The following is a 261,898-nucleotide window of genomic DNA, read 5'->3' as shown; positions in this document are numbered from 1 at the left end:
CAAATCGGGCCTTGCATAGTAGGCTGAGAAGTGCGTTCTGGCTACTAGGTACGACATATATATATATATATATATATATATATATATATATATATATATATATATATATATATATATATATATATATATATATATATATATATATATATATATATATATAATGACTGAAAGCTCACACCCCAGAAGTGAATCGAATCCATAATGCCAGGAGCAACGCAACTGGTATCTACAGGACGCCTTAATCCGCTTGACCATCACGACCGGACATAAGGAAGTGATCGCCGAAGCTATTTGAACTACTTCCCCGCCGGCACTCGGATGGTAATTTTGGGCATAGCATTTTATCAAATCACCTCATTCTTTGGGGCACACGTGAGGAACACAAATGGGAACAAGCCTGAATGGTCCCCAGGACTATATGCGACTGAAAACTCACACCCCAGAAGTGACTCGAACCCATACTGCCAGGAGCACTCTGCATCTGGCGTACAGGACACTTTAACCACTCGACCAACACAACCGGTCAAAAGAGGATGGTAGCCGAGGCTAATTCCCCATCCCCCCGCCGGCACTCTGATGGTAGTCTTGGGCATGGAATTTTATCAAATCACCTCATTCTTTGGGGCACACGTGAGGAACACAAATGCGAACAAGCCTGAACGGTCTCCAGGCATATATGAAACTAAGAAGTTGAGGACAAGAGTTGGAGTTCGGTAATTTGCTTTTGATTTATTTTACATGAGTCTGAAATGTAGTGGGGTTTTAAATCTCAGGGAATTTGGACTGTTAGTAGTAAATTTACAGGAGTAATCTAAAGCAGGGGACAAGAGCTGAAACTCGTTAACTGCATTGGCCTTATTTACTATATCTGAAGTAACTATGTTTTAAATCTCAAGGGAATTAGTTAGATACTAAAGAAGATACAGTAGTGAACTATGGCAGGGGATGAGAGCTAGAGTTTGGAAACACTATTTTCTTTCTGTATTTACTTAGTAGTATGTCTGCTTTAAATTTAAAGAAAATTGGACTGGTACTGAAGAAGTTATACAAATGAACTAAGATGGGGATAGGAGCTGGAGCTCGGTAACTGACTTGATCTTATTTACTGTGCCTGAAATACAGCGGGTTTAAATTTTAGGGACATTGATAGGGTATTAACGAAGATACGAGGGGTTTAAGACGGCGATATGAGTTAGAATTTGTTAATTGTTTTGATTTATTGCATTACATCTGAAATATATTTGAAATTTGGCTAAAATTGGGCTATTAGTAGCAAAACTATACTTATAAATTCGGTCTCTAACAAATTTTTGTCTTAAAATGAACTCTGTCAAATTTTTTGGTCTCAACTGGACTCTGATATTTAATTTTCCTCAAAAAGAACTCTTTAAGAACGCAGGTGTAACTAAAACTCTGAAATATTTTGGTCTTAAAGTGGACTCTGATTAATTTCGGTCTTCAAACGGACTCTGCCTTAATTTTCCGTCATGAAGTGGACTCTGACTAATTTTGGTCTTTCAACTTGTCCCTGACTAATTTCAGATTTCTTCTGGACTCTGAATAATCTAAGTCTTTTACTGGACTCGGACAATATTTGGGTCTAAAATAATCTCTGTCAATTTCGGTAAATTTCGGTCTTCAAATCGTCTCTGAATAATTTTTGGTCTTTTATAGGTGAAATAGCTGTAAATGGGTATTAAACTAAAACATACTGCTACAATGTCTATTTTCCTTAACAAAACTTCTATGAACATATTCTCTGAAAATGGTCTTATGAACTCTGAAATATTTTCATAAAATTGAGCTCTGAAAATTTCTAAATTTTCACCATAAGAACTCTTCAAGAATGTATGGTCCCCTTTTGCCTTGAATTTCTCCCATAAGAACTCTTTAACTCCAAATAAAAGAGTGAACTCAAGTTTCAGCCCCACTCCTGTGCCAGGTAAGTCCATCACGGGTTCACCATAGCCCGTGCTACTTGGAACTTTTAGTTCCCAGTAGCTGAATCTTAAACAACAACAATCCAAATAAGTGATTTTGAAAACAAACAAAAATTGACCGTAGAGTTTATTCTCAATAAGATGGGAGCGAACTTTGCCCCCTGATTTTTTCTAGAAGATTTTCTTAACAAATTTCTTTGATCTCTGAAATTATTTTCCTTATAAGAATTCTTTAACTCCAAATCCGAAACTTATCAGGAAACCCGAATACCTAAATGGCACATCCAAAATTTATCAGGAAACCCGACAGTCCACACGGGATTTTTTAATTTACATGGAAACCCCGACGCCTCACACGGGATTTTTAAAATTAACTGGAAAACCGACAGTCCACCGACAGATGTGATTTGTTTAAAAAAAAAATCACCACTTCATCCCTACTATTGTTACCATCCTCATCACTGCAACTATCGTCACCACTGTCGAGAAATGCACGACAGACCACTGGAACATTATCTAACACAGTGCACAGTTACAAACCCATTAAGATTTCAACTGAGTTTCAACAGAGCAGAAAAAGGTGTTAAACACATTGGGTATAATCTTACCGAAGCGACCGTATGAGTCATAAATACTCATATTCCGCCTAACTAAAGCATTAACAAGGAACACTTTGTGGGCCAGCCAGAGGCTTAGGGCCTGTTCAGGAATATCCCTGGAAAAAAAAACTAACTTTATCCCTTTTCCTTGATATCATTAACAATCTTCACTAAACACTGTTTTCACCAATAAACAAACTACAAAAGCCAAATTAGCATATAATCATATAGAAAACAATATGCTGGGGTAAATCTTAGTGCTGATGTAGTCTGATTATTTACTGTGATTGGTGTAGGGTATAATTTGTCATTTCATGCAAAAGAGGGACATGGGTGGATCAGCATCAACCGACCTTGCGAACACCCTGCAAAGTTTTGTAAGGCGTCTGGTCTCCTGTCATGAACAAGCTAACTAAGAAGATATTATCGTTTACAGATAAAGATAGATTAAAGGTGACAAAAGTGTGTGTATGTGAATCCCACTATTCATGGTAAAGTCAAAGATTTCTGCCTCACAACATTATTAAAAACACTCAACACTCAACCCCAGCCAGAGGTGGATTAGGTTGCTAATACTGTGTGCTTTAAATAATCATAAATGAGTTGCAGTTAATAATCCGATACTTTTGTATAAATCACGTTGTAGGAAGTAGTAATGACCTAAAAGGTTAATGACACGAAGCAGGTTAAAAAGACGCATTGCCAGGCTAATTTGAGGTCATCTGCTTCTATTGTATTTGGAGAAAGTGCAGCTTTATTTGACATGACCATTAAGACTGCTATTTATCCATGCACCTCACAGGTACCACCAGACGGAGAGAAGCGGCTTCATGGCCGACACTGCCAGAGAGAGCGATGCCGACGACCACTCAGACGACCAGGCCCTTATGACTTCCCCAGAATTAAGTGATGGAGGTGAGACGCTTTCTTCTTCTCCATCTTATACCCGGAAAGTACATGCTGTGAGCGGGACCCATCATGCTGGGAGCGGGACCCATCATGCTGTGAGCGGGACCCATCATGCTGGGAGCGGGACCCATCATGCTGTGAGCGGGACCCATCATGCTGGGAGCGGGACCCATCATGCTGTGAGCGGGACCCATCATGCTGGGAGCGGGACCCATCATGCTGTGAGCGGGACCCATCATGCTGTGAGCGGGACCCATCATGCTGGAAGCGGGACCCATCATGCTGTGAGCGGGACCCATCATGCTGTGAGCGGGACCCATCATGCTGGGAGCGGGACCCATCATGCTGTGAGCGGGACCCATCATGCTGTGAGCGGGACCCATCATGCTGTGAGCGGGACCCATCATGCTGGGAGCGGGACCCATCATGCTGTGAGCGGGACCCATCATGCTGTGAGCGGGACCCATCATGCTGTGAGCGGGACCCATCATGCTGGGAGCGGGACCCATCATGCTGTGAGCGGGACCCATCATGCTGTGAGCGGGACCCATCATGCTGTGAGCGGGACCCATCATGCTGGGAGCGGGACCCATCATGCTGGGAGCGGGACCCATCATGCTGTGAGCAGGACCCATCATGCTGTGAGCGGGACCCATCATGCTGTGAGCGGGACCCATCATGCTGTGAGCGGGACCCATCATGCTGTGAGCGGGACCCATCATGCTGGGAGCGGGACCCATCATGCTGGGAGCGGGACCCATCATGCTGGGAGCGGGACCCATCATGCTGGGAGCGGGACCCATCATGCTGGGAGCGGGACCCATCATGCTGTGAGCGGGACCCATCATGCTGGGAGCGGGACCCATCATGCTGGGAGCGGGACCCATCATGCTGAGAGCGGGACCCATCATACTGGGAGCGGGACCCATCATGCTTCGAGCGGGATCCATCATGCTGGGAGCGGGACCCATCATGCTGGGAGCGGGACCCATCATGCTGTGAGCGGGACCCCTCATACTGGGAGCGGGACCCATCATAGCTTCGGAGCGGGATCCCATCATGCTGGGAGCGGGACCCATCATGCTTGGAGCGGGATCCCATCATGCTGGGAGCGGACCCCTCATGCTGGGAGCGGGACCCATCATGCTGGGAGCGGGACCCATCATACTGGGAGCGGGACCCATCATGCTTCGAGCGGGATCCATCATGCTGGGAGCGGGACCCATCATGCTGGGAGCGGGACCCATCATGCTGGGAGCGGGACCCATCATGACTGGGAGCGGGATCCCATCATGCTGGGAGCGGGATCCATCATGCTGGGAGCGGGACCCATCATGCTGGGAGCGGGACCCATCATGCTGGGAGCGGGACCCATCATGCTGGGAGCGGGATCCATCATGCTGGGAGCGAGACCCATCATGCTGGGAGCGGGACCCATCATGCTGGGAGCGGGACCCATCATGCTGGGAGCGGGACCCATCATGCTGGGAGCGGGATCCCATCATGCTGGGAGCGGGACCCATCATGCTGGGAGCGGGATCCATCATGCTGGGAGCGGGACCCATCATGCTGGGAGCGGGACCCATCATGCTGGGAGCGGGACCCATCATGCTGGGAGTGGGACCCATCATGCTGGGAGCGGGATCCCATCATGCTGGGAGCAGGGACCCATCATGCTGGGAGCGGGATCCATCATGCTGTGAGCGGGACCCATCATGCTGTGAGTGGGACCCATCATGCTGTGAGCGGGACCCATCATGCTGTGAGCGGGACCCATCATGCTGTGAGCGGGACCCATCATGCTGGGAGCGGGACCCATCATGCTGGGAGCGGGACCCATCATGCTGGGAGCGGGACCCATCATGCTGGGAGCGGGACCCATCATGCTGGGAGCGGGACCCATCATGCTGTGAGCGGGACCCCTCATGCTGGGAGCGGGACCCATCATGCTGGGAGCGGGACCCATCATGCTGGGAGCGGGACCCATCATACTGGGAGCGGGACCCATCATGCTTCGAGCGGGATCCATCATGCTGGGAGCGGGACCCATCATGCTGGGAGCGGGACCCATCATGCTGTGAGCGGGACCCCTCATGCTGGGAGCGGGACCCATCATACTGGGAGCGGGACCCATCATGCTTCGAGCGGGATCCATCATGCTGGGAGCGGAACCCCTCATGCTGGGAGCGGGACCCATCATGCTGGGAGCGGGACCCATCATACTGGGAGCGGGACCCATCATGCTTCGAGCGGGATCCATCATGCTGGGAGCGGGACCCATCATGCTGGGAGCAGGACCCATCATGCTGGGAGCGGGACCCGTCATGCTGGGAGCGGGATCCATCATGCTGGGAGCGAGACCCATCATACTGGGAGCGGGACCCATCATGCTGGGAGCGGGACCCATCATGCTGGGAGAGGGACCCATCATGCTGGGAGCGGGACCCATCATGCTGGGAGCGGGATCCATCATGCTGGGAGCGAGACCCATCATACTGGGAGCGGGACCCATCATGCTGGGAGCGGGATCCATCATGCTGGGAGCGGGACCCCATCATGCTGGGAGCGGGACCCATCATGCTGGGAGCGGGACCCATCATGCTGGGAGCGGGATCCATCATGCTGGGAGCGGGACCCATCATGCTGGGAGCGGGATCCATCATGCTGGGAGCGGGACCCATCATGCTGGGAGTGGGACCCATCATACTGGGAGCGGGACCCATCATGCTGGGAGCAAGACCCATCATGCTGGGAGCGGGATCCATCATGCTGGGAGCGGGACCCATCATGCTGGGAGCGGGATCCATCATGCTGGGAGCGGGATCCATCATGCTGGGAGCGGGACCCATCATGCTGGGAGCGGGATCCATCATGCTGGGAGCGGGATCCATCATGCTGGGAGCGGGATCCATCATGCTGGGAGCGGGACCCATCATGCTGGGAGCGGGATCCATCATGCTGGGAGCGGGATCCATCATGCTGGGAGCGGGATCCATCATGCTGGGAGCGGGACCCCTCATGCTGGGAGCGGGACCCCTCATGCTGGGAGCGGGACCCATCATGCTGGGAGCAGGACCCATCATGCTGGGAGCGGGATCCATCATGCTGGGAGCGGGACCCCTCATGCTGGGAGCGGGACCCCTCATGCTGGGAGCGGGACCCATCATGCTTGGAGCAGGACCCATCATCCTGGGAGCGGGACCCCTCATGCTGGGAGCGGGACCCATCATGCTGGGAGAGGGACCCATCATCCTGGGAGCGGTACCTATCATGCTTGGGGGAGACGTTCTTGGATAAAGACCTGCCATGCTGGTGTGGAACTTGCATGCTTGGGGAAGGACTCTTCATGCTGGGGTGGAATTATCATGCTTGGAGAAGGACCCATCATTCTGGATAAAACAATGGTGGATAAAATCATGCTGGATAAAACAATGTTAAAACAAAAAAACAAAGAGTCGTGCTAAATAGGTCCGAATCTGACTGGATAAATGTGGTAAGTGGGGTGCCACAGGGGTCCATTTTGGGGCCAACCCTTTTTGTCATATACATCAATGACATAGATGAGAATATTGCCAACCACGCAATCAGATTTGCAGATGACACAAAGATTTGTGGTAAAGTGGGAAATAATAATGATATTGAAGCCTTACAAAGAGATCTACATGAACTCCACAAATGGTCAGAAGACTGGCAAATGCTTTTTAATATTGACAAATGCAAGACTATGCAAGTGGGGCATAGCGACCCACGCCACAACTACCAATTTAATAACATTACATTACAGCAGATTGGTGAAGAATAGAATCTTGGAGTCAAAATCCACCACTCACTGAAAGTTGCACAACAGGTAGGAGCAGCAGTCAGACAAGCTAACCAACCCTTGGAATAATCAAGTGTACTTTAACAAGTGTAATCAAGTATATTTGTACAAGTGTACAATAATCAAGACTTTAAGAAAAATAAAGTAGTGATTCAATTGTATAAATCACTGCTGCGCCCCCATTTGGATTACTGTATCCAGGTATGGAAACTACATCTTCAGAAAGACATTTATTATTATTAACACTTTTACTGACAAAACTAATTACAATTTTACCTAATCTGAGGATTTCAATTAAGTCTTATTAAATTGAGGATAATGCTGGTATTCACTGTCACGCAGGACAGAGGTCATACACAAGACAATAGGTCTAAACTGTAGGCTGAAGCACATACATATCATGGTTACAATCAATGTTTTAATGTACGAATATGTGAAAACAACTTTCTATTGTGCACTGCCACACAAGGGCAGGGATGGGTTCATAAGTGATGCAGCTTAGAAGTAATATAAATAAAATTGTTCTTCATTCTTTAAAATGGACAAGCAAATTTTGGATAAATTGTTAGGATGTCGTCCAGTACACCTGAGTCAATGAAATAGTTACACAGTTGGTGGTACAATAGGCCAGGTCTAAAATCTTTTACGGTGTCACATTCAACAATATAGTGTTCTAGTGAATGCATTAAAGGTTTGTCACAGAGTTTGCAATCTGAATATTCTGATAGTGGCTCAGCCTCACTAACCTGCCAGATGTGTCTATAACCAAGGCGAATTCGCGCAATGACTACATCACATTGCCTGGTCCTGTTACTGTGCTGACCATACAAATACCTATTATTACCAAAATTTTCATAGCTTTTAATACTGCAGCTTTCAGGTTTCTGGGCATTTATTAGTTCTACTAAATCTGAATTGATTTCTTTAATTTGTATGTTGATAATAATTGCATTATTATTATTATCAATATAATAATTATATTGTTAATATTATTATTATTATCATCATTATTAGCATTATCATTATTATTATTTTTAATATAATAATATTATTATTATTGCATTATTATCATAATCGGTGTGTTATTTCCTGCAAGCCTCATTGGCCAATCGATCTACAAAGTCATGTTTTCGAACTCCAACATGGGATGGGATCTTCTTGAGGTTATCTTGAGATGATTTCGGGGCTTTAGTGTCCCCGCGGCCCGGTCCTCGACCAGGCCTCCAACCCCAGGAAGCAGCCCGTGACAGCTGACTAACAGCCAGGTACCTATTTTACTGCTTGGTGACAGGGGCATAGGGTGAAAGAAACTCTGCCCATTGTTTCTCGCCGGCTCCCGGGATCGAACCCGGGACCACAGGATTACAAGTCCAGCGTGCTGTCCGCTCGGCCGACCGGCTCCCGACGGGATCCACACAAATTATATACAATATTTATTATCATTGGTAGAAATTACATTCCATTTAATATTACAAGCTACTTCAGACATACATTGTGATGGGTTATTTAAGGACTGCAGAGCACTTTTAAAGTCACAGAATATCACTCCACCACCATTGAGCTTAAGGTACTCAGTGGCTAGATAAATACCCAATAGCTCAGTCTGTGTTGTGCTCGCCCAGCTGTTCAGTTTCTGTGTACTAGATATGATCATTTCATTCCCTTTATATACTGTACATGCACAACCTGTTCTACCAGTGCCTAACTGCACAGAGCCATCAGTAAAGGCATAGGATTCAGTCGGTTTGAGATTTTAGAGATGACTGTCAATAGCTTCTAATGCTATACATCTCATAGTTTCAGTGTTATACATTTGTTTTACACTGATGGATGTATAAAGTAAAGAGACCTGTACATCTTTCCAAGGAGGAATGTAGTGAACAGTTTTATCGGAGTAAGAGACACATTCAGTTTCATAAGATTATTGGCACAACAACTGAGTCACACACTGTAAGGAGCCATTTTGCGGCGGATTGAGGGAGAATTGTTTAGAATGGATCTCGTCAGAAAGACATAGCTGCTCTGGAGAAGTGCAACAACGAGCAACATAAGTCATTCCAGGGCTACGTCATCTATTTTATCAGAAACGGTTGTGGACCACAGGCCTACTACAAACCAGACTGTCAGGGCAGATCTCATTGAAACTTTTAAAATACAGAACTAATTAGAGGATGTTGAATCGGAAAATTTGGTACCGTTCAGCTTTTTGGTACCACTTTACCTTCCAGCCCAGTGCTGGATGGTAGAGCGACGGAGGGCTCTTCTCTTCAAGCTCACTGCATCAATTGCGGTGAGGCCCACCCTGCCCTCTCCTGCACATGTGTGCATTACAAATTTGAGGAAATCATTCTCAATTTGAAACATTGCGTTCGTTTATCTGTTCCCGAGGCGGGACGCCAAATATGCCGTCTCCCCACTTGTCCCGTCATCTCTTTTGTTCGTCCATTGTGTTCCTCTTCTCCTCGCCTTCTCCCGTTTTCTCAGTTCTGCAACCGTTTCCAGGCCTTGGACCCCGACACCTCCACCACATCCCTCGCCTTCTTTTCCTTTGTGTTCTGGAACTGGGGGTCTTCTTCATGGTTCCCTGCCTGGAGTTTCCTCCCTTCCTACCTAGTCTTTCCTGTGTCCTGTGCCCTCTTTTCCTCATCGACCCAATCCTTCTTTTCAGCCCTTCCCTCTGTCTTTTGGCCCTCCACAACACCTGTCTATCCAAGCCGTTGTCCATCCTCCTCCTCCTCCTTCTCCCATTCTGTAAAACACTCTGCATTACATAGGAACACAATTAGTCATCAATTAATCAGACAAGTAAGAAAAAAGAGTTCTTACATTCTTGTACAGCCACACATAGCGTTTCGGACAGCTTCTTAATCCTAATTTTTCCCACAGAATACGACCCCCCAAATCGTTTAATAATTGCATACCCATTCACTGCTGGTTGAACGGAGGCTACAGGTAATGATTGGCGCCCAGTCAATCCTCCACGACCAGGATACGAGCCCAGGCCAAAACGCTCGCGAAGCGCCTGTCGAGTACTTTAACACGGCTTCACAGGAACTGCCATATCATTAACATCAAAGGAATGGGCGGGGTTTAGGTACTGAGACTCTGGATAGTTTCCTGTAAGGTAGTCTTTAGCACTAGTTAGAGATGCTGGGATATCATTTGCAAGGAATGTGCTAATGGATGAGGAGAAACTATTGAATTTAATGGCAGTGTTAAAGGCAGATAGCACACCATCGCCATTTGATAGGAGTATTGGTTTCTTATTCAAGATCAACCTCATTAGAATCCTCTATGATTCTAATATTTTGGAAATAGTGCTACTTGTTTTCTTCAAGTTGCCCATAATTTAATTTATTTTATTTTCAATGTATTTTATTTTGGCTCTCCTAATTATTTTTCACAGCATTGAAAAGGACCTCCTTGAAACTTCTTTGGAGATGACTCCTAACCTCTACCTTGTTTTCTCTCATGATCATGTTTTTTGTTGATGTATTTAAGTATACCCTTAGTAAGCTATGGATTGTTTAACCTTTTAGTCGTGACTTGTTTAGTTAACATTGGACAGTGGGTATTATAGCTCAGAGTTTTGTGAAAAAATGGTTGCACTGCAAGATTGATGTTCACTATGTTAACGAATTTAGTCTCCCAGTTGATATTAGCAGCAGCAGCAATAAAGATGCTTATGGAAGTAACATTGTGCAGCCGAAAGCTCATCATTGTATCTAAAGGTGGTTTATAAATATTGGTTAGAAGAAATGTTGGGTAATGGTCTGTGGTCCTGTCAATGATTAACCCAGAAGTGAGTGGAGAGGTTATGGTAATCCAGATGTGGTCAAGAGTAGAGTCACTTGTATCAGTAATTCTAGTAGGTTTAGTGACCAAGGGTATAAACACGCAAGAATTCATACAGTTGAGGAAACTAGCAGCTTGAGGGTTATTAGACTCGCAGAGGTCAATATTAAAATTACCTGATAGTATTAGTTGGATTTTGTTAAGTTTGTTAGTATTAAATTTCTAAGGTTAAAGATGAATTGAGCAACATCAGTGTTAGGAATAATGTAAATTGTTTCTTCAGTTAAGTCCGCCTCAGCACCCTTGACTCCGAAACGGGCAAAGATATGCTCACGACAGGAGTCTCTAGTTCTAATTACTTTTGAGCATGTCAGTTCTTGGTGGTAGTAAAGTGCAGTACCACCACCTCTCTGAATTGGCATACAGTTATGAATTGCCGAGTAGTTTGGTATGTTAAAGATTTGAGTTGTATCCTCTTTCAATCATGTTTCAATAAGTATAATAAAGGTGAATTTGTTGTCAACTGTTTGAATTATGGCACTAACATCATCGAAGTGTTTGTTTATAGATCTTACATTCAAGTTAATTACAGATACATTGTGATGATGTGTTAATTCAATGTTTACATCGTATGCTGTATAATACCTGCAATTTTGATCGTTAAAGTGATGATGGTCATAGATACTCGATAAGAGGTTTAGTGCTGGGTCTATACTATGTTGCATAATTAGGCTGTTTGATGGTAAAATGGCAGAGGTACAATTATTGATACAATGTAATGAAACAAAGAGCTAATTTCCGTAAAATAAGAAAACTAGGAGTAATTACAATAAAAATTCTAGATATAAAAATAACTAGCCAAACAATGCAAATACAACAGGAAACAAGTAAAATTGAAACAAGATTCAATGTACTTAGACAAGTAAGATACATATGGCAAGTACAATTATGGATTCAATAGAGATTGACAAGATTAATTTTCAGTAAGAACATAAGAAGAACATAAGAACAAAGGTAACTGCAGAAGGCCTATTGGCCCATACGAGGCAGCTCCTATTCTATAACCACCCAATCCCACTCATATACTTGTCCAACCCGTGCTTGAAACAATCGAGGGACCCCACCTCCACAATGTTACGCGGCAATTGGTTCCACAAATCAACAACCCTGTTACTGAACCAGTATTTACCCAAGTCTTTCCTAAATCTAAACTTATCCAATTTATATCCATTGTTTCGTGTTCTGTCCTGTGTTGATACTTTTAATACCCTATTAATATCCCCCCGGTTATGTCCATTCATCCACTTGTAAACCTCTATCATGTCACCCCTAACTCTTCGCCTTTCCAGTGAATGCAACTTAAGCTTTGTTAATCTTTCTTCATATGAAAGATTTCTAATTTGGGGAATTAACTTAGTCATCCTACGCTGGACACGTTCAAGTGAATTTATATCCATTCTATAATATGGCGACCAAAACTGAACTGCGTAATCTAAATGGGGCCTAACTAGAGCAAGATATAGCTTGAGAACCACACCAGGTGTCTTGTTACTAACGCTGCGATTAATAAATCCAAGTGTCCGATTTGCCTTATTACGAACATTTATGCATTGATCCTTTTGTTTTAAATTCTTACTAATCATAACTCCCAGATCCCTTTCGCAATCCGACTTCGCAATCACAACACCATCTAGCTCGTATCTTGTAACTCTATCATCATTACCTAACCTCAGAACTTTACATTTATCAGCATTAAACTGCATCTGCCAATCCTTTGACCATTTCAAAACCCTATCTAGATCAACTTGAAGTGATAGTGAGTCCTCCTCCGAATTAATTTCCCTACCGATTTTCGTATCATCGGCAAATTTGCAAATGTTGCTACTCAAACCTGAATCTAAATCATTTATATATATTATAAACAACAGAGGTCCCAGGACAGAGCCTTGAGGCACTCCACTTACAACATTTTCCCACTCTGACTTGATTCCATTTATACTAACTCTCTGTTTCCTTTGGTATAGCCATGCCCTAATCCAGCTTAATATAGCACCCCCAATACCATGAGACTCTATTTTTTTAATCAGTCTTTCATGTGGCACTGTATCAAAAGCTTTGCTAAAGTCAAGGTATACAACATCGCAATCCTTACCACTATCAACTGCCTCAACAATGCTAGAATAAAAAGATAACAAATTTGTTAAACATGAACGGCCATTTATAAAACCATGTTGCGACTCAATTATTAATTTATGTTTTTCAAGATGAAGACGAATTTTATTTGCTATTATAGATTCGAGTAACTTTCCCACAATAGACGTTAGGCTAATTGGTCGATAGTTAGACGCAAGTGATCTATCTCCTTTCTTAAAAACTGGTATCACATTAGCAACTTTCCAAAACTCTGGCACTCTGCCTGACTCTATTGATTTATTAAATATGGTTGACAGTGGGTCACAAAGCTCCTCTTTGCATTCTTTAAGCACCCTGGCAAACACTTCATCCGGCCCTGGGGATTTGTTTGGTTTGAGTTTTACTATTTGTTTAAGAACATCCTCCCTGGTAACTGCTAAACTCGTCAACCTGTCCTCGTCCCCACCCACATAGACTTGTTCGGCTGAAGGCATATTGTTAAGTTCCTCTTTAGTAAATACAGATACAAAATATTTATTAAAAATACTACTCATCTCTTCATCACTATCTGTTATTTGACCTGTCTCAGTTTTTAATGGACCTATCCTTTCCCTAGTCTTAGTACGATATAACTGAAAAAACCCTTTAGGATTTGTCTCTGCTTGCCCTGCTATGCGAACTTCATAGTTTCTTTTTGCTTTCCTTATCTCTTTTTTAACATTTCTAACCAGTTGTACGAATTCCTGTTCTAAAGTGACCTCCCCATTTTTAATCCTTTTGTACCAAGCTCTCTTTTTACCTATGGAAAGCATGGCATTTCTATGGAAGAAATGAAATGTATGCTCGTGATGGGGTGCATCTATCGAGAGCTGGGGTTGTTGCTGTTGCGAACTCGCTAGAAGAAGTGGTTAGAGGTGTTTGTTTGGGTTTAAACTGTTAGTAGATAGAGGTATGGGAATTGATTTGGAGGAAGGAGGTAATAAAAGTATGTGTTTGTGGGAGAAAGGAATTGGCAAAACGATCAGGGAAAGAGAAGGTCCGCAAAATAACAATTCACTTAGGGTATATTACACTAACAGTACATAAGAACATAAGAACATAAGAACATAAGAACAAAGGTAACTGCAGAAGGCCTATTGGCCCATACGAGGCAGCTCCTATTCTAAAACCACCCAATCCCACTCATATACTTGTCCAACCCGTGCTTGAAACAATCGAGGGACCCCACCTCCACAATGTTACGCGGCAATTGGTTCCACAAATCAACAACCCTGTTACTGAACCAGTATTTACCCAAGTCTTTCCTAAATCTAAACTTATCCAATTTATACCCATTGTTTCGTGTTCTGTCCTGTGTTGATACTTTTAATACCCTATTAATATCCCCCCGGTTATGTCCATTCATCCACTTGTAAACCTCTATCATGTCACCCCTAACTCTTCGCCTTTCCAGTGAATGCAACTTAAGCTTTGTTAATCTTTCTTCATATGAAAGATTTCTAATTTGGGGAATTAACTTAGTCATCCTACGCTGGACACGTTCAAGTGAATTTATATCCATTCTATAATATGGCGACCAAAACTGAACTGCATAATCTAAATGGGGCCTAACTAGAGCAAGATATAGCTTGAGAACCACACCAGGTGTCTTGTTACTAATGCTGCGATTAATAAATCCAAGTGTCCGATTTGCCTTATTACGAACATTTATGCATTGATCCTTTTGTTTTAAATTATTACTAATCATAACTCCCAGATCCCTTTCGCAATCCGACTTCGCAATCACAACACCATCTAGCTCGTATCTTGTAACTCTATCATCATTACCTAACCTCAGAACTTTACATTTATCAGCATTAAACTGCATCTGCCAATCCTTTGACCATTTCAAAACCCTATCTAGATCAACTTGAAGTGATAGTGAGTCCTCCTCCGAATTAATTTCCCTACCGATTTTCGTATCATCGGCAAATTTGCAAATGTTGCTACTCAAACCTGAATCTAAATCATTTATATATATTATAAACAACAGAGGTCCCAGGACAGAGCCTTGAGGCACTCCACTTACAACATTTTCCCACTCTGACTTGATTCCATTTATACTAACTCTCTGTTTCCTTTGGTATAGCCATGCCCTAATCCAGCTTAATATAGCACCCCCAATACCATGAGACTCTATCTTTTTAATCAGTCTTTCATGTGGCACTGTATCAAAAGCTTTGCTAAAGTCAAGGTATACAACATCGCAATCCTTACCACTATCAACTGCCTCAACAATGCTAGAATAAAAAGATAACAAATTTGTTAAACATGAACGGCCATTTATAAAACCATGTTGCGACTCAATTATTAATTTATGTTTTTCAAGATGAAGACGAATTTTATTTGCTATTATAGATTCGAGTAACTTTCCCACAATAGACGTTAGGCTAATTGGTCGATAGTTAGACGCAAGTGATCTATCTCCTTTCTTAAAAACTGGTATCACATTAGCAACTTTCCAAAACTCTGGCACCCTGCCTGACTCTATTGATTTATTAAATATGGTTGACAGTGGGTCACAAAGCTCGTCTTTGCATTCTTTAAGCACCCTGGCAAACACTTCATCCGGCCCTGGGGATTTGTTTGGTTTGAGTTTTACTATTTGTTTAAGAACATCCTCCCTGGTAACTGTTAAACTCGTCAACCTGTCCTCGTCCCCACCCACATAGACTTGTTCGGCTGAAGGCATATTGTTAAGTTCCTCTTTAGTAAATACAGATACAAAATATTTATTAAAAATACTACTCATCTCTTCATCACTATCTGTTATTTGACCTGTCTCAGTTTTTAATGGACCTATCCTTTCCCTAGTCTTAGTACGATATAACTGAAAAAACCCTTTAGGATTTGTCTTTGCTTGCCCTGCTATGCGAACTTCATAGTTTCTTTTTGCTTTCCTTATCTCTTTTTTAACATTTCTAACCAGTTGTACGAATTCCTGTTCTAAAGTGACCTCCCCATTTTTAATCCTTTTGTACCAAGCTCTCTTTTTACCTATAAGGTTCTTCAAATTCTTTGTTATCCACTTTGGGTCATTAGTATTCGATCTATTCAATTTGTATGGTATACTACGTTCCTGTGCTTTGTTTAGAATATTCTTAAATAAGTTATATATTGAATCCACATCGAAATCCCCATTTAAGTCACCTATCGCTGGGTTCATGTCTCGCTCCAAGACCGGCCCACACCCCATACCCAAGACTTTCCAATCAATTTGACCCAAAAAATTTCTTAGGCTATTAAAATCAGCTTTTCGAAAATCTGGCACTTTAACAGAATTTTCTCCTACTGGTCTATTCCATTCTATGCTAAATCTGATTTCTTTGTGATCACTGCTCCCTAGCTCACTCCCTATTTCGATGTCATTAATTTGCGTTTCCCTGTTAGTAGAAGTCTAAGAAATAAAATTAACGAACTAAATGCTCTTGTCTGCACAGAAAAAATAGATATTATTGCACTTACCGAAACGTGGATGAATGTAGAAAATAGAGAACTATTAGCTGAATATCAAATATATGGATTTAAACTATTTCACACAGATAGATATATTAGACGAGGAGGTGGAGTAGCCATATATGTTAGGGACAATTTGAAATGTAGTCTCAAAGAGGGAATCAAAACAGAGCCACACACAGAAACTATTTGGATAGAATTAAACGAAAAAGCTAATAATATTATAATAGGAGTAATATATAGGCCACCAAATTTAGACAGAATGGAAGCAAAGCATCTATGGGATGAAATATCTAGAGCATCTAGATCTAACAGTATTTATGTCATGGGTGACTTTAATTTTAGCGGAATAAACTGGTTGAACAAAACAGGGAATAGTGAAGCAGAAGATTTTCTAGAATTAATTGACGATTGCTTTCTTACGCAACACATTAAGGAACCAACACGGGAAAATAATATTTTAGATTTAGTGTTAACTAACAGGGAAACGCAAATTAATGACATCGAAATAGGGAGTGAGCTAGGGAGCAGTGATCACAAAGAAATCAGATTTAGCATAGAATGGAATAGACCAGTAGGAGAAAATTCTGTTAAAGTGCCAGATTTTCGAAAAGCTGATTTTAATAGCCTAAGAAATTTTTTGGGTCAAATTGATTGGAAAGGCTTGGGTATGGGGTGTGGGCCGGTCTTGGAGCGAGACATGAACCCAGCGATAGGTGACTTAAATGGGGATTTCGATGTGGATTCAATATATAACTTATTTAAGAATATTCTAAACAAAGCACAGGAACGTAGTATACCATACAAATTGAATAGATCGTATACTAATGACCCAAAGTGGATAACAAAGAATTTGAAGAACCTTATAGGTAAAAAGAGAGCTTGGTACAAAAGGATTAAAAATGGGGAGGTCACTTTAGAACAGGAATTCGTACAACTGGTTAGAAATGTTAAAAAAGAGATAAGGAAAGCAAAAAGAAACTATGAAGTTCGCATAGCAGGGCAAGCAAAGACAAATCCTAAAGGGTTTTTTCAGTTATATCGTACTAAGACTAGGGAAAGGATAGGTCCATTAAAAACTGAGACAGGTCAAATAACAGATAGTGATGAAGAGATGAGTAGTATTTTTAATAAATATTTTGTATCTGTATTTACTAAAGAGGAACTTAACAATATGCCTTCAGCCGAACAAGTCTATGTGGGTGGGGACGAGGACAGGTTGACGAGTTTAGCAGTTACCAGGGAGGATGTTCTTAAACAAATAGTAAAACTCAAACCAAACAAATCCCCAGGGCCGGATGAAGTGTTTGCTAGGGTGCTTAAAGAATGCAAAGAGGAGCTTTGTGACCCACTGTCAACCATATTTAATAAATCAATAGAGTCAGGCAGAGTGCCAGAGTTTTGGAAAGTTGCTAATGTGATACCAGTTTTTAAGAAAGGAGATAGATCACTTGCGTCTAACTATCGACCAATTAGCCTAACGTCTATTGTGGGAAAGTTACTCGAATCTATAATAGCAAATAAAATTCGTCTTCATCTTGAAAAACATAAATTAATAATTGAGTCGCAACATGGTTTTATAAATGGCCGTTCATGTTTAACAAATTTGTTATCTTTTTATTCAAGCATTGTTGAGGCAGTTGATAGTGGTAAGGATTGCGATGTTGTATACCTTGACTTTAGCAAAGCTTTTGATACAGTGCCACATGAAAGACTGATTAAAAAAATAGAGTCTCATGGTATTGGGGGCGCTATATTAAGCTGGATTAGGGCATGGCTATACCAAAGGAAACAGAGAGTTAGTATAAATGGAATCAAGTCAGAGTGGGAAAATGTTGTAAGTGGAGTGCCTCAAGGCTCTGTCCTGGGACCTCTGTTGTTTATAATATATATAAATGATTTAGATTCAGGTTTGAGTAGCAACATTTGCAAATTTGCCGATGATACGAAAATCGGTAGGGAAATTAATTCGGAGGAGGACTCACTATCACTTCAAGTTGATCTAGATAGGGTTTTGAAATGGTCAAAGGATTGGCAGATGCAGTTTAATGCTGATAAATGTAAAGTTCTGAGGTTAGGTAATGATGATAGTGTTACAAGATACGAGCTAGATGGTGTTGAGATTGTGAAGTTGGATTGCGAAAGGGATCTGGGAGTTATGATTAGTAAGAATTTAAAACAAAAGGATCAATGCATAAATGTTCGTAATAAGGCAAATCGGACACTTGGATTTATTAATCGCAGCGTTAGTAACAAGACACCTGGTGTGGTTCTCAAGCTATATCTTGCTCTAGTTAGGCCCCATTTAGATTATGCAGTTCAGTTTTGGTCGCCATATTATAGAATGGATATAAATTCACTTGAACGTGTCCAGCGTAGGATGACTAAGTTAATTCCCCAAATTAGAAATCTTTCATATGAAGAAAGATTAACAAAGCTTAAGTTGCATTCACTGGAAAGGCGAAGAGTTAGGGGTGACATGATAGAGGTTTACAAGTGGATGAATGGACATAACCGGGGGGATATTAATAAGAACATAAGAACATAAGAACAAAGGTAACTGCAGAAGGCCTATTGGCCCATACGAGGCAGCTCCTATTCTATAACCACCCAATCCCACTCATATACTTGTCCAACCCGTGCTTGAAACAATCGAGGGACCCCACCTCCACAATGTTACGCGGCAATTGGTTCCACAAATCAACAACCCTGTTACTGAACCAGTATTTACCCAAGTCTTTCCTAAATCTAAACTTATCCAATTTATATCCATTGTTTCGTGTTCTGTCCTGTGTTGATACTTTTAATACCCTATTAATATCCCCCCGGTTATGTCCATTCATCCACTTGTAAACCTCTATCATGTCACCCCTAACTCTTCGCCTTTCCAGTGAATGCAACTTAAGCTTTGTTAATCTTTCTTCATATGAAAGATTTCTAATTTGGGGAATTAACTTAGTCATCCTACGCTGGACACGTTCAAGTGAATTTATATCCATTCTATAATATGGCGACCAAAACTGAACTGCATAATCTAAATGGGGCCTAACTAGAGCAAGATATAGCTTGAGAACCACACCAGGTGTCTTGTTACTAACGCTGCGATTAATAAATCCAAGTGTCCGATTTGCCTTATTACGAACATTTATGCATTGATCTTTTTGTTTTAAATTTTTACTAATCATAACTCCCAGATCCCTTTCGCAATCCGACTTCGCAATCACAACACCATCTAGCTCGTATCTTGTAACTCTATCATCATTACCTAACCTCAGAACTTTACATTTATCAGCATTAAACTGCATCTGCCAATCCTTTGACCATTTCAAAACCCTATCTAGATCAACTTGAAGTGATAGTGAGTCCTCCTCCGAATTAATTTCCCTACCGATTTTCGTATCATCGGCAAATTTGCAAATGTTGCTACTCAAACCTGAATCTAAATCATTTATATATATTATAAACAACAGAGGTCCCAGGACAGAGCCTTGAGGCACTCCACTTACAACATTTTCCCACTCTGACTTGATTCCATTTATACTAACTCTCTGTTTCCTTTGGTATAGCCATGCCCTAATCCAGCTTAATATAGCACCCCCAATACCATGAGACTCTATTTTTTTAATCAGTCTTTCATGTGGCACTGTATCAAAAGCTTTGCTAAAGTCAAGGTATACAACATCGCAATCCTTACCACTATCAACTGCCTCAACAATGCTAGAATAAAAAGATAACAAATTTGTTAAACATGAACGGCCATTTATAAAACCATGTTGCGACTCAATTATTAATTTATGTTTTTCAAGATGAAGACGAATTTTATTTGCTATTATAGATTCGAGTAACTTTCCCACAATAGACGTTAGGCTAATTGGTCGATAGTTAGACGCAAGTGATCTATCTCCTTTCTTAAAAACTGGTATCACATTAGCAACTTTCCAAAACTCTGGCACTCTGCCTGACTCTATTGATTTATTAAATATGGTTGACAGTGGGTCACAAAGCTCCTCTTTGCATTCTTTAAGCACCCTAGCAAACACTTCATCCGGCCCTGGGGATTTGTTTGGTTTGAGTTTTACTATTTGTTTAAGAACATCCTCCCTGGTAACTGCTAAACTCGTCAACCTGTCCTCGTCCCCACCCACATAGACTTGTTCGGCTGAAGGCATATTGTTAAGTTCCTCTTTAGTAAATACAGATACAAAATATTTATTAAAAATACTACTCATCTCTTCATCACTATCTGTTATTTGACCTGTCTCAGTTTTTAATGGACCTATCCTTTCCCTAGTCTTAGTACGATATAACTGAAAAAACCCTTTAGGATTTGTCTTTGCTTGCCCTGCTATGCGAACTTCATAGTTTCTTTTTGCTTTCCTTATCTCTTTTTTAACATTTCTAACCAGTTGTACGAATTCCTGTTCTAAAGTGACCTCCCCATTTTTAATCCTTTTGTACCAAGCTCTCTTTTTACCTATAAGGTTCTTCAAATTCTTTGTTATCCACTTTGGGTCATTAGTATACGATCTATTCAATTTGTATGGTATACTACGTTCCTGTGCTTTGTTTAGAATATTCTTAAATAAGTTATATATTGAATCCACATCGAAATCCCCATTTAAGTCACCTATCGCTGGGTTCATGTCTCGCTCCAAGACCGGCCCACACCCCATACCCAAGCTTTTCCAATCAATTTGACCCAAAAAATTTCTTAGGCTATTAAAATCAGCTTTTCGAAAATCTGGCACTTTAACAGAATTTTCTCCTACTGGTCTATTCCATTCTATGCTAAATCTGATTTCTTTGTGATCACTGCTCCCTAGCTCACTCCCTATTTCGATGTCATTAATTTGCGTTTCCCTGTTAGTTAACACTAAATCTAAAATATTATTTTCCCGTGTTGGTTCCTTAATGTGTTGCGTAAGAAAGCAATCGTCAATTAATTCTAGAAAATCTTCTGCTTCACTATTCCCTGTTTTGTTCAACCAGTTTATTCCGCTAAAATTAAAGTCACCCATGACATAAATACTGTTAGATCTAGATGCTCTAGATATTTCATCCCATAGATGCTTTGCTTCCATTCTGTCTAAATTTGGTGGCCTATATATTACTCCTATTATAATATTATTAGCTTTTTCGTTTAATTCAATCCAAATAGTTTCTGTGTGTGGCTCTGTTTTGATTCCCTCTTTGAGACTACATTTCAAATTGTCCCTAACATATATGGCTACTCCACCTCCTCGTCTAATATATCTATCTGTGTGAAATAGTTTAAATCCATATATTTGATATTCAGCTAATAGTTCTCTATTTTCTACATTCATCCACGTTTCGGTAAGTGCAATAATATCTATTTTTTCTGTGCAGACAAGAGCATTTAATTCGTTAATTTTATTTCTTAGACTTCTACTGTTAGTGTAATATACCCTAAGTGAATTGTTATTTTGCGGACCTTCTCTTTCCCTGATCGTTTTGCCAATTCCTTTCTCCCACAAACACATACTTTTATTACCTCCTTCCTCCAAATCAATTCCCATACCTCTATCTACTAACAGTTTAAACCCAAACAAACACCTCTAACCACTTCTTCTAGCGAGTTCGCAACAGCAACAACCCCAGCTCTCGATAGATGCACCCCATCACGAGCATACATTTCATTTCTTCCATAGAAGTGTTCCCAGTTGTCTATGAAAGATATTGCATTTGATTTGCAATATCTTTCCAGCCGGCAATTGACACCAAGTGCCCTCGATATCCATTCATTTCCCACTCCCTTTCTTGGAAGAATGCCACATATGATCGGGATTCCTCCCTTGCTCCTAACTAACTCTATGGCTGTTTTATACCTCTGAATCAGTTCCTCACTCCTGACTCGACCAACATCATTTCCTCCCACGCTAATGCAAATAATGGGATTGTTCCCATTACCAGCCATAATATCATTCATGTTGTTTATAATATCACCAATGCCAGCTCCGGGATAGCAAACCCTTAACCTGTTCCCCCTATCTCTAGCACAAAACGTTCTATCCAAATACCTTATCTGGGAATCTCCCACAACTAATGTTTGCTTAGGTACTTCCTTTACTTTCTGAGGGGCCTGCGCTTCCTTTCTCTTCGTTGCTTTCCCTTTTGCGCGATCCACAGTCTCTCCACAGCACTCGTCCTCCAAAACGTCAAATGAATTTGAAGTTGCTATGGCGTTTGAAGGCGGCTTTATCAAAGTCTTCTTAAGGCCCCTGTCTTTCGCAACTCTCCAAGACGAGGTCCCATTACTGCTGGTCTCCTCCTTCGTTACTTCTCGTTGTTTTTTAAGCTGACGCACCTCCTCCCGCAGAGAGTCCAACTCTGTCCTCAGGGCTCCCACTAGAGTCACCAGGTCCTTCACTACAACTTCCATATTTGCTATGAATATTTGCTTCCATATTTGCTAAATAGGGTATTAAAAGTATCAACACAGGACAGAACACGAAACAATGGATATAAATTGGATAAGTTTAGATTTAGGAAAGACTTGGGTAAATACTGGTTCAGTAACAGGGTTGTTGATTTGTGGAACCAATTGCCGCGTAACATTGTGGAGGTGGGGTCCCTCGATTGTTTCAAGCACGGGTTGGACAAGTATATGAGTGGGATTGGGTGGTTATAGAATAGGAGCTGCCTCGTATGGGCCAATAGGCCTTCTGCAGTTATCTTTGTTCTTATGTTCTTATGTTCTTATGTTCCTATAAGGTTCTTCAAATTCTTTGTTATCCACTTTGGGTCATTAGTATTCGATCTATTCAATTTGTATGGTATACTACGTTCCTGTGCTTTGTTTAGAATATTCTTAAATAAGTTATATATTGAATCCACATCGAAATCCCCATTTAAGTCACCTATCGCTGGGTTCATGTCTCGCTCCAAGACCGGCCCACACTCCATACCCAAGACTTTCCAATCAATTTGACCCAAAAAATTTCTTAGGCTATTAAAATCAGCTTTTCGAAAATCTGGCACTTTAACAGAATTTTCTCTTACTGGTCTATTACATTCTATGCTAAATCTGATTTCTTTGTGATCACTGCTCACTAGCTCACTCCCTATATGAGTGGGATTGGGTGGTTATAGAATAGGAGCTGCCTCGTATGGGCCAATAGGCCTTCTGCAGTTACCTTTGTTCTTATGTTCTTATGTTCTTATTTCGATGTCATTAATTTGCGTTTCCCTGTTAGTTAATACTAAATCTAAAATATTATTTTCCCGTGTTGGTTCCTTAATGTATTGCGTAAGAAAGCAATCGTCAATTAATTCTAGAAAATCTTCTGCTTCACTATTCCCTGTTTTGTTCAACCAGTTTATTCCGCTAAAATTAAAGTCACCCATGACATAAATACTGTTAGATCTAGATGCTCTAGATATTTCATCCCATAGATGCTTTGCTTCCATTCTGTCTAAATTTGGTGGCCTATATATTACTCCTATTATAATATTATTAGTTTTTTCGTTTAATTCAATCCAAATAGTTTCTGTGTGTGGCTCTGTTTTGATTCCCTCTTTGAGACTACATTTCAAATTGTCCCTAACATATATGGCTACTCCACCTCCTCGTCTAATATATCTATCTGTGTGAAATAGTTTAAATCCATATATTTGATATTCAGCTAATAGCTCTCTATTTTCTACATTCATCCACGTTTCGGTAAGTGCAATAATATCTATTTTTTCTGTGCAGACAAGAGCATTTAATTCGTTAATTTTATTTCTTAGACTTCTACTGTTAGTGTAATATACCCTAAGTGAATTGTTATTTTGCGGACCTTCTCTTTCCCTGATCGTTTTGCCAATTCCTTTCTCCCACAAACACATACTTTTATTACCTCCTTCCTCCAAATCAATTCCCATACCTCTATCTACTAACAGTTTAAACCCAAACAAACACCTCTAACCACTTCTTCTAACGAGTTCGCAACAGCAACAACCCCAGCTCTCGATAGATGCACCCCATCACGAGCATACATTTCATTTCTTCCATAGAAGTGTTCCCAGTTGTCTATGAAAGATATTGCATTTGATTTGCAATATCTTTCCAGCCGGCAATTGACACCAATTGCGATGATGCAATTGTTGCATCATCGCCCCTTAATACTCTATTCTTTAACATTTCCAATCAAACCCCTTATTGACTTCATTTCCATATCCCCCACGCAGGTTTATTGATTGAATCATTTTTTCCCTTAACATAGTTTTGCTATTCCAGTACACGTTATTCCTAAACCATCTCCAGCTGAAGAGTACTACTTTACCCGCGGAGTAATGAGTCACTCGCGACCCCCCAGTTGCCAGCTACAGATTTCTTTCAAGAAAATATTCTCCTATGTGTTAATAAATAATTTATAATAGAAAATAACCTCTACAGGAGGTAAGGTTCGTAACAGCCCCACATGCAAGGTCTTGCATTTACCGATATTAAAAAGCATTTGCCAGTCTTCTGACCATTTGTGTTCATACAAATCTCTTTGTAAGGCTTCAGTATCATTATAATTTCACACTTTACCATAAATCTTTGTATCATCTACAAATTTGATGATGTGGTTTGTAATATTCTCATCTATGTCATTAATGTATATGACAAAAAAGGGTTGGCCTCAAAATGAACCTCTTTAGCACCCCACTTTGCATATTTCACCATTCATGTTTGTTCCAATTAAGCACGACCCTTTCTTTCCTTTGTTTCAAACATTATTTTATGCATTCTAGTATTTTTACCATTTATTCCATGTGCCTGTAATTTCCTTCCCAGTCCTTCATTTGGTACCTCATCAAAGTCTTTAGCAAAATCCATGTACACTACATCTACCGGAAGGTCTTTGTCTGAGCTTGAAACCGTTGGTTACCGGTTTATGAAAATGTGAGCAGGTTTGCAAGGCAGGATCTATTTTTAACAACCCCATTTTGTGTCGATTGTACAAGATTGTTCACTGAAAGATAGCAAATGATTCCTTCCCTAAGGATTCTCTCTATGAGCTTGCAGATGTGTGATGCCAACCTGATCGGCCGCAAGTTTTTTGCTGAGCTCTTTCTGCCTTTTTGGAAAATAGGGGTGACATTTGCATATTTCCATTCAAGGGGGGGGACTATCCCTTGGTCTAGTGATTTTGTGAAAAGTCATTTCAGCGGTAGGCATAGTTCTTTTGCCAGTTTCTTTATCGTTCTGGATCGGATTCCATCCACACCTGGGGCATTTGAGTCTTTTTAGTTTGTCAATGTTCTTCCTGATTATGTGGCATGTTATGGGTATATCCCTAAATTCATTCTATTCACCTCCTGCATACATTTGTGTGGGTGATGGAATGTCATTTAACTTTTCCAGTGTGAACACTGATGTAAAATATTTCATTTAGAGCGTTTGCGGCTTTTTGTCGTTCACTATAACTCGGCTTGTTCCATCTATTAAGGGTCCTACAGAATCCTTTGTTTTGGTTTTACCTCTTATATAGGCATGAATGATTTTGGATCTTTTCTTTTAATGTTTTGAGCAATTTTTCTTTTGTAGCTTTGGCTGATGTGATTATCTGGGTGGCCGAGTTTAGTGTCCTTTTGTATATCTCATAATCACTGATGTTCATCGTGGATTTATACTTTTCCCAGATGTTCTGCTTGACTATCAATGCACGTATTACGACCTGCATCACCCATCATGTTCCCTTTCTTTTCCTACTCATCTTTGGCACATATTTTTGAACAAGTTCCGTGATGACCTTAAAGTTTTTGCTATGATGCTTCCATGATGTTCACCTATCCATATATTCCAAAGCCAAAAACAAAACCTATCCATGTTCACCCATCCAAAACATTTCCCTCCAGATGTTTTATAGTTCCTCTCTCATTCCTTGAGAGTCTCCTCGATGGTAATCTAGAAATTCATTATCATTTACCATTATGTGGGTTTCTATAGTCGTAGTCCACCTTTAAATATGGTGATCACATGTGGTGGTTATCTTTTCCCCTAACTGAGTTTGATCACTCATACCCTCTTCTGATGTTAGCACAAGATCTAAAAATACCACCTGTGGGTTCCACCACATGATGTATGAGAAAGAAGTCCTGTACCAGGTCTATAAATTGTTCTCCTTCTGCTTGTGATGTTAGATTTAACCAATCTATGGTTTCATGGTTTAAGTCTCCATTATTAAGATTTGGGTTCCTGATGTCTCATTCATCACATTATGCAGATCCGCCACTTCCCTGCCATTTTGCTTCCGTATTGAGTTAATATGTTACACAAAACATACTCTGAGGATCTCATGGTGTTCAGTTCCTCATTGTTGGTAGCATCCAGATCCTCTTTCACATAAAGCATCACCCCGTCTGCTCTTGTTGTTCTGTCCTTTCTGAATAGTGGGTTGTATCATTGGAGATAGAATTCCCCCTTCTATTATGTCCTCTCGTCCCATGTTTCACTGATATCAATAATGTCGGGATTTTCAGCCTCAGCATATGCACATAAAGAGTCAAATTTATTCACTAAGCTTCTGGCATTTGTGTAAAACAATTTAAACTCTTGATGTTGTTCTTGGGGGCTGAGAGATTGCTACCGTATTACGTAGATGTTCGGTAAACTATCACTTTGGGTTTTAAGCTGTTTGTCGTCCGAGATATATAGTTAATTCTGCCTTGCTGGACTATGTTCTCTCCTCCATCTACTATCAGGATCACCTGCCCTCTCCTATCTTTAGCTTTGCATTTTTGTATTGTTCCTTGTTTTTAAACTCCTTCGGTATTCCTTTGAGCACCCTTTCTTTTTTCTTTTTTGCTGCTCTTTTTGTGAGGTCATGAAATATGTATACTCAGTTATATCCTTCAAGATCCTTGAGGTTGTGGGCATTCTTGAGTATTTTTCTTCCGAATTCTAATTTTCCAATGGTTATTCGTGCTATATTAGCTTCAAACCTACCTAACCTCCCAACATTTGATATAATTCATTACTCAACCTTGCCTATGATTATATCTCTATCATTTCCTTAATGAGTAATGCTCCTGATTATGTCTTCATTGTTTGTGAAGATCAGATCTAGAATATTTTCGTTCCGATTTGGCTCTGTTATCTGCTGGTGGATTAAAAATTTGTCACAGAATCGAAGTAGTTCTCTAATCTGCAGCTGGTTATGTCCAGATATATTTCCTAGAATAATATTATTGTCTGCTTTTCTCCATCTTAGCTTCTTAGGCTCTCCATCTTAGGCTGGTTGAAGTCACCTAGGAAGATAATATCAGGTATCGGGTTCGCCAAATTGTCAAGGCTTTTAATAACTTAAACTACATTTTGTTTATCTGTTCTATTAATCCCTCAACCGTTACGTCTGGCGGTTTGTATATTAGAGTAATAACTAAGTTTATTTCTCTATTTTTTTCCTCCCAGTACGTCTACCACCTCATTTGTAGAGCTAAGATGCTCCGAGGATACAAGGTCTTCTCTTATATATAAACCTACGCCTCCATGTGACCTATTTACCCTATCACATCTATATAGATTATATTCTGGTATCCAAATCTCACTGTCCAAAAAGTTCCCCATCATGGGTTTCTGTGAAAACTCCAAATACTGCATTTGACTCGGTGAGGAGGCCATTTATGAACGGTACTTTGTGTTTTCCTCGTTTTTACTCCTTGTTTTTGGCAAAGATAAATGAGGCTACTCTATTTGGGGTAATTGGACTGGGAGACTTTTCTGGCAGGTCAGTTATGCGTGGAGATATCCGATTTGTTCTGACCAGTGCTGATTGTTGTAGGCTTGTTGCCTGTCCTAGTTGTAGCTTTGTTATGGTGTGTAATTGTATCTGTGCTTCTGGTATGCAAGTGGGTCTTTCAGCTAGTTTCATACTCTCTCTCTGTTCCAACATTTGAAACCTCTTTTGTCTGGGTATAAAAAATTATTTGATTTTCCTCCAGTCATTTTGTTGTTAGCCACTCTTCATGTATTGTTCTGTGCCTTTCAAGTGAAAGAATGGGCTCATAGCATTTTCTTTCCTTAAATGAGGTTTTGCACATGTCACGATGGAAAAATCTACATGCTGATCCAAAGCAACATTTTCTTTTCTAAGTATATTTAGACATTTTTTGGGATGGTGGTAACTGCATTCTAATCCCTTTCTATTTCCAGAATATCTATGTCTGCAAACGCCCTTAACATAAAACTTGCAAATTACTGTCTTTCTGGTCTGTCTGTCACTGTCGAGGTCTGTAACTACCGAACTGGCAGTGTTGTCTGTAAATATCGAACTGTCAGTGTTGTCTGTCACACTCTCTTGTCTAGTGTCATCTTTTTCCGGGCATATTGTATCAGAATTTACAACTTCCTGAATTTGTAATTCAGTTTCCTCCCTGTCTACCGCCTCGGCTCTTGTTCCGTTATTATTTGTTTCCCTCTCTCCCTGGATATCTATAACAAGCTGCGTGCTCCTGAGAGATAGCGTGTTCTCTTGGCATTCTCCTACTACTGTAATTGGAGGTGGGAAACGGCTCAGGCGAGTTATTGTGTGGTTGCAGGACCCATCCTACTAGTGTGGGACAGAGAACGACCCATCAGTCATATATAATTATGATAAAAAAATGTATGTGTGTTTAGGATTGATACATAAATGTAAACATTTGAATATTAACGTTATGTAATTTTCAGAGACATTAAATATTATATTCAAGTTTGTCTTACATTCACACATGATGTTTCAGACACTCCCGAAAAGGACTTCATTCGCGATAGAAGAACTCCTAATATAAGTTCTAAGTCAAAAAGAACTTTTTCTACACCAAATGAACCAACCTCATGGTCGGGTAAAGTCACCTTCGGCAGGACCGCTGAGGGTATTGGAGAAGGGCAAGACCTGACTGTGTGCGGCCGATGGAGCGGAGTAAGTCAACATTCAGCGAATAAACATCTATATACAAACTACTCCTCAGATGACACGTGCTCTGACCAAAGTCTCCGTGTGGGTAGGGTGTGTCAGGGGCTCGGGGACCAGAAGGGTGCTGGACTGCCCATATTTCCTACGCCACAGGACTATCGAGAGCTACGCTTTTCTCAGTTACATCTGGGTACTCCTAGCACCCAAGGTAGCGCTTGGTGCTCGAGTTCCTCGCTGAAACCCTCTAACAGTCCGCAACCGCCGTGCTTTAATTCACCCAGTGGGAGGTGTTCCTCACCTGTGTCCCCAATACTCGCACGTTCATTATCATCTCTTACACAAAGGTCGCTGGGAAGCAACCTTACACTTACAAATATCTTTCAATCTAGTATTAAATTTCGACCTCCTTCACCAAATTTATCAATTCCAGTTTATTCTAACTTAAAGAGAGGCTTCTCAAGTTCAGAGGTATGCAATATTCGAACATTTCCAACCCTGCCCTCCGACGAAGGCTCAATACTCGATATTCATAGGTTCTTCTCTGAAGATACGGATAGAAGTTCTCCGTCTACGACTGCATGTGCTCCTTCAACACCTTATAACAGTCAACAGCAAAATAAATGTATCTCAGAGCCTTCAGTAAGTTCTCCACCCACACCTTTAACTAGACATTCAGATCAACTTCTAGATTCGGACACGATTCTGAGGGACCAGAAACTGACTCTAGACCTACAAACGTCGCCATGTCATACTCTGCATAAGCCAGAACTTCTAGAGCCAGGAAGTTTCTATGTTAACAGTAATACGTCCACAAGCATCCAAGACTCGACACAGGCACAAGGAAGTTCTTGTAAAGGTTTGCTTCGTAAGATTGAGAAGGGAAGTGTGTGTATACCAAGCTCCCTCACTGCCACACTCCGCAGGGCAGCAGCGGCATCTGACACTCGAAATACGAACAACTCTCCAGGAGATTTTGAGATGCGGTAAATTAAGGTCTTGTGTTTTCACGGAATAGTCGATCATTGAACCTGATGTATTACCATTAATACTATTAATGGCCAGCCATAAAGATAATATATCGGCTACTTTTACTTTTCAGATAGCTAAACAAATTGGTTTGTCATTCTTTCATGGCATGTTTAGAAGTGTATGATCTCTGAAAGTGACTAATTATTTACTGGGTCAGACCAGTTAATTACATTATTGAAGTTATACATGTGTGATATCATCAGGATACATCTAAACAGTGCCTTATGGAATATAAACTGGCTAGTTATGTGTCAGAACTTGTGTCGAAGATTTATAAACACTCACGTCATAAGGTATTTTTTAACCATATATATCAAATTACCTTTCCAAATAATTTAATTTAGTCGACAATAAAACTATATAGTGATGCTAATCCCTCAACACAATTCCCGTTGTGAGTTAAGGAAAATTATAAGAATTGCCTGAGCGATGCTCCCTGCACTCTCCGACCTAAGCCCATACAAATAATAATTTATAATAATAATAATTTATCCACAAGAAGGTACAATGGGTTTGTGAGATTACATAAAATTGATATTTGTACATTCTTGCAGCGCCACTAACAAGCATGTTAGTGATGTTACAGGTGTAACATGTTACACCTGTAAGTGATGTTACAGGTGTAACATCACTTACAAAACAAACGGATGATGAAATATGTTCACTTTCTTTCTTGTGAACCTCACCTATATTATATTTTGTCAACTTAACCTGTTTCTAAGAATATTACAAAACTCAACGCTCAATTAAATTTATGGTTATTTAATAATACGGGGGACCAAAATTTAACTGCATAATCTAAATGGAGTTTGTTGGTTAGGTGTTGGGCTTCAACACCATACATGCAAACCACTTCAGATTTGGAGAAAATAAAACCCAGACATTATTAGGTATAATTATGTTTGGATCAGAGGAAGACACTTTCTTACAGATGATAAGTTTTGTAATTTTTGCCTTTGTATTCTAACCCGACAATTGTAGTTTCTACCTATACAAGTATTCTCTCTTCCCTTCTACACTTGCTAACACTTTTCTCTCACACCAATTCTCTCTCTCTCTCGTCTGTCATATCAGTTCTCTCTCTAATTGAGTACACCTGTTATCTCTCTTATCTGCTGGCCGGCTTGTCATCTCTGCTGTCTGCCACATCTACACCGGCACTATTGATATCTTTCTTCTGTAGCACATCCTCTGCCTTCTCTCTTAAAGTTGCTGCCTTTACTCTCTCTCTCTCTCTCTCTCTCTCTCTCTCTCTCTCTCTCTCTCTCTCTCTCTCTCTCTCTCTCTCTCTCTCTCTCTCTCTCTCTCTCTCTCTCCCTCCCTCTCCCTCTCCCTCTCCCTCTCCCTCTCTCTCTCTCTCTCTCTCTCTCTCTCTCCCTCTCTCTCTCCCTCTCTCTCTCTCCCTCTCTCTCTCTCTCTCTCTCTCTCTCTCTCTCTCTCTCTCTCTCTCTCTCTCTCTCTCTCTCTCTCTCTCTCTCTCTCTCTCTCTCTCACCCTCTCTCCACACTGGCATATTTGCTATATCTCCTCTAGTTTACCTGCTGCTGCTCTTCTCTGTCACACATATTTTCTTCACTGTCTCAGCCACATCTACTCTCTCTCTCTTCTCTATCACACTTACCACATTTATTCAAGAATTCTACGGCATTCTTTGAGAGTCATATTGGCCAACTACCAGTATGAAGGGAATATTTTACTGTTGACTAGATGGGGTACCAGGCGGTGCCCGGGTCTCTCTCGCACACCCTTATAAGTCTCACACACACCCTCACCATGAACCCCTACACACTCTCCCCGTCTCCCACAACACACCCTCCCCGTCTCCCACCACACACCCTCCCCGTCTCCCACCACACATACCCTCACCATCTCTGCCCATACACCCGTCCAATCTTCCAGAAATAAACTCCCTGCCCTGCCCATAACCTCCACAAACATTCCCACACATGCACATCACTAACCATTTTCACTACGGACATTCTTCACTGCAAGAAAGTAATTATCAAAAAAAGGCACCAAGCCGGGGGGGACTACGTAGCACCATCAAAGGCGCAGGATGTTCAAAAGGCGCTAAATATCACTAGGGATGCCAATACAAGAACAAAAGCGCATAAGGTGAGCGATGTCAAAGGTGTCTGGTTCATCAAGGATTCTATAGAGAGACAAATGACCTTGAGGGACGTGAGGGAAGGAAGATACACGCATGACACAGAGATACCTTCTTACCCGCCGGGGGAAAGGAGGAAAGAGAGAGGAGTCAGGTTTACGTTTCTGACGTAGAGAGACAGGTGCACCATCGGCAATGTACTGGATGACAACCTCCACAGTCTCCACAGGAGAGGGAGAACAGAAGCGGTCAACACAAACGTTGCCGAGGGAAGGAGGATGGGCAACGGCCTGGATGGAAAGGCGTTGTGGAGGGCCAAAAGGCAGAGGGGAGGGCTGAGGAGTAGTGCGGCGAGAGGGGAAAGAAGGCACAGGAGACTGGGAAGACGGAAACACCAGGCAATGCACCAGGAGGAAGACTCTCAGGCCCAGAACGCAAAGGAGCAGACGGCGAGGAGTTGTCGGGGTCCAGGTCTGGAAACGGTTGCGGAACTGAGAAAACGGGAGAAGGCGAGGAGAGGTGGAACGCAACACACGAGTATAAAACATGCCAGAGAAAGAGGGGAGACAGGACAAAATGACTGACAACATGCTGGCCAAGCTAGGAGAAAAGGGTGAAGAAGTCTCCTTGAATCTCATCAACAGAGTATGGGTGACAAGAACTCGACCACTCTCTTGGAATAGTGCAATTATAGTTCCAATTCTAAAACCCAAAGACCCGGGAAATCCAAAACCCATCTCATTAACAAGCTGTCTGCTAAAACTGCAGAAAGAATGGCTCTTAATCGAATTGACTGTAAAACCAAACCACTGCACCAAAATATGTTTGCTTATAGAAAAGGTGTTGGAACCACAAAATGCCTTACCTCCTTCCTGGATCAAATCCTTATTTTTCTAGACCTAGAAAAAGCCTTCGAGATAGCCATTGCACCAGCTGCACTGTGCTGCCTGGTGGATAAGGAAATCAAAGAACACGTTCTTGCCTTTGCCAAAGGAAGCCTGCTTAACCGAGAAGCTAAAGTCAAATTCCAAGGAAAAACATTCTCCTCAAAGAGGCTGGAAAATGGGACTCCGCAGGGAGGAATACTAAGCCCCTTCCTCTTCAACTGTCTCATGGAACAATTCATGAAGCTCAAGTTACCCAAAGCCAAACTGCTTAGCTATGCAGACGACTTTGTGGTCATCATCAAGGGCAAAGGCGCCAGGAACCCATGAACAAAAATGCCTGGACATCATCAGCAGGGAGGAGGAACGCACAGCAGTGAAAATAAACAGCAATAAAACCAAAACAATGGCCGTTAAAATGAGAACTCAAGACATCAGACTCGCAATATAAGGACACGAAATTGAGTGGGTTACCTCTTTTCAATACCTAGGAGTCATAATAGACAACCAGTTGAAATTCACTCAAGAAATTGAAAATCTTTGGCAACGTTGTAAAGCCAGAAACTCAGCTTTGCGCTCCCTGACAAGTCTTAGAGATGGTGCATCTCTACCAGTACTCAAAATGTACTACGTTCAAGCAGTTAGGTCACTCATTGACTATACTGCTCCTGCTCTTACATCCCTCAGTGATAACCAATGGGAGAAACTGGAGGTGTCTCAAAATGATGCCCTCAGAACAATGCTGGGAGCACCTATATGGACGCGTCGAGAGACTCTAAGAATGGAAACCAACTTAACAGCCTTAGAAAACAGGATCAAACAAACAACAACCACCATAACAGCAAAACATGTTGGAACCACCGCCAGACTGTCAATCAAAGATAGCATACACAGATCGCTTCAGAGAAACCTTCAATATAGAACAAGTGCATGGACGGATAATCTGGTCAAGATTCTAGAGAAACTTGACTTGAAATGGACAATTAAAAACAAAGAGGAAGATAGACCATATCAACACTTTTGGCAGCCTCCTACGTGGGAAGAATCGAGTCTAAAGATAATCATTGAAGGATTATCAGTTAAAAAATCAGCATTTGACTCGCAGAGGCTCAAAGTAGTCATAGAACAACAAACGGAAACCATCTTAAGATCTACAACGACTCACTTCTTCGCAGACTGATCAGTTGATCAAGAAAGAGGTTCTGCTGGGGCAGCAGTTTACACTAACAACCATGAAGCTTACTGGAGCATAAATAGTGGGTGCTCAACATTGGAAACAGAATTACATGCCCTGAAGGAGACCATAAATTATACAATTGAGAATAATTTACATATCATCATTCATACCAACTCTATATCTTCGCTCCTGGCATTGTTATCCAGCCAGCACAGAGATAATATACAACTCATCACATAAATCCAACATATAGGAAAAGAAGCACACAATCTAGGGCTGTCAATCACCCTAATTTGGATACCAAGTCACATTGGCATAGATGGTAATGAAAAGGCAGACTCACTAGCAAAACTGCCACAGCTCTACCTGTTGCACAGGTTCAAATACCTCCTAGTTTTTTCACAGATTAAGGAGCAAATCAAGAAGAAGACACTCCCAACTATTAAAAGTCGCCACAGAGCCAAAGTAGGGGAAGAAAGATCCACTGCGATTTGGTACAAACAAGCCACTGGGTACTACTCTTTCAAGCCTGACAAAAAGATATCCAGAGACATTGCAGTAGCCATACACAGACTCAGACTTGGTTACAAGTGCTGCTGGGAGGTAATAAACCCAATAGTTAAAGTGTGTCATATCTGTGCAACAGATGAAGAGTCACTGCTATTGCACTACTTACTGGAATGTGAAGCAACTGAAGCCCTGCGCATCAAACTCAAAATTAATCCAACGACAGCAGCTGTAATAGATGCAAAATCCTTAGCGACTACAATGATTAGAAAAGCCGTTGAAGAATGGGACTCACTAGTAAACATTCTTCACCTACATCCGCCACCAAGATAAAGTTATTAAAAAAAAAGACTAAAACCAGTGCACTTAAACAGGAGCAAAAAAGAAACGGGAGAAAAGGAGGAAACCCCACCTCCATTGAAAACTTTGATTCAAATATTAGAGTAACAAGGTTATTGCGAATAACCAAACTCAATTACGAGCTCACTATAGCCCGTGCTACACGGACATTTCGTTCTGAGTAGCTAAATCTAAGACAACAACAACAACAGGTGCAGTTGTTAGAATGAGAGATGGAGCCACGCCAGGTGATGCGATGGTCACCACTGCAGGTGGTGACCATCGCTAATATCCTAGGGTTATCTTGAGATGATTACGGGGCTTTAGTGTCCCTGCGGCCCGGTCCTTGACAAGGCCTCCACCCCCAGGAAGCAGCCCGTGACAACTGACTAACACCCAGGTACTGTACCTATTTTACTGCTAGGTAACAGGGGCATAGGGTGAAAGAAACTCTGCCTATTGTTTCTCGCCGGCGCCTGGGATCGAACCCAGGACCACAGGATCACCAGTCCAGTGTGCTGTCCGCTCGGCCGACCGGCTCCCCTAAGGGCCAGGGTCAAAACAACAATCACATAACAAGTAGATAAGACTCAACAAAGATGGATACACACTTGCAACAGACTTAGATACTGCAACTGATTTCAATAGCTTCTTTTCATCAATTGATGCTAACCTTGCTATAAAAATCCCAGAGACCCAGACACTTGTTACTACTTATCTCACAGGCAGCTAACTCTCTACTCCATTTACCAGTCAGCCCGACAGACATTGTATCCATAATTCAATTACTTAAAACCACTCACTTAAACCCAGTCACTTAAAACTTAATGAAATACCATCTGTGATATATAAGAGTGCTGCTCTTGCGCCACCCATAGCTCTGCTATGCAACAAATCTCTAGTGTCATACCTTCTTGAGGTTATCTTGAGATGGTTTCGGGGCTTAGCGTCCCTGCGGCCCGGTCCTCGACCAGGCCTCCTTTTTGTTACACATCCCCCAGGAAGCAGCCATCTGACTCTCAGGTACCTATTTACTGCTAGGTAACAGGGGCATCAGGGTGAAAGAAACATTTTGCCCATTTGTCTCCGCCTCCACCAGGGATCGAACCCGAAACCTCAGGACTACGAATCCGAAGCGCTGTCCACCCAGCTGTCAGGCGCCCTACCTTTCCTGATATGCATGAAAAAGCACGAGTGACGCCAGCTCATAGAGGAGGCAATCCGGCAGACATAAACAATTTCATACCGATATCTAATCTACCTATATTATTAAAAATATTTGAAATTTTTTTTTACAAACAGCTCTACTCCTACCTTGTAAAATTCAACATATTAAGCCCCTGTCAGTTTGGGTTCCGTTCCCAAAAAGAGTACCAACGACGCCATTACTAGTCTGTTTGATATAATCTGCACAGCCCTTGAAAAAATGAGTTCAGAATTGGACTCTTCATTGACCTGAGAAAGGCCTTTGATACTGTAAACCATGACCACCTCTTACTTAAACTTCACCATTATGGAATCCGGATATAGTTTAGGCCTTGCCCTGAACTATATCCGATACTATCTCAGTGACAAACAGCAATCAAATCAGCCATCAATGATATAACCTCTCCCACACAATCATTAACCGTAGGAGTGCCAGAGGGCAACATCAGAGGATGTTGTTGTTGTTGTTATAGATTCAGCTACTTGGAACAAGTTCCAGTCTATTTGTGCTATTTCAGTCTATTGAAGTCTATTCAGTCTACTCAGTCTATCAGGCTATTCAGTCTATATGTTCCAGTCTATTCCAGTGCTACTTGGAACAAGTTCCAAGTAGCACGGGCTATGGTGAGCCCGTAACTTACCTGGCACAGGAGCGGGGCAAGAAGCCCGGGCTGTTGTTAGCCTCAGGTAACCAACATTTGAGGACCTCTCCTATTTCTTATATACTGCAATGATCTGCTAAATGTTTCTAACATTCTTAAATCTACACTATTTTTTATCCATACTACCTTCATCTACTCAGAACCCAACCCACAAAATCAAAATGATGTTGTAAATAACGAATAAAAAAATTATCCACTCACGGATGTCAACCAACAAACTCACAGATAGACATTGAGATAGAAAACACCTCAGATAGAGAATGAATTCAATTTTCATTGAATATTCAATATTGAATTATTTTCTATAGAATTATTTCTATAGAATTAATTTCTACAGAAATATTTTCATAGAAATAAATAGCATATAGAATTTCTATAGAGTTATTTTTATAGAATTAAAAAATAATTATTCCTATAGTACGTGAGTGAGGCATTTGATAGCCTTTTCTCGCACAATTGTCGTCCAGTTCCATTCACCTGGGCTCTAGGAGACTCGAACCGTGTATTTCATCAGCAATAAAAATGACGGAATGTTATTGGCCTATACATAGACAAGGGACTCAACTTCAGCACCCACATACAACACATAACCAAAAAAAGTCTCAAAAACGGTCGATATACTGTCTACAGTCAGATATTATGTTTCCCACGCTGCTCTCCTCTCATTATACTACGCACTAATTTACCCCCATCTTCTATATGTTATCTGTGTATGAGGCTCAACCACTGAAAATTACCTCAAGCCTATCATTACTCAGTAAAAATCTGCTATCAGAACTATAACTTACTCTATTTTCAGACAACACTCAGCCTCCTGTTTAAATTCCTAAACATGCTAAACATACACTCACTCCACTCATTCTCCTGTGCCATTAACATGTAATTTTCCAAAAGAAATTTGTTAGCAAAATTACCCCTGGAATCATTCCATGGTTTAGCTATGTTGATATTTTGTGTATCTGGCCTACAAATGTAAATTCAGACAAATTTTTAGTTAAACTTAATTTATTTATTTTGTTATTTATTTATTATATATATAAATATATACTAATACAAGGTACAATGGGTTTATGAGTGTACATAGCATTGATGTTTATACATTCTTGTAAAGCGACTAACACGCATAGCGTTTCGGGAAGGTCCTTAATCTAACAGATAATTTTAAGTAGGTAATTTGTAGCAAAATTTAAAAAAGTTAACAAGTACATTGTAGAAAAATTTGAAGAAAATTAGTATATACATTTTAGTAAAATTTGAGGATTATCGACAGGTACAATTAAGCATAATTCGAGGATTATTTCTAGGTACATTACAGTAAATTTTGCGCTCAACATAACTATGATATAAGATGATGGCAGTGATTCAACGATAAAGTTATATGGCTTAGGCACATATTGTGAGGTAGCACATGATACAGTGCGAGTGTGAAGCACTAGGTAGAAAACTATGAGCATGAAATTAGGTACTTTTTTGTGTTACTTTTGAATAAGGGGTAAGTTGGACAGCTCTTTAATTCGTTAGGGGAGTGAATTACATAGACTAGGTCCCTTTATTTGCATAGAATGTTTACACAGAGTTAGTTTGACTCTGGGGGATATCATTGAAATATTTATTTCTGGTGTGGTGATTATGGGTTGTTACATCTGTCAAGGAAGAGTTTCAGATCATGAATTGCATTTAGGAACAAGATTTTGTACTCAGATTTTGCTAGTAGCGGCTAATAGATCAGACTTACATTTCCTGTTCTCTCCTGACTTTTGGTCAGGTTTGGTTGTTTTTGTATTTGAAGCAGGTATTTTCTCCCCTGATTCCATGTATGACTTACCATCCTGTGTGTGAGAATTTCCCAGCAGGTATTTATGTTTTATTGAAACTAACTATTATTAAGTGAACTGTAAAACTGGACTCTGATTATTCCTGCCAGGTGCTACCACTTACATAAATTTGGGGGAGTTGATTTAATACTGCTAAACCAATTTAATTATTTAAAAGAGAAATATTTAAATGAATTGGTTAGTAGGCTACACTACTATTGGTTAATTGTAAAAAATTTAATCTTAGCTGGTCAGAAGAATTCCTCCTACACTAAGTAGCTTGGACACGGGAATAGTAAACCGGTGGATCATTGATGCAATGTAAACCTCGTGGTCACTGCGTCCAGTACTCTGGCATGTTGGAACAAGTGGAGTACCCTCTCACGTCGTCACAGTAGGTCTGCCGGGATTTCACAATATACATATTGCTACAACCTACTATATAGACATTGTAAGAACATTCGATATTGTAACATTCCATTGAAGATTGAGAGAAGCTTACTGTGTTTATTTATTGGGTATGCCGCGTAACCAGGTTGAAATTCTAATCTTACAGAACTCTAGTAATAAAAGAAGGAAATTATACAACCGGGACACGTTCTCGCTTGCTTGGAGAATGCGGCAGTCCGATGAACCATTCGCGGTGACACGACTCTGCTGCTCCACTTGCACCTCCGAGAGACATGCTTCTCTGTCTTATAAGTACAAATATGGCGACAAAAGCGAGAGCACAGTGGTACGTCCGTCCGTCTCCAGCACCAGGTGCTGATCCACTAGCCTGGTGTGCCGTGTCCTACCTCCTCCCTCACAGCTGATAGTCTCGGTACCAATTTACGAATGAAAGGAGGTAGATGCTAATTTATGAGTGATTTTATTTTCCTCAATTAATATGAACAGTTTTGTATTGTTTGTGATATCTTACCGCGAAGAATTAAGTGATTTGGGGAGTGTTATATTAAAATAGAATTCCCAGTATGATCGTTCCTCTTCGTCCATGAAGCACTTATTCACGGCGGTTTTATATTTCATTATAAAGGGGAAATCAAGGAATTCTATCTAGTTATTGATTAAACACTTTCTAAGATGGCAATCGCAAATGAAAGCAGATTGAAGACGGAGTTTTTATCAGGTGTTAGGCAAAAGAATAGTCACCGTGAACATGTGCCGGCTGACGCAATCATTCCTTTGCTTGTTCAAGAACCTCTAAACTTCCAATTATTAGACTATTAGTAGGGTTAGTAAAGTTAGTGTCTTAACACAACGTATTTACCTTATTGTGTTAAGGGTTAGTATTTAGGGTGTCGGAACTTTCCGACACTGTGAGATGGGAATATAATATGAACGTATAGCTAGTTGTTTAGTCGATTGTTTTTGTATTGAGACAGGTAATTTCTCCCATGATTTCATGTATGAATAACCATCCCGTGAGATAGGAATATTAGACGAATTTAAAGCTAGTTTTTGATCTACACTGTGTTATCTTCTATATAGAATAGGGTAGCAGCACGTTGCTGTGTATACCTAAGCCTGTTAAATAAATAAATAAAAAATTGTAAATGGTACATAAGAATGTGTGGAGTGAGCTTTTGTTTAGCATGTTGAGGGATTTAAACAGGGGGGGGGGGGTTGTGTGATGGTTGAAAATAGAGTTTGTTACTATTCTGATATAGATTTTTTATATATTTGATTCTGATTCTGTTCTGATATTAGGTTGAGGTAGTTTGCAGTGGTTGAACCATGCACAGATACCGTATGTAAGATAGGGATAGATTAACACGTGGTATAATGAGAGGAGAGCAGAGTGGGGAACATAATATCTGATTTTAGAAAGTACACCGAACGCTTTTGAGACTTTTTATATATAATGTGTTATATGTGGATGCTGAAGTTGAGTCTCTTGTCTAAGTATAGGCCAAGGAACTTTCCATCATTTTTATTGCCGATGTTAACATTGTCTATCTGAAGCTGAATTACATTTGTTGATTTGCTTCCAAATGATATGTAGTCTTTTTTATGCTTAGTATGAGTTTGTTGGTTGCCATTTATGAGTGGACTTTTTTTTTTAATTCGTTATTTACAAAATTATTTAGTGTGTGTGTGGATTGGGATCTGAGTAGATGAAGGTAGCAAATAGTCAGCAAATAATATAGGTTTAAGAAAGTTGTAGACATTAAGCAGATCATTGATTTATATAAGAAATAGGAGATGTCCTAGGATGCTACTCTGCAGCTCTCCTACGGTTAATGGTAGAATGGGAGAGGTTATGTCATTGATGGCCACATATTGGTGTTTGTCACTATGATTAGACCAAATATAGTTCAGGGCAAGGCCTCAGATTCCATAATGGTGACGTTTAAGTAAGAGGTAGTTATAGTTAACAGTATCAAAGGCCTTTCTCAGATCGATGAAGAGTACGATTGGGAACTCATTTTTGTTACGGCCCTACTGGGACGCAACCGGGTTCTTCTCTGATGGTAGTAGAGTTTTGGGAATCCGGCCCCAAGTTAGTAGAGGCTTTCAAGGGGTGTGTTCCGTAATGCAAGTCAAAGCTATCAAGGAAGGTACATTGAAGACAAGTATTCTAATTTATATATATATATATATATATATTCCCACCACCGTAATTTAAAGTCATAAAAGGGAATTATTACTACACAATGTACAATGAGGTCTCCCTCTCTGAAGACGCTCAACACTCGGCGATGCTTCTTCTAGGTAGCCCTGGTCTTGGCTTCCGTGGCTCATGATGAATCCACGATAACTCTACGACGAATCTACCCTGGCCACAGGCCAGCCAAATCACAGTCCCACTGGGTGCCCCGTCGTGATGGCCTTCAACCACAATCCAGCCTGTAGCTGGCAGGTACCGGTCAGCCTCGCTGTCAGGCCACTCCACAACTAATACTAGGGTTGCGAGCCCTAGGCAGGAGCCTCGTGTGACCCGCTGATCACTCTCCTCATTAAGCACCACAGTGGCTAGTCTCTTCCACCAGCCAGCCCCGGATAAGGCGATTCCAGACACTGCCACGCCTCAGGCAGGCTATTAGACTCTCAACAGAGTTCGTCCAGGGGTGGCTCACAGCTTCTTCAAAGCAGACTCATGAAGAGACCTTGCCTGCCTTGAGTAGACTGGTCCATCGTCCAACACAGCAGTCCCAGGTCGACTCTGCAATCAGACACGTCATTAATACTGGGACGCTTCACTCACAAGCTTAGACAGCAACGTCCACCTCTTCACTCCATAGATGGCGTTCACTGTCTAAGCACTACCTCACCAGAGGTCAGCAGTGGCTACGTCGCGAGTCGACTAGGACAGGAATCCAGCACCGGTTGCCGGCATATCCTGTCACCACTAGATGGCGTTGTCCATGTTGTGGGGTTTTCGGGAGCAGACTCACAGATGGCATCGTCGTCACAGCTCTGTACTCCGATGCTGGACTCAGGTCCGTAACAATTTTTGTCAAGGGCTGTATAAATGATATAAAGCAGAAATGATTGAAGAATCATGCAAAAAAGCTTGAATGGTCCCCAAGCCAATATGCAACAGAAAACTTCTCATCCCTGAAGGAATCGAACCCAGACAGCCAGGGCTCCATGCACCTTAGCATATCTGGTACTATACTGCTAGACCACACTGACTGTACAAAAAATTTGGAAGTCATCAAACTTAAATCAAATCAAATTAAATCAAATGTTTATTCAGGTAAAAGTACTTACATAGAAGATGAGTTACAAACATAATGTTGTATTTATAGATAGAGCTAGTACATACAATGTAATGAATGAGAACCTTAACCCAACCCCCGACAGCACTCGGTGGTCAATTTTAGGGTATAGATACTTCATCACCTCGTTGTTGAGGCCACATGAGTAACAAATGCGAATAAGTTTGAATGGTCCCCATTCAAACTTATTAGTGTGGCCTATTAGTGTATCTAGTCTAGCACACTTATTGCTATATTTAAAGATATAAAGAAGCTCATTAAAGAAGCAGCACCACCCCCTTCACGTGTGCTGTGTTGGAGGTAGGTACTGGCCAGTGTGGAAGTGCATGTGTTGTCCCACACCACTTGCTTACCATCCTTCCAAGGAAGCATGGAAGTCTGGATGCTACTGAGGTTCGTTGAATCTGAATAGGTGCAGTTCTCTTATGCTGGGCAGCGGGCTGTGGTGAGGCTCCTCTAGATGATGTCATTGACGTCTTCATGTCTTGCAATCTTACCTTGTTATTTACGACATACCAGACAATGATGACCATATTTCTTTGCCATCGTGCTTTTGCAGATGCAAAATGCTCGGTGAGGATGGGGGCGGCAAGGCGAAGGGCAACTCCAGTACGGAAAGCGTCATGACTGAGACGAGTTCCCAGGGCTGCATTAGGCACAGGATATAAAAAACAAATCCCCGGCTTGGGGTGTTATTAGCGCACGGAGGCAGGCTTTGTTCTCAGCATCTGTGTTTTCAAGCATTATTGTGGCAATCTTTTCCATTATGGGGCTATCCCAGTGGGCCTGCTTGTAGTCTTTTTGGGTTTGTGGTCGGGGTAAAGGTTGTGCAGTGGTTACACATTGACTGGCTGCTTCGATGAACTTTGGATCATGAGTTCCCGCTGAGTTTCTCATACGCTCTGGTAGCATCTGCCCTACTTATTCGTTGGCTGTGCACGAGGATAAGAATACTGGAAGTGCTACCTCAGTTGTCTTTCGTATGCCTATTCCCCCAAATCTATAATAATAATATATATATATATATATATATATATATATATATATATATATATATATATATATATATATATATATATATATATATATATATATATATATATACAACTTTAGAACACTTTCCCACCAGGAGACTCGAACCCTAGCCAGCACAGAAGCCTTCCAGCAACTGGCATAACAGGTACGCCTTAACCCTCTCCACTTTGTGGTATTTAAATACTCCGAAATTACCATCTCTTTTAAGGGTCTGAGCAGGTGGTGGAGAGGGTTAAGGCGTACCTGTTATGCCAGTTGCTGGAAGGCTTCTGTGCTGGCTAGGGTTCGAGTCTCCTGGTGGGAAAGTGTTCTAAAGTTGTATACTTGACTCTCGTGTTTAGGAGAGTTGTGCCATATATATATATATATATATATATATATATATATATATATATATATATATATATATATATATATATATATATATATATATATATATATATATATATATATATATATATATATATATGCGTAGTTGACCTGAGTAACGTAATTTGGTATGGGGACTTACGTGCCGCCACTGCAGAGGAAGAAGTCGGCTGGGCTGACATTTACCTGTAAGGTGGATATTGGAGTCATCAGCAGCACTCTGTTTGATGTTATGAACGTGAAAGTGGAAGATCTCGTTGGTCTGCAGGTCGTTCGCGAGAACAGTGTTTTTTTTTTTTTTGCAGGGATATTCCATCGCGGGTGGTGAAGTTCGCGGAGAATGGCTTGTTCCGGCAGTTTATCGACAAGTACTGTATGAAGATCGGGAGGTGCGGCTGAGCAATGGTCGAGGCTCTGTGACTGTGACGAATTTGAGTGTTGAGTACACATACGTGTCTATTAAAAATGCTCCGATTGAAATGTCGGAGGATCTTCTCCGTCGGGCTCTTGCAAGGTATGGGCGTGTCGAATTTATTCGTGTGTGTAGGGACACGTGCGGAGCCGTCATGGGACTCATTAATCCCAGGACTCATTAAACAGGATGGCTAAGAGAGTTCTTCGTGGGAATGTGCCTTCTTCTCTATGGATTGCTAGCTTTAAGGTCTGCTTCTTCTACCGGGGGCAGACTCGGACATGTTTAAAGTGTGGTCATGTTGGCCATATAGCCAACACCACCAGCCTGCAACACTCGGATGTGTGAACAGGTTAACCTGTTTAATGAAAATGATTTTCCTCCTTTGCACGAGCAAGAAGATCTCTCGGTTCTGAGTAGTGCCCCTTGTATGGAAACGGATGCAGTGGTGCATGGCGCCAATCTGGGTTCTACGAGTGCTGCTTCATTGGTTTCTACTGGTGGAGGTGACGTACGTACTGGTGTGTCGTCTCCCGGACGGTCTGGTGGGGGTGTTGATCTCCCTCCAAGCCCGTGCGTGTCTGTGCAGGCCGGCTCCGGGGGCGAGTGTGCTGCGGTGACTGCCAATTCTGGTGAGGTGGTGGATGCAGTGGTGGGCATTTCATCGGAGGATGTGTGGTGCTGAGCCGATTGGTGTGCGTCGCAACCTGCAGCAAGTGATCTGTGATGGTGTTGTTGCGGCTCGACCTGCTGCTCGCACAACTGAGGTGGTGACGGAAGTACATATGGAGGATGTACATTCTCCCAATCATGAGAGTGCTGGCGCTGCTCTTTGCACGACCAGCGTACAGGCATATTGGAGACTGGGAGGACTAGTATCATCAACCCAAACTGAACTGTTTGCCATACAACAGGCATTCGCATATGTGATTGCACAAAACACTCAAAATGCAATCATACACACAGACTCAAAAGCTGCACTTCAAATACTAGGACAAAAACAGTGGAAAGATAATGTGGAAATAATTACCACCATTTTGTATCTTGGAGCAGTCGCTAAAGGCAAAGGACTCAACATAACTTTAAACTGGATCCCATTCCATATTGGAATCCCATTAAATGAAAAAGCTGATGAAATTGCTAAAATGGCAACTCGTCATCCAGTGATACATAAAACAATTCAACCCAGCCTAGAGAACATAAAAAACATCATCACCAAAATCTCTCACATCTCAACAAAGCCTACCTGCACCAGAGAATAGCTGAAGGTTCGCCATCTGCAACATGGTATCTTCAGGCAACCAAATTAGAAAGGTTAAATATCCCAAAAGGAATCCACAGGGAAATAGCAGTTAGGCTATATAGACTACGTCTAGGTTACAGATGCAACTGGGAGATTGGTGAACCCCGACAGAGAGAGTGCATCTTCTGCCAAACTGTCACAGAAAAGCCATTACTTCACTATCTTCTGGAATGTGAAGCAACCAATGACCTTAGAAGAGCTTTAAGAGTTCCTGAATCATGCAGTGGCCACCCTGAAGCCATCAACACAGCCACTCTCCTGGTCAACAAAGGTGTCCAGCAGCTGGACACCCTCATAAAGACTGTGAAGCAGTATCCTCCCCCGCGATAACAGCTTGATGGTTAAATGCAACCTCAGAATACTGAGAAAAAAAAATTGTACCACTTACGGGCTATTCATGCCCGTGCCACCTCTTGGGTGGCTTAATCTTTATCAATCAATCAATCTCCCAATCGCGGTTCTGGAATACGTGAAGCAGATTGCATGTTGCCTGTCAGAGGTGGCCAGCACAGCCTGAAGCGACGGAAATTAGGGGGTTATCTTCAGAATGTCCTAGATGCAAGGAGAAGGTTGAAAGTCGGAACCCCCCCCCCCTCCACTTCTTTGACGGCTGTGCAGTGTGACCCTATGGTTCCGTCCGACTCGGATATTCCGCGTTCTGATGGGGGCGTATCTCTGATGGGTGATGGTGTCCCTAAAATTCGTGGAAGTGGTCCACCACCTGGAGATACACAGAATGTGGATGGGTGGGATATTGTGAAGGGGATCCAGGAAGAGTCGATGGGGAGCGATTTGGTGGTAAGGCGCCAGAAGAGTTCTGTGGGTACGCTTGCCGATGTGGCTCCCTCTCCGGTAGTTTTGGGGGATGGGGTTGAGGGCTCTTCTGCTGGGTGCGCTGCTACCCTGGGATGTAGTGGTAGTGTTGTGTGAGTGTGGTCCTCTGTTTATTTTCTGGATGGATGTGTGGATGACTTGTGCGAAATTGAACGTTAGTGTGTGTTTTGTTTTGTTTTGCTTGGTCCTGCGTGTTCCGGTATTTTCTTTGATGTGTTTGGGGTGTGGCTGACGATTGTTCCTGGTTCCTGTATGTTCCGGTCGGGTGTTCGAATGTTTGTACTGTGTGTTAGGTGTTCCGTGGGTTGTGTGTGTTTAGCAATTTTATTTTTCATTTTGTGCCTTTTGTTCTGATGTTTCTTTTGCGCCCTGTGTGGTGTCTTGTATATTATTTTGCGCGTCCCGTCTGGGTTGTGCAGGTGCTTGTTGTGTGTGCTCATGTATTTCTCTTTGTTTCATGGTTTTTCAGTTAACGTTATTTGTTATATGCCATTTCTGTGTTTTTTGTCGTAATGTGTTCATTTGAGTTATGCATTTTGCTGTGGTCTTTGTACTTATTTTGTTGTATGTTGCATTTATGAATGTTGGTGTTTCGGTGCCTTTGTGTTGTATGCTTTGTCATGTATTTTGTTCAATAAAAAATAAAAAAAAAATAAAAACTTCACGCAAAGTCAGACAGTGGTGTAGGAATTCCGTAGAGCTGAAGGCTTGCATTACGTAACTGTCTGTTGCAAATTATGTCAGTTGGAAAGGTAATTAAGGGTTCACGGAAATAAAGGTAGTTAACTCCGATTGAGGGTTTGATCGACTCACACGAAGGCTACAGTGTTGCATTAATGTAACGTTTGTTATTAAGTATCTATCAGTTGGACAGGTAATTTGATTGACTCTTGGGAGAGTAAAGTCATTGATAAGTAACGTAGATGCAGTGATTAGTTATCGGTCCGTGGGGGAAGTTAACTAGTCACCTGAGTTAAAAGGAGTAAGTAGTACCCCAGAGGGAATTCACTTCATTAATGCTGTAACTGTTGAGCCAGTGTTGAGGGTAACGTATTCGTGTATAATTTATTATTGATCTTCGAGAGTAGTAATTGCTTAGGGCAGTTAAGGGTAATTGTCGTCCTCATAACACTTTGGATATAGAATTACAGTAAACTGTCGAGTGGGCGATAGTATCCAATAACGTAACCCGTGCTGGAATTAATTAGCTGTCCGTAGTACAGTAATTAAGGGGATTACTCACTGAATGCTTGACAGGGTCAAGTGTCTGTGTAGTTACGAGTGACAATTGTGACAGTAGCAACTTGTCTGTGGGAGACAAGATTAAGTTAACGAAAGAGTTGTTGCTGTCGGCAGTGAATTAACGTAATTGTCACATCAGTATTAAAGTAATAAATTAGTCATTGATTGTTGGTCGTCCAAGGGACGAAGTGTTAACGTAGGAATTTAATAAAGAGAGTTACTGGAGTTGCCAGTAACCCAACCAGTCATTGTTGTATCATTGAAGAAGGCTACTAGTTTGGTTGCATTGCAGCTGTCTTGCAGGAGAGGGGCTGCATAGAGCGTAAAGTAACTGAAAGGAGGTTAGCGGAGACGTCTCATAACTTGTTGTTGTTGCAATTTGTGATTATAGACTTAGTATCTTATTGCTTGATTGCATCCTCCTCTTGGAACCTTCAGTAATGTTCAAGTTAGTTCATATTCTGCCCAATGCGATCACAGGAAGGATCCTGGAGTTCTTGGAGCTGGTGTCTAGCTATCGTAAAGGTGTCACTGGAAGGATTCGAGTAACGTCAGTGATACTTTTCTTGTTGTAGAAGTTATTACTTGTTGAATAAACTGTGTTGTTAAGTTGAACGCCGTCTTTTGTTACACCCCGCACTATTAATGATTTACATGTATATTCTGCCACGCTACCTAAAGTTATTGCTATTAATCTGAGGCTGCTTCTTGAGCCTTAAGCTGAATTGATAGCGCCACATAAAATAATTGTTGTGAGTTCCCGTGACCTACCCGTTAGATTCGCTCCAGCGAATGACGGAGGTCAACGGCCTAGTGATAAGGATCTCAAGCTTTTGAGGTCTCGGCGTTTGCTCGCGCCTCATAACTTTTCTATGATCTCTAGAGTGGGGTCTGAACTGCTTACTACACTTAGCGTGTTAGCTAAGTATGTTAGCTTTCCTCCGGAGGCCCATCTAGACTTTCAGTTTAAAGTTTACGGACATATTAGAATTTGCTGTTATGACAGCTCTCATAGGGGCTACCACCTCTGATGCAATTGAAGGGACCCACAGCCTCAAAGAAGGGAAGACAGAGCATTCAGAGAAACACCAAATCCTAAGGAATCCCAAGGCACTCCTATCCCTTCCCAGGGGCCATGCGTCGCTATGGGAACAAAAGTAAATTGATCTTCCAGTCGCCTGTACTTGATTGATTTTGCTGCTTTCCCCTGTGGTTGGCCGCCCCACCTGCTTGATCAGCACCGAAGTGTATGTAGGTGTCAGCCAGGGTGGATACAAATGTGTAGTCCCAGATCAACTGTTTGCTCCTTTTCCAGAGGTATATAGTGATGTAACACGGGACGGGGTTTTGGCTCTACTCTGTCCACTACCCTGCCCAAAATTAAACTTAACTCCAAGACCCCCAGAGTTCCACTCTCCCTGCCCCTCATCCCACGCCACGTGACCTCAAACGCTTGACCGTTTTCGATACTATAACCACGTGACGTCATTTTTTTTTTATTAACACATTAGGTACATCTGCATTAGTGCAGCTACCCTAGACTATATGAAGTGGAGTACAGTGTGTCAAAAAAGCTAACTAGGTGATGCTAAAAAATCCCCATCACACAGGATGGTTAGTCATACAGAGGCATGTGATAAGCGGTCTGCACTGGCAGACTCCGGATGCATTTTGAGGATATCAACAACACAAGATTGAATAAGGTAGCAGTGGTAATACAAGTCCCCATCTCGCAGGATGGTTAGTCATACAGAGCCATGTGTTTAATAGCCTGCACTGGCAAATTTTGGGTATACTGTGAGGATATCTTCAAGAATACGAGAGTGAATAAAGTAATTGCAAAGCTCCAGGTACCTCATGCCAACTGGTCTGAAAGGTCTAATAACTGGGCATTCAGTGATGTAGTGCGGGAGATCATGCCGTAGTTCCTGCTCACAGAGTTTGCAACTGGAGTGCTCAGGATTGGGAGATCCGTCACCTGCAGCCACCTGCCACAGGTAACGGTAACCCAACCTGATCCTTGCAACCACTGTGTCGCACAGTCTAGTGGACGTTTTGTGCTGTCCATAGATGTAGGTTTCAGATCTGAACAAATCATAGCTTTTTATACTAGTGCTTTCAGGTCGTTGGGAGTCAGTAAGTTCTTTCCTATCAGATCTGAATGTTTGGACCAATACAGTTTTGACAGCAGAGATGGGGATACATAGATCTAATTCAACTTCAAACTTGTTACACGCTAATTTGGCTGCAATGTCTGTCTCATTATGATGGGTTATATTTATGTATGAAGGTATCCATACAAAAGAGATTCGAGACCCTTTACTCTGTGCATCAATTAGGTCATTTATAATTGGGAGTATGAGGTTCTTGCTGTCGATCTTCCAAGAGAAGTTTTCGATTGCTTGAAGAGCAGACTTTGAATCACATAATATTATTCCTCCTCCAATGTTTTTTAATGTACTGGTTGCTAAGAATAATGCTGCTAGTTCTGCTTGTGTGGAGGTCAGCCAGTTGTTTAACCTAACACTGACAGTCTTTGTGCAAATATTATTTCTATAAAACCTACATGCCGCTGCAGTCCGTCCAGTAGAGGATTGGACTGAGCCGTCGGTGTAGACACAGTGCTCGTGAGATCTTAAACTCTCAATGGAGGAGGCAATTGTTTCAAGCGTGACAGCTTTGAGAAGAGCAAGATTCTCATTATCTTTCTTGGTGACAGGTGTGTATGATACTTGAATGGTGGGGTACAGATAAAGAGGAATATCAGAGACTGGTAGATTGCACTTAAAAGGAATGTTAAGTTTAATGAGATTGTAAGCATTGTTTCTCAGCCAATTATCATAAAAGGAGTGAGTTGGTATGTCGGCACCAGTCAAAAGGGTGTTAACAGCACTAAATAATTTGTCTCTGAGCAATGCAGGAGATGTAGGATCTCTCATGACTTTAAGACAGAAGGTAGTGTTAACTTGCATTATTCTCTCTAGTATGGTTGGAAACTTCAGTTCTTCCCTCATGTTGATGATTCTTGTGCATCTTGGGGCACCAAGAATTATCCTCATGGCCTCATTCTGTACTACTTCAAGTTTGTCCAACACAGAGGAGGGGAAATTAATTAAGTGCAGAGCATTATAATCATCGAGAGATCTAACAAACATCAAATAGAATAGTCTAGCATATTTAATATTGATACCAATATTCTTACCAGTAAGTGTTCTCAATAGTTTTAGTCTTTCTTTTAACCTACGGTGTAGATCATTTACAATGTCACTGTTAATACCAACTCCAAGGTATTTGTGCTGCCTACACGTTTCAATGTTCTGGTTGTTGACCTTGAAAGCTATATGGACATGAGTTTTCTCTTGGGGATGGAGAACTCTGGATTTAGTTATAGAGATAACAAGACCACATTCAATGCTTTTACTGGCTTCCTGTCTCTCCAGGACCGCCGTGATCGCTACTGTCTTCGCTATCTTGCACGATCCTTACAACATCCTTCCTCTCGCCTCTGTCGTGCTTTAACTTTTACTCCTCCTGCGGTTCCTGTTCACCACCTCCCTCTTTCTGTCCGGTTAACTCGCTTACAGGATTCTCTTTCCGTTCGTATTTCTAATATTTCTTCCCGTGTCGTTCCTTCTTTGCCCCCGTGGAGAGTCCCCCTTCAGCGGTTTTGCACATCCTTGACCCACATCACTAAAGCTTTTACCCCTCCTACGGTTCTCAAACGCCTTTTCCTTGAGCACTTTTCTTCTCACTCACACTCCGTTTCCATCTTCACTGATGGGTCTAAGTCTGCGGACAGTGTTGGCTACTCTGTTGTTTTTCCTGATCACACTTATATGTGTCGCTTACCTCCGGAGACTAGCATCTTCACAGCGGAGCTTTATGCTATTCTCTATGCTCTTCGTCTCCTGCTTTCTCGTTGTCAATCTTCCTTTATAGTTGTTGTTGACTCTCGTAGTGCCCTCATGGCTCTCGGGTCCTTTAATCCGGTTCATCCAGTGGTTGTCGAGATCCAGCATTGGCTGTTTCTTGTTCACAGTAAATTTAAGTCGGTTGAGTTTTGTTGGGTTCCCAGCCATATTGGTGTCTCTTTAAATGAGCGTGTGGATGCTGCCAGGGAAGCTGTCCGCTCTTGTCCACTCTCTCGTAAAGGCATTCCTTATTCCAACTTTTACCCGGTTATCCATTCCTCCATCCTTACCCGTTGGCAGGCTTGTTGGCCGTCTGTTACTGGTAACAAACTACGTTCTCTTAAAGGTTGTGTGTGTCCTCGTGGTCGTCCTCATGCCACCGTAAATAGTGATGGGAAACGGCTCTGACGAGGTTGCGTATTACCAATACTCGTTTAACTCATGGTCACTTGATGGAGCGCCGCCCTGCTCCTTATTGTCCTCATTGCATTGTCCCTCGTGCATATCCTTGTTGAGTGTCCTGACTTTCGGGACGAGCGTGTGTCTTGTTTTCCGACCGTCCCCCGCGGTCGCTTGTCTCTCGATAGTATTCTCGGTGACTCTGACACTTTTGATATCTTTCGCCTTATGCGTTTGTGTTCTCGTATTGGTATCCTTGGTGATATTTAGCGCCCTCTGATTATCCCGCACATTTGATGGTGCTACATAACCTTCCCAGTTTGGTGCCTTCTTTTTTGATAATTACTTAGGAGTTTTATTTGCTAATTTTTATATTGGAACCATCGAAGATAGAGTCCTCAGTAGCAGACAAAAACCAACTGTATATTGCAGTTATGTAATGACATATTCATCATAGTAATAGACTCAGACGAACTAATTGATCTAAAAAGCCATCTAGAGAGAGAGTAAGTACTCCGATTTTCACATGAAAATAGTGAAAATAACAGTCTGCCATTCTTGGATGTACTAATAACAAAAACAGGAACCTCTATAAGCACCAACGTATATACTAAGCCCACCAACATAGGATTATGCCTGAATGGTAGAAGTGAGTGCCCCCAAAGATACAAAGTCAGTGTTCTCAATGCTTATATTCGTCGAGCGCTTACCCACTGCTCCGAATAGCGTAACGTGAGTAGAGAATTTGAAAGAATAACACAGGTATTGGTGAACAACGGATATAGCAACACGGAAATAAACGCTGCTACAAGAAGACACCTGAACTGATGGTATAATCCTGAACCTAGTACAAAAACCACAATACCTCCAATAAAATTATATTACAAATCAACCATGCACAGTGAACATAAAAAAGATGAAAGAATAGTGAAAGAAATAGTCCGTAAAGGAGTAAAAAGCATTACTCCTAACCAAAACATAGACCTGATCATATTCTACAAAACCAAGAAGACTTCCGAACTCCATATCAAAAACAGCCCGAAGCCGACGGAGAACCCTCTACAGCAGTCAAGCGTTGTATACATATACACTTGCCCCCACAAAGGATGTAACCTTCAATCTAAGTACATAGGTATGACGTCGACCAAGCTGACGAGGCGTTTGACATGCCATCTTCAATCCGGTGCCCCCAGGAATCACATGAGACAAGCCCATGACATCACCCTAATAAGAGAAATGTTGAACAAAAATACCTGTATAATAGACAAAACCCAAGATGTAAGAAGATTACAAATTCTTGAAGCAATTCTCATAAGAATAGAACACCCTACCATGAACATCCAAATCACAGAACTATTTACTCTACCCACCATGAGAGTAAGGACAAGACCGGAATATAATGATGCCAACACAGAAGACACTTCAACATAACAGGCCTATTACACCTGATTAATCTTTGTATGTGCTTCGTCCCCCATTTATCCCCTGTTCATCCCCCATTTATCCCCTATGTATCCCCCCTTGTCTTTATTTTTATTGTACTAGTTTTATCACCTGACCCCGTACTGGTATAAATTAACGAGTTCTGTAATTTCTTTTCACTTGAAAATAAACCATGGATGTTCGAAACGTTGTGCGATTTTGTAATTAGTGTAATATATTCTTCAGTTATTCAATTCTTTTCTTCACCTAAAACAACATGACTTTTGGTGAACTCTTCTTCCAGCTGAACCCTGATGCAAGAGCATTAGTAAGAGGGAGAGAACCCCTAAATCAGAAAATAGTAAATACGGAATATGCTGTCATATTCAATGAGACATGCAAGAACCACCAAGAACTAACATGCTTAAAAGAAATTAGAACTAGAGACTGCTATGGGGAGTATATCTTCGCCAGCTTCAGAGTCAAGGGTGCCGAGTCTATCCTGTCTGTGGGTGCAGTTTATAGAATTCCTAACACTGATGTGTCCGAATTCAACTCAAACCTTAGAAATCTAATACTTGATAACAGACTGAACAAAAACCACCTAATTATCGCAGGGGACTTTAATATTGACCTCTGCGAGCCAGAACACCCTACTGCTGTTAGCTTCCTCAACTGTATGAATTCCTGCTTCCTCATACCCTTAATCACTAGACCTACTAGAATCACTGATAGCACTGCCACGACTCTAGATCACATCTGGACAAATATAACCTCTCCGCTTACTTCAGGTATAATCACCGATAGCACTACAGACCATTACCCCACATTTCTCTTAACTAACATTAGCAAACCACCTCTAGAAACAAGGGAGTTAAGCTTTAGGCTGCACAATGAAACTGCTATAAACAATTTTATAACTGCTGCTGATAATGTCAACTGGGAGTCCGAGTTAGGTAACATAGGGGACATCAACCTAGCAGTGCAATCTTTTCTACAAACAACTCTTAGCCTTTATAATACCCACTGTCCTATGCTTACAAAACAAGTCACAACCAAAAGGCTTAACAATCCCTGGCTTACAAAGGGAATACTTAAATCTATTAATAAAAAACATGACCTTGAGAAAAAGTATAGGTTAGGGATTGTCTCCAAAGAATTCTCAAAGAATTACTCATTATTGCTATCTAAGATAATTAGACGAGCCAAAACTAAGTACTACGAAGATAAATTTACCCAAATAAAGAGCAACATTAAACAAACATGGAGAACAATTTCACAAATATTGGGATCAAAGAAGTCTTTAAATAACAAACCGACTCTCCTGTCTAATAACGATGGTCAGCTTTCAGCCTCTGATTCTGCTATTGAGTTCAATAGGTTCTTCTCTTCCATTGGTTCATCCCTTGCTAATGATATTCCATCTTCCAGTACTGACATTAAGGACTATCTGACAGGGAACTATCCCCAGTCTCTGTACCTAAAGCCTATTAATTCCATTGACGTCAATGAGATAATCCTTTCCCTTAAAACCAAGTCTGGTGCCCTTGAGGAGATACCAACTTTAATCTACAAAAAAGCCTCCAGATCTTTAGCCCCTGCTATTGCTTTGCTCTTCAACAAGTCACTTGAACTCCAAACCTTTCCAGATATTCTAAAAAAAAGCGAGAGTAACGCCTGTCCACAAATGTGGTGATCTCACAGATGTTAACAACTACAGACCTATATCAATCCTGCCAAACTTGTCAAAAAAATTTTAAAAACTAATCTATAAGCAGCTTTACTCATATCTAGCCAAACTCAATATACTTAGCCCTTGCCAATATGGCTTCAGGCCCAAAAAAAGCACTAACGATGCACTTATTAGTATGCTTAACTCGATTCATACAGCTCTTGATAAAAATGAGTTCCCTGTTGGGTTATTTGTGGACCTGCGTAAAGCTTTCGATACTGTCAACCACCAAAACCTTCTTCTTAAATTACATCATTATGGTGTCAGAGGACACTACCTACAATACCTCAAATCCTACCTTACTGACAGGCTCCAATGTGTTTCTGTGAATAATACAATTTCTCCCACCCTACCCATCAACATTGGTGTTCCCCAGGGCAGCATACTTGGCCCTCTCCTCTTTCTCATCTACATTAATGACCTTCCAAATGCCTCCCAACACCTCAAACCAATCCTATTTGCTGACGACACAACCTTCATTTACTCCAGTCCTGATCCCCTTGCTCTAAATGCCACAGTAAATACTGAGCTAAATAAAGTCCATCTGTGGCTAACTGCCAACAAACTCACCCTTAACATTGACAAAACTTTCTATATTCTGTTTGGCAATAAATCCTCTAATCAAATAAATCTCAAAATAAACAATACCCAAATTTGTAACAAATTAGATGGCAAATTCCTTGGCATTCTCATTGACCACAAGCTGAATTTCCAGGGACACATTCTAAACATATCTAAAAAAGTTTCAAAAACTGTGGGCATTCTTTCTAAGATCAGATATTATGTACCACGCCCTGCCCTGGTGACTCTCTATTACTCCCTTATCTATCCATATCTCAACTATGGTATTTGTGCTTGGGGCTCTACTACCCAAAATCATTTACGTCCTCTAATTACTCAACACAAAGCTGCTATTAGGACAATATCCAATTCTGGCCCCAGACATCACTCGGTACCCCTATTCAAATCCCTGAATATGTTAGACATTAAGTCACTGCACATTCTCTCATGTGTACTATACATATACAAAACGCTAAATTGCAATGCCAATCCTGATCTCAAAAGCTTCATAGAAGGTTGTAACAGAACCCATGAGCACCACACCAGAAATAAATACAGTTTTGATATTCCTAGAGTACGACTTAATCAAACCAGAAATGCTCTACAAATCAAGGGGCCCAGAATGTGGAATGACCTTCCCAACCATGTTAAAGACAGTATCTCTCTCAACCAGTTTAAGATAAAAACTAAACACTACCTAATAAATTCCCTGTAACCTACCTCACTCCTCTATTGTCAACCCATGTCCGTTATTTTCTTTTTTTTTAATCAACACTGTTTGTCAACCTATTGTATTTGTGCTGCTTTTTCAGTCATGTTCCCCCTTTTTTTTTATCTTTATTTGTATTTGTTCTCAACACTTTTTATTCTTTATGCTCAATTAGTATTAAGTTCTAGATATTAATGTTTTTCTTGCCCGAAACGCATTGCGTAATAGTGGCTTTAGGCATTGTATGTACTAGCTCTATCTATATATCAATCCATTAATGTAACATCACTTGTATGTATATACCTTACCTGAATAAACATCTGAATCTGAATCTGAATGCATAAAAGAAAACCCTGCTGGCAGTATACATCAATATATATATATATATATTGATGTATCTAAAAAGTTATAAACTTCAGCTACTGGAATAGGGTAGTCTGTGCATTAAGCATTTGGCACTGAGTTTTCCCATATAACAGGAACCGATGAAAGAGCATCCGAGGTCCCACACTATCTCATCGCCTGGGAGAGGATTTGAGTTCTGGTTGGTTAAATACCCCAGAATTCCTACCTCTCTTATGGCTTTGAAGTATAGCGTAGTGGATACAGCATGCAACTGCCACCTTGTTGGCCAGTGTTCGAGTCCCCTGGTGGGTTGAGTGTCTAAAAAGTTATAAACTTCAGCTACTGGAATAGGGTAGTCTGTGCATTAAGCATTTGGCACTGAGTTTTCCCATATAACAGGAACCGATGAAAGAGCATCCGAGGTCCCACACTATCTCATCGCCTGGGAGAGGATTTGAGTTCTGGTTGGTTAAATACCCCAGAATTCCTACCTCTCTTATGGCTTTGAAGTATAGCATAGTGGATACAGCATGCAACTGCCACCTTGTTGGCCAGTGTTCGAGTCCCCTGGTGGGTTGAGTGTCTAAAAAGTTATAAACTTCAGCTACTGGAATAGGGTAGTCTGTGCATTAAGCACTGAGTTTTCCCATATAACAGGAACCGATGAAAGAGCATCCGAGGTCCCACACTATCTCATCGCCTGGGAGAGGATTTGAGTTCTGGTTGGTTAAATACCCCAGAATTCCTACCTCTCTTATGGCTTTGAAGTATAGCGTAGTGGATACAGCATGCAACTGCCACCTTGTTGGCCAGTGTTCGAGTCCCCTGGTGGGTTGAGTGTCTAAAAAGTTATAAACTTCAGCTACTGGAATAGGGTAGTCTGTGCATTAAGCATTTGGCACTGAGTTTTCCCATATAACAGGAACCGATGAAAGAGCATCCGAGGTCCCACACTATCTCATCGCCTGGGAGAGGATTTGAGTTCTGGTTGGTTAAATACCCCAGAATTCCTACCTCTCTTATGGCTTTGAAGTATAGCGTAGTGGATACAGCATGCAACTGCCACCTTGTTGGCCAGTGTTCGAGTCCCCTGGTGGGTTGAGTGTCTAAAAAGTTATAAACTTCAGCTACTGGAATAGGGTAGTCTGTGCATTATATATATATATATATATATATATATATATATATATATATATATATATATAAATATATATATATATATATATATATATATATATATATATATATATATATATATATAAGCCTATACTTGCATAAACCACAAGTGAAGATAAACAATCTTTGGACAACACCCACCAGTGGGACTCGAACCCAGAAAGCACAACTACCTTCCAGTAGCTGGCATAACTAGTATGCTTTAACCCACTACGCCATCAGACCTTACAAAAGAAGTAGATAGTTCGAGATATATATATCTCAAACATCTCTACCTCCCGAAGGCACCAGATGAGTGAGGGGTCAATCTGCAATTTTCGTCAAGCCACTGTCAATGTGAGAGAACTCGTGTCCAGCTTATAAGCCTATACTTGCATAAACCACAAGTGAAGATAAACAATCTTTGGACAACACCCACCAGTGGGACTCGAACCCAGAAAGCACAACTACCTTCCAGTAGCTGGCATAACTAGTATGCTTTAACCCACTACGCCATCAGACCTTACAAAAGAAGTAGATAGTTCGAGATATATATATCTCAAACATCTCTACCTCCCGAAGGCACCAGATGAGTGAGGGGTCAATCTGCAATTTTCGTCAAGCCACTGTCAATGTGAGAGAACTCGTGTCCAGCTTATAAGCCTATACTTGCATAAACCACAAGTGAAGATAAACAATCTTTGGACAACACCCACCAGTGGGACTCGAACCCAGAAAGCACAACTACCTTCCAGTAGCTGGCATAACTAGTATGCTTTAACCCACTACGCCATCAGACCTTACAAAAGAAGTAGATAGTTCGAGATATATATATCTCAAACATCTCTACCTCCCGAAGGCACCAGATGAGTGAGGGGTCAATCTGCAATTTTCGTCAAGCCACTGTCAATGTGAGAGAACTCGTGTCCAGCTTATAAGCCTATACTTGCATAAACCACAAGTGAAGATAAACAATCTTTGGACAACACCCACCAGTGGGACTCGAACCCAGAAAGCACAACTACCTTCCAGTAGCTGGCATAACTAGTATGCTTTAACCCACTACGCCATCAGACCTTACAAAAGAAGTAGATAGTTCGAGATATATATATCTCAAACATCTCTACCTCCCGAAGGCACCAGATGAGTGAGGGGTCAATCTGCAATTTTCGTCAAGCCACTGTCAATGTGAGAGAACTCGTGTCCAGCTTATAAGCCTATACTTGCATAAACCACAAGTGAAGATAAACAATCTTTGGACAACACCCACCAGTGGGACTCGAACCCAGAAAGCACAACTACCTTCCAGTAGCTGGCATAACTAGTATGCTTTAACCCACTACGCCATCAGACCTTACAAAAGAAGTAGATAGTTCGAGATATATATATCTCAAACATCTCTACCTCCCGAAGGCACCAGATGAGTGAGGGGTCAATCTGCAATTTTCGTCAAGCCACTGTCAATGTGAGAGAACTCGTGTCCAGCTTATAAGCCTATACTTGCATAAACCACAAGTGAAGATAAACAATCTTTGGACAACACCCACCAGTGGGACTCGAACCCAGAAAGCACAACTACCTTCCAGTAGCTGGCATAACTAGTATGCTTTAACCCACTACGCCATCAGACCTTACAAAAGAAGTAGATAGTTCGAGATATATATATCTCAAACATCTCTACCTCCCGAAGGCACCAGATGAGTGAGGGGTCAATCTGCAATTTTCGTCAAGCCACTGTCAATGTGAGAGAACTCGTGTCCAGCTTATAAGCCTATACTTGCATAAACCACAAGTGAAGATAAACAATCTTTGGACAACACCCACCAGTGGGACTCGAACCCAGAAAGCACAACTACCTTCCAGTAGCTGGCATAACTAGTATGCTTTAACCCACTACGCCATCAGACCTTACAAAAGAAGTAGATAGTTCGAGATATATATATCTCAAACATCTCTACCTCCCGAAGGCACCAGATGAGTGAGGGGTCAATCTGCAATTTTCGTCAAGCCACTGTCAATGTGAGAGAACTCGTGTCCAGCTTATAAGCCTATACTTGCATAAACCACAAGTGAAGATAAACAATCTTTGGACAACACCCACCAGTGGGACTCGAACCCAGAAAGCACAACTACCTTCCAGTAGCTGGCATAACTAGTATGCTTTAACCCACTACGCCATCAGACCTTACAAAAGAAGTAGATAGTTCGAGATATATATATCTCAAACATCTCTACCTCCCGAAGGCACCAGATGAGTGAGGGGTCAATCTGCAATTTTCGTCAAGCCACTGTCAATGTGAGAGAACTCGTGTCCAGCTTATAAGCCTATACTTGCATAAACCACAAGTGAAGATAAACAATCTTTGGACAACACCCACCAGTGGGACTCGAACCCAGAAAGCACAACTACCTTCCAGTAGCTGGCATAACTAGTATGCTTTAACCCACTACGCCATCAGACCTTACAAAAGAAGTAAATAGTTCGAGATATATATATCTCAAACATCTCTACCTCCCGAAGGCACCAGATGAGTGAGGGGTCAATCTGCAATTTTCGTCAAGCCACTGTCAATGTGAGAGAACTCGTGTCCAGCTTATAAGCCTATACTTGCATAAACCACAAGTGAAGATAAACAATCTTTGGACAACACCCACCAGTGGGACTCGAACCCAGAAAGCACAACTACCTTCCAGTAGCTGGCATAACTAGTATGCTTTAACCCACTACGCCATCAGACCTTACAAAAGAAGTAGATAGTTCGAGATATATATATCTCAAACATCTCTACCTCCCGAAGGCACCAGATGAGTGAGGGGTCAATCTGCAATTTTCGTCAAGCCACTGTCAATGTGAGAGAACTCGTGTCCAGCTTATAAGCCTATACTTGCATAAACCACAAGTGAAGATAAACAATCTTTGGACAACACCCACCAGTGGGACTCGAACCCAGAAAGCACAACTACCTTCCAGTAGCTGGCATAACTAGTATGCTTTAACCCACTACGCCATCAGACCTTACAAAAGAAGTAGATAGTTCGAGATATATATATCTCAAACATCTCTACCTCCCGAAGGCACCAGATGAGTGAGGGGTCAATCTGCAATTTTCGTCAAGCCACTGTCAATGTGAGAGAACTCGTGTCCAGCTTATAAGCCTATACTTGCATAAACCACAAGTGAAGATAAACAATCTTTGGACAACACCCACCAGTGGGACTCGAACCCAGAAAGCACAACTACCTTCCAGTAGCTGGCATAACTAGTATGCTTTAACCCACTACGCCATCAGACCTTACAAAAGAAGTAGATAGTTCGAGATATATATATCTCAAACATCTCTACCTCCCGAAGGCACCAGATGAGTGAGGGGTCAATCTGCAATTTTCGTCAAGCCACTGTCAATGTGAGAGAACTCGTGTCCAGCTTATAAGCCTAAGTGAGGCTGTAGAATCTTAGCCAGTCAAAACGGCTAAGACCAAGTGGCGTGGGATTCGGCTTAAGGCCGGCCACACACGTGGTTTTAACTGACAGTTATGACTGTTCAGTTATAACTGTCACAGTTCAAACTGACGTCAGTTAAAAATGAAATGCACACACACACACACACACACACACACACACACACACACACACACACACTCACACACACAGTTCAATCCCTCAGTTTTACCATGGATTCCGAGGAGTAGGATCTTGCCGCTCTTGGTGTATTCTTGGTAATGCTACAAGCAAATAGAAAAAAGAAAACTAAGAAGCGTAAGCAGTGGTGCACAAAGTGGTTACTAAGGCGAAATCAATGTTCTGATATTAAATTGTTAAAGGAATTAAGTGAAGAACCAATTGATTTTCTCAATTATTTGCGCATGACTGAAACTGTGTACCAAAAGCTGCTTTCGCTGGTTTCTCCTTTCATTAAAAAGACTTTTAACTTGCCACAGACAAGGTTCACATCGATAGAGTTCAATGAATTCAACAATCACTTGGTTTTGTTCACGTGCCATCTTACCCTGCACTCACCGCTACCACCTGTAGAAATGACAAGTTGTGAACTGTACAGTTACGAATCCCCACACACGCTCAGTTCAGTTACTCCTTTCAGTTAAAAATATGGAACATTGCATTTGTCGCTGGTTAACTGTACAGTTCTGTTGAACTGACGAAATGAGCAACTGAGATACCCACACACGTGCAGTTTTAACTGACAGTTTTAACTGAATAGTTATAACTGTCAGTTAAAACTGCACGTGTGGCCGGCCTAGAGTAGCTCTGGGGTCCCTCGGTAGAAGAGAAGTAAAGAGAATACGGGCAGGGGTAAGGGTGATTTAAGAGAAGAGAAGATCAGAGAGAAGAAAACTCCCCACTCCCGTGTTACACCCTTTGGAAACTTCTCTTCCCCTCATAGTTCCCCTTTTGGTATGCCAGCCTTTTGTGTCCTAGTTCTCTTTGGGGGGAGATAAGTCCTAGCTCTACCAGATACTCAAAGTTCAGTACACTATGATCACTCATTCCCAAAGGTGCTTCCATCTTAACTTCCCTTAACTCATTTAGGGTAAATATCAGATCGAGCATGGCTGGTTCATCTTCTCCTCTCATTCTTTTTGGTTCCTTGATGTGCTGGCTTAGAAAGTGTCTTGTTGCCACGTCCAGCAGTTTAGCTTTCCATGTTTCTGGTCCTCCATGCGGATCTCTGTTCTCCCAATCTATCTTCCTGTGGTTGAAATCTCCCATGATTAGTAGTCCAGATCCATTCCTGCTAGCAACAGAAGCTGCTCTCACTATTATGTTAATGGTGGCCATGTTGTTTCTATCATATTCCTGTCTGGGTCTTCTGTCATTTGGTGGTGGATTACATATGACTATGAATATAATTGTTTTGCCCTCCAGTTGTTATGGTACCTGTTATGTAGTCACTGAAACCTTCGCAGCCCTGAATAACCATCTCCTCAAAATCCCAGCCTTTTCTTACCAGCAGAGCTACACCACCACCGCCTCTTCCTTCTCTCTTTTTTCCTCATAACATAAAAGTCCTGTGGGAACACTGCATTTGTAATGGTTTTCGTTAGCTTTGTTTCTGTGAGTGCTATTATGTCTGGGGTTTCTTCCAGTACCCATTCTCCAAGTTCATTTGCTTTATTTGTAATTCCATCTATGTTAGTGTACATTGTCTTCAGGCTCACTTTCTTCTGTCCCTTCTCAAATCGCCTCCTTGGTTCTGTTGGTGGGGGAAGCTGTTCTATGGGTGGGAGAATTTGTGAGGTGGATAGCAGGGTCTCAGAGGATACTGGAGTGAGGAATGGGGGGTCAAGTGCAAAGGGGGACCAGGGAGGGTATGGGATGAAGGGGGAGGGAGGACAGGAAGGAAAAAGGGGAGAGGGGGGACATGGCAGGAGGAAGGGAGGAGTAGAAGGGTGGGAATGTGGTGTGGGGGGACGGAGATTTGGCTTTAAGAGTGCCACTCTCTATGGTGAACAACAGGTCACTGGAAACAGGACACCTACCAGAAAGTTGGAAGACAGCTAACGTGGTCCCAATATACAAGAAGGGTGACAGGCAAGAGGCACTGGTGATGGGCCAGTTTCCCTAACTTGTATACCATGCAAGGTGATGGAGAAGATCGTGAGAAAAAGGCTCGTAGAGCATCTGGAGGGAAATAACTTTGTAATGCACCACCAACATGGGTTCAGAGATGCTAAATCATGCCTCACAGGTTTAATAGAATTCTATGACCAGGCAACAACAATTAGGCAGGAAAGAGAAGGGTGGGCCGACTGCATTTTCCTGGACTGCCAGAAAGCCTTTGACACAGTAACCCATAAAAGGCTGTTAAAAAAGTTTTAGCAACAGGCAGGAGTAAAAAGGAAGGTGCTCCAGTGGATAAGGGAGTACTAAAGCAACAGGAAACAGCAAGTAACGGTGAGGGGGGAGTCATCAGAGTGGCGAGATGTCACCAGCGGAGTCCCACAGGGCTCAGTACTTGGACCCATTCTGTTTCTAATATATGTAAATGATCTTCTGGAGGGTATAGACTCGTTCCTCTCAATGTTTGCTGATGATGCAAAGATTATGAGAAGAATCAAGACGGATGAAGATAGACAGAGACTACAGGATGACCTGGACAAACTGGAGGAATGGTCTACAAAATGGCTGCTAAAGTTCAACTCAGGAAAGTGTAAGGTAATGAAATTAGGCGAAGGGAGGAGGAGGCTGAACACAAGGTACCATCTGGGAGGTGAAATCCTGCAAGAGTCAAATAGAGAGAAAGATCTGGGGGTTGATATCAACCCGAACCTGTCCCCAGAGGCCCACACCAAAAGGATATCATCAGCGGCATATGCTAGCCTGGCCAACATAAGAACTGCCTTTAGAAACTTGTGTAAGGAATCGTTCAGGACCCTGTATACCACTTATGTTAGACCAATCCTGGAATATGCAGCTCCAGCCTGGAGTCCATACCTAATTAAACACAAGACAAAGTTAGAGAAGATTTAGCGGTATACCACCAGGCTCGTCCCAGAACTGAGAGGTATGAGCTGCGAGGAAAGGCTAAAGGAGCTGAACCTCACATCCCTGGAAAACAGAAGAGTAAGGGGAGACATGATAACCACCTACAAAATTCTCAGGGGAATTGATAGGGTGGACAAAGACAAACTCTTCAGCATGGGTGGGACACGAACAAGGGGACACAGGTGGAAACTTAGTACCCAGATGAGCCACAGAGACGTTAGAAAGAATTTTTTCAGTGTCAGAGTAGTTAATAAATGGAATGCGTTAGGCAGTGATGTGGTGGAGGCTGACTCCATACACAGTTTCAAATGTAGATATGATAGAGCCCAGTAGGCTCAGGAATCTGTACATCAGTTGATTGACAGTTGAGAGGCGGGACCAAAGAGACAAAGCTCAACCCCTGCAAGCACAATTAGGTGAGTACACACACATACACATATGAAGTGAATTCAGGGAAGGACTGAGGGTTATAAAGGAGACAGTATCCAACCTGCAGGATGAGCTGAAGGCAGCAAAGGATGAAATAATAAGCCTGAAAGAAAATCCTACCCAGCACCAGACGCAAACCATCCCGCAGGGAGATGGTAATGTTCCTGTTGAGGGGAATCTTACAATATAACCCTCATTTGCAGAGATGCTTAAAAAAAACCTTGAAGCTAGGTCTGCAATAAGGCAAGTTGCCATGGAAGTGGCTTCTTCTCAGGAAGCAGCTAGATGTACTAGTCGGCTGATAGAGAGAAAAAGAGCAGCAGTAGTAGTAGTAGCAGGCATTAAGGAGCAAACAGGGACCAGCCCAAAGGAGCGGAGAGACAAGGACAAAAACAAAGTTACCAAGATCCTGAAAGAGGTATGGATGGAGAGGGCTGAACAAAATGTTGAAAAGGTTTTCAGGCTTATAAAGTACAACAAAGACAGAGACCGATTGATAAAGGTGGTATTCATGAACGAGAACACGAAAGAGGAACTGTTAGCAAGGAAGAGCAGTCTAGTAAATGTACAGAAGTTCAAAAAAGTATTCCTGCAGAGGGATATGACAAGGGACGAGAGAGTGAAGGCAGCAGACGCGAGGAAAGAGCGCAGGGAGAGAGAAAGGAATCAGAGAACTACGACCCCAAACCCTACAATCCCAGAGGGGAGTGGGGAAATTTCCTCAAACAGTGCAACAGCCACAGGGAGTGGAGCACCACTCCCCACATTCTACCCAACAGACACCCTACTTGCCCTATCCCCTGACAGCCCCCCACTAAGAATCCACCTAGGGGGCCCTCCCCCCAATCACCCCCTCCTCCCACTCACCCCTTTCCCCAGGACCTCCCTTCTCCCCCATCCCCCCAAGCCCTCCCTTCTCTCACATGCCATCTCGTCTCTCCCAAGCCCTCCGTTCTCCCCCCACCCCCCCTAAGCCCCCCACCCCACCTAAGCCTTCCCCTCTCCACCACTTCCCTAAACCCTCCCTCTTCCTCACCCCCCCCCTCAGCTTTCCCTTTCCCCCATGCCCCCCAAGCCCTCCCCCCATTTCTGCCCCCCCCCAAGCCCCCATCCCTTCCTCCCCCATCCCCCCAAGCCTTCCCATCTCCCACACACCCCAACCCTCACCCTCTCACCCACCCCAACCCTCCTCCTCTCACTCTCCCCCCGAACCCTCTACCCTCCCCCTCTCCCCCACCCCCTTCCTCCTTCACCAGTCTCCCTGTACCAGATCTTCCCAGCCCCCCGCACACCCCAGATCCCACAGGTTCCTCCAGAGGAGAAGCGGAAGACAGTCAGTTTAATGTTAAAGTACTCGAACATAGATGGGATCACAAGCAAGGCAAGTGAACTAAGGGAAAGAGTACAAGAAGTGAACTCAGATGTAATCGGACTCACTGAAACAAAACTATCAGTAATCATAACGAATGCCGTGTTTCCCCAGCAGAACACAGTAACCAGGAAAGAGAGATAAGGTAGGGGAGGAGGCGGAGCGGCCCTACTAACGAGAAAGGAATGGAGTTTCAAGGAGATGGCTATCCCGGATTGTGAGGAATTCAGAGAATACATAGCAGGCACCATGACAATGGGAGGACCAAGAATAGTAGTAGCAGTGATATATAACCCTCCACCAAATGACAGAAGACCCAGTCAAGAGTATGACACCAACAACAGGGCAGTTAACACTAATTGAGAGGGTAACCTCTGCTGCCTGTAGAAATAGATCCCATCTGCTCATCATGAGGGACTTCAATCATGGAAAGATAGACTGGGAGATCAAGGAACCGCATGGAGGCGAAGATACATGGAGAGCCAAACTATTGCAGATGATGACTAGAAACTTTTTAACCCAGCATGTTAGAGAATCCACAAGGATGAGAGGAAACGATGAACCAGCGAGACTCGACCTAGTCTTCACTCTGAACGACTCCGACATAAGAGAAATCGGTTTTGAGGCCCCAGTAGGAATGAGCGACTACAGTGTACTGGCGTTTGAGTACCTGATTGAAGAAGAGTTATTGAACTCAAGGAGGGGTACTGAAAACAAAAAGCTATCATTCCAAAAGGGAAACTATGAGGAGATAAGAAAATTTCTAACAGATATAACATGGGAAACAGAGCTCAGGGGAAAGACGGCCCAAGACATGATGGACTACATCACGCAGAAGTGCAAGAAAGCAGCAAACAAGTTTGTCCCAGTCCAAAACGAAAACAATGAAATGAAGATGAGAAACTCATGGTTTAATCAGAGATGTAGGCTAGCTGAGCAGCAAAGAAAAAGGGCGTGGAGAAACTATAGGAATAACAGGACTTTTGAGAGCAGAGAAAGATATCAGAGTGCCAGGAATGAATAAGTCAGGATGAGAAGAGAGGCAGAAAGACAATACGAAAATGACATCGCAAGCAAGACAAAGACTCTAAATTCTAAATTGCTGCACAGCCACATCAGGAGAAAAACAACAGTAAAGGAACAGGTAATGAAATTAAGGATAGGGGCAGAAGGATTCACTACAAACGACAAGGAAGTGTGCAAGGAACTGAATAAGAAATTCCAAGAGGTCTTACATTAGGGCAAGGAGAAGTTCCAGAGATAAGAGAGGGAATAGTTAACCAGGCACCACTAGAAGAGTTTGGGATTACCAGTGGGGAAGTAAGGAAGTGTTTACTAGAGTTGGATGTGACAAAGGCTATAGGCCCAGATGGAATCTCCCCTCGGATACTAAAGAAAGGCGCAGAAGAACTGTGCCTGCCACTTTCCATTGTGAATAACAAATCACTGGCAACAAGGGGAACTGTCAGAAATTTGGAAAGCAGTTAATGTAGTCCCGATATACAAGAAAGGGGATAGACAGGAGGCACTGAACTACAGGCCAGTTTCCCTAACCTGCATACCATGCAAGCTGATGAAGAAGATTGTGCGAAGAAAGCAAGTGGAACATCTGGAGCGAAAGAACTTTGTAACACAGCATCAACATGGGTTCAGGGATGGCAAGTCCTGTCACACTCACAGGGTTACTTGAATTCTACGACCAGGCAACAAAAATCAGGCAAGAAAGAGAGGGGTGGGCAGACTGCATATTTTTGGATTGCCAGAAAGCCTTTGATACAGTACCACACAAGTGGCTAGTGAAAAAGTTGGCGATGTAGGCAGGAGTGAAAGGGAAGATACTCCATTGGATAAAGGAGTACCTAAGCAACAGGAGACAACGAGTCAGTGTGAGGGGTGAGGTCTCAGATTGGCGAGACGTTATAAGTGGAGTCCCGCAGGGGTCAGTCCTTGAACCTATACTGTTTCTGATATATGTAAATGATCTCCCAAAGGGTATAAACTCGTTTCTCTCAATGTTTGCTGATGATGCAAAAATTATGAGGAGGATTGAAACAGAGGATGATAATAGGAGGCTACAAGATGACCTAGACAGACTGAATGAATGGTCCAATAAATGGCTGCTAAAGTTCAATCCGAGTAAATGCAAAGTAATGAAGCTAGGCAGTGGAAACAGGAGGCCAGACATAGGATACTGTCACCACCCTTGAGACTAAATAAGGTTCTTCTCCCCGCAGTGTAAAGAAATGATAATAAATCGGCCATGCCAACAGATGTCTAGGGGTATAATTACATCACTGCATAAAATGGAGAACAATATATTTATGCTAAGGGGGACAAACATAACAATTAAATGTATAAATAATAGCCAGAAATACTCTTCAACATGCAATATCATAGAATGAAATTAATTATTGGGACATGAGCAATATCACCAGAACATGGATTAATCAATAGTAATACTCAAATCATCTAACCAGATAATTAACATTTATATGGGCTAAAATAACAGTGACCAATGACTTAGCTTAAAACACAACTCCTCTCGACAACAGCCGCCACGCTACTGCCCACGCTTTGGTCAGCAGGCCAAACGTCAACTAAACGTTTACCAAAAAATCAACTAACCGTTCACGTAAACATTGTGGAAATTCTAATAACAAAATGCAGCACTAATATTCAAAACATTGTAAAACTAAAGAGTAGTAAACACTGGTACAACATTCCATACAATAATACGGCAACCAAATATGGGAATAAATAAAGGTAAAACTATAGACACTCGATTGACAACAATGTTCCAACACTGGCCATATCCAAATATGGTCAACCGCCCACACGGAGAAACTACATGCGAAATCTAACACCAAAAGCCTCACACACACTACACAGCATGCTATTATATATATATATAACATACAAAATCTTAGCTCATACAACTGGATGCAATATTAATTAGAGAACAAGACAATAAAGTAATATGAGAATCAAGAGTAATGGCAGAATCTTAGTAAGATTCGTGACAGATACAAAATAGGAGATGAAGTACTTCATGAAACGGACAGAGAGAAAGATCTAGGAGTTGATATCACACCAAACCTGTCTCCTGAAGCCCACATAAAAAGAATTACGTCTGCGGCATATGCGAGGTGGCTAACATCAGAACAGCCTTCAGGAACCTGTGTAAGGAATCATTCAGAATCTTGTATACCACATATGTAAGACCAATTCTGGAGTATGCGGCCCTAGCATGGAGCCCGTACCGTGTCAAGCACAAGACGAAGCTGGAAAACGTTCAGAGGTATGCAACTAAACTAGTCCCAGAACTAAGATGCATGAGTTACGAGGAAAAACTGCGGGAAATGCATCTTACGACACTGGAAGACAGATGAGTAAGGGGAGACATGATCACTACCTACAAAATCCTCAGGGGAACCGACAGGGTAGACAAGGATAAACTATTCAACACTGGTGGTACGCGAACAAAGGTACACAGGTAGAAACTGAGTACCAACATGAGCCACAGGGACGGTAGAAAGAACTTTTTCAGTGTCAAAGTAGTGAACGTGTGGAATGCATTAGGCAGTGATGTGGTGGAGGCTGACTCCATACACAGTTTCAAATGTAGATATGATAGAGCCCAGTAGGCTCAGGAATATGTACACCAGTAGATCGACAGTTGAGAGGCGGGACCAAAGAGCCAAAGCTCAACTCCCGCAAGCACAAACACACACACACACACACACACACACACACACACACACACACACACACACACACACACACACACACACACACACACACACACACACACACACACACACACACAAACACACACACACAGGAAGCAGCCTGTAACAGCTGTTTAACTCCCAGGTACCTATTTACTGCTAGGAAACAGATGCATCAGGGTGAAAGAAACTCTGCCCATTTGTCTCTGCCGGCACTGGGAATCGAACCTTGGCCACAGGATTACGAGTCCCACATGTTGTCCACTCAGCTACAAGAACAATGTGTGTGTGTGTGTGTACTTACCTAGTTGTGTTTGCAGGGGTCGAGCTCTGCCTCTCATCTGTCAATGAACTGATATACAGGTTCCTGAGCCTATTGGGCTATATCATATCTACACTTGAAACTGTGTATGGAGTCAGCCTCCACCACATCACTTCCTAATGCATTCCATTTGTCAACCACTCTGACACTAAAAAAGTTCTTTCTAATATCTCTGTGGCTCATTTGGGCACTCAGTTTCCACCTGTGTCCCCTTGTGCGTGTTCCCCTTGTGTTAAATAGACATTCTTTATCTACCCTACCAATTCAATTCAGAATCTTGAATGTGGTGATCATGTCCCCCCTAACTCTTCTGTCTTCCAGCGAAGTGAGGTTTAATTCCCGTAGTCTCTCCTTGTAGCTCATACCTCTCAGCTCGGGTACTAGTCTGGTGGCAAACCTTTGAACCTTTTCCAGTTTAGTCTTATCATTGACTAGATATGGACTCTATGCTGGGGCTGCATACTCCAGGATTGGCCTGACATATGTGGTATACAAAATTCTGAATGATTCTTTACACAAGTTTCTGAATGCCGTTCATATGTTGGCCAGCCTGGCATATGCCGCTGATGTTATCCGCTTGATATGTGCTGCAGGAGGCAGGTCTGGCGTGATATCAACCCCCAAGTCTTTTTCCTTCTCTGACTCCTGAAGAAGTTCCTCTCCCAGATGATACCTTGTATCTGGCCTCCTGCTCCCTACACCTATCTTCATTACATTACATTACATTTGGTTGGGTTAAACTCTAACAACCATATGTTCGACCATTCCTTCAGCTTGTCTAGGTCTTCTTGAAGCCTCAAACAGTCCTCTTCTGTTTTAATCCTTCTCATAATTTTAGCATCGTCCGCAAACATTGAGAGAAATGAATCGATACCCTCTGGGAGATCATTTACATATATCAGAAACAAGATAGGACCGAGTACAGAGCCCTGTGGGACTCCACTGGTGACTTCACGCCAATCGGAGGTCCCACCCCTCACCGTAACTCTCTGCTTCCTATTGCTTAGATACTCCCTTATCCACTGGAGCACCTTACCAGCTACACCTGCCTGTCTCTCCAGCTTATGTACCAGCCTCTTATGCGGTACTGTGTCAAAGGCTTTCCGACAATCCAAGAAAATGCAGTCCGCCCAGCCCTCTCTTTCTTGCTTAATCTTTGTCACCTGATCGTAGAATTCTATCAAGCCTGTAAGGCAAGATTTACCCTCCCTGAACCCATGTTGGCGATTTGTCACGAAGTCCCTTCTCTCCAGATGTGTTACCAGGTTTTTTCTCACGATCTTCTCCATCACCTTGCATGGTATACAAGTCAAGGACACTGGCCTGTAGTTCAGTGCCTCTTGCCTGTCGCCCTTTTTGTATATTGGGACCACATTCGCCGTCTTCCATATTTCTGGTAGGTCTCCCGTCTCCAGTGACTTACTATACACTATGGAGAGTGGCAAGCAAAGTGCCTCTGCACACTCTTTCAGTATCCATGGTGAGATCCCATCTGGACCAACAGCCTTTCTAACATCCAGATCCAGCAGGTGTCTCTTGACCTCCTCTCTCGTAATTTCGAACTCTTCCAAGGCCGCCTGGTTTACCTCCTTTTCTCCTAGCACAGTGACCTCACCCTGCTCTATTGTGAAGACCTCCTGGAACCTCTTGTTGAGTTCCTCACACACCTCTCTGTCATTCTCTGTATACCTGTCCTCGCCTGTTCTAAGTTTCAATACCTGTTCTTTCACTGTTGTTTTCCTTCTGATGTGACTGTGGAGTAGCTTTGGTTCAGTCTTGGCTTTGTTTGCTATATCATTTTCAAAATTTTTCTCTGCTTCTCTTCTCACCCTGACGTACTCATTCCTGGTTCTCTGGTATCTCTCTCTGCTTTCTGGTGTTCTGTTATTCCGGAAGTTCCTCCACGCCTTTTTGTTCAGTTTCTTCGCTTCGATACATGCCCTATTATACCATGGATTCTTCTGTTGCTTCTCGGATTTTTCCCTTTGGGCCGGGATGAACCTGTTTACTGCCTCCTGACACTTTTGGGTAACATAGTCCATCATACCCTGTACAGACTTATCTCTGAGGTTTGTGTCCCAAGGTATTTCACTTAGGAAACTTCTCATCTGTTCATAATTCCCCTTTCGGTATGCCAGCCTTTTAATTCCTAGTTCTTTTTTGGGGGAGATAAGTCCTAGCTCTACCAAGTACTCAAAGTTCAATACACTGTGGTCACTCATTCCCAAGGGCGCTTCCATCTTAACTTCCCTTATATCCCATTCATTTAGGGTAAATATCAAATCAAGCATTGCTGGTTCATCTTCTCCTCTCATTCTTGTTGGTTCTTTGGTGTGCTGGCTTAGAAAGTTTCTTGTTGCCACGTCCAGCAGCTTAGCTCTCCATGTGTGTGTGTGTGCGTGTGTGCGTGTGTGTATGTGTGTCTGTTTTAGCGTGTGCACACTTGTGTGCGTGTATACGTACGTGGGCGGGCGTGCTTGTATGTGTCAAGATATCCCTTATGCGTTACCTCTGCCTAAATGAGCCACCCTGAGATTTTTAAATATATATGATATCCTGAACAAGAATTTGATAATATTTTACCTCAATCTGTACACCTGATTAATTGACCAGAGAGGGGGTACATACCAGTCTCCTCCCGCTCACACAACCAGATGAGTAGGGACGATGTATGATGACGATGGTTATCCGTCGTTGTCTCCCACTAGGTGATTCACTAAGTGCTGGTAGATTGATGAGGTCGGTTCTTCTCTGTCTACACAAAGCTCTGGAGTCAGTCACTGTATCGTTGTGTGACAGTTGAGTGTGTGTGTGTGTGTGTGTGTGTGTGTGTGTGTGTGTACTCACCTAGTTGTGTTTGCGGGGGTTGAGCTCTGGCTCTTTGGTCCCGCCTCTCAACCGTCAATCAACAGGTGTACAGATTCATGAGCCTATCGGGCTCTGTCATATCTGTGTGTGTGTGTGTGTGTGTGTGTGTGTGTGAGTGTGTGTGTGTAATTACCTAGGTGTAATTACCTAAGTGTAGTTACAGGATGAGAGCTACGCTCGTGGTGTCCCGTCTTCCCAGCACTCTTTGTCATATAACGCTTTGAAACTACTGACGGTCTTGGCCTCCACCACCTTGTGTGTGTGTGTGTGTGTGTGTGTGTGTGTGTGTGTGTGTGTGTGTGTGTGTGTGTGTGTGTGTGTGTGTGTGTGTGTGTATGTGCGTGTGTGTGTGTGTGTGTGTGTGTGTGTGTGTGTGTGTGTGTGTGTGTGTGTGAGTGTACTCACCTAGTTGTGCTCACCTAGTTGTGCTTGCGGGGGTTGAGCTTTGTCTCTTTGGTCCCGCCTCTCAACCGTCAATCAACTGGTGTACAGATTCCTGAGCCTACTGGGCTCTATCATACCTATATTTGAAACTGTGTATGGAGTCAGCCTCCACCAGATCACTTCCTAGTGCGTTCCATTTATTAACTTTATTAACTACTCTGACACTGAAAAATTCTTTCTAACATCTCTGTGGCTCATCTGGGTATGTGGCTCACAAGTTTCCACCTGTGTCGCCTTTTTTGTGTTCCACCCGGGCTGAAGAGTGTGTCTTTGTTCACCCTGTCAATTCTCCTGAGAACTTTGAAGGTGGTTATCATGTCTCCCCTTACTCTTCTATTTCCAGGAACGTGAGGTTCAACTCCTTTAGCCTTTCCTCGTAGCTCATTCCTCTCAGTTCCGGGACGAGCCTGATGGCATACCACTAAATCTTCTCTAACTTGTCTTGTGTTTAACTAGGTATGAACTCCAGGCTGGAGCTGCAAATTCCAGGATTGGTCTGACATAAGTGGTATACAGGGTTCTGAACGATTCCTTACACAAGTTTCTAAAGGCAGTTCTTATGTTGGCCAACCTAGCATATGCCTCTGATGATATTCTTTTGATGTGGGCCTCTGGGGACAGGTTCGGTGTGATATCAACCTCCCAGATCTTTCTATTTGACTCTTGCAGGATTTCACCTCCCAGATGGTACCTTGTGTTCAGCCTCCTCTTCCCTTTGCCTAATTTCATTACTTTACAATTTCATAATCACTTTTACAATCAGGAGCCGGTGGCTGAGCGGACAAATCACTGGAAGCATGATCCTGTGGTCCCGGGTTCGATCCTGGGCGCTGGCGAGAAACAATGGGCAGAGTTTCTTTCACCCTGATGCCCCTGTTACCTAGCAGTAAATAGGTACCTGGGTGTTAGTCAACTGTCACGGACTGCTTCCTGGGGATGGAAGAATGATCGAGGACCGTGCCGCAGGGATACTAAGCCCCGAAATCATCTCAAGATAACCTCAAGATAATCTTCCTGAGTTGAACTTTAGCAGCCATTTTCTAGACTATTCCTCCAGTTTGTCTAGGTCATCTTGTAGTCTCTGTCTATCTTCATCTGTCTTGATTCGTGTGTGTGTGTGTGGGGTGGGGGTGTGGGGGGGGGGGGGGGTGGGGGGTTGAGCTCGTATGATAATCTATGGTGGTCAGCTTACGCGAAGGAGGGGAAGGCCGGGGGGAACGGTGTTTTTGGTGCTTGGTGCTTGGTCTGGTGGTCACTTGCCCTTCTCACTGATGTGTAACAAGTATCCTACCCCTGAGTGCTCGTGCATGTGTATATATATGAATGTGTGTGTGTACTCACCTATTTTTTTTTTTTTTTTGAGATATATACAAGAGTTGTTACATTTTTGTACAGCAACTAGTACGCGTAGCGTTTCGGGCAGGTCCCTGGAATACGATCCCCGCCGCGAAGAATCGTTTTTACAACCAAGTACACATTTTACTGTTGAGTTAAACAGAGGCTACAGTTAAGGATTTGCGCCCAGTAAATCCTCCCCGGCCAGGATATGAACCCATGACAAAGCGCTCGCGGAACGCCAGGCGAGTGTCTTACCACTACACCACGGAGACTGGTTACTGGAAATTTGTGCTTGCAGGATCGAGCATGACTCTTGGATCCCGCCTTTCCAGCCATCGGTTGTTTACAGCAATGACTCCTGTCCCATTTCCCTATCATACCTAATTTTAAAATTATGAATAGAGTTTGCTTCCACAACCTGTTCCCCAAGTACATTCCATTTTTCCACCACTCGCACGCTAAAAGAAAACTTCCTAACATCTCTGAGACTCATCTGAGTTTCCAGTTTCCACCCATGTCCCCTCGTTCTGTTATTATTATATGTGAACATTTCATCTATTTCCACTTTGTCAATTCCCCTGAGTATTTTATATGTCCCTATCATATCTCCTCTCTCCCTTCTTTTCTCTAGTGTCGTAAGGTTCAGTTCCTTCAGACGCTCTTCATATCTCATCCCTCGTAACTCTGGGACAAGCCTCGTCGCAAACCTCTGATCCTTCTCCAGTTTCCTTATGTGTTTCTTCAGGTGGGGACTCCATGATGGCGCGGCATACTCTAAGACGGGTCTCACGTAGGCAGTGTAAAGCGCACTAAAAGCTTCCTCATTTAGGTTTCTGAATGAAGTTCTAATTTTCGCCAGTGTAGAGTACGCTGCTGTCGTTATCCTATTTATATGTGCCTCAGGAGTTAGATTAGGTGTTACATCCATTCCCAGGTCTCTTTCTCGAATCGTTACAGGTAGGCAGTTCCCCTTCATTGTGTACTGTCCCTTTGGTCGCCTATCACCTGATCCCATTTCCATAACTTTACATTTACTCATGTTGAACTCCAGTAGCCATTTCAATACCATCTCTGCAACCTGTTTAAATCCTCTTGGAGGATCCTACAATCCTCATCTGTCACAATTCTTCTCATTAATTCTACATCATCCGCAAACATTGACATTTAGGATTCCACTCCTGTAAACATATCATTTACGTAAATTAGAAAGAGGATTGGTCCCAGCACCGATCCTTGAGGTACTCCACTCGTTATTGTTTGCCAGTCCAATTTCTTACCCCTTACCATTACCCTTTGGCTTCTTCCTGCTAGGAAGTTCCTTACCCATGCTAGGGCCTTTCCGCTTACTCCTGCCTGCCTCTCAAGTTTGAATAGCAGTCTCATGTGCGGTACTGTATCAAAGGACTTTTGGCAGTCAAGAAATATGAAGTCTGCCCAGCCTTCTCTGTCCTGCCTTATCCTTTTTACTTTATCATGGAATTCTAAAAGGTTTGTTAGGCATGATTTCCCTGTCCAGGACCCATGTTGGTGCTTGTTTACAAACCCAATGCTCTCCAGGTGCTCAACAAGTCTTAGCCTAATTATTCTTTCAAGTATTTTGCAGGGGATGCTTGTCATTGATACGGGTCTGTAGTTAAGTGCCTCCTCCCTATCGCCTTTCTTGAAAATCGGTACGACATTTGCCTCCTTCCAGCAACTGGGCAATTCTCCCGACATTAGTGATTCATTAATGATCCTTGCCAGAGGCACGCTGAGGGCCTGCGCTGCCTCTTTTAGCATCCACGGTGATACTTTATCTGGTCCAACTGCTTTAGTTGCATCCAGTGTTGTCAACTGTTTCATTACCTCCTCTGCTGTCACCTCTATATCTGATAGTCTTTCATCTAGGGTAATCTCTTCTAACAATGGGAGCCGCTCAGGCTCGGTTGTGAACACTCCATGGAAAGTTGCATTCAGTACCTCACAGATTTCCTTGTCACTTTCTGTATATGCCCCTTCTGTTTTCCTCAGTCTTATCACTAGGTCATTTACCGACATCTTCCTTCTTATATGGCTATGTAGTAATTTAGGTTGTTTTTTCGCTTTGATTGCAATATCATTCTCATAATTTTTTCCGACACTTGCCTTATGTTAATGTAATCGTTCCTAGCTCTTTTTTACATCTAATGCTGTTGTCCTCTGTCCTTTGTCTTCTGTACTTCCTCCACTCCCTCCTGCTTCTCACTTTTGCTTCCTGACACTGTCTATTAAACCATGGGTTATTATATTCCCTCCTGCTTTTTTCCTTTACTGTTGGAATAAATCTCTTTTCAGCCGCCTTGCATTTCCATATGACTTGGTTCATCATGCCTTGCACTGTTTTTCCTCTAATTTCTTCCTCCCAGGTAGTCCCTTATCCTTCTGTAGTCCCCTTTTCTGTAATCGAGTCTCCTTTCCCGGACCTCTTGTTCTTTGGTCACAATTTTAAGTTCCATCATGTAGTCAAAGACTAGGACACAATGGTCACTGGCTCCTAGTGGTATTTCATGTTCCAAACGCTCGATGTCTTCTACATTCTGGGTGAAAATGAGGTCTAATAGGCTGGGCGTATCCCCTCCTCTTTCCCTAGTGCCTTCCTTCACATGCTGTTAGGAAATTCCTGTCAATAAAGTCTACCAGCTTCGCTCCTCAGGTCTCCTCCCCGCCAAGGGGATACCTTGTTTCCCAATCTATCTCTCCGTGATTTAGGTCCCCCATGACCATCAGCTTCGCTCTCATTCTATGCGCTATTGTTGCTGCCCTCTGCAGTTCATTTATACATGCCTTGTTGCTGTCCCTCATACTCCTGCCTGGGCCTTCTACTGTTTGGTGGGGGATTGTAGAGTATGTAGAATGTGTGTGTGTGTGTGTGTGTGTATTCACCTAGTTGCGTTTGCGGGGGTTGAGCTTTGCTCTTTCTGCCCGCCTCTCAACTGTCAATCGACTGTTTACTAACTACTAATTTTTTTCTTTTTTTTTTCTCCACACCACACACACACACACCAGGAAGCAGCCCGTGACAGCTGACTAACTCCCAGGTACCTATTTACTGCTAGGTAACAGGGGCATTCAGGGTGAAAGAAACTTTACCCATTTGTTTCTGCCTGGGTGCAGGAATTGAACCCGCGCCACAGAATTACGAGTCCTGCGCGCTATCCACCAGGCTACCAGGCCCCCTAGTGTGTGAGTGTGTGTGTGTGTGTGTGTGTGTGTGTGCGTGTGTGTACTCACCTAGTTGTGTTTGTGGGGGGTTGAGCTCTGGCTCTTTGGTCCAGCCTCTCAACCGTCAATCAACAGGTGTATAGATTCCTGAGCCTATTGGGCTCTATCATATCTACACTTGAAACTGTGTATGGAGTCAGCCTCCACCACATCACTTCCTAATGCATTCCATTTGTCAACCACTCTGACACTAAAAATTCTTTCTAATATCTCTGTGGCTCATTTGGGCACTCAGTTTCCACCTGTGTCTCCTTGTGCGTGTTCCCCTTGTGTTAAATAGCCTCTCTTTATCTACCCTATCAATTCCCTTCAGAATCTTGCATGTGATCATGTCCCCCCTAACTCTTCTGTCTTCCAGCGAAGTGAGGTTTAATTCCCGTAGTCTCTCCTCGTAGCTCATACCTCTCAGCTCGGGTACTAGTCTGGTGGCAAACCTTTGAACCTTTTCCAGTTTAGTCTTATCCTTGACTAGATATGGACTCCATGCTGGGGGCTGCATACTCCAGGATTGGCCTGACATACGTGGTATACAAAGTTCAGAATGATTTTTTACACAAGTTTCCGAATGCCGTTCTTATGTTGGCCTGCCTGGCATATGCCGCTGATGTTATCCTCTTGATATGGGCTGCAGGAGACAGGTCTGGCGTGATATCAACACCCAAGTCTTTTTCTTTCTTTCTTTTTTTCTTTCAGATACAGCGATAGCAGGCGGCTTGACATCTGCGAGGCACAACACATCAAAAAGTCAACACCAGCAATCAACAGCCAATTAATGCACAACTATATTCTACCCACTTCAAGACTCCGTACCAATATAGAAGCATCAAGAGGAAGTATGGGCCAATAGGCCCTTTGCAGTTACTTCCATTCTTCCCTCTCATTTATCCAATTTATACCCATTGCACCTTGTTCTATCTTGTGTTTGTCAAAAGTTTGTTCACCTCATCGAAAACTGTTGCAACATATCACCTCACCCAAATGTGAGTATATAAGACAAGCTGTTCAGTGTTAGCATTAGGTAAAACTCTGTTTAGCGTTTTCAGGTTACAGTTGTGTGTGTGTAAACTAAAGTCTTTAAAAATGTAACAAGTTATTATGAAACGCGTTCAAGCGTCGTGTCAGACTAGAAATAAAAATGAATTTTGGAGAATTGATTTTCCAATTACCATCGACAGTAAAAAGAAACATAAGAAATATTGAGAAAATTCGTGTTAGAATTATTAAACTTACTTTTTCGGTATGTGTGTGTGTGTGTATGTATATATATATATATACAATATATATATATATATATATATATATATATATATATATATATATATATATATATATATATATATATATTGTGACGATAATCTCTTTCAAGAGATTGAGCCTGCTCTTCCCTATATTATTTACGTCATTCTACAAGTACAAGATGCTATATTAAAGATACGTCCACCAGTATCACAAAACGTTTTGCCCAGGAAGCAAAGCGTACCATGCACCACCTGACACGCCGGCTCTCCACCCGTCGTCAACGAGCAAACTACCCATTCTCCGCCTGCCTGCTCCCGATTGGCTGGTGTATCGCCAACAGCACCTGCACCTGCACTCACGCCCTCTACCTGAGTCGACGTCTGGGCCAGCTCACGCCGTCCTCCTCAGAATATCTCTGTGCTCTTAGAAGTTGACATCTCTCTCTGGTAGACTAAGCCCTGGCTGTCGTGTACTAAGGGAGGTGGCAGCTCTAGCCAATATTCTCAGCACCTGATTATTATTCTTGCACTTTATTTTATATTAGAGTAAATTTTCACATTTATTAATTATTCATGTTGTTTTGTTTGTTGACTTGTTTTGAATTTTACGTAAGCCAAGGGATTGTCTTTGTTCATATCTTGTTTTCTAAAGTAACTAAAATTTCATTGTTTATATTTTGTGTTTTGTGTGTCTTTCCATTACCTTACCACAGACAAACAGGCAAGCAGTCTCTTTTTTTTTATGTGTGACCAGGCATTGCCACCTGCCATTGGAGGACTGCCGAACATCAACACTCCAACACTTTACCGTCACATTTCATGGGGGCCTGTCCGGGAGCTTCACTCAGGTACTAGTACCAGAACGTAAATTTGTGGTAAGCGTACTTGGCTTTGGTACAGTTACTTTTCACTATTTTTAATATTCAATTTTATTTTCATATGGTTCTGTGTGTATTGTGCATTCCGAGAGTAGCATATAGTGAGTGTGAGACAACTTTGGATTACGTGGTGACTGTAGGCCTCAGTCATTCTCTTAATTGGTCATCTCTCCCTCCGTGTTATTACTCGTGTTTACCATCTTTTGTCCCTAGGATATTTCCAACCCGTTCTCGCAAATTTAATAAGTCAATATTGACTTATTAAATATGTGCATAGGTGACATACTTAACATAATAGTTTCCTTGAAAAGCTTCATAGAAAACACCGACCTTACCTAACCTACTTAGTATGTTAAGATATGCATCTTATTGCTTCGTAATTACAATTATTACCTAACCTATAATAGGTATAGGTTAAGTAATAATTATAATTACGAAGCAATAAGATGCTTATCTTAAGATACTAACAAGGTTAGGTAAGGTCGGTGTTTTCTATGAATTTTTTAGGGGTATCTATTATGTTTAGTATATCACCTATGCACATAGTTAATAAGTCAATATTGACTTTACGAATTTGCGAGAACGGGTTGATATTTCTCATATTTTCGGCAGATCATCATATTGGTACCCTGGTACTGTGGTCTGTCCCCGGGTCAAGAGCACCTAATCTTCTGCAATCTGACTGTAGGAGGATAAAGAGGCCATAGTTCCTCTAGCAAGAACTTTTGTTGCTGAATTGGGACCTCAGCAGCAGTTCTCGTCACCAGTTGACACCTCACACCCCTACACGTCGGTCAGAGATGATGATATTTACTTAGGGAATTAGCTTTCTTTTTTCAGAGCACAAAAGTTCGCTAATTCTGTAAGTATCATATTTCATTTCAGTGGGAAAAACTTGCTTATGTCCTATAGAGACTCGGCAAGGTATGCCTACATTCTTGGACTACCTAATTCACTTTTGAGGCAATTAAATATTTCATTTGTTTTAGAAACTCAGTTTCGCTTACTTAGTAGGATTTTCTTGCCCTTATCCTCTTACATTGAGTACCGGGTACAAGATTTCCTGCGATCTTGATTTATTAATCATTTACCATCTTGAAATTAACATTAATTGTTAACGATTCCACAGGATAGGTACCAGTTGTCACGTTGTCCTGTTTGACATTCACCATATTACAACAGTATATTCGGTGTACATTTATTTGCTAATTTCACCATGTTTCGTCTCCGAGCTTTCCGTGCAGATCCAGCAGGTGAAATAGGGAACTTAAGTCGTGCCAAGAGAACCAAATTACAAACTCTTGCACATGAGTATCGACTAGATGTTCCCCATGGAGCCAACAAAAATGAACTGCATAACCTGTTACTGGATTATCTCTTAGAGGAAGGTAAGATTGACTCAAACTCACGAAACTTTCAGATTCAGATTCAGATTCAGATGTTTATTCAGGTAAGGTATATACATACAAGTGATGTTACATTAATGGATTGATATATAGATAGAGCTAGTACATACAATGCCTAAAGCCACTATTACGCAATGCGTTTCGGGCAAGAAAAACATTAATATCTAGAACTTAATACTAATTGAGCATAAAGAATAAAAAGTGTTGAGAACAAATACAAATAAAGATAAAAAAAGGGGGAACATGACTGAAAAAGCAGCACAAATACAATAGGTTGACAAACAGTGTTGATTAAAAAAAAAAAAAAATAACAGACATGGGTTGACAATAGAGGAGTGAGGTAGATTACAGGGAATTTATTAGGTAGTGTTTAGTTTTTATCTTAAACTGGTTGAGAGAGGTACAGTCTTTAACATGGTTGGGAAGGTCATTCCACATTCTGGGCCCCTTGATTTGCAGAGCATTTCTAGTTTGATTAAGACGTACTCTAGGAATATCAAAACTGTATTTATTTCTGGTGTGGTGCTCATGGGTTCTGTTACAACCTTCTATGAAGCTTTTAAGATCAGGATTGGCATTATAATTTAGCGTTTTATATATGTATAATACACAATATTATATATATATAATATAATATAATAAACTTACTCTATTGCAGATAAACCTGATTTGGCAGCTATGAAACTCAAACTGGAAATTGCCAAGATCGAGCGAGAGCAGCAAAGGGAAGCCCTCGAACAACAAAATGAAGCCCTACAGATAAAGGAGCGTGAAATCGCCCTCAAGGAACGAGAAACTGCCTTGAGGAAAGAAAAACAAGAACGTGAGATTGCAATACTCCGTGAGCGTGAAAGAGTACAGCTTGAAGCAAAACATCGTCACCTGGAGATGTAACGCGAGCATAACAAACAACAAGCAGCTCTGGCTATGGAATGTCGTCAACAAGAATTCGCGTTGGAAACTACACACCTCACTCAACGCCAGCAAGCTACCGCCAGTCTTCCTGTAAGTTTCAATATCTCCCATGAAAGTAAGTTAATGCCACCATTCGTAGAGACAGAAGTCGACGTATTTTTTACCACCTTTGAGACCCTTGCTAATCAACTTAGCTGGCCTGCCGACCAATGGGCTACCCTTCTTAGAGTACATCTCACAGGGAGAGCTGCAGTTACACTCAGTACTTTGGCGTCTGAGAATGACTACCAGACCCTGAAACAAGCAGTGTTGGACGCCTACGTACCTTCTCTCCACCGAAAGCTACCGAAGAAAATTCCGTGACCACCTAAAGGCAAGTACCACCACCTTTCTAGAATTTGCTAATACCAAAAGGAGATATTTTATGAAATGGCTGGAAGCAGCACATGTCTCTACCATTGCAGAACTCGTCAACCTCATGCTAGTTGAAGAATTCTTGAGGCGTGTGCCTCCTCCTGTCCGTTTATATTTAGCAGATAAAGAAGAGACAGACTACCTAAAGTGTGCTAAGGCGGCTGACACTTACAGCCTCATCCACCGGCTGACACCAGAACCATCTTCCAGTAAGAAGTCTTGGTATAGTTACGAGAAAGTGAGTACCGATCAAGCTGGCTCGAAATTGTACTGTAAGTATTGTAGACTCTATGGACATACCATAGATAAATGTGGTAAGTCTCAATACAAAGGTAATACCAAATCCACTAAACCCAAACAGACTCCTCCTAAGTCCGGTAAGCCTGTGATGAATGTTGGTGTTCATGTTAATGATCTTTCTCTCTTCAGTAAACACCTGTATCCTGGAACTGTCTCTACCAACGGTTCAGATCCGGAGGGACGTTTCAGTCTGAAGATCTTGAGGGACACAGCGGCTCTTCAATCAATCATTTTGAAATCAGCTCTGCCCAATATCGCCTACACCGGGGAAACCGTCTTCATCACTGACCTCACTGCTACCACTCCTTATCCACTCGCCAGAGTCCACCTGGATTGTCCCTTCGTGACCGGTGAAGTCCAAGTCGCCATCAGGGAAAAGCCTTTTCCCATGCCTGGAGTGCAACTTCTCCTGGGCAACGACTTGGCAGAAGACCTGCAACCGACCAACCTGATCGTCATGGACAAACCCCAGGTGTGTACCTCTGTAATGGATAATCCCATCTTTGAGTATGTTCCAGCAAAGGTTCAAGAGAGTGATGAAGTTTCTCCTCCGGTTTTAGTGACCACCCATGCACAAGCTGCACGACCACAGCCAGCTGACTCTACTGCTACCGCTGTCCCTCAAGACCCTCAGAAACTACCTCCTAATCTTACCACGTTGGAGTTCCGTAAGTTACAGAGGGAAGATCTTACCTTGACACCATTATTCTTCCAGGCTGAGACTCAACCTGACAGTATTCCTGGGTTCTTCCTAGAGAACGAGTTGCTCTACCGCAGATACAGACCCAGTAAACTGAAGGAGGAGGACGATTGGGCCAACGTCGAACAACTAGTGATTCCTGCCAGCCTGCGGCCCACTATTCTACACCTGGCCCACGGAGCACTTTTGCACTACGGTTTTAACAAGACCTACCACGGAATCCGTCAAGACTACTACTGGCCAGGTATGGTAAATAGCGTCAAACAGTGTCATACATGTCAGATGGCAGGTAAACCGAACATCTCTATCCCCAGAGCACCACTGACTCCCATACAGGTGCCTGCGGAACCTTTCCACAGACTTATTATAGACTGTGTTGGTTCTTTACCTCGGACCAGTTCTGGCAACGCCTATATACTAACCATCCTGTGTCCTACCACCAGATTTCCCATAGCAGTTCCAGTAAAGAACATTACGGCTGCTACGGTGGTGAAACACTTATTGAAGATCTTCACCCAGTATGGATTTCCAAGGGAGGTTCAGAGCGACTGTGGCACCAACTTCACCAGTGATCTCTTCAAGAGGACACTGGAAGAGTTCAACATCACACAGGTATTGTCCAGCCCCTATCATCCTGCTTCACAGGGTTCTCTTGAGCGTAGTCATCAGACTATTAAAGCACTCCTGAAGAAGTTTTGCAATGAAACCTCTAAGGATTGGGATAAACAACTAGATCTCATCATGTGTATATTTAGAAGTCTTCCCAATGAGTCTCTAGGAGTATCTCCTTATGAGATGCTCTACGGACGTAAGTGCCATACTCCTCTCAAAGCTTTTAAAGACTCTCTACGTGATGCCACCTTCAGTGAGCATCAGAATGTGCCCCAGTTTCTTCAAAACCTACAACACATTCTAGAGAGGGTGCATAACTTTGCTAAAGGATAATCTATTGAAAGCACAGGAGAGGATGAAGACTCATTATACTACAGCATAATCGACAGGGAGCTACTCATCGTCCTGAACTTGCAGCACTTCAAATAATACCTGAAAAGTGCTCGGTCTACCACCATCTACACAGACCACAATCCTCTCTGCTTCTTACATCAAGCCCAATTCAATAATCAACGTCTTCTACGATGGGCTTTATATCTACAAGATTTCAACCTGGAGATCTTCTACATCAAGGGTTCTGACAACATCATAGCCGACGCCCTCTCCAGAGTCTATGAAGTAGAGGCAACTCCACCTATCACTCTACCACATGAAGACGTAACTTCTTTCGGAACCGCAGGCTTCGGGGGAGAGTTGTGACGATAATCTCTTTCAAGAGATTGAGCCTGCTCTTCCCTATATCATTTACGTCATTCTACAAGTACAAGATGCTATATTAAAGATACGTCCACCAGTATCACAAAACGTTTTGCCCAGGAAGCAAAGCGTACCTTGCACCACCTGACACGCCGGCTCTCCACCCGTCGTCAACGAGCAAACTACCCATTCTCCGCCTGCCTGCTCCTGATTGGCTGGTGTATCGCCGACAGCACCTGCACCTGCACTCACACCCTCTACCTGAGTCGACGTCTGGGCCAGCTCACGCCGTCCTCCTCAGAATATCTCTGTGCTCTTAGAAGTTGACATCTCTCTCTGGTAGACTAAGCCCTGGCTGTCGTGTACTAAGGGAGGTGGCAGCTCTAGCCAATATTCTCAGCACCTGATTATTATTATTGTCTTGCACTTTATTATATATTAGAGTAAATTTTCACATTTATTAATTATTCATGTTTTGTTTGTTGACTTGTTTTGAATTTTACGTAAGCCAAGGGATTGTCTTTGTTCATATCTTGTTTTCTAAAGTAACTAAAATTTCATTGTTTATATTTTGTGTTTTGCGTGTCTTCCCATTACCTTACCACAGACAAACAGGCAAGCAGTCTTTTTTTTTTTATGTAAGTGTGACCAGGCATTGCCACCTGCCATTGGAGGACTGCCGAACATCAACACTCCAACACTTTACCGTCACAATATATATATATATATATATATTATTAAATATGACCGAAAAAGTAAGATTAATAATTCTAACACGAATTTTCTCGATCTTTCTTACGTTTCTTTTCACTGTTGATGGCATTTTTACACAGGTACCTGATGTCAGACATCTGCAGGAGCTGAAGGAGGCATTTGAGCAGAATTCTGTGTTGCGTTTCACTTACGAGATGGAGAAGGATGGGAAGCTGCCCTTTCTATATGTAACAGTCATGGAAAGGAGCGGAGTTTTCCACACTGCAGTCTACACTAAGGAAACAAACATAGGAATGTGCCTGAATGCCAACAGTGACTGCCCGGACAGGTACAAGAGGAGTGTTGTTAACGTTTATGTCGACCGTACCCTCAGCCACAGCTCAGAATGGAAGCAAGTCGACGAAGAACTCTGTAGGGTAAGGCAGGTCCTAGTCAACAACGGCTTCTCCAATGGTTTCGTCGAAGACATCATAAGAAGGAAAGTGAAACGCCATGCAACCTCTGAAGAGACAACTAACACAACATCTATACCCCCTATTAGACTATTTTACAGGAACTTTTCTTCCACAGCCCATAAAACGGAGGAAAGGGTCCTGAAAGATATTGTCAGTAGAAACGTTATCCCTATAGACAAAAATCAGAAGATAAAACTGACAATTTACTATAAAACCCAAAAAACGGCCAGCCTACTCATGAGAAACTCTCCAGACACAAAGCAGAACGTTTTAAAAGAGACCAACGTCGTCTATGCCTTCAAATGCCCTCTTGGGGATTATAAGCCTCAAAAAACTCAGTATATAGGCAAGACAACAATATCTCTTTCCAGGCGTTTAACGATGCATAAGCAACAGGGCTCCATTAAGGAACATATAGCCTCTTCCCACAACCAAACCATCACCAGAGAAATCTTAGCAAACAACACAGAAATCATTGATAGATACAGCGATAGCAGGCGGCTCGACGTCTGCGAGGCACTACACATCAAGAAGTCAACACCAGCAATCAACAGCCAATTATTGCACAACTATATTCTACCCACTTCAAGACTCCGCTCCAATATAGAAGCATCAAGAAATATGGGCCAATAAAAATCGGCCTTCTGCAGTTACCTACTTTTAATACCTGTTTGTATTTCATTGTTTCGTGTTCTGTCTTGTGTTAAAAGTTTATTTTCACCTCATCCAAAACTATTGTAACATGTCACTTCACCCAAATGTAGGTATAAAAACTCGAAAGATGTTTTAGCTCTATTCAGTTAAAGTTGTGTGTGTTTGTGTAAACTAAAGTCTTTGAAAATGTAATAAATTTTACGAAACGCGCTCAAGTGTCGCGTCAGACTAGAAATAAAAATAAATTTTGGAGAATTGATCTTTGAATTACCATCAACAGTTAAAAGAAACTTAAGATCGAGAAAATTCGTGTTAGAATTATTAATCTTACTTTTTCGGTCATATTTAATAATATATGTCTACAGGAAAGACTGCTACCAAAATATACTAATATATATATATATATATATATATATATATATATATATATATATATATATATATATATATAATATATGTATATATATATATATATATATATATATATATATATATATATATATATATATATATAATATATGTATATATATATATATATAATATGTGTATATATATATATATATATATATATATATATATATATATATATATATATATATATATATATAATGTCGTACCTAATAGCCAGAACGCACTTCTCAGCCTACTATTCAAGGCCCGATTTGCCTAATAAGCCAAGTTTTCATGAATTAATGTTTTTTCGTCTACCTAACCTACCTAACCTAACCTAACCTAGCTTTTTTTAGCTACCTAACCTAACCTTACCTATAAATATAGGTTAGGTTAGGTTAGGTAGGGTTGGTTAGGTTCGGTCATATATCTACGTTAATTTTAACTCCAATAAAAAAAAATTGACCTCATACATAGAGAAAAGGGTTGCTTTATCCTTTCATAAGAAAAAAATTATAGTAAATATATTAATTCAGGAAAACTTGGCTTATTAGGCAAATCGGGCCTTGAATAGTAGGCTGAGAAGTGAGTTCTGGCTACTAGGTACGACATATATATATATATATATATATATATATATATATATATATATATATATATATATATATATATATATATATATAATATATATATACACATACACACACACACACATCAAAGAACAGGAAGGATCCAACAGGCAAGAATGGAATGGCAAGGATAGAGAGGCAGTACATAGACTACTGAAGGGGGTTACAGATGGAAGGGGCTGTACATAACATTGAGAAGGTTTTCAGGTTGGGCTGGTACAACAAGGACAGAAACCGACTTGTAAAGGTGGTGTTTACAAACAAAACCACAAAGGAGGATATTCTCGAAAGGAAGAGTCTGTCTGCAGCATGTGGAGGGATACAAAAAAGTATTCCTGCAGAGGGACAGAACGAAGGAGGAGAGAGCCAGGGCAGCAGAGGCAAGGAGGAAGCGCAGGGAGAGAGGAGCAAACCAGGAAATCACAGGCCCCAGCACAACAGTCCCAGAGACAAGAGGGGAACCCAAAACCAGCATCCCAGCAACACCAGAGGGGAGGGCAACACCACCACCCCCCCCTCTACATAGAAACCCTCCCTTCCCCTCACCATACCTGCCACCCACCCAACCCTCCCCCCCCCCACCCCATTCTGACCCTGACACCCCATCCCCATTATGTCCCTCCCACCTTTCCCCCCTCCCCCTTCATCCCATTCCCTCCCAATACCTCCTCCCCCCCTTACCCCGTATCCTCCATGTCTCCCCCTATCTCCTTAACCCACACCCTACCTGTCCCCCCCTTCCCTTAAACCCCCACCCCCCACCCCAAAATCCTCTGAGACCCTGCAAACCACCTCACAGATCTTCTCACCCACGGAACAGTTTCCCAGACCAACAGAATGCTCGCCAAGAAAGGGACATGAAAATGAACAGAAGAAAGTGAGCTTCAAGGCAATGTACACTAACATAGATGGGATTACAAATAAAAAAAGTGAACTTGGAGAATGGGCACTAGAAGAAAACCCAGACATAATAGCACTCACAGAAACAAAGCTAACAAAAATCATAACAAATGCAGTGTTTCCACAGGGCTACTATGTAGTGAGGAAAGAGAGAGAAGGGAGAGGAGGTGGTGGTGTAGCTTTGCTACTAAGAGAAGGTTGGAGTTTCGAAGAGATGGTAATTCAGAACTGTGAAGGTTTCAGTGACTACATATCAGGCACCATAGCAACTGGAGGACAGAAAATTATAATAGTAGTCATATATAACCCCCCACCGAATGACAGAAGACCCAGACAGGAATATGATAGAAACAACTTGGCCACCATCAATATAATAGAGAGCAGCTTCTGTGGCTAGCAGGAATGGATTCAGACTTCTAATCATGGGAGACTTCAACCATGGGAAGATAGATTGGGGGAACAGAGACCCACATGCAGGCCCAGACACATGGAGAGCTAAGCTGCTGGATGTGGCAACAAGAAACTTTCTAAGTCAACACGTCAAGGGACCGACAAGAATGAGAGGAGGGGATGAACCAGCCTTGCTTGATCTGATATTTACCCTAAATGAGTCGGATATAAGGGAAGTTAAGTTGGACGCCCCATTGGGAATGAGTGATCATAGTGTATTGAGCTTTGAGTACCTGGTTGGCGTACCGAAAGGGAAACTATGAGGAGATGAATAAATTCCTATGGGATATACATTGGGACACAGAACTCCGAACCAAGTCCGTACAAGACATGATGGACTATGTCACCCAAAAATGTCAGGAGGCTGTAAGCAGGTTTGTCCCAGCCTGACAGGAAAAGACAGAGAAGCAAAGGAAGAATCCGTGGTTTAATAGGGAATGTATGAAAGCAAAGGAGCTGAACAAAAGGGCATGGAGGAACTTCCGTAATAACAGAACACCAGAAAGTAGAGAGAGATACCAGAGAACCAGGAACGAGTATGTCAGTGTGAGAAGAGCAGCTGAGAAAAGGTATGAAAATGATATAGCTAATAAAGCCAAGACCGAACCAAAGCTACTACAGTCACATCAGGAGGAAGACAACAGTGAAGGAACAGGTGATGAGACTTAGGGTGGGCGAGGACAGGTACACAGAGAATGTCAAAGAGGTGTGTGAAGAACTCAACAAAAGGTTCCAAGAGGTCTTTACAATAGAACAGGGAGATGTCACGGCGCTAGAAGAGGTGGCAGCAAACCAGGTGACCTTGGATAGGTTCGAAATTACAAGAGATGAGGTCAAGAAGCACCTATTGGAGCTGGATGTGAGAAAAGCTGTTGGGCCGGCCGGAATCTCGCCATGAGTATTGAAAGAGTGTGCAGGAGCACTTTGCTTACCACTGTCCATAGTGTATAGTAGGTCACTGGAAACGGGGGACCTACCAGAAATATGGAAGACTGCTAATGTAGTACCTATATACAAAAAGGGTGACAGACAAGAGGCACTGAACTACAGGCCAGTGTCCTTAACTTGTATACCATGCAAGGTGATGGAGAAGATTGTGAGAAAAAACCTAGTAACACATCTGGAGAGAAGAGACTTCGTGACAACCCATCAACATGGGTTCAGGGAGGGTAAATTTTGCCTTACAGGCTTGATAGAATTCTACGATCAGGTGACACAGATTAAGCAAGAAAGAGAAGGGTGGGCGGACTGCATTTTTTTGGACTGTCGGAAAGCCTTTGATACAGTACCCCATAAAAGGTTGATGCATAAGCTGGAGAAACAGGCAGGAGTAACTGGTAGGGCGTTCCAGTGGATAAGGGAGTACCTAAGCAATAGGAAGCAGAGAGTTACAGTGAGGGGTGAGACCTCAAACTGGCGTGAAGTCACCAGTGGAGTCCCACAGGGCTCTGTACTTGGACCTATCCTGTTTCTGATATACGTAAATGATCTCCCAGAGAGTATAGACTCATTCCTCTCAATGTTTGCTGACAACGCCAAAATTATGAGAAGGATTAAGACAGGAGGACAGCTTGAGGCTTCAAGAAGACCTGGACAAGCTGCAGGAATGGTCGAACAAATGGCTGTTAAGAGTTTAACCCAACCAAATATTATGTAATGAAGATAGGGGTAGGAAGCAGGAGACCATATACAAGGTACAATTTGGGAGATGAAATACTTCAAGAGTCAGAGAGAGAGAAAGACCTGGGGTGTTGATATCACGCCAGACCTGTCCCCTGAAGCTCATATCAAGAGGATAACATCAGCAGCATATGCCAGATTGGCTAACATAAGAACGGCCTTTAGAAACTTGTGTAAGGAATCTTTCAGAACATTATAAACCACATATGTCAGACCAATCCTGGAGTATGTGGCTCCAGCATGAGTCCATATCTAGTAAAGCATAAGACTAAACTGGAAAAAGGTTCAAAGGTTTGCCACCAGACTATTACCCGAGCTGAGAGGTATGAGCTACGAGGAGAGACTACAGGAATTAAACCTCACTTCGTTGGAAGACAGAAGAGTTAGGGGGGACATGATCACCACATTCAAGATTCTCAAGGGAATTGACAGGGTTGATAAAGACAGGCTGTTTAACACAAGGGGCACACGCACTAGGGGACACAGGTGGAAACTGAGTGCCCAAATGAGCCAGAGATATTAGAAAGAACTTTTTTAGTGTCAGAGTGGTTGACAAATGGAATGCATTAGGAAGCAATGTGGTGGAGGCTGACTCCATACACAGTTTCAAGTGTAGATATGATAGAGCCCAATAGGCTCAGGAACCTGTACACCTGTTGATTGACGGTTGAGAGGAGGGACCAAAGAGCCAGAGCTCAACCCCCGCAAGCACAACTAGGTGAGTACACACACACACACACCTAGAAGGGGTACCACCTCTGGTGCAAGTGTAGGGACCCATAGCCTCAGAGAAGAAAATAAAGAGTACTCAGAGAAGACCTTGTGGATCCTCACTGAACACTGATATTTTCTTCTCCTACCACCCCTATTCTTTTGGTATGTGTGTATATTTATCTAATTTTATTTGAAAATGTCATTACACAAAAAAAGTTACAATATTGATTACATGCAGGGTACAAGGCTGCTTGTCACAAGTTGAATAGCTCCTCCAGCTCCTCAGATGGCAGGCAGGAACCATGGATGCAGTGAGCATTTCCTCTCTGGATTGCTACACTAAGGCGCTGAAAAAGGAAACTGGCAGCTCTAGGGTCTCTAGTTGTTTTGATTAGCTTAGACCCCCAACTCCTTCAAAAAGGTAGCAGCACTTTTACCTCAGGCACCAAGTGTCTCTGAGGTAATGGGGACAAAATTGTAGTGGTGCTCAAGGTCTCTATATTTACGTGACTTGGCCACTTCCCGGTGATTGGCAGCTCCTCCTGCTTGTGTAGCACTGAAGTCAACATAAGTATTGGCTAAAGTTGAAACGCAAGTGTAGTCCCACACCAACTGTCTACCATTCTTCCAGGGGTTCACTGTGATTCCGTCTGGGCGACCGACAGGCTCATCAAAGTTGCGGGACATTAGGTAATGGGGCTCTCTCTCTGCTGGACAACTGGCTGTGGTAAGGCTTCTCTTAATAATGACATTGACCTCGCCGTGTCTTGCATGCCATCCTCCTGTCCTTTGGCAGAGAAGGCCATGCCGTCCGTACCTGTCAGCTTCTGCCTCGCCGCAAATACACCTGTATTTGGTGTGGATTGGGGCAGCGAGGCGGAGAGCCACGGCAATTCGGAGGTGCCTGCGGTGTGATGGGTGCCGGTTGCTGACATTGGGGTTGCTAATAGGAAATCACCTGCATAGGGAGCTGCTACAGCTCTAAGTCGGGCAGTGTTATGTGGTGTTGTCGAGCTTCTAGCAAAGTCGCAGCTTCTTGGTCGGCAATGGGGCGATCCCAGCTGGATTGCTTATGGGCTTCAGAAGGCGGTGGTTGGGGTGCTGGTCCTGCGAGAGAGACCCATTTGGTTGTGCAGTCTGTGAAGCTGGGATCATGTACCCCTGCCTGTTGAACTAGGTGCTCAGGTAGAATTTCCTTCACCAAGTTGTCAGACCCCACTGAAGAGGACAGGAACGCTGGTACGGCAATTTGTGTTGCTGTGCACACCTATCTATCTTGAGCCTATCTTGAGATGATTTCGGGGCTTTTTAGTGTCCCCGCGGCCCGGTCCTCAACCAGGCCTCCACCCCCAGCAAGCAGCCTGTGACAGCTAACACCCAGGTACCTATTTTACTGCTAGGTAACAGGGGCATAGGGTGAAAGAAACTGTGCCCATTGTTTCTCGCCGGCGCCTGGGATCGAACCCAGGACCACAGGATCACAAGTACAGCATGCTGTCCGCTCGGCCGACCGGCTCCCATATCCCGGGCTTCGAGGATATGCCAAATATCATTGTGGCAGTCCTGTAGATTCCTAACACCGGTTGCAACATGGGGTGGGAGGAGAACAGTGCCAACACTGGCATTCAACTGAGCGTTCTTGGAGACCCGAATAGAGATCTCGCCAAGGCAGAATAAGGCGGCCAAGCAGGTGGCTGCATCATGGGAAGGAGCAGCAACGACACGTGTACCAAGACGGGTGGGGTTGAAAGCAACAGAGGCATCTACTGAATCAACAAGGTGCCTAAGAAGGGAGAAATCGTCAGGAGGTGTAGAATCCAGAGGGAGAAGATCAAAGTATTTGGCCCACGAAGCAGGACCAAACAAGCCTTGGTACGCATTAGTGAAGGGATTGAGAGAGTGGGGCCGTGGCGTGGACAGCGTTGAGAACCCCCAGAGAGAGGGGTTAAAAGACGCAGTAGTCACAATGAGAGACTAAACCATACCATAGGATGAGGTGGCCACCACTGGGGGCTTGTGGCTCGACCCAACCACAAAGGCGGGAGGGGAGCCGAGGGGAGTAGTCAGGAGGTCAAAGGAGGATCAAGGTCGGGGCCCAATGCAGCAGGGGCTACAGAGCCCAGTCTTCAAACACAGTCCAACTCGGGGGGCTTGGTCAACCACCCCATGAGCTCGAGAAGGTACAGGAGGAACAGAATGTGACATAAAAACGAGGAAAAATCTTCATTCACGAATGTGTCCCCACACCCACCACAGAGCCACAATTAGAGGATAAGACACCCAACAAGAAACATGTTGCCGATCTTGCCGAGCCCCCTATGAGTGCGCCGTGAGTATCCTTCCCACAGACACCACCTTAAGAACCGTCAGTCCATAGAGATTGGGTTCAGTAATGAAAGGAGGATTGATAATAAATGCGTCCCCTTGCTCAGGTACCACAGATCTACTGGTGCAAGAGTATGCCTCCTCAAACACCCGGGCGTCAAAACAAAAGAAGGCCAAAAGAATAATCAAATCAGGCAAAAGGTCGGCGGGAAATAGCAATTAGAAAGGAGAAGAGGGGGGGGGGGGAGAAAAACGAAACATAAGGAAGAGAAAAAGTCGCCAAGCAGAATTCGGGAGGACAGCAGCAGGAGCATAAGGCCTCAAAAGGATAGAGGACTAATCCATGGAACATCACACTTCGGCAGCTGCCCACCAAGCCCCCCTCATAGCAGCAATATGCCGGACAGGGAGGGGGAGGCCTGAGAAAGTTGATGTGAGCCCCATGTACCCATAGGAGTTTTAAAATCTTATGCTGTACCCTAATACAACACCTGGTGGGATACACAGCTGAAGGGTTAATGAAACTTTTTTTCGTGTCCAATATTCCAATCTACTTATGAGCGTTTAAGGTATACAATTTTTAATCAAAACACACATGAAGCCAACATGACACTTAACAAATTGAAGACATCTAGCAATTATTTTTTTTAATCAAGTTACAAAAATGCCATTTTTTCTGTAAAATTTAAAAATTTATTACATTAATAGTATTGAAATGTGTTTTAATCAAAGCACTAATTTTTTCCAACTACAAAAATTTATTTCTTATACAGTGTATAAACTTCATTGAATCTTTTCTTTTACAAGTTATAGTTCTAGTCCTACTTTTTCTTTTTCTTATCTTTGGAATTGACCACAGCAGGGTCAATTCCCTGGGCAATAGATAGTTGATTCTTCAGATCCAAAAGTTTAGTAACCTCAACTCCAATTTCATTCTTGGACACACCAGCTTTGGCTTTGATGGCACGTACTCTGGTGCCCTGAAATTGAAATTAAAGTATTTATGGTAAGAGACAAAGAATGTTTTGTATAAAATGTAAAAAGCTATCTACTTGATTCTACTTTACTCAGAGTAAAGATCATTTCATATTTTGCATCAAGGACCCAACCAATAACAAGTTTTTTCACACCACATAAACACTTCGGTACAGAACACAGGAACTCACATTATCGTGATATATCAATGAGAAAATCCACAAGAGCCATGATGAAGATTCAAACCTATGCATTGGGTATTTTTGGCCTAATGTAACACACACGATCAAAATACAATGTTCTTTGTAGAAGGACAGGTTGGGCTGGCAAAGAAGAAAGGCAGGCAGGCGGGGTGGGGCTGGCTGGCAGGGAAGAAGGGTGGGCGGGCAAGTCGGGGGTGGGGCTGGCTGGCAAGGAAGAAGGGCGGGAGGGCAGGCAGGCAGGCGGGGTGGGGCTGGCAGAGACGGAGGCTGGCAGGCAGGCAGTCAAGAGGGCGAGGGAGGGAGGCTGGCAGGCAGGCAGTCAAGAGGGCGAGGGAGGGAGGCTGGCAGGCAGGCAGTCAAGAGGGCGAGGGAGGGAGGCTGGCAGGCAGGCAGTCAAGAGGGCGAGGGAGGGAGGCAGAGTAGAAGTCTTCTGCCCACAACACCCTGGGTTGATAGGTAAGTACAACACCATTCAGCTGATGGTGTGCTTAGTCATGCCAGGAGAGCTACACCATGTATCATCAAATTTTTCTCAAATGGAAATGTATTCCAACTATTTAATATATACTGCAATCTTCAACATTATGATTGCTCCAGTATGACATCTTGTTAATAAAACAGGCAATTTACAGTGCAGATAAAGCGATCATTAACTCAATTGACTCGTGGCTTGGAAGCATTTTACAAACTTCCAACCAATTCACTGCCCGCCCATGCTAGCCTCACTGAAGGCTCAATTCAAAATCGTGGAATACCTCAACTCGAAGTCGAGACAACTGACTGTAACCTGCGACCCAAAGCGACACATGCCTGACTAGGGCCAGGAACATTAACCACTGCACTGCGCCAAACAACAAATGTCGCACTGAGGGTTGTGTGATTTTTTTAATTAGGCCATATTTTAAGGTTTTTAATGTTTTTATCACTCTTTGTGATTTGAAATGAAAATGATTGAGTTTGGAAACATTTTGACATTAACATTAGCTGAACAATTATAAAAACAACAAAAATATGTCCTTAACAACTGCACCGTGAAATTTTTTGCCCAAAACAGGTACGTAGTGCAGGGGTTAACAAGGTAACAGGCAGCCAGGACCCTGTTCGACCTCCAAAATCCTCATGCCCGAATGTCAGCCCATGACATATTACCAAAAACAGCAAATTCACGAACGTCAAATAGAATAGACCGCAGGCAGGCTACACCGAATAACCCTGTGGACGACCAGGGAGACCCGAGCCCTGGAACAGGGAAGAAGGGAAACCGGGTCAACCCAAAGCGCATCCCCAGTCACAGAGGCCGTGGTGCACAAATACCGGCAAGGAGCGTAACCAGAGACAACACGTGATGCATCCCCGGCCACACCAACCAAGCATCAATACCCAAAAATCCAAAAAGAAACTGTAAATCCTTGCAATAAATTCAGGCGGGGTAGTCACTAGGCGGGAGGCACTGGGAAACTGAGGCGCGATCGCTGTGCCACCATGCACTAGGTTGGCCATACGCGTATCAACAAACTCGTATCCCGAGGTAAAGTTCATAACCTGATTCAAACTTTCCGAAGAAATCGGGCTCGTAACCTGAAAAGTTCGCAAATAGGGGCATTCGTAAACTGAGGTACAACAGTATGTAGGTACAACTGATCCAGAGACACGGGGCAGGCACCACGTCTCTGAACCCCAAAGAACCAGCGTTGAAGGTAATGAAATGCCATTTTCTGGGTGAGTCCCGGAGGCTCCCCGGAGATTACTAGGCTGATATGCTAATGTCAGACTTTGGCATCAGTCATGTGTATGGAGTTCTTTGGACTTACCAGGGACCACGTGCCAGAATCTGGCCCTCCTCTAGAGGCAAGGGGAGCAATGGCCTATAGAAACCCCCGTGTGATTGGAAGCATTCTTTGTCTGCCATCGACTGGGTTAGGCACCCAGAAAGGTAAGCGTCCCAAAACAAACCCCTATTCTGGTGAAAATTGCAACCAAAAGCTGAACGAGTGGATAGAACTCCCCAAACAAAAACAAGCAAACTAGTATGACGTTACCCATCGTCGCGCCGCTGTCTGCACAGTTCCCCCTCCCCAGGAGGGGGGAAGGAGAAGCCCCAGTCCCACCTGGTGGTGGGACTGGGTGGTGCCCATATCTTAAGAAGCACATCAACAAACTGGAAAAGGTGCAGAGACATGCTACTAAGTGGCTCCCAGAACTGAAGGGCAAGAGCTACGAGGAGAGGTTAGAAGCATTAAATATGCCAAAACTAGAAGACAAGAAAAAGAGGTGATATGATCACTACATATAAAATAGTAACAGGAATTGATAAAATTGATAGGGAAGATTTCCTGAGACCTGGAACTTTAAGAACAAGAGGTCATAGATATAAACTAGCTAAACACAGATGCCGAAGAAATATAAGAAAATTCACTTTCGCAAACAGATTGGTAGACGATTGGAACAAGTTAGGTGAGAAGGTGGTGGAGGCCAAGACCGTCAGTAGTTTCAAAGCGTTATATGACAAAGAGTGCTGGGAAGACGGGACACCACGAGCGTAGCTCTCATCCTGTAACTACACTTGGGTAATTACTCCAAGACGACCTGAAAGAGCGCACGGAAAGAAGCCTGCCCTGCCAGCCCCAAACCCCCTGTAGGGGAAGGGGCCACCGGAGGCCGTACGAAACGCCCCGAAACGCCCACGAACCGTGGGTACCCCATCGCCCCGTCAATGGGGCAAACCGCGAAAGGGCCGACGCCCCTTACGAGACCCAGAACCTCGCATAGAGCGAACACTGCGCCAACCAGACAAAGGTGCGTCCGAAGGAGGAGCCGAACCCGACACCAATGGCTTACCACGACGAGAGGAACCCTGAGCCTTGGCACAACCCTTCCGGGAAGGCACACCATGGGACCCCCGGACAACCAGCAAGTCCGACATAGGACGGCAAGAAGCTAAAGCAGCCTGAATATACTGCGCAACGGCGGAAGCCTCAATTAGGAGAGGACAAAAAGGCGAAGACATCCTAAGAGCCAAGGCCCATGCGGATTCCACAGAGGAGGCAAGCAACATCTGCCGACACGTGAGCCGGGAAGCATAAAACAGAGCAACCGCATCCCGCAAGATCGGCGCGAAAAGCTTCAGCAAGGCAGCCAACGAGCGAGCTGCCGAGGCCAAGGGGCCAGAACCAGGAACAGCCCCAAGGGCCCAAACATCCTCCGTGAGCCAGTCGGAAGACAGCTCCAGGAGGGAAAAAGAAACGCAAGGCCACAACCAAAAGGCCCCTAGCATGCAAGTCCTCAGCCACCAGCGCCATCAAAAGGGAAGGAACCTGCACATGGAGCTGAACGATACCAACATCCCGGGGAAGGGCAGGAGCAAACATGCACTCATTGAGGTGCTCAAGGTCGCCCACCTCCCCCCCTGAAAACCTGAAGCACCGTCAAAGCCTCCCGCCACTCAAGTGTGCGGGAATGGCAGAAGGATTGCCAAGCCTCGAAGGCAAAGACAGGACAGTCCACCAAAGACAGGACAATCTTTATTCAATATCCTATATTTGCCTCATTTTTATTCCTATATTTCACTATATTTATTCTATATTTGCCTCATTAAAAAAACACAAAAAGTGCCCAATTTCATCTTCATAGTTTCCTACCTTATGCTTTAAAATTGCAGTGTATTTAGTGCTACCCAATCCCCCAATTTTTATGTAACTAATCCAAACAACTTTACCATTGTGATCATTGCTGTCTTCTTATATGTGCTATCAAAATGCTGTATTGTGCCTATTAATTTTTGTTAAATTACAAATCAAGCTGTCAATGCAATCAATCAGAGCTACTGATGTGCTTTAATATACCTACTAATCTCTCTCATCTCATTTTTTCTTGCAATGTACCTGTTAACATTTTATAAATTTTGCTAGAATTTACCTACTTAAAATTATCTGTTAGATTAAGGACATGCCTGAAACACTGTGCATACTAGTGGTTTTACAAGAATGTAAACACCATGCTATGTATCCTCACAAACCCAATGTACCTTCTTTTTTGTGTGTAATTACCTAAGTGTAATTACCTAAAGTGTAGTTACAGGATGAGAGCTACGCTCATGGTGTCCCGTCTTCCCAGCACTAAAAAGTGTGTTTACTAGTTGTGTTTTGCGGGGGTTGAGCTTTGCTCTTTCGGCCCGCCTCTCAACTGTCAATCAACTGTTTACTAACTACTTTTTTTTTCCCACACCACACACACACACCCCTTGAAGCAGCCCGTTACAGCTGACTAACTCCCAGGTACCTATTTACTGCTAGGTAACAGGGGCACTTAGGGGTGAAAGAAACTTTGCCCATTTGTTTCTGCCTCGTGCGGGAATCGAACCCGCGCCACAGAACTACGAGTCCTGCGCGCTATCCACCAGGCTACGAGGCCCCCTCCACCAGGCTACGAGGCCCCCATTTACTGATTTATTTAAAGTGTGTGTGTGTGTGTGTGTGTGTGTGTGTGTGTGTGTGTGTGTGTGTGTGTGTGTGTGTGTGTGTGTGTGTGTGTGTGTGTGTGTGTAATTACCTAAGTGTAATTACCTAAGTGTAGTTACAGGATGAGAGCTACGCTCGTGGTGTCCCGTCTTCCCAGCACTCTTTGTCATATAACGCTTTGAAACTACTGACGGTCTTGGCCTCCACCACCTTCTCACTTAACTTGTTCCAACCGTCTACCACTCTATTTGCGAAGGTGAATTTTCTTATATTTCTTCGGCATCTGTGTTTAGCTAGTTTAAATCTATGACCTCTTGTTCTTGAAGTTCCAGGTCTCAGGAAGTCTTCCCTGTCGATTTTATCAATTCCTGTTACTATTTTGTACGTAGTGATCATATCACCTCTTTTTCTTCTGTCTTCTAGTTTTGGCATATTTAATGCTTCTAACCTCTCCTCGTAGCTCTTGCCCTTCAGTTCTGGGAGCCACTTAGTAGCATGTCTTTGCACCTTTTCCAGTTTGTTGATGTGCTTCTTAAGATATGGGCACCACACAACAGCTGCATATTCTAGCTTTGGCCTAACAAAAGTCATGAACAATTTCTTTAGTATATCGCCATCCATGTATTTAAATGCAATTCTGAAGTTAGAAAGCATTGCATAGGCTCCTTGCACAATATTCTTTATGTGGTCCTCAGGTGATAGTTTTCTATCTAGAACCACTCCTAGATCTCTTTATCAGAATTCTTTAAAGATTTCTCACATAATATATAGGTTGTGTGGGGTCTATGTTCTCCTATTCCACATTCCATAACATGACATTTATTAACATTAAATTCCATTTGCCAAGTGGTGCTCCATATACTTATTTTGTCCAGGTCTTCTTGAAGGGCATGACAATCATCTAAATTTCTTATCCTTCCTATTATCTTAGCATCATCAGCAAACATGTTCATATAATTCTGTATACCAACTGGTAGATCATTTATGTACACAATAAACATCACTGGTGCAAGAACTGAACCCTGTGGTACTCCACTTGTGACATTTCTCCATTCCGATACATTGCCTCTGATTACTGCCCTCATTTTTCTATCAGTCAGAAAATTTTTCATCCATGATAGAAGCTTACCTGTCACCCCTCCAATATTTTCCAGTTTCCAGAACAACCTCTTATGTGGAACTCTGTCGAAAGCCTTTTTTAGGTCCAGATAGATGCAGTCAACCCAGCCATCTCTTTCCTGTAATATCTCTGTGGCCCGATCATAGAAACTGAGTAAATTCGATACACAGGATCTTCCTGATCGAAAACCATACTGTCTGTCTGATATTATATCATTTCTCTCCAGGTGTTCTACCCATTTAGTTTTGATTAGCTTTTCCAATACTTTCACTATTACACTTGTCAATGATACAGGTCTATAATTGAGGGGGTCTTCCCTGCTGCCACTTTTGTAGATTGGAACTATGTTAGCCTGTTTCCACACGTCTGCTACGATTCCTGTACACAGGGATGCCTGAAAGATCAGGTGAAGTGGAATGCTGAGCTCAGATGCACATTCTCTCAGAACCCATGGTGAAACGCCATCTGGGCCAGCTGCTTTGTTCCTCCCGAGCTCCTTTAGCATATTTTCCACTTCATCTCTAGACACCTCTATCCGCTCTATGTTGTTCTCTGGAATTCTTATTGTGTCTGGTTCTCTGAAGATTTCATTTTGTACAAACACACTTTGGAACTTTTCATTTAATGTTTCACACATTTCCTTTTCATTTTCCGTGAATCTGTTTCCCATTTTCAACCTCTGGATATTATCCTTTACCTGCAATTTGTTGTTTATGAATTTGTAGAATAGGCCCGGTTCTGTTTTACATTTATCTGCTATCCCTTTTTCAAAATTTCTTTCTGCCTCTCTCCTTACTGCTGTATAATTGTTTCTCGCATCTTTGTATCGCTGGTATGTTTGGGGGTTTGGCCTCTTCCTATACCGATTCCATTTTTGTGTCTTTTGGTTTCTTGCCCTCTCACAATTTCTGTCGAACCAATCCTGTTTTCTGGTCCTGCATCTCTGTTTTGGTATGAATGTTTGTGTGCCTTCCTCGTATAGTTTTAAAAATTTGGCATACATTTCATTTACTTCCCTGCCTAGCAACAATTCTGTCCAATTACACTCATTAAAAAAATTTCGAAGTTCCCCATTGTTGCCTCTCCTTAAATCGAGTTTATCAACTGTTTCAATGTCCCCATTTTCTTCTAGATGATATCTTAAAGCATATTTAATGTCTAACAGGACGTGATCACTCTTTCCCAAGGGAGGAAGGTACTGGATGTCAAAAATCTCTTCTTCTTTCCTGGTGAATACTAGATCCAGTACTGACGGTATATCTCCTTCCCTCATTCTTGTGGCTTGCTTTATATGTTGATACAAGAATGTCTCCAGAATGAGGTTCACAAATCTGCATGTCCAAAAGTCCTCCGTTCTTGCTTCATAGGCCTCCCAGTCTATTGCTCTAAAGTTGAAGTCCCCCAGTATCAACAGTCGTGATTTATCTTTATCTGCTTGTACAATAATATCTCTCATGACCATTATGAGGCCCTCTCGTTTGTCATCCAGTTCTTCCTTTGTCCACGTGTTGCTTGCTGGTGGGCTGTAGGCATTTACAATTATCAGGTTATCATCCTGATTCCAGACCTGCAATGCCATTATGTCAATATCTCGAGGGTTTTCAAATATTAACTCTTTTACCTTCAGGTGTTTTTTCACCAGTACAGCCACTCCTCCTCCCTTCCTAGTTTTCCTGTCACGTCTCCAAACTGAGTAGCCTCTTGGGAATATGACTTCATTTATTATATTTCCTTCAAGTTTCGTTTCTGATAATGCAACAATATCTGGGACCCTAAGCTGGATTATATCTTGCAACTCCAAAGTTTTTGACCTCACTCCATCTATGTTGGTATATACAATTTTCAGGAACATGTTCCCTTTTCCTTTGCTCTTTACTCCCCCTTTCACTACTGATCTTGTTGCTTTGTTTTTATGTACCATTTCACAAGCTTTCCAGTCCCTGTCACTTTGTAAAAAAAAGAATTTCTGTCTTCTTCATTTCTATCCCCATTTAGCCGTTTTGCCTCAATTAAGTTCATTTTCAGCTTTTCTCTGTCTTCTTTGGAGAGGTCTTGTCTTATTGACCAAGATTTGCCAACCTCATCACTCTGCAGTTTCCTGGCATTTCTTAGCACTTCCATCATGTTTTTCACTCCATTAAAGGTCACCCTTAAGGGGCGGTTCTTTTCTTTCTCATATTTTCCTATTCTTCTAAAATCACTGACATTTTCCTTTGAGCCTTCTCCTAAACCTACTATTTTCTCTATGATTTTCATCTCTTCTGCCGCTCGGTCCACCCTAGATGAAATTTCCTTCTCTAAACATCCAAAAATGATTATGGACTTAGTTCTATCTGCAGTGTTTTGTACCAGTTTACTGTTGGTAACCAGTTCTTTCCTAATTGCTTGCCTAATTTCTGCTTCTTGTTGGTCATTTCTGGTTTTGACTTCCGAACACACTTCTTTGATAGTCTCTTTCTCTTTTACAACTTCAGCATATGTCGCTTTTATTTCTTCTTTATACTTTTCTAGTTCTTTATTGACCTCCTCTATGTGAGTTGTCAGTGAAGTTTCCAGTTGGAGATCCTTACCTAACTGTATGTTAGCCCTTAGGCTTGCTTGGAGTTGTTCACCATACGAGTCTATCTTCTTGTTTATTTCTTCAAAGTCACCACACTTCACTTTCCATGCCTCATTTTCTTTCACTAGTTCCTTGATTTGCTCCTCCTGATTTGTTACCTTGTCTGTTAATGCAGTAATAATCTTACCTTGTTGAAGCATACTCCCTTTTAGAGTGCAAAGCTCACTCCAAAGAGCTCCATTGTCCTCTTCCAATTTAAGCACTTTTTCTTCATACTTCTTTTGCATGTCCTCAATTATCTCTAACCTGCCAAGAACACCTCCTTTCCTTATATCTTGTGGTGAGAATCCTTTGAAACCATCATCTGTTGGTGTGTCTACCTTCTCAGTGGGGGTGGTGGCGGCGGCCATCTTTGATTTTGTTCTAGACCAAAACAAACTTTTCCACTCGGCTATTTTCACTCAGTTTTACTTGTTTATTGTATTTTATTTGCTTTTACTCTTCCCTGAACCTTTATGTAACCTGGGACACCACTGTAGCCCTCAACCTGCTCCCAATACTTAGGTAATTCGATATTTCCAGGAGCTTGCTGCAGTGTGACTTCTGCCTCCTCCAGCTTAACCTTCCTTCCGCGCGTGCGTGCGCGCGTGCGTGCGTGTGTGTGTGTGTGTGTGTGTGTGTGTGTGTGTGTGTGTGTAATTGCCTAAGTGTAATTACCTAAGTGTAGTTACAGGATGAGAGCTACGCTCGTGGTGTCCCGTCTTCCCAGCACTCTGTCATATAACGCTTTGAAACTACTGACGGTCTTGGCCTCCACCACCACCTCACTTAACTTGTTCCAACTGTCTACCACTCTATTTGCGAAGGTGAATTTTCTTATATTCCTTCGGCATCTGTGTTTAGCTAGTTTAAATCTATGACCTCTTGTTCTTGAAGTGCCAGGTCTCAGGAAATCTTCCCTGTCGATTTTATCAATTCCTGTTACTATTTTGTACGTAGTGATCATATCACCTCTTTTTCTTCTGTCTTCTAGTTTTGGCATATTTAATGCTTCTAACCTCTCCTCGTAGCTCTTGCCCTTCAGTTCTGGGAGCCACTTAGTAGCATGTCTCTGCACCTTTTCCAGTTTGTTGATGTGCTTCTTAAGATATGGGCACCACACAACAGCTGCATATTCTAGCTTTGGCCTAACAAAAGTCATGAACAATTTCTTTAGTATATCGCCATCCATGTATTTAAAAGCAATTCTGAAGTTAGAAAGCATAGCATAGGCTCCTTGCACAATATTCTTTATGTGGTCCTCAGGTGATAAGTTTTCTATCTAGAACCACCCCTAGATCTCTTTCTTCATCAGAATTCTTTAAAGATTTCTCATATAATATATAGGTTGTGTGGGGTCTATGTTCTCCTATTCCACATTCCATAACATGGCATTTATTAACATTAAATTCCATTTGCCAAGTGGTGCTCCATATACTTATTTTGTCCAGGTCTTCTTGAAGGGCATGACAATCATCTAAATTTCTTATCCTTCCTATTATCTTAGCATCATCAGCAAACATGTTCATATAATTCTGTCAACCCGTTCTCACACAAGACAGCACATATATGACTTAATGCTTAAAGTCAATATGTTGAATATGAATTAGTAAATATGTGATATATTCCCAGTTACTTTTTTTTCCAAGGCCCAAACTCTTCCTCACGTACCAACTTGCGTCTCACAGTACCCGTCCGTCAACCTAGATAGCAGGATAGTCGTGATTGGTTCAATTATAAGGAAAATTGTACTTTTCAGGTCCCACATGGGTTGTGAAATTTACCTACTATTGTCCATGCTCTTAGAATATTATTGATCAGCTACTTCCTATTGAAGGTTCGTAGTTTTGTTTTGAGAAATATTAGTTGTTCTTAGTAAATTATAATAAGCACTAAAAATTATTACATAGAATAACAGTCCTTCACCAATCAATATTATATACCATAGTTGGTGCTTTACAAATCTTTAAAGGATGTTTTGTAGGAACGCTAACAGAAAACGATGGTTCATTGGAATGTCTATGGGGTAAACTACTCTAAACAGGATGGTATTGTGTCTACTATACCAACTACAGGATCGGTATATTGTCCACTACCACCTGTTAGGTGAGTAAGGGGTGCAATACCACCCACAGGATGGGTATGAGGGTCACATCCACCCAGAGGATGAGTATGGGGATCACATCCACCCACAGGAAGGGTATGGGGTCCAATACCACCCACAGGATGAGTATGGCGTCCACTACAACCCACAGCATGGGTATGGGGCTCCAACCACCCATAGAATGGGTATGGGGCTCCAACCACCCATAAAATGGGTATGGGGTCCAATAACACCCACTGGATGTGTATATGGCGTCCATTGCCGCGCGTCGAGCTCGAAAACCGCAGCATTCATCTCAGAACCATGCCTATTTCACGCAGATTCCTTAATAAACGTAAAAGTTTTATATGTCACAAGAAAGATAGAAATATAAGCTTCATTCTAAATACCTTACCATGGGCATATTTAAATTTAAACCGAAGATACGTGTACTTTTATAATAGCCGAGCTCCGACCCCGGACAGATCGATCGACCGAGCAACTCTCTCTCAGAACAATGTTTATTTCACGTGAATTCGTTAGTAAACATATATGTTTTATATGTCTCAAGAAAGACAGACATATAAGCTTCACTTTAAACACTTTACTATAGACATATTTAAATTTCTAATGAAGATTATTGTATTTTAAAAATTACGGAGCTCCCACCCCGTACAGACTGAACGACAGAGCAACTCTCTCTCAGATCAATGTTTATTTCACGTAAATTCGTTAATAAACACAAATGTTTTATAAGTCTTAAGCAAGATAGAAATAAGAGCTTCATTTTAAATACATTACAATAGACATATTTATAGCTCAAGTGAAGATACATATGTTTTTATAGTAGCGCTCAGTAGCTTGTCGGGCATGGAGTGCCCGACAAGTGCCTACGCACTTGCCGATATATTGTATAATTAACAAAGATACGCTAATAAAGCCTAAAATCTTATATGCCTCCAGAAAGACCGATATATGAACATTATTATAATTGCACCAAATGAAATATATCATGTTCGAGAACAAAGATATATCAATTTTAAATTAAGTTTCGACTCTCTCTCGGGTGAGAGAGATGGGGCGACTCTCGCCCCATCTATTGGAGATTCTGTGCACTAAATACCCAAAGCTACTCAAACCCTCCTAGCATTATTTAAGTAATGAAGTAATATGGTATATTTACTCACTATAATGTGGGTGCTGAATGCAGAACATGAGAAAACATATATCTACTCCAAACTAATATAATTTCATTATGAAATAAGTAGCATCAAAGGAAGTCGATGGTCCAAGCAGCAATGTTGTGGAGCGACTTATCCAAGATATATCGTTGTTTGGAAAGTGTTTGTTGGCATATCCAGTTGTCGCACTTCTCTGCTCAAATTATCACAAATTTAAATTATAATGTTAACAAGTAGAATACGTATTTTTAATAAAATCTAACATAACTAGCCAGAAAACATTTAACATTAATTAAAAAATATATGTTTGGAAGTTGAATCGACTTCATAGGACAATGGTTTTGTTATATAAACTCGTTATTCGTTGACATGCGTTCGCTACTTAAACTACCATGTACTGTACTTATGTAAAATCTCCCATGTCTCTTCGCTCATCTCACCGAACCCTACAGGCTCTGTGATATATTCTTTAATTAATTGAGATTCACAAATAAAGCTAATAATTGTATATGTTATCAAAAAGGCAGAGCTTAGTTTAGTTCATTTATAATGCACTCCATACCCATCCTATGGACGATAGTGGAGTGTTACAGAGGCACATAATGGGCTCAGGGAATGAGCCCCACAATTCATATAGCCAAGCAAGTTATAATCTTGATAAGCTAGTTACAAAAGTCAATGCACATTGTCACATCAACAATGGGCTCGAGTCCGACCACAAGTACAGTTTATAATTTAAGCAACTGACATATATGGAGGGCTAGTGTCACAATTGATATGTTTATCCTACACATAACCCCCTCTTCCCCATCCAATGGGCAGCGGTGGATAGGTTACAATCAAGTCGTTTTTTGCGTTTTATTCAGAGATTAGATCTTATTGGGTGAGGAAAGATATTCATATTTTAAAGAAGGCTTCTTGGCTGATGCTCTCCATTGATGGAAAATATACAACCTTTTGAAAATCAATGTTAGTTTGATCTAGATATTGTAATTAACGAAAGTATTTATGTCATCTGAAAGGTAGAAATATAGGCTACATTTAAAATCCTTTGTCATAAATATAACTGAAGTGAAAACGAAGATATATGCGTTTTGATAGTTACTTGATGGCTTGCTCTGAGAGTGTGAAGCCCTGCACACCAGCCAATAAATTGTATAATTAGTTTCCATATATTTTAATTAATCTTAAAAATCTATATGTCAGAAGAAAGGAAGATGTAGCCGTTAATGTGACAACATTTAAAAATATATATATCTTAAGTTAAATAAATAATACCACCTTATTGCCGGTGTCCGGAAACATGAAAATTACCTAGGTATCAGTATCCAGCCAGGCGGGGATCACAGGCTGCACAATACTGATAAATTTATGTAATGCACTACTTGTGGTCGATCTCGAACCCATTTATGATGTGACGACTTATAGTGAATTTTGTAACTAGCTCATTAAGATTGTAACTTGCTTAGCTAAATGAATTGTGGGGTTCGGTCCATTCATTTTCTTTCTTTATTATGCACCCCATAATACACATCCCGTGGGCGGTGGTGTAAAGGATTACAGAGGCACATAATCGGTTCAGGAACTGAACCCTCTAGTTCGTTTAGCTAAGCAAATAACAATCTTTTGACGCTAGTTACAAAATTATTAATGTACACATACTTATGCATACATGTACATATTCATACGTATACATATATACATACACATACATATTTAATCACCACCACAAATACACACATCAGTAATCTTTTGTGTCACAAGTGATTCAACAAGAGGCTCACAACAGTCACTATACAAGGCACTTTACATTTATGGTGAGTCACACAGTTACTAGTCTTGCTGCACACCCACCCAACTGGGCGGCAGCTTTACAGTCATGTGCTCCACACCCACCCAACTGGGCGGCAGCTTTACAGTCATGTGCTCCACACCCACCCAACTGGGCGGCAGCTTTACAGTCATGTGCTGCACACCCACCAAACTGGGCGGCAGCTTTACAGTCATGTGCTGCACACCCACCCAACTGGGCGGCAGCTTTACAGTCATGTGCTCCACACCCACCCAACTGGGCGGCAGCTTTACAGTCATGTGCTCCACACTCTCCCAACTGGGCGGCAGCTTTACAGTCATGTGCTCCACACCCACCCAACTGGGCGGCAGCTTTACAGTCATGTGCTCCACACCCACCCAACTGGGCGGCAGCTTTACAGTCATGTGCTCCACACCCACCGAACTGGGCGGCTGCTTTACAGTCATGTGCTCCACACCCACCCAACTGGGCGGCAGCTTTACAGTCATGTGCTCCACACCCACCCAACTGGGCGGCAGCTTTACAGTCATGTGCTCCACACCCACCCAACTGGGCGGCAGCTTTACAGTCATGTGTATGCATTACCTACAGTAAGCAAATTTTGGATACTTCGCTAAGATTTCGAGCAGCACATCATTATGAATGAAGTACTTACACATTTCATGGACACTATTGATGGTGTTATCTTTAAATTCCGCGATTTTTCACATTCCATTATATAATGACGCAAAGTATGCGAATAGTTCTGCTGACAGAGTTTACATTTAGTCAAATCTACATCATCAGATGTTACAAACTTCCAGAGGTACTTGTAGCTGAGCCTAAACCTAGCAGTGGTAACATCTAGAAGTCTGCTAACATTATTGGATGACCCATAGACGAGCGATTCATCAAAGTTTATACAATATTGTGAAATTGACAGTCAGTGTAGTAACATAAATTGGTAAATCATAAATATTGTAAGTTAAGAATCTGATGCATGTGTGTGTGTTGGGAGGGGCGGGGGTTATACCCTTGGTAAGCGAGAGTGGAAAGTAACCTTAGACGTACTGCGGTCAATGTGTGGGGGGGGGGGAGGGGGAGGGAGGGTGGGAGAGTCAAATCCACCCTCCAACATCTGGACATAGTACCACCAGCCTCCACAACACTCCATCAGCCTCCAGCTGATGCTTGTAGATGCCTCATCTAACCTCACTTATGTCACACATTAACCTACAGTTCCTGTGATATTTAAACTCCTCATCACAGTGGCGTCTCACCAATATAAACTGTATTGGATTTTGTCCCGAAATAGCTATATGCTGACTGGACGTGTATGTATGTATGTATGTATGTATGTATGTATGCATGTATGAATGGATAGATGGATGGATGTATGTATGTACGCATGCATGCATGCATGTATGTATGTATGTATGTATGTATGTATGTATGCATGCATGCATGCATGCATGCATGCATGCATGCATGCATGCATGCATGTATGTATGCATAGATGGATGGATGTATGTATGTACGCATGCATGTATGTATGTATGTATGTACTCACCTAGTTGTACTCACCTAGTTGTGTTTGCGGGGGTTGAGCTCTGGCTCTTTGGTCCCGCCTCTCAACCGTCAATCAACAGGTGTACAGATTCCTGAGCCTATCGGGCTCTGTCATATCTACACTTGAAACTGTGTATGGAGTGAGCCTCCACCACATCACCCCCTAATGCATTCCATTTGTCAACCACTCTGACACTAAAAAAGTTCTTTCTAATATCTCTGTGGCTCATTTGGGCACTCAGTTTCCACCTGTGTCCCCTTGTGCGTGTTCCCCTTGTGTTAAATAGACTGTCTTTATCTACCCTATCAATCCCCTTCAGAATCTTGAATGTGGTGATCATGTCCCCCCTAACTCTTCTGTCTTCCAGCATACATACATGCATACATGTATGCATGTATGTATGTATGTATGTATGTGTGTGTGTATGGATAGATGGATGGATGTATGTATGTACGCATGCATGTATGTATGTATGTATGTAATGTATGTATGTATTTATATACGCATGTATATACGCATGTATTTATATACGCATGTATGTATGTATGTATGTATGTATGTATGTATGCATGCATGTATGCATGCATGTATGCATGCATGTATGCATGCATGTATGCATGTATGTATGTATGTATGTATGTATGTATGTATGTATGTATGTATGTATGTATGAATGGATGTACGCATGCATGTATGTATGTATGTATGTATGTATGTATGTATGTATGTATGTATGTATGTATGTATGTATGTATGTATGTATGTATGTATTCCCAATCACGTTAAAGACTCCCCCTCTATCATCCAGTTTAAGAGAAAAACAACTATGTACTAAATAATCGACTCCTTGTAACTTTAATTATGCTGACCTTCCTATCTGTATTCAGACTGAGCCTACCATCATTATAGGTGATTATAACGCTAGACATAGGAATATTGGTAATTCGCAGTTCAGTAATCGTAACGGCAACTAGTGTCACTATTAGGTAGTCACGATGATGCACAGATTGTGGGTGACCTTGAACCGACGCATATCTACGGAGGTATTCCTGATCTATGTCTCGGTTTCAACGTCTCCCACACCGTGTGCGCCTCGTCAATTGTGCCAGTTATGGCGTCTAATCATCTGGCCATATTAGCCACTGTAAGCATTGGCAGTTCTATCCTCCCTGGTGGAGTGTTCAAGCGGAAGAGGCTGGCTGTGCCCATCGATCAACGAGACAATCTTGTTGCTCATGTGTCAGAATGGTGCAGTCATCTGAGCCTTCATCAGTTGAAGATTTTAACAATGAGCTCAAAGGTACTATCAACCAGTTTATAGAATCACTTGATCCATCGTCCAGGCCACGTAACCCAAATTACACTGGTCATAGCACTTATGTTTATTATAATGATTCTAAATTGCAGACACTAAAACGCACTGCCAGAATAATTGGACTAGCTTGTAGAAGGACCCGCACTGCTGAAATGCTTCGGCTCTTTCAAGCGGCTCTGGCTAAGGCCAGGGAACGTATGGTGGAGCTGAGGCAGACAGACTGGGAAACTTTTGTCCGTGGTCTCAATTCTCACACGCCACTAAGTCGGGCATGGAAGGATATCAACAAGATCAAAGGGAAAAATGCTGCAGAGATCTCGTACCCTAATCCTCTGCACAGAGCAAATGAGCTTGTTGGTGCTTGGGCCACGACTTCCAGCTTTGACAGTCTTCCTCTACCCTCACAGAATGAATTAAATGATAGATATACTGATAGGGCAAGGTTCCTTGACTTCATGCTTCATCAAGAGGATGACTGTGACATGCTTTTACTGAATACGAACTAGATTCTGCTCTACATAAAGGCAAAGCTACATCACCCGGGGAGGATGGAGTTACTGACGGCATACTGCATATGCTTCTGCTAGTTCCAGGGAATACCTTTCTTCAATTGTATAATATGAGCTATGTAACTGGGGAGCTTCCTAAGTCATGGACCAACAGTGTTATTATTCCCATTCCTAAACCTCACCAGCCGAGTGCTTTTCGCCCAATCTCCCTCACTAGTTGTCTCTATAAGTGTCTTGAGAGGATGGTTCTCAACCGTCTCCTTTACAAAATTATTAATATGTTGTCTCCCCAGATATATGGCTTTATGCATGGAAAGAGTGTACATCACTGTATTACCACATTCCTCACCCTGCATACTGATAGGTCATACACCACTTTCCTAGATCTTAAGTCAGCCTTTGACATTGCTAACCCACACGTCATTCTGAGAGAACTTGCTAAAATAAATGTTGGAGGATGGCTTCTACGGTGGATAAGAGGCTATCTATCCAACAGGAAGTCATCTGTACTGTTCCATGGGCATAGGAGTGTAACGAGATTTTTTGAACTTGGCACTCCACAGGGAGGTGTCCTCAGTCCTACTCTGTTCAATGTGTTAATCAGTGCACTTTTAAACTTTGTAACTAGAAGGTCCAGCGAACACATCATTAGCTATGTGGATGATATACTGATCCACACCAATGGGTATACCAACACCCAAAATGTTCTGAACTCTGTATTGTCCACATGTCAGGAACTATGCTTAGTCATCTCAGTAGAGAAAACAAAGATCCTGAACCGACACCCACCCAGACAGGGTGGGGCCGATCGCAAAATGCAGTTGGATGATGGCTCTCTGCTCGACTAGTTACCAGATACAAATACCTTGGTCTTGAGGTTCTACTGTACCGCAATGTTTAGCCAGACTGGGTCGCCAAAGTAGAGAGAGGCTCCGTGCTCTCAAGGCTGTGGCAGGCTGTGGCAGGCAAACACAACTGTACTGTACAGTGTTATATATTTATTTCAATTTGAACAATTTTTAACATTAAAGGATACCTGGTTGATGGGGTTCTGGGAGTTCTTCTACTCCCCAAGCCCGGCCCGAGGCCAGGCTTGACTTGTGAGAGTTTGGTCCACTAGGCTGTTGCTTGGAGCGGCCCGCAGGCCCACATACCCACCACAGCCCGGTTGGTCCGGCACTCCTTGGAGGAATAAATCTAGTTTCCTCTTGAAAATGTCCCCGGTTGTTCCGGCAATATTTCTTATGCTTGCTGGGAGGACGTTGAACAACCGCGGACCTCTGATGTTTATATAGTGTTCTCTGATTGTGCCTATGGCACCTCTGCTCTTCACTGGTTCTATTCTACATTTTCTTCCATATCGTTCACTCCAGTACGTTGTTATTTTACTGTGTAGATTTGGTACTTGGCCCTCCAGTATCTTCCAGGTGTATATTATTTGATATCTCTCTCGTCTTCTTTCTAGTGAGTACATTTGGAGGGCTTTGAGACGATCCCAATAATTTAGGTGCTTTATTGCGTCTATGCGTGCCGTATATGTTCTCTGTATTCCCTCTATTTCAGCAATCTCTCCTGCTCTGAAGGGGGAAGTGAGTACTGAGCAGTACTCAAGACGGGACAACACAAGTGCCTTGAAGAGTACAACCATTGTGATGGGATCCCTGGATTTGAAAGGTCTCGTAATCTATCCTATCATTTTTCTGGCTGTCGCAATATTTGCTTGGTTATGCTCCTTAAACGTTAGGTCGTCAGACATTATTATTCCCAAATCCTTTACATGCTGTTTTCCTACTATGGGTACATTTGATTGTGTTTTGTACTCTGTATTATGTTTAAGGTCCTCATTTTTACCGTACCTGAGTACCTGGAATTTATCACTGTTAAACATCATGTTATTTTCTGATGCCCAGTCGAAAACTTTAATAATATCAGCTTGAAGTTTTTCAATATCCTCAGCCGAGGTAATTTTCATACTGATTTTTGTGTCAAATCCTTTAATTAAATCCTTTAAAAAGGATAAATCCTTTAATTGGTTTTAACATTCGAAATCTAATTTGTTGATGTTAAATAATATAATATGTTGATGTTGATAATATAAGGTTCAAATTTATTAAGATACATACTTTAAAAACTATTTCTATTTGATACCAACAGTATCACGTTAAGAGAAGCGTCTCGCCTTGCTAACCCAAGTATAAAATATATAAAGAAACGGTGCAACTGTACTGGTATCTGCAGTACAAATTTATGTCCCTATTTAAAAAAAAAAAATAAACTGAACCAATCACTGCCACTCCTCACACCAATGCAACAATAAGGAGAGTGATAACAGTGCTTCACATTCGACAATGTTAAATTATTTAACAAATGACGAGATAATGAACATTGGAACAAATGTACAGCTCTCTGACCTTCATATAAAATCTGCATGTGACCTCATCAAACAAACTGTGCCAAGCCTAGAAGGCCTTCATGACCCAGCGTGGTAGCGGGACCTCTCCTGGCCAGTTACAATTGGTGAATTTATTCAAATTATCCAAGTTGATGGTTGTCACTGGGCCACCGTTTCCAACATTGGAGTAACTGGACAAATTAACATATACGACACCAGGCATAAATTACCATCCAAATCTACTGAAGTTATCTTGTATGCTCTTGCTAATTGCCAGGATGATAAGCTGATATGCAATATAATGAATGTCAGCAGACACAAGGACTCAAGTATGAGTGGGGTATATGCTGTGGCGTTTGCTGCATCACTTGCAAGTGGTGTAGATCCGGTGAACCTCGTATGATATGCAGAATGAGACAACATCTTCAAGAGAACTTTAAAGGAAAGTGTCTCATCTCATTCCCTGCAGCTCAGACACTGAGAAGAAAACGAATCATCCGGTCATGCTCGATGGAAGTGTACTGCATTTGCAGAAAGCTAAATGATTTGAAGCTGATGGTATGCTGTGAACGTTGCAATATTTGGCACCATGGATCATGTGTAGGTGTTACAGAATGTAATGATGATTCGTGGATTTGTTTCTTGTGCGCTAGCAAGTTGTAAATTATAATTTAAAATACTTAATTAATACATTATTATTATTATTATTATTATTATTATAACCTTACCAAATGCTTTGCTGAATCAAATAATGTTATTACTTTCAATGTGTTACAATAGCATAATTAAGTGCTGCAACTATCAGGTCTTTTATATAGTCGGTATTTGTTATATTCTGTACTCTTTTAATGTTATTTAAATTTCAAATAGAAATAGTTTTTAAAGTATGTATCTTAATAAATTTGAACCTTATATTATTTAACATCAACAAATTAGATTTCAAATATTAAAACCAATTTCAACCAATTAAAGGATTTATCCTTTAATGTTAAAAATTGTTCAAACTGAAATAAATATATAACACTGTACGGTACAGTTGTGTTTAATTATGTTTTGCGATTCCTTTGGAAAAGGTATTTGTGCACCAAGTACTACTAGGTCATTATGAGATATGCTGAATGTTGTCAATATACCATCTGAATACGCCTCACTTTGCGTTAATCATTGAACGTCCTAATGATTAAGGTCCCCAAAAGGACTTAATCAGACCTCAGTGGATATTTTTACTCTCCCTCTCTCTCTCTCTCTCATAGCATCCCTTTACGTGTTGTATGTGGGTGCTGAAGTTCAGTCTCTTGTCTATGTACCCAAGCAAACCCAAGCAAACTACTGTGGAAATGTGCAGGACAAACATATCAATTGTGACACTAGCTCTCCACATATAGCATTTGCTTAATTTAGAAACTGTACTTGAGGTCGATCTCGAACACATGTTGTTGATGTGACGATGTGTTATGAATTTTGTGGCTAACTCCTCAAGATTGTAACTTGCTTAGATAAATAAATTGTGTGTTCAGTCCCTGAACCCATTATGTGATAAATTAACTAAACTAAAAACTATAGTATGGCGACGAAACCTGAACTGCATAACGTAAATAGGGATTAACCAGAAAAAGATATAGGTGAAGAATAACACCAGGTAACTGTAAAGCTGCCGCCCAGTTGGGTGGGTGTGGAGCACATGACTGTAAAGCTGCCGCCCAGTTGGGTGGGTGTGGAGCACATGACTGTAAAGCTGCCGCCCAGTTGGGTGGGTGTGGAGCACATGACTGTAAAGCTGCCGCCCAGTTGGGTGGGTGTGGAGCTAGACTAGTAACTGTGCGACTCCTCATAGATGTAAAGTGCCTTGTATAGTGACTGTTGTGAGCCTCTTGTTGAATCACTTGTGACACCAAAAATTACTGATGTGTGTATTTGTGTGGGTGATTAAATATGTATGTGTATTTATATATGTATACGTATGTATATGTACATGTATGCATAAGTATGTGTACATTAATAATTTTGTAACTAGCGTCAAAAGATTGTTATTTGCTTAGCTAAACGAACTAGAGGGTTCAGTTCCTGAACCGATTATGTGCCTCTGTAATCCTTTACACCACCGCCCACAGGATGGGTATTATGGGGTGCATAATAAAGAAAGAAAATGAATGGACCGAACCCCACAATTCATTTAGCTAAGCAAGATATAATCTTAATGAGCTAGTTACAAAATTCACTATAAGTCGTCAAATCATAAATGGGTTCGAGATCGACCACAAGTAGTGCATTATATAATTTATCAGTATTGTGCAGCCTGTGATCCCCGCCTGGCTGGATACTGATACCTAGGTAATTTTCATGTGTCCGGACACCGGCGATAAGGTGGTATTATTTATTTAACTTAAGAGATATATATTTTTAAATGTTGTCACATTAACGACTACATCTTCCTTTCTTCTGACATATAGATTTTTAAGATTAATTAAAATATATGGAAACTAATTATACAATTTATTGGCTGGTGTGCAGGGCTTCACACTCTCAGAGCAAGCCATCAAGTAACTATCAAAACGCATATATCTTCGTTTTCACTTCAGTTATATTTATGACAAAGGATTTTAAATGTATCCTATATTTCTACCTTTCTGATGACATAAATACTTTCGTTAATTACAATATCTAGATCAAACTAATATTGATTTTCAAAAGGTTGTATATTTTCCATCAATATGTAAGTTTGTTACAAATGGAGAGCCAAGAAACCTTCTTTAAAATATGAATATCTTTCCTCACCTAATAAGACCTAATCTCTGAATAAAACGCAAAAAAAAAAAACTTGATTGTAACCTATCCACCCCTGCCCATTGGATGGGGGAGAGGGGGTTATGTGTAGGACAAACATATCAATTGTGACACTAGCCCTCCATATAAATCAGTTGCTTAAATTATAAACTGCACTTGTGGTCGGTCTCGAGCCCATTGTTGATGTGACAATGTGTATTGACTTTTGTAACTAGCTTATCAAGATTATAACTTGCTTGGCTATATGAATTGTGGGGCTCATTCCCTGAGCCCATTATGTGCCTCTGTAACACTCCACTATCGTCCATAGGATGGGTATGGAGTGCATAATAAATGAACTAAACTAAGCTCTGCCTTTTTGATAACATATACAATTATTAGCTTTATTTGTGAATCTCAATTAATTAAACAATATATCACAGAGCCTGTAGGGTTCGGTGAGATGAGCGAAGAGACATGGGAGATTTTACATAAGTACAGTACATGGTAGTTTAAGTAGCGAACGCATGTCAACGAATAACGAGTATATATAACAAAACCATTGTCCTATGAAGTCGATTTAACTTCCAAACATATATTTTTTAATTAATGTTAAATGTTTTCTGGCTAGTTATGTTAGATTTTATTAAAAATACGTATTCTACTTGTTAACATTATAATTTAAATTTGTGATAATTTGAGCAGAGAAGTGCGACAACTGGATATGCCAACAAACACTTTCCAAACAACGATATATCTTGGATAAGTCGCTCCACAACATTGCTGCTTGGACCATCGACTTCCTTTGATGCTACTTATTTCATAATGAAATTATATTAGTTTGGAGTAGATATATGTTTTCTCATGTTCTGCATTCAGCACCCACATTATAGTGAGTAAATATACCATATTACTTCATTACTTAAATAATGCTAGGAGGGTTTGAGTAGCTTTGGGTATTTAGTGCACAGAATCTCCAATAGATGGGGCGAGAGTCGCCCCATCTCTCTCACCCGAGAGAGTCGAAACTTAATTTAAAATTGATATATCTTTGTTCTCGAACATGATATATTTCATTTGGTGCAATTATAATAATGTTCATATAGCGGTCTTTCTGGAGGCATATAAGATTTTAGGCTTTATTAGCGTATCTTTGTTAATTATACAATATATCGGCAAGTGCGTAGGCGTCTGCACTCCATGCCCGACAAGCTACTGAGCGCTACTATAAAAACATATGTATCTTCACTTGAGCTATAAATATGTCTATTGTAATGTATTTAAAATGAAGCTCTTATTTCTATCTTGCTTAAGACTTATAAAACATTTGTGTTTATTAACGAATTTACGTGAAATAAACATTGATCTGAGAGAGAGTTGCTCTGTCGTTCAGTCTGTACGGGGTGGGAGCTCCGTAATTTTTAAAATACAATAATCTTCATTAGAAATTTAAATATGTCTATAGTAAAGTGTTTAAAGTGAAGCTTATATGTCTGTCTTTCTTGAGACATATAAAACATATATGTTTACTAACGAATTCACGTGAAATAAACATTGTTCTGAGAGAGAGTTGCTCGGTCGATCGATCTGTCCGGGGTCGGAGCTCGGCTATTATAAAAGTACACGTATCTTCGGTTTAAATTTAAATATGCCCATGGTAAGGTATTTAGAATGAAGCTTATATTTCTATCTTTCTTGTGACATATAAAACTTTTACGTTTATTAAGGAATCTGCGTGAAATAGGCATGGTTCTGAGATGAATGCTGCGGTTTTCGAGCTCGACGCGCGGCAATGGACGCCATATACACATCCAGTGGGTGTTATTGGACCCCATACCCATTTTATGGGTGGTTGGAGCCCCATACCCATTCTATGGGTGGTTGGAGCCCCATACCCATCCTGTGGGTTGTAGTGGACGCCATACTCATCCTGTGGGTGGTATTGGACCCCATACCCTTCCTGTGGGTGGATGTGATCCCCATACTCATCCTCTGGGTGGATGTGACCCTCATACCCATCCTGTGGGTGGTATTGCACCCCTTACTCACCTAACAGGTGGTAGTGGACAATATACCGATCCTGTAGTTGGTATAGTAGACACAATACCATCCTGTTTAGAGTAGTTTACCCCATAGACATTCCAATGAACCATCGTTTTCTGTTAGCGTTCCTACAAAACATCCTTTAAAGATTTGTAAAGCACCAACTATGGTATATAATATTGATTGGTGAAGGACTGTTATTCTATGTAATAATTTTTAGTGCTTATTATAATTTACTAAGAACAACTAATATTTCTCAAAACAAAACTACGAACCTTCAATAGGAAGTAGCTGATCAATAATATTCTAAGAGCATGGACAATAGTAGGTAAATTTCACAACCCATGTGGGACCTGAAAAGTACAATTTTCCTTATAATTGAACCAATCACGACTATCCTGCTATCTAGGTTGACGGACGGGTACTGTGAGACGCAAGTTGGTACGTGAGGAAGAGTTTGGGCCTTGGAAAAAAAAGTAACTGGGAATATATCACATATTTACTAATTCATATTCAACATATTGACTTTAAGCATTAAGTCATATATGTGCTGTCTTGTGTGAGAACGGGTTGAATTCTGTATACCAACTGGTAGATCATTTATGTACACAATAAACATCACTGGTGCAAGAACTGAACCCTGTGGTACTCCACTTGTGACATTTCTCCATTCCGATACATTGCCTCTGATTACTGCCCTCATTTTTCTATCAGTCAGAAAATTTTTCATCCATGATAGAAGCTTACCTGTCACCCCTCCAATATTTTCCAGTTTCCAGAACAACCTCTTATGTGGAACTCTGTCGAAAGCCTTTTTTTAGGTCCAGATAGATGCAGTCAACCCAACCATCTCTTTCCTGTAATATCTCTGTGGCTCAATCATAGAAACTGAGTAAATTCGATACACAGGATCTTCCAGATCGAAAACCATACTGTCTGTCTGATATTATATCATTTCTCTCTAGGTGTTCTACCCATTTAGTTTTGATTAGTTTTTCCAATACTTTCACTATTACACTTGTCAATGATACAGGTCTATAATTGAGGGGGTCTTCCCTGCTGCCACTTTTGTAGATTGTGTAATTGTAGTAATTGTGTATTTGTAGTGATTGTGTAATTTGTAGATTGATGTAACGTGTGTGTGTGTGTGTTTGTGTGTGTATATATATATACTGTATATATATATATGTCGTACCTAGTAGCCAGAATGCACTTCTCAGCCTACTATGCAAGGCCCGATTTGCCTAATAAGCCAAGTTTTCATGAATTTATTGTTTTCGACTACCTAACCTAACCTAACTTTTTCGGCTACCTAACCTAACCTATAAAGATAGGTTAGGTTAGGTAGGGTTAGTTAGGTTCGGTCATATATCTACGTTAATTTTATCTCCAATAAAAAAAAAATTGACCTCATACATAATGAAATGGGAAGCTTTATCATTTCATAAGAAAAAAATTAGAGAAAATATATTAATTTAGGAAAACTTGGCTTATTAGGCAAATCGGGCCTTGCATAGTAGGCCGAGAAGTGCATTCTGGCTACTAGGTACGACATTTGCGTAATAAATATATATATATATATATATATATATATATATATATATATATATATATATATATATATATATATATATATATATATATATATATATACATATATATACGTTTATATATATATATATATATATATATATATATATATATATATATATATATATATATATGTCGTACCTAGTAGCCAGAACTCACTTCTCAGCCTACTATTCAAGGCCCGATTTGCCTAATAAGCCAAGTTTTCCTGAATTAATATATTTACTATAATTTTTTTCTTATGAAATGATAAAGCAACCCTTTTCTCTATGAATGAGGTCAATTTTTTTTTATTGGAGTTAAAATTAACGTAGATATATGACCGAACCTAACCAACCCTACCTAACCTAACCTAACCTATATTTATAGGTAAGGTTAGGTTAGGTAGCCAAAAAAAGCTAGGTTAGGTTAGGTTAGGTAGGTTAGGTAGACGAAAAAACATTAATTCATGAAAACTTGGCTTATTAGGCAAATCGGGCCTTGAATAGTAGGCTGAGAAGTGCGTTCTGGCTATTAGGTACGACATATATATATATATATATATAAATATATATATATAAATATATATATATAAATATATATATATATAAATATATAAATATATAAATATATAAATATATAAATAAATAAATAAATAAATAAATAAATAAATTACTTATTGTTACACAGCCAAATTGTGTAACAGGAAGCGGTCTTGGACCCCTACTTCCCTCTCTCATTTTTTTTAACAGGTCATAATAGTCCATACAGTCATAATTATATGTTTAAGTATTCAATGAGAGAAGTTTTTGAAGATTTTACCCTTCTTACCTAATATCATTTGTGCAGTGGGGCATTTGGTGATAGTAAATGCTCCCACCAGTCACCTTCTCTCATATTTCATGTTCACCAGTGTTTATTTATTTATTTTTTTTTTTTGAGATATATACAAGAGTTGTTACATTCTTGTACAGCCACTAGTATGCGTAGCGTTTCGGGCAAGTCCTTAATCCTATGGTCCCTGGAATACGATCCCCTGCCGCGAAGAATCGTTGTTACAACCAAGTACACATTTTACTGTTGCGTTAAACAGAGGCTACAGTTAAGGAATTGCGCCCAGTAAATCCTCCCCGGCCAGGATACGAACCCATGACATAGCGCTCGCGGAACGCCAGGCGAGTGTCTTACCACTACACCACGGAGACTGCTATTTACAGTACTTAATAACTACTGGTATAATATCTTGCTATTCTGAAAACTAATTCTAATATCATAAAAGACATACTTACTCCAAGTTTCAAGCAGAGAATGCACGACTAACACGAAGGGCTATTCTTCACGAGATTCACCAACTAATAATCTTTTGTTTATATAAAATCGATCCTCCGTGTTGTGTAGTAGAGAAAAAATGAGTTATATCCAGTTTACGTAAAGCTACGAGTGGTCGACAGCACTCTTAGCTGACGGGTAAACTTACGAAGGTTTTCCTTCTTAGTGTGCCTACCTGAATACCAACGTAGCCGCCACGAAGGCGCTAAGAAGGAAACACATTCTCAAGTACCTTCGTGAATCTGGCCCCAGAACCTGGCCCCCTCACAGAGGCACGGGGAGCAATGACCCATAGAAATGCACATGTGATTTGGAGCATTCTGTATCTGCCATCGACCGGGACAGGCACCCAGAAAGGTAAGCGCAACAAAACAAACCCCTATTCTGGGTAACAACGAAAATCGACAAACGAGTGGACAGAACACCCCAAAAGAAAAACGAGCAAACAAGCACGACGTCTTACAAGCCACGCCGCATGTCTGCACAACTCCCCATTCCCTGGGAGGGGGAAGGGGGAGCCCCAGAACCCCCGAGCTGGCGATCCCCGCCCCAGTTCTGAGGCTAGATATAAAAAATCACGAAAAACTGCCGACCTGAGGGCGGGAGGGTTGCCGGGGAGCCTCCGGGACTCACCCAGAAAATAACGTTTCATTACATTCAATGCTGGCTTTCTGGGGGGAGCCCCTACAGCTCCCCAGAGCTACTTCACCAACGACTACTTAAGAAAACAAGGGGAAACAGGAAAACAAACACTTACCCGGGAGGCAGTTGGTGCTCCACTCCTCAGCTCGAAGTCGAGACAATGGGCTGCATCCGCCGACCTGAAGTAACACGGGCCCGACTGGGCTCGGCAACGTTCACAAGGTAGCATGCAGCCAGGACCCTGTTCGACCGCCGAAAACCCTGTGCCCGAATGTCAGCCTAAGACATATTGCTGAAGACGGCAGCAAGAGCAGCAAACTTACGAATGTCATGGGCACAGGGATAGACCGCAGGATGGCTAGATTTAATAACCCTGCGGACTACCCGAGAGACCCGAACCCACGAACAGGAAAGAAGGGAAACCGGATCAACCCACAGCGCATCCCCGGACACAGAATCCGTGGCGCGCAGATAACGGTGGAGGGCCGCAACCAGACACAACACATGGTGAACCCCCGGCCTGACAAACCAAGCATCAACTACCCAAGGACCCCTCCGGAAAGCAACAGTCTCATTCTTCGCCAGAAAAGAGGGAGACGGCTGCAGATGAACATATTTATGACCACGACCAAAGGGGCAAAAACCTCTGCGCCTGAGAAGAGCATTATGCTCCGCCACACGACCCCCAGAGGCCAATGCCAACAGAAAAAGTGTCATAGCAAAGCAATCCTGAACCGAAGGGGCCACAACAAACCGAGGAGAAGAAAGATTGGAGAGCACTCTGTCCAAAGACCAGGACGGCTCAGGCGGAGCATGAGCAGTCCGGAGGTGAAACAATGCATGAGACAGCTTGCGAAACGGCGCAGAAGTAACATCAATACCGAAAGCAAGCTGCAGCGGCTCTGCCAGCACCACACGATACGATGCGACAGTATTAGGCATCAGATGATGGTTCTGGAACAACCAAGAGAGAAAGGACAACACCCGAACCAAAAACGAGGAACAAGACAAAGGGCCAAAAAGAACCAGAAGGACCCCCAGGAAATTTCATACTGCTGCCGAGAGGAAACCCGCAGGTGAGAAACCAACAAAGAAGCCACCTGCTCACCATAGAGATGGTGATAAACACGAGTCAAAAACACCAAACGCAAAGACTCGTGGAGAAGAGCGAACCAGCCGCGTATCGGACTGGTCCCGATCTCCTGAAAGAGGTGGAGCCGCGGAAAAACCTCCGGGTTCGGACACCGGGCAAGCAGCGCCCGAAACCACGGCTGGGCCGGCCACCACGGGGCCAAGAGGACCACTCGACCCTGGTAAGTCTCAAAGCGGGGCAGGACCTGGAGCAACAGCCGAACCGGGGAAAAGAGGTACAGGAACCCTCACCTTGACCAGTCTTGCTGAAAGGCGTTGATCCTGACAGCCTTGCAGTCGGGAAAGGGCGCCATGTAAACCGGAAGACGCCTCGACCACGCCGACGCGAAGAGGTCTACCTCCGGGCGCCCGAACGTCTGGCAGAGCCAACTGAAGGAGTCGGCGTCGACCGTCCATTCTGTGGACAGGGGAACGAACCTGGACAGGCCGTCCGCCAGGACGTTGGACATCCCCCGGACGTGAACTGCCAGGAGAGGCAAACCCTGAGAACTCGGCAGACAAGTCACCCAAAGCTACCAACCCCAAAGAGCCAAGGACCGCATCGATCCCCCCTCGTTTCAGGCAATGAACCACCGGGAAGAAGTCAAATCGAGCCGGATCGTCGATCCACGGGCGACCCGAACCCTCCGAAGCGCAAACCACACCGCCGTGAACTCCCGCACCGTGCTGTGGACCCGACGGAAGGACAGAACCCACCGCCCCTGGCCGGCTTGGTGAGCACTGGTCACAAAGCCCCAGCCTAGAGACGATGCGTCCGTGAACACATCGAGCGAGGGCTCGGGCAGGTGCCAAGGCACTGAACCCTGAAAAACCCGAAAAGGAAGCCGCGATGCAGCAGCCGACTCAAGGCCCCAAAAGAAAACTCAGCGATCGCGAGAGAGGCGGAAGGGACGTCCCCGAAGGAACCAGAACAGTCGACGAAGCCAAACCCGTCCCGGCGGGTAGACCAACATCACGAAGTTCAGGCTCCTACACAAACCCTTGAGCAACCGGTGAGTGACCCGGGAGCCCCCAGAAACAGACACAGGCAAGACCGCAGCCGAAGAAGAGACTCCGGAGGAAGAGACAAGGAAGCGGTCTGAGAGTCCCACACAAGACCCAGCCAGGACCAAACCTGGGAGGGAACCAAACGGGACTTCTGCCAGTTCACCAGGAACCCGAACCCGGTGAGCTGGGAAAGCACCAAATCCCTGGCGAGCAGACACACGGACCGACTGGGAGCCCAAACCAGCCAGTTGTCGAGGTAAGCCAACACCCGAACACCTAATAGACGCAGATGGGCCACCACGACCCAGGTAAGGCGTGTAAACACGCGAGGTGCCAGATTCAACCCGAAGGGGAGACAATGATAGTGGTAGCACTGACGCCCCACAACAAAACCGAGCCAGTCCTAGAACCTCAAATGAATACGGGTTCCCCCCATCGTCCCGGCAATGGGGCGAACTGCCAATACGTGTCCTTGAGATTCAGGGACACCATCCAAGTGCCCATGTCCAACAGAAGCCGGACCTTGGACAGAGTGGTCATCCGAAATGAAGGGCAAGAAACCCAAGGGTTCAGACAGGACAAGTCCAGAATGAACTGCATGTCTGCACAGACCCGTTTCGGAACTGAAAACAGGCGGGAAACCCACCTGAGGAACGGCGTCGTCTCGACCACGCCCAAGCGCACCCATTACAAGAAGACCAGACGGAGCGCAGGAGAGGAAGCCTGGCCCGTCAGCAACCCCCCCCCCTCCACCCGGAGGAGGAAGAGCCACCAACGCCACCGCAGGCCGGGAGAGACGACCCGAAAAGCCCACAAATCATGAGACCATGGGTGAGCGAACAGAGTATGCTTCCCCCCCCCCATTGTCCCGTCAATGGGGCGAACTGCGAAAGGGCCACTGCCCCTAACAAGAACCCGACCTGCGTGCAGAGCGAACACGGCGCCGACCAGGCACAGGTGGGAACGCAGGCGGCACCGGCACCGAACTCGACACCTGTGGCCCACCCCGACGAATGGAACCACGAGTCCTGGTACGACCTCGCCGGGAAGGAACCCACCGGTTCCCCCAGAGCACCAACAACTCAGACATAGGGCAGCAAGAGGAAGAAGCCGCCTGAATATAACGCTCAATCGCATAAGCCTCAAAAAGCAGAGGACAAAAGGAAGAAGACAACCTAAGAACCAGGGCCCAAGCCGATTCCAAAGAGGAAGCAAGGACCGCCTAACGACACGCAAACCTCGCAGCGAAAAACCGCAGCGATGCCTCCCACAGGATCGGCGCAAAAAGCTTCAACATGGCAGACGACACCCGAGCAGCAGAGACCAAGGCGCCAGACCCAGGAACGTCCCCAAGCGCCTCTACATCCTCCGCAAGCCAATCAGAAGACAGCTCCAGGAGGGAAAAGAAACGCAGGACTGAAGTCAAAAAGCCACGAGCGCGTAAATCCTCTGCCACAAGTGCAGTCGACAGGGAAGGAACCTGCACATGGAGCTGCACCGCACCAACATCCCGCAGAAGGGAAGGAGCGAAAAAGACACTCATTAAGATACTCAAAATTGACCCCCAGATAAACCTTGACCACCGTCAACGCCTTGCGCCACTCAAACGTGCGGGTCCAAAAGAACGAGTCCCAAGCATCCAGCGAAAACAAGGGGCCGAAGTGACCAACCCCCCCCCCAAGTCCGGGTCCCTATACACAAAGAGGGGCAGCCTTGGGGTGTCCAGGGAAGCGACAACCCGAGAGCGTTGCAACAACCTAAACTTACCCTGCAACGTGCGAGCTGCCTGCACCCGAAGTAAATCATCAGCAGACTGGGTGAATTGAGTCACGAACAAGCAACACAGCTCGCAGGACTCAGGGTCGAATGTGTCACCGACCCAACAAGCAGCATGACGAAGGCAAAAACAATGAGAGTCACCCTGAGACAAGGGGACAGAGCCTTGTCCCCTTGTCAAGGCCTTGTCAACCCTCAAACTCGCACAAAGCGAGAGGGGATGCAAGGGTCTCCTCCACCGGACCCGAGAGCCCCCGCAGGGTTCTCCAGGGCCCCTAGACTGGGTCTGCTAAGGGTTATCCCAGGCAGGGCACTGCTAACCGGCACCCCAAACTACCAAGCAAACTGCTATAAGCTGAACCCACGGGACGTGACCACTCGTGAAGGCGAAGCAGGGGGTGCCACCACACAAACGACCCTAATACAAGGGGGAGGAAAACACAAAGCAGACCCCCCACCAGGCAAAAACAAAAATAAAAGAAAAACCACGCAAGCGAACAACGTAACCCAGAGGGAACAGAGCCGGCCGCTGTTATAGGTGGAAACTAGCTATGCAGTACCCTGTGCCCCATCAGTGCTATAACTACCACTAACCCCAAGGTAAACAAGGCAGGAAACCCCCAAACACTCGGGGCGCCCAAACGCCAAGCAGCAAAAGGCCAACAGAGGTAGACCCAAGGAGACTTGTGGAAGGCAACCTCAAGCCCCAAGGGTGGTACTTACAGGGCACTCAGGGAAGGTGACCCTAAGCACATGCAACCCGAGTACCTGAGAATACTACTCCCAGCTCACACGACCACCATAAGAGCAGCACTGAAAACAAGTCACAGCACTGAGACAAGACTGGAACTGGAGCCACACGACCACTTCAGCCGAGGAACTGGGCCGGGGATCGCCGGCTCAGGGGTCTGAGCTCCCCCTTGGCCCTCCTGGGAAGAGGGGAGCTGCTCAGACATGCGGCGCGGCTCGTGTGACATGCTTGTTTGCTCGTTTTTCTTTTGGGGAGTTCTGTCCACTCATTTGTCGATTTTCGTTATTAACCAGAAAAGGGGTTTGTTTTGTGGCGCTTACCTTTCTGGGTGCCTGTCCCAGTCAATGGCAGATATAGAACGCTCCAAATCACATGTGCATTTCTATGGGCCATTGCACCCCGTGCCTCTGTGAGGGGGCCAGGTTCTGGCTCGTGGTCTAGAACTCCACCCACATCGACTGATGCAAAATAGTTGGGGTATCCATATCAGCCATGGATAGCTCCGGGGAGCCGCAGGAGCTCCCCCCAGAAATCTCGTCTTTACCCTTCAAATTCGCCTTCAATATCTCGCCAAACTTCCCGTTAATATCTGAGTGGTTTTACTAACTTTGTACTTGGTGCACACAACACTTCTAGGAATTCCAGTTTCAACTTCCTTTATAAGCTGAACTTTTTGTTCAAAAGACATCACAACTTGCCTTCTCTTGGCTCCACAGCTTGTTGAAGCCCTGAACAACAGACTTCCTGCATTTCCTGATGCCATAGTACCAGGATGCAAAAAATAAGCAAAGATATAAAATGGTAAGAGGGGAAAAAGTCTTCGTCCGCTGCGGGCAGCCACAAAAACAATACTGTACTTGGTCGATAAGCAGATGCAGAGGGTGCCGCAGAGGCAGGCTGTGAAACTACATCGGCCTCTCATGAGTGGAGGGACCACCCGGAAAAGGACAGCAAACAAACAGATGGAATAAACGAAAGATTGAGGTCCGGCAGTTAGGTTGGGAAGTGTAACCAAGTACAGTGAAACCTCTGGTAACGAATATCCCTATTTACAAATTTTTTGGGTTACAAACTCAATTTCTTCATAAAATTTGATTCGGTTTACAAACTTTGCCTCCCCTTGCGACTTTGTTGATACACGTATGGGTCGACTGAGTGCACGGTCCCTGGTGGCAGGGTGACAGCACTTCAGTTTACCAGTGTTACCCGCCTAGTGACTGTCGCACTTGAATATTGTATTTGGGAGGACAACATGATAGATGGTGGGGGGACTGGATGGATGGTGAGGGGACTCGATAGATGGTGAGAGGACTGAATGGATGGATTGATGGTGAGGGGACTGGATGGATGGTGAGGGGACTGGATGGATGGGGAGGGGACTGGATGGATGGGGAGGGGACTGGATGGATGGTGAGGGGACTGGATGGATGGTGAGGGGACTGGATGGATGGTGAGGGGACTGGATGGATGGTGAGGGGACTGGATGGATGGATGGATGAATGGATGGATGGTGAGGGGACTGGATTGGATGGATGGTGGGGGGACTGGGTGGGTGGGTGGATGGTGGGGGGTGACTGGGTGGGTGGGTGGATGGTGGGGGGTGACTGGGTGGGTGGGTGGATGGTGGGGGGACTGGGTGGGTGGGTGGATGGTGGGGGGACTGGGTGGGTGGATGGATGGTGGGGGGACTGGGTGGGTGGATGGATGGTGGGGAGACTGGGTGGGTGGGTGGATGGTGGGGGGTGACTGGGTGGGTGGGTGGATGGTGGGGGGACTGGGTGGGTGGATGGATGGTGGGGGGACTGGGTGGGTGGATGGTGGGGGGACTGGGTGGGTGGATGGATGGTGGGGGGACTGGGTGGGTGGATGGTGGGGGGACTGGGTGGGTGGATGGTGGGGGGTGACTGGGTGGGTGGGTGGATGGTGGGGGGTGACTGGGTGGGTGGGTGGATGGTGGGGGGACTGGGTGGGTGGATGGATGGTGGGGGGACTGGGTGGGTGGATGGTGGGGGGACTGGGTGGGTGGATGGTGGGGGGACTGGGTGGGTGGATGGTGGGGGGACTGGGTGGGTGGGTGGATGGTGGGGGGTGACTGGGTGGGTGGGTGGATGGTGGGGGGACTGGGTGGGTGGGTGGATGGTGGGGGGACTGGGTGGGTGGGTGGATGGTGGGGGGACTGGGTGGGTGGGTGGATGGTGGGGTGACTGGGTGGGTGGGTGGATGGTGGGGTGACTTTGGTGGGGTGACTGGGTGGGGGGACTGGGTGGGTGGGGTGACTGGGTGGGTGGGGGGACTGGGTGGGTGGGGTGACTGGGTGGGTGGGTGGATGGTGGGGGGACTGGGTGGGTGGATGGATGGATGGTGGGGGGACTGGGTGGGTGGGTGGATGGATGGTGGGGGGACTGGGTGGGTGGGTGGATGGATGGATGGTGGGGGGGGGGACTGGGTGGATGGATGGATGGATGGATGGTGGGGGGACTGGGTGGGTGGGTGGATGGATGGATGGATGGTAATGGTGGTGGGACTGGGTGGGTGGATGGATGGATGGTGGGAGTGACTGGGTGGGTGGATGGTGGGGGGACTGGGTGGGTGGATGGATGGTGGGGTGAATGGGTGGGTGGGTGGATGGATGGTGGGGGGACTGGGTGGGTGGATGGATGGTGGGGTGGATGGATGGATGGTGGGGGGACTGGGATGGTGGGTGGATGGATGGTGGGGGGACTGGGTGGGTGGATGGATGGTGGGGGGACTGGGTGGGTGGATGGATGGTGGGGGGATTGGGTGGATGGATGGATGGATGGTGGCACAGGGGGGAGGGGGAAATGGGTGGGTGGATGGACAGTTATCTTGAGATGATTTCGGGGCTTTAGTGTCCCCGCGGCCCGGTTCTCGACCAGGCCTCCACCCCCAGAAAGCAGCCCGTGACAGCTGACTAACTCCCAGGTACCTATTTACTGCTAGGTAACAGGGGCATTCAGGGTGAAAGAAACTTTGCCCATTTATTTCTGCCTCGTGCGGGAATCGAACCCGCGCCACAGAATTACGAGTCCTGCGCGCTATCCACCAGGCTACGAGGCCCCCTACGGTGGGGGGACTGGATGGGTGGATACCTGGTTAATGGGGTTATGGGAGTTCTTCTACTCCCCAAGCCCGGCCCGAGGCCAGGCTTGACTTGTGAGAGTTTGGTCCACCAGGCTGTTGCTTGGAGCGGCCCGCAGGCCCACATACCCACCACAGCCCGGTTGGTCCGGAACGTCTTTTAGAAAACAGTCTAGTTTTCTCTTGAAGATGTCCACGGTTGTTCCAGCAATATTTCTTATAGTCGCTGGGAGGACGTTGAACAGCCACGGACTTATGTTTATACAGTGTTCTCCGATTGTGCCTATGGCACCTCTGCTCTTCACTGGTTCTATTCTGCATTTTCGTCCATATTGTTCACTCCAGTACATTGTTATTTTACTGTGTAGATTAGGGACCTGGCCCTCCAGTATCTTCCATGTGTATATTATTTGGTTTCTCTCTCGTCTCCTTTCTAGTGAGTACATTTGGAGAGCTTTGAGACGATCCCAATAATTTAGGTGCTTTATCACGTCTATGCGTGCCGTATATGTTCTCTGTATTCCCTCTATTTCAGCAATCTTTTCTGCTCTGAAGGGGAAAGCGAGTACTGAGCAGTACTCAAGATGGGACAACACCAGTGACTTGAAGATTACAACCATCGTGATAGGATCCCTGGATTTGAAAGTTCTCGTAATCCATCCTATCATTTTTCTGTTTGACGCAATATTTGCTTGGTTATGCTCCCTAAACGTTAGATCATCAGACATCATTATTCCCAAATCCTTGACATGCTGGTTACCTATTATGGGCAGATTGTGTTTTGTACCCTGTATTATGTTTCAGGTCCTCATTTTTGCCGTACACTGTACCTGAGTACCTGGAATTTATCACTGTTAAACATCATGTTATTGTCTGCTACCCAATCAAAAACTTTGTTGATATCTGCTTGTAATGTTTCCATATCTTCAGCAGAGGTAATTTTCACGCTGATTTTTGTGTCATCTGCAAAGGATGACATGAAGCTGTGACTTGTATTTTTATCTATATCTGATATGAGAATAAGGAACAGCAGTGGTGCAAGTACTGTACCTTGAGGTACAGAGCTTTTAACTGCGCTTGGACTTTATTTTATTTGATTAACTGTTACTCTGTGTTCTGTTTAAAAGGAAATTGAGTATCTAGCATCCCACTTTACCAGTTATTCCCATTGACCTCATTTTGTGTGCAATCACTCCAAGATCACATTTGTCAAATGCCTTTGCAAAGTCTGTGTATACTACATCTGCATTTTGCTTTTCTTCTAGAGCTTCTGTGATTTTGTCATAGTGGTTGAGTAACTGATAGACAGGATCTTCCTGCTATAAACCCATGTTGTCTGGGTTGTGCAACTCATTATTTTCCTTAAAACTAGAAATTTGATTCCTAATCACTTTCAAAAATTTTTATTATGTGTGATGTTAGTGCAACTGGCCTATAATTTTTTGCCAAGGCTTTACTCCCCCCCTCGTGCAAAGGAGCTACATCTGCAGATTTAAGTGCTGCTGGTATCTCCCCTGTATCTAGGCTCTTTCTCCATATTACGCTGAGTGCTCGCGCTACTGGTACTTTACATTTCTTTATGAATATTGAATTCCATGAGTCAGGCCCAGGAGCTGAGAGCATGGGCATATTGTCAATTTCTCTTTCAAAGTCTTTCGAGTTCGTGTTAATATCCATTATATTATCTGCAGCTTGAAAGTCATTCATAAAAAAGCTGTCTGGGTTATCAACTTTCATGTTATTTATTGGTGTACTAAACATAGCCTCATACTGGCTTCTTAGAATTTCACAAATTTCTTTGTTGTCCTCTGTGTACGTACCTTCAGTTGTAATTAAAGGTCCAATACTGGTGGAGGCTTTTGATTTTGCATATGTGAAAAAATATTTTGGATTTTTCTTTATCTCTTGTATAGTTCCAATTCCATTTCCTCAGCCTCGTATGATCACTTCAACGTTTGTTCTATTTCTTCGATCTCCCTGTTTAGGTTTATTTTCCTCGAGTGTGATAGTCGTGTCTGCCTAAGCATTTCCGTTATTTTTTCCCTTCTCCTGTACAGTCGTCTTCATTCTCTTTCTAGAGTGGTCCTCTTTCTGACCCTCCTCACAGGCACGTGCTTCAGGCAGACCTTGTATGCTTCAGCTGCCAGTTGATCTATTCCCTGTGTGGGAGTTTTGTCGCTTAAGACCGTCTCCCATTGAATGGTTGCAATGTCTACATTTATTTTTTCCCAGTCGATCCTCTTATTGTTGAAACTGAATTGATTGAATATTCCTTCTTGCTTGTTGGGTCTCTTAGACCTACTACCGTTATTTATGCTAGTTCGCACTTCAATGAGCTTAAGGTCTGAGTATGTAGTATCAGAAATTGTAATGTCTCTGATTAGTTCATCATTGTTTGTGAATAGCAAGTCTAGTATGTTTTCGTTCCTAGTTGGACCTGTGATCTATTGATTGAGCGAGAATTTGTCACAGAATCTCAAAAGTTCTCTGACCTGTGGTTGGTTATTTCCCGGGTCATTCCCTGCTATGATATTTGTGTTTACCATTCTCCAACTTGGTAAATTGAAATCTCCAAGGAAGATAATATCTGGTGCTGGGTTCGCTAGATTATCAAGGATGTTCTCTATTTTGTGCATCTGCTCTGTGAATTCCTCAACCGTTGTATCTGGCAGTTTATATATTAGAATAATAATTAGGTTTATTTTTTCTACCTTAATTCCAAGTACCTCTACCACCTCATTAGTTGAATTTAGTAGCTCTGTGCATACCAGGTCCTCTTTAATATACAGACCTACTCCTCCATTTGACCTATTTTCTCTATCACATCTATATAAATTACAATATGGAATCCAGATTTCACCATGTAATCTTTCGTATGAGTTTCCGTGAATGCCCCAAATATTAAGTTTGACTCTAAAAGGAGGCCATTTATGAACTTAACTTTATTTCTTGACTTTGATTTTAGACCTTGAATGTTAGCAAATATGAATGATTGTCCATATTGTGTGTCACTTCTGGAAAGTTTTGGTAGTTCTCCCTCCTCTCTACCCTGACCCAGGGTGTGCTGGTCTGGCAATGGTTTGTCCAGTTTTGAAAGTGATACTGGGGAGTGTGGTAGTCTCTGTGTAGTTGGGGGGTGTAGTATGTGTGGGCTTGATGATGAAACGTAGTCCAGTCTTGGGCATTTCCCCCTCCCCATCCATACTCCTGCAATGTTTCTGCCTGTCTGTTCTTCCCTCTGGTTCTGCTTGCCTCTAAAAAATTTCCCGGGCTATTAAATTGGACTTCCTCTCTCATATAGCACAGTGTACCTTTCACATGGAAATTAGGGCAATGTAAATCATAGCATTTCCTCTCATTCACTGAGAGTTTGTATAACTTAGGGTGGAAATATCTACAATCTGTTCCAAAATGACAGCTGCCTTTCCCTAACATGTTTCGGCATTTCCGTGGGTGCATGAAGGTGAATCCCGTGCCTCTGGTCCCATATCGGCACTGTCCTTTTGCATAATACCTGCAAATATTTTCATCTGTGCTTGTATTCTTATTGTTTGTACCCGTGCACGACTTGGCTACCTCTTGGTGTTTTTTGTTCCAACTTTCTCGTTTCCGCATTCATTCTCGGTATTGCCCTTATCTTTCTCTTTGTTGCGTTCGTCTTTCTCATTTGTGCTCTCGTCCTTCTCATTGTTTCTCTCCTTACTCCTATTACCAGTTTGCTCTTCAATATTGCCTTCATTTTCGTGTACCTCGACACAATGTCCTTCTACATTGCCAATGTGACTCTCTAAGCTCTCAGTCCCTGGGTTGCGTTCAGTATTCGCTGCTGTTTTTTCATACTCTGCATACATTTCTGGAAGCTTTTGTGTGAATTGTAACCTATGTGTTTCAGGAATGCCATTCATTAGTTTGGTGATGTTTTCCCACATCAGTCTATCCTTGTAGGTACCTTGTCTGTTTGCATATTGTGTACGTAATTCTGTACAACTCAGGTGAAATCTTATGTTACAAATGTTACATACAATCCCTACAACACTCTTCCGAAGTGGCTTAAAGCATCTTCCACACGTCTCCACGTTGGGTTTGTGGCGTAGAGGTTGTCTGTTCCCCTATTTGTGATTTATTGTCAATTTATCCCTTGTTGGCTTCAGTAATTTTACTATTTATAATATTTTGAATATATTTATAGTATTATATGTATGTATATATAATATGTATACAGTATGTTTATAATACTATATATGTTTATTTGTTCAAGTTTATGAGGGCGGTACTTATCGCCTAGTGGTGAAGACGGTCCTAGTGGGGTATAGTTGACCGTTGTTTGTGTCACAGGTCGCGGGGTGGGTGGATGCCACCCGTTGCCAGTTCCTTGATTTATAACACTGAATTATTTGCCTGTATCATCCTAAGGATTATCTGCTTATTTTCCGATTTGCAATGGTATTAACTTACTCTATTACCAGTTCCTAAACCCACATTCCCGTATTACAATACTGTATATATATTGCCAGTATATTATCACTGAGGGACGTCCCATACACTGGTAGGCCTCATGGCTGTTGTGTAAACACTGCGTGATGCCTCCTCCTACCACAAAATTACATTTCTATTTCTTTCTATGTGTAATTCTCCAACACTTTCCACATGTTCCACTTTCCACTCACTGTTACACGTTCCACTTCACTATTCAACGTATTACTGCTTGCTATATGTGATGTATATCGCCTATATGCACGTACCCATGCAGCTGGTGGCACTGCTCGCACGTGGTCCTACGCTTATTCTTTATTTCACTCAAAGTTCCATTGTTAATTACTGTATTCAACTTTCCTACAAGTCACTATGCACTTCGTGGTCACTGTGGTCCGTAATCCATGGTTGTAATCCTAAAAACCCCGATTTATTTGAGTTTTTTCATGGAGCGTGACGACGACACGTCTGACCCCCTCCCTCTCTGACAGTTGGGTCAGAGGATGAATGGATGGTGGGGGGACTGGATGGGAGGATGGATGGATGGTGTGGGGGACTGGATGGGAGGATGGATGGATGGATGGCAGGTGAGTGGGACAAGGAGGCTGATGGGGGAACAGGAAAGAAAATCTTTTAAAAACTCCAGCCCTAGAATCATGTTAGGGAAGAACATGTGGAGGGCGACTGGGTGGGCAGGTGATAAGAGTGGTTGGATGAGTAGCAAGGCAGGCGGCAAAGTGGGTGGACAGGCGGGCAGCAGTGGTCGGGCAGGTGTCTGTGTGTGCAGGCAGCAGATGGTAGACTAAAGAGGTGGGTGGCAGGGCGGGCACAGAGTGGATGAGTAACAGGGCGGTCAGAACAGTGGGTGGGCAGATGAATAGCAGGATGGGTGGTCAGAAAGAGAGGGTGAATAGCAGAGGCGGTGGCATGAGTAGGTGAGCTTCCGGCTAAGACTAACACAAGATCTGGTCACCCCCCCGTCCCTCCCTGCTACCTCCATCTCCTCATCCCCACAATGCCTCCCCTCCACAGCAGTATCCCTCCAAGCCATATGGATGGTATTATTACGACTTCCTTGCTAGCAGCTGATTGATCAGGAGGCAGACTCCCTGAGTGCCTGACATTAAACTTATTGTTTATGACTGACTGGTTGCAACTGCAAATGCCTGATTGACTGTGAATGACTGTGAATGCTTAATCGGTTGCTACCACAACTGTGAATGCTTGACTGCCTTTGGTTATGACTGCCTGTGACTGGTCTTGACTGAATGCTTGACTGACATGTTGTGACTTAACCGACTGATTCTGACTGGCTGCCACAAAACAGAGGTAGTGAAATGTGTGAAAGAAAAGTCTGGAACCAGTGATGTGTATATGAAAGTGTTTAATGCGAGCAGGGGATGGCTCACCTTCTTCCCCCTCCTCCTCACCCTCCCCATACCAACACTGCTCCTTCCTTCCTCCTCAGACTCCCATATGCTAACAAGTCCTCAGTAAAGTACAGCCAAATGTTCACTTATTTTGTTTATGGTTTATATTTATACCTGATTGTTTTGTGTATGAAAAATCTGAATAGTATTCTGTATAAAATGTATTTTTAAGTTAATATTTTTAGCTGAATGGAATGGATAAATTCAATTTACATTATTTCTTATGGGAAAATTCATTTCGGGTTGCGAACTTTCGGTTTACGAACCGACTCTGGGAACGGATTAAATTTGAAAATCAAGGTATCACTGTACTAATAATTGTGGTTTACTTATACCTGCTCTTACTATAATCTCTCTAATTATAGAGAGAAATCACATTATCATGATATATCAATGAGAAAATCCACAGGAGCGATGATGAGGATTCGAATCTATGCACTGGTTATTCCCAGATGCATGTTCTAAATGACTACGCCACGACATGGTACATGTATTGAAAGAGGCGTTAGAAATAGATCTACTGGACGACAGAGCCAGAGTGCATGGGGGAATTGTGTGAAACCATGGTTCGGCTTCAGTGGAAGCCTTGGTAATCATAGTGAGTGCAGTAGCACCCTAGGTTGCAATTTTTTTGACCATGTTGTGGCGTAGTCGTTTAGAGTGTGCATCTGGGAATACCCAGCGCATAGGTTCGAATACTCTTCATGGCTCCTGTGGATTATCTCTTATGAAACATTCTCATTTGTCATCCAGCTCCTCTTTTCTCCATGTGTTGCTAGCTGGTGGACTCTAGGCATTTATGATTATCAGTTAATCATCCCAATTATACACTTCTAGTGCCATTATGTTAGCTGCTTGTGAGTTTTCAATTATTTATTCTCTTACCTTTGGGTGTACTTTCACCAGCATGGCAAAACCTCAACCTTTTCTCATTTTTCTTTCATCTCCAAATTGAGTAGCCCCTCAGGAATACAACCTCATTTAAAATATAATCTTCAAGTTTCATCTCTGTTAGCGTGACAATATCTGGCATGTGGGATACATGCTGCACTGTGCAATATTCTTTGATAACATCTATAACACTGATATACACATGATCCTACTTCTCTCAAAAGGTTATTTAACCCTTAAATGGCGCATGGCTATATACCATTTGACACCCACAGGCGCATACAAAAAAAAAAAAATCTTTTTTTCTTCCTAACCTGTTAATTTGTGTTCACTGATCATGGGAAAAATAATAAAAAAATTGTAAGTGGCATATATTGCCCACTATAGGGCGGGGAAGTCACCAGCTGTCAGGCCGGAGTTGCCACAAAGAGATAATTACCTAATTATTTCAATGTCTGATTGATTTTTCGTAGTTTTTTTTGCTGTAATATTATTCAATAGTGTGTAGTGTGATATATTTATATAATAAAATGAGTGAATCATCGCTGTACTCAAAAATATGGTGTGCATATTATTGATTCAATTATGTTCATCAAACAGTGAACAAATACTTTGTCGGTTATTACACTATATACACAGGTTATATATAAGTATCTGCATGTTTTGTTCACAATAACGAACCACTAAGTTGCTATTATGAGTCAAAAAGTAACGAGGAGTTACCGCCGTGTATCAGCTAGCCACTCATGCCCTCCCTCAACACCTCACTCGCCCACATTCTCCCACCATACTGTTTTTGCTTTTATTCACTATATACAGACACTATATATAAGTATCTACATTCGTGTTCACCATAACGAACCACTAAGTTGGCATGCTGAGTGGCAGTGCCAGTGGCAGCCCGCCACTGGCTGCCACTCCTTCCCTCCCTCACCTCACCTGACTTGCTACCATTCTCCTCCCACCATACTGTTTTTGCTTTTATATATAGATGTTATATATAAGTATTTACATGTTTTGTTCACCATAACTGTACATCTAAGCTTGTATGGTGAGTAAAGGCACAAAGGCGTAGCTACTCACACAGTCAGCTGATGGCTACCGACCTCAAGGCCAGATGCACTAATATTTCTCCTCCAACAATACTGTTTGTGGTGTTATTACGCTATATACACACATTATATATAAATATCTACCTGTTTTATTCACCATACTTGTACAAGTAAACTGGTATGGTGCCCAAAGATCATCGTGGTCACCAATAAACAACATGGTAAGTCCTGCAGACGACGCTTCTCCCTCACCAAAATGGCGGCTCCCAACCTACTACTCTTGCTGTTTATACCCTCTATACACACGTTATATATAAGTATCTACATTTGTGTTCACCATAGCGAACCACTAAGCTGGTATGGTGAGTGCAGTCAATAAAAGGTGGCCACACACAGTCAGAAGACAATGCCACTACCCTTCCCTCCCACAGCATTACTCCTCCCTCCATGGAGCACAGCGCTAAATATCACCACAATCCTGCTATTATCAGAACCCTGGTCAGTTTTATCACAGTCAGGGGTCTTCTGTAATATCATCATCGCTACATAATAGCATTAACAAGTATATTATGGCATTTTTAGGTGATGCTGTGGTCACAAGCTGAACGGCAGTGCTGTGAGCTCATGCTGCGTGTGTCAGGCTTGGTAGCTCACTCAATACTGAGGCCCCTAACACCTGAGAATTTGGCCCACGATTTTTTTAAAAAATGACATCTGTTTACAAGAGCCCTGATGAAGGTGTGGTGAACCCCGTGTATCTGCGGGCCGTTTAAATCTTGCGTAGTACTCCAAAGCATCATATGATGCGATGCACAATTTACTGCAAGTTGGTCAAAGCATCATATGATGCAAGGCGCATTTTAAGGGTTAAATAAAGCAGGAATAGGAACAGTAGTGGAGAAATAATCATTTGCCACTACTTTTCTTCCAGCATGGCTTTTCTTGTCACTATGACACTTAATTGTTGAAAGAGAGGAAGTCAGGGTAGGGAGAACAGGTAAGTATGAACCCACATGGGGGCAGAATTTGAACTCTTGAATATGATTTAGGTATATGACCTTCTGGTGGAGGTAGAATGTGTGGGTGTATACATACTGGAAAGAGTAGATGTTCTTGGAAGTTTTACTGCCTGCAAATTGAGTATTTTTGGAATAGTGTCATTCACGAATGAATACTTTACCTGCTCTGTAACTAAAACTTGCAGACGGTTAACTTCTTTCTCATCTACAGGACCATTCATATTAGGTGAAGCACCAACTGGACTGGTTTCCGCCTTTGCATCATTTCCCTTCTTCTTCTTCTTGTCCTTGCCAGCAGGGGCAGCGGGATCAGATCCCTGTGCAACTGCTAGCTGGCTCTTTAAACTAATTAAAGTTGCTACTTCAGCAGCTATCACATCCTTGCCAGCACTGCCACCCTCCTTCAGTTTTCGTACCTTGTTACCCTGTGGTATGAAATAATGTTAATGTAGTTAAAGTAAAAAACCAGCGTTGAATGTAATGAAACGCCATTTTCTGGGTGAGCCTCAGAGGCTCCTCTGGAGCTTACCGGGCTAATGTATTTTATATTAGACCGGGACATTAGCTATGGAGTTCAGACCTACCAGGGACCAGTGCCAGAACCTGGCCCCTTCAGAGAGGTTTCAGGAAGCAATGGCCCTGGAAAACCCCCATGTGGTTGGGGGTTTTCCTTAACTGCCATTGACCAGGGTTAGGCACCCAGAAAGGTAGGCATAACAAAACAAACCCTACATGGTAAGAAACTAAAACAAAAAACAGAACAGAGGTAGAAACTCCCTACAATCCCAAGGAAACAAGCAAACATCACACTTTACTGCCGCACCGCTCATCAAAGCAGCCCTCCCTGCCCCGAGGGAGGGAGGGAGGGGGGGGGGCCCCGACCTTCACCGCGCCGGCTGCCTAGCATCAGTTCAGAAGCTAAGCTTCAACCAACGCGAAAAAACTGCCGACCGGTGGAAGGGAGGGTTGCCAGGGAGCCTCCGGGGCTCACCCAGAAAATGGCATTTCATTACATTCAATGCTGGTTTTCTGTGGGGAACCCCTATGGCTCCCTGGAGTTACATAACCAAAGAGAAAGAAAAGAAAGGGCTGACCCGGGTGGTGGCCACCACAAACTCCGCAACACGAAGTTGAGACAAGAGGCAGCAACCTGCAACCCAAAGCAACACAAGAACACACAGGAGCACACGCGCTCACAAAAGAATGGGCGGCCAGGAACCTGTGCGACTCCCAAATCCTCGCGCCCAAAATGAGCCCAAGACATCACCAAACACTGCAGTGAAAGCTGCAATCGTCTGAATGGTACGGGCGCAAAGATAGAGCGCAGGCTGGTAGACTTAAGACACCTGCGGACGACTTGGGAGACCCGGAGCCCCAAAACAGGGAACAAAGGGAACCGGATCAACCCAAAGCATATCCCCAGCCACGGCATGCAGGTAACGGCGAAGTCGCAACCGGACAACACATGATGCACCCCCGGCAGAACCAACCAAGCATCAATAACCCAAGGACCCCTCCGAAAAGTAGCACCGAGATGGCGACAGAGAGCCGGAAGCTCCCCGACCCGACCTGCAGGGGCCAATACCAATAAAATACAGTATGGCCTTTGAAAAACAATCTTGAACGAAAAGGGCTATCACAAACTCAGGAGAGGAATGATAAGAAGACACCCTGATCAAGGACGAGGTCGGCTCAGGCAGCGCATGAGGAAGCCGGAGGTGAAAACAAAACACGAGAAAGCGTAGGGAATGGGGCGGATGTGACGTCCACCTCGAACGCAAGCTGGAGCGGTTCCGCCAGTGCTGCATGATATGAAGCAACAGAAAGAAGCATCCATTAACAGTCTTGAAAACCCAAGAAAGGACAAGACAACCCAATGCGAAAGAGAAAACAACCTACGAAGAGCAAGAAAATGGTGAATAGAAACGCCAGGAACGTTATACTGTCCCCAAGACGAAGCTCGCAGGTGGGACACCATCCATGAAGCCACCTAATCATCATAGAGATGGCGATACACCCGCGTCAAAAGACCAGACCCGAACAGTCGAGGAGAAGCCCGAACCAGTCACGTACAGGACCGGTGTGACCTGCCGAAAGAGACGGAGCCGCGGGAAACACCCCGGGTTCGGACACCTATCATGCAGCGTCTGAAAACAAAGCTGAGTCAGCCACCAAGGGACCATGAGAACTACTCTCCTTGGGAAGGACTCAAGCCAGAACCTGAAGCAACAGCTGGACCGGGAGAAAAGGAATAGGTAACTCCACCTCGACCAGTCCTGCTGAAAGGTATTCACCGCGAACGCCTTGCAAGCGGGTAAGGGCGCCACATAGAATGGGAGATTCCGAGACCATGCAGACACGAAAATGTCCATGTCCAGAAGTCCGTATGTCCGGGAAAGTCAACGAAACGAGTCGGCGACGACCGGTCAATTCGTGAACAGAGGAATGAACCGAGACAGGCCGTCCGCCAGGACGTAAGACACACTCTGGACATGAAACGCACAGCTAGCCAAACCCCGAGAATCCAGCAGACGAGCCACTCGAAGGGACCAACCCCAAAGGACAAGGATCTAAGAGAATCCCCGTGGTTCCGGCAATGACCCACCGGAGAACAGTCCGAATGGAGCCGGATGGTAGAGTCCCGAGTGACCTGAACCCTCCGAAGCGTAAACTCGACAGCCACGAACTCCCAAACCGTGCTGTGAGCCCGACGGACGAACGAACCCCACCATCCCCGACACAAAAAGATCAGCCTGCAAGCCAGGAAGACCCTGGAACCTCAGATAGCTGAATCAGGTCACAACAAACGAGGTAACAAAGCCCCGAACCCACAAAGGAGGCCCAAGAGGAAGAAACATTCGGAACGAAACCAAAGAACCAAAAGGAACCTGAAATCGAACCTGGGGGGAGCCCAAACTACCACATTTGCCGGCGGAATTGCAACATAGAAGGACAAAGCACAGCACCCAGACAGAACACCCAGGGAAACTCAAAATAGACTGAAAACCGAGGGACAAGGTGTGGGAGCAAGCATAAACAGACAGGGACACTGTGCCCAAACTCTAGGGCCCAGACCCAAAACAGACTGAAAATGCAAAAACCGGTGTAAAAACCAACACCCAAGCATGTTGAATACACCCAAACAGTCTTGAATATGTCTACTTATGTTCCAGAAATAATTCTTGCATTTGTTAATACAGTAGGAGATTTAAGAGCCGTGGACCTCTGACATTCATACGACGACATCTGTGCCCATGGCACCTGTACTCTTCACTGGGTCTATTCTGCACTTCCTATCATAACTTTCACTCAGAATGTTATTATTTTGCTGTGAATATTTGGGACACACACACACACATAGGAGAACATAGACCCAACACAACCTATATATTATGTGAGAAATCTTTAAAGAATTCTGATAAAGAAAGAGATCTAGGGGTGGTTCTAGATAGAAAACTATCACCTGAGGACCACATAAAGAATATTGTGCAAGGAGCCTATGCGATGCTTTCTAACTTCAGAATTGCATTTAAATAAATGGATGGCGATATACTAAAGAAATTGTTCATGACTTTTGTTAGGCCAAAGCTAGAATATGCAGTTGTTGTGTGGTGCCCATATCTTAAGAAGCACATCAACAAACTGGAAAAGGTGCAAAGACATGCAACGAAGTGGCTCCCAGAACTGAAGGGCAAGAGCTACGAGGAGAGGTTGGAAGCATTAAACATGCCAAAACTAGAAGACAGAAGAAAAAGAGGTGATATGATCACTACATACAAAATAGTAACAGGAATTGATAAAATCGACAGGGAAGAATTCCTGAGACCTGGCACTTCAAGAACAAGAGGTCATAGATTTAAACTAGCTAAACACAGATGCCGAAGAAATATAAGAAAATTCACCTTCGCAAATAGAGTGGTAGACGGTTGGAACAAGTTAAGTGAGAAGGTGGTGGAGGCCAAGACCGTCAGTAGTTTCAAAGCGTTATATGACAAAGAGTGCTGGGAAGACGGGACACCACGAGCGTAGCTCTCATCCTGTAACTACACTTAGGTAATTACACTCACACACACACACCCACACCCACACACACACACACACACACACACACACATTGTGATACCTCTCTCATCTATTTTTCCTGAAAAATATACCAACTAATTAGATACATTATATTTTTAATAATTGACAATTCAAGAATGAATACTTTACCTGCTCTGTAACTAAAACTTGCAGACGGTTAACTTCTTTCTCATCTACAGGACCATTCATATTAGGTGAAGCACCAACTGGACTGGTCTCCGCCTTTACATCATTTCCCTTCTTTTTCTTGTCCTTGCCAACAGAGGCAGCGGGATCAGATCCCTGTGCAACTGCTAGCTGGCCCTTTAAACTAATTAAAGTTGCTACTTCAGCAGTTATCACATCCTTGCCAGCACTGCCACCCTCCTTCAGTTTTCGTACCTTGTTAGCCTGTGATTTTAAATATTTTTAGTTTAATAACGTAAGTTTATGTAAAACAAAAATTTTCAATTCTATAAAAATAACACTGATCCTTGATGTAAAATACATGCCTAGTAAACCACGTGCACCCGCCAAACACACACCGAAACTACGACGTTGGTACAACGTTCGAACAAGTTTTAACACCTCCTAACCAGTTATAACAACCAATATAGCAAGTTGTAACAACGTTCTAATACGTCATAAACACGTTAAGCCAAGATGTAACAACTTTATTACAAGTTGTAACAAGCGGAAAATGGAGACAGTTTCGGTTTGTGTTTCCAGGGCAGAGCATATTTGCATATCAAAGTTAATTTCAAACAAGTAAACAAATATTGGGTTTCAGAACTAACACACACACACACACACTCTCTCTCTCTCCTTTTTTTTTACAACTTGTGCATACGTCTCCTTAATTTCCTCTTCGTACTTTTCGAGTTCTTTATTAACCTCCTCTATGTAGATAGGGAGGGACCTGACAGCTGAGTGGACAGTGCTCGGGATTCGTAGTCCTGAGATTACGGGTTCGATCCCCCAGTGGAGGCAGAACAAACAGGCAGTTTCTTTCACCCTTATGCACCTGTTACCTAGCAGTAAATAGGTACCTGAGAGCCAGACAGCTGCTTCCTGGGGGATGTGTAACAAAAAGGAGGCCTGGTCGAGAACCAGGCCGCGGGGACGCTAAGCCCCGAAATCATCTCAAGAAAGTATGACACTAGAGATTTGTTGAATAGCAGAGCTATGGGTGGCGCAAGAGCAGGGGCAGCACTCTTAAATATCACAGATGGTATTTCATTAAGTTTTAAGTGATTGGGTTTAAGTGAGTAGTTTTAAGTACTTGAATTATGGATACAATGTCTGTCGGGCTGACTGGTAAATGGAGTAGAGAGTTAGCTGCCTGTGAGATAAGTAGTAACAAGTGTCTGGGTCTCTGGGATTTTTATAGCAAGGTTAGCATCAATTGATGAAAAGAAGCTATTGAAATCAGTTGCAGTATCTAAGTCTGTTGCAAGTGTGTATCCATCTTTGTTGAGTCTTATCTACTTGCTATGTGATTATTGTTTTGACCCTGGCCCTTAGGGGAGCCGGTTGGTCGAGCGGACAGCACACTGGACTTGTGATCCTGTGGTCCTGGGTTCGATCCCAGGCGCCGGCGAGAAACAATAGGCAGAGTTTCTTTCACCCTATGCCCCTGTTACCTTGCAGTAAAATAGGTGCAGTACCTGGGTGTTAGTCAGTTGTCACGGGCTGCTTCCTGGGGGTGGAGGCCTTGTCAAGGACCGGGCCGCGGGGACACTAAAGCCCCGTAATCATCTCAAGATAACCCTAGGATGCAGGCGATGAGTCACAATAACGTGGCTGAAGTATGTTGACCAGACCACACACTAGAAATTGAAGGGACGACGACGTTTCGGTCCGTCCTGGACCATTCTCAAGTCGATTGTGATGAGGAGGTAGGGACAGGCAATAAATAGGCAAGAGAGAGCAGAGGAGGAAAGTCAGGTGTAGGGGATAGTAGTAATGAGAACTGCAGCAGGCCTATTGGCCCATACGAGGCAGCTCCTATTATAACCACCGAAGGAGATAGTAATAGGAAAAAAGAAGAGGATAGCAAGGGAGCGTAGGAGAAGACAATGAACAGAAAAAGGGAGAAGAGAGAAAGAAAAGGAAAGAGAAAGAAAGAAATGGAAGGGGGAAAGCTTATGTTAAGTCATGTTTGTTAGAAAGATTAGAGCATTTGAGTATATACTGTGAAAGGGAAGAGTCCACAGCAACAAAGCCAGGACTCAAGTTCATGTTGGGTACATTGTTTATAAGAGCCGATTCAACAAGACGGCGTCTGTGTAGAGTAGAGGCAGGAAAGATTATTTTGGAGGAAGACCAATCAATGGGATGATTAGAATCCCTCACATGGCAGAAGAGAGCAATGTTAGTGTCTGCAGACTTAACACTTCTCTTGTGTTCTTTAAGTCTGTCATTCAGTGTACGGCCAGTTTCGCCAAAGTATTGGAGAGGACAAGATGAACAGGAAATAGAGTAGACACCAGCAGCATTAGAAGCAGGAGGAGCAGTGTGAACTAGATTGCTACGAAGTGTGTTAGTTTGTCGAAAGGCGAGTTGGACGGCGAATGGACGGACCGAAATGAATGAAAATGAAACGACGATTCCTTCCGATCTCCGTGCGATCACTTCTCCAGCCTACGACTGCACATCGAGTCAGCTATCGATCGGTCTGTGTGCATGGGGACAGAGCACCAACCTTCTTCCATGTCATGGGAAGGCTGAACAAAAACACTGTGGCGTCGCCTCTCTCCACCAACGAGGAGGCGACAAACCACACAGCACCTCAGATGCATTTCCGACGGTTCCTTTCATATAAAAGGGGTGACGCCGAGGAAAATAAGACTCGCGTCCCTACCAAAACTATGAATGAAAATGAATGAAAGGCGAATGGACGGACCGAAACGTTGTCGTCCCTTCAATTTCTAGTGTGTGGTCTGGTTAACCCTAGGATATTAGCGATGGTCACCACCCGCAGTGGTGACCATCGCATCACCTGGCGTGGCTCCATCTCTCATTCTAACAACTGCACCTGTTGTTGTTGTTGTCTTAGATTTAGCTACTCAGAACGAAATGTCCGTGTAGCATGGGCTATAGTGAGCTCGTAATTGAGTTTGGTTATTCGCAATAACCTTGTTACTCTAATATTTGAATCAAAGTTTTCAATGGCGGTGGGGTTTCCTCCTCTTCTCCCGTTTCTTTTTTGCTCCTGTTTAAGTGCACTGGTTTTAGTCTTTTTTTTAATAACATTATCTTGGTGGCGGATGTAGGTGCAGAATGTTTATTAGCGAGTCCCATTCTTCAACGGCTTTTCTAATCATTGTAGTCGCTGTGGTTTTTGCATCTATTACAGCTGCTGTCGTTGGATTAGTTTTGAGTTTGATGCGCAGAGCTTCAGTTGCTTCACATTCCAGTAAGTAGTGCAATAGCAGTGACTCTTCATCTGTTGCACAGATATGACACACTTTAACTACTGGGTTTATTACCTCCCAGCAGCACTTGTAACCAAGTCTGAGTCTGTGTATGGCTACTGCAATGTCTCTGGATATCTTTTTGTCAGGCTTCAAAGAGTAGTACCTAGTGGCTTGTTTATACCATATCGCAGTGGATCTTTCTTCCCCTACTTTGCCTCTGTGGCTCTTTTAATAGTTGGGAGTATCTTCTTCTTGATTTGCTCCTTAATCTGTGAAAAACTTGGAGGTATTTGAACCTGTGCAACAGGTGGAGAGCTGTGGCAGTTTTGCTTTCAGCATTCCACAGCCTAATGAGTTGAACACCTAAGGAGTAATGACATAATAATGGACAAACAGTATGGTTTTTGAACAGGAAGATCCTGTGTAACAAATCTGTTTAGTTTTTGATAGAGCCACAGAGATACTACAGGAAAAGGTGGCTGGGTTCATTGTGTCTATCTGGACATAAAAAACCAGCGTTGAATGTAATGAAACGCCATTTTCTGGGTGAGCCCCGGAGGCTCCCTGGAGCTTATCGAGCTAATGTATGTTATATTAGACCGGGACATTACCTAAGGAGTTCAGACCTACCAGGGACCAGTGCCAGAACCTGGCCCCTTCAGAGAGGTTTCAGGGAGCAATGACCCTGGAAAACCCCCTTGTGGTTGGGGTTTTAATTAACTGCCATCGACCAGGGTTAGCACCCAGAAAGCTTAACAAAACAAACCGCACATGGTAAAAAACTAAAACAAAAAAAAAACGAACAGAGGTAGAAACTCCCTACAATCCCAAGGAAACAAGCAAACATCACACTTTACTGCAGTGCCGATCATCCGCGCAGCCCTCCCCGCACCGAGAGGGGGAGGGGGGGAGCCCCGGACCTACCACACCGGCTGCCTAGCATCAGTTCGGAAGCTAAGCTTCAACCAATGCGAAAAAAACGCCGACCGGTGGGAGGGAGGGTTGCCAGGAAGCCTCCGGGGGCTCACCCAGAAAATGGTGTTTCATTACATTCAACGCTGGTTTTCTGTGGGGAGCCCCTACGGCTCCCTGGAGTTTCATACCCAAGGAGAAGGAAAAGAAAGGGCTGACCCGGGAGGCGGCTGCCACAAACTCCGCAACGCGAAGCCGAAACAACAGGCTGCAACCTGCGACCCAAGGCAACAAGAACGCACAGGAGCAGACGCGCATAAAGAATGGGGGGGCCAAGAACCTGTGCAACCCTCAAATCCTTGCACCTGAAATGAGCCCTAGACGTCACCAACACAGCAGCAAAAGCTGCAAACGTCCAAACAGCACGGGCACAAGAACAGACCGCAGGCTGGAAGACTTAAAAACTCTGTGGACGACCTGGGAGACCCCGAGCCCTGAAACAGGGAACGAGGGGAACCGGATCAACCCAAAGCGCATCCCCAAACACGAGGGGAACCGGATCAACCGGATCAACGAAGGGAACCGGATCAACCCAAAGCGCATCCCCAAACACGGTACGCAGGTAACGGCAAAAAAGCTCAACCGGACAACACAGGACGCACCCCCAGCCGAACCAATCAAGCATCAATAACCTAAGAACCCCTCTGGAAAGCAGCCGTCTCAACCGTCGCCAGAAGGACGGAGAAAGGCTGCAAATGTACAAACCTACCACCAGTACCAAAGAGCAGAAACCTGAAACGAAGGGGCTACCACAAACTGAGGAGAAGATAAGAAGGCACCCTGATCAAGGACCAGGACAGTTCAGGCGATGCATGAGCAGGCCGGAGGTGAAACAAAACACGATAAAGCGTACGAAACGGGGCAGATGTGACGTCCACCTAGAACGCAAGCCGGAGCGGCTCCACCAGCGCTGCACAAAACGAGGCGACAGTAAGAAACATAAAAAACTGTAGTCCTGAAAACCCAAGAAAGGACAAGAAAACCCGATGTAAAAGAGAAGACAACCTATGAAGAGCAAGAAAAAGTGCATAGAAACACCAGGAACGTCATACTGTCACCAAGTCGAAGCTCGTAGGTGGGACACCGTCAACAAAGCCACCTGATCACCACAGAGATGGTGATACCCGTTTCAAAATACCAGATGCGAAGAGCCGAGGAGAAGGCCGAACCAGTCACGAACAGGACCAGTCTGACCTGCCGAAAGAGGCAGAGCCGCGGAAAAATGCACCCGGGTTCGGACACCTATCAAGCAGCGTCTGAAAATAAAGCTGGGCCTGCCACCAAGGGACCATAAGGACTACTCTTGTGGGAATGGGCTCCAACCGAACCAGAACCCAAAGCAACAGGTGGACTGGGAGAAGAGAAACAGGTACCCCCATCTCGATCAGTCCTGCCGAAAGGCATCCACCATGAACGCCTCGCAGGCAGGTAAGGGCGCCACATAGAATGGGCAATACCTAGACCACGCAGACTCGAAGACGTCCATGGCCAGGAGTCCATACGTCTGGCAGAGCCAACGAAACGAGTCGGCGATGACTGGCCAATCCGCGAACAGAGGAATGAACTGAGACAGCTGTCTGCCAGGACGCAGGACACACCCCGGACATGAACCTCATGGTTAGCCAAACCCCGAGAATCCAGCAAACGAGCCACTCTAAGGGACTGACCCCAAAGGTCAAACACCTAAGAGAAACCCTGTGGTTCCGGCAAAGAGCCTCCAGAGAACAGTCCGAATGGAGCTGAATGGTAGAGCACCGAGTGACCCTAACCCTCCGAAGCACAAACCAGACAGCCATGAACTCCCGAACCGTGCTGTTAGCCCGACGGACGGACAGACCCTACCACCCCCGGCCGACCTGGTGAGCACTGGTCACAAAGCCCCAGCCGAGAGATGACCCGTCTGTGAACACATCGAGCGAAGGCTCGGGGAGATGTCAAGGCACGGAACCCCAAAAACCCCAAAGAGGAAGCTGGTGACGCAGCACCAACACAAGATCCAGGAGGAACGAACCCAACGATTGCAAGAGAGGCCGAAGGGGAGTCTCTGAAAGAACCAAACAGATGCCGAAGCTAAACCCGACCCCGCGGGCAGACCAGCACGTCGAAGTTCAGACTCCCGAGCAACTGCTCGAGCAACTGCCGAGCAACCCGGGACCCCCCTCATGAACAGCCAAAGGCAACACTTCTGGAGGGAAAGACAAGGAGCAGCCCAAGAGCCCTAAACAAGACCCAGCCAGGTCCGAACCCGGGACGGAAATAGATGGAACGGCCTCCAGATCACCAGGAAACCAAACCCGACGATCTGGAAAGAACCATACCCCTGGCAAGCAGACAAGCGAACCGACTGGGAGCCCACACCAGCTAGTCATCGAGGTAGGCCAGACACCGAATCCCAAGCATACTCAGACAGGGCACAAAGATCCGGTAAAAATGCGTAAATACACCAAGTGCCAATTACAAAAAAGGGAAGGCAACAAAAACGGTAAGCCTGACGCCCCACCACCAACTGTGCCAGTCCCAGAAAACTGGAGAGGAACGTGCTAAGAATTGACCTAGAGGTCCAGGGCCACCCTCCAGGCACCTAGCCCCAACAGAAGCCGGTCAGGAGACAACAGTCTTCCGATGAGGGAATAGAATCCAGGGCGCAGACTGAAGAAGTCCAGAAGAACCGCAGATTCGACAGGCCCATGTCTGCATAGAGCAGAGGGGAACCCCAGAAGGATGCGGCGGATCGACCATGTCCAATGCACCCACTAAAATGACATGACGAAGTGCAGGGGAAGAAGCCCACCCCGCTAGCCCTGAACCCCCCCCCAAAGGGGGGGGGAAGCTGTCCACCGCCGCCACCAGAGGCCGAAAGACAACCAAAAGCGCCCATTAACTACGGGACCATGCAAGAGTCAGCAAAGCAAGCTGCTCCCCCAGCGCCCCGTCAACAGAGAAGGGAAGAAAAACGGAAGGGAACAGAGCCCCTTTCGAAAGAAAATGTATACATACACATATATACATATATATTATTTATATACACAGGTATGTTACACACACGTGCGTATGCACATACACATGTGCACACACACAGTGTACACAATGTACATGCACAGGTGTACACACACACACACACGAAAAGAATATTACAAGCCGCTGACCAGTGGACAGAGAGCACCACGCCGGCCAGGCGAAGAAGGCACAAAACTGCATCAAAAGGCCCACCTCAACAACAAAACCCCAAAGTCCCAGCAAGACCACAACACGTGCCAAGACCCAAAAAGATCAGTCTGCAAGCCAGAAAGACCCCGGAACCCCAGAAGGTAGAACCCGGTCACACACGAGGCAACAAAGCCCCCTAAGCCCACAAAGGGGGGCCCAAGAGGAAGAAACCTCCAGAACGAAACCAAAGAACCCAAAGGAATGCAGAATCGAACCAGGGAAAGCCCAAACCACCACATTTGCCGGCAGAGATACACCACAGAAAGGCAAAGCACAGCCCCCAGACAGAACCCCCAGGAAAACGGTCAAAACAGACCGAAACCGAGGGACAAGGTGTGGGAGCAAGCTTAACAGACAGGGACACTGAGCCCAAACCCAAGGGCCCAGACCCAAAACAGACAAAAACGGAAAACCCTGTGTAAAATCAACACTCAAACGTTCCCAGAGGAACAGGAAACGGGCAGAAAACACCAGAAAAGCAAAGAAACGACAACAGGAGAATAAAAAACCCTGAAAAAGGTGAAAAACTCACCCAAGACGCTCGCTCACACACCCAGGCGCATGTAAACAAACCGCAAGGCCGCCCTGGTGGCCACGCCGAGAAACCGGCAGAAGAAAATGGCCACCAGAACAGAGGGCTGTGACCGACGCAAAAGATACGAAAACACGCCAGCAAAAGTGGGAAGCAAGCAGACTGGATAGGCGAAAAACTCCGCCCAGAAGCAGAAAATCCAGGCAGGAGCAAACCGCCCCAGAACTGCTAGCAGGCATTCCCCACAGCCCCGGGAACCAGCAACAAAGGCCCCGGGGCAAAGCCGTCCTCCAAGCCCTCCGCCCGGGAAAAGGAAGAGTCCATGGGAAAGGCAGCAAGAAAGGGCCGCTGGTAAGACCCAGAAGCCTTGGCAGGAGGAATAGGCTCGAAAACCTCCGTCCCCAACTCGAACGGTGCAGCCCCCGAAAACTGCTCGAGTCTCGGCCCCAACTGAACCCTGCCCCGACCCCGAAACCCGCAGACGGTCCGGAGCCGGGAACAGGGAGGGAAAGGAGCGAACAGCACCTAACCAAAACAGGGCAGCCCCGGGGCATCCGAGTGGGAAACTAACCTAGCGTGTTGCAGCAACCTAACCTAGCTTACAACACGGATGCCGCCTGTACTCTGAACAGTAATAATATCAAGAGAGTACTGGAGAACAAGCAGAGAATCTCTCTCGCAAGACTCCGGGTCAAGGTGTCAGTGACCCAACAGGCATCATGACGGAGGTAAAAGTGATCACTGTCACCCGGAGACATGGGCACAGCAACCAACGATCCCGTACAAGACAGGTTGGAACCCGGAAGGCACATTCAATGGTCCACCGAGCCCCGACAGGGGTTTCCAGGGCCTGTAGGGGTAACAACTACGGGAAGCCCGGGCAAGGTGTTGCTAACCTGTTAAACACCCAAAAATAACAAGGGGGTATTGGGACAACACTGAAAACCCCTGCGACGTGTACAATCACGGGGGCCTAGCGGAGGGCCACCAAACACTACCAGTGGAACTATAGCCACACTAGGCAGACCCCCACCAGGCAAATGAAAATATAAACAAAAGAAAACCCCCACAAAAGTACACTGTCTCCATAGGCAACAGGAACCAGTTGCCGCTTAGGTGGCAGGTTGCGCAACACCTTGACGCCCTAACCAGCACAATACCAGTCACTTCCCAGGGCCAAACAAGAGCCCCAAGCCCCAGCTGGCCCCAAGGGCGAGGCAAATGCTGAGCAGCAAGAACCTCTATGGGAATGGTTCCCGAACACCCCAGGGAAGATAACCCTGTCACGCAGAGGCAGTACTCACAGGGAGCTTAGGGAAGGAAGCCCCTAAGTGCATGCAGCTCCAGCACAGATGAGGTGCTCCTGGCCACCGCACAACACAACACACAGCAGTGAACGCCACACAAGGCAAACACCGCCTAGGAAACTCGAGGCCAGAGAAGCGTCTATCCCGGTTGACATTAGCTTACGAACTTATGCTAGGCAGCCGGCGTGGTAGGTCCGGGGCTCCCTCCCTCCCCCCTCTCAGGGCAGGGAGGGCTGCGCGGACGATCGGCGCAGCAGCGAAGTGTGATGTTTGCTTGTTTCCTTGAGATTGTAGGGAGTTTCTATCTCTCTGTTTGGTTTTTTGTTTTAGTTTTTTACTATGTGGGGTTTGTTTTGTTATGCCTACATTTCTGGGTGCTAACCCTGGTTGATGGCAGTTAAGGAAAACCCCAACCACAAGGGGGTTTTCCAGGGCCATTGCTCCCTGAAACCTCTCTGAAGGGGCCAGGTTCTGGCGCTGGTCCCTGGAATGTCTGAACTCCTTAGCTAAAGTCCCAGTCTAATATAACATACATTAGCCCGATAAGCTCCAGGGAGCCGTAGGAGCTTCCCACAGAAAAGGCTGTTCTGGAAACTGGAACATGCTGGAGGGAGTGACAGGGAGACTTCTGACATGGATGAAAAATTTACTAACTGACAGACAGATGTATCTGACAGGATGAGTGTTACTAGCGGAGTACCACAGGATTCAGTTCTTGCACCAGTAATGTTAATCTTCTACATAAACGATCAACCAAAAGGAACACAGAATTATATGAACATGTTTGCACATGATGCTAAGTTACTGGGGAAGATAGGTGTCACAAACGATTATAATGAATTTAAACTGATCTAGATAAAATAAGTGCTTTGAGCGTCAAGTAGTAATTTGAATTCAATGTGAATAAATGCCATGTTATGGAATGTGGAATTGGAGAAAATAGACCACACACAACTGACAAATTATGTGGAAAGGAATTACAGAACACTAATAAAGAACAGGATCTAATTATTACAACACTAATAATTATGCAAAGTATCTCGCTCTAACAAGAATGTTGGACAAACTGGAAAAATCACTATCTGGATAGTGCTGATTGTAATAGACTGTCTCCCCCCAATAAACAAAATTAGGACTGGTTGTGCCAATGAATGCAAACAAATTCCAAAAAATTGATTTAACAAATTAACACTATTTCACATGTGAATTGCACTAATGAAAATTGTGACAAAATAATAATAAAAAGTAACAAACAATATGAAAGTTTGATGCACTGTGAGGGTCTCTCTAAACCCTCATTCATGATATCAGTTTGTATGCCTAGTAATACATTGTTTAAACAATAACGTAAACTAAGTTATCAAAAAGCTTTGCTATCAACATTCAGAATTTTACATTCTCTTACCTGCTCTTGGACAAGGCTCTCCAGACGGCATACTTCTGCTGGATTAACCGGCTTCTTTTCTGGCACAGCCTGACCAGCAAATTTCTTAGCTAGTTTCTGAATCATTTCATCATCAATGGGAGTGATGAGGGGTTTTGGTTCTTGGATGACATGCCCAGTAGAAAGAAATTGTGTAAATAAACTAGGAAGTCCCTGTAATTGTGGAGGCTTATTCAGAAAAACTTGGATGTGTTCTGCAGTGTTCGGCATGTAAGGACTCAAAATTACAGATACAAGAGCTACAATGTTGGCTGCAATAGCAGTCACTGTGGCTCCACGTTCCCTGTCTTCTGCTGATCTATCAGGCTTAATAAGTTTGTAGGGTTCATGTTCCTGAATGTATTGGTTCCCAATCCTTGTTATAGATAAGATATGCCTTAACCCATCTCGTTGACGATTATTTCCTAGAGCTGTTGCATACAACTGGAGCTCTTGATTAACTGCAACCATAACCCGAAAATCTGGTTCAGTAGGTTTGGCTGCTGGAATGGCCGATCCAAAAAATTTGAACACAAAAGACAGTGATCGATGGACAAAGTTTCCCAAGTTATTGAGAAGTTCACTGTTGTTCTTCGTTTGCAGATCAACCCAAGAAAAAGCCGTGTCATGAACCTCTGGTCTAAGATACAAAAGATAAAATCTCCAAACATCACTAGGAATCCCAGTGTCCATGACTTGGTCACCAAACACGCCCACACCTCGACTCTTTGAGAATTTGCCATCCTCATAGTTGAGATATTCAGTAGCAATCAGATTATTGACTATAGTCCAATTGTCACCACTTCCCAACTGGGTTGAAGGGAACACAACACCATGGAATGGAACATTGTCCTTAGCCATAAATTCATAGTACTGCACATGACTGGGGTTCTTCCACCATTTCTCCCATTGATCAGTATAACAGGCAGTAATGCTTAAATAACCGATAGGAGCATCAAACCAAACGTAGAATACTTTATCCCTGAAGCCATCTTTGGGAACTGGAGTACCCCACTTCAAATCACGAGTGATGCACCGAGTTTTGAGCCCATCTCTTATCCAAGAGTCACAGATAACTTTTGCATTATTTGTCCACTGCTTGGAAGTTGTTGCCAACCACGAACTTAAGTCAGGCTCAATTGATGGCAAGTCCAAAAAAAGATGGTTAGAAGACTTAACTTCAGGTAGACTAGAACAGAGCTTACATCGAGGTTTTACAAGCTCCATGGCATTAATTAACTTCCCACAGCCATCACACTGATCACCTCTAGCATCTTCATATCCACAGCCTGGATGAGGACATATACCCTCTACAAATCTGTCGGCTAGAAATCGTTCACATTTCTTGCAATAAAGCTGTTCCACCGACTCTTTAAAGATTTTGCCATTATTATCTAGCTTTGTGAAAATATCCTGAGCAATCTTTGTTTGCTGTTCTGTTGTTGTACGCCCAAAATAATCAAAGCTGATATTAAACCATTTGTAAACATCAGCATGGATGACGTGGTATTTATCACAAATTTGTTGTGGTGTGAGTCCTTCTGCAATAGCTTTGTTTTCCGTTGCTGTGCCATATTCATCTGTCCCACAAATATATAAAACATTATCACCTCGCAAACGACAAAACCTAGCAAAGCAGTCGGCTGAAAGGACGCAACCAATAATATTTCCAAGATGAGGTACATTATTAACGTAGGGAAGAGCGGAAGTAATAAGAATGTTGGTTTCTCCTTCGACAGGAAGCACAGGAGCTGGATTGGGTGTCCGCAGTGTGTTGGCAGAAGGATGTATCCAAGCTGACTGAGCTTCTATTAACTGTTCTCTTGATACTGCTGCACGTGCTGACTTATTCTGCAAGAAAAAATAAAACCAGCATTGAATGTAATGAAACACCATTTTCTGGGGGATGACCCGGGAGTCTCCCACGAGCTATACCGGGCAGATGTGTTTATATTAAACCATAGCAACAGTCAATTGATTGAGTTCTAAGTCTACTGGGGACCATGAGACAGAACCTGGCCCCCTAGAGGCACGAGGTGCAATGGCCTATAGACACCCTTGCGTGGTTGGAAGCAGTCTATATCTGCCATCTACCAGGTCAGGCACCCAGAAAGGTAGGAATCCCAAAACAAACTACAGCTGGTTAAAAATTGCAAACCAGAAGCAGAACGAGCAAGCAGAACTACCCAATCAGACAACAAGTAAACAAGCATGACATCACAACAGCCACCGCACCGCTGTCTGCACAACTCCCACCCACAGGGGAAGCCCCAGGCCCCTGTGCCTGCTACCCAATCCCATTTCAGTAACTGAATATAAACAAACGCCGACCAGAGGGAGAGCCTCTGGGTCTCGCCCAGAAAATGGCATTTCATTACATTCAACGCTGGTTTTCTGTGGAGAGCCCCTTCGATTCTCTGGAGCTACCTAACCAAAGATAAAGGAAAAGAGGGACTTAACCGGGAGGCAGCTGGCACTCACTCCTCAACTCAAGTCGAGATAACTGGCTGCAACCTGCGACCCACTACTACACAAACCCGAGAAGCACCCGGAACATTAACAGGGTACAGTGGCACCTCGACTTACTACTGCCCCAACTTACGATAATTCTGAGTTACGATAAAAATTTGACTGGAAAATGCAACTCGACTTACGATAGTGCCTTCGACTAATGATATTTGTTGATACACGTTCGGGTCAACCGAGCTCATGGTTCCCGGTCACACAGGCCAACCTGCCTCAGTTTACCAGAGTGACTTCTGGTAAACAGTTTACACGCTTAGTGACGATCATGCTTATAAGAAATTCTATTTTATTTTTGTGATTTTTTGTTATTTGAACATAAAACTGATTCTTATATATCATGCCATGAGTCCCAAGAAAGTCAGTGGTAAGGTTCAACATATGAAAACACATGTAAGGATGACCATAGAGCAAAAACAAGAGATCATTCGTAAATATGAAGATGGTGTGCGGGTTGCTGAACTAGTTAGGCAGTACAACAAATCTCAGTCAACGATATCCACCATACTTGCTAAGAAAAAGGATATTATGAGTGTTAAAATGGCAAATCGTGTATCAATAATCACGAAACATAGAACACAAATACTTGAGGATGTTGAACAGTTATTATTAATTTGGATACACAGCAAGGAGTTAGCGGGTGATAGAGTTTCAGAGGCCATCATTTGTGAAAGAGCAAGGAAATTGCATGAAGACCTTTTAAAGAAAACCCCTGGAACGAGTGATGCAGATACGAAAGAGTTTACGGCAAGCAGGGGATGGTTTGAGAAATTTAGAAAAAGAAGTGGCATTCATAGTGTTGTGAGCGCTGTGTGCTGCGAGCTGCCGGAGGAACTCAGCGAAGAACAGACCACCGAAGAGCTTCACAAGGAGCAGCAACAAGAGACAGCTGAGGAAATTTCTTCAGGGGAGGACGAAACAGTACAGAATGTCCCTTCCTCATTAATTAAGAAAATGTGTGCAGCATGAGAAGAAGTGCAAATGTTTGCAAAAACGACTCACCCAAATCACAGTGCAGTAGGCCATTGCCTTAACCTTTTTAATGACACTGTGATGCCTCACTACAGACAAAAATTAAAATGTATGGCAAAACAAAAGTCTATGGATAGGTTTTTAGCGAGACAGACAAGCAGTGAATCACAACCAAGTCCTAGTGGTATGTAGGCAAAACGTAGGAGTGTGTGTACCCCAGAGAAGTCATCACTGCCTGATGTTATAATGGAAGGGGACTCCCCTTCCAAACAGTAACACCTCTCCTCTTCCTCCCCCCTCCTTAACATCTCCCTAGGTAAACTAGGGAGACAAAACACCAAGGTACCCAAAGGGCAGCCAAAAAACCGAGCAGTTAAATGGACCCACAGAGGCAGATCCCAAGGAACCTGTGGAAGGTAACCCCCAAGCTCCAAGGGCAGTACTGTACTTACAGGGCACCTAGGGAAGGTAACCCTAGGCACATGCAGCCCGAGTACTGAAGAGTAACTCCTGGCTCTCGCACCTCTGGAGAACAGCTGCCACACACACGGCACAGCGCCGCAAAAGTTTGGAGCCAGAGCACACAACCGCTGCCTATAGCATCAGCCTCAAGAACTGGGGTGTAGTTCTTGAGGCTGACTCCCCCTTTCCCCTTCCTCCTTCCAGGAAGGGTGGAAACTGCACAGACGGCGGCGCAACAACGGGTGACATCATACTAGTTTGCTCGTCTTTGTTTGGGGAGTTCTATCCACTTGTTCGGCTTTTGGTAGCAATATTTTCTCCAGAATAGGGGTTTGTTTCGAGACGCTTACCTTTCTGGGTGCCTGACCCAGTCGATGGCAGACATAGAATGCTTCCAACCATACGGGGGCTTCTATAGTCCATTGCTCCCCTTGCCTCTCTGAGGGGGGCCAGGTTCTGGCTCGTGGTCTCCAGTAGGCCCAAAGAATGTCAGACTTTGGCATCAGTCATACAAATGACTGATGCAAAAGTCTGACGTTAGCATATCAGCCTGGATAGCTTCGGGGCTCCCCCCAGAAAAAATTATTTAATATTTCAACAATATCACAACACTTTGTTACTATCTTATAACATGTTTTCATGATTTTACCTGTTCAGGTGGAGTTGATGCTGAGGAACTTGTTAATGGAGTGGTTGATGGAGAGCTTTTGAGAAGGGCAAGGGTAGACTGGACTGGATTATACGGAATGGGACCTTTAGCTATCCATGTCTTGAGGAAACTCTCACTTTTATACCATGATGAGACACACTCCTGAAAAGATGGTACTTTTTAATTCCCTTCACCTGTGTTGAATGCAAAGACATTTACAAATAGAATTATAGGTAGTGATACAGGGATTCATATCCTACAATTTCCACATTTTTTAAATATAAAATTTTAAACTCTATATGAAGACACTGTTTACTGAAGTAAACAAGTCTGTAAATACCATATAATATAACAAAGATCAAATGTCAGCTCATAATATCTCGTGGCACATTATATTATAGAAAACCTGTCACCTTCATTTTGTGCCTCCTCACATAACTCTCAAGGTTGGCTTATTCACACTCCTTACACCGTTACCTTGTGATGTTTTTGAGGCTCAATGTCCCTGTGGCCCGGTCCTCGGCCTGGCCTCGTTGCTGGACTGGTCAACCAGGCTGCTGGACACGGCTGCTCGCAGCCTGATGTATGAATCACAGCCTGGTTGATCAGGTATCCTTTGGAGGTGTTTATCAAGTTCTCTCTTGAACACTGTGTGTGTACAAGTTTTCTATTTGGCAATGTCTCTCAATGTGCCTGCACACATGGCGCACTCTGTCCTGCTTTATGTAAAGCTGTTCCCTGCACATCTAGACAGTGGCATGTAATATACTCCCTTGCTGCAATCCTGTCTGGCCCCATAATATTTTTTTTCACCCAACAATGCTGTGCTTCAAATGATGCACAGCATTGTTGGAGTTGCATGACCACATTGATGCAAAAGGTTTTCAGTGAGATTTGTTTGCAGTTACCATCGTATGTAATGATGAGTGATCATTGGAAGTTCAACTGTCCTGGACAAAGCCCTCAAAAGTAACGCAGATAATGGAGACTAGGTCGGCCGAGCGGACAGCACGCTGGACTTGTGATCCTGTGGTCCTGGATTCGATCCCAGAAGCCGGCGAGAAACAATGGGCAGAGTTTCTTTCACCCTTGCCCCTGTTACCTAGCAGTAAAATAGGTACCTGGGTGTTAGTTAGCTGTCACAGGCTGCTTCCTGGGGGTGAAGGCCTGGTCGAGGACCGGGCCGCGGGGACACTAAAGCCTCAAAATCATTTCAAGATAACCTCAAGATAACCACCCGTTGTGGGTACTCGCACTGCAATATCAGTTTACCCGACATCTGTTCTTGGATTAACGCAATTTTTATTAAGCTTCCAATCTCTGTATCTCTCCCCCGCATATCTAATAATTCAGCTAGTTAGTGACCAGACCACTCTTCTAAAACAATCTCCAACCCGAGGTTGTCAAGTCAGGGAGTAATAATAGTTAATAGGTTTTGTATAAATTTATTTAAAAGATTTATTTATATAGATTATCTTGATTATCTGAATACTGTTAAACCGGATAACGGGGCCATCCGGACAAAATCACATCCAGATAGTTTTATGTCCATATCAGGATGTACGTCCATAGAATCTGGATAATTCGGAGGTTTGTCCAGGTACAAGTATACAGGCAGAGCTTAAATAAAATCCAGATAACTTTTTACCAGCTTGTCCATATCCGGACTGAAATCCGGAACCTGAGATTTTTACTGAAAACTTTCTACCAACTTGTCCATATCCGGACTGAAATCCGGAACCCAAGATTTTTACAGAAACGGAAGTCAAGCATCGGGCCATACTCTATTAATCCTGTATGGCTGTGGCTCAAGACGCATGGTATAGGTGGTGTTGGGGTGGGGTGGTTTCAAAGTAGGGGGTGTCGAGAGAGTGTGGGGAGAGTCGGGAGGAACTGCCTAGTGGATATGGGAGCATGTGGAGGGACCTATAATCTGTATTGTATACAATAACCAATAATTATTTTAGAACAATTCATCACAGTAAAAACTAAAGAAATAGTATCTAATATTATACAAATACAAATTTCTTAAAACTATGTGCACAGGCTGACTGTAACAAGATTCATCTTGGCCTCTCCCTCACTTCCAATTACCATTCTCTCCTCTCTACTTCTTCCTCCCCCGCTTTCTCTTCTTCCCTTTCTCCTTCCCTTCCTGACGTGCCCTGTCCTCCACGGATATTGGTGCCATTTGCCTGTCCCCTTCTTGGACAGTCGAGGATGTAGTTTACTGCTGTGTTGAATTACAGAGAGTTAAAGGGAGTTGAATTACACTCTTCCCCTCTCAGGGTTGAGCCAGAAGTCCTTTTTTTCCAGTTTTCATGAGAAAAACTCGCCTCTTGGATTTTGTACATCCTCATTGGCAGAGAATGCCAGGACCAATGCCTAGTTCAAATTGATTGGATATAGGCCTAGAGAGGGTAGAGTTTTCTAGGGCAGGAAAGCCTGAGAGGTGGAGCCAGGACTCCACCTTGAAGGTGGAGTCCTTCCACCAAAACAAAAGTATATCACCAAAACATAAACAAAACCAGTATGGTTAGTGTGATCTTGGGGGGTGCTGAGAGAGGGTGGGTGATCAACCAGGAGGCCACAAACACCGGTTATAGAAGCAGAATAAAGGTATTTGTCCAAGTTCCCTGAACAAGTATTCCTGGATGGCCCCAAAGGAACCAGAACAGGCGGCCAAAGCCCGACCCGACCCAGCGGGTAGACCAGCATGGCGGAGTTCAAACTCCCCCACAATTGCTCGAGCAACCTCCGAGTGACCCGGGACCCCCCCTCAGGAACAGCTGAAGGCAAGACTGCAGCCGCAGCAATGCCGCAGGAGGAAGAGACACGGAAGCTGTCCAAGAGTTCAAACGAGGCCCAGCCAAGTTCGAACCTGGGACAGAACCAAATAGGACTACTTCAGTTCACCAGGAACCCGAACCCGGTGACCTGGGAAAGAATCAAATCTCTGGTGAGCAGACAAGCAGATTTGCTAGGAGCCCACACCAACCTGTCGACGAGGTACACCAAAACCCAAACCCCTAGCAGACTCAGACAGGACACCACGACCCGAGTAAGATGCGTGAAAACGCGAGGTGCCAGATTCAGGCCAAATGGAAGGCAACAAAAGCAGCAAGTACTCCACCCCACCACGAAACCTAACCAGTCCCTTAACTGCGGATGAATCGGAACATACTAATAAGCATACCGGAGGTCCAGAGACACCGTCTAACTACCCAGCTCCAAAAGTAGTCGGACCTGGGACAGAGTGGTCATCCGAAAGGAGGGTCAAGGAATCCAGCGGTTCAGACGGGCCTAGTCCAGAATGCACCGAAGATCTGCATGGTCCTTTTTCGGCATTAGAAACAAGCGAGAAACCCACTTGAGGGACGAGGTTGTTTCGACCATGCCCAAGCGCACCCATTCCAACTGAGCAAAAGGGAAAAAGCCTGCCCCACCAGCCTAGAGGAGGAGCGGTCCAATGCCACCACAGGCCGGAAGACACGACCCGGAATGCCCACAAATTGTGGGACCAAGCGTGGACACACAGAGCCAGCTTCCCCACCAATGCCCCGTCAATAGGGCGACCCGAGAAAGGGCCGGCTGACGTGCAGAGCGAGAACTGCGCCGACCAGACGACAACAACTCCAAAGGAAGCCTGACACGACTCTTCCAAGAGACCCGAGAACAACCCCGGAGAACCAACAAATCCGAATGAGGACGGCAACTAACCAAGGCCGCTTGCAAAAACTGAGTAACAGCCCCTTCCACAAACAACTACAGACAAAAGGGGCAATAAAAATCTAAGAACCAGGGCCCAAGCGGATTCCAAGAAGAGTGCGAGGACAGCCCGACAACATACGAGGCGAGGCAAAAAGCAAGACCCCCCCTCCCAGAGGATCGACACAAACAGCTTCAAGAGAGCACCTGCTGCTCTGGTGGCCGAGGCTAGTGCCCCAGACGACGGCCTTGCACTCAACTCCTCCACATCCTCCGCAAGACAGTCCAAGGACACCTCGAGAAGGGAAAAATTGATGAGCAAGACTGAGACCAAATGCCTTCGAGTGCAAAAAATCCTTAGCCACCAGGGCAGTCGAAAGGGAGGGAACCTGTGAGTGCAGCTGTGGAAGGCCAATATTAAGAGGAAGCACAGGAGAGAAAAGGCATGCATTGAGGTGCTCAAAATCGCCCCCTAGTAAACCTGTAGAAGAATAGTAACCTCCTGCCATTCAAGCATGCGGGTCCGACAAAACCCGTGCCACGCACCCCTGAGAAAAGAAAGGGCAGTCTGCCAGCCAGGAATACTCCGGAACCTCGTAACCCAATACGGGGAAGAAAAACCGAGTTCAAACAAGGTCAGATTCATCACAGAGGCAAAATCCGGGTCACACAGGAGGTACACAGCAAGAGCCTCCGAACCTCCTTAGGTGAGATGCAGGAGGAAGAAAACCTCCAGAAAGAGGGAGCCGTAGAACCCAAAGGAACCTGGATCCGAACCCAGGGGAGGGGGGGGGAACCGACCTTAAATCAAATTCGTACAGCAGATCCCTGTAATAGCAGACCCTGCGACAAGGGTACCAAAACCCCAACCAGGATTAAAAGGTGGGGGGGTCCAAAAACCCATAGACCAATGCAGCCCCGGGAGACTCCAAACCAGGCCCCAAGGAGCCGTCCTCCATGCCCTCCACCCCTGAAGAAAAGGAGTCCAAGGGAAAGGCAGCCTACTGGGAATACCCAGAAGCCTTGGCCGGACGACTAGGCTTGAATGCCTCCATCTCTGTCTCGAATGGGGCAGCCCCCAGAGCCGCCCAAGTCTCATCACCATCTAAATCCTGCCCCAACTTCAAAAGCCTCAGAAGTTTAGGGGCTAGCAGCACAGGGAAGGGGGTAAAAGGAGCAGGGTGAACCACGCCTACCGGGCAAGGACCAGAAGGCTTGGACTGAACCAAGGTCAAAGCGACTTAACTCCCCCAGGTCCGGGTCCCTAAAACAAGAACAGGGCAGCCCCGGGAGATCCGAGCAACCAACCTAGCACTTTGCAACAGCCTATACCTACTATGCAACACACATGCCGGCTGACCCCCTAAGAACATCCGAAGAAGAATGAGTAAACTGAAGAACAAGCAGGGAACAGGTCTCGCAAGACCAGGGTCGAAGGTGTCATCGACCCAACAGGCAACATGACTGAGGCAAAATAGGTGATCGTCACCCTGAGATAAGGGCAACGAACAAACCTCAAACTCGCACACAGCGAGATAGGACCATCTCGTAAAGTGAGATACTATGACCATTGGTCAACAAAGCACCAACAAGAGATTCCAGGGGCCCTTATTGGGAGCATCCCAACGGGAAACCCCAGCAATGGTGCTGCAAAGCCGGTTAAGCCCGAATGGTAATAGCAATACGACAACAAGGGAAAAACAGGGCAAACCAAAACCCTGTGAAGTGTGCAGGCACGGGGGGAGGGGGCCTAGAGGAAGGCTACTAAAAATAACCTAGGTCAGACAAATTGTAAGCCAGGCAGACCCCCCCCCCAGGCAAGAAAAACAAAAAGAAAAGAAAAACCCCACAATAGCACAACAAAAACAGAGGGGACAGAAAAATACGGCCGCCACTAGGTAGGCGAGCTGCGCAGCACCTTGAACCCCAACCAGCAACAAAAACACTTCCTACCCGGGGCCAAACAAAGGCCTTGAAACCCCAGTTGACCCCAAGGGCAGGGTCACCACCAAGCAGCAGAAACCTCTATGGAAGTAAGATCCCTTAGGTCCCATGGAAGATAACCCTGGAGCCCAACGGTAGTACTTACAGGGTGCTTAGGAAAGAAAGCCCCAAATGCATGCAGACCCAGTACACTAATTTCCACTAAATACTCCCAAAATCATGGGGGTTTCCCTGGGCCATTGCTCCCTGCGCCTCTGAGGGAGGCCCAGGTTCTGGCTCGTGGTCCCTGGTAGGCAGAACTCCAATCGACTGAAGACCCAGACTAATATAGGTAATATCAGTCTATCAGTCCAATAGCTCCAGGGAGCTGACGGAGCTCCCCACAGAAAATACTATATTGGGAACAGTATTTTTGGTACTGAAAAAAGAACAGTACACGTACTGAAAAAATACTGTTTTCAGCACACCACGGGAATGTCATTATAAAAGGTGCACAGTGCAGGGGTTAAAGTATCTATAGTGAAACAATAATGTATTGTTACGTACTTTTGTTTCGACTACTTATCCAGACATGACTACATATCCAATCACAATTGGGCCCAAGGAATATGGAAGGGAGGATGTTGAGTATACATTAGTAAATTTCTAATCAAGAATAATTGGGTGTTATTTCAAAGGAGATCTATTATATGGAGATCTATTATTATATATATCATCTATTATATTCTAAGGCAATTATTATATGCGTGAAATTAAAGTAACATTTTATTTGCTGGAAAATACTGAGTAAAAGCCTAATGAGGTCTGATAGTATTTGTGGAGCGGTGTTGCCGTAATGTCATCGAATTTTATAGTGTTACCACATAGTAACAGCTATTCTATTATTTGGTCCTAAGCCAGTGTACCATTATTTTCAGTAATGGTTTATATTCTTTTATATAGTGTTTTTATTAATTGCCATCTTCACCCTCTATATTGTTTGCTTGAGGCTCGCTTTGAACATTGAGCACGATTAAGAAAACTTTATGCTTAGGCTGTTCACCACTGAAATGTAATTATCTGCCAGTAAGTGAAGTACAGGTACTGTAGTAGCTGGATTGGCGATCAAGGCTACGGAATTTTGTGGTGGGTAAATCAGCAGCTAGGAGCCCCGATCAGTGCCAGTGCCTGCAGAGATTGGAGACCTAAGAGCAGCTGGTTTTACTCCACTCCTTACAGGATACGAGACTGAGTGAAGGACACTCTTCTTAAGTGACTGAGGTATTCCTTTACATAGATATTGGCACGGTGGGAGGTTATCTTGAGATGATTTTGGGGCTTAGCATCCCGTGGCCCGGTCCTTGACCAGGCCTACTTTTTGTTACACCCCCCCTGGAAGCAAGCAGCCTGTAGCAGCTGTCTAACTTACAGGTACCTATTTACTGCTAGGTAACAAGGGCATCAGGGTGAAAGAAACTGCCATTTGTTTCTTCCTCCACCGGGGATAGAACTCAGAATCTCAGGACTACGAATCCAAAGCTCTGTCCACTCAACTGTTAGGCCTCTCAAGTCAGGAGGGGCCAAAGCCTGTGATCACCACAATATGTAAATAAATTCATACCATTTAAGCATGTTTACTTACCTTGTAGTGTGACTGTTCCTTCAGAGTTTTGATAAAAGCCAAGAGGGATGGGTGATGCTCTTGAAGGAAGGTCTGACTTTCTGCCTCACTTATCAGCGGCAACAATGATGAGAAAAATACCACAGATGTTGCACTTAAGCCCTATAAATGAGAAAATATATGTACGACTTTATTGTGTTGAAACAAAATTTTTATTTAGGGCTACTGAGAAAGTAAATGACTTAGAAACCAATCATTTTTTTTTTCATTAGTTGGCTTCTGGTAACAATTAACACTGGGCAATATTATATGATGGACTAGCTTGAAGAAAAAACCAGCATTGAATGTAATGAAAGGCCATTTTCTGGGCTTCAGGGAGCCCAGAGGCTCCCTGAAGGCCTCTGAAGGAATGAATGTAATTAATGTCTCCCCCCCCCCCCCAGGGGACAGGGGAAGCCAGCCTGGGTAAGTCACCATCCAGTTCTTTGAATGAAGAAAACCGCTAACCAGAGGGAGGGAGGGAGGATGTCAACAGTGCCACGTACAATGGAAGACGGCAAGACCACAAAAAAAAGTCCAACTTTGGAAGTACATAAAGCCATAGAAATGAAATGGCGACGACCGTCCCCTCTGTAGAAAAGGAACAAAGTGCAACAGGCTGGCCACCCGGATGTTAGACACTTCAGCATTCACTTGATTTAACGACCTCTTATTCAGCATTCCAGCTGTTTTATCGACCGGTATCTGGAGCCTTATATACCAGTCTTGTGGTCAATAAAGCCATAGGTCAGTATTTGGACTTAGCTTGTGTTATGATCTCAGCCTACAGGAGAAACGAGTCTCCCCCTTGAGAGTTATTCAGCAAGCCTGACCTGATTAGAAGGTCTAGCAAATATTGAGGTGATAACACATATGTAAAATAGCTGGTTGGATATGATGAACAATTTAAGATTATGGGCAGTGAAGAAGAAAACAGATACATGACTGGCTAGGAGATGTGGACATTTTGCTGGAAGCGTGAGGCTCGCTTCTGGAGGGGCTTTGACCTCACTTGAGGCCAGACATCGCAGGGGGAAAGCCGCGCTCCGTTGAGCTCCCATCAGAAGGGAACCCCTAGTGATATATCTCGAAGAGAAGAGAAGTGTGCAGACGTGCCAGCTGTGGAATCGAGCTAGGGACGTGTGGTCTCAAGTCCCGGGCGATGAGAAGTGTTTATTAAACCGCCCAGAGGCATTATCGTGGGCCGTGGCAGCGCCCTGACCAAGCTTCATCAGAGGGAGGAGCGCCCTCGACTAGACAATCTGTGGTTTGTCTTTGGGGAAGAAGTTGCTGAGAACTTCGAAGCCAGCACAGATGAAGTAGTTGATGAGACTCCAAGGTAGTGGAGCAGAGGACCTCGAGCTGTGAGGAGAAGCAGTGAAGAGGAGTGTCACATGCTTCTGTAGAGGTGGTGAAGCACCATAGTTGCTCGAGAGAACTTCATGGTGTAGCAGCCCAGAGAGCTGTGGAGGAACCTAGCAGAAGGGTGAAGCACCGTGGTTGCTCAAGGAAACTTCATGATAGCAGCCTGGAGGAGCTGCAGAGGATCCTGGTAGTTAAGCCCAGAAGAACCTAAAGATATCAGGGTAGTGAACTTCCAGAGGTGGAAGGGAAGTTCTGGTGGATTACTTATAGGGAGTTGATAGTGTTTGGTTGTCATTAGCGTGCAAGACGCAGTGAGAGGTGAGTGACTGTTTGCATTCTTATGTCAAGGAGTGTTTTATACTGAAGTTTAGAGTTACAGTCGTAGGCTGGATTACCTACAGATGTATGTGTTCTAGGACTGATAGAGTGATCGATTGATCATTGTTGTGTATCAAGGAACATTTATACTGATATATGTTATTGCATTCACATGCTGATTTTCCTTGTACAAGTTTGTTTATATATATATATATATATATATATATATATATATATATATATATATATATATATATATATATATATATATATATATATATATATATATATATATATATATATATATATATATATATATATATATATATATATATATATATATATATATATATATATATATATATATATATATATATATATATATATATATATATATATATATATATATATATATATATATATATATATATATATATATATATATATATATATATATATATATATATATATATATATATATATATATATATATATATATATATATATATATATATATATATATATATATATATATATATATATATATATATATATATATATATATATATATATATATATATATATATATAAAACCTATAGAGATAGGTTAGGTTAGGTAGGGTTGGTTAGGTTCGGTCATATATCTACGTTAATTTTAACTCCAATAAATAAAAATTGACCTCATACATAATGAAATGGGCAGCTTTATCATTTCATAAGAAAAAAATTATAGAAAATATATTAATTCAGGAAAACTTGGCTTATTAGGCAAATCGGGCCTTGCATTGTAGGCTGAAAAGTGAGTTCTGGCTACTAGGTACGAGAGAGAGAGATATATATATATATATATATATATATATATATATATATATATATAAAACCTATAGAGATAGGTTAGGTTAGGTAGGGTTGGTTAGGTTCGGTCATATATCTACGTTAATTTTAACTCCAATAAATAAAAATTGACCTCATACATAATGAAATGGGCAGCTTTATCATTTCATAAGAAAAAAATTATAGAAAATATATTAATTCAGGAAAACTTGGCTTATTAGGCAAATCGGGCCTTGCATTGTAGGCTGAAAAGTGAGTTCTGGCTACTAGGTACGACATATATATATATATATATATATATATATATACTCTTGTTGATAAGGCAACAGTGTAGTATAAGACTTGATCTACTTGAAAAGGTAGATAGTATCAGGTGGTGAACCAGGAGATAGGATACCACTTGATAAGCTGATGATAGTTCTGATGATGTTGGAGTGCAACCTGATTGTAATATTATAGAGTATAGGATTCATTATTATTATGTGTGTGTATGTATCGTGTATGTGCTTTGTCCAGTAAATGTATTCAAATTTGCTGGTATTTGACCTTGTCCTAGTGAGGCTTCCCATGAAATAGTACAGAAGAGAGAGAGAGAGAGAGAGAGAGAGAGAAAGAACCAAGAATCACTGCTGTGGACAGGGTAGAAGGTAATACTAGTAAGTCAAAGGGGATTGAGGAGATCATATCACATAAGGAGAGAGTGGGGAGTCACAGCGGCTCGAGTGGGTGTGTGCACGTGACAACGAGGCTAAGTATTGGAGCCGCATCCCCTAAACGTGTGACGTTGAGCCCCTCTCCAAGAGCCAGAAACGCCCAGGGTGATCTCCTGGTAAAGTATAAACACTCTACCGAGTTGTGGGTTGGGTTGTCCATAGAGAAGGATCAACGACACGACAACACCACCAACCCACAAGACTATAATACTTGGCACCGGCGCGCCCTCACATTGTAAGCGGCTACTGACCTCGATTGTCCAACCAGTCAAGTCTCAAAACCAACTAAACCCTGCCTCGACTCCGAAGCCCTCATACGCTTCAGAGCCAGAAACAGGAGGGGAAAAGACCAGAACAAACCACAGCAGGGAAAGGACCAGGTGACGTGGACTGAACCAAAGTTGAAGTGACTAACACCCCCAAGTCCGAGTTCCTACAACCAAAAACGGGGCAGTCTTGGGGGTTTCTGGGTCAGCAACCAACCTAGTGTGCTGCAGCAACCTAAAGCGAGCATGCAATGCCTGAGCTGCCTGCACCCAAATAGTGGCATCAGTGGACTGGGTATACTGAGTCACAAACAAGCAACAAAACTCGCAGGACTCTGGGTCGAAGGTGTCACCAACCCAGCAGGCAGCATGACAGAGGCAGAAACAGTGAATGTCACCCGGAGACAAGGGGACCGAGCAACCGTCAAACTTCTCAAGGCAAATCCTCAAAGGCGAGAAGAGACCCAGGGGTCATATCCATTGGACTCGAGGGCCCCTGTGGGTTTTCCCAGGGTCCTTAGACAGAACTCACGCTAAGGGAAGCCCAGGCAGGGTATTGCTAACTGGTGCTCAAAGTTACCAACAAAACTGCTAAAGCTGCCCCCCCCTCCCCCCGGGACATGTACACTCACAGGGGGACCACCAAGATACAATAAGGTGAGGCTAAAATCAAAAGGCAGACCCCTCACCCAGCAAGAAACCAATTAGAAAAATAAAAACCTAGCAAGAAGACAACGTACCCAGGTGGAACAGAGCTGGCTGCTATGAGAGGTGACATCTAGCTGCACAGTACCTTGAGCCCCAATCAGTGACGAATAGTAACCCCCTACCCAGAGGCAAACGGGGGTGAATAAAACATCCCAGCTGACTCCAAGGACGGCCAATCACCGAGCAGCAAAAGACCTTGCGGAGGTAGCCCCAAGGTAACTTGTGAAAGATAGCCCCAAGCCCCAAAGGCAGTATTTGCTAGGCACTTAGGGAAGGTGACCCTAGGCACATGCAACCAGAGTACTGGTGAATATATTCCTGGCTTGCACACCATGCGTATACAAATATACTATCAGCTGGTCAACAACTTGACCAAAAATGGTCAAATTTGACCATCAAGAACAGCCCCACACCACAAGGCACTGGACTGAAAATTGGGAGCCAGAGTCGCACAACCTTGCCAGCCTCACATCAGCCACAGAACTGGGGTGTGGATAGCCAGTGAAGGGGTCTGGGGCTCCCCTCTTTCCCCCTCCCGGGGAGGAGGAGCTGTGTAGACTGCGACGAGGTGATGTTAGGCTTTTTGGCTCGTTTTCATTTGGGAAGTTCTGTCCACTTGTTCGGCTTTCAGAAGCAATTTCTTCACCAGAATAGGGGTTTGTTTTAGGGCGCTTACTTTTCTGGGTGACTGACCTGGTTGATGGTCCCCGGTAGGCCTAGAACTCCATGCCCATTGACTGAAGCCAGGGGTCTAATACATTCATATCAACCTGGTTAGCTCCGGAGAGCCGGAGGGGATGATTTGAAAATCCCCAAGAAAAGAAGCTAGCTACAGTATTTAATTTTTTTAAGTTTTATCTTAATATGCTCTCTTTCACTAGAAAATTTAACTACAAATGGAGGAAAATATCACAGATTTTTTTAAAGTCATATTTGTGAAATGTGAGCAAATTTTATTGTGTATTAACTTTCTTACTGGAAACTGATAATAGGAGACTTTTCCTTCCTTTTCCTTAACTTAAAATTTAAGTAACAAGGAAAACTGTTTTTTCAGCAATAATATATTTAATATAGTTACCATGACAAAACCTTATTTACCTAACAAAATTAAATCCAATTTGCTTATTATATTACTGATGTTTTTTGAAGACCAAATATGCCTTTAATCATATGATTTCAACATACCTTATGACCCCTTACTGGCCTTCACTGAATTTTCCAATGTGCAATGAAAATCTGAACACAAACACAGTTTATGAACAAATAAATCATATTTGAATATCAAACCACTTAGTAGTTAATAAAACACACCTGGGCACTGAGATGGTTGGATGCACAAAGACTGGTCAATAAGGAGTCCAAGGCAGCTCGCAGAGACTTGTCCTCCTTACCTCCAGCAACAGATATTAGGTAAGGCACTAAAACAGGCTGAAAAACACAAGTCACTCCATGAACTTAGCAAGATTAATTTTGGTATAATAATAATATAAAAAATTATGAAAGATTGCATGAACAATTCATAAACACTATTTACACAAGCATGTTTAGAAAATCTAATTGGTCAATTAGACATGTCACTTATGACTTCAAGAAAGGCCCATAAATATCTTTAAGTAGCATGATGATACCCAGCTAAGTTTCAAACTACCGGTATTATAACATTAACTACTGAAAGCCCTCCATTATCGGGATCTCCATTCTCCAAATTATCTGATTTTCCATACTGTAGAAGTTTGCTAATCCGGAGTCTGCTGATCCGGAAAACAGGCTAGTCCGGCAAAAATAGCCTCCAGATAATCTTATATTCATATCCAGATGGTATGTCCATAGAATCCAGATGACCAGAGAATTGTCCGCATCAAAGTACTGTAAACTGATAGTGTTTTAACACTTTGTGCGGATCAGGACATCACCTGGAGTCCTGTTTCGCCTACCCGCTTCCCCGATGTGGACATAAAATGATGTCCTGAAAAAAATATTTGTATAAAATTCAATTTTAATCCGATTTACTTTGGGTTTGTTTCAAACTGCGCGCCATGAGGCTCTCTTTCTCACCACTAGGCTGCATGGTACAATAAGTTCATGAAAGGTGTGGACCACTTCGATCAAATGGTATTACCATTTTACCAGGAAAACTCACAAGTGGACCTAAAAGATAACGTTTTATTTCCTGCAAATGGCTTTGCATAATGCCTTTGTTTTGTACAAATACAACACAACTGATCAAAAAAAGCTAACAATGCTACAGTTCCACGAGGTGGCAATTTGGGCCCTATTGTGCTGGGACCCGGAAGATTGGCCTCAAACAGCAACAGTATCTCAACACTTGCGGCACGCTCCAGACATAAATGATGACACAGGTCCTGCCTATGCTGACGCCATACAAACTCCTGGACCATCTGGTGTGAGGCGGCCCTTGTTCACTTCAACACCTCAAGCTGAAGCAGCAACCAAATCAGAACCCGAGATGTCTGGCACACTGCCATTTGACGAGACGGTTTTGTCAGATGACTCTGACTCAAATGTTGAACCTCCAGCGATTCAGTTGATTCTGAAAATCGCATGAACTACAAACTGAAACGAGTATTTTGATACCAGAATGAACACTGTATCACATAAACTGCCATAAGTAGACTCGAACCTACATAGATTTTTCTTGGGTGTAGCGTGTGTCTGCATGAGTGTCCCAAACGGGTTGCAGATGGGTGACTTTAGCCGTTTATACTGGTAATGTATTTTGTATTTTGATACCAGAATGAACACTATCACAAACTGCCATAAGTAGACTCGAACCTTCATAGATTTTTTTTTGGGTGTAGCGTGTGTCTGCATGAGTGTCCCAAACGGGTTGCAGATGGGTGACTTTAGCCGTTTATACTGGTAATGCTTCCCCCATATCATGTATTATATGCATATGTCTGTTTAGGGAATTTTATTCCGATCAATGTACAACCAAAAATAACTGTGTGCAACAAGTATAACCTTGGCAAACATAACAAAAGTAAAAACATTTCGTGTGTGTTTGACGCTCACTGATATGTTCCAGCGTTGTTTTATATTTGGCGCTATTCTATCTTACGCTTTGTTGATCTTTTTTACCTACGGGCTCATAGAACATTCTATTGTGAACACATTGACACAAAAATGAATGACGTACATAGAATAATAATGTCAGGACAGTGAAATAAGTATAAACTTTCAAAGCGCCGTATCACACGTGTCGTCCCTTCACCGATACCGGGTAACAGTTTCACCACTTCCCACAGTCTTGCGGGTGGGCCGCGACCATTATTCTACGTTTATATTCATATCACCGTGTTGGGAATTTCATTGCGAGTCCATTGATACCAAAATTAACGCTGTAGGACAAGCGTGAAGGTGATAACAATCCCAAGAGTAAAAACATTTTGTTGCTGTTGATGCTCACGGCGAGTCATCTTCGTAGTTATTTATTTGGTGCTGGTATCCCTATACGTTTCGTGACTTTTTTTACTGATGGTCTTCTAGAGAATTTTATTGCGAACACGTTGGTACCAAAATGAAATACATAGCTCGAGAACTAAGGTCAGGAGAGTAAGAAGAGTATACACATTTTTGTTTTTACGCTTAAGCGACAAAAACGCCGCGCGCACATACCGCTTTTTTTTTTACCTTCGCCGGGCGCGCGAAAGTGTTAATATCAATCCAGTTAGCTTTCTACCGATATGGCCCTATCCGGACTGTAATCTGGAGAACTGAAGATTATTCCGTTTAAGAAAGTCTGGCATCAAGCAGTACTGTATTAATCACGTACGGCTGTGGCTTGAGGCGCGTGGTATATGTGGTGTTGGGGTGGGTGGTGTCAGGAGAGAGAGAGAAGAGTTGGGAAGGACTGCCTGGGGAATAAGGGGCATGTGGAGGGGCATATAATTACCAATAATTTTAGAACAATTCATCACAGTAAAAAAACAAAAGAAATATTAACTAATAATGTATTATAACAAATACAAGTTTCTTAAAAATAATTTGCACAGGCTGAAGTTTGCTCCTAAAATATTTAGAGTTTCTTCCGCCTGGCAGCCTACATAACGTGCCTGCCTGCCCCAAGTGGATCCGTCTAGGCCTGGTCAAGCTAAACAGCCCATGTGCTACTGACCTCAGTGTTATACCAGTGTGCCACGCCATTAGTGAAATATTTTCTTTAATAATGTTTTTGTTTTCATAGTAACTTTGGTCATTTTTTGGCCAAAACTATGTCTGGTAGCAGCATCAATTGTTCTGGAGGTGTTAAGAGGAAGAAGCTTACCCTAACAATTAAGGACAAGTTAAGTGTTACAGAACTCTGTGAAAGTGGCCGGTCGGCTGTGAGCATTGCCAAGTCTTTAATATAGACACTAGTACTGTTTCTGATACAAGGAAACAAAAAGCTGAATACATGAAATACATTTCAACCAGTGAAAGTGAAGGTGCAAGCACTAACTGAGGATGTGGTAGAAGAACTTTGAAGCCTTCAAAGCATGTACAGTTGGACGAGGCTGTGTACAAGTGGTTTGCTCAGCACCACACAGTTGGCATGACAATTCACGGTCCAGATATAAGAAATGATGTAAGCAGGTTCACAACCAGCCTTGAAATACAGGATTTCCAAGCTAGTGAAGGGTGGATTGCAAGGTTCAAAGGGAGGCACAATATTGTGAAGAGGAAAATTGTCGGTGAAAAATTGAGTGCAGATACAAGCAGTGTAGAACCACTTAAACATAAATTAAGAACATACATTTTGTCAAATAATTTATATATCCTTATCAATCTATAATGCTGATAAAACTGGGCTGTATTGGAGGAGTTTACCTGAAAAAACTCTAGCTATGAAGAGTAAGGCTTGTGTGCCAGTAATAAGGGCAGGCTGTCGGCCATTATGTGTGCCAATGTCGACGGCACAGACAGAATCACGTGTGCAACTGTTGGCAAATCAAAGAAACCAAGAGCCTTGCAACATTGCTTGGGCCAACTCCCTGTGAAATATTATAACTCAAAGAATGCACAGTTTACACAGGAGATCTTTCTTTTTTGCTTTCATGACATGTTCTGCAACGAAGTTCGTGACTATCAAGTTAAGAAAACTCAAAGTGAGGCCAAACAAAGTTCGGGCTTTGCTGTTGCTTGATAATGCGCCTGCCCACCCCAGAATTGACACTTTAACCTCACAAGATGGCAAGATAACATGTATGGCACTTCCTCCTAATACAACCTCTCTCATCCAGCCTATGGATCAGGGAGTTGTCTGTGCCACGAAGAGGTTGTACACCAAAAAGATGCTCAGCAGAGTTTTGGTGGTTTTGCCTCTTGAGGAAGATGTGAAACTCAGCGTGGATAACAGGGCTAAATGAACCCATAAGAATTTGAAGACCTATTCCATCAAGGAAGCAATCTATAATTGGGCCAAGGTGTGAAGTAAATAAAAGTAGATTTTAAAGAATTCCTGGAAAAAAATTCCTCACAAGTACAGTCAACAAGGAGGAAGATGAAGAAATGAATTTTGAAGGATTTACAGATGAAATCTATGGAATGTTCAGAAATGCTGGTGAAAATTTAGAGACAGGATGTGGTTGAATGGCTTGAAAGAGATGCTAATGGCCCAGGATGTGGTATGATGAGTGAAGAAGAGATTGTCCAGTCTGTTACTGGTGAGGCGGAGGATGACGACGGCAATGAGGAACCAACACCTCACAACACTAAATACAGTGTACTCATGTCCTAGGTTGATGGATTAATTCATTTTTCATCCAACTGTGCTAATCCAGAAGTTGGAAACATTTACTGTATCAGTATTTATTTATTTACATTTATCAGTACAGAACCAGAGCTGAACCAAATCATAAGAGGCCAATGAACACAGGAGGCAAGCTAAATTTGATTCTAATTTTGTAACAGCAGCAAGCCAAGAGCCTTCAACTGGTGAGGCTTCAGCAGCTGGCAGTCAAAACTAGAGGAGCCGTTTCATGATGTGAACAATGTAACCAGCAAAGGGTTCACTGATATCTGAACCCTGTATATAGCTTTCATCACAGTCAAGACCTTTCTATGATACATCATTAGCCCTGGTATAACCCATGTATAACAGCCACAACTGTTATACATGACAACCCACTCCGAGCAATAGATTTTTAACCAAGTTATCATGAGTCAAGCCTGGTCCAAGGCCAGGGATGTAGAACAACTCTCAGAACTGAAGCTCTTCAGCTTCAATAGGATAGGTAAAGTAAAAAAAAAAAAAAAATGCTGACATCACCTGACACAGTATAATGCCTACCAAGAAAATATAAATCATCTCCCACTGGTTCCAGCTAAGAAGCACAGCTTCCATTGTGAAAGCACTGTAATATGGAGGGGAGCCACATACACAAGGTGCTTGCAGTTTCACATAGATGAAAAGGAAAGAGGTCTATCCACGAACCACTGTCAAAATCCTGCTGACAGAAAATAGGGGTCATAAAATAATGCATAATACACCATCTGATTCCAAGTTAAGAGCTAGAATGAATGAAATCAGAAAGGGGCCATTAAACTGCAATTTGCTTACCTGGAGCTCGGTTGCTTCCCATTCGAGCCATTTTTCACAATCTTCAGAGACTACACATTCTTGCCTAGATGCATTAAGGAGAAAGAGAACAGCACTGTTTGCATGAAGGTGGAATGTAGTGTTACCCTCTCTCACTTCCAGCACTGCCCCTGAGGGTACACCTGTCAAAATTATTTTAATTACATGAAGAATTACCATAAGCAAGAGGAGTATTGCAAATTTCACACCGATATGAACAAAATACAGTATCCACTCGATTTAACTATCTAAATGGGGCTATACCTAGGTCATTAAATTCGGGATTCCACTAAATTCAGAGGTATTAAAATGTTGGCAAGTTTTTAGTTATATTCTGGAGGACAACAGGATGGATGGCAGATGGGTTGCTTGGCTGGTAGGAGAGCAGTGCAATTGGGTGGGCCAACAGGTAGAATGGATGGATAACTGACTGGGTGGCAGGCAGATGCAGGAGGAAGGCAGATGGGAATGGGGAAGGCTGGCAGGTGTGTGGGCAGGTGGACCGGATGGTTGTTTTATTATTTTCTACCACAGAAGTGGCCACACATCTTCGGCAGGTAAGTGGGCGGGAAGCCATCGGCCAGGCAGCCATCAGTCAGGCAGCCGGGTTTCAGGCAGGTTCAGGCTTACATAGGTTCAGACAGGTTCAGACAGCTGGGTTTCAGGCAGGTTCAGACTCGGGCAGGTCGTGCTCGGGCAGGTCGTGCTCAGGCAGGCGGGCGAGCAGGTGGCCAGGCAGGTGGGCGAGCGGCCAGCCAGGCAGGTGGGCGGGCGGCCAGCCAGGCAGGCAGGTGGGCGGGCGGCCAGGCAGGCAGGTGGGCGGGCGGCCAGGCAGGCAGGTGGGCGGGCGGCCAGCCAGGCAGGTGGGTGGGCGGGCGGCCAGCCAGGCGGGCAGGTAGGTGGGAGGGTGTGGCCAGACAGGCAGGTGGGTGAGAGGGTGTGGCCAGGCAGGCAGGTGGGTGAGACACCCGTCCTCTTAAAAATAACGTCACTTTTGGCTCGTATGCGCGCTATGGCCAAATTTGGACGTAATTTGAAATGAAATTGACTTACAAGTGACATTCTGTTCCGTTTTCTATTTGAGTCGTCCGGCGTACGCACAGAGGTTATGAGAGGACTCTTAAATTCACGTTTTTCATAACTTTTGAAACTTTATGAGAATTTCCTGCCCACCTAACCTATCAGAGGACCCTTAACTTACTGTTGTTGAAAAAAAAATCTCAAATTTATTTTCATTTTTTTTCATTTTCAAATTACGTCCAAATTCGGCCATACGGGCAAACGGCCAAAAGTGACGTTCTTTTTAAGAGGACAGGTTGGGGTGAGAGGGTATGGCCAGGCAGGCAAGTGGGTGAGAGGGTGTGGCCAGGCAGGCAGGTGAGCGGGTAGCCAAACAGGCAGGCATCTTAAGTTTTATCAACTGTGCCGTGCCTATTCTCAAGTTAAACAAAATTTCCTTCATTACAAACCTGCTTATAATACTGTACTATTAGCACTGTGCTCTGCCTTACCTTCATATCTGAACTAAAAAATCTCTAATACCCTTCGTCCTCTAGACATAAGGCTCGCCATTTGACAAACTAACACTTCGTAGTAATCTGATTCACACTGCTGCTCCTGCTTCTAATACTGGTGGTGACTACTCTTTCCCGCTTGTCTTGTCCTCTCTAATGCTTCGGGGAAACTGGCCATACACTAAATGACAAGAGTTAAGGAACACAAAAGAAATATTAAGTCTGCAGACACAAACAATGCTCTCTTCTGTCATGTTAAGGACTCTAATCATCCTATTGATTGATCTTCTTCTGAAATAATCTTTCCTGCCTCTACTCTTCACTGATGCCATCTTGTTGAATCGGCTCTGATACAGTATACAACATACCCAACATGAACCTTAGTCCTGGCTGTGTTGCTGTCGACTCTTCCCTTTCACAGTACAGACTCAAATGCTTTAACCTTCCTAACAAACATGACCTGACATATGCCTATCCCCTTCTTCTTTTCCTTATCCTCCTCTTATTCTTACCTATACTATTTCCTTCATCCCATTCATACCTTTCATCCTATTCTCAGCTTTAGCCTTACTCTTACCTCCTCCTCCTCCTAGGAATTACCTTCTCTTGCCTTCTCCTCATTTTACCACCACCACCTAGATATTACATTCTTTTCTTACCTGCTCCTCATCTTGCCGTATTTAATGCCTGTGCCTCATTCACTCCCATCATAATCGACTTGAAAATGGTCCAGAACAGACCGAAACTGATCGTCGTCTTTTCATCTTCTGGTGTGTGGTTTGGTCATCATACCTTCACCCACCGTATTGTGACTCATCGTCTGTATATGTTTTCCTTACTTTTTATAATTCAAAAAGTAAGGAATTATACTTACAAAATTATAATTATACAGGAACAATTTTGTTAGTACAGTGTACTGTCTTGATAAGTTCTATTAATATACATATTACCCTTAATATTAATCGGTCTTATAATAAATATCAAAGCCCAGTGCTGTATTAGCATCTGGTAATACAGCAGAATTGGCCTCATAACACAGTTCGGTAATGGTACACCCCTAGATTGAATTTTCTTTATTTTTTGCCCTAGTGTCAATATGATCCTGTGGGGATGTTTGAAAAGTTACCTGTGGTGCCAGTACAAAATGATGACTTACCCTGATTGCAAATAATCCTATCAATGAACTCGGTGGGATCTTACTTTAGTCCAGGGAATGACCAAGTGGAATAGCTCAGAAAAATCCTGTGTTGGGACAAAATCTACAGTATACAGCATGATATTTCAATACAGTACTGTACTAAAGCCTTTGACAAAGTGACTATTGTGTTATTGCACATAAAATGCATTCAAAAGGATTTTGAAGAAGCCATAAACAGTATGTCTAGGCATTCTGCACCAGGCCCTGATTCTTGGAACTCCATATTCATCAAGAACTGTAAAGAAAACACTATTGCAAGCCCTTCACATTCTTTGGAGACAAAGCCCAGCTACTGTACTGGCATTATCCCTGACATACTAAACACAGCAGAGATAGCACCACTCCATAAAGGAGGTAATAAGGCAGAGGCAAAAAATTACAGACCAATAGCACTAACATTGCACATCATAAAAATCTTTGAGTGCTAAGAAGTAAGATCACAAAATACATGGAATCACAGCATCTCCATAATCCCGGACAACATGGTTTCAGAACAGGGCGCACTTGCCTGTCACAGTTGCTGGACCACTATGACATGGCATTAGATGCCATGGAAGAAACAAAACGCTGATGTAATTTACACAGATTTTGCAAAAGCCTTTGACAAATGTGATCATGCCATGCTGTTATTGCACATAAAATGTGTTCAAAAGGAATTTCCAGAAAATAGGCAGATGGATCTACAATTCCCTAACAGAACAGAACGGATAATTGTCAATAAAATAAAATCCGGTCCATCAACCGTGAAGAGCTCAGTCCCCCAGGGTACTGTGCTTGCTCTATTACTTTTTCTCATCCTCATATTGGACATAGACAAAAACACAATTTATAGTACTGTATCATCCTTTACAGATGACACTAGGATTTTCATAAGAGTAGACAACATAAAGGACAAGGCAAACCTTTCAATCAGACGTAAATCAGGTCTTTCTATGGGCTACAGAAAATAATATAGTGTTTAACGAAGATAAGTTCCAGCTCATGCGCTATGGAAAAAAAGGAATATATAAAAACAGAAACCACATACAAAACTCATAACATAGAACGAAAAGGCAATGTAAAGGATTTGGGTGTACTCATGTCAGAAGACCTTACTTTCAAAGAACACAATAAAGTACCCATCACAACTGCAAGAAAAATGACAGATTGGATAACAAGAACTTTTCACACTAGAGATGCTATACCAATGATGATACTTTTTAAGATGCTAGTGCTCTCTAGAGTGGCGTACTGTTGCACAATGACAGCCCCTTTCAAAGCTGGAGAAATTGCTGACCTGGAGAGCATGCAGAGATCCTTTACTATCAGAATCCACTCAGTAAAACATCAAAACTACTGGGACCAACTAAAGAGCCTAAATCTGTATTCTCTTGAGCACAGGTGGGAGAGATACATAATAATTTATACACGGAAAATATTAGAGGGGCTGGTCCCAAACCTGCACACAGAAATAACATCACATGAGACCAGGAAGCATGGCAGGATGTGCAGAATACCCCCGTTGAAATGCAGAGGTGCAATAGGTACTCAGAGAAAACTCTATCAATATCAGAGGCCTGAGACTGTTCAACACGCTTCCACTACACTTAAGGGGCATAACTGACCGTCCCCTCACAGTATTCAAGAAAGAACTGGATAAGTACCTCCAAAGGATACCTGATCAACCAGACTGTGATTCATATGTCAGGCTGCAAGCAGCCACATCAAACAGCCTGGTTGACCAGTCCAGCAACGAGGAGGCCTAGTCGACGACCGGACCGCGGGGACGCTAAGCCCTGGAAACACTTCAAGGTAACTTCTATACTATACTATAATTTTGGTATACACTTTCACTCTTCAGTTGAGGAATTATAAATAATAATCTCTCTTTATATAACTCAATGCATGGAAATAAAATCTGGCTTCTCATTTACAGTACAGTACTTTACTAAATTTGCTTGATTCATAGGCTATGAAATTTAAGAATAACTACAAGTTTTGTTACAAATACAATAAGCAAACATAATACATACCCTTCTCTTCCACAATATTTACAACATTTCCTGATAATGCAGAAGCCACTAAAACTTTAAGCCCATTGGGATGCTCTTTTTGACATAAAAGTTTCATGGTACTGTAGTCTTGTTCTTGGTCTTTTACAACTGAATTACTAAAATATCTTAATCGGAAATACCAGTTTGGGTTTTGGCTTGATCTCTCATGTACCGTCAACATGGACTTACACAAGAGGTATTCATATCATGCACTTGATATACTGCCTTTATTAAGATGTGCTAAAATTTCCTTGCCATTGTATATTTGTCCAATTTCAAAGACTGCAGACTTGCCTTTTACTCCTTTCCATTTACAGTACCTGCATAGTAACAAAGAGGTGCATGAGTTGAACAGTGTATACAATAAATGATTATAAACATGAATGAATTTTGCTATTATAAAATTAAATACTGTAGATGCAATATGAACAGTAGAAAAAATTAATTTCCCAGTAATTGATCACTTTCTCTACATAGAGAAGGAAAATATGAGTTGTAGTGACAATGTTTCTATGGGGAGCCCTGTTGGTTCCTGAAGCTATCCAAATTGATATAGTACTTTATTAGTTTGGGATCATGAGTCACAGGAGTCCTTTTGTCTACCAGGAACCACTAGCCAGAACCTGGCCCTTCTCAGAGAGGCACAAGGAGCAATGGTCTATGAGCACTTTACATTTAAAGTACAGTACAGTAGAACCACGGTTTTCGAATGCCCCGGTTTTCAAATTATTCGGTACTCGAGCTCAATTGTTTTGAAAAATTTGACTTGGTACTCGAGGTTTGCCTCGGAGCTTGGAGTTTGCTTATACATGTACGGGTCCACCAAACGCATGGTGCATGGCGAGGAGCGCCTCAGTTTACCAGTGTCCTGCCCCAGTGATGACTGCACTTGAATTCTGTGAAGAATTTCATTGTTCTTGTGCTTTTTTGGTTTCTGAACATAAAAGTAATTATTATATCACACCGTGGGTCCCAAGAAAGTCAATGGTAAAGTTCTGACTTTCTGACGTTTCAACAGATCAGCTCGTAATATCATACAAGGAGAAGAGGAAAGAACACAGAACTATAACAGAACACTGGCACTATGCAGGATCAAGGATCCAAACACATACACCGTCTAGCCTAGCACCCTTACAAGGACAGCCAATATGCACACCAAAAAAACACAACAAGGTGTTTAATAGAGGTATCAATTATGCAATGAAAAGACTGTAAAAATGTCCCAAGAACTGTGAACTAGGGACACGAGTACATTCAAAATAATGAAGAGGAAGTAGGCAGCAAGAGGAAACATGACGCACATGAACTATTACAGATACAGAACGATGCCAAAGCATATAAAAGGGGTCAGTCAGGCATGGAATGACTGTCAATGAAGGAGCGGCCAGAGTGCATTGAAAGACTGTCAAGGAACGAGTGGCCAAGCAAGAAAAGATTCAGTCTCTGAACGAAAACAGGGCTAAGCCCCACAGTGAAACAAACAATAAATACGGAAATAGTAAGGCTACATTAATAATTATTACTTTCGCTCAGCGACAACTCAGCATTAAGTCCTCCGTTAAAAATAGAGGGAAGGACTCGGCATCGAGTCCTCCATTAAAATATTTGCAAAAATTTGGTTTTTATCCAATTTTGGGGGGATTGATTTTAAACTGCACACCGCCTTTGGGAGGCTATGTGGCACCCAGGTGGCTCGGCCCACACCGTAGGCCCACTGTTTACGATCCACTGTTGTGACTGGTGTCACCTCCCCTCTCGTCTCGAACATGTGAACATTTCGGCTATTTTCCTGAAGGGTTGACCCTTCAGGAAACGTTTTCCTGCTGCAGGTGGAGTGGATAAAACTAATGTTCAACCCATGTCATGCTCCACAAACAACACTGAATTGGTAAGTACAAAAAGTTTTAGTTTTTTATAGTTTATATTGTTGTTTATAATTCATTGTATTGTATTTGCAATATCGTTCTTCAATTTGCCCTTATGTGCATGTATCCATCTAAAGCATTCAATTAGAAAAATATTCATACCAAATTGAGCGCTGTATCATGAAAATTAATGTTAGTAACCGGAAAATATACTAAATATTTGTGGGTGGGAATTGGGGAGGTAGAGGGTGGGCTCCTAGGTGCTCCCTCGCGGGTAACACTTGGCACGTCTCCAACTTGTCGGCAGGTGGAGCGTGACCAGGTTTTTTTATTTTATATGCATATACTACTCTAGAGAATTCTATTGCGAGCCCATTGATACCAAAATAAAAGTCCTAGGACAAAAATTGAGGTGACCAAAGCGAAAAGAGCGTACACATTTTATCGTTCTTGTGCACTCCCGGATTACTCGCTCGCACTTTGTTTGCTGCGGGTGGTAAGTCAGGCTTTTGGAGTTTATATGCATTTACTCCTCTAGAGAATTCTATTGTGAACACATTGATATCAAATTGAATTATCTTAGGACAAGAATTGAGGTGACAAAGTTGAAAAGAGTATACACTTTTCAGAATTACTGCACGCTCCCGTGGAATGCCCAAACCCACCCGGGGTAGTGGGGAGGTCGTGCGCCCAGAGCGCCAAAGTGTTAACACTTTCGTCCGGTGACGACGCAGCGCTGCATCGTCCACTAAAATAATTGCCAAAAATCAAGTTTTTATCCGATTTTGGGGGGACTGGTTTTAAAATGCGCGCCTATCGTGATGGAACAACCTCAGTGCAGCAGGTAACTGTCAACAAGCCGAATGCAATCTGTGACTACAATACAAACATAAAAGGTGTTGATCACTTTGACCAAATGATCAAATATTATCACTTCACAAGGAAAACTCACAAATGGACGAAGAAAATGACCTATTTTGTGCAAATGGCTATCTACAATGCTTATGTGATGTACAACTACTACACAACAGATAGAAGGAAACTGACATTACTCTATTTCCATGAACAAGTCATTGCTGCACTATTGTTCTATAAGTCTAGTAAATGGCCTGAGGAAGATGATGACATCCCACATGCTGCTGATGTCAATGCCACTGAAGCCAATGTTGCAACACCAGGACCATAAACACCCAGACCTTCAACAGCAGGACCTTCAGGTGTGAGGCGCCCACTATTCACTTCACCTGAACCTGCAGACTTACCTTCATCGTCTGAGTCAGAAGACGAGGCTGTGATTATCCCTAGTGGTGCTTCTGCTACAACAAGACCCTGTATTGTGGATAATCCAGAACGCCTCAACAGAAAATTGTCCCATACCCAAGTAAAGATACAGAAGCGTCTGAGGTGTCGTGTGTGCAAAATGTCGGGTAAAAGGAAGGACACACACACACTGTAAGTGCAAGACGTGTAATGTGGCATTGTGTCCTGCACTATGCTACAGCAGATACCATCGAAAGAGAAAATTCTGGGCTGATAAGCAGTAATGCTTGCCCACCATCCACTCCACTAAACATTTGTGGGCAGGAATTGGGAGTGTAGCTGGAAGGCGTCTGGGCGCTCACTCGCGCCTAACGTGTGGCCCGTCTTCAACTCGTCGGCGGGTGGAGCGTGACCAGGTTTTTTATTTTATATGCTAATATTTCTCTAGAGAATTCTATTGCGAACCCATTGATACCAAAATGAAAGACCTAGGACGAAAATTGAGGTGACCAGAGTGAAAAGAGTGAACACATTTTATCGCTTTTGCGCACTCCTGGGTAACTCATTCGCACTTTCTCTGTTTGCTGCGGGTAATTAGCCGGGCTTTTGGAGTTTATATGCATTTAGTGCTATGGAGAATTCTATTGCGAACACAATGATACCAAATTTAATCTCGTAGGACAAGAATTGAGGTGACAAAGCTGGAGTATACACTTTTCAGAATTAACACGCGCTCCCTTGAAACGCTGGGACCCACTACGCACAGTTGAGGGGTGGAGCGCTGGGTGCGCTAAAGTGTAACACTCATCTGTCTCATGGCAGAACTGTAATAGCACTAGAGATCTGTCATGTGGACGATAAACTAATGATCATAAATGCATATAGTCCACCGCAAAGCAGCACATGGTCAAAGGAGGAGCGAGATAGTAAACGAGAAGGTCTTATAACAATAATGAGAGAGATCATAGCGAGAGCGGATAACGATAGATCACGACTGTTGATAGTCGGTGACTTCAACTTGAAATCTATAGCTGGGAAGCATATGAAGCTAAAACAGAAGATTTTTGGACCTGCAAATTTGTAGACCTCATCCTGGAAACATTCTTGTATCAACATGTTAAACAAGCTACGAGGATGAGGGAAGGGGACGTTCCCTCCATGCTAGATTTGATATTTACCAGGAAGGAGGAAGAAATATTTGACATTCAGTACCTTCCTCCCTTGGATAAGAGTGACCATGTCTTTTTGGGAATAAAGTATGCAATGCGTTATAATCTGGAAGAAAATAAGAAGGTTGATGCAATTTAAAATTCTGACTTTAGGAGAGGACATTATGGCAACCTTAGAAAAAATTTTACCGAGTATACAGTAATTGGACAGACTTGTTGCTAGGCAAGGAAGTGAATGAGATGTATGTCAAGTTTTGTGAAATATATGATAAAGGGACAAAAAAATTTATACCAAAACAGAGATGCAGAACTAGGAAACAGGACTGGTTCAACAGAAATTGCGAAAGGGCCAGAGACCAAAAGACACAAAAATGGAATTAATACAGGAAGAGGCCAAACCCCAAACATACCAGCAATACAAAGATGCGAGAAACAACAACACAGCAGTGAGGAGAGAGGCAGAAAGAAATTTTGAAAAAGGGATTGCAGACAAATGTAAAACAGAACCAGGTCTATTCTATAAATTCATAAACAACAAACTGAAGGTAAAGGATAATATTTAGAGGTTGAAAATGGGAAATAGATTCACAGAAAATGAAAAGGAAATGTGTGAAACACTAAACAAAAAGTTCCAAAGTGTGCTTGTACAAAATGAAATCTTCAGGGAACCAGACACAATAAGAATCCCAGAGAACAACATTGAGCACATAGGTGTGTCTAGAGACAAAGTGCAAAAAATGCTCAAGGAGCTAAATAAGAACAAAGCAGTTGGTCCAGATGGAGTTTCACCATGGGTTCTGAGAGAATGTGCACCTGAGCTCAGCATTCCACTTCAACTGATTTTTCAGGCATCCCTGTTTACAGGAATTGTAGCTGATGTGTGGAAAAAGGCTAACATAGTTCCAATCTACAAAAGTGGAAGCAGGGAAGACCCCCTTAATTATAAACCTGTATCATTGACAAGTGTAATAGTCAAAATATTGGAAAAAATAATTAAAACTAAATGGGTAGAACACCTGGAGGAAAACGATATAATATCAGACAGACAGTATGGTTTTCGATCTGAAAGATCCTGTATAATGAACTTACTTAGTTTTTATGATCGAGCCACAGAGATTTTACAGGAAAGAGATGGTTGAGTTGACTGCATCTATCTGGACCTAAAAAAGGCTTTGGACAGAGTTCCCCATAAGAGGTTGTTCTGGAAACTGGAACATATTGGAGGGGTGACAGGTAAGCTAACATGGATGAAAAATTTCCTATCTGACAGAAAAATGAGGGCCGTAATCAGAGGCAAGGTATCGGATTGGAGGAATGTCACGAGTGGAGTACCACAGGGTTCAGTTCTTGCACCGGTAATGTTCATTGTCTACATAAACGATCTACCAGTGGGAATACAGAATTATATGAACATGTTTGCTGATGATGCTAAGATAATAGGAAAGATAAGAAACCTAGATGATTGTTATGCCCTTCAAGAAGACCTGGACAAAATAAGTATATGGAGCAACACTTGGCAAATGGAATTTAATGTGAATAAATGCCATGCTATGGAATGTGGAACTGGAGAACATAGACCCCACACAACCTATAAATTATGTGAGAAATCTTTAAAGAATTCTGACAAAGAAAGGGATCTAGGGGTGGTTCTTGATAGAAAACTGTCACCTGAGAACCACATTAAGAACATTGTGCGAGGAGCCTATGCTACACTTTCTAACTTCAGAATTGCTTTTAAATACAGTACATGGATAGAGAAATACTAAAGAAATTGTTCACGACTTTTGTTAGACCAAAGCTGGAATATGCAGCGGTTGTATGGTGCCCATATCTTAAGAAGCACATCAACAAACTGGAAAAGGTGCAACGACATGCCACTAAGTGGCTCCCAGAACTGAAGGACAAGAGCTACGAGGAGAGGTTAGAGGCATTAAATATGCAAAAACTAGAATATAGAAGAAAAAGAGGCGATATGATCACTATTTTCAAAATAGTAACAGGAATCGATAAAACTGATAGGGAAGAATTCCCGAGACCCGGAACTTCAAGAACAAGAGGTCATAGATTTAAACTAATGAAACAAAGCTGCCAGAGAAATATTAGAAAATTCACTTTTGTAAACAGAGTGGTAGACGGTTGGAACAAGTTAGGTGAGGTGGTGGTGGAGACCAAAACCGTCGGTAATTTCAAAGCATTATATGACAGAGTGCTGGGGAGACGGGACACCACAAACGTAGCTCTCATCCTGTAACTACACTTAGGTAATTACAGTGAGGCTACCTCGATTCTCTCCCTCGCTCCCTCACCACAATTACTCCTCCCACAATACTACGCACAGTGCTTATTATCACCACAATCCTGCTGTTATCACAATACTGGTGACTAAATCCTGTAATTACATAACTGACCACAAGTTTATTTTGTAAAGCAACCTAAGAAGTCGTTTGAAGATTTCTAGACGGACGAAATAATGCTGTGGTGCTGTGGCTAGCGCTGTGAACATTGTGAACAGCATAGAATCATTAATATTTGAACATTGTACACAGTCATTGTCACACTCAGGCTCTTCTGTAATACTATCATAGCTAAATAATACAAGTTATATATATATTTTGACATTATTAGGCGATGCTGTGGTCACAAGCTGAACAGCAGTGCTGTGCGCTCATGCTGCATGTGCAAGCCTTGATTGCTCACTCACTACTGAGGCTTTCACACCCGGGAATGTGGGCCACAATTTTTTTTAAACATGGCATCTGTTTACAAGAGCCCTGAGGAAGGTGATGTGAACCCCATGTAGCCGCGGGAGTTTTGAATGGAACGTGAAAAATACAAATACCCAGAGGCGCGTAGCGCACCCCAGACGTGGGCCTGCAGGCGCATCGCGCAATTAAAGGGTTAAATAACAAATAAAAAAAAACACAGTTGAAACAATTTGAAAAATGGACAAATGCCATAAATATTCGTTTAGTGTTTGTCGGGTAGGCTACTTCATTATTGAGAAATAAATGAAAAATACAAAATAAATGGAACACATTTGAAACACAGAAAGATTGTCAAAATGGAGCAGCCTACCCTATAAACACTGAACAAACCTTTTTGACATTTGTACTGTTTTCAAAACTTTTCATTTTTTAATTTTTTCTATATAAGAAACATGGAGCAGCCTACCTGACAAACACCGAATGAACCTTTTGCTATACAAAAAATGAAAAAAAAAATTGAACAAATTTGAAGAAAGAAAAATGTCATAAAGGTTTGTTCAGTGTTTGTAAGGTAGGCTGCTCCATTATTTAAAACATCGAATATCATATTGATGTTTTTTGGTGGCAGAACGGATTACAGTGGCACCTCGACATACAAGGTGCCCCTACTTACGATACTTTCGAGTTACGATGTAAATTTCATTGAAAAATGCAGCTCGACATCCAATGGTGTCGTCGACTTCCGATATTTGTTGGTACACGTTCGGGTCGACCGAGCGCGTGGTTCCCGGTCACGCAGCCGACCTGCCTCAGTTTACTACAGCTGCCCGCTTAGTGACGATCGCGCCTATAAGAAATTCCGCTTTTGTGGTGATTTTTTGCATTTTGAACATTAAAGTAATTATTATATATCACACCATGAGTCCCAGGAAAGTCAGTGGTAAGACTCAACATATGAAAACCCTTGTAAGGATAACCATAGAGCAGAAACAAGAGTACAGAATGTCTCTTCCTCAACAATTAAGAAAATGTGTGCAACATGGGAAGAATTGCAAACCTTTGCTGAAACGACTCGCCCAAATCAAGCTGCAGTAGGTCATTGCCTTAACCTATTCAATGACACTGATGCATCATTACAGACAAATGTTAAAACGAAGGGAAAAACAAATGTCTCTTGACAAATTTGTAACGAGACAAACAAGCACTGAACCACAACCAGGTCCTAGTGGTATTCAGGCAAAACGTAGGAGAGTACCCCAGAGAAAACATAACCGCCTGATGTGATAATATAAGGGGACTCCCCTTCCAAACAGTAACAACTCTCCTCCTCCCCCCTCATCACCATCTTCCATATACCATCAAGAGCCCTCCATAAAGGAAAGAGAAACTTTGGTACAGTACTGTATTGTAGTTAGAAAAAACATTGTATTCAGTATAAAATGTATTTGTATGTTAATTTAATATTTTGGAGGGTGGGGAACGGATTAATTCAATTCCCTTTATATCTTATGGGAAAAATCGCTTCGACTTACGATATTTTGACTTGCGATCCATCTCTGGGAACGGATTAGCATCATAAGTCAAGGCCCCATTGTATTTCTATTTACATTCTTTTCAATCGGGAACTTCGTTTTGAATGACGTCAGTTTCACATGACGACTAAGGAGCCAGAACAGATTAAAGTCGTTATTCGAGGTTCCACTGTATTTATATAATAAAATGTGTGAACCATCGCTGTACTCAAAATTATTGTGTTCACATTAGTGATTCAATTATGATGTTCATAAAACAAACAAACAAAAATAGTTTCGCTATTATTACACTATATACACATGTTATATACGTATACGTATCTGCATGTTTTGTTCACCATAACGAACCACTAAGTTGGTATTTTAAGTCAAAAAGCAACGAAGAGTGGCCTTCACTCACCAGCCAGTCAGCCACTCACCACTACTTGTTGGAAATTTCCAACGGTTATTTTCATCCCTAATACAACAGGATGTATTTCCTGTATTAGGCTTCATACACATCTAATGTTCATTTAATAATCCTTAATACAACAGGATGTATTTCCTGTATTAAGAGTAATAATTGACTAACACTACTAATATGTAGTTTAGTATTGTAGAATTTACTGTATTAGGTTGTGGAACATCATGTAATTTCTCCTAGAATTGTGTAGTGTTGCGTCAGCCACGCACGGGGGATAAAACTTCCACATACCTGTAGATCTAACACCAATGTAACCATTTACTTTCCTTTATTAGGAATAATAATTTAGTAGTAGGTTTACTTTAGTATACAATAGTTTACTGGAATTTCTTTACCCAGCTTAATCACTGTTCCAGTAAATCATATCATAATCTAACATCATTTCCACCACCAAGCCCGTACTGTATTGTTTTATTTGTGCCGTCTACATTAACTGACGTGCACTGTGAGAATTAAACATCACCACATAAAATATTTATCTTAACACTTTCGCTCACCCTGCACGCCACCCCTCAATAGTGCGATATGGGACCCAGGGTGTCACGGGAGCGTGTGTAAATTCTGAAAAGTGTATACTCTCTTTAACTTTGTCACCTTAATTCTCGTCCTACGAGATTAAATTTGGTATCATTGTGTTCGCAATAGAATTCTCTACAGCACTAAATGCATATAAACTCCAAAAGCCCGGCTAATTACCCGCAGCAAGCAGAGAAAGTGCGAACGAGTTACCCAGGAGCGCGCAAACGCGATAAAATGTTTTCACTATTTTCACTCTGGTCACCTCAATTTTTGTCCTAGGTCTTTCAATTTGGTCTCAATGGGTTCGCAATAGAATTCTCTAGAGGAACATTAGCATATAAAATATAAAACCTGGTCACGCTCCAACCGCCGACGAGTTGAAGACGGGCCACGCGTTAGCCGGGAGTGAGCGCTCAGACGCCTTCCAGCTACACTTCCAATTCCCTCCCTTTTCAAGCCTTTCTTTCGCAATTTTCTTCCTGGAAGGGCCTTGTTCATGATCACTATCCATCGTGGAGTAAGGGTAGATAGTTTCTAAAGCCGCAGTAAGAAATATAGCCACGGAAAATAGCCGAAATGTTCACACGTTTGAGATGCGAGGGGAGGCGACATTGGTCACAACAGTGGAGCGAAAACAATGGGCCCACGGCATGTGCCAAGCCACCTGAGGGCCACGAGGCTCAACAAAGAAAATGGGAAGACATCGGCGCACATTTTAAAACCAGTCCCAAAAAAATCGGATAAAAACCTGATTTTTGGCGATTATTTAAAGTGGATGACGCAATGCTGCGTCATCCCCGGTATTACCGACAGTAAACGGATGACGCAATGCTGCGTCATGCCCGGGCGAAAGTGTTAATCATCAAGAGTGTTCATACACGCCCCCTTCCCTATTTAGCGTTAACAAATAAATATAATTTATGCTCGAATCCTCACGGCGAGCTATTGCGCATGCGCGACTTTGGGGAAGAGGAGAAGGGGAGGACTCTCGCCATATTTGCGATCAACAAGTGGTTCTCCGTAAGCGGTCCAAAATCTTCTCATCCAACCGGCATCCGAACATCTTTAGATGCCAGATTGAGGACGCAGCTTCCCAGAATCACGGACACCAGTTCGGCAGGCATTTTTACCTCATTTGTTCTATTTAACGAGCTCTTAAATAAGATCATGTAGGTGCCATGTCGTTATGATGCGGGCGTAAAAATAATCTCATGTAAGTGTAGCTCTTTCCCCTCCAAATATTTAGATATTACCGTATATGTGTGTGAATGCTAGTTTGGAGGTGGAAATTACGGGATTATCATTATTGCAGCATGGTGCAACACCTTGAGGAAGCGTGTGACCGCCATACCCTCACGTGCGCCAGCTTAACACTATCTCAAACTGTTTCCAGCCAGACGTACAGTGGACTGCATCTACGTCCTCTGTCACAGCTGAGACAATCAGTTTTCATTGTAGATAGTAGTTTATTATTTAGAGTCCATATCCATATATATATATCTACATATCTGATACTGCCAGTTATGCATTATTAATCTTCATATGGCAGTAGTATTTTGCATTATATATTTTACTCATTATTTATGTGTGTGCATATTATAATTATTATTATTGCATAATATATGTTCCACATAGATTAATCTTATAGAATACCCCCCCAAATTGTGTCATGGGAGGCTGGCTCTAGAATTATATAATTTACAGTCATTGCTTAACACTTTCGCGTTCCACAGACTTAATATCTCGTCACTCATTTTTCTACTGAATGTGTTCCAGTGACGCATCGGTGCGTCACTTGATATAAAAATTTGTAAAAAAAAAAGTTTCTATGCGATCTTCAATTTTTTTTTTTTGAAATGAGCGCCATTGTTTTCCCACAATCCTCCGTAGGCCGCATGGGATTCTGGGTCACGCCATGCGGTCGGCCTAGTCCTTTGTTTACGTCTCTCGTGACCGGACTACCGCGCTCCCGCGTCCAGAACCTGTGCCACTCTCTGCCCTGTGTAGCAATGTTTATTCGTTCCTGTCTCTTTACAACGCATTATTACTTGCAAACATGGATCGTGGTAAAGGACAGAGCACCTCTACCCCCAAGAAGGATAGTGTAATGACCGCGGAAGATAAGTTGAGTGAGCTGTACAAAAGGTTCAGCAATGTGAAGCTTACCCCTAGTAAAATTCCTGATTTGTTGGATCGTTTGTCAGATGTGGAGGCAGATGCTGAAGGGGAAGAGCGTCAGAGTGATTTCAGTAGTGATAATGAGGGGACAGCGTCGTCTGATGAGTTTGATTCATCATCGAGTGAGGAGAGTAGCGAGGGGATTGAGGATGAGGCAGCGGATGTGGGCCGCCCTAAGGCACCTGTAAGGAGGCGTGCAGGACGTCTTCAACAGCCTAATCCCGATGCTGCCTGGTCAACTGACAATACACCACCTATTGTAGGCAGTTTCAGTGCCACACCAGGCATAACTGTCCCAGTGCCAATTACCCCCCTGCAATTTGTTCAATTATTTCTGACCCGTGCCCTAATTGAGTTCATCACAGTGGAAACTAACAGGTATGCCAGGCAGTTTATTCAGAATGCTTCCAGGCGCACTATGAGGTTGTGGAAGGAGGTATCTGTGAAGGAAATGGCAAGGTATTTGGCTTTATCAATCTTGATGGGTATTGCACGACTCCCAACAATGCGCATGTACTGGCAAACAAGCCGGTTGTGGCATATGAGGACCTTCAATGTGTTCATGACTGCAAAACGATTCCAACATATTGCCCAGTTTTTTCATACTTATAACCAGTTTGCAATTCCACCCAACAACAAGAACCGCATGATAAAACTCAGCACCATCATTACCTATTTGACCAACAAATTTGGCTCTTACTACGTCCCCAATCAAGCACTCAGTTTGGATGAAGGTACAATGTCGTGGCGTGGTCGTCTATCCTTCAAGGTTTACAACCCCAATAAGCCTGATAAGTATGGGGTAAAGTTGTACATGCTTGCTGAGGCAGGGACTGGTTATATTATTGATTTCGAGGTTTATTCTGGAGTGGGCAAGACAACAGTTGAGACAGTGATGGGCCTTATGCGACCCTTGTTGAACAAAGGTTATCATCTTTATATGGACAATTATTATAACTCTGTCCATCTCACAGAATTGCTAAGGGAAAATGGTGTGTACACTTGTGGAACACTCAGATTGCAGCGTGGTGCCCCTAAAGAGCTGCAAAAACTTGCCAAAGGTAAATTCGCTGTTGATCAGACTATTTTCAGGCGCAAGGATAACACTTTTGTTATCCTTTGGAAAGACAAGAGAGTGGTGTCAGTGATCACAAACTGCCATAATGCTGACACACAGGAAGTACAGAGAAGGAAGAGAGTGAAGAAACGTGACGGAACATCATCTGTTCAGATTGTAACTGTAAACAAACCAACAGCCATTTGCGACTACAACAACAACATGAAGGGAGTTGATCACTTCGACCAAATGGTCAAATATTACAGGTTCACCAGGAAGTCGCATAAGTGGACTAAGAAGATCACATTTTACTTCCTTCAGATGGCTATACACAATGCCTATGTGATGTACAAGATGTACACAACTGATGCCAAGAAACTGACCCTACTCCAGTTTCATGAAGTAGCAATATGGGCCCTGTTGAGGTGGGACATGGATGAGTGGCCTGCTACTGAAAGCCCTCTCCCACATGCTGATGATTACCAGGATCCTTCTCATGATTTGGCAACACCTGGCCCATCTGGAGCGAGGCGTCCTTTATTTCATCGTCTTCCACGCCAACCACATGCCTCATCCTCATCAGACATCAGACACTGAACCTGAAACTGAAACGCCTGCACCTCAAGCTGAAGCTACTCCTCCACCTGTGAAAAACCCACGCATTGTTGATTCAGAGGACAGGCTAAACAGGAAGTTGACTCGTGCATTACTGAAAATTGCTAAACGGAAACGGTGCCGAGTTTGTATCAAGTCGGGAATTAGAAAAGACTATGTATCAGTGCAGGACATGTGGAGTTGCTCTATGTGCCACACCATGCTACACAAAATATCACCGCAAGAGGATATTTTGGAAAGCAAAGAAATAACTCCTCTGCAAGCTTCCACTCCACCTAACGTAACATCTGTTGAGCAACTTCAGGGACATTTTCCTGAAGCCGGTGGAGTGGATAATCAAATGCTCAACTTGTTGACCTTCCTTCATCACATCGTGGGTAAGTACACATAATTTATATTACACATTTTGAGGTTATTACTTCTTCATACTTTGCTGTGGGTAGCTCTATATATATTCCGGTTCTTAGTGCTCAGATTGGTATGTCTACATAGTGCATCTTCTTGGGAGTATTTTGACACCAAAATGAACAATGTAGCACAAAAACTTCCATTGGAACAATATTTTTGTTTGTCGGGTGTATTGGGTGTAGCGGGCGTGGAAACGGGTGTTTGGGCGGGTGAGGCATCGACGTGTTTGGGGGTGTTTGGCGGTGAGGCGCGCACGTGTAACCCACTTTTATGCATATGTCTGTGTAGGCAATTTTATTGCGATCACCGTGATACCAAACAAAACCATATGCAACAAGTTTTGACTTGATAAACACAATCAGAGTAGCAACATATAGGGAGAGTTTAGCGGAGTTTAGCGTGAGCCCGAAACAAAGCACGCAGTTCGTTGGTTGCTGGTCGCGTAATGTTAGCTTTGGTGAAATGTTATACATATGTTCTTATAGAACATTTCATTAGCTACACAGCGATACCAAAAAAAAACACGTACATCGAAAATGAGGGTCACAGACATGAGGAGAGTATAAACTTTTCAGTTGTGGTTGAGCGCATGTGCAGCTGGGCGCGCTGGAGCGGGTAACCCTAAGCCAACTTCCCACATTCCTGTGGGTGGGGCGACACCATTATTTATTGTGTATATTTATATGTCCGTGTAGGGAATTTTATTGCGGTCACAATGATACCAAAATAAACCACGAATAACAATTCTGGGGTTCGCAAACATAAAAACCATCGTAAACATTGATGCCCGGTTTTACGCTCACCGCTAACGAACGCCACAGTTTGTTATTCGGTGTGGTTCTCATATTGTCTTTGGTGACATTTTATATATATATTCCTCTAGAGCATTCTCTCGCGAACACAATGATACCAAATTTAAATACATACCGCCAAAATTAAGCTCCCCACCCCGAAAAGATTATAAACATTTTAGTGCTGACGCGCAGTAGGCCGACACGAACGGCCCACTTAGGGCTTACGGTCAGCCTATTCCCAGGGAGCGCGAAAGTGTTAATTAATAGAATTTATCCATATAATCATAGATCTATAAGCCACTGATTTCTCATTTAACCCTCAAACCGCGCATATCATATATAAATGATATCAGTGACAAAACCGAAACTGCGCACATCATTTATATATGATTTCGTGTCTAGCGCTATAATTTAAACTCCCCGCCTGGGATAGGGGCAGCTATAGTACAGCCACGACCGATAGTTGCCAGATGCCACCTAGAAAAAAAATCCAGGCCAACATTCTTGGGTGTGAGAGCGTCAGTATTGAGCAAGCCACCAAGGCTGGCGCACGCAGCATGAGCTCACAGCACCGCTGTTCAGCTTGTGACCACAGCATCGCCTACAAATACCATTATATATATGATACTGCTATTATTTAGCAGTGATAGTATTACTGAAGCCCCCTGACTGTGATAAAACTGACCAGGATTCTGATAATAGCAGCATTCTGGTGATATTTAGCGCTGTGCTCCATGGAGGGAGGAGTAAGGCTGTGGGAGGGAGGGTTGTGGCGTCGTCTTCTGACTGTGTGGCCACCATTTATTGACTGCACTCACCATACCAGCTTAGTGGTTCGATATGGTGAACACAAATGTAGATACTTATATATAACGTGTGTATATAGGGTATAAACAGCAAGAGGAGTAGGTTGGGAGCCGCCATTTTGGTGAGGGCGGTGGCGTCGTCTGCACGACTTATCATGTTGTTTATTGGTGACCACAATAGTCTTTGGGCACCATACCAACTTATTTGTTCAGGTATGGTGAATAAAACAGGTAGATACTTATATATAATATGTGTATATAGCGTAATAACACCACAAACAGTATTGTTGAAGGACAAATATTAGTGCGTCTGGGCTTGAGGGCGGCCGCCGATCAGCTGTGTGAGTAGCTACGTCTTTGTGGCCTTTACTCACCATACAAGCTTAGATGTACAGTTATGGTGAACAAAACATGTAAATACGTATATATAACGTCTGTGTATAGTGAATAAATACAGAGAGTATTGTAGGAGGTGAATGAGGTGGTGTTGAGGGAGGGAGTGGCAGTGAGTGGCTCGTTGGTGTTTGGCGGTCACTCCTCGTTGCTTTTTGACTCACAAGACCAACTTAGTAGTTCGTTATGGTGTACAAAACATGCAAATACTTACATATAACCTGTGTATATAGTGTAACAACAGCAAAACTATTTGTTTATTGTTTTATGAACATAATAATTGAATCACTAATATGCACACCATAATTTTGAGTACAGCGATGGTTCACACATTTTATAATATAAATATACCACAATTCACTGTATGGAATAATATTACTGCAAAAAAACTAAGAAAAAATCAATCAGACATTGAAATAATTAGGTAATAATATATTTGTGGCAACTGCCGTCTGACAGCTCGGGCGGAGTAGACCTCATCTGGCGAAGGCTCTGCCAACGCCCCTTTTTTGCCACACTTCCCTACCCTATTGCGGCTAAAATATGCCACCTATGATTTTTTTGTTATTTTTTCCGTGATCAGGGAACAAAAATGAACACTTCTATAAAACGAAAGAATTTTTTGGATTTTTTTTTTTGTTGCGCCTGTGGGTGTGAATTACATTTGGGCCCCTAGCGGTTTGAGGGTTAATTACTCATTCTGGTCCTTCGAGCTATCTTAGAATTTATCATTATTTTACATTCACATAATTATACATTTTCTTAGTATTATACTGGAGCCAGATTTCCCCACACTACTTCCTCACTCACCAACATACTCCTCCAACCATACTGTTTTTGCTTTTTTTCACTATACACAGACAGTAAACATAAGTACAGTATCTACATATTTTGTTCACCATAACTGTACATCTAAGCTTGTATGGTGAGTTCAAGCAATAAGAGATGTAGCTACACACAGTCAGCTGGTGGCTGCTGCTGTCACTGGTTCAAGGCCAGACACACTAATATTTCTCTTCCAACAATACTGTTTGTGCTGTTATTACACTATATACACACACACACACACATTATATATAAGTACAGGGGTACCTCAGTTTAAGAGTTTAATCCGTTCCTGGAGACGGCTCGTATTCCGAAAACTCGTATTCCGAAGCTAATTTCCCCATAAGAAATAATGGGAAATGAATTAATCCGTTCCTGACTACCCCAAAAACCCCACATCAAACTAAATTTTTATACCTAATTCATCTAAATAAACCTACAAAACTATGTTCAAGCTATTACTTACCTTGCTGTTGAATGCTGTAGGCGTATGAAGGATGGTGAGGAGGGGTAAGGAGGAGAGGAGTTACTATTTGGAAGGGGAGTCCCCTTCCATTATCACATCAGGCAGTGAGGACTTCACTGGTGAGCACACACACTGGCACATTTTGCCTGCATACCACTAGGACTTGTTTGTCTTACTAAGAATCTATCTAAAGACACTTGTTTTTCCCTACATTTTAACACTTATCTGTAGTAAGACATCACATTGTCATTTAAAAGGTCAATGCAACGGCCTGCTACAGCTTTATCTGAGTGAGTTTTTTCAACAGAACTTTGCAGTTCTTCCCATACTTCACACATTTTCTTAACCCTTCAATTGCGCATCGCATCATATGATGCTTTGACCGACTTGCAGTAAATTGCGCATCACATCATGTGATGCTTTGGAGTACTACGAAAGATTTAAACGGCCCGCGGATACACGGGGTTCACCACACCTTCATCAGGGCTCTTGTAAACAGACGCCATTTAAAAAAAAATCGTGGGCCAAACTCCAGGGTGTTATTGGCCTCAGTATTGAGTGAGCAACCAAGCCTGACGCACGCAGCATGAACTCTCAGCACTGCTGTTCAGCTTGTGACCACAGCATCGCCTAAAAATGCCATAATATTCTTGTTCATGCTATTATGTAGCGATGATATTATTACAGAAGACCCCTGACTGTGATAAAACTGACCAGGGTTCTGATAATAGCAGGATTGTGGTGATATTTAGCGCTGTGCGCCATGGAGGGAGGAGTAATGCTGTGGGAGGGAGGGTAGTGGCATTATCTTCTGATTGTGTGTGGCCACCTTTTATTGACTGCACTCACCATACCAGCTTAGTGGTTCGCTATGGTGAACACAAATGTAGATACTTATATATAACGTGTGCATAGAGGGTATAAAAAGCGAGATGAGTAGGTTGGGAGCCGCCATTTTGGTGAGGAAGGAGTGTCGTCTGCAGGACTTTCCATGTTGTTTACTGATGACCACGATGGTCTTTGGGCACCATACCAGTTTACTTGTACAAGTATGGTGAATAAAACAGGTAGATATTTATATATAATGTGTGTATATAGCATAATAGCACCACAAACAGTATTGTTGTAGGAGAAATATTAGTGCGTCTGGCCTTGAGGGCGGCAGCCATCAGTTGACTGTGTGAGGTCCTACGTCTTTGTGCCTTTACTCACCATACAAGCTTAGATGTACAGTTATGGTGAACAAAACATGCAGATACTTATATATAACCTGTGTATGTAGTGTAATAACCGACAAAGTATTTGTTCACTGTTTGATGAACATAATTGAATCAACAATATGCACACCATATTTTTGAGTACAGTGATGATTCACTCATTTTATTATATAAATATATCACACTACACACTATTGAATAATATTACAGCAAAAAAACTATGAAAAATCAATCAGAGACATTGAAATAATTAGGTAATTATCTCTTTGTGGCAACTCCGGCCTGACAGCTGGCGATCAACAGACCGCCTGGGACGAATGCTGAGTCAGCACCTATTTTTTGCCAGAATTCCTCGCCCTATAGCGGGCAATATATGCCACTTAGGATTTTTTTTATTATTTTTCACGTGATCAGTGAACACAAATTAACAGGTTAGGAAGAAAAAATAATTTTTTTTTTTTTTTTTTTTTTTTTTTTTTTGGTATGCGCCTGTGGGTGTCAAATGGTATATAGCTATGCGCCATTTAAGGGTTAATCAAGAAGGGACATCCTCTACTGCCTCTACTCACAGCTATTTTCTTAGGTTGAACCTTATCAATGGCTTTCTTGAGACCCATTGCGAGATATATAATATCTTTTATGCTCAAATGGCCAAAAAACCAGCGTTGAATGTAATGAAACGCCATTTTCTGGGTGAGTCCCGGAGGCTCCCCGGAGCTATCCCAGGCTGATATGCTAATGTCAGACTTTGGCATCAGTCATGTGCATGGAGTTCTTAGGCCTACCGGGGACCACGGCCAGAACCGGGCCCCCTCAGAGAGGCAAGGGGAGCAATGGCCTATAGAAGCCCCCGTGTAGTTGGAAGCATTCTATGTTTGCCATCGACCGGAACAGGCACCCAGAAAGGTAAGCGCCCCAAAACAAACCCCTATTCTGGTTAAAATTGCTACCTAATACCGAACTAGTGGATAGAACTCCCCAACCGAAAACAAGCAAATTAGTGTGACGTCACACACTGCCGCGCCGCTGTCTGCGCAGCTCCCCCCTCCCCGGGAGGGGGAAGGGGGAGCCCCAGACCCCCCGCGCCGGCTACCCACACCTCAGTTCTTGAGGCTGGATGTCAAAAACGCGAAAAAACCGCCGACCGGAGGGAGGGAGGGATGCCGGGGAGCCTCCGGGACTCACCCAGAAAATGGCGTTTCATTACATTCAACGCTGGTTTTCTGGGGGGAGCCCCGTCGGCTCCCCGGAGCTAACTACCCACAGACAGAAAAAGAGGGACTTACCCGGGAGGCGGTCGTCGCTCACCCCTCAACTCGAAGCCGAGACAACTGGCTGCAACCGCCGACCCAAAGCAACACAGGCCCGACGAGGGCCAGGGACATGCACAAGGTAACGAGCAGCCAGGACCCTGTTCGACCGCCAAAATCCCCGCGCCCGAATATCAGACCAAGACATATTCCCAAAGACGGCAGCAAGAGCCGCGAACTTACGAACGTCATGGGCACGGGGATAGACCGCAGGCTGGCTAGACCTAATAACCCTGCGGACGACCTGAGAGACCCGAACCCGCGAACAGGGAAGAAGGGAAACCGGATCAACCCACAGCGCGTCCCCGGACACAGAAGCTGTGGCGCGCAAATAACGGCGAAGCGCCGCAACCGGACACAAAACATGATGCACCCCCGGACTGACCAACCAAGCATCAACCACCCATGGACCCCTCCGGAACGCAGCAGTCTCATTCTTCGCCAGAAAAGAAGGAGACGGCTGCAAACGAACAAAACTATCACCACGACCAAAAGAGCAGAAACCCCTGCGCCGGAGGAGAGCATGAAGCTCCCCTACCCGACCCCCAGAGGCCAAAGCCAACAAGAAAAGTGCCTTGGAAAAACAATCCTGGACCGAAGGGGCCACAACGAAACGAGGAGATGAAAGGAAAGCGAGCACTCTGTCCAAAGACCAGGACGGCTCAGGCGACGCATGAGCAGGCCGGAGGTGAAACAATGCACGAGACAGCTTGCGAAACGGCGCAGACGTAACATCGATACCGAAAGCAAGCTGAAGCGGCTCCGCCAGCGCCGCACGATACGAAGCGACAGTGTTAGGCATAAGATGACGGTCCTGAAACAACCACGAGAGGAAGGACAAGACCACCCGAACAGACAAGGAGCTAACACGACGAAGACGCAAAAAGAAACGGAAGGACCGCCAGGAAACTTCATACTGCCGCCGAGAAGAAGCCCTCAGGTGGGACACCAACAAGGAGGCCACCTGATCACCATAGAGATGATGATAGACTCGAGTCAAAAAAACCATACGCGAAGACTCGAGGAGAAGATCGAACCAGCTACGTGACGTACCGGCCCGATCTGCTGAAAGAGGCGGAGCCGCGGGAAAACCCTCGGGTTCGGACACCGAGCAACCAGCGCCTGAAACCAAGGCTGGGCCGGCCACCAAGGGGCCAGAAGGACAACTCTCCCCCGGTAAGTCTCTAAGCGAGTCAGGACCTGGAGCAACAGCCGAACCGGGGGAAAGAGGTACAGGAACCCCCACCTCGACCAGTCGAGCCGAAAGGCATCGACCCCGACGGCCTCGCAATCGGGGAAGGGCGCCGCATAAACGGGAAGACGCCGCGACCACGCCGACGCGAAGAGGTCCACCTCGGGGCGCCCGAACGTCTGGCAAAGCCAACGGAAGGACTCGTCGTCGACCGTCCACTCCGTGGAGAGGGGAACGAAGCGAGACAGGGCGTCGGCCAAGACGTTGGACACGCCCCGTACGTGAACCGCCAGGAGAGCCAAACCCCGAGAACTCAGCAGACGAGTCACCCGAAGCGACCAACCCCAAAGAGACAAGGACCGCATCGAACCCCCGCGGTTCAGGCAATGAACCACCGGAGAGCAGTCCGAATGGAGCCGAATCGTCGATCCGCGGGCCACCCGAATCCTACCCAGAGCAAACCACACTGCCGCGAACTCCCGCACCGTACTGTGAGCTCGACGGAAGGACGGATCCCAACGCCCCTGGCCGGCCTGGTGAGCACTGGTCACAAAACCCCAGCCGAGAGACGACGCATCCGTGTACACATCGAGCGAGGGCTCGGGTAGGCGCCAAGGCACTGAACCCCGAAAAACCCGAAGAGGAAGCCGGTGACGCAGCAACCGACGCAAGTCCCCCGGGGGTCGAACTCTGCGATCGCGAGAGAGGCGGAAGGGGGAACCCCGAAGGAACCAGAACAGCCGTCGAAGCCAAACCCGACCCGGCGGGTAGACCACCATCGCGAAGTTCAGGCTCCCGCACAGCCCCTCGAGCAACCGCCGGGTGACCCGAGGGCCCTCCAGAAACCGACGAAGGCGGGACCGCAGCCGCAGGAGAGACTCCGGAGGGAGAGACAAGGAGGCGGTCCGAGAGTCCCACACGAGACCCAGCCAAGTCCGAACCTGAGAGGGAACCAGATGGGACTTCCTCCAGTTCACCAAGAACCCGAACCCGGCGAGCTGGGAAAGAACCAAATCCCTGGCTAGCAAGCAAGCTGACTGGCTGGGAGCCCAAACCAGCCAGTCGTCGAGGTAGGCCAACACCCGAACACCTAGGAGACGCAAACGAGCCACCACAACCCGTGTAAGGCGTGTGAACACGCGAGGTGCCAGGTTCAACCCGAACGGGAGACAACGAAAGCGGTAACTCAGACGCCCCACTACAAAACCGAGCCAGTCCCTGAACCGCGGATGAATCGGGACATGCCAATAAGCGTCCCGGAGGTCCAGGGACACCATCCAAGCACCCGGCTCCAAGAGGAGCCGAACTTGAGACAGCGTAGTCATCCGAAAGGAGGGGCAATGAACCCAGGGGTTCAGACGGGACAAGTCCAGAATGAACCGCAGGTCCGCGCAGTCCCGTTTCGGAACCGGAAACAGACGGGAAACCCATCTGAGGGACGACGTCGTTTCGACGACGCCCAAGCGTACCCACTCCAAGACGACTCGACAGAGCGCAGGGGAAGAAGCCTGCCCCGCCAGCCCCGACCCCCCAAAGGGGGGAGGGGCCACCCAACGCCACCGCAGGCCGCGAGACACGACCCGAAAGGCCCACGAATCGTGGGACCAGGCGCGGGCGAACAGCGCAAGCCGCCCCCCCATCGCCCCGTCAAAGGGGCAAACCGCGAAAGGGCCGGCGACCCTTACGAGACCCAGAACCCCGCACAGCGCGAACACCGCGCCGACCAGACGAGGGAGGGTCCGCAGGAGGAGCCAACCCCAAACCCAACACCAGAGGCCTACCACGACGAGAGGAACCCCGAGCCCTGGCACGACCTTTTCGGGAAGACCCACCCCGGGACCCCCGGAAAACCAACAAGTCCGACATCGGACGACAAGCCGCCGACGCAGCCTGAATAAACTGCGCCATGGCCGACTCCCCAAACAGGAGAGGACAAAAAGGTGAAGAACGCCTAAGAGCCAGAGCCCAAGCAGATTCCACGGAGGAACCCAGCACCGCCTGCCGACACGCGAGACGGGAAGCATAGAACAGGGAAACCGCATCCCGCAAAATCGGCGTGAACAGCTTCAACAAGGCAGCCGACGAACGCGCAGCCGAGGACAAGGTGCCGGACCCCGGGACGGACCCAAGCGTCCCCACATCCTCCACGAGCCAATCCGAAGACAGCTCCAGGAGGGAAAAGAACCGCAAGGCCGAACACAAAAAGCCCCGAGCGCGCAAGTCCTCCGCCACGAGCGCCGCCGAAAGGGAGGGAACCTGCACATGGAGCTGAATAACGCCCACATCGCGGGGAAGGGCAGGGGCAAACAAGCACTCATTCAGGTACTCAAGTTCACCCCCCAGGAAAACCTGAAGCACCGTGGAAGCTTCCCGCCACTCCAGCGTGCGGGAACGACAGAAGGAATGCCAGGAATCCAGACCAAACAAGGGGCAGTCTGCTAGCCAGGACGACTCCGGAACCTCGTAACGGAGCCAGAAAGGGAACGAAGTCCCAAACCTGAACGTGGACGGATCCATTTCTGAGGCATAATCCGGGTCACGCAGGAGGTAAGCTGCAAAGGCCGCTCGCACCACACCAGGTTGGATGCGATAAGCCGAAAACCTCCGGAAGGACGGAACCGACGTACCCGGGGGAACACGGAACCGTACCCGGGGAGGGGCCGACACCAAATCCAACTCGTACGCAGAGGGGGGGAAAGAAAACCCCACTCCTTGTAACAATAAGCCCCGCTCAGTGGGAAGAAAAACCCAGGCGGGGTCCAGCGGGGCCCAAGGCCCCCAAGTCAGCCCCTCCCCAGCCTCGAGGTCCGTCACCACAGGACCCGAGGCCGAGTCCTCTCCCCAAGCCCCGACCCCACAAGACAAGGACGGAGCAGCCGGAAAAGCTGGAGGAAGGGGGGCCCACTGGTCAGACCCTGAAGCTTCGGCCGGGAGACAAGACTCGAATGCCTCTGCCGCCCCCCCGGAAGGGGCAACCCCCGAAGCTGCCCGAGTCTCGAGATCAAGTAACCCCTGCTCCGACCCCGAAACCCTCAGACGCTTCGGGGCCGGAAGCAGGGGCGGGGGACCAGAACGAACAGAAGGGGAAGGACGAGGAGGTGCGGACTGAACCAGGATCGAAGCGATCCCCACCCCCAAGTCCGGGTCTCGAAAAGCAAAGCGGGGCAGCCCCGGGGCATCCGGGGAAGCAACCAACCGAGCGCGTTGCAACAGACGAAACCTAGACTGCAACGCACGTGCCGCCTGTACCCGAATAGAATCATCAGAGGATTGGGTAAATTGAGTCACAAGCAAGCAGCAACACTCACAGGACTCAGGGTCGAAAGTATCACCGACCCAACAGGCAGCGTGGCAGAGGCAAAAACAATGAGGGTCACCCTGAGACAAGGGGACCGAGCAACCCTCAAACTCGCACACAGCGAGTGGGGACTCCGGGGTCACATCCATCGGACCCACGCGCCCCCTAGGGGATTCCCAGGGTCCTGAGCGTTTACTTTAAGAGGACTCGCGCTCAGGTAGTCCCAGGCAGGGTGCTGCAAACCGGCGCCCAAAACTACCAAGCAAACTTCTAAAGCTGAACCCCAGGGACGTGTACACTCACGGGGACCTAGCAGGGGGCGCCACCGAGGAGAACAGTGGAGGGGCAAAAACAAACTGAATAAAATGACAGAACCCCCCACCAGGCAAAAACAAAAAGAAAAACAAAACCCCGCAAGAGGACAGCGAACCCCAAGGAACAGAGCCGGCCGCGATGTCGGGAAATACAAGCTGAGCAGCACCCTGCGCCCCTACCAGTGCAAACTGCCTCTTACCTGCCGGTAACAAGGGAGAACAGAACACCCAAGAGCCCAACAGGCGGCCGAAAAACCGAAAGGTAAAACGGACCAGCAGAGGCAGACCCCGAGGAGCCTGTGGAAGGCGGCCCCAAGCCCCAAGGGCAGTACTTACAGGGCACCTAGGGAAGGCAGCCCTAGGCGCATGCAGCCCGAGTACTGAAGATAACTCCTGGCTCTCGCACCCACAAAACTAACACCACACCACACCAGTTGATTGACGGTTGAGAGGCGGGACCAAAGAGCCAGAGCTCAACCCCCGCAAGCACAATTAGGTGAGTACAATTAGGTGAGTACACTCAAAGCACAGTGCAGTAGCGACACCGGAGCCAGAGCACACGACCATCGCCTATAGCATCAGCCTCAAGAACTGAGGTGTGGGTAGCCGGCGCGGGGGGTCTGGGGCTCCCCCTTCCCCCTCCCGGGGAGGGGGGAGCTGCGCAGACAGCGGCGCGGCAGTGTGTGACGTCACACTAATTTGCTTGTTTTCGGTTGGGGAGTTCTATCCACTAGTTCGGTATTAGGTAGCAATTTTAACCAGAATAGGGGTTTGTTTTGGGGCGCTTACCTTTCTGGGTGCCTGTTCCGGTCGATGGCAGACATAGAATGCTTCCAACTACACGGGGGCTTCTATAGGCCATTGCTCCCCTTGCCTCTCTGAGGGGGCCCGGTTCTGGCCGTGGTCCCCGGTAGGCCTAAGAACTCCATACACATGACTGATGCCAAAGTCTGACATTAGCATATCAGCCTGGGATAGCTCCGGGGAGCCGACGGGGCTCCCCCCAGAAAACCGACATAAAACTGTAAATCCTTGTGAAGAATTCAGGAGGGATAGTCACTGGGCGGGAGACAATGGTAAACTGAGGGGCGGAGGGGCGACGATCGCCGTACCACCATGCGCTAGGTCGGCCTGAACTCTTATCAACAAACTCGCGTTCCGAGGTAACCCTCGCCTTCTGAGACACATTTTCCGAGGAAATCCAGCTCGTATTCCGAAAAACTCGCATACAGGGACACTCGTGTTTCGAGGTACCACTGTATCTACATGTTTTATTCACCATACCAGTACAAATAAGCTGGTATGGTGCCCAAAGACCATAGTGGTCACCAGTAAACATGACATGTCATGCAGATGACACACCTCCCTCACCTAAATGGCAGCTCCCAACACACTCCTATTGCTGTTATTAAACTCTATACACACGTTATAAATAAGTATCTACGTGTTTTATTCACCATAGTAAACCACTAAGCTGGTATGGTAAGTCCAGTCAATAAAAGGTGGCCACACACAGTCGGAAGATGACGCCACCACCCTCCCTCCCTCAGCATTACTCCTCCCTCCATGGAGCACAGCGCTAAATATCACCACAATCCTGCTATTATCAGAATCCTGGTCAGTTTTATCAAAGTCAATGGTCTTCTGCACTACTACCATCGCTAAATAATAGCATGTACATACAGTATATATTTTTTTCAGTTTTAGACAATGATGTGGTCACTAGCTGAACAGCAGTGCTGTGAGTGCATGCTGTGAGCCTTGGTGGCTCGCTCAGTACTGAGGCTCTCATACCCAGGAATGTTGGCCATGATTTTTTTTTCTAGGTGGCGTCTGTCAACTATCGGTCGTGGCTGCACTATCAACCTGTCCTCTTAAAAATAACGTCGCTTTTAGCCGTTTACCAGTATGGCCGAAATTGGACGTAATTTGAAAATGAAAAAAAATTGAAAATAAATTTTTTTTTTTTTTTTCAACAACAGTAAGTTAAGGGTCCTCTGATAGGTTTGGTGGGCAGCAAATTCTCAAAGTTTCAAAATGGTATGAAAAACGTGAATTGAAAGTTTCTTCTCCTAGCGTGTCCGAGTAGGCCGGACGACTCAAGCAGAAAACGGAACAGTACGTCACTTTTGTGAGTCGATTTCATTCCAAATTACGTCCAAATTTAGCCATAGCGCGCATACGAGCAAAAAGTGACATTTTTAAGAGGACGGGTTGGCACTATAGCTGCCCATATTCCACACTGAGCATTTAAATTAAAGCGCAAAACACTAAAACAGCAATTAATGTATTGTGCGGTATCAGTAATGTTACTCACATCATCTATAATGTATTGTGCAGTCTAAGGGTTAAAACTTCAATTTCTGACCGATTCTCACCATTTTACATATTTTGTGCAAAGTTCTTAGTTCTAAGATTTCCTCTGAATTGTTTAGTCATAAAGCCATAACGTTTAGTTATAAATATTTTGCTTATAAATTTGGCACACATTTCGATGGCCAGATTCAAAAAATGTTGTACAGTAACCTATACAGTACTGTACTCTTATACAGTAATTTAATCAGAGGAGAATGAACATTACATGCCATTCTGAGACCATAATGAATAAAATAACAATTGGTGACATTATAAGATATTTACATCAATTTAAAATTGTGATTTTTTTTTTTCATTTTTTCTTTTTTTCTTTTCATGGTATGATGTTGATCCGTTATTAAATGTTGGAGCATTTACCATCAAGATTATTCACAAAAGAAATTTAGTGTGTTTGAGGAAGTTTTGGTGCACATGCACCAGGCCCCCTTAACACTTTCGCGCTCTCGGCGCTCAAAAAAAAAAAATACCCCAGATGCTTTCGGCACTTCGCGCGCCTACGCGGTAAGACCGAAAAAGTGTACACTCTTTTGACTGTCCTGACAATAATTGAAGGCGCACATATTTAAATTTGGTATCACTGTGTTCGCAATGAAATTGTCTATAAGAGCATACCTATAAAATGCCGCCCAAGCATAAGGAGTATCAACACCAAATAAAAAACTATGCAGATCACTCGCCGAGAGCACCAAACAGCAACAAAATGTTTCCACTCTCTTAATGGTTGCGAAGCCTACAGTTGTCCTACATCGCTAATTTTGGTATCATTGGAATCGCAATAAAATTCTCTACACGGACATATGCATATGAATGTTTAATATAGGTAATTGCCCACCCGCAAGAGTGTGTGAAGTGGAGAGTAGTTAGCCGCGAGCGCACTGGCGAAAACACAATCATGCTTGGAAAGTTTATACATTTATACGTTTTCTGACCCTACTTTTCTATGTACGTATTTCTTTTTTATACCAATGTGTTCGCAATAAAATTTTCTATAAGATGAACTGTATAACATTTGTACAAAGCATGTGTAAGAGAAGCGCCAAATATAGAACCACGTCGCTCAGTATGCGTTCGCGGCAGAAACGAACGCATTGTTTTCGTTCGTTTGATGTTTGTCATGTTTATACTTGTTGAAACATTTTATAATTTGTATGACAGTGATCGCAGTAAAATTCCCTACACAGACATATACATAAAACATACAAATATTTCCCACGTGTTGGATATATCAACGGCTAAAGGGAACCCACTGCCACACGCTCGCCACACCCCCAAACATACTTTGTGTATTTTTTTTTTTACTCATAGAAGTTTATGTGATATAATATTCATTCTGGTACCAAAAAATCCGCAAATAAATTCTCTACAAAACAAAAGTATCCCCATCCATTTCGGTTAAAAAATGGAATTTATAGAAATATTTTTTCGATTGACGAGAAAAGTAGGCAGTTATGCGGAATCGTAAGAAAAACCAGTGACGAGTTATCTCTAATCGAAAGCGCGAAAGTGTTAACACTTTCGCGCTTTCCGCGAAGGTCACTCAGCCAACCGAATGTGCGCGCGGCGTTTTTATTGCTTAAGCGTAAAAACAAAAATGTGTATACTCTTTTTACTCTTCTGACCTTAGTTCTCATGCTACGTATTTCATTTTGGTACCAACGTGTTCGCAATAAAATTCTCTAGAAGAACATCAGTAAAAAAAGTCACGAAACGTATAGGGATACCAGCACCAAATAAATAACTACGAAGATGACTCGCCGTGAGCGCCCATCAGCAACAAAATGTTTTTACTCTTGGGATTGTAATCACCTCCACACTTATTCTACAGCGTTAATTTTGGTATCAATGGACTCGCAATGAAATTCCCAACACGGTGATATGAATATAAGCGTAGAATAATGATGCGGCCAGCCCGCAAGAGTGTGGGAAGTGGTGAAATTGTTACCCGGTATCGGTGACGGGACGACGCACGGCGCTTTGAAAGTTTATACTTATTTCACTCTCATGACATTAATTTTCTATGTACGTCATTCATTTTTGTGTCAATGTGTTCGCAATAGAATGTTCTATGTGCCCATAGGTAAAAAATATCAACAAAGCGTAAGTTAGAATAGCGCCAAATATAAAACAACGCTGGAACATATCAGTGAGCGTCAAACACACACGAAATGTTTTTACTTTTGTTATGTTTGTCAAGTTTATACTTGTTGCACACAGTTATTTTTGGTTGTATATTGATCGGAATAAAATTCCCTAAACAGACATATGCATATAATACATGATATGGGGGAAGCATTACCAGTATAAACGGCTAAAGTCACCCACCTGCATCCCGTTTGGGACAAAATACCATTTGATCGAAGTTATCCACACCTTTCATGAAATTATTGTACCATGCAGCCTAGTGGTGAGAAAGAGAGCCTCATAGCGCGCAGTTTGAAACAAACCCAAAGTAAATCGGATAAAAATTGAATTTTATACAAATATTTTAAAAGAGGACTCAACTTTATGTCCACTATGCGTTAGCGTTAGACGAAACGGGACGCGCCGGCGTGTCCAGATAGCGCGAAAGTGTTAAGTGACTTCACAAGAATCTACCACTTAACAGGGTTCTTGCCCCTGACTATGGGAAACTATAAGGTAAATCACTATCTTTCATCTAGAAATGGACATTGCCTTATTAAGCATATCCAAATAATACTTTGCTCCCATCCTTCAAAAGACCATTAACCAAATAATTCTTCCTTTACTCCCACAATTGCTGCACCTTGCACAATGCTGTGTCATAGATTATTGGAAACTGACTCATCTTTAATTAAGAAGGTAAATAAATTACCTTCTCCAAGATGGGGTCAATTTCCAATAATGCATGAAACAATCAGGTAAGCAATGAAAATGGCTTTGAGGGCACAGTCTCAAATTGGATAAGCAGGATTACAATGAACCATGTATGGACATCTTATACCCAAAGGCATCTCATACCCAATAGGATATAAAACTTTCAAAATCTGTTTGCAGCTTATTATTGCATGCACTTGTGAAGCAAGAACAGCCTATATAGATATTGACCATCTCACACATGGGATGACCAGTCTCCGTCTAAACTGACTCATCTGGTTAATGTTTTTATTACAAAACTAATGTTTGCCTTATACCCGAAATGCTGTGTGTGTATTAGTGGCTTTAGGCATAGTATATACTTACTCTATCTAGAAATCTGACATTCTACTTGTAACTCATTTTGTATGTATCTACTTTTACCTAACATTATTATTATTAATGTATAAATTTATTTAACAAGCTGCCATTGCTCTAGAAATAAAAACAAATAACCAGGCACAGTTACTATAGTGTATTTTATCTTATTTTAGTTCTGAAATCTACCTTGTTTCTTACTTCTGTTCGGTGTAAATACACAAACACAAGGAGCACCAATGATGTATGGTACTGTATTTTGAAAATATAAAAGAATTTTTATACATAAGATGCATATTTTTCTGACGATTTGTTAAAATTGACATGAATTATACTATTTTTGTTATTGACATGAATTATGCTAAATATGAGTTCTATTATTAGAACCCATACTTACCTTAAACAGAATATGGATAAAACTATTCCACAACTAGGATACAGGCCCATGGAATGAGAAGTTCAGTCTGGTGGTTCATACACAAAAGGCATATGGCATTTTTTAGATGCAATACACAAGCCTGTCTAATCACTGCAGTGCTCCAAAAGTCTTTATCCAACATACAGACTTATGAAGCCTGTATGCTGGATACAGGCTCAAGTATGCTAGATACAGGCTCAGGTATGCTAGATACAGGCTCAGGTATGCTGGATATAGGCTCAGAAATGCTGGATACAGGCTCAGAAATGCTGGATACCGGCTCAGGTATACTGGATACAGGCTCAGGTATACTGGATACAGGATATTAGGTATTAAATAACCCACGACAATATTACATTTTTTCTAGTGTGTTCCACATTGGACCACATTGGCCTCGTCGAGGCCACTAGAGAGAGCGGCCATCAGGTAAATTCAAGTAAATATATTCTTATTGCAAAAACTATCCAGCATTTTGGTAATTCACAGAAAATGCATCTTCATCTCCAGATATTGAACTTAATTCAAGTAATAGTGACAAACTTAAACTAAAATATAACCCAAAAATCTTTGTTCTCTTTGAAATGTAAAGGGTTACAGAAGTACATATGGGCTCAGGGACTGAACCCCCAAAAACAATTAGCTAAGGAAAATGATTTTTGGAGTTCAGTCCCAAAGCCCATTATGTGCCTCTGTAACCCTTTCCACTACCGCCCACAAGATGGGGATGGGGTGCATAATAAATGAACTAACCTAAAACTAAAACCAAGTGAGGCTCCCACATTCCCATATTGCCTGTATATTCTGGTAAGGCGCAGAGAGTATCAGCTGCCAGGAATATCCTCAGTCACACCAAGTGAAGACTACAGCAAGAAGCAAGACCTACCATAAGTAAAGTTAGAGCAGGAGAGGTGTCAGAGCGAGGGTGCTGAGGACGGCCTCTCACCACCACGAGTGTACACAGGTACTGACACCAGCCACCGCCTCCCAGCGACCGTCACCAGGTATACCGATACACGTGTTTCTGAAACAAGACGGAAGCCACCGCCTCCCAGCGACCGTTACCCTGTATTCACTTAGTTGTATTCACCTAGATGTGCTTGCGGGGGTTGAGCTCTGCTCTTTCGGCCCGCCTCTCAACTATCAATCAACTGTTACTAACTACTATTTTTTTCACCCCCACCCCCCCCAGGAAGTAGCCCGTAAACCCTGTCTAACTCCCAGGTACCTATTTACTGCTAGGTAACAGAGGCATCAGGGTGAAAGACACTCTGCCCATTGTTTCTCCCCGGCGCCGGGAATCAAATCCCGGACCACATGATTACGTATCCAGCGTGCTGGCCACTCAGCCACCGACCTCCTTTCCATAAACTTTAGCATATCTAGTTCCATACGCACTACACAAATTTACCAGAGGACTACCTCGGGTAAAGGAATACCTCGGATATCTAGTGACCACGACGGGGACAGGAAGCCGGAGGTTTGTCAAAGGTCTCCCATTTTTTTTAATTTTCTCCAACTGAGTTTATAACTGATTAGATCGAATAATGACGATCCCCAAATGGATACCTATAGATCTAAAGAACCTTATGTACAAACGAAAGCTTGCAAAAGGTACAAAAAGATTAAGAACGGGGAAGTTAGTCTAGAACACTTTTTTAAATATGTAGTTTTTATAAAAAAAATTATACCCCTATAGGAATAGGGTAGCATTTATAAGAATGCTAACCTATTCTATATGAAAGATTACAGTGTAGATCAAAAACTAGCTATAAGTTCGCCTAATATTCCCATCTCACGGGATGGTTCGTCATGTATAGAGTCAGGGGAGAAAATACCAGCCTCAATACAAAAACAAATCAACTCTGACTATGGTACAAGAATTCAACCAACTACGAGCCACTTATTTTGATGAAAGGGGAGCAGTAGAACAACAGAAGTACACTTACACTGCATCAGGCGTGGATACCCCATGTTAGTTAGTTTAGTTATTTATTATGCACCCCATACCCATCTTGTGGGTGGTAGTGGAAAGGGTTACAGAGGCACATAATGGGCTCAGGGACTGAACCCCACAATTCATTTAGCTTAGCAAGTTACAATCTTGATGAGCTAGTTACAAAATTCAGTATAAGTCGTCACATCATAAATGGGTTCGAGATCGACCACAAGTACAGTTTCTAAAATATGCAACTAACATATGTGGAGAGCTAGTGTCACAATTGATATGTTTGTCTTGCACACCGCCCCCCATCCAGTGGGCAGCAGTGGATAGGTTACAGTCACTTTAGCTCCTGCCATTGCATTGCTCTTCAACAAGTCACTTGAACTCCAAACCTTTCCAGATATTTAAAAAAAAAAAAAGCGAGAGTAACCCCGGTCCATAAATGTGGTGATCCCACTGATGTCAACAACTTCAGACCTATATCAATTCTGCCAAACTTGTAAAAAATATTTGAAAAACTAATCTACAAGCAGCTTTACTCTTATCTAGCCAAACACAATATACTTAGCTCTTGCCAATATGGCTTCAGACCCCAAAAAAGCACTAACGATGCACTTATTAGTATGATTAACTTGATATATGCAGCTCTTGATAAAAATTAGTTCCCCGTCGGGTTATTTGTGCACCTACGTAAGGCTTTTGACACTGTCAACCACCAAAACTTTCTTCTTAAATTACATAATTATGGAGTCAGAGGTCACTCCCTGCAATACCTTAAGTCTTACCTTACTGACTGGCTCCAGTATGTTTCTGTGAATAATTCAATTTCTCCCACCCTACCCATTAACATTGGTGTTCCTCAGGGCAGCATATTTGACCCTCTCCTCTTTCTCATCTACATTAATGACCTTCCAAATGCCTCCCAACACCTCAAACCAATTCTATTTGCTGACGACACAACTTTCATTTACTCCAGTCCTGACCTCCTTGCTCTAAATGTCACAGTGAATACTGGCCTAAATAAAGTCCATCTTTGGCTAACTGCCAACAAACTCACCCTTAACATTGACAAAACTTTCTATATTTTGTTTGGCAATAAATCCTCAAATCAAATAAATCTCAGGATAAACCATACCCAAATTTGTAACAAAAAAGATGGCAAATTCCTTGGCGTTCTCATTCACCACAAGCTGAATTTCCAGGGACACATTCTAAATATATCAAAAAAGTTTCAAAAACTGTTGGCATTCTTTCTAAGATCAGATACTATGTACCTCGTCCTGCCCTGGTGACACTCTATTATTCTCTCATCTATTCTTATCTCAGCTATGGTATTTGTGCTTGGGGTTCTACTACCCAAAATCATTTACGTCCTCTAATTACTCAACACAAAGTTGCTATTAGGACAATATCTAACTCTGGCCCCAGACATCACTCGGTACTCTTACTCAAATCTCTGAGTATGTTAGATATTAAGTCACTGCACATCCTCTCATGTGCACTCTATATATTTAAAACTGAATTGTAATGTCAATCCTAACCTTAAAAGCTTCCTAGAAGGTTGTAACAGATCCCATGAGCACCACACCAGAAACAAATACCTATTTGATATTCCAAGAGTACGACTTAATCAAACTAGAAATGCTTTACAAATCAAGGGACCCAGAATGTGGAATGACCTTCCCAATCATGTTTAAAACTGTACCTCTCCCAACCAGTTTAAAGTAAAAACTAAGTACTACCTAATTAACTCCATGTAACCTACCTCACCCCCAAAATGTCAACCCATGTCTACTATTTTAAACAATGCTGTTTGAACACTCTTAACTCTGTATTAGACTCATGTCAGGACCTAGGTTTAATTATCTCAGCAGAGAAAACAAAGATACTAAATCGGCGCCCACCCAGGCAGGGAAGAGCTGTTCGCAAGATGCAACTGTCTGATGGCTCCCAGCTTGACTATGTAAACAGATTCAAATACCTTGGCCTTGAGGTGCCACTGTATGGTCCTGTTGTATTCAGACTCTGTCGTCAGTATAAAGAGAGGCTCCGAGCTCTCAAGGCTGTTGCAGGTTATCACTCAGGCTTTGGTGCCAATGTCAGAATTGTCAAAATGATGTACCTTGCATACATCAGATCTTTAGTGGATTATGCTGCACCTCTGCTTGTTTTGATGCCTGAAAGAAAGCTTGGAGGGCTTGAAAAACTGCAGAACGAAGCCTTGAGGATAATCTTTGGGTGCCCTTGTACCACAAAGATACTTAATATGAGAAAGGAACTTAATATTCTGAGCGTTGTTGATCGTGTTACTGAAATTAACTGTCAAATTGGTATAAAAATGCTTAGGCTAACTCATCCTAATCCTTGCACAGAAGCCCTCCAGAATTTCTTTATTGAAGATCAGCATTGTTCCAAATGGATAACAAAAACTGGAACTCAATTCAGAATGTATCAGGTTCATGATTTGTACCAAGAGAAACAACAACGGAACTTTCCTGCACCGTGGGAGGTTACACCCTTTCCAGTTTTAATCCCTCCCTTTCCACCCAAGAAGCAAATTAGAGATCAGCCCAAGCTTCGTCTTGAGGCAAAGCTCAACGCCTTAAACCATATTGATGCTCTGTCCACAGAGCATTCTCTCTCTCAAATCATGTACACTGATGGTTCCCTACACCGCACCACGGGTGCAGCTGGAAGTGCAGTTGTTCTGACAATGGGCGATGGCTTGTACTTTGAGTGGGGAGTCCGTATAAACAACTGGGCCTCTACCCTTCAGATTGAACTATTTGCCTTGATCCTTGTACTGAAATGTGTACAAGTCTCCAAACTTGATACATTAATTGTAAGTGACTCCTTATCATCCTTAAATGCTCTCAACTCTTTAAGACATAACTGTAACATGCTCGTGTCCGAAGCTAGACACAAATACAAAAAAATTATTAAGGATGGTAACAGAGTCCATTTCATGTGGTCTCCATCTCATGTTGGCCTCCGAATGCATGATAGAGCTGATAAGTTAGCCAAAGAATCTGCCTTTAAAGGAGCCGTTGAGTGTAACCTTGGATTGTCAATGAGCAATCTGAGAGCAGCAGTACACCGAGAACTTCAACAAGATCTTGTAGATCTGAGGCAAAGTGAAATTGACACCAGTAATTCATCTATCATCATACTATCATGCAAGAGGAGCCACACATCTATGGGTCATCCAATAAAATCAGCAGACTTCTAGATGTTACTACTGCTCGGCTTAGACTCGGTTACAAGTATCTCTGGGAATTCTCATTATCTGCTGATGTAGACCTGACCAAATGTAAACTGTGTCAACAAAATTATTCGCACACCCTCCGTCACTATGTGATGGAGTGCGAAAAAAAAACTTATGTCATAACCACTGAAGCACACCTCACTTCTTTCCTGGATGACTGTGGGATATCAGCTGAATAACCAGAACATAATTTGTAGTCTCACATACAACCAAAGTGTACTTAAGCTCTGCCTCTCCTTTCCAAAGGTGTTTATTTTTATTTTTATTTTAATTTTTACTTTATTTTTTGTTTGTCATCTTTGCCTGTTTTATACTCTTAATTATTTGTTCTTAGTTAATCCCCTTGTCACTAAACCTAGGGCTTTTTATTACCCTGTTAATTAACCATTACTAAGCTAATTATCTTCAAGATCATTTTTTTATGATTATTATTATTTTTCTTATTATTTTTTATTTTACATTTATATTGTCAGTCTCTACTGATTTTTTGTGTTTTATTTTATGTAACTTCTGTGTCCTCCCTGGCTATCTATTGGATCTTTATTTTACTTCTAAATTGTTACTATTTTATTGTATCTGCTTTTATTCTTGTGTTTTGCTTTATCGTGTATCTTGTATCGTGATCCCTCTGCATCTCTATGCACACTGATATTGATCCTGATCAAAATCTTCTGTCTCATATCTATACCAACCAGCACATTGATCATCATTATTGTAAGTATTTCACAGCACACCAGGCTAAAAACAAACTCCAAAATAGCACCTGTCTATCAGTTTATAACCAAAATGTTAGATCACTTGGTAAACATTTTGACGATTTAAATGCACTACTCACAGCACTAGGTACTAACCTATCGTTCATTATTTTAACAGAAACTTGGCTAAATAAAGACTATACCCAACTCTACAACTTAGCTGGTTATAAAGCCATTCATAACTGTAGGCCTAATAAAAAAGGTGGTGGCACAGCTATATATTACCGAGATACATTTATCTGCAACAGTGTTATTAGTGACAGAGATGACTACTGTGAATATACTTTTGCTCAGTTTACAATTAAATCCCTTAAATCTTCTTTGACTATTGGAGCCATCTATAGATTTCCTAATACTAACATAGCTTCTTTCTCAGACAACCTAAGGAATCTTATCATAAACAACAATCTCAACAAAAACCACATCATTCTGGGAGGAGACTTTAATATTGACCTGGGTCAACAAAACTGCTCTCAAGTTGACTATTTCCTTAACAGCATGAACTCCTGTATGCTAATCCCCACTATCACCAAACCTACCCGAGTCACTCAAACATCAGCCACTACCTTGGACCACATATGGACAAACATAACAGCTCCCCTTGTATCTGGTATAATCTACGACAGAACAACTGACCACTATCCTACCTTTCTCATAGCGAACATGGACATAACACCACCAAAAAGCAAGAAATTTTCATTTAGGCTACACAGTGAATCAGCTTTAGACAATCTTACAGAGGCACTTCACAATATTAACTGGGATTCTGAATTCATTAATACCCATGATATAAATTCATTAGCTAACCTCTTCCTCTCCAAAACTCTAAGCCTCTACAACCTTCATTGTCCCCTTCTTACAAAGCAAGTAACTGACAAAAGATTAAACAATCCATGGCTCACAAATGGCATTCTCAACTCAATCAACAAGAAACATGAATATGAAAAGAAAGTTAGGATTGGCCTAGTTTCAAGGGAAGTAGCTAAAAGGTACTCATCAATGCTTACCAGTATCATAAGAAAGGCAAAACTTGCATATTATGTGAATAGATTCAATGAAGCAAAAGGTAACATGAAAAACACTTGGAAAACTATCTCTAGTATCCTAGGAACTAAACAACACTCACATAACCAAATAAAACTCTACAAGGATGGGGATATACCGTCAACTGATTTAGAAATGGCAAATGAATTTAATAGTTTCTTTTCATCGGTTGGTGCTAATCTTGCCAGTAAAATCCCACAGACTCAGACACATATTAACACATATCTCTCAGGCAGCTATCCAAACTATCTTCTCCTTTCACCAATCAGCCCGGCAGATGTTGTGTCCATCATACACTCTCTAAAAACCAAGGCAGGGAACACCAGTGAAATTCCGTCCATTGTGTACAAGAGAGCCTCCCATGCCCTTGCCCCACCCATAGCACTACTGTTCAACAAATCTATAGAGTGTCACACCTTCCCTGATATCCTCAAAAAAGCAAGAGTAACGCCAGTCCATAAAGGAGGCAATCCGGCGGACATAAACAATTATAGACCAATATCAAATCTACCCATTCTATCAAAAATATTTGAAAAAATTATTTACAAACAGCTCTATTCCTACCTCGTAAAATTCGACATACTCAGCCCCTGCCAGTTTGGCTTCCGGTCCCAAAAGAGTACCAATGATGCAATCATTAGTCTCCTTGACATTATCTACTCAGCCCTTGACAAAAATGAGTTTCCGATTGGACTCTTCATTGACCTAAGAAAAGCCTTTGATACTGTTAATCACAACTACCTCTTATTTAAACTCCAGCATTATGGAATCCGAGGCCTTGCCCTTGACTACATCCGATCCTATCTTAGTGACAGACACCAATATGTAACCATCAATGATACAACTTCTTCCACTCTACCAATTACCGTTGGAGTGCCACAGGGCAGCATCTTAGGACCTCTTCTATTTCTTATATATATAAACGATCTGCCTAATGTCTCTAATATTCTCAAACCTATATTGTTTGCTGACGATACTACCCTTATCTACTCAAACCTCAACCCACATACACTAAATAATGTTGTGAATAATGAATTAAAAAAAGTCCAATTATGGATGTCAACGAACAAACTAACATTAAACATCGAAAAGACTTACTACATCTTATTTGGAAACAAATCATCAAATGCAATTCAGCTACAGATAGACAACATTAACATCAGTAATAAAAATGATGGCAAGTTTCTTGGCCTATTCCTAGACAAGAGACTCAACTTCAGCACCCACATTCAACACATAACTAAGAAAGTCTCTAAGACAGTTGGTATACTCTCCAAAATCAGATATTATGTTCCTAACTCTGCTCTCCTCTCACTATATTATGCACTAATCTACCCCTATCTTAATTATGGTATCTGTGCATGGGGGTCTACCACTGCAAACCACCTTAAGCCCATCATCACACAGCAAAAATCTGCTATCAGAATAATAACTAACTCTGCTTTCAGACAACACTCAGCTCCCTTGTTTAAATCTCTAAACTTGCTAAATATTAACTCCCTCCACACATTCTCTTGTGTCAACTACATTTACAAAACCCTGTTCTTAAATGCAAACCATGCTCTGAAACTCTCCCTGGACAGATGTAATAGGACCCATTATCACCACACCAGAAATAAATATCTCTTTGATATCCCCAGGGTCAAACTTAATCTGTGTAAACACTCTATGCAAATTAAGGGACCTAGTCTATGGAACTCACTCCCTAGTGAATTGAAAAACTGTAAAACTTTTGCCTTATTTAAAAGCAAAACCAAAAAGTACCTAACTTCATCTATTTAGTTTCCTACACTGAGCTTTAATTTGCTCTGTACCTAGTGGTACCCAATCTCCTAATTTTTATGTAATATCAAACAACCTTATCATTGTGTTCATTGCTGTCTTCTTTTATGTGCTAGCCATATGCTGTATTGTGACTACCAATTTTTGTCAACTACCATTCAAGCTGTCATTGCAATCAATCTTATATTGTTTCTGCTGTATTGTGCCTACCAATTTGTTGTCAACTACCATTTTAAGCTGTCATTGCAATCAATCATAGCTACCTATGTGCTTTAATATACTGTACCTATAATTTTCTCTCATCTTTTTTTTTTTCATTCCATGTAATCTGTTATCATTTTTTTGTCTATAAATTTTGCAAGTATTTACCTCCTTAAAATTTTCTTAGATTAAGGACCTGCCCGAAACGCTGCGCGTGCTAGTGGCTTTACAAGACTGTAATTACCATAATTGTATCCTCACATTCCTTATGTACATTCTTGTATATGCATAAATAAAATAAAATAAAAAAATAAAAATAAAAGATACGTGAATTTAGAGACAATTCTATAACCAATGTTCCAGCGATGTGTCAATATTTCATTCAAAATGATCTGCTACCAGAAATTTTAGCCAAATATCCCCAGTTTGCTAACTGTAGGTAGTAACTAAGTGATAGTAACCTATCCACCGCTGTCCACTGGATGGGGGGCGGTGTGCAGGACAAACATATAAATTTTGACACTAGCTCTCCACATATGTCAGTTGCTTAATTTAGAACCTGTACTTGAGGTCGATCTCGAACCCATTGTTGATGTGACGACTTATATTGAATTATGTAACTGGCTCATCAAGATTGTAACTTGCTTAGCTAAATGAATTGTGTGGTTCAGTCCCTGAGCCCATTATGTGCCTCTGTAACCCTTTCCACTACCGCACACAAGATGGGTATGGGGTGCATAATAAATGAACTAAACTAACTGTTGTCCAAATTGTATTTTTGCTATATTTTCTGCCATGTTCCCCCCTTTTTTTCCTTATTTTTTTTATTTTCTCAACCCAATTTATACTTTAATCTCAATTAGTATTAAGTTTTAGTCTTAGTGTTTTCTCCTGCCCGAAATGCATTGCGCATTGCATTCTGTGTCGTCCCAAGATATACTTGTGGAACGTGAAGGTGAAAAGTGTGTTGAAATAGCTCAGGCTCTCATAAAAAACGAATTGCAGGTCATTCTAAACAAAACTGACATTGATGCTGCCTACAGAGTAGGCAAAAAGAATCCATCAGGACAAAACCAGCGGAAAATTCGCCTGAAGCTGAGTTCCCAGTTCATGAAATCGCATCTTGTCCGGACAGCTGCATCCCAACGGAAGGGATTATACATCAACGAGTGCTTGACTAGGAACAGACAGCAACTCCTCTACCGCCTGCGACAAATCCGTCATCAAAACCCAGATGCGATTCATCAGTGCTTCGTTAGAGATGGATTGATAAAGGTGAGAAAGACCGCAGAGGGTAAAATGTTTAAAATTGCTAATGAAGAGAAACTCAACACTTTCCTCTCCCAATGTGGTCTGTCTCACCATATTATCACTCTCAATGAATCAACTTAATTAACCCCCTTGTCGCCTAGAGCGGGCTAGGTATCCTAAGTCTCCTTGTTTCATTTTTTTACTTAAATTTTAACTTACTCTTCACTAGTCATTTACTGGACTTAATTAATTGAGTGCATTAATATTTCTTTAGGTCTTATTAATTACACAGTCATAACTGAACTATTTATAGTTAATAATCATTAGCTTAAATTTGCCTATGTTTATTATTCAACTTTTTTCTTTGATTTCATTTATTACCTAGGTTGCCTAGCCTCGCCATACTCCCTTACTCCATTGTACCCCTGGCTTTGCCTGTATCTCAAATTGCAAATTGTTACTTACAGTGTACCTGAGAGTACGTGTAAGTAATCTACCTCATTTTTCTTTTTTTGTTCAATTTGTTTTTGTTTTGTATAGTCTTGTTTATATCTTTGTTTTGTACATCTATATCTTTTGTTTTGTGTAGTCCATGTTTATATGTTTTTTCTTTGATTTCATTTATTACCTAGGTTGCCTAGCCTCGCCATACTCCCTTACTCCATTGTACCCCTGTAAGCCCCTTGTAAGGTACCTCATTTTTTTCTTTTGTTGTTCATTTTGTGTTTGTTTTGTATAGTATTGTTAATATATTTTTCCCCCTTTTATAGCTTAATTCTACTTTGTAATTTGCCATTCTTGCCTTGTTTTCCTGCAACCAGCCTTTTTATGCAGACAAGTATAGACCCAGAACTAAACCTCTTATCCACTATCAATGACAATCATCACTTCAATGATCAAAATTGCAGGTATTTTACAGCACATGATGTAAACAAAGTATTAACACATAATCACAATATCTCTGTAATCAACTTGAACGTTAAATCCCTAGGTAAACACTTCGATGATGTTAATGCCTTGATTGAAACTATTGACAACAAATTCTCTTTTATTATACTTACTGAAACATGGTTGAAAGAGGATACTACTCAACTCTTTAACATGCCTAACTACTCGGCAATTCACAACTGTCGTCAAATTCAGAGAGGTGGTGGCACTGCTCTTTACTACCACCAAGAACTAACATGCTTAAAAGTAATTAGAACTAGAGACTGCTGTGGGGAGTATATCTTCGCCAGCTTCAGAGTCAAGGGTGCCGAGTCTGTCCTGTCTGTGGGTGCAGTCTATAGAATTCCTAACACTGATGTGTCCGAATTCAACTCAAACCTTAGAAATCTAATACTCGATAACAGACTGAACAAAAACCATCTAATTATCGCAGGGGACTTTAATATTGACCTCTGCGAGCCTGAACACCCTACTGCTGTTAGCTTCCTCAACTGTATGAATTCCTGCTTCCTCATACCCTTAATCACTAGACCTACTAGAATCACTGATAGCACTGCCACGACTCTAGATCACATCTGGACAAACATAACCTCTCCGCTTACTTCAGGTATAATCACCGATAGCACTACAGACCATTACCCCACATTTCTCTTAACTAACATTAGCAAACCACCTCTAGAGTCAAGGGAGTTAAGTTTTAGGATGCACAATGAAACTGCTATAGACAATTTTATAACTGCTGCTGATAATGTCAACTGGGAGTCCGAGTTAGGTAACATAGGGGACATCAACCTAGCAGTGCAATCTTCTCTTCAAAAAACTCTTAGCCTTTATAACACCCACTGTCCTATGCTTACAAAACAAGTCACAACCAAAAGGCTTAACAATCCCTGGCTTACAAAGGGAATACTTAAATCCATTAATAAAAAACATGACCTTGAGAAGAAGCATAGGTTAGGAATTGTCTCCAAAGAATTCTCAAAGAATTACTCGTTATTGCTATCTAAGATAATTAGACGAGCCAAAACTAAATACTACGAAGATAAATTTACCCAAATAAAGAGCAACATTAAAAAAACTTGGAGCACAATTTCACAAATATTGGGATCAAAGAAGATTTTAAATAACAAACCAACACTCCTGTCCAATAACGATGGTCAGCTTTCAGCCTCAGATTCTGCTATTGAGTTCAATAGGTTCTTCTCTTCCATTGGGTCATCCCTTGCAAATGATATTCCATCTTTCAGTACTGATGTTAAGGACTATCTTACAGGTAACTATCCACAGTCTCTGTACCTAAAGCCTATTAATTCCACTGACGTCAATGAGATAATCCTTTCCCTTAAAACCAAGTCTAGTGCCCTTGAGGAGATACCAACTTTAATTTACAAAAAAGCCTCCAGAACTTTAGCCCCTGCTATTGCATTGCTCTTCAACAAGTCACTTGAACTCCAAACCTTTCCAGATATCCTAAAAAAGCGAGAGTTACCCCTGTACACAAATGTGGTGATCTCACAGATGTTAACAACTACAGACCTATATCAATCCTGCCTAACTTGTCAAAAATTTTTGAAAAACTAATCTACAAGCAGCTTTACTCTTATCTAGCCAAACATAATATACTTAGCTCTTGCCAATATGGCTTCAGACCCAAAAAAAGCACTAACGATGCACTTATTAGTATGCTTAACTTGATTCATACAGCTCTTGATAAAAATGAGTTCCCTGTTGGGTTATTTGTGGACCTGCGTAAGGCTTTTGACACTGTCAACCACCAAAACCTCTTCTTAAATTACATCATTATGGAGTCAGAGGACACTCCCTGCAATACCTCAAATCCTACCTTACTGACAGGCTCCAGTATGTTTCTGTGAATAATTCAATTTCTCCCACCCTACCCATCAACATTGGTGTTCCTCAGGGCAGCATACTTGGCCCTCTCCTCTTTCTCATCTACATTAATGACCTTCCAAATGCCTCCCAACACCTCAAACCAATTCAATTTGCTGACGACACAACCTTCATTTACTCCAGTCCTGACCCCCTTGCTCTAAATGCTCTAAATGCCCTCTATTGTCAACCAATGTCTTTTTTTTTTAAATGGCGCTGTTTGTCGACAGAATTGTATTTGTGCTGCTTTTTCAGCCATGTTCCCCCCTTTTTTATCTTTTTTTTTATTTGTTCTCAACTCATTTTATTCTTTATGCTCAATTAGTATTAAACTTTAGTCATTTAAGTTTTTCATGCCCGAAACGCTTTGCGTAATAGTGGCTTTATGCATTGTATGTACTAGCCCTATCTATAAATCCATCACTCTTTGTAAAATCTCATGTATGTATGTACCTTACCTAAATAAACATTTTGATTTTGATTTGATTTAATAGTGGCTTTAGGCATTGTATGTACTAGCTCTATCTATAAATTCATCAACGTTTTGTATCTATGTATATACTTTACCTGAATAAATATTTATATTTTTGTTTTCTACTTAGTTACTACCTACAGTTTGCAAACTGGGGATATTTGGCTAAAATTTCTGGTAGCAGATCATTTTGAATGAAATTGTAGCGAGTAAACCTTATACTCGCTCCAGTCTCATTATCTTAATGGCATAACTAGTTAGCACTAATTACAGAAGCTACAATCCTTTCCCCAATTACAGGTAATACTCTCTTCATCCTGTTGGAGGGAGCTGAGGTGTAGTCACTAAATATAAGCAAGCGATGTGAGAATAACCAATCCCCACCGCTCCTGTGCCAGGTAAAATCCATTAAGGGCTCGCCATAGCCCGCGCTACTTGCCCCACTCCTGTGCCAGGTAAGTTACGGATTCACCATAGCCCGTGCTACTTGGAACTTGTTCCGAGTAGCTGACTCTATAACAACAACAACAACATAATAGCCAACTTACGGGCTATTCATGCCCATGCCACCTCTTGGGTGGCTTAATCTTTATCAATCAATCAATCGAATAGCCAACACATCATCAATTCACAGTAACAACAGTGCAGACGCTTTGGGCATCACCTTCACTCGACAGACATCACTCATTAGACAGCATTTGACCATCAGAATGGACTACCAAATGAATTGTGACAGAACCAACGTTGCTGCTCCCAGTAAGAAAAGAAAATCTCTCTTCAGTACAAGTTCAGAAAGTGATGGCGATTGGCATCCTGTGACCAAAACAAACAGGAAGAACCACTCCATGACTATCCATCTATCAACAAGCACTCCAACTTCTCCAGCTCTACCGACAAGCACTCCAACTTCTCAGACTAAATCTGCACTGCCAGTCTTCAAGGTCCAGCATACCGAAGGTAAGTCTTCCTGTGCCACTGTAGTGGACATTGAAAAAGAGTACCCCTAGATCCAGATCAGACCAAAGCCAAACTTCAGAGGAGAATATATTCTCAGGCCCAAAGACGAGTCAGCTGTAACGATTCTGAAAAATTACAGAAAATGCGAGGAACTCAAGTCAGAGGACAAATTAAGAAAAATCATTGTTCTCCACTATTCCTTGCATATGGCCCTTGACCATCTCGAAAAGTTAAACTATGTGGTGTCAGCAGAGAGATGTCAGGTAAAAACCACGAAGCAGGAAACCCGACGAGTCCTTCTCACAGAAAGAGGACGGATCCCGGAGAAACTTGACCTTGGAATCTGGGGCGTGTTCCAACACAGGCCTTACACCCCAGAGCCCCTAAGATGCTTCAGATGTCAGAGATTTGGGCATCACAAAGATGGCTGCTAACGCCCAGTGAGGTGTTGAGTCTGCAGCCAGCCCTACGACACAAAAATATGCCTTGATAAACACAAGACAAACCACCCTGTCCAAGCAAAGTGCCCAAATTGCTCCAAGGCACATCACGCCTGGAACTTAAAATGCACTGAAAGGCATAAAAGGCTTCAAACAAACCCCACCACGCCTACAGCAGAGCCGAAGTCCCCACCAAAACTTATACCAGCTACCCTGCCCACTAAAACCGTGTGGAGTCTACCAAAACCAATTCCGGTAGAGGGGGCACATGGCCCTTCACATTCGGCCATGATGAAGGGTGTGAAGGCCTCCGTCCAGAACAAAGGGATAGCTGGGGGCCACAAGAAAGTTGTTCAAAGCAGTCGCCCGCCCATTGCATCCAGTAAGCACACTAAGAGTGTCAATTCCAGTGTCAATGTGTCCACTGAAAAGGATCAAAAAGTAAACAGGCCCCTAACCTGCACAACAGTAAATAGTGCTCCCACACAACTGAACGCTCTCTGGCCAATGCTTAAAACTTTGGTCACGGAATTGGTCGAAAGTCTGCTGTCGATACACGGTATCAAGCAAACCACAGAGAAGACAATTGAGCACAAGCTCAAGAAATTTGAAAAAAACAATATCCTCACCTTCAAGAACGCAGGGCAGGAGACACTCCCCTAAAAAACAGATAGAGATTCGTCTGAAAGCGACCTTGAGTCAATTTTAGGTCCACCAAGATCCTTAACACCAATTGCAATTTCCATGGCGTGTTTATCAGACTCCATGGATACCACGGTAATATCAGCAAATTCCAAGAACCTAGAGGTCTAAAGATCCTGCAATGGAATGCACAAGGGCTGCGCACAAAATTGCAACACTTGCAATGCATAGCAGCAACCGAAGGCATAGACATCCTGATACTGCAGGAGAGCTTGCTTCGAGCCGGATTAGAACCTAAAATCTCAGGCTATCGAGGCTTCTTCCTTCCTGTTACGGACCCGAATCCAGCGTCCGAGCACGGTGCAGTGGCGACCGCGCCATCTGTGGGTCAGCTCCCGAAACCCCCTCCAAATGGACGACGACACCTGGTGAGAACGAGGTGTACTGGCCACGAGGGCCAGTTTCCAGTCCTGTTCAGCTCACAACACAGCCGCTGCTGACCTCTGGTGAGGTGGTGCTCAGACGACAACGCCATCTAGGGAGTGGATAGGTGGGCGTTTGGGTCGGAGCCTGTAAGTGAGGTGCTTTAGTGTGTCCCTGTTACTGATGACGTGTCTGATTACAGAGTCGACCTGGGACTGCTGTAATGGAAGTTGAGTCAGTCTACCCAAGGCAGCCGTCTCGTCACCAAGTGTTTGCTGCAGCAGCTGTGAGTCACTCCCCGGATGAACACTGTGGTGTTACCCTGCCTGTGAAGCGGCAGTTGAAGGATTGTCATACCCGGGACTGACTGGTGGAGACGCTTAACCACTGGGGTGTTGTGGAAAGGAGAGTGATCTGTGGTATCAGGCTCCTGACTAGGGCGCGACCCTAGTATCGTTCGTGGAGTGGCCTAACCAGCGTCGCTGATTTGGAACCTGCCAGCTATCTGCTGGACTTGTGGTTGACGGCCTCCACGATGGTGCCCCCAGTGGAACTGTGTTTTGGCTGGCCTGTGGCCGGGGTAGACTCATGATTCTCGAAGGATTCGTCGTGAGGCCACGAGAGCACCAAGAGCTTGGCACCGTGAAGATCCAGAGTCTTCAGAGGAAGACAACCGTGTAGATAATAGTGTTTATACCCCCCCCCCCCCCGTGTAATCTTCTTATATATATTTATTGGTGAAGGTGTTAATTATAATATTAAGTTTTTGACTTTATTTCCCTTCCCCTTTAATTTACTTGCGTTACGGATCACATCCCTTGAAAGCCACTACTGGCTTGGGGCCGGATACCCTTCCTCTACCAACATCAGAGTAAGAACCAGATTGCGACCCGAGAGGGCCGTAACACTTCCATGGATCAACGTGCAATCCAGGGGATGTGCAATCTATGTAAAATGTGACCTAATCTCCAAGTCCATAACCAGCCCACCCAATTGTGGAGCAGGGACAGAGGTAATGGGAGTAGGTGGTTTGCAGTGGTTGAACCCCATGCACAGATACCATAATTAAGATAGGGATAGATTAGTGCATAATGTAGAGAGAAGAGAGCAGAGTTAGGTACATAATACCTGATTTTGGAGAGTATACCAACTGTTTTAGAGACTTTCTTAGTTATGTGTTGTATGTGGGTGCTGAAGTTGAGTCTCTTGTCTAGGAATAGGCCATACAATACCTAAAGCCACTAGTATGCATAGCGTTTCGGGCTAGGTGAAGTGGGGAAAACCCACGACGTTGATCGTGGACGTTGGTCAGCTTTCAGCCTCTGATTCTGCTATTGAGTTCAATAGGTTCTTCTCTTCCATTGGATCATCCCTTGCAAATGATATTCCATCCTCCTGTACTGATGTTAAGGACTATCTTACAGGTAACTATCCACAGTCTCTGTACCTAAAGTCTACTAGTTCCACTGACGTCAATGAGATAATCCTTTCCCTTAAAACCAAGTCTAGTGCCTTTGAGGAGATACCAACTTTAATTTACAAAAAAGCCTCCAGATCTTTAGCCCCTGCTATTGCATTGCTCTTCAACAAGTCACTTGAACTCCTAACCTTTCCAGACATTCTAAAAAAAGCAAGAGTAACCCCTGTCCACAAATGTGGTGATCTCACAGATGTTAACAACTACAGACCTATATCAATCCTGCCTAACTTGTCAAAAATATTCGAAAAACTAATCTACAAGCAGCTTTACTCTTTTCTAGCCAAACACAATATACTTAGCTTTTGTCAATATGGCTTCAGACCCAAAAAAAGCACTAACGATGCACTTATTAGTATGATTAACTTAATTCACGCAGCTCTTGATAAAAAGGAGTTTCCTGTTGGGTTATTTGTGGACCTGCGTAAGGCTTTTGACACTGTCAACCACCAAAACCTTCTTCTTAAATTACATCATTATGGAGTCAGAGGACACTCCCTGCAATACCTCAAATCTTATCTTACTGACAGACTCCAGTATGTTTCTGTGAATAATACAATTTCTCCCACCCTACCCATCAACATTGGTGTTCCTCAGGGCAGCATACTTGGCCCTCTCCTCTTTCTCATCTACATTAATGACCTTCCAAATGCCTCCCAACACCTCAAACCAATTCAATTTGCTGACGACACAACCTTCATTTACTCCAGTCCTGACCCCCTTGCTCTAAATGCCACAGTAAATACTGAGCTAGAGAAAGTCCATCTTTGGCTAACTGCCAACAAACTCACCCTTAACATTGACAAAACGTTTTATATTCTGTTTGGCAATAAATCCTCTAATCAGATAAATCTCAAAATAAACAATACCCAAATTTGTAACAAATTAGATGGCAAATTCCTTGGCGTTCTCATCGACCACAAGCTGAATTTCCAGGGACACATTCTAAATATATCAAAAAAAGTTTCAAAAACTGTTGGCATTCTTTCTAAGATCAGATATTATGTACCCCGCCCTGCCCTGGTTACTCTCTATTACTCCCTCATCTATCCATACCTCAACTATGGTATTTGTGCTTGGGGTTCTACTACCCAAAATCATTTACGTCCTCTAATTACCCAACACAAAGCTGCTATTAGGACAATATCCAACTCTGGCCCCAGACATCACTCGGTACCCTTACTCAAATCTCTGAATATGTTAGATATTAAGTCATTGCACATTCTCTCTTGTGTATTTTACATATATAAAACGCTGAACTGTAATGCCAATCCTGACCTCAAAAGCTTCATTGAAGGTTGTAACAGAACCCATGAGCACCACACCAGAAATAAATACAGTTTCGATATTCCTAGAGTACGACTTAATCAAACTAGAAATGCTCTACAAATCAAGGGACCCAGAATGTGGAATGACCTTCCCAACCATGTTAAAGACTGTACCTCTCTCAACCAGTTTAAGATAAAAACTAAACACTACCTAATAAATTCCCTGTAAACTACCTCACTCCTCTATTGTCAACCCATGTCCGTTATTTTTTTTAATCAACACTGTTTGTCAACCTATTGTATTTGTGCTGCTTTTTCAGTCATGTTCCCCCTTTTTTTTTATCTTTATTTGTATTTGTTCTCAACACTTTTTATTCTTTATGCTCAATTAGTATTAAGTTCTAGATATTAATGTTTTTCTTGCCCGAAACGCATTGCGTAATAGTGGCTTTAGGCATTGTATGTACTAGCTCTATCTATATGTCAATCCATTAATGTAACATCACTTGTATGTATGTACCTTACCTGAATAAACATATTTATTTATATTTATTTTATTTATTTATTTACTTAGACTGAAACTTAATAATAATTGAGCTTAAGGTATAAATAACGTTGAAAGAAAATAATAATAAAAGATAAAAAAAAGGGGGGAACATGGTAGAAAATAGCCAATATACAAGTTGGTCAACAAACAGCACTTTTGTTTAAATAGTAAGACATGGGTTGACATTTAGAAGTAAGGTAGGTTGCATGGAGTTAATTAGGTAGTACTTAGTTTTCATCTTAAACTGGTTGAGAGAGGTACAATCTTTGACATGATTGGGAAGGTCATTCCACATTCTGGGTCCCTTGATTTGTAGAGCATTTCTAGTTTGATTAAGTCGTACTCTTGGAATATCAAATAGGTATTTGTTTCTGGTGTGGTGCTCATGGGTTCTGTTACAACCTTCTAGGAAGCGTTGACGGTCAGGATTGACATTACAATTCAGAGTTTTAAATATATAGAGTACACAAGAGAGGATGTGCAGTGACTTCATACAGTATCTAATATATTCAGAGATTTGAGTAAGGGTTCCGAGTGCTGTCTGGGGCCAGAGTTAGATATTGTTCTAATAGCAGCTTTGTGTTGGGTAATTCGAGGACGAAAATGATTTTGGGTAGTAGAACCCCAAGCACAAATACCATAGTTGAGATAAGGATAGATGAGAGAGTAATAGAGCGTCACCAGGGCAGGGCGAGGAACCTAATATCTGATCTTAGAAAGAATGCCAACAGTTTTAGAAACTTTTTTGCTATATTTAGAATGTGTCCCTGGAAATTCAGCTTGTTATCGATGAGGACACCAAGGAATTTACCATCAACTTTACTACTGATTTGTATATTGTTTATTCTTAGATTAATTTAATTTGAGGATTTATTACCAAACAAAATATAGAAAGTTTTGTAAATGTTAAGGGTGAGTTTGTTGGCACTTAGCCAAAGATGGACTTTATTTAGGCCAGTATTCACAGTGACATTTAGAGCAAGGAGGTCAGGACTGGAGAAAATGAAAGTTGTGTCATCAGCAAATAAGATTGGTTTGAGGTGTTGAGAGGCATTTGGAAGGTCATTAATGTAGATGAGAAAGAGGAGAGGGCCAAGTATGCTGCCCTGTGGAACACCAATGTTTATAGGTAGTGTCGGAGAAATGGAATTATTCACAGAAACATACTGGAGCCAGTCAGTAAGGTAGGACTGAAGGTATTGCAGGGAGTGACCTCTGACTCCATAATTATATAATTTAAGAAGAAGGTTTTGGTGGTTGACAGTGTCAAAAGCCTTACGTAGGTGTACAAATAACCCAACGGGGAACTAATTTTTATCAAGAGCTGCATATATCAAGTTAATCATACTAATAAGTGCATCGTTAGTGCTTTTTTTGTTCTGAAGCCATATTGACAAGAACTTAGTATATAGTGTTTGGCTAGATAAGAATAAAGCTGCTTGTAGATTAGTTTTTCAAACGTTTTTTACAAGTTTGGCAGAATTGATATAGGTCTGAAGTTGTTGACATCAGTAAGATCACCACATTAATGGACTGGGGTTACTCTCGCTTTTTTTAGAATATCTGGAAAAGTTTGGAGTTCAAGTGACTTGTTGTAGAGCAATGCAATGGCAGGGGTTAAAGATCTGGATGCTTTTTTGTAGATTAGAGTTGGTATCTCCAATTGGGTAGAGTTGGGACTCTTCATTGACCTAAGAAAAGCCTTTGATACTGTTAATCACAACTACCTCTTACTTAAACTCCAGTATTATGGAATCCGAGGCCTTGCCCTTGACTACATCCAATCCTATCTTAGTGACAGACACCAACATGTAACCATCAATGATACAACTTCTTCCACTCCACCAATTACCGTTGTAGTGCCACAGGGCAGTATCTTAGGACCTCTTCTATTTCTTATATATATAAACGATCTGCCTAATGTCTCTAATATCCTCAAACCTATATTGTTTGCTGACGATACTACCCTTATCTATTCAGACCTCAACCCACATACACTAAATAATGTTGTGAATAATGAATTAAAAAAAGTCCACTTATGGATGTCAACGAACAAACTAACATTAAACATTGAAAAGACTTACTACATCTTATTTGGAAGCAAATCATCAAATGCAATTCAGCTACAGATAGACAACATTAACATCAGTAATAAAAATGATGGCAAGTTTCTTGACCTATTCCTAGACAAGAGACTCAACTTCAGCACCCACGTTCAACACATAACTAAGAAAGTCTCTAAGACAGTTGGTATACTCTCCAAAATCAGATATTATGTTCCTAACTCTGCTCTCCTCTCACTATATTATGCACTAATCTATCCCTATCTTAATTATGGTATCTGTGCATGGGGGTCTACCACTGCAAACCACCTTAAGCCCATCATCACGCAGCAAAAATCTGCTATCAGAATAATAACTAACTCTGCTTTCAGACAACACTCAGCTCCCTTGTTTAAATCCCTAAACTTGCTAAATATTAACTCCCTCCACACATTCTCTTGTGTCAACTACATTTACAAAACCCTGTTCTTAAATAGAACAGAACAGAACAGATGTTTATTCAGGTAAGGTATATACATACAAGTGATGTTACATTAATGGATTGATATATAGATAGAGCTAGTACATACAATGCCTAAAGCCACTATTACGCAATGCGTTTCGGGCAAGAAAAACATTAATATCTAGAACTTAATACTAATTGAGCATAAAGAATAAAAAGTGTTGAGAACAAATACAAATAAAGATAAAAAAAAGGGGGAACATGACTGAAAAAGCAGCACAAATACAATAGGTTGACAAACAGTGTTGATTAAAAAAAAAGAAAATAACGGACATGGGTTGACAATAGAGGAGTGAGGTAGGTTACAGGGAATTTATTAGGTAGTGTTTAGTTTTTATCTTAAACTGGTTGAGAGAGGTACAGTCTTTAACATGGTTGGGAAGGTCATTCCACATTCTGGGTCCCTTGATTTGTAGAGCATTTCTAGTTTGATTAAGTCGTACTCTAGGAATATCAAAACTGTATTTATTTCTGGTGTGATGCTCATGGGTTCTGTTACAACCTTCTATGAAGCTTTTGAGATCAGGATTGGCATTACAATTTAGCGTTTTGTATATGTATAGTACACATGAGAGAATGTGCAGTGACTTAATGTCTAACATATTCAGGGATTTGAATAGGGGTACCGAGTGATGTCTGGGGCCAGAATTGGATATTGTCCTAATAGCAGCTTTGTGTTGAGTAATTAGAGGACGTAAATGATTTTGGGTAGTAGAGCCCCAAGCACAAATACCATAGTTGAGATATGGATAGATAAGGGAGTAATAGAGAGTCACCAGGGCAGGGCGTGGTACATAATATCTGATCTTAGAAAGAATGCCCACAGTTTTTGAAACTTTTTTAGATATGTTTAGAATGTGTCCCTGGAAATTCAGCTTGTGGTCAATGAGAATGCCAAGGAATTTGCCATCTAATTTGTTACAAATTTGGGTATTGTTTATTTTGAGATTTATTTGATTAGAGGATTTATTGCCAAACAGAATATAGAAAGTTTTGTCAATGTTAAGGGTGAATGCAAACCATGGTCTGAAACTCTCCCTGGACAGATGTAATAGGACCCATTATCACCACACCAGAAATAAATATCTCTTTGATATCCCCAGGGTCAAACTTAATCTGTGTAAACACTCTATGCAAATTAAGGGACCTAGTCTATGGAACTCACTCCCTAGTGAATTGAAAAACTGTAAAACTTTTGCCTTATTTAAAAGCAAAACCAAAAAATACCTAATTTCATCTTCTTAGTTTCCTACACTGAGCTTTAAATTTGCTCTGTACCTAGTGTTACCCAATCTCCTAATTTTTATGTAGTATCAAACAACCTTATCATTGTGTTCATTGCTGTCTTCTTTTATGTGCTAGCCATATGCTGTATTGTGACTACCAATTTTTGTCAACTACCATTCAAGCTGTCATTGCAATCAATCTTATATTGTTTCTGCTGTATTGTGCCTACCATTTTTTGTCAACTACCATTCAAGCTGTCATTGCAATCAATCTTAGCTACCTATGTGCTTTAATACACTGTACCTACAATTTTCTTTCATCTTTTTTTCATTCCATGTAACTTATCATTTTTTTGTCTATAAATTTTGCAAGTATTTACCTACTTAAAATTTTCTTAGATTAAGGACCTGCCCGAAACGCTGCGCGTACTAGTGGCTTTACAAGACTGTAATTACCATATTATGTATCCTCACATTCCCAATGTACCTTCTTGTATATGCATAAATAAATCTCCGCAAGGGCACTAGACGTGGTCTTAAGGGAAAGGATTACCTCATTTACATGGGATTACCCCATTTTCATCAGTGGAATTAGCGGGCGTTAGGTACAAATACTGTGGGTAGTTACCTGTAAGATAGTCCTGAACATTAGTACTGGAAGATGGAATATCATTAGCAAGGAATGACCCAATGGATGAGAAGAACCTATTGAATTCAGTAACAGTATCAGAGGATGAAAGCAGACCATTGTTATTGGACAGCATTATTGGTTTGTCATTTAATATCTTTTTTGATCCCAATATTTGTGAAATTGTGCTCCATGTTTTCTTGATGTTGCCCTTTGTTTGAGTAAATTTATCTTTGTAGTATTTAATTTTGGCTCTTCTAATTATTTTAGATAGTAATGATGAGTAATTCTTTGAAAGTTCTTTGGAGACGATACCTAACCTATACTTCTTCTCAAGGTCATGTTTTTTTATTAATAGATTTAAGTATCCCCTTTGTAAGCCAAGGATTGTTTAGCCTTTTAGTTGTGACTTGTTTCGTTAGCATAGAACAGTGGGTGTTATAAAGGCTGAGAGTTTTTTGAAGAAATGATTGCACTGCTAGGTTGATGTCCCCTATGGTACCTAATTCGGACTCCTAGTTGATATTAGCTGCAGCAGTTATAAAATTGCCTATAGAAGTTTCATTGTGCAACCTAAAGCTTACCTTCATTGTATCTAGAGGTGGTTTGTGAATGTTGATAAGGAGAAATGTTGGGTAATGGTCTGTAGTGCTATCAATGATTATCCCTGAAGTAAGCGGAGAGGTTATGTTGGTCCAGTGACTGAAATGTGGCTGGAATGGTGTTCACATCTGAATGAACATACATCTCTTGGAGAGATGTGGCAGCAAATCCACCTGGCCAAAGGAAATAAAACACCTAAAGCTCCACACCCCAAGGATCCTCAATAGGAAGCCGAAGTACTGGCAACCAGGTTTGCAGAAAGAGCAGCCAGCAATCAGCTTCCACCAGATGTATTGCTTCCTCAAATCCAGTGCAGACAGGATTTGAGGAAGAAAGGTGGGACGGAATCCTTACAGCATGTGCAGAAGTCTCTGACACAAATGCCCCTTTTACACTGGATGAGCTCAATCGGGCTAAGAAAAACTCCTAGGATACATCCCCTGGAGACGACAAAATGACCTATAAATTGATTAGAAACCTCGGCCCAGAGGGAGACGCTGCATACCTAAGGTTAATTAATTTAGCCTGGACTTCTCAAACTAGACCTACAGCTTGGAATAGAGCAGACATAGTGCCGATCTCAAACCCAAAGATCCAGGTAATCCCAGGCCCTTCTCTCTCCAAAGCTGTGCAGCCAAGACGGCTGACAGACTGGCGCTCAACAGACTTGAGTGGAAAATGCCTAAACTGCTCCATGATATGTACGCCTATAGAAGAGGGGTTGGCACAGTGGAATGTATTACAACACTGTTAGCCCACTTGAATGACAGATCAGGAATGCCGATATTCCTGGACCTCGAGAAAGCCTTTGAACTGGCTAGCGCCCCAGCTATTCTCTGCTGCCTCATTGACAAAGAGGTCAAAGGCAACCTGCTCTCCTAGCCCAAAAACTGCCTCACAAACAGAGAAGCAAGAGTAAAACTTCATGGCACAGTCTCTGAATACAAAAGACATGAAAATGGTACACCGCAAGGAGGTATTCTCAGCCCCTTTCTCTTCAACTGTTTAATGGAAAGAATAATGAGGTTGAAACTCCCACAACACTGCAGGCTGCTAAACTACGCGGACGACTTTGTCATCATCATAAAAGGAAGGGATGCGGCGCGCCTTGCACCCAAATGCTGCATCAGTAAAGAGGCAAAACAGATTGGTATCAAACTCAATCCCTCAAAGACAAAAGCCATGTCCATAAAAATAGCGAAGCCCAACATCCAATTCACAGTACAGGGTTAACCAATTGAATGGGTGGACACTTATCAGTATCTAGGAATAATCCTGGACACACACATGAATTTTAATGCTGAAGTCACTTACTTAAGAGAGCGAACTGCGACCCGGATGGCAATCCTCAGGTTGCTAACCTCCCTCTCTGGAGGAGCCAATCTGCAAGTCCTTCGCACATACTATGTCAGATCAGATCAGTCAGATCAGTGATCGACTATGCCACACCTGCACTCACAAGTCTATCACACCAACAGTGGAAAAAGCTTGAAGTTGCCCAAAACAATGCTATGAGAGCCGCACTGGGAGCCCCAATGTGGACCAGGCTTGAAACTAAGACTGGAAATGGGTTTACCCTCTCTTCAAGAAAGAATATCACAAAGGACAGCTACAATTATCAGTAAGATAATTATTTCTCCTGATCTAATCCCAGTACGGCAGGCCTTGGTGGTTGGACTTTGCCAAAACAATGGAAACTCTTAGGCTGCCAGAGCAGGAAATGTTCTAAACAGACTACATTTAAAAAGCATGGTTCTTGATAGAGAGGGTGATCAACCACACCCAAACTACACTTCTTCTGCACCGTGGGAAGAGCTTACCTTCAAAATAGTAACAGAAAGTCTCCCAATGAGAAAGGCTGCCTATGATCCAACAATCCTAAGGCGCATAATAAAAAAAACAAATGTATAGCATAGCAGTAGCAGGAGCCACCCACATCTTCACAGACGGATCGGTGGACACAGAATATGAGAGTGCTGGCGCTGCTCTTTGCACGGCCAGCGTACAGGCATATTGGAGACTGGGAGGACTAGAATCATTAACCTAAACTGAGCTGTTTCCCATACAACAGGCATTCGCATATGTGATTGCACAAAACACTCAAAATGCAATCATACACACAAACTCAAAAGCTGCACTTCAAATATTAGGACAAAAACAGTGGAAAGTTAACGTGGAAATAATTACCACCATTTTGTATCTTGGAGCAGTCGCTAAAGGCAAAGGACTCAACATAACCTTAAACTGGATTCCATCCCATGTTGGAATCCCATTAAATGAGAAAGCTGATGAAATTGCTAAATTGGCAACTCGTTGTGAGAGAGTCTCTCTCAAGATTCTCCCACAGCTGACTTGAATGGCTCATTGCAGTGCACAGTGCACTGATTTTCGTGCACAAGCCTATCTCTCTTAACCCTGGATAGTGACCTGGCATGTTGGGTATCTCCAGAATGCCCACTTAACCAGGAACACTTTCATAATACGGAGGCCGCCGTATGTCCAGGCAGGAAGTAGATACAGGGAATTAAGCATACTTGCCACCAAGGGTCAGTGAGTACATTGGCGTGAGAGACAGTAGAGGGGACATGCCAACGAGGCGACCGTCTGACCTCTGGGGTCAACCGGCGCGATGGTGAATAACAGCTATGACGTGGTCGTGACGTGTTCATGACGTCACTCCTGCTACTGCTCATCGAACGAGCTAATATGATTGGTTCCCGCCCATTAGCTGCAATGCTATTGGTCAAATTGTAATCCCCTTGTCTTGTGTGTGCCCCACAAGATGCCCTGAGCTTCAGGCAAAATCATTCAAGTGAGGGACACCAAACCCAGAGGACGGGTCTGTTCTGTCTACCGGCCAATAGACTGAACACCGTCTATTCCTCACTGTCAAGTTAACTCAGTGTCTCTACAATATACTACACACTCGCCCAGAATCACGAGTGTGAATATATTGCTCAGAAGCCTAAAGTGACAAATCTCCAGAGCGAAACAGACTGGTATCAGGTAACCCCTGGTGACAAAGATCGTTGTGAGTGACTTAGTGAACTAAGGCAGTGCCGCCGCCTAAGTAACCTGTGTGTGACTTTACCACAAGTGTACCTGCATGGTACCACAGCCACCGCCAGCCGCCACTCGTCCCGAGCGTGTACCCCAGTACCCCAGTACCTCAGTACCTCGAGGCGTCCGCCGCTGCCCTCACTACTATGTGACGTCACCACCTTACTCATCGCCAGTGCCAGTGTGTGCGTGTGTGTCTGTCTGTTAAGCATACAGCACGCCCTACTGCAAGTACCCTCCGTGTCTACGAGCGAAATCAGTTGTCAGGCCACCTACGAGTGCTTGTATAAATGTGCCTGAGTGAGTGAGTAAGAAATGGTACCCTATCTGTAAGTACAAGATCTTGTCATTGTTTTATTGTGTCTGTGTTGATCTGAGGGATCAACCACAGTTCTCACCTTCTCATACCTATCACAGGTTATAGGTGAATCGACGGTGAATGCGTGTTTATCTGTGTGGTATCACTGCATTTCACTGTCTGTGAATGTGACCTTCACACACACCACACGTTTAGTTATTGTGTGATAATATTATTGTGCATGTTATTGCCTGTCCCATTGACAGTGTAGTTGATTTATTGCATATCACCATTCCCGAATATCCGGAACTCTTGTGATCCCTTTGCACACCGGCAATTAGGTTGCCGTGTTAATGATTGGCTGTCAACTGTGTTAAGTTAGGTGTTTCTCCACGAGTGGATACGAGTCGTTTAGCCAGACGTCAAGAGTCTCGCTAATACAACCATAGCTTTGCTGACGCCAATCTAAAGTAAAGCAAGTACCCTGTGTATTAGTGGTTAAGTTAGTAAATAAACTACTGTTAAGCTTTATGCGGTGTTTCCGTTGAACCACTTCTGAATACTGCCAACATTACTCAAGCCTTCAGCTCTAAGTGTCTTCAACACCGAGTTGCCTATTATTCACTAAACTATAAATGTGATGAGGACCCTAGGAGTCCCTTAAAGTGTTATATCATTGAGGAGATTCCAGCGATCAACGTGGAGCAGGACCAGGTGAGGCTAGTCTGAGAAGAGACCCTCAAGGACTCTAACTCGACCTTGTTCCCAGGCCCTGTACGGTTGCTCTCGTATTTTCTATTCTGCTAATTCCGACAGCTTCGTGAAGCGTCTACCACATGTACATTGGCGACGTACGCATTGCAGTCGTGAAAGCAAAAAAGAAAACCCCCACACTCGTCATCCAATGATACATAAAACAATTCAACCCAGCCTAGAGAACATAAAAACATCATCACCAAAAAACTCTCGCACCTCAACAAAGCCTACCTGCACCAGAGAGAAGCTGCAATATAGTATCTTCAGGCAACCAAATTAAAAATGTTAAATATTCCAAAAGGAATCCACAAGGAAACAGCAGTTCGGTTATATAGACTACGTCTAGGTTACAGATGTAACTGGGAGATTGGTGAACCCCGACAGAGAGAGTGCATCTTCTGCCAAACTATCACAGAAAAGCCACTACTTCATTATCTCCTGGAGTGTGAAGCAACCAACGACCTTAGAAGAGCTTTAAGAGTCCCCAAATCTTGCAGTAATCACCCTGAAGCCATCAACACAGCCACTCTTCCGGTCAAAAAAGGTATATTTTTTTATTTGTTCATATTTTCATTTAATTTTTTAACTGTTTTTCTTATATTTCAGTAATGGGAACATCAGATCACTTGATGTTCCCAATTTTCTGATGGGAACATCAGACCATTTGGGAAGGCATCGGGCGAGGGAGTGGGGAATGGTGGGGATGACGAGGGGACGGAAGTGAGAGGTGGTGGAGAGGACAAGAGGACAAGGGAGGGGGTAATGGTTGGAAGGAAGAGGGAATGGTGGAGTGGGGAATGTTGGGAAGGACAAGGTGACGGTGGAGTGGGGAATGATTGGGAGCCATAGGAGACGGGTGAGGGGGGGGGGTATGGTGGGAAGGTTGCTGTGGCTCAGGAACACGTGGCCGGGTACTGGTTGTATATAAATAAATATGTAAATGTTCGTTTGTTCAAAATCGCTAATCTCCGAAAGTTCTTCACCGATTGCTTTGAAATTTTTACACAACGTTCAATTTATTTCGACCGTGATTTTATATACGTACTATATAGATGTCATGTCTGCGCCGGGGAAAAAAACATGCTTATTTTGAAAAACTGTGTTTTTCATGTGAGAGAAATCTTTGAAACCTCTTAACCGATTGCTTTAAAATTTTGATACAAGGTTACATTCGAATAGGCGCGTGTTTTTATATACCTTTGCTACTGTTACCTTTGATAAGACCTTTGATACTGTTAATCACAATTACCTCTTACGTAAACTCCATTATGGAATCCGAGGCCATGCACTGGACTATATCCAATCCTATCTTAGTGATAGACACCAATGTGTAGCCATCAATAATATAACCTCTCCCACTCTACCAATAACCATTGGAGTACCACAGGGCAGCATTTTGGAACCTCTCCTATTTCTTACATACATCAATGATCTGCCTAATGTCTCTAACATTCTGAAACCTATTTTGATTGCTGATGATACTACCCTCATCTACTCTAACCCCAACCCACATACACTAAATAATGTTGTTAATAATGAACTAAAAAAAGTGCACTTATGATATCAACCAACAAACTAACACTTAATATAGAAAAGACCTACTACATCTTATTTGGGAGCAAATCTACAAATGCAATTCAGCTTCAGATAGACAATGTAAACATTAGCAATAAAAATGATGGAAAGTTTCTTGGCCTATTCCTAGACAAGAGACTCAACTTCAGCACCCACATACAACACATAACTAAGAAAGTCTCTAAAACAGTTGGTATGCTCTCCAAAATCAGATATTATGTACCTAACTCTGCTCTCATCTCTCTATATTATGCACTAATCTATCCCTATCTTAATTATGGTATCTGTGCATGCGGTTCAACCACTGCAAACCACCTCAAGTCCATCACCCAGCAAAACTCTGCTATCAGAATAATAACAAATTCTGCTTTCAGACAACACTCGGCCCCCTTGTTTAACTTCCTAAACATAAATAAATAAATAAATTATTTATTTATTTATTTATATATATACAAGAAGGTACATTGGGTTTGTGAGAATACATTGGATAGTACAGTATTTACATTCTTGTAAAGTCACTAGTACGCGCAGCGTTTCGGGCAGGTCCTTAATCTAGCAGATAATTTTAAGTAGATAATTTCTATCAGAATTGATAAATGATAAAGATACATTGCAAGAGAAAAATGAGATGAGAGAGCTTAGTAAGTATATTAAAGCACATTGTTATATTAAAGCTATGATTGATTACATTGACAGCTTGATTAGTAATTTAAACAAGATTAATAGACACCATACAGCAGATTGACAGCACATATAAGACAGCAATGATCACAATGGTAAAGATGTTCAGATTGGGTACATAAAGATTGGGAGACTGGGTAGCAATAGATACAGATAAACAAGATTAATAAACACCATACAGCAGATTGGCAGCACATATAAGAAGACAGCAATGATCACAATGGTAAAGATGTTCAAATTGGGAACATGAAGGTTGGGAGATTGGGTAGCAATAGATACAGTGCAATTTTAAGGCAAAAAGTGAAAAACTATGAAGATGAAATTAGGTACTTTTTAGTATTGATTTTGAATGATGTAAAAGTTGGACAGCTTTTCAATTCAATAGGGAGTGAGTTCCATAAACTGGTAGTGGAAAGGGTTACAGAGGCACATAATGGGCTCAGGGACTGAACCACACAATTCATTTAGCTAAGCAAGTTACAATCTTGATGAGCCAATTACAAAATTCAATATAAGTCGTCACATCAACAGTGGGTTCGAGATCGACCTCAAGTACAGGTTCTAAATTAAGCAACTGACATATGTGGAGAGCTAGTGTCAAAATTTATGTTTGTCCTGCACACCGCCCCCCATCCAGTGGGCAGCGGTGGATAGGTTACAATCACTCAGTTACTACCTACAGTTAGCAAACTGGGGATAATTGGCTAAAATTTCTGGTAGCAGATAATTTTGAATGAAATATTGACACATCGCTGGAACATTTGTTATAGAATTGTTTCTGAATTCACGTATCTATTCGCACTCCATCACATAGTGACGGAGGGTGTGCGAATAATTTTGTTGACACAGTTTACATTTGGTCAGGTCTACATCAGCAGATAATGAGAATTCCCAAAGATACTTGTAACCGAGTCTAAGCCGAGCAGTAGTAACATCTAGAAGTCTGCTGATTTTATTGGATGATCCATAGATGTGTGGCTCCTCTTGCATGATAGTATGATGATAGATGGAATTACTGGTGTCAATTTCACTTTGCCTCAGATCTACAAGATCTTGTTGAGGGCGACTGGATATCGAAAATGCACATTAAATTTGTGTGGGATAAGTGAAACTTGATCAAATTTGACTTTGGCTGTGCTATGAAACTTCAAACTCTGGTAAATTTAGTGGAAATAGGATTTAATTAGGTTAAATTGGGGCAAATTAGGTGGAAATTGTCGTAAATTGGATAAATTTCGTTAAATTTGGCCTTAGCTGTGTTAGGTTAGGTTTGGTTTTGTAGGATTGATGATATATAAACACATCTGGATATTGGAAATAGCTGGATGGACCCCGGGCTATTACTATTATGTAATGGGGGCCAGTCTAACCTCACTTACTGGTTAAATGCTGGTCGTTATTAAGTAAATATATACAGAAACCAGAGTTCTGCTGTGTAACCTTCAGTTCAACTCAAGATCAAAACGTTTGACCGTTTAGATATCACGGCTCGAGGATACTGTACCCTTCTATGCTACACTGCAAACTGAATTACGCCGCCACCACCTGCTACCTACCGAGTAATTCCCTCAATTAACGGCGAAGCAGGATACCGTCAATTAGGTATAAATCCCCGAAAATGGATCCCCAGTTATTTGGAAAGGAGGGATAAAATTTACGTTGGTGTGGAAATTAAATCAAAGTACAAAGGGATTATCTGCGAAATTAAATAAATGCTTGCTGGCTTGCAGAGGGGGCTAGTTCCAAACACGAGGCTTGCGCCCAACAGCAATGTAAAGTCAACGTTGGGGAAATTCCAGTAAATACCATAAATTTTATAAAAGATTTATTAAAACAAAGATTAACACTGAAAAAATGACAAAATTCATAAGGCCTATCTGAACACTCCCCAAACTGAATATCTTCCTAACTGAGGCAATGACTACACAAATAATGTTGATTAACCAACTGCAAATAACTACACAAACAATTACCTTAAAATATGACAGCCAGGCCTCTATGTTCTGCCATGGCTCCTGGGAGTGATGTTGAGCCCAGTTGATACACAGCCTACACTGAACATTTCTCTCTACTACTGACCTCTCAGAGGCTGACCCTAGGCTAGTTGCCAGATTAATCTTTGAAGATGATTACTACTAAAATCCTATATTCATCATTAAAGGCGACGTCTAATTCTAAATCAAATGGGAATTAACTAGTGTTACGGCCACAATGGGTCACAACCGGGTTCTTTGCTGGTGGAACAAAAGTTCTGGTATCCAGCCCCAAGTTAGTATAGTGGCTTTCAAGGAGTGAGCTCGGCAATGCAAGTAAAACACAATGGGGGAGGTGCATTGAATACGACACTTCATCAATTATCAATATATTCACATATAATCACTATCCCATCACCTCATATATAATCCTAAAGGAAGTATTACTACACTTCCTATGTACACAATTGTCTCTCTCATAGGACACTAAACGCTCCTCTATGCTCAATCGATGCAGTCTTGTCAGCTACCGTGTTTCCTTAACACATAGTACCGTCCTCAACCAGTACTGGGAAACACCAACGAATCTACCCTAGCCATGGGCCAGCCAAAACACAGTCTCACTAGGTGCTCTTTGTGCACGCCCACAATCACTCTCCAGCCTGGAGCTGGCAGAGAACATCAGCCTCGCGCTGCTGGGCCTCTTCACGTACAAATACATGGGTAGTGAACCCCTGGCAGGAGCTTCTTGCAACTCGCTAGTTACTCTCCTCCGTAGCACCTCACTGTCAGTCGTCTCTTCCTCTAGCCAGTCCCGGGTACGCCGAATTCTGTCACTGCCACTTCACAGGCAGACAGTAGAACACTACACAGTTCTTTTCCAGTGGCGGCTCACTGCTTCCGTAAAGCAGAAAGGAGTAGAGAGCTATTACTACCAACTGTTGTAGGTTGTGGATAGCTGGATTGTATAGAACTTCATGCAGACATTATTTGTGAGGCGGTATCTGGAGTCTACCCAGAGGTACAGTGGGACGGCACTGGGCCGCCTTGTGGTGTACCTGGCCCCACGCTCCCCTCGTGTGTAAAATAGTCCTTGGGCCCTCCTTCCCAGGGTCGTGGTTTGTGTGCGCGACTGGTGGTGTGTTTACATGAGGTGGGTGACAGTGTCCTAGCCTGGGCGAGTGGTGGAGCCCTGGGCAGCTTCCCTGTGCTGCGCCTCCTGGCCCGTTGTTATGGCAACCGGGCTCAGTACCACCCTATCTTCTGTTGTGCTTCCTAATCCAAGTGATCTCCAAGCAATGGATCCTGAGCCCGCCGCCGAGGAATATGTTGATGCTCGAAGTGGGTTGCAGTCACCCGATGACATGGAACCCGATGCTGATCTGGATAACGGAAATGAGTGGCAGTTGCAACAATCACGGAATGCGAGAAGAAAGTCTAAACTTGCAGACTCTGCTGATGGCGATGAGGACATTGGCAATGATGACAGAAACACCGGAACCCGTGTGAAGACGGTGGAGGTGGGCGGTGGTGGGCCCACCCAGCCAGGGGCCCGCCCACCCAAGCCTCCTATTGCTCCCCGCGCTGACTATGTGCGCCTGGCATTCCCAGCTGGAACATCCACCAACGATAAACTTAAATGGTTCGAACACCTTTCTACTAGGTTCTCCAAAACACTCCTCGATATAGTCCGACCTAGACCAACATCCCCTTACATCTTTGTGTCACGTAAGCAGGAAGATATCATCACTCAACTGGTTAAAGGCGAGATTGCTAATATTGTTTTCACCAGAGAAGACATCATCAATCGACCTAAAAAATTTAAGGAATATATTGTTACCAGTTTTCCCAAAGAGTATCCTCTTGATAGAGCTTATAGCCTTGACGGGGTCTACAAGGCAAGACGGATACATAAGGATGGTCAACCTCTCAACAGGATCATCATTGTTTGGAATGGCAGTGACCCTCCCCCTGAACATTACACCTTTTTTGGACATTTCATCCCATCAAGTCCTATAAAACTTTGGGTATCCCCCCCCTGTTGTTTGTTATAAGTGCCATGGTACTCATCATATCTCTAGGCACTGTCAACATGACCCTGTGTGTGGGCTCTGTGCTGAACAGCACCAAACAAGGGAGTGTCCTCACAGGGACCCCCCTACCCTTGAGGATGGGGAGGAAGCCTCTCCTCTGGTCCGGAAGTGTCCCAGGTGTATGCGTCAAGGTGTAGATGTTTGGCATCCTGGCTGCCCTCGACGCCCCGCCCTCTCTACCATGAGCAGGACGCCAGAGGCGTCTGGTCCAGCTGCAGGAGGCACCCAGCTGGAAGCTCCTAATGTCACCTCTAGTAAGCAGTTTCCAACCCTCGATGGGCTAAGGCAAACAAGCAAAGATACAGAAGAAATTAACTGGTTAAAAAATAAAATTATGGAATTGGAAGCTAAAATACAAACATTAGTGATGAATCTGCCCGGTGATAGTGAAGTGAATCATGCTAGCGATAGTGATCAAGTAAATTCTCCCAGCACCAGTAGTGATGTGAGTGGTAATGTTGCAGCTGCTGAGGCTACTTCACCTGTCTCTACGGAACGTGAGTGTCAAATCCCCATGGGGAATGGTGTTAGAGTAGTCATTGATCCCTCACTGGCACCCCAACTAGATCGTCAAGACACCCTTGATTTGCTTAAAAATAAAGACTTTAGGAGAACACCAACTCCTACTCAGGTTAACCGCCTCCTAAACAAAAGTACTCAGGACACACGGAACAAAATTACTTATGTTCTCCAAGTGTTTTACGAACTTAAACGTTACCTTAATTCCCTTGACACTTAACCATGGCTCATCAAACAAAAACAATTAAGTTTCTTTCTTGGAATATTCGAAGTGTTTATCTTCGGATAAATGACGTAATCTTGTATGCTAAAATGAGAGACGTAGATGTGATCTGTTTACAGGAACCATATACGTCCACAACTATCAAGAAGGTCCCACCCAGGATACCTGGGTATATAGCATACAACAACAGTATTGGAACTGGTTTACTAACGTATATTAAGAGTGGATTAATCTGTAAACTAATTAAAAATCATAGGAGTGATAGTATACATTATCAAAAATTCAAATTGCAAACTGCAAATAGCCATTTCCTACTGTATAACATATATGGACGATGTAATGTACTTAAAGCAGACCTGCTACCGAAACCTACAGGTAACACAGCTATGTTATGTATGGGTGACTTTAATGCTCGTCACACTGCTCTTGGTGACGTTCAGTGTAACAATAATGGAAGGGTCTTCTTGAAATACCTTAATGATCATAATATTACTGTGTATGATACTGATAAACAGACCCATTTATTGGGGGGTAGACTGGATTATGTGATTGGATACAGCCTAGTAGATAGCAACGTCAACGTTAAGCTCATCCCAGAACTAGTAAGTGATCATTTTGCAATATATTGTGAATACAATGTGGCGGATATTAAGTCCAATCCTCATCCTAGAGTTAAAATTAACATTCCAGACAATCTTAAACAGCACTTTAAGGCTTATGTACATAAGTGGTACACTGGGTATACACCTGTATCAGTGGACCACTTTTACAATGATCTTGTCAGTATCATTACCAGTTATTATGATACCTGGGTTAAATCAAGGAAAAAAAAGAACACTCGTTCTTCCTCATGGACAGAGGATCCTATTATTATTGCAGAGCGAGCTAAAGTGCTTCAGCTTGCTGACTCTTATAAACGAGACAAAACAGCTGACAATTTACTTGCATTCCTTAATGCCAACAGAGATTTTCGCGAGCTTAAGGGTCAAGTTAAGAACACATATTGGGAACAATTCCTACAAGGTATCAATAGAACTACAACATTATCAGAAATGTGGAACAAAATTAAAAACATTACCAAACCTTCAGCCCCAGTTCAGCTTCATCATACTCCTGCAGAATATGCTGACATGCTCCTAGCTCAATGGTCTAGTGTCTCACAAATTTCTTCCTTACCCCCAGATATACAGCAGCATTTAAGACATACCAACATTAACAGAAACTTTAATATTGAAATAGCACGCTCCTCACCAGATTTAACGGATCAGTTTCCTATAACCCCCTTTGAATTAACATCAGCATTAGGAAAACCTAAGCAAACTGCCCCTGGTGAGGATGGTATAACTTATAACATCTTGAGCTTACTGAATGATGTCCCTAGCCACCCTCTGCTTGACCTCTATCAAATGAGTCTCTCACAAGGTATCTTGCCAAAGAATTGGACACAAAGTCTCATAATACCAATTCCTAAACCTAACTCTCAAAAATTCAGACCCATTTCCCTTACATCTTGCATGTGTAAAGTCTTGGAGAGAATTGTTCTCAATCGTGTCATGTTTCAGGTCAAAGAAAAACTGGCCCCAAACCTATATGGGTTCATGCCCAAGTGTAGCACACAAACATGCTTTGCTGAATATTTTGTAAACTCCCAGGATGGGACACAGGCAGCCTTTATTGACCTAAAGTCAGCTTTCGATGTAGCGAATGGCGAAATAATATTAGAGCAACTTGCTGAATTTGGAATCAAAGGTAATCTTCTGAGTTGGATAAAGAGCTACCTATCCAACAGGCGTGCTAGTGTCCTATTTAAAGGAGTTAAAAGTACAAGAACAGATGCATTCGAACTAGGCACACCTCAAGGTGGTGTCCTAAGCCCTATGCTCTTCAATATACTTATGCACAAACTTATCCATGACATACCTGTACAACCTACGGAAACAGTTATATGTTATGCTGATGATATTTGTATTATGGCACACAGTAAACCAAGGCTACAAATGTTACTTGATGCATTCTCCAAGAAAGTAGTAGAATGTGGCCTCATAATCTCTGTTGATAAAACAAGGGTTCTTATTCCCCATTCTCTTCATGCTAACTATACTATTAATGGAGTGCCCGTGGAGACTTGTGAGTCTTATAAATATCTTGGAGTCGAGGTTAATGATACAAATCTCATCAGCAACCTGCGTAAAAAACTTGTTGAGCGTCTTAAACCTCTCAGAACTCTTGTTGGCAAAGGATTTGGCATTAACATAAAATATGCTCGTAGTTTTTATATTGCCTTTATACGATCTGTTGTTGATTATTATGCCTTGCATCTTCTTAATTTTTCTCCTAAACAATTACAAGGCCTAGATGTAGTACAGAATGATGCCATGCGCATCATCCTGGGTTGTCCTAGAACTGTCAGAATTGTTAACATGAGAAAGGAACTAAACTTACCTTCCATTTACGAAAGAATAGTTCTACTTAGTACTATGTTTTGCGCCAAAACTTTGAAAAATAATGGTCCCCCAGCTCTATTCAAATTAAATTGAGATCCATTCTAAACAATTCTGACTGTTCCCTCAATCCGCCGCAAAAAGCTCCCTACAGTGTGTGGCTCAGTTGTTGTGCCTATAATCTTCAGAAACTGAATGTATCTCTTAACCCTGATAAAACTGCTCACTATATTCCCCCTTGGAAAGATGTGGAGGTCTCTCTGCATTATACTCCCATCAGTGTAAAACAAATGTATAACACTGACATTTTGAGATGTATAACATTAGAAGCTATTGACAGTCATCTTCAAATTCTCAAACCGACTGAATCCTATGCCTTTACTGATGGCTCTGTGCAGTTAGGCACTGGTAGAACAGGTTGTGCATGTGCAGTGTATAAAGGGAATGAAATGATCATGACTAGTACACAGAGATTGAACAACTGGGCAAGCACGACACAGACCGAGCTATTGGGTATTTATCTAGCCACTGAATACCTTAAGCTCAATGGTGGTGGAGTTATTTTTTGTGACTCTAAAAGTGCTCTGCAGTCCTTAAATAACCCATCACAATGTATGTCGGAAGTAGCTTGTAATATTAAATGGAATGTAATTTTTGCCAATGATAATAATTCTTGTATAAAATTTGTGTGGATCCCATCCCATGTTGGAGTTGAAAAACATGACTTTGTAGATGAATTGGCCAATGAGGCTTGCAGGAAAGAAAACATTGATTATGACTTTGGACTATCTAATGCAGTTATTAGAAACATACAAATTAAAGAAATTAATTCAGATTTAGAAGAACTAAGAAATGCCCAGAGACCTGAAAGCTGCAGTATTAAAAGTTATGACAAGTTCTGTAATAATAGGTATTTGTATGGTCAGCACAGTAACCGGACCAGGCAATGTGATGTAGTCATTGCGCGAATTCGCCTTGGCTATAGACACATCTGGCAGGTTAGTGAGGCTGAGCCACTACCAGAATATTCAGATTGTAAACTCTGTGATAAACCTTTAATGCACTCACTAGAACACTATATTGATGAATGTGAAACCGTAAAGGACTTTAGACCTCCTGGCCTATTGTACCACCAACTGTGTAACTATTTTATTGACTCAGGTGTTCTGGACGACATCCTAACAATTTACCCAAAATTTGCTTGTCCATTTTAAAGAATGAAGAACAATTTCTATTTATACTCTAAGCTGCATCACTTATGAACCCATCCCTGCCCTTGTGTGGCAGTGCACAATAGAAAGTTGTTGTCACATATTCACACATTAAAACATTGATTGTAACCGTGATATATATGTGCTTCAGCCTACAGTTTAGACCTATTGTCTTATGTATGACCCTCTGTCCTGCGTGACAGTGAATACTAGCATTAACCTCAATTTAATAAGACTATCAAAATCCTCAGATTAGGCAAAATTGTAATTAATTTTGTCAATAAAGATGTTAATAATAATAAGAGCTATTGGCTGCCCTGGGTAGACTGACTGTCCTTGTACCACAGCAGCCCTACGTCGACTCTGTGGATACAGACACGTCATCAGTACACTGGTCAGTACATGGGTCACTAGGAAACATCACTTACGTACTCTGACATAGACATACAACTCCTCCTATAACAGATGGCGCTGATTTTCTAGGCGCCACCTCACCAGAGGTCAGCACCAGCTACCTCTCGAGCTGACCAGGACAGGAATCTAGCGCCTCTTGCTGGTACTGTATAATCCTGTCACCACTAGATCTTGAGGTTATCTTGAGATGATTTCGGGGCTTTAGTGTCCCCGCGGCCCGGTCCTCGACCAGGCCTCCACCCCCAGGAAGCAGCCTGTGACAGCTGACTAACACCTAGGTACCTAATTTACTGCTAGGTAACAGGGTCATAGGGTGAAAGAAACTCTGCCCATTGTTTCTCGCCGGCGCCTGGGATCGAACCCAGGACCACAGGATCACAAGTCCAATGTGCTGTCCGCTCGAACATGGCGTCGTCCAATTTGTGGGGGGTTTCGGGAGCGGACTCAGATGGCATTGACGTCGCTGGTCCATGCTCCGACGATGGAATCTGGTTCGTAACATCTAGATACTTGAGCCAAGCTAATTACAATATTCAGTAGCACTTGTATTTCACTAATTTACATGATTTAACAAACAAGTTGATAGGTACCTATTTCCAGTGACGAAATATGTCTCACCTATTTGAGATCTTACTGAAGTCAAATGCTTCTTTGATAACATACAAGACTTATTCATTATTTTCAATTGACGTTAATTTTAACATAAGAACTTAACCACAATTGATTATTCCTACTAATTTGTTTACAGCCGGAATTATTCTCCTAGTTGGATGACTCGTCACAGGAGGCAAGTGGCGCTGCTGTCAGTAGGGAGTTTTACGACGTAGCCCATCCCCTCCATTTTGGGATGGAGTGGTTTCGGACACGTCGAAAGTTGTGATAACGTTGTGGGAACGTTTGGGGCAACATAGGGTGTTTTTCTTGGGTGTGTTGCCCGATGTACGATAAATATAGGCTAAGTAGTATTAGAGTGAGGTGTGTATTGTTGTGAGAAGGTCGCGAGAACGTAGTAAGGCTTTTTTTTTATTATTAGACAAAATTTGACGTTGTCTGTTGAAATTTAGGAAAAGACCCATTTTCTGTAGTAAATGAGAGGACGAGATTGGTGGATGGAGAAGTGGGAGGAGAATGAAGTCTGAAGATGGTGGTGAGTGTGCGAAAGGGTCATAAAGATTTTAGGCTCCGCCCCCAACTTTTTTGACAGTGAGGGGAGATTAGGAGCGGACGCGCTTCTGAGAGTGGAAAGAAGAAAGATGTGATATGGATTAGGAGGAGAGCAATAAGGAATAAATAGGGAAGCAGCAGCAGCAACAATAGGAGGAGAGCAGTATAGAATAAGGAATAAATAGGGCAGCAGCAGCAGCAACAACAGGAGGAGAGCATAAGAACATAAGAACATAAGAACAAAGGTAACTGCAGAAGGCCTATTGGCCCATACGAGGCAGCTCCTATCTATAACCACCCAATCCCACTCATATACTTGTCCAACCCGCTCTTGAAACAATCGAGGGACCCCACCTCCACCACGTTACGCGGCAATTGGTTCCACAAATCAACAACCCTGTTACTGAACCAGTATTTACCCAAGTCTTTCCTAAATCTAAACTTATCCAATTTATACCCATTGTTTCGTGTTCTGTCTTGTGTTGATATTTTTAATACCCTATTAATATCCCCCCTGTTATGTCCATTCATCCACTTGTAAACCTATATCATGTCACCCCTAACTCTTCGCCTTTCCAGTGAATGCAACTTAAGCTTTGTTAATCTTTCTTCATATGAAAGATTTCTAATTTGGGGAATTAACTTAGTCATCCTACGCTGGACACGTTCAAGTGAATTTATATCCATTCTATAATACGGCGACCAAAACTGAACTGCATAATCTAACTGGGGCCTAACTAGAGCAAGATATAGCTTAAGAAACATACCAGTAGTCTTGTTACTAACGCTTCGATTAATAAATCCCAGTGTCCTATTTGCCTTATTACGAACATTCATGCATTGATCCTTTTGTTTTAAATTCTTACTAATCATAACTCCCAGATCCCTTTCGCAATCTCAACACCATCTAGTTCGTATGTTGTAACTCTATCCTCATTACCTAGCCTCAGAACTTTACATTTATCAGCATTAAACTGCATTTGCCAATCCTTTGACCATTTCAAAACCCTATCTAGATCAACTTGAAGTGATAGTGAGTCCTCCTCCGAATTAATTTCCCTACCGATTTTCGTATCATCGGCAAATTTGCAAATGTTGCTACTCAAACCTGAATCCAAATCATTTATATATATTATAAACAACAGAGGTCCCAGGACAGAGCCCTGAGGTACTCCACTAACAACATTATCCCACTCTGACTTGACCCCATTTATACTAACTCTCTGTTTCCTTTGGAATAGCCATGCCCTAATCCACGTTAATATAGCGCCCCCAATACCATGAGCTTTTATTTTTTTTAATTAGTCTTTCATGTGGCACTGTATCAAAAGCTTTGCTAAAGTCAAGGTACACAACATCACAATCCTTACCACTATCAACTGCCTCAACTATGCTGGAATAAAAAGATAGCAAATTTGTTAAACATGAACGGCCATTTGTAAAACCATGTTGCGACTCATAAGAACATAAGAACATAAGAACAAAGGTAACTGCAGAAGGCCTATTGGCCCATACGAGGCAGCTCCTATTCTATAACCACCCAATCCCACTCATATACTTGTCCAACCCGTGCTTGAAACAATCGAGGGACCCCACCTCCACAATGTTACGCGGCAATTGGTTCCACAAATCAACAACCCTGTTACTGAACCAGTATTTACCCAAGTCTTTCCTAAATCTAAACTTATCCAATTTATACCCATTGTTTCGTGTTCTGTCCTGTGTTGATACTTTTAATACCCTATTAATATCCCCCCGGTTATGTCCATTCATCCACTTGTAAACCTCTATCATGTCACCCCTAACTCTTCGCCTTTCCAGTGAATGCAACTTAAGCTTTGTTAATCTTTCTTCATATGAAAGATTTCTAATTTGGGGAATTAACTTAGTCATCCTACGCTGGACACGTTCAAGTGAATTTATATCCATTCTATAATATGGCGACCAAAACTGAACGGCATAATCTAAATGGGGCCTAACTAGAGCAAGATATAGCTTGAGAACCACACCAGGTGTCTTGTTACTAACGCTGCGATTAATAAATCCAAGTGTCCGATTTGCCTTATTACGAACATTTATGCATTGGTCCTTTTTTTTAAATTCTTACTAATCATAACTCCCAGATCCCTTTCGCAATCCGACTTCGCAATCACAACACCATCTAGCTCGTATCTTGTAACTCTATCATCATTACCTAACCTCAGAACTTTACATTTATCAGCATTAAACTGCATCTGCCAATCCTTTGACCATTTCAAAACCCTATCTAGATCAACTTGAAGTGATAGTGAGTCCTCCTCCGAATTAATTTCCCTACCGATTTTCGTATCATCGGCAAATTTGCAAATGTTGCTACTCAAACCTGAATCTAAATCATTTATATATATTATAAACAACAGAGGTCCCAGGACAGAGCCTTGAGGCACTCCACTTACAACATTTTCCCACTCTGACTTGATTCCATTTATACTAACTCTCTGTTTCCTTTGGTATAGCCATGCCCTAATCCAGCTTAATATAGCACCCCCAATACCATGAGACTCTATCTTTTTAATCAGTCTTTCATGTGGCACTGTATCAAAAGCTTTGCTAAAGTCAAGGTATACAACATCGCAATCCTTACCACTATCAACTGCCTCAACAATGCTAGAATAAAAAGATAACAAATTTGTTAAACATGAACGGCCATTTGTAAAACCATGTTGCGACTCAATTATTAATTTATGTTTTTCAAGATGAAGACGAATTTTATTTGCTATTATAGATTCGAGTAACTTTCCCACAATAGACGTTAGGCTAATTGGTCGATAGTTAGACGCAAGTGATCTATCTCCTTTCTTAAAAACTGGTATCACATTAGCAACTTTCCAAAACTCTGGCACTCTGCCTGACTCTATTGATTTATTAAATATGGTTGACAGTGGGTCACAAAGCTCCTCTTTGCATTCTTTAAGCACCCTGGCAAACACTTCATCCGGCCCTGGGGATTTGTTTGGTTTGAGTTTTACTATTTGTTTAAGAACATCCTCCCTGGTAACTGCTAAACTCGTCAACCTGTCTCGTCCCCACCCACATAGACTTGTTCGGCTGAAGGCATATTGTTAAGTTCCTCTTTAGTAAATACAGATACAAAATATTTATTAAAAATACTACTCATCTCTTCATCACTATCTGTTATTTGACCTGTCTCAGTTTTTAATGGACCTATCCTTTCCCTAGTCTTAGTACGATATAACTGAAAAAACCCTTTAGGATTTGTCTTTGCTTGCCCTGCTATGCGAACTTCATAGTTTCTTTTTGCTTTCCTTATCTCTTTTTTAACATTTCTAACCAGTTGTACGAATTCCTGTTCTAAAGTGACCTCCCCATTTTTAATCCTTTTGTACCAAGCTCTCTTTTTACCTATAAGGTTCTTCAAATTCTTTGTTATCCACTTTGGGTCATTAGTATTCGATCTATTCAATTTGTATGGTATACTACGTTCCTGTGCTTTGTTTAGAATATTCTTAAATAAGTTATATATTGAATCCACATCGAAATCCCCATTTAAGTCACCTATCGCTGGGTTCATGTCTCGCTCCAAGACCGGCCCACACCCCATACCCAAGACTTTCCAATCAATTTGACCCAAAAAATTTCTTAGGCTATTAAAATCAGCTTTTCGAAAATCTGGCACTTTAACAGAATTTTCTCCTACTGGTCTATTCCATTCTATGCTAAATCTGATTTCTTTGTGATCACTGCTCCCTAGCTCACTCCCTATTTCGATGTCATTAATTTGCGTTTCCCTGTTAGTTAACACTAAATCTAAAATATTATTTTCCCGTGTTGGTTCCTTAATGTGTTGCGTAAGAAAGCAATCGTCAATTAATTCTAGAAAATCTTCTGCTTCACTATTCCCTGTTTTGTTCAACCAGTTTATTCCGCTAAAATTAAAGTCACCCATGACATAAATACTGTTAGATCTAGATGCTCTAGATATTTCATCCCATAGATGCTTTGCTTCCATTCTGTCTAAATTTGGTGGCCTATATATTACTCCTATTATAATATTATTAGCTTTTTCGTTTAATTCAATCCAAATAGTTTCTGTGTGTGGCTCTGTTTTGATTCCCTCTTTGAGACTACATTTCAAATTGTCCCTAACATATATGGCTACTCCACCTCCTCGTCTAATATATCTATCTGTGTGAAATAGTTTAAATCCATAGTTTAAATCATTTATTAATTTATGTTTTTCAAGATGGAGACGAATTGTATTTGCAATTATTGATTCAAGTAACTTTCCCACAATAGACGTTAGGCTAATTGGCCGATAGTTTGACGCAAGTGATCTATCTCCTTTCTTAAAAATTGGTACCACATTAGCTACCTTCCATGACTCTGGCACTCTGCTTGACTCTATTGATTTATTAAATATGGTAGACAGTGGCTCGGAAAGCTCCTCTTTGCATTCTTTAAGCACCCTGGCAAACACTTCATCCGGCCCTGGGGATTTGTTTGGTTTTAGTTTTTCTAATTGTTTAATTACATCCTCCCTGGTAACTGCTAAACTAGTCAACCTGTCCTCATCCCCACCCACATAGACTTGTTCGGCTGAAGGCATATTGTTGAGTTCTTCTTTAGTGAATTCAGATATAAAATATTTGTTAAAAATACTACTCATCTCCTTGTCATTATCTGTTATTTGACCTGTCTCAGATTTTAATGGCCCTATCCTTTCCCTAATCTTAGTTCGATATAACTGAAAAAAACTTTAGGATTTGACTTTGCTTGCTCTGCTATGCGAACTTCATATAGTTTCTTTTTGCTTTCCTAATCTCTTTTTTAACATTTCTAACCAGTTGTATGAATTCCTGTTCTAAACTGACTTCCCCATTCTTAATCCTTTTGTACCAAGCTCTCTTTTTACCTATAAGGTTCTTTAAATTATTTGTTATCCACTTTGGGTCATTAGTATTCGATCTATTCAATTTGTATGGTATACTACGTTCCTGTGCTTTGTTTAGAATATTCTTAAATAAGTTATATATTAAATCCACATCGAAATCCCCTTTTACGTCACCTATCGCTGGGTTCATGTCTCGCTCCAAGACCGGCCCACACCCCATACCCAAGACTTTCCAATCTATTTGACCCAAAAAATTTCTTAGGCTATTAAAATCAGCTTTTCGAAAATCTGGCACTTTAACAGAATTTTCTCCTACAGGTCTATTCCATTCTATGCTAAATCTGATAACTTTGTGATCACTGTTCCCTAGCTCACTCCCTATTTCGATGTCATTAATTTGTGTTTCCCTGTTAGTTAACACTAAATCTAAAATATTATTTTCCCGCGTTGGTTCCTTAATGTGTTGGGTAAGAAAGCAATCGTCAATTAATTCTAGAAAATCTTCTGCTTCACTATTCCCTGTTTTGTTCAACCAGTTTATTCCACTAAAATTAAAGTCACCCATGACATAAATACTGTTACATCTAGATGCTCTAGATATTTCATCCCATAAATGCTTTGCTTCAATTCTGTCTAAATTTGGTGGCCTATATATAGCTCCTATTATAATATTATTTGCTTTTTCGTTTAATTCTATCCAAATAGTTTCTGTGTGTGGCTCAGTTTTGATTCCCTCCTTGAGACTACATTTCAAATTGTCCCTAACATATATGGCTACTCCCCCTCCTCGTCTAATATATCTATCTGTGTGAAATAGTTTAAATCCATTTATCTGATATTCAGCTAATAGTTCTCTATTTTCTACATTCATCCACGTTTCGGTAAGTGCAATAATATCTATTTTTTCTGTGCAGACAAGAGCATTTAATTCATTAATTTTATTTCTTAAACTTCTACTGTTAGTGTAATATATCCTAAGTGAATTGTTATTTTGAGGCCCTTTTCTTTCCCTGATCATTTTGCCAATTCTTTTCTCCCACGAACACATACTTTTATTACCTCCTTCCTCCAAATCAATTCCCATACCACTATCTACTAACAGTTTAAACCCAAACAAACACCTCTAACCACTGATTCCAACGAGTGCGCAACAGCAACAACCCCAGCCCTCGATAGATGCACCCCATCACGAGCATACATTTCATTTCTTCCATAGAAGCGTTCCCAGTTGTCTATGAAAGATATTGCATTTGATTTGCAATATCTTTCCAGCCGGCAATTGACACCAAGTGCCCTCGACATCCATTCATTTCCCACTCCCTTTCTTGGAAGAATGCCACATATGATCGGGATTCCTCCCTTGCTCCTAACTAATTCAATGGCTGTCCTAAATCTCTGTATTAGTTCCTCACTCCTAACTCGCCCAACATCATTACCCCCTGCACTAATACAAATAATGGGTTTGTTCCCATTTCCCGTCATAATATCATTCATGTTTTCAACAATATCACCAATTCCAGCCCCCGGATAGCAAACCCTTAATCTGTTCCCCCTATCTCTGGCACAAAACGTTCTGTCTAAATACCTCACCTGGGAATCTCCCACAACCAAAATTCGCTTCGGTACCGCCTTAACTTTCTGAGCAGCCTGAGGGGCCTGCGCTCCGCCGTTCCTCGCTGCAGGCGCACTACAGCACTCGTCCTCCAACACGGCAAATGAATTTGCCGTCCTTAGGGCGTCTGTAGGCGGCCTTGTCAAGGTCTTCTTAAGACCCCTGTCTTTCACTACTCTCCACGATGAGGTCTCGTCAACACTGGTCTCTTCCTTCGTTTCCTCTCGAAGTCTCAGCCGTCGTACCTCCTCCCTCAGGGAATCCATCTCTGCTCTCAGAGCTCCAACCAAACTCACCAAATCATTTACTAATCCTTCCATTATTGCAATAATAATGTTACTCCAGAGCTCCAGCTAACACAACCTCTCACTGTGACAGCACCTGATTGACTAGTCAGTCAGGTGCTGACTGACTAGTCTTATGTTCTTATGTTCTTTAGTGTGAGGACAGGCTATTTAGTGTGAGAACGGGTTGTTTAGTGTGAGGACGGGTTATTTAGTGTAAGAACGGGTTGTTTAATGTGAGGACGGGTTGTTGAGTGTGAGAACGGGCTGTTAATGTGAGGACTGATGGTTTAGTGTGAGTAAGGGTTCTTTAGTGTTAGGACAAGTTGTTTGGTGTGAGAAGGGTTGTATATTGTCGGAAAAACCGACACCATTTACTAATATTTAATACAATAGGCAGATAATATTGCTGCTGGTTTGTAATAAACAAATTCACTCATAGAAGATATGGCACAGTGGAAATTTCCTCCCCGTAGGAAACGAGATATTATTGCCACATGTCATTAATGTCACCACATATTAATGAGAATTATTCTTAATACAACAGTCTTTGGATTGTAAACGTCATAAAAAGATTGTCCTTGAATCAACTTAATTATCAGTACCAAATTCGAGTAAATGTAGGCCCTCTAACCACTTTTGACATCTGGACAAGAGAGCCAGGATGCGTGAGGGAGGGAGGGCCACAGATAAAGTCGGCCGATAATTTTAACATCAGTCGCTGAGGCAAATCTAGCTCTGATAATTCTCCCTTGGAAGGCTGTGTTATGGAAGTAGTGTTTCCGTTATGAACATATAACTACGTCTACTATCAAGGGAGGTGACTTTCTCGATTCCTATATTATCTAGCTTATTAGAGGCCTTTAATATTTAGATTTAGGATATATTCCGGTTAGGATACGAGACAGCGACATAACCAAGGTAAATTATTCCTGGGTCCTTATCTCACAATCAATATACTTTATTTCCCCTGATATAGCCGTCATATTAGGATTACTGCTGTTATTTGTGAGTGCCCTTTGACAGGTAGAACAGAAGAGGAACAAGAATTAACACTAGTAACTTAGTACTCCAGTACATGAGTTGAAGGCCACACCCACAAAGTGGATCGACGGGCTTGTTCATTCGTGTTCATACTGGTTGTCTAGGCCAAAATAAACAATAAGATAAGGCCCCCCCATTTTAGTTTTAACATATGTAGTCTAATACTAGAGTCTATGTTTACTAACCAATAATTTATATTGTTGACCACATATAAACCATAAACCCCCCAGAATGTGTAAGGAAGCGATTTGTGAGACATTTTAATTAATAAGAAATACAGGCCACTTTAACCATCACAGTTTGCTATCGAAATAAATATAAATTAACGTAAAATATAAATTACTATATAACTAAGTGATTGTAACCTATCCACCGCTGCCCACTGGATGGAAGGGGGGGGGGGGGGCAGTGTGCAGGACAAACATATCAATTGTGACACTAGCTCTCCACATATGTCAGTTGATTAATTTAGAAACTGTAATTGTAGTCGATCTCGAACCCACTGTTGATGTGACGACTTATAGTGAATTTTGTAACTGGTTCATCAAGATTGTAACTTGCTTAGCTAAATGAATTGTGTGGTTCAGTCTCTGAGCCCATTATATGCCTCTGTAACCCTTTCCAGTACCGCCCACAAGATGGGTATGGGCTGCATAATAAATGAACTAAACTACTAT

General features: G+C 42.9%; 3 protein-coding genes across 4 annotated transcripts in view; 2 read left to right on the top strand and 1 right to left on the bottom strand.

Moving 5' to 3' along the window:
- LOC123774536 (insulin receptor-related protein) overlaps positions 1–31,554 on the top strand; it is an 879,124-nt gene extending 847,570 nt beyond the window's left edge. Inside the window, exons 27-28 of the mRNA XM_069303789.1 lie at positions 3,342–3,454; positions 29,403–31,554. Coding sequence (XP_069159890.1) covers positions 3,342–3,454; positions 29,403–30,562 — 1,273 coding nt within the window. The 3' untranslated portion in view covers positions 30,563–31,554. The remainder of the gene's footprint in view (positions 1–3,341; positions 3,455–29,402) is intronic.
- Positions 31,555–95,505: 63,951 nt separating this feature from the next.
- MetRS (methionyl-tRNA synthetase 1) lies at positions 95,506–213,674 on the bottom strand. Of its 2 annotated transcripts, XM_069304035.1 has the most exons (11): positions 213,540–213,627; positions 189,957–190,130; positions 182,264–182,604; positions 177,522–177,682; positions 172,274–172,390; positions 166,741–166,881; positions 159,468–159,629; positions 154,844–156,712; positions 144,152–144,412; positions 140,101–140,364; positions 95,506–95,747 (listed from the first exon to the last, which is right to left on the bottom strand). In XM_069304035.1, exons 3-11 carry the CDS (start codon positions 182,463–182,465, stop codon positions 95,589–95,591), a joined length of 3,336 nt encoding a protein of 1,111 aa, XP_069160136.1. In that variant the 5' UTR covers positions 182,466–182,604; positions 189,957–190,130; positions 213,540–213,627; the 3' UTR covers positions 95,506–95,588. The 2 variants fall into 2 exon arrangements, with proteins under 2 accessions (XP_069160136.1, XP_045625113.2); XM_045769157.2 differs by lacking the exon at positions 189,957–190,130 and having other exon boundaries at positions 213,540–213,674.
- On the top strand, positions 193,854–195,629 carry LOC138351785 (piggyBac transposable element-derived protein 4-like). Its single transcript, XM_069303788.1, has one exon. It carries the CDS (start codon positions 193,854–193,856, stop codon positions 195,627–195,629), a length of 1,776 nt encoding a protein of 591 aa, XP_069159889.1.
- Positions 213,675–261,898: the final 48,224 nt, after the last annotated feature.

This window comes from Procambarus clarkii, chromosome 51 (genome assembly GCF_040958095.1).
Source record: "Procambarus clarkii isolate CNS0578487 chromosome 51, FALCON_Pclarkii_2.0, whole genome shotgun sequence".
Taxonomy (NCBI): Eukaryota; Metazoa; Arthropoda; class Malacostraca; order Decapoda; family Cambaridae; genus Procambarus; species Procambarus clarkii.
Note: the sequence above shows the minus strand (reverse complement) of the source record. Positions and strands in the feature narration are given on the sequence as shown.

Coding starts and splice junctions, on each gene's coding strand:
- MetRS (XM_045769157.2), bottom strand. CDS start 182,465: ATGTTGACGGTACATGAGAGATCAAGCCAAAACCCAAACTGGTATTTC. Junction 159,630..166,740: donor AGGAACAGTCACACTACAAG/GTAAGTAAACAT, acceptor CCATCTTTTCAG/GAGTGTGTCTCATCATGGTA. Junction 156,713..159,467: donor CATCAACTCCACCTGAACAG/GTAAAATCATGA, acceptor TTTTTCTTGCAG/AATAAGTCAGCACGTGCAGC.
- LOC138351785 (XM_069303788.1), top strand. CDS start 193,854: ATGGATCGTGGTAAAGGACAGAGCACCTCTACCCCCAAGAAGGATAGT.